General features: G+C 40.7%; 15 protein-coding genes and 1 pseudogene across 35 annotated transcripts; 6 read left to right on the top strand and 10 right to left on the bottom strand.

Annotated features, from left to right (window-relative positions):
* Positions 1-2,003: 2,003 nt before the first annotated feature.
* rad21l1 (RAD21 cohesin complex component like 1) lies at positions 2,004-6,463 on the top strand. The gene is made up of 13 exons (XM_067528511.1): positions 2,004-2,150; positions 2,249-2,378; positions 2,764-2,863; positions 3,142-3,245; positions 3,539-3,646; positions 4,115-4,216; positions 4,395-4,487; positions 4,871-5,100; positions 5,203-5,284; positions 5,412-5,554; positions 5,669-5,811; positions 5,976-6,036; positions 6,281-6,463. Exons 1-13 carry the CDS (start codon positions 2,004-2,006, stop codon positions 6,461-6,463), a joined length of 1,626 nt encoding a protein of 541 aa, XP_067384612.1.
* Positions 6,464-7,634: 1,171 nt separating this feature from the next.
* Positions 7,635-14,627, top strand: LOC137139765 (syntaphilin). 3 transcript variants are annotated; one of them, XM_067527478.1, is made up of 5 exons: positions 7,647-9,159; positions 10,729-10,844; positions 10,962-11,093; positions 11,769-11,918; positions 12,064-14,627. In XM_067527478.1, the coding sequence occupies exons 2-5, from the start codon at positions 10,801-10,803 to the stop codon at positions 13,313-13,315; spliced, it is 1,578 nt and encodes a 525-aa protein (XP_067383579.1). In that variant the 5' UTR covers positions 7,647-9,159; positions 10,729-10,800; the 3' UTR covers positions 13,316-14,627. The 3 variants fall into 3 exon arrangements, with proteins under 3 accessions (XP_067383581.1, XP_067383580.1, XP_067383579.1); XM_067527479.1 differs by lacking the exon at positions 10,962-11,093 and having other exon boundaries at positions 7,636-9,159; XM_067527480.1 differs by lacking the exons at positions 10,729-10,844; positions 10,962-11,093 and having other exon boundaries at positions 7,635-9,159.
* A 607-nt stretch (positions 14,628-15,234) lies between these two features.
* On the bottom strand, positions 15,235-18,667 carry LOC137139767 (peptidyl-prolyl cis-trans isomerase FKBP1A-like). Of its 2 annotated transcripts, XM_067527483.1 has the most exons (5): positions 18,419-18,664; positions 18,269-18,316; positions 16,944-17,056; positions 15,887-16,061; positions 15,235-15,648 (listed from the first exon to the last, which is right to left on the bottom strand). In XM_067527483.1, exons 1-4 carry the CDS (start codon positions 18,453-18,455, stop codon positions 15,930-15,932), a joined length of 330 nt encoding a protein of 109 aa, XP_067383584.1. In that variant the 5' UTR covers positions 18,456-18,664; the 3' UTR covers positions 15,235-15,648; positions 15,887-15,929. The 2 variants fall into 2 exon arrangements, with proteins under 2 accessions (XP_067383584.1, XP_067383585.1); XM_067527484.1 differs by lacking the exon at positions 18,269-18,316 and having other exon boundaries at positions 18,419-18,667.
* Positions 18,668-21,070: 2,403 nt separating this feature from the next.
* On the bottom strand, positions 21,071-25,168 carry LOC137139260 (sodium-dependent lysophosphatidylcholine symporter 1-like; annotated as a pseudogene).
* A 1,172-nt stretch (positions 25,169-26,340) lies between these two features.
* LOC137139766 (protein FAM110A-like) lies at positions 26,341-29,504 on the bottom strand. Its single transcript, XM_067527481.1, has 2 exons — positions 29,348-29,504; positions 26,341-28,130 (listed from the first exon to the last, which is right to left on the bottom strand). Exon 2 carries the CDS (start codon positions 27,965-27,967, stop codon positions 26,705-26,707), a length of 1,263 nt encoding a protein of 420 aa, XP_067383582.1. The 5' UTR covers positions 27,968-28,130; positions 29,348-29,504; the 3' UTR covers positions 26,341-26,704.
* An 862-nt stretch (positions 29,505-30,366) lies between these two features.
* Positions 30,367-49,649, bottom strand: prickle3 (prickle homolog 3). 3 transcript variants are annotated; one of them, XM_067527139.1, is made up of 11 exons: positions 48,643-49,649; positions 41,415-41,497; positions 35,717-35,900; positions 35,379-35,492; positions 34,879-35,016; positions 34,314-34,517; positions 33,489-33,675; positions 32,721-33,062; positions 32,293-32,598; positions 31,817-32,179; positions 30,367-31,706 (listed from the first exon to the last, which is right to left on the bottom strand). In XM_067527139.1, the coding sequence occupies exons 1-11, from the start codon at positions 48,682-48,684 to the stop codon at positions 31,252-31,254; spliced, it is 2,418 nt and encodes an 805-aa protein (XP_067383240.1). In that variant the 5' UTR covers positions 48,685-49,649; the 3' UTR covers positions 30,367-31,251. The 3 variants fall into 3 exon arrangements, with proteins under 3 accessions (XP_067383240.1, XP_067383239.1, XP_067383241.1); XM_067527138.1 differs by having other exon boundaries at positions 31,790-32,179; XM_067527140.1 differs by lacking the exons at positions 41,415-41,497; positions 48,643-49,649 and adding an exon at positions 38,534-38,948 and having other exon boundaries at positions 31,790-32,179.
* A 138-nt stretch (positions 49,650-49,787) lies between these two features.
* On the bottom strand, positions 49,788-58,403 carry plp2b (proteolipid protein 2b). Its single transcript, XM_067527141.1, has 5 exons — positions 58,066-58,403; positions 53,114-53,269; positions 52,901-52,999; positions 51,020-51,116; positions 49,788-50,891 (listed from the first exon to the last, which is right to left on the bottom strand). The coding sequence occupies exons 1-5, from the start codon at positions 58,162-58,164 to the stop codon at positions 50,881-50,883; spliced, it is 462 nt and encodes a 153-aa protein (XP_067383242.1). The 5' UTR covers positions 58,165-58,403; the 3' UTR covers positions 49,788-50,880.
* A 2,721-nt stretch (positions 58,404-61,124) lies between these two features.
* Positions 61,125-75,047, bottom strand: sypb (synaptophysin b). Its single transcript, XM_067526425.1, has 7 exons — positions 74,898-75,047; positions 73,545-73,610; positions 67,564-67,688; positions 65,853-66,051; positions 65,550-65,741; positions 65,136-65,448; positions 61,125-63,063 (listed from the first exon to the last, which is right to left on the bottom strand). The coding sequence occupies exons 1-6, from the start codon at positions 74,913-74,915 to the stop codon at positions 65,167-65,169; spliced, it is 882 nt and encodes a 293-aa protein (XP_067382526.1). The 5' UTR covers positions 74,916-75,047; the 3' UTR covers positions 61,125-63,063; positions 65,136-65,166.
* A 643-nt stretch (positions 75,048-75,690) lies between these two features.
* cacna1fa (calcium channel, voltage-dependent, L type, alpha 1F subunit a) lies at positions 75,691-95,307 on the bottom strand. Of its 3 annotated transcripts, XM_067526421.1 has the most exons (47): positions 94,787-95,307; positions 93,722-93,979; positions 93,510-93,568; positions 91,254-91,393; positions 91,026-91,171; positions 90,549-90,701; positions 90,266-90,462; positions 90,066-90,169; positions 89,825-89,967; positions 89,672-89,740; positions 89,524-89,587; positions 89,396-89,422; positions 88,559-88,719; positions 88,241-88,466; positions 87,226-87,433; positions 86,999-87,119; positions 86,814-86,886; positions 86,600-86,663; positions 86,448-86,505; positions 86,269-86,365; positions 86,030-86,159; positions 85,853-85,912; positions 85,638-85,744; positions 85,314-85,401; positions 85,039-85,146; positions 84,852-84,904; positions 84,591-84,737; positions 83,866-84,067; positions 83,600-83,758; positions 83,395-83,505; positions 83,212-83,295; positions 82,933-82,953; positions 82,681-82,815; positions 82,508-82,573; positions 82,243-82,334; positions 81,699-81,858; positions 80,665-80,792; positions 80,317-80,413; positions 80,120-80,222; positions 79,911-80,012; positions 79,554-79,678; positions 78,886-79,232; positions 78,630-78,794; positions 78,071-78,441; positions 77,783-77,895; positions 77,359-77,688; positions 75,691-76,515 (listed from the first exon to the last, which is right to left on the bottom strand). In XM_067526421.1, the coding sequence occupies exons 1-47, from the start codon at positions 94,803-94,805 to the stop codon at positions 76,309-76,311; spliced, it is 6,198 nt and encodes a 2,065-aa protein (XP_067382522.1). In that variant the 5' UTR covers positions 94,806-95,307; the 3' UTR covers positions 75,691-76,308. The 3 variants fall into 3 exon arrangements, with proteins under 3 accessions (XP_067382522.1, XP_067382521.1, XP_067382523.1); XM_067526420.1 differs by having other exon boundaries at positions 85,853-86,159; XM_067526422.1 differs by lacking the exon at positions 90,549-90,701 and having other exon boundaries at positions 85,853-86,159.
* A 127-nt stretch (positions 95,308-95,434) lies between these two features.
* timm17b (translocase of inner mitochondrial membrane 17 homolog B (yeast)) lies at positions 95,435-100,385 on the bottom strand. Its single transcript, XM_067526428.1, has 6 exons — positions 100,245-100,385; positions 98,762-98,861; positions 98,605-98,668; positions 97,948-98,076; positions 97,734-97,844; positions 95,435-96,568 (listed from the first exon to the last, which is right to left on the bottom strand). The coding sequence occupies exons 1-6, from the start codon at positions 100,268-100,270 to the stop codon at positions 96,477-96,479; spliced, it is 522 nt and encodes a 173-aa protein (XP_067382529.1). The 5' UTR covers positions 100,271-100,385; the 3' UTR covers positions 95,435-96,476.
* Positions 100,289-103,735, top strand: pqbp1 (polyglutamine binding protein 1). 2 transcript variants are annotated; one of them, XM_067526427.1, is made up of 8 exons: positions 100,333-100,394; positions 101,156-101,218; positions 101,361-101,428; positions 101,516-101,627; positions 101,947-102,047; positions 102,262-102,456; positions 102,534-102,591; positions 103,371-103,735. In XM_067526427.1, exons 3-8 carry the CDS (start codon positions 101,362-101,364, stop codon positions 103,519-103,521), a joined length of 684 nt encoding a protein of 227 aa, XP_067382528.1. In that variant the 5' UTR covers positions 100,333-100,394; positions 101,156-101,218; position 101,361; the 3' UTR covers positions 103,522-103,735. The 2 variants fall into 2 exon arrangements, with proteins under 2 accessions (XP_067382527.1, XP_067382528.1); XM_067526426.1 differs by lacking the exon at positions 101,156-101,218 and having other exon boundaries at positions 100,289-100,394.
* Positions 103,732-109,349, bottom strand: gpkow (G patch domain and KOW motifs). The gene is made up of 11 exons (XM_067526423.1): positions 109,130-109,349; positions 108,738-108,901; positions 108,152-108,297; positions 106,712-106,818; positions 106,238-106,442; positions 106,009-106,141; positions 105,376-105,562; positions 105,090-105,210; positions 104,632-104,701; positions 104,117-104,202; positions 103,732-104,017 (listed from the first exon to the last, which is right to left on the bottom strand). The coding sequence occupies exons 1-11, from the start codon at positions 109,321-109,323 to the stop codon at positions 103,889-103,891; spliced, it is 1,542 nt and encodes a 513-aa protein (XP_067382524.1). The 5' UTR covers positions 109,324-109,349; the 3' UTR covers positions 103,732-103,888.
* Positions 109,350-109,968: 619 nt separating this feature from the next.
* On the top strand, positions 109,969-143,801 carry LOC137139163 (novel protein similar to vertebrate membrane associated guanylate kinase, WW and PDZ domain containing 1 (MAGI1)). 7 transcript variants are annotated; one of them, XM_067526035.1, is made up of 19 exons: positions 110,529-110,834; positions 118,421-118,710; positions 120,608-120,724; positions 125,319-125,438; positions 126,541-126,714; positions 129,142-129,340; positions 129,763-129,833; positions 130,735-130,896; positions 131,604-132,129; positions 132,491-133,040; positions 133,172-133,235; positions 133,331-133,744; positions 135,458-135,526; positions 137,945-138,145; positions 138,231-138,304; positions 138,394-138,540; positions 139,537-139,675; positions 140,043-140,146; positions 140,600-140,812. In XM_067526035.1, exons 1-19 carry the CDS (start codon positions 110,752-110,754, stop codon positions 140,666-140,668), a joined length of 3,573 nt encoding a protein of 1,190 aa, XP_067382136.1. In that variant the 5' UTR covers positions 110,529-110,751; the 3' UTR covers positions 140,669-140,812. The 7 variants fall into 7 exon arrangements, 6 of the variants coding, with proteins under 6 accessions (XP_067382132.1, XP_067382136.1, XP_067382130.1 ...); XR_010916281.1 differs by lacking the exon at positions 140,043-140,146 and adding an exon at positions 143,364-143,801 and having other exon boundaries at positions 110,530-110,834; positions 140,600-143,322; XM_067526031.1 differs by lacking the exons at positions 110,529-110,834; positions 140,043-140,146 and adding an exon at positions 109,969-110,272 and having other exon boundaries at positions 140,600-143,801.
* A 1,244-nt stretch (positions 143,802-145,045) lies between these two features.
* Positions 145,046-172,631, top strand: iqsec2b (IQ motif and Sec7 domain ArfGEF 2b). Of its 4 annotated transcripts, none has more exons than XM_067526025.1 (14): positions 145,047-146,889; positions 163,980-164,274; positions 164,487-164,804; positions 165,105-166,159; positions 166,276-166,437; positions 166,689-166,811; positions 166,904-167,070; positions 167,401-167,540; positions 167,680-167,805; positions 167,909-168,008; positions 168,097-168,258; positions 168,415-168,609; positions 168,809-168,858; positions 169,174-172,631. In XM_067526025.1, exons 1-14 carry the CDS (start codon positions 146,411-146,413, stop codon positions 170,353-170,355), a joined length of 4,554 nt encoding a protein of 1,517 aa, XP_067382126.1. In that variant the 5' UTR covers positions 145,047-146,410; the 3' UTR covers positions 170,356-172,631. The 4 variants fall into 4 exon arrangements, with proteins under 4 accessions (XP_067382129.1, XP_067382126.1, XP_067382127.1 ...); XM_067526026.1 differs by lacking the exon at positions 145,047-146,889 and adding an exon at positions 158,719-158,840; XM_067526027.1 differs by lacking the exon at positions 145,047-146,889 and adding an exon at positions 163,487-163,803.
* Positions 172,632-173,047: 416 nt separating this feature from the next.
* kdm5c (lysine demethylase 5C) lies at positions 173,048-190,885 on the top strand. Of its 3 annotated transcripts, none has more exons than XM_067526430.1 (29): positions 173,048-173,398; positions 175,063-175,225; positions 176,592-176,669; positions 176,766-176,888; positions 176,992-177,162; positions 177,356-177,490; positions 180,117-180,173; positions 182,263-182,386; positions 182,614-182,888; positions 183,176-183,334; positions 183,653-183,772; positions 183,878-184,036; positions 184,428-184,609; positions 184,741-184,903; positions 184,986-185,105; positions 185,193-185,387; positions 185,572-185,753; positions 185,888-186,012; positions 186,110-186,251; positions 186,334-186,424; positions 186,574-186,956; positions 187,089-187,227; positions 187,334-187,513; positions 187,667-187,795; positions 187,891-188,643; positions 188,765-188,807; positions 188,894-189,093; positions 189,527-189,715; positions 189,820-190,885. In XM_067526430.1, the coding sequence occupies exons 2-29, from the start codon at positions 175,082-175,084 to the stop codon at positions 189,826-189,828; spliced, it is 4,770 nt and encodes a 1,589-aa protein (XP_067382531.1). In that variant the 5' UTR covers positions 173,048-173,398; positions 175,063-175,081; the 3' UTR covers positions 189,829-190,885. The 3 variants fall into 3 exon arrangements, with proteins under 3 accessions (XP_067382531.1, XP_067382530.1, XP_067382532.1); XM_067526429.1 differs by lacking the exon at positions 173,048-173,398 and adding an exon at positions 173,441-173,843; XM_067526431.1 differs by lacking the exons at positions 173,048-173,398; positions 180,117-180,173 and adding an exon at positions 173,442-173,843.
* Positions 190,886-191,038: 153 nt separating this feature from the next.
* Positions 191,039-208,021, bottom strand: LOC137139348 (PDZ domain-containing protein 4-like). 2 transcript variants are annotated; one of them, XM_067526432.1, is made up of 8 exons: positions 205,307-208,021; positions 198,593-198,646; positions 197,779-198,089; positions 197,553-197,640; positions 197,356-197,454; positions 197,210-197,272; positions 196,765-196,866; positions 191,039-194,579 (listed from the first exon to the last, which is right to left on the bottom strand). In XM_067526432.1, the coding sequence occupies exons 1-8, from the start codon at positions 205,364-205,366 to the stop codon at positions 192,561-192,563; spliced, it is 2,796 nt and encodes a 931-aa protein (XP_067382533.1). In that variant the 5' UTR covers positions 205,367-208,021; the 3' UTR covers positions 191,039-192,560. The 2 variants fall into 2 exon arrangements, with proteins under 2 accessions (XP_067382533.1, XP_067382535.1); XM_067526434.1 differs by lacking the exon at positions 198,593-198,646 and having other exon boundaries at positions 205,307-208,018.
* Positions 208,022-210,622: the final 2,601 nt, after the last annotated feature.

Consider the following 210,622-nt stretch of genomic DNA (forward strand, 5'->3'; position numbering starts at 1 on the left):
AAAATAATCCTTCCAGCTTTTCCTGAGATATTTCTGCCAAAAATTGACCTTCTCTAATATTAGCTGTGTTTTAGACTTCAGTGAATTTAAAAGAAATATCTTTCAGTCCAGGACTGTTGGTCAGAAAAAACAAGGCAGTTTTAAAGACCATGATTACTTGACTTATTAGGAAAATACCTGATTAATCCTTAATAAACATATTTATTAGGTTAAGCCCTATAACAGAAGACAAACTCAGGTTTATACACCTAAAGACAGTAGAAACAACTCTATGACACACACAGTCCTAATCAGACTTAAACACTATACCTTTTAGGTTTTTGAAAGCACAACTACTGTATACTGGATAGAATAAGATTGCAGGAGCATTAACTTTATCACTTTTAACCTTCTGCTATACTTTATTTAACAGTGTAATAGGAGGTGTCATTTTCCATTTCGTTCCTTAAGTGTCCAGGTCTGTATGTTTTTACATGAATCTAATGTACATGGCCAGTGCTTATGCCCTGTCACCCTGTGGTGCATACAAATAGAAAAGATTATTTTGTATATATGTTTTTAATCTTTCTTATGTTGTTTTAACGATGCATATTATATTTATCAACAATCAACGGCTTCACGGCGGAACATGTTGGTCAGAAAAACCAGATGCCCTTCCTGCCACAACTTCAGCTCCACAGATGATAACTGGCATAGCTCATATTTATATTTTGAAAGGAAAAGAAGAGCAGCCAACTGTAAAGATAAAACAGCTTTTCTCATGTCTCACTGTTATATATGTTTTTTAATCTTGTCTCTATCAGTAACTGCTTAGAGGATCATCCAACTTAGTGTGTCAGATTATTCACATGGGTTTTAAAAACCCTATAAGCACCAGAAAATGTTATTGACAGAGCTTATGTAATAGTTTGTTGCCCATAAAGAATCAATTAGAGATAAAAACAGTGATCATAGCCTTAGCTGTGATCAAATAAACGCTCTATCTTTAGATAATTAGCAAACACTTCAACTATTCCTTTAAAAAAAATGCAACTTGGGTTGATAAAATAAACAATGGGGGCAGTACACATACAGGTAAAAGCTCAATTAGAATTTAATTTAAGATGCTGTTCTAGATTTTAAAATGTTAAAAGTGCCTCAGTGAGGCAGAGTGGTCAACAAGCGCATCTGGCTTCCAACAGTTACAGTAGCAGTTGTGAGCGACTCAAAGCAAGCTGCGAGGCTTTAGCGACACCTTGTGTCTAAAATGGAAATTACAGTTTAGTCGAATCTGAAAACACAGACATAACGCACATATTTTACATTCATTTTGCGTTACATTTTCCCAAAAAGAGACTGGAATATATTTAACATATAATCACAAATAAATGTGCCCCGAGAGAAAGTGAGTCCTAATAACGCCAGAAACTGTCTGAAAATCATCTTGTATGTAAGTTTTCTTTGTCATCAAAATAATCTAATGCTACTTGTAAGTTCATCCAATGGCAAATAACAATCACTCGGTATTAATAGCTACTTAATTCGGCATAGCTTATGTGCTTATGATTAAACAAATACAGGGGATTCATATTTTGTTTGCGATACTTTTTTTCAGTCGAACCTGGCAACGCTGCTGCTTAGTAGCCGCACGCGGAGATGAGTAAAAACGCGGCACTTCGAAAGTTAAGGTAAGAAAAACTGCATATTTCGGGCTGCCTCCCTACATATGTAGAATTAATTTAAATGCATTTTTCCACTTAAATTATGAGCTGTAATAAAATAGGCAATGTTATGTTCACATGTGAAAAAGCTTACTATGGCAAAGCTCCTAGCAAACGCTATTAGCTAACTAGTTGGAGCTGCGTTTGATTTTGATTGATACTACTTTAGATGTTTGATGAATTTCAAGCTTAACTACGGCTACTACAACTATCTAATGTTAAAAAAAAGGGTTATGAGCGCATTTGGCTGACACAAATATTGATGCGTGTGTCATAGGTGACGACTGGCGTCAACTTACCAACATGATGTTTTACACCCATCTCTTCACGTCCAAGCGGGGGCCGCTGGCCAAAATATGGTTAGCAGCTCACTGGGAACGAAAACTCACAAAGGCTCATGTGTTTGAATGCAATTTGGAAACAACCATCAGAGATATCATTTCTCCAAAGGTAAAACGTTTATACTTGCTACACTTTTTATTTTAAAAAAAAAATTATTGAAACACCTAGCTAGTAATGTCCTTTCCTAAAATCTGAAATCTCTGTAGATGACCATTGGTCTGCGGACATCTGGTCACCTGCTGCTTGGTGTGGTCAGGATCTACTCCAGGAAAGCAAAGTATCTCCTCGCAGATTGCAATGATGCACTGATTAAAATTAAAATGGCATTCAGGCCAGGTAACCCCTTCCCATTGTTTTTATCTCCGTCCACCAAATAGTGGTGACAAATAAAGTGCAACAAAGGCTTTGGCAGGCTTGTGGCTACAATAGAATGGCTGGAAAGTGAATTATAATTGACAATAACAGAAAAGCAGATGCACAAACGTTTTAGTTTATGTGACAGCTACCCTTTAATAAAGGGGTTAAAGCAGATATATACATATCTTTTCGTAAATGGAAATCAGGATAAGTGTGTAGGTGTTTTCAAACTTTTTCTTACGTGTGTGTGTGTGTGTGTGTGTGTGTGTGTGTGTGTGTGTGTGTGTTTATACTGATATAGCCAAGAAATGAAAGATTTCTTTAAAAAATGTAAGTTTGCCCTGTTTCTCTTTCATCACACCAGGTCAGACGGATCTGCCGGAGGGGGGCCTAGAGGCAACACTAAAAGCAATTACCTTGATTGAAGATTTCACTGCCTTCGATGCCCAGCTGCCCCCCTTAAAGTACAGTTGTCTTGTGGCATATTTCAACTTACATTTATGCAGTTTTGTTTGAGTTGTGTCACTTTTGTAGTTTTGAAGGCACTATCTAACTAAGTTTATTCACAAATAAAATGAGCAACTTCACACTCCCGAAATGATTTAAAACATTAGTTTGTTTTTCTGCTGTAATTGCAAGCATAATTTTACGTTTTGAATTTAGATTGAAGGACCAAACCTGTTGTTCACTTTTGGATCACCCATTGTTGATTTAACCAAATCTAATATGTCTGTCTGCACAGTAACTTAGATGTCGTGGACCACTTTTCAACTAACCAGTGTCAATCAGAAGAAATCACTCTGAAAGAGGATTTTGGAAATAGCTTTGTGAATTTGGCAGACATTGGTAAGAACCATTTGTTCTCATACAGTTCTACCTGAATGGTTTTGTAGTTGCCATTTGACTTATTTGTTTAGCAGAACCATTTTTTTTTTTAAATATATTCACTGTTGCTTTATTCTTGTAGTATATGTTTCTACTATAATTACATTTAGGATTGTCCAATTAAGTGTTTTATATTTCCAATATTATCAATAAGTAATCAAAAAACACCAGCAGCCATTAAAGCATGGCTTTAATAGATGGAGGTGATATTTGCAGTTGTTTGTATCTTTTCTGTTCTTTGTTTTGATATAAAGGTGGGGAGTCTCAGGACCATCACAATACGTTACTGGATATGAGTTTCCAAAGCCTGGTTCAAGATGGAGACGCTTTTGGTGATGAGGATAAAGGATTCGACTTACTCGGTAGTTATTGGAAATTGATAGCTTTTTGGCATATATTTATCCAAAACACATTTGACATTAAAGAGAAAAAAAAACAGCCTGGTTTAATTTTCCAGTGTCAGTGAAATGTCACTGATGCTGTAAAACTACATGAAAGGTGACCTGGACTTGCCCTGGTTTCCCACTGATGTTAGAACTGTATCAGCAATTTAATGTCTCTGTCATAAGGTGGACAGGGATTGTTTAGGCACATCATGGTGTTTCTCTGACAGGGTTGTTTCAGGTCACACACACACAAACACACACACACACACACACATATATATTTATATTTACATTCTGGGTACTCATTCATCAGCGAAGTAGATTTTTAAATCTGCTATATTATGTTCAAATTCTAAAACAGTCTAAAGCTTTCCCATTAATGTTCAGGGATTATTAACTGATTTTCTTGCTCTTTTAATGAATCACTTTCTACGGACCCTATAGACTTTCTGACAAACTCCAGTGATAATGCTGAGTCCACTGACTTTATTCCACAAGAGCCTCAAGATGAAAATCTTGAGCTAAAGACACTCGACTGTCAACAAGGTAATGAAATGTCCTTGTATTTACGATAGGAATCCAAATTTAAACAACTTGTTAAATATTATATACAATTATGAACATTTATTTTTGGTTGTGTTCTGGTCATTTAGAGAATCCATTTGTGTTCAAAGGTGTCTTTAAATTTGAAAATCTCCACGTGTTCTCTTTTATGCAGTACGAGAAGATCTTATCGAGGTAGAAACCCCACTGAATGAGACCACCCTGCTTGCTAATGAGGAGGAGGCCTTTGCACTTGAACCTGTGTCCGTCACCCGTAGGCACACACAAACACCTCTTTAGCTCATACATGTTCTGTATGATCTTTAAACAAACATTTATTAGTAGTGATGCTGCTGCAAGGGCTGACACTGTCCCACAGAAACACTATATACTCATAGACTATTTTGACAAACCTGAGCATTCCCATGTTTTTGAAAACTATTTGCTAATAGACAACATAGTAGGAGAAATGCAGAGAAAGCAAGACACTACTGAACACAGACCATCAGAAACCTGGAGACTGTCTTTGTACTCTGTATTGAATGTACATATGTAAACCCCATATCCCAAATATGGTTATCAAAATCAAGACACACTGCACACATTGTCAAATCTGCCCTGACTTCTGACAAACTTGAACTGTTTATTTGTTTTCAGCAAATTCAGAAAGAAAGAAGGGAAAGAGAAAACGAAAGTTGGTTGTGGATGAGACCAAAGGACTGACCAATGAATTTATCAGACGGCAACTTTCTGATTATTCTGATCTTGTTGCCCCTTTTGACATGGCCCCTCCGACTGTGCAGCTCATGGAGTGGAAGGAGAGTGGAGGTGCAGACAAACTCTTAGCACAGCCATGTTCCACTGTAGTAACTCCACAGATAAAGGAGGTAAAAAGGTCTCTGCAGTGCTGGTTTAAATCATACAACTGATACTCCATCAATAGTGATCAATAAATAAATATCTCCCTGCTGTTACCATTGCCTTTGCAGCTCTTTGTTAAGAGTTTTTTCCAGTTAAAATATTATGGTGTTTGTGAGGAGGTTGAGCAGATGCGTCAGGATGCACAAGAAGGTAAGAACCCTGATATTAATACTGTCAGAGAACTATCATTTTAATAACACATGCATGGTGGTGCACACTGATTGGTTATTTCCATTGTTCCTCTTTTCTCATATGATCTGTGTTATGTCATTTGTAGTTCAGAAAGATATAAGTACCTTCACGATGGACCAAGTCAGTATAATTCATTCATCAGTTGATACTGAAATAACACACAACGCTGAGCTTTCAGTTCTTTATCAAACGAACAAGCAGCGTGAGAGTTTCGTAGAACTTGCACAAGTAAGCAAGTTTACATTTCTGACAAAGATAATGTGTGTGCATGAATAAGATATTCGCATTCATGGTCCTGTTTCAGATTCATATCTTTGTTTTCTAATCGGCACTGTCTGTCAGGATGAAAACAATTTAGAGTTCACTCATCCAGAACTTCCATCAGAAGACTCAATGTTTGTCCATCCATCCCACGAGGAGCAGGAGACTCAGTCAACTTCCCTGCACAGTCAGGTGCTCGTGAACACAGTCAGACTCATGAATTCATTGTCCTTGTCTTTGCACTGAAAGTGAGCTAATAATGGATGGTACTGTAAATTAGCTGCAGTCTAGTCTATCGGTGTTTGACAGATGGTGTCTGGTAATTTCCCATACTGCCTTGGGTATGTGCCCAGGCATCCCTGACTGAAGTATTGTCCCTTTTTAATCTGCAGTCTATGCTGGAAAGGAGGATAACCACACGAGCAAAAAAGCTTCTGAACACTTTACAAGTAAGAACCTAAAAATACATTTTCAGAATTCACTAACTATTCAGTTGTTCCTGAAATTTGTCTTTATTTAGAACAATTTAATTGTCACACCTGTGTGTTCACGTCAAACGACTGTTGTCGCCATACAAGGCAATGTCCTTGAATGGAGAATTAAAAAATCTTAAATCACATTTGACAAGGATTTAAAGGTGATAAAGTCGATGCAGGATGAGGGATGAAATTAAAGAGTGTGTGTGTATAACAGAGCCAAAGCGACTGTGACACCACGTTCAGCCTTCAGGCACTCTCTGAGGGGAGTACTCGTTTGCAGGCAGCCAACACATTCTTCTCTCTCCTGGTTCTGAGAAAGCAACAGGCCGTCCACCTGCACCAGAAGGCTCCTTACGAGGACATCTTTGTTACCCTTGGACCCAAGTTCTCCAATTAGTAAACCAGAAGTCAAAATACACAAATGAGCTCAAATCCTGGTTCAACTGGATCTGACTCATAACAGTAGCAAAGGGTAAGCAAAGGTAAAACAATGTGCTTCTGGAAAAGAAGAATGTAAATTGGACGATATGATGCATACGTTTTATTTGGGTATTTGCAAAGTCCTGTGGATAGATTAATTAATTTATTGTTGCATCTCTAAAAATATATTTGTTAAAATTGTTGAATCCATCAATTCTCCTGCTTACTCTATTGCCGGGGAAGACAAGGATTATGCAATTTGGCATAATCATTGCTATAAACTAATCGGCAATACTAAAAAAGTGTGATATTGAAATAAACTATTCCATATTGTCTTGATTGGTTTTCCATCCTACTTTGTTAAATTACATTCTGTTCGAATTGAAAAGGTGATAAAAAGTCATAATTTTGACTTTGTAAATCTGTAGAAACCCTCTGTTTGTGTTTTTGTGTGTATGTGTTAAAAGCTATAAATATTCATTTTGCTTATTATTACCACTTTTTATTTTTGGTAAATTGAGGGTATTAGTGAAGGTCTGTGAAATTATACAGTACCTGACAGTATGGTTTTACAGATCAGATTTTTTATTTTTTTAAAGGGCATCAACAAGATCATTGAGGTTTTTTTGTTGTTTGTTTTTTGTAATTATATCAGCAACATCTCATGCGGCTATTGTTGAGGTCTTTAAGACTGTACGGCACATTCAGTTAGTGATTTCCACTGTTCCTCTTTCTGTTTTATGTTCCTCATAAAGTACATTTTGTTATATCAAACACATCATTTCAAGAGCTATGTACGTCCATTGATTCAGCTGGTGCCACTGTTTCTTTTAACAAAGCGTATATTTAAGATAATTTTATGTTTTATAGAGCATAATAAATATTTAGAATTTCTACAAAGTACAAATACACTGAGTATTCACTATCAGGAGGATGATACACACCATATACTATAAACTGTGGGGGCCATAGGAAATGAGTAACTGTCCTGCTTCTGCTTGCAGTTGTAAACAGTGCAGAGTTTGTCATTTTCAAACTAGACTCTGCGCAGGCGCGGACCGAGCTACAGCCTGTTGCAGTAGTTGAGCTTTTCTATTAATTTATTCTTCCTTTTCCATATTTTTAGTGTATTGTTTTTGTACAATAAAGTTTGTTGTGTAAAGCTTAGCCTCTCTGATCATGCGTTTGGGGGGAGTCTTTATCTTTGTTTTTCCGCAGGACTTTTTCTGCTTTAAGCTGTGACCAGCGCGGAACAGCTGTATGGAGCTGGAGCCGCTCATTTGTTTACCCCGGACAGCTGATCGGGCTGCAGCTGAAAGTGCTGCAGCAGACCGGCACCGTGGATTTTAAATTTCGTTCAGTCTTTGAACTTCCCGGACGAATCGAGAAGGAAACGGGAGAGGCGGCCAAGGGAGAGAGGATTCAAGCCGCATCTTCCCTCTGATTATGGGCAACGCGGGGTCTCTGGAGAACAAGGTGGATGAGATGACTGCACTGGAGGGAAGGAAAATATCTCGAGAGAGTTTCACAGAGACATGGCTGCAGGACAGTATGTCCGACACATGCATCAGTACTGACAGCGGCCTGGTCATGTACGTCAACGGGTGGTGTCATACTGGTCATGTCACTGTGAAAGAGTCCTTTGCCCGGACATTGACCTGTTGGCGGTAGACCTCTGTCCATACTATATGCACAGAGAGCTCTCACACGCCATATTGATCTCTATATTATTATATTATATATATTCCTCCTCAGACGGCCCATGTGACGTCATAGACCCGGTCGCAGCCACACTCCAGACACGACATTCCGACGCCCTCTTTATGATCTGACTTTTATTATGCAACCCTCTCCAAGACCCTCCCCACCGTCATACAGTATGTGGATTGTCACACCAGATGGAAGAAGACACTGGACCTGATGTGTTAAAGAGGCTTACAGCTCTTCAGGGGTACTTCTGGGGGCTCCTCTCGTCCAAAGTCTTCTCAATCCTGGACTTCTCTTTTATTAATCAGTAGTTTGTATTTGTTTATTGTCTTGGTTACTTTTCTTTTCTACTTTCATGCGGAGAGCAGCTGTAACAAGGCAACACAATTTCATTTACAATTTTCTATGACATCAATAAAGTAGTAAAATCTTGAAATTGTACATATCTTGCCATAGCTTTTATTAATGTTAATTGTATTAAAATAAGTGCAATTTGAATATATTTATAAAATATGAAAGAAACTTTGCTCTGACTGTGACCTTTATCAGTCAGTGAACGTTTCTCTGCATATTCGTCATCCGTCATCACCTGAAGTCCTGTACGCAGTGTACCTGTCCTGCTGGACATTCGTAACCCTGTCTGTCATTGCTGGACTATGCGGGTTATGAAACTATAATTCAGCTGTCACAAATGATCATCAGACTCATCAAAACTGTCAGTAACCACTGATGGGCAGTTAATGTCCTATGAGGTGAAGTCAGATTATCCGCTCCTGTCACTTTAAGAAGCACCGATGCAGCAGACGCAGTTGCCTCATTTCATCTCCGGGCTCAATGGCAGCAGGATGGACTCTCATCAGCAGCAGCATCTTTTCCTCCTGCGGCCACCAGGGACTATTCAGCGACCATCAAGTCTGGCAGAATCCGAGGCGTTTCTACGATGCACAACTTCCACCTGCCGAAATGGTAGTGTTTCACATCCGACTACGTAGGCTGCACGGTTGTTGTTGTTTTCAGAGACAGTTTGGTTATATCCTTGCTGGCTGACCGTATGTAGGACATGTTGGGACTAAATGTATTAGTGAGCTGTTTGGGTTTTCTGTTATTGCTACAAAGTGCCAGCAGATATGTTAGATGTCCTGTTCAGGGACACCTCTGTAGTCCGCTGTTGTGCAAACTAAGGATGGGAGTTTTTGTGGCTGTTGTCATCACAGCAGACCTACCTGCTTATCTAACGGCTTTATTGTAGGCGACAGATGTGCTAAACCCTATGATTCAATCTCATAACGATTATTCAAGGACGGAGCGTATCATCCCCGCACAATCTGATGTTTATCCGGGAAAACAGGATCAGCTGTGTGCTGCTGCTGCTGCTGCTGCTGCTGCGAGGAGTTTGACTCCACACCTCCACAGTCAAAGCTGATGCTCACACTTACGTAAGACGATTGCGTCTGTCTCAGCCGTAACCTGCTCTAACACTTGTTGCACAGACAGAAGAAAGGGAGTTGAGATTTCTTGTCTCGTTGTCCTAGAATTTAATTTAGGACACATTTTGATACGTCCGTCTTTGATTAGTCGGCTTTTCATTGCCAGAGGTGTTGCAGCTGCGGCCATCGCTTATCCAGCAGCAGCTTTTTGGTTTGTTTTTTTTTAGCCAGGCCTTAAAGCAGCAAATGATGATACCATTTCGTGCTCACCTTTTATTTTGATTGCTAGTTAGCTAAACAAATTAATACAGAAGTGTACTTGGATTAAACTAAAAAGTATACAGATGTATATTTGTCAATTCATTCTGTGCAAATACTGAAGCATACTTCACTTCTACTGACAAAAATACAGCAAAGTTCCAAGTGTGTTTGGCCTGTCAGTGCCTACAGCATAACGGGGAAGACATGTTTTGAGACTTTTTTCATTATTACTAGTTAGTAATCACCCTGCTCATTGGATCCGTCTGGAGGCTGTGAATTTATTAGTAAATACATTATTTTTAATACCATAGAGACAAGAAAGGTAAACATTAAGATTTTCCTGCTGTGGGGATTATGACTTAAGATTAATATGCTTACAAAGAACAGATAATGGTATCTGTTGTCAGTTTACATGTAAGCGGGTACCTTACAGTATTCTGCTGACAAACTAAGACAGTGAACTTTTAGCAGAGTTTGTGCTGAAAAAGAAATCCAGTGAACCTCTGCCCTTCGACATTAGTTAATTTGAGACTGTGCAGACAGGGAGAACGGCTCAGAGCAAGGCAGCTGCACTGACTGGGAACTCACTGGGTTCCCTTTGTGTCAGCAGAGAAAGGAGGCTTTATTTCCTACTGGCCTGGACTTTTTTTTATTAAGGCTAGAGTCAGACTATTGTCACTGACAGTAAAGAGGCCCATTCTGTAATGACTTCACACAGTATGCAACATTTTGGAAGAAAATATAGTTGTAACGTTTTTGAGATCACTGAGTTGTTTTTAGAACATCTGTGACTTAAATGCTTTCTGCTTTCCTGTTTTTTTTTCCTCGTCTGTAATGCTCGTTGCAGTCTGGCTGTAAGTGTACCTAGCAACCTTGTCTAGAGACGGCAGTGGAGAGGTTGGAAGCCCCTTGCACATTCATGTCTCTCACGCCAAGCCGAAAGCCCTCCTCAGGTCAACGCAGGTACAGTTTCTAATCAAAGCTCAACTTTCACCCGAACGACAGATGTGGTTCAGAAAATAAGCTATAGAGACTAATTACCATGTTTTAAATTAGCATCATTTGATGTCTTCCTACAAGGCGCTCTGTGGGTACCAGTGGCGGTAGCGGCCGGGTCTCCCACAGTGATGCATCCAGTATACACACTTACCCTGGTCGGGTTAGGGCAACAGAGGGCAGCCCCACAGCCCGGACATACCCTAGTACACCAAGGTAAGATACTGCTGATTGAAGCAGGGCAATGAAAGATCAGTGTTCGGAGCAGCTATTCCACGTTTCTCTGCTGACATCATCCTTCCTCACACAGACTGGAGGCTCTGAATGTAACTGACTCAAGTGTGGGAGCCTCATCCTGAGTGTTTACCAGCTGTGACTCTAGTGCCCCTCAGCTCCTCTTGTCCACTCCTGCTTATTTATTTGGGATTCACTACATCAGAAACACTTTTCAATTAGATGCAGTAAAACTAAACGAAATCAGAAACAACAAACTACACAGTGAATCAACACATTGATGACATAATGCCAACACAAATGAACCGTTAGAAACTTTTCTGCGGCTTCGCTGCTGGGATACTGGATTAGCAGGATGTTATGCTCTAGCTTTGTTTAGAGCCATGTATTTGGATTTGCCCAAAGGTTAATTTGCTTCTTGTGTAAAGACAGGCTTTACACAATTCATCCAGGTAAAATCCACCAAGACTGACACAAAATGATTGTGATCTTGTTTGCAGTGTTTTTATTTTTATGATTATTAGTGTTTTTTTTGTATTTGGTAGTTTTTTTACTTTTAATTGAGGTTTGTGACTTTCTTTGGTAATCTGTCCATTTTTTCATGTGTTATTTAACCAAACAAATAAATCACATTTTCGTGCACGTGTGTGGATTCAGGCACCAGGTAAAGCACACAGCCTGCAGCGACAACCATGGGATCAGGCCCCCCACCCCGGAGCAGTACCTTACACCATTGCAGCAGAAGGAGGTGTGTATACGGCATCTGCGAGCCAGGCTGAGGGAGAATGTGGAAAGACTACAACACAGGTACATCTACCTGTCCCCCAATTTGAATGTGTCACGAGTTGTTAAGTCATGATTTGTTGTTAAAGTAAAAAAAAAAAAAAACTTTTTAGGCTTCCTGCGTGCTAAACAACCACAGAGAGAATTTCACCATTTTATCCTTTTTCAGGGACTGTGAAATAGATGAGTTGAGGAACCAACTGTACAGGATGCAAGAGGACTGGATCGAAGAAGAATGTCATCGTGTGGAGGCCCAGTTAGCTCTAAAAGAGGCCCGCAAGGAGATCCAGCACCTGCAGGAGGTGGTAGAATCAGTGCGGTCCAACCTTGCTGTCCGTGAACAAGACCCCCACGATCACAAGCCATACTCAGGATTGCAGGGAGCTCGACCGGGGGGGAGGTCACGCTCCTGTGGCTGTTCCCCAGCCAGCACTTTGAGTCGCAGCACCACCTACCACCAAATGAGCACTGAGGCTCTGCAGCTGGAGCATAGTTCCAATGCTCCTGAGGTAAGTGGAGCATCTCGTGCGACGGGACAAACGCATCTGCTCCTGGATGCAGCCCTCCTGTCAGAGCAGCTGCCGCCACAAGGTCACATCCGGTGCCCCCGATCCATGCCACGCTCTTCCACGTATGAGCGACTGTGCAGTGGAGGAGCTGTTTTGCCAATCTCACATTCCTGCCACACTCTCAGTAGCAGCTGCAGGTGCAGTGGACACACCCACCTCCCCCACCACCACCTGTTCCTCCACTTACCTCAGGAGGAGGCTCTGGTAACAGCAGAGTCTCCTGCCGTCCCTGTCACAGATCCTGTCCCCATTCCTGCCACTGCAGAAAAGAAGAAGCCAGAAGTCCGCTCCCAGGCCTGCAGCCCGACCATGACTTGGCTGTGTGAGGAAAGCGGCACCGAAGAGCTGAGTGTCATTTCTTTAGCAGCAGACCCCACCCCCTCAGAACCACAGCAGTTTCCGTCGTCTTTACCTATTGCTTTTCCCTCTGAGAATTCACACAGTGTAGAACCATTGCCACACGACAAATCCTCTGAGGAAACAAAGATGCCGACTGAGCCCTACACCCGACAGCCCCACCCTATGGCTCCACTTCCAGTGAGGCAGGAAGCTACAGTAGTTGAGATAAATGACGACAATAAGGATGAAACTGAAGCAGCAAATGAAGATGGGTATTCCCCGCAGCGCTGCCACTGGAGCAGGTACTTCCTAGTAGATCTTTTGGCTTTGACAATGCCGGTGGTCCCAACCATGGCCTGGCTGTGTCGAGGGGCACAACAGGAAGTCATGCCAGTGTACCATATTGGGTCCCTACTGAGAGGTTGCTGTGCTGTGGCCCTCCACTCGCTTCGCCGCCAGGGAAGAGGCAGGGGGCGGAGGCCTACCAGCATGAATGGAGCGACACCTATTTGACAGGCATAGAGAAATACCATTCCCATCCTCTGCAGGGACGGCCACAAGAATGCCCACTTTAATACCTTTTGGTCATTGCCGTCTGTTGGAGATATCCTCCAGGCTTTTAGATTTTGCATAATGCCCTTGTGATTTTGTGACCATGCCTTGCCTTAGAGAGAAAAGCATTAGTTGTACATTATTAAAATACTTTCTACTTAATTATACTTAAGGCTACTGCCTGCAGTTTAAGTGATTTGTCTTTGTTGCAATTTGCATGTAAACCACCGTTTGGGCTCCTTTGCCAGAATCAATAGCCCTACCTGGATTTATATGACCCGTCTACTGGACAAAGATATTTTGTTCATTTTATCAAAGGAGGTGGAAGAGAAATGAAGGCCATCTTTACCGTGTCTGTTCAGAAGCAGTTCACGGATTCTCAAAGCCCAGTGAGGGCACGCAGCATAAGGCAGGAGGTGTTTTATTTTCTGACTGGAGTCATTTCCACCTGTGGAAATGCTGAACATGTTTTAAAGCTGTTGGGACTTTTACCTTATGTGCATGTGCATCAACTCTTGAACTCAGGACATGTGGGACACTAAACGTCAACGTCACTAGTTTTTTAGTTACAATGTAACAATGACCTGAAAATAAAAGTGTAACAAAAACCTCCTAACTTCGCATCGAGTTATGACTGAGTTCAATTTACATAATCGAGCTAATGTCAAATCCTAAATCATGCTGAAAGAAAATCAAGGAACTGTGATCGGAGATTTTCAGCAGGGCAGCATTGGTAACAAAGCCTTAAGGTGAGTGTGTGAGCAGTTAATGGATTCTTTTATCAGCTGTGTCTACAGTTACATAATTTTACAAATATGTAACTGTAGAGGTCTTTTAGACTTTAGTAGAACAAACATGATAACATGCCCTCACAGTGGAGCAAATGCAATTGAGGGCACTAATGTGACCCCACAGGAGAACAAGTGTGATAAAGTGCGGAATAAATGGAGCAAATCAACCAACTGCAGTCTTTTTGTGCAAACTGGACAATGCTTTAATTTTCAGGTTTTTTTATTTTTTCAGTAAGGTTTTTAGTACCTGGTTCATCGATGACACATTTAAAGGTGAACAAGGTATTTGTGCAAATACAAATTTCAAAAGGGGAAAAAAAAAAAGGTTTGAGCAGCCCATTTAGTGCTAGAAAATGTGATGTTCAATTTGTAAGATTTAAGTGGTAGAGATCCATTTTCATGTTCAAAGATGTCCTTTTAAATTTGTATTTGGTCAATGTGTCACTCACCTCTCTTTATGTACTAGAGTCGATTATGTGAAACTACACATGCCACAAGTTCTGTACATGTAACCAATGAAGCAGTGGCTAACTGCACTAAAGCAGGACAAGAAGCATAGCCTGGGCATTTCCTCTCTTCATGGAAAATAAACGGTTGTTGGTTTTATTATATAGTCAGGCAATCTCATTAAATACAAATTAATGATATAGACTACTAAAAGAGATACATAAAGGTTAAACAGCAAGATACAATCATCCAATAGAGGAAAAGAAATGTCTAGAGTGAGGAACAGACCTTTTACAACATCCACAGCTTGTTACACTCCTTCAAATTAGGAAAATCCCAAACCTCAACATGTGCCTGCAGATCTTTGTGGATTCACCAACCATGCAAGTTCAGAAATCTTTTCACAGACCAAATAGTTTCACTCACATTACTGACTTAAAAATAGTTTTACAAGCAAGACAAATATTATTTTACACTTAAAAGATGATGCTACAGTGTAGAAAAAAGGTCCCACATCTGCATCTTGTTAATGGCAACAGTATGCTTGAATGCAGAAATGCCTGGTTGCAATGTACTACTTACTTTTCACCCATTTTACCCAATAAGAAAAGTATCACAAAATGTAAATCCATAGAAATATCATTGTGTCGAATAACAGTTTAATCTTTTATTCAAGACAACTCATTATCTGCAATCAATACAATTGTGTAAAAGGCCACACAGCCACAGGAATGAGATGGATTCAATACTTATGAAACTTATCTAAAACATGGTCCGGATGGCAAATTTTGGAAATCTGAAGTACAAAAGACAAAACAAAACCACCATAAAAATACATAACAGAACATGACAAAAACAAATGGGATGAACTATGACTTCTTTTGTATGGAATCTAAAACACAATAAAGTATACAGTTTTAAAGCAAGTGAAACAACGCTTGATCTAAATGGAAAGGACAGTGAGCTAGTGAAGCTATAGACATAGGTCCTATGCAGGAATCAAGAGCAGGAATTAGCTGTTAACATTTTTCCTCCATGTTCCTGATAGGAGTCAACCTGCAGTAAAAAGAAGAACGGTGTCAGTGCAGCAATTGAGGACGACACACGAGGAGATTACAGGAGGAGACTAAAGCTTTTTATTACAAGACCACATAATCTTTGAGCATCACTGGGTTATTACAAAGTGGTATAGTGCTGTATTAGCTGCTGTACATGAGTAGTGATAAAATGTAAACTGAGCTGTAAAAGGTTTTACATAGTCACACTGATTATTTAAATGATTTAAACTTCTCACCCTGAAAATCTGAGTGGAATTTAACAAAGTGAGTGCACAACTTTCAGGCTTCTAGACCAAGCAGCTCCACATCAAAGGTGAGAAAAGCATTTGGCGGGATGATCCCTGGGTGCCCTTTGCTGCCGTAGGCGTAGTCTGGTGAGCAAATCAGCTTAGCCCGCTGACCCACACTCATCTGCGGAAGTTGATGGGGAGGTTAATTTCTTTCAACCTAATTGTTTTAATAATTAAACAACGGTTTAAGTTATAAGAGAATTTTCTAACCACCCAAAACCAAATGACTCACTTTACTGTAATGTATTTAGGTCACTCGGGAAGTGGGTGGAATTGCTATGTGTTATACTCATGGTTCTATCATTTTGTCCACTACAAACAGAAATGTGTCTCTGTATACTGTAATGCAGTTTAACATCAGCACAAACTACAGGCAACAATCATACAGACACATCTTAAATATCATCGAACATATGCACCTTGTTATTGGAGGATTTATTATAGGGCTGTTGTATTAGGCTGCTGTGTAGGCCCAAGCAATATGACCAAGAACTTACATACATACTTACAAGTAATTACATACTGTATCCAGATAACAATACACATCATTCAATTAAGCGTGTAACAAATTATGTGGCCACAAACTAACTTCAACTACCAAGCAGCAGCAACATGATGAACGGCTATTGCACTGAGTGCTATATCTTTTTAATTAAGATTTGTCTGATTCACTCTCCAGTCTGTGACAGTAAACCTTGCTGTGTTTTTTGCATTTCCACGTAACATGAGTAGGCGGCAATTTGATAGTCACTCCGTTTTAAGATAATAGAGAATTATTAGAATGATAAAAAATACGAACAAGGTTTAAGCTCATTAACATTATTTCACAGTTTGAGAGGTGGCCATTTAGCACCAGCAGTGCACTCTGTTGGATACATATAGAGGAAACACTGCAACAGAAATAAAGACACACTCACACATATAAAGACACACTCACACACATTTTTTCCCCCACAGTTTGAGATAGATCCATTGATCTATCTCAAACTGTAGCGCTCTTCACCTGGGCTACTCCTTCTTCCCAACCACGGATAACCTCCTGGTGTCCTATCTTGAATTTAAACGGCTTCCCCCGGGATCGCGAAGAATCAAACACTTTCCCATCTGCCAGTGTGCCTGATCAAAACAATGAGAAAAGAAAAGTTAGTTTCTGATCTGTATCACTTCACAACTTGGTTACTTCCATTTTTCTGTTTCCAGGGTTGGAAGAAAAAGCTAAAACCTTGAGTACAATTACTAAAACAATGTAAAGTACTCCAATTAAAATTCCTGTATTTACATGTTTACTTGAGTATATCAGGCTCATCATCCATCCATCTATTCATTATCATAACTGCTTATCCTGATCGGGGTTGTGGGGGGCTGGAGCATATTCTAGCTGTCCCAGGGCAAGAGGCAGGAAGACCCTGGACAGTTTGCCAATCTATCTCAATGCCAACACAGAGAAATACACAGACTGTTCACACTCACATTTACACCTACAGGCAATTTAGATTTACCAACGGATCTAACGTGCATGTCTTTGGACTGTGGGAGGAAATTAGAGTTCCTACAGGAAACACATGCAAGCACGGGCAGAACACAAACTCCGCACAGAGACACCACAGCCGGCAGGAAGATTCGAACCGGGGACCTAAGCAAAATGCAATTAGTGCCGTTAACATTAAAATGCTTCTCTTCTGTGATGGATGCTCACAGATATATATTAAGCTACTCGTGTTTTATTGCTTTAACATCTTTACGTGACGAGAAATGAATGCGGATAATGCAGCTAAATAAAATAAATGCGTTTGAAACGTGGTGCAAACACTGGAGTAGTAGTAATTCGGTACTTGAGTTCGTGTACTTTCCAGCGCTGCTTGCGCTCGAGCAGCAGCTTATCGTTAGGCGACTGGCATCATGGAGCCGGGGAGCTTCAGCCGGTAGGTGGCTGACAGCAACCACAGTCCGGTCAACTCGACAACTGCAGAGCTCTCCCGAGTCCCTCCGTAAGGAAAGAATAACACGGGTCCATTTAAATTGTTGAGGAAATGATACGAGTCTGCGACTAAATGGGCGCTTTATCTGAAATGAACCGAGCGGACATGTTTTCACAGAGTACTGACCGTTAGCCGTAATGCTAACGTTATCAAATGACACAACCAGCCGCCGTTAGCTAAACCGAATTGTTCATAATCGGTACTCGGTCGCACGTTACACGCCGACAACAGGCTTCCACACCGCCGGGGAACTGCGTAAACAGACGTGCCCGGTCAGCGCCACAGAAAAGCGGTCTGTGAGCTCCGTTCAGTACCGTTAGCCTCCCCGCTCAGTCACCCAGTCACTCACCGACATAGTGCACCACGACGCGCTGCCCCTTCTTCGGAAATGTCCGTCCTGAAAAGTGCAGAAAACACACGGAGCGTGTGTAATAATTAACCAAACACCCTGTGAGTGAACTAGAGCATTGTGCTGGGGGAAAACCCCATTATTTCTCACCATCTCCCGGGGTTATGGTCTCAATTTCTACTCCCATTTTCTGCTCCTATGTATCCTCTCGACCACCCTACAATGCGAGCGGAAGCAGGAGGGGCGTCCTGCTCGCGAGCGGGTTTGTGCTAAAGTGCGGGGTTCTGTGGCACCTTCTGGAACCAGCACGAAATGGGCCTTTTATGGAGGGAAAATGGAACCCACGCGCTGTTCCAATCAAACTAAAACCAATGTAAAGGAGTTTGGACGGCAGATGTCTTAGTGAAGCTCTTCATACTAAAATCTGGCTGCCGTGTGATAATGCATGAAAACATTACAATTGGGCCGTTGGTCCAGTGAGGAGGGGGGCGAAAATCAAAGCAACAACATAGGCATCAGTCTAAACCGTTACATTTCAGAGGCCCCCGGGGCATCTGTGGCTAAGCCGTCAGGAGGCCGCTGTTTTCGGCATTTCTGGGACTTAAAGACTGAAAATGATGTGAAAATACTCTCAAGAGACAAAATAAGCTCTAAAAAAAAAAAAAAAACGAGATGCAGTCATTCTACAATGAAAACAAATGGCTGCAAAGAGGTGCAAACTCAGCATTCAAAATTGGAAATAATCACGAAAAGACTAAAACCATCCAACCAAACAAAAGCAAATCAACTGCACAGAGACACAGAATGCAAAAACAAAAAGCTTATTTTTGTGTGTGTTTTGTGTATTTTGCTTTTACAGTTTACATGTCTCACTGCAGGGGCCCAGCCCCCAAATGCACAGGTGTAGACAAATAAACACAAACATGACTGCACCCACTCTGCTTCCCGGGCTCAGGGGATGAGCATGCTGGCTCATTTGGCATCAGCTGTATACACACAGAGAACAGTTTTAGTTATACATGTGCTTTTGCTTGTATGACCAGTTAAATTCCTGCAGTAAAAAAAAAAAAAAAAAAACTAATTAGTGAAAGGGGGTGTGACAGAAGTCCTTACAACAAAACATTTCTTTGTTGAGCACATAACCAAATTTCCACTCGTGACTGGAAGCAGCATTGTCGGCTCAGATACATGCTGGGTAAGGATCATTTTGGCTTTGGGGTCTTGTCTTGCGTAGCTTTGCTCATTCAGTCTATCATGTGAGATACATTATCATCATACTCGCATTGCCGAGATCTGAGACCCCACTAACTTTGTTAGAACGCAGCTTGATGGGCAAATAAACATGATCAGTCAAATGATGAAACAACTGGTAAACACACCAGCATTTACCACTTTATCTTGTTGTAAAACAAAAAATGAGCATATTTCAGATGTTGGCAGATGATGGCACTGCTTTGTTATGTATACTAGTAAACCAGGAATATTTATTACAACAAATAGTTTAGTGAATACTAATATTTGCTCACCAACAGAGTTTTGACGTATGCACCCTGTTTTATAGTGAAATGAACAAAGCACTAAAAGAATACCACACTGAACCCACTAAGTCAGAGCTCAGAGATGAGCTCCAGCCGTAGGCTTTAGAGTTACACAACCCAACTATTGGAATTCTGTGTGCATGACACACAAAATCTCACTCAATTACTGTACGTGTGTGTTATCTGCAGGTACTGTGAGAGTTTAACTTATCATGTCTGAGTAGGATATTGCTTCATGTTTTATGTTGACAAAATATATTTTTTTGTGCAGGAATAGACATAGACATGTTACAGCTGACTTTGAATGTAATCACAGAAAATGTATGAGTGCAGTGTTAAACATCCATGTAACTTTCAAGCATGTGGGGCAAACATTAACAAGAGTCAGCTTCTCACACTTGAAAAGATACCATAACCTTGGACTTATGGAAGAAAAATTACAGTTACTGTATTTGTCAGTATAAATTATAAATACAGCAAATGCCTTGTTACCACAATAATAAACTGTTGTTTTCTCCGAAAAGACTCCACTAAGTGTTTTCAGTATTTACCTGTCTTGTATAAGTATTTGTATTACACTTTAAAGCTGAGTTCCCACCAGCATTTGACTGCTCTGCAGTTTCCTAATCTGCTGCTGTGGATGTCGCTTCTGTGCTAAAAACAAACAGAAAAATAAGAATTACTATAATTTGAATCTTGATTTAGTAAACATATATTTGTGAACCTTGATGTGTCTATAGGCCAACTCCCTGATTCCCTGCTAGAAACACGCTCTCTCCATGCGTAAAGTGAACCTAGCAGTTTTTTTGCTGGCAAACTTTACACATGACCTCTCCCTTTCTTGAACTTTCTCTTTCTTTGTCCCTCAGTTCTATTGCGTGTCTGAAATGTGTTTATCTTGGGTGGGATGACTGCTAGAATTCATTGTTATTAATTATGAAAGAGTTGGAACAGGTTTCTGTAGCTCTTGCAGCATGAGATTGATCCCTTTCATGCATCTGTGCATTTAGTATGAAATTAGGTTTGTAAGCTTAGCATAAAGGGGAAAACAGCCTGCCTGGCTCAACACAATACGTATTTATATGTTCATTTTGTGTATAGATTAAGGCAAAGGCATTGAGATTTAGACTAATATTCACTTTCTTTCAGCTCTTATTTTGATCTCTACAAACTCTCCCATCTGTGCATTGTTGCCACTTAAAGTGAAGTGTCAGGACCCATTAGTAGCTTCATCTCTTGAAAGAATATTTTACCAAAAAGCCACTTACTGGACCGTTGTCTTTTGTTCCTGGAGCTGCAAAGATTTTCTCTCATTGATTGGCTAGCAGCAAAAAAAGATCATGCCTGTGTGATGGGAACTAGTGAGAACAACACAATCGGAGCCATCGCCACTCCGTCACCATGGTTACATGCACCCGCTCTGTACCCTGCAAACCTGCAGAGAGGAAGAATATCAAATGCGACAGATCAACAGATGTAGACACATAGGACATAAAGTGGGTGGATGAAAGATTGACTCACTGTAATGTCATGGTTTAGATACCAACTGACAGACCTGCTGCAAGCTTACTGCAAAAGACATAGCAAGAAAAAACCAGAGGCTCCAATTACTTGCATGGCAAAGTCGTCCACCATAACTGGGAGCACAGATCTGTAGCCCACAACAGACCCCAGAAGCACGGGTCTCTAAAATGTCAGTGCCAGACTGAAAAATGCACAAATATGGTTTGTAGGTCAGTTTGTGCCTCCTTCTGGTTTTTTTGCTTGATTGACTTTCCATCAAAATGTATTAACACTCACGGAAACTCTGGTCAAGGCATCTCCTGACACTTAGGTCTGGCAGCAACTCATCCATGTATGTACAGTGTCAAACACAGCACAAGCTGCCATATCACATGTCAAACCCACATTTCAATTTAGATGATCAGAACTGACCAGTCGACAAAACAAATTGTTTCTAGAATATTCATCACCAGATAAAGTCAGGTAGGGGTGATGTGAATGATTCATGTGCACTGCATTGACTTGTGACACAGATGAGATCTGACACGGGCCCTGGAAAAGACTGAGAACACTGTGTCCTAGTAGGGGACTGACTCACCAGTGTAGCAGGAATACAGTCGCCATGCAGAAACTCATCAAAATGCACATAGTTATGAAGACTGGCAGACTGGTGGGAACACAGGCAACTATATGCACTGCTGGGATGTAGAGCTAAAAGAGACATAAACAGGCCACAGACTTATGAAAGTGATGAAAATTTGTCCCTCACATTATTGTACAGTAATTTCCGTGACCCCTTCCTGATACTCCAATAAAAACTGCCTTTCTTCCAATTCTGAGAAGAAATGCTTGCCACATAGGAACTGCTACTGAGGCAGACGTCTTTGGAAATGTTGAAATCATTTAATTTGAAATTCAGGAAGTGTGTTGTTACTCGTTTATGCATTTGGTGAAACTTTAAGGAGGCTATTGATAAGTTACATTTATTGAATGTAGCGCAGTGAGTGATGCTAGTTAGTTGCACCTTACAGGTAATACCAGAAGGAGGTGCTGAAACTGGGCTCCCAACCCAGAGGCAAGGCTGCAGAAAAGTGCAAAAGGACATCTGAGATAAAACAGATGGAGAAGAAAGGATTATGATGTGCTAATTTTTACATTAACATTTTCAAAAGCACTGAAAAATGTATTATTGTAGTGATGACTGGCGTTGTGTCTTATCAAAGCTGAAGCTTAGACAGACGTAACAGCCACTTTGAGATCAACCTTTACCTGAAATGCACTAAACAGAAACCCAAGCACTACTTGCTGGTGAACATGTGGCATATCAGCATGTTCAGTGAGGTGACAAAAGGTGGTTCATGTTTAAAATTCAAATAAAGCATATTCTGTTGCCCACAAACACATGCCAGAGGAATAGTCTAAATATACAAGCACACATTGCTTCCCACCATAAAGCCTTTGTTTGTTCGGGATTGCTCCGAATTTAAATCATAGAAAATATTTCTAATGCTTAGTAGAGAAAACATTTTTTTTGTTTTTATTTCTTGTTTCTTTTATTCTCAGTGAAAAGTGCTGCAGCAATGGGCACAGACTTGTAAAAGATTCCCAAACCAGATTGAAAGTGGTCCAAAATAGCCAAGTGGTTTTTTAGTAATGTTGTGTCATTTGTGGCTGTGTCCTATCGTTTTGTTGTTGTTATGCAAGTCTTTGTAGAAATGTCGTCTCTCTGTGGCTGTCTTGCATCTCTTTCTGGTTTCTTTGTCTCTTTGTATTTATTTTGCATCTCTTTAAGATCATTTTGTGTCTTTCTATAGTCATTTACATTGGTTTTGCATCTGTTCATAGTCATTTTAGGTATTTTTGTAGCGGTATTGTGTCTCTTTGTGGTAGCTAAAGTCATCTGAATGACTCTGGCCCAGGTGTCCACTACATTATTTGGTGACTTCAGCCTCAATCTTGTTTTTCATTGCATCAAAAAACAAACAAACAAAACAAAAAAGGTTTTCTAAAATTCCTAATCTGATAAAATACCTTAGTTTAACTTAGGAGTAATGAATTGTTTTAGAAAGCACACTTATCTGATTGCATTCAATCTGTTTTGTTGTGTGATAACCCTGTGAGCACACACACAGACAAACACCCAAGAAGCAAATAACAGTAAATTACAGGGTAACAAGATATCCCTGAGATTATGAGTACAATGCCTCATGATGTTGTTCTGCTGCTTTAGAAATGTGAGCTAGAGTGACCCCCCCCCCCCCCCATGCTTTTTTTTTTACATTTTGAGAGCAGTGTCTACTGTTTTCTGTAGTGATGGAGTTTGTGCTGAGGATGTGCTCTGTGTTGTGTCATGGGCCTGTTCCAGCTGTTGACAGGCCTCCTGCTTCTCTGTGTTGTACACAACTACAACTTGACCTTGAGTTACTGAAGCCAGCAGCATCGCCACTATCTTCACACTGTTTCCTGGACATAAAGACAGGGACTACTATAAGAAAGCGATAAAGCTGGGGGAAATCCACGTCACCATTTTGTCTGGTCTGGTGTGGGAATAAGGATCTGTCATGTGAGTGAGTGTTTGTGCTCTTACTGTACGCTGTGGCAGAGTCTCTGTCTCTAAAATCTCCCCCCAAGGAACACGTTGAGTGAGAGCTAGGGGACGTTGTAGCGCTGTTAATGGAGGACACAAGAAAGCATGACACCAACTGACAACACGTAAGTGGTGTGAAACTCAGTAGCCATGGTAACACAGCTTGGGGCAAAATGGCAGCAGTAATATCCCTCCATCCATTGTCTGCCACTACTTATCAGTGCCTCCGCTCCTATGTGGGTTGCAGGGGGGCTGGATCCTATCCCAGCTGTCATTGGTACACCCTGGACAGAACACCAGTCTATTGGAGGGCCACAGAGAGACATACACAAACAGACAAACAACCATTCACATCTATGGGCAATTTTAGATTCACCAGTTAAACTAACATGCATGGATTTGTGTACCCGGAGGAAACCCACGCAAGCACAGGGAGAGCATGCAAACTCCACACAGAAGGGCTACGGCCGGCCGGGGCGCAAACCTACAACCTACTAGCTTTGAGGCTGCAGCAACATGGGAATACTGTGAAGGTCTGTCACCATGGTGACAAAAGTAAAGTGAAGCAGCAGATGTTTCATTAGTACCATTTGACTTGAATCATGAGGGTCTCGAAAAGACAAGCTGCTGTGAGGAACCACAGCATTCTGAGACTCTGAGACAGCAAGCCTTGTGGCTCAAACCACAGCAGCAGATAGGACAGAACAGCAAATGGAGTGGAAAGGACCAGCCTCTGAAAAAAACACTGATGCCTCTGTCAAATGCAGAATTGGAGAATGAATCAGAGCTTACAGCAACCAACAAACAACTAGGGAGTGAGTTTGCCAATAGGTGTCCATTTACCGCAGCGCACCAGAGAGGCCTGATCCACAAATAAAATCATGGAAACATAGGAAGCCTCCATATGTGTAATAGTAGCAAACTTTATTTTGAAAGTCAGAGAAGTACAAAAGTGTTTGTAGGTCATACAACATTTACCTGTATAACATCCAGAAGAAAAATCTGCTGTGAAACAGCGATAGCCGCTGTGCTAATCTGATATGGGAGCTCACCCAGAGCGTAACAAGTTTTCCTAGTCAGGGGAATTCCCCTCGACCCCTGAGAAGAACGGAAAGAACAGACGAAGAAATGCGTTATTTGCTGCAGGGAATTGTGTTGTTGATGGTAATCACTGCAACATGTAGTGCAAACATTTAGCTGACTTTGTGCATGTGCCGTTTTTCTCCACTGGATCTGTTTTGGAACTTGTGATGATTTCTGATTCTGTTCTTTTTAGTTTTCACAGAAAAGAACAAAAAGTAAAGGGACTGTGTTCCTATTGTGTAAATACATGCAGAGACACAACTTTAGGTCACACAGAGAGACACATCAGTTTTTTTTACCTGGTTGTGTGTGAATGTAAAGTTGGAAGATCTTCACGACTGTTTCCAAACCAAACAAATATAACAATATAAACAGTGTTATAATAACTGTTGTGATTAGAATGTATGAAGTGGAACCAGTCTGCCTCAAAGATTTACTTAATTTTATTTTCACTTTTGTGCATCACCACATAATTATGGTGTGACATCGGATGCAATCATTCACTGTGTGTATTAGACAACAATAGCTTGTTCCATGCCCCACTTGTTTGACCCTGGAATCTCATTAAAAAAACTTTCTTGGTTTTAAGAGAGAGGTCTGAACTGCAGTGATATTTTTTTCACTCCATTCTGTTACATCCCTCTAAAGTTTGGCTATGGAGAAACATAATTATGCTATTTATCACGTGTGTCAGATGATGGTACATACTGTACTTTCACAGTCATCTAACTGGGATGGGAGCACAATTCCAGCACCATCTACTGGTTCTACTGGTGAGAGCAAGAGCTGGTTTCCAAAACGGTTTAAACACCATAAAATAGAAGCTAAAGGTGTGAGTGAATGCCGTTCATTTATCTAACACAATCAAATGTTAAATGACTGAATTCAGCAAATGCCTTAATAATAATACTGATTTTGAATAGTTTTTTTTTTAACAACTTAACTAAGTTGAGTGAACTCCTAAAAATGTGATTCCTTAACTTATTTTAAGACCTCAGAATAAACTCTTTTATATCTTCTGACAATAAAAACTAGAAATTTTAAGTTGTAATAGTTTGTAAATATAACCTTTTTTTTACATTAATTGAAAAATATTAGATGGTTCCATAAAACTCCTGAATGAACAATGTATAATTCAAAGATAACATATGTTTTGAATTTAAAATGTGTTTATAGTTTCTTCCCCTCTTCTCCCTAATCAGTCACAGTTATTCATCTGTTGAATGATTGCTTGGACGTCCTCGGAGAAACTCTCCTCCATCAGATGAAGCTTGTTGAATATTTAAACACACTATCCTTTTTTCTACAGGCCATTGATACCAGTCAAATGTCTATGAAAATTAAAAATGTTTAAAACAGGATGCCTGCAATAATCAATCTTTATTTTGTGCATTTACAGAACAGTGGCCAGACTGCTACATAAAAAAAACCAAAAAAACGCATTTTGAGCCTCAAAAAAAATCTGCCCGATAAGTCGACAGAAATAAACAAAAAGAGGTTTTTTTCTCAATAACAGAAATGTCATCAACAAATTTCAAATTTTGTAGAAACAAAAACCAAAACAACAACAAAGGAAGAGAAATTGCATCCATCACAATATGATTACATCACATACTTCAGTTTACCTCCACTTCAATAATGGGATCACATCACTTCATGTATCATGCAGTTCTGACATGTTGAAAATCTTTGTTTACAGCTTATTGACCATTAAACAACAACAACCTATAAATGGGTGCTGTTACTTACATTGTCCTTGGCCTGACGGAGGCCATACAGCCATTTGATCACTCTTGCATTTCGCTCAATGACCGAAACACCGTAGGGAACACGGTCTACGCCGTTGCCATCTTCCGCCTGATCATCATCATCATCTTCTTTTATACCGGAGCCAGCGCACTCAGACCCCGGGGCACTCACGCTACGAAAACGGGCAAGGGACACAATGTCAGCACTAGATGCAGTCAACTCCTGCAGGTCTGCAGGGTCCAAACCGCACAGGTTGAAGAAACGCTCCAGCTCTGTGCCGGCTCTGGAGTGCCTGTCACTCATGTCGGATTTAGATCGGGTCAGAGATGGACGTTTCCTGGAGCTGGAAGAGGACAAACGGGTGATTGCAGGGGAGGGAGGAGGGAAAACAGGAAGGCTGGGGGGGGGAAGAGAAGGGTCAGAGGTTACAGCTGGAGATAAGGTGTCTGGTTTAGATGGGGCAACAACCGGTTTCCGCGGAGAAGGAACTGCTGTTGTTCTGGAGTGGAAAAGACGCAGGTTTGAAACAGCCGAGTGGAGCGGAAACTGAGAATGTAAAGGTGTGGGCTGGAGGGGCTGCCGTGTGAACTGAGGGGGTCTACAGGCTGTCCTGACAGGGCTGGCCTGAGGTCGGACATCCACTCTGCGTACTGTCCCTGCAGCCGGGGACCCAGCAGAGCTTGTGCTCTCTACCCTGGCGGGTCCAGAAGCTTTTACTCTCAACTTAGCTGAACTAGACCAGTCAGGTCGAGGAGGTGGCGGTGGCCTCTCTTTTTTCTGCTGTGCCCCTGCAGGTGTGAGGCAAAGATGTGCAGAGGTAGCAAAAAGAACTTTACGGTCCTCTGAGCTTCCAGCAGCACTGGACTGGGGTCCTTCATTCACATCACTGATGAGGTTACTCAGGTGCTCTAAGTTGAGCTGGATGTCCTCCTGCTTTGGCTTTGTTTGGCTGGGTGTCTTCCTAGTGGGCCGCAGAGGAGTGCTGGGGTGTAAGAGAGGCTTCCGCATTTCAGGGGCCCTGACCGGGTTCTGCCTAGAAAGAGCCAGCTGACTCTTCACATATTTAGCCTTGTCTGCTTCCAGCCGCTCAACCGCACTCTGCCGTGGTCTGCCTTCTGCTGCCGGTGACTGTCTATAGAAGTCTGGCCCCAGTGGCCCCCTGGTTCGCAGACGTGTGGGTGAAACAGCTACAGTAATCTTTGCTGGTTGTCTCGATGGTCGAAGAGTCTCCACAGGCATTTTGTAACACTACTAGCCCCACTTTGTCTTCTTGTTTGGAACAAATGGCCTTTACTTTTCCAGAAGTGGCCAAATAGGTCTTATATTTGTGGCTCTGTAACCGTCATTCTAGTTTTTATAGATGTAACCTCAGCGTCTCAGCTGAACTTGACGTCTTGGTTTCCTGCAGAAATGAGACACATTTGTCACACGGGAAGCAGGAAAAAACAATTTTAAAAAGACCTTGATTAAAGTGTCAATGAAAAGAACACAGATGTGAAACAATCTCAACTCTACAAAGCTCAACTCAGAGCCCACTGTGCTCTGCAAGACAGCAGTCGGTCGCTCTTTTTAAGCTTTCTCCATCCTACGTGTTCATTGGTTGCCAAGTGCAAAGTAATTGAACAATTACTCGTAGTCTCTCGTATACTATTACTCGTATATATATATAATAGTATATATTACTCGTATTACTCTGCAGACAAGCGTACAATAAAAGTGAAACTTAATTTTGAGTCAGTAGAAGGCCTGTGAAGTGTGTGTCTGTGTGTGTGTGTGTGTGTGTGTGTGTGTGTGTGTGTGTGTGTGTGTGTGTGTGAGGGGTGATGGGGTGATGGGGAGGTGTACCAGGACATCTGTCAACAAGCTATTGTCTGGAGGCAACACAGAGAAGATCAGACACACCAACAGCTGCTATGGGAACAATGACTCCTCATCTTTAAATAAGGCAGCGAGTTGCCAGGTTTGGGATAGCAGGCTTCTTTCTGACCCACTCTCCTCTGTGGGTTATAGTCAAAGCAAAGAAGTACAGCTCAGCATTTGTGAACTCATCCCTCTTAGCGAAAGGTTGGAAGCACCGCGATGAAGGCCACAATAATGAGCTTAAATACATGCAGCTACTCCCTCTGCCCTTCTGTGTACACTTAAGATCCAGACCACAGCAGTTACATTCTCTACATATTTGCCATTCCAGTCTGAGCCGGGCCAAACTCCTGCTGATCGAATTATAAAAAATTCTGCGCCTCCACTTTTACACCTTCAGGTCTCTCCAGTTTCTAACGACACCGTGAGCTCTGTGACATATCATTAAGATAGTGCTGGTGCTTGTTCATTACAAACCAGAGAGGAATGTCAGAGTTAGGTCTTACAAGCAGAAATAGACCCACTAATTTAGTGTTTCTAGGGTTAAGAAGAGGCAGCTTGTTAAGCTATAGAGTAAATGACAAACATGGACTGAAGCAGGAAGTCCAAGTCAAATGACACAGGAACACAAAGAGGCAGGTGAACAACAGAAGTAGTGTCCCCTCAGGGCCTACGGACTAGTCTTGCCTTCACAAGCTTAAGTCTGCTTCTGTGAAGGTGTAAGGTTATTGGTTTCTGGAATTTCTACAGAAAACTCACCTCTGCTGGTCCAGCTGCTCCTCCTGAGCCTCTCCTGGGTTTCTTGTTTTACCCCGGTAACAAACACTGTGCTGTCCTTGCACTGGAGGCTGCGTGTGTGAATGTGTTAGTGGTTAAAACCACTAAGCACACTTAGCAGCACAGGACCAACCTGTTTGACAACCCAGTGTGAGTCCGCCTCTTCTTGCTGATTGGTCCTTTCTCTCTCCTACAGGAAAACTGACTTCTTGAACCACATGGCCCCACTGTTTTATTGCTGCTGGGCAGATGATAAGCACTTCTTCTTGGAAGTATTATTTAATGGAGAAGGTATTCAGGTACTTAAGTGAAAGTACCAAAAATACACTGTAGATATACACATAAAAGTCCATACTGTAAAAAAAGTGTGAAATTTCTGTTATATTTACCCAAAGATTTGTTGTTGTTTTCTCTATACGCCTGTATAGTCTTGACATTATTGTGTAAAATGCCCTGAGATGATTGTGATGTGATTTAGCACTCTATAAATAAAGTTACACTGAACTGGGTAGTTTTAAACAGAGTATCATGTTTGATGTTATTCACATGTTTTGACTAGTAAATTAACTAAAAGTGTGACATTTATGTAGTGTGGAAAAATCACTAAATTAATGTAGGAACTGTGCTGCAGTAGAGTTGGGAGAAAGGCAGCCCTTCAGTTATTAGTAGTTATGAAATGACAATAAATAAGAAGGCTACAAATCTTACCAGTTAAGCAAAAGTAAGTGAAATTCCCTGGTTGGTGTAAGCCTCCGTCAGGAGAAACAATATTTGCTTTGGTGCCAATGCCGTTCAGTGAGTCTAGGTCATAGAAGCCCTACACAGCACCTCTCCACATTAAAATACATTTTAGCAGCATATTTCTACAAAAAAACAAAACAAAAAACAGCAAACCCCTGCTGTCCTCTTAATTATTCCTTATTACTTGCGGAAACCTTTTTTAAGTTTAAATGTGTATGTTGAGTAAGTGTAAAAGGGAAAAATGTTCACATTTAGACAAAGACATTAGACAAATTTAATGTCACCATAAAAAGGTCTAAGAATCAAACACACTGTCATTACCACCACTTTCTGTGTCCCAAATAAAACAAGTTTTGGGACCTACACCAAGAATATAAAAATAAACAACCTTTAAACCATACAGGATTAGACACTTGAAAAAAATATACAGATTTTGCAGTATTTTTGTTTAGACTATACAAGACAGACCAAAGTTAAGTGACATCCAAAATTCACAGAAATTCTATTTTTTGTGAACCTTTTAATTTTGAATGTATAAAACTACCACAGTCTACTATAGTCATCACAGTCTATTACATAAGATTTGGCCATGTATTGTTCTTAACTGTAATAACATACAGCCATATAAACATTGCACGTAAGAGCACAGAAAAGTATTACAATATAGTTAAAACAAGATATACCTAATATTATTTTCACAAGCCATGATGGAGAAATGTGCTGTCAGTTGCTGATACTACTGGAGGTTTGCATATGTAAATGATGGAAATAACAAAAGGCAGTTTCACTGCAGGGTAACAAGAGTTGAAACTAACAGCAACAAAGGTTCCAGTCTCCTCCTGGAGCTTAAAACATAATCCAAACATACTGATAACCAATATTTATTCAATAATCATCACTACTGTTAAACAGCAAGAAGAGGAGGAATAAATCTAATGTGGGGGCTTCTCTGAAGTATACTTTTGTTCCTTTTGCTAAACAGGAACAATGGCTGTGGTTCACCTTTGGAAAAGTCTACACATTTCTATGTCTGTGTCACCATCATTAAACTTGAGCACCAGAGTAATAAAGGGCTAGCAGTGCTTTTTGTGCAACATAATTTAGAAAATGACATTCTGCGTTTTGATATCACTGGCTAATGGAGATTAGGCAATAGCACAGTTTTTATCTTTGTCCTTTGCACCAAGACTGTGAGCTCTTCGCCTCATACTGCCTCTCAGTCCCCAGTCTCTTTGCATCTCCCTCTCCTTCTCCTCTCCCTCTTTGCCCTCCTCAGGTTGTTGTTTGCGGAGCTGTGGAGGAAGAGGAATGGGTTGTCCCAAGAAGAAGCCCTCTTCCTCCGAGTCAGAGGATGAGGAGCATGTAGAACAGGAGTCATCATGTTTGTAGTGACCTGACTGGAGGGTCAATGAGGACGTGTTGGTGGAGCCCCGGTTGTCCCTCTCTTTCTCGCCTCTCCTGTCCAGGGTGTCCAGCCGAGGCCGGTCAGAACGAGGCCGTCGGGAGCGCCTCTCTGCTCCTGAATGGAGATTGGGCTCAGAGGGGATGCGGCTACGACTACACCCTCGGCGCTGACCACGCTGGTGATTAGAGAATCCATCTGATGGGAAACAGAAATTATGCAAATTTTTATTTCTGTATTTCAAGTGAGGTAATATACAACTCTCTGAAGGCCTCTCTTACCCAGTAGATCCATCTGTGGTGGAATACCTTTTTGAAACTGTAGCCTGCTACTGAAAACTCCCTCCACCTCATCGTCATCCTGCTGGTTTTCGTCACCTTCTTGTATCTCCTCCTCATGCCCATCTTCATTGTCATCCTCATCTACAGAGTAGCTGCTGCTGATTGGTTCTCTGAAGCTGACTCTAGCTGTGCCACTGCGAGTCAAGGGCGGTGGAGAATCACAGGGCCTGTCCTCTTGTTGGACCAGGCTCGGTGGGGGTGAATCCTGGGACATTAAATCTCGAGACTTGATTGGTAGAGGAGGTGGGAGCATAGATGGGTTGTTAAGAGGAACGGGGGGTGAGTCAGGTGAAACTCTGACGTTCACACACATTGTTTTCCGTGGAAAAACTGAGGAAAGAAAATGTCATACTGCAGTTACCTTTCAGGGAGGAATAATATTGACGCCATGCTATTTTCTATTAAGCACTTAAATTGTTTGACGTGTCAGTGTTTTCTGATACCTTGCTTAACCTGATTCGTCCTTTCTACCCAGTTCCTACAGTCTTTAGCACTGGAGGTTCCTCTTGAATTGAGACCAGTTAGTCCTGTATTTCCATTCAGCTCTTCCTGGAACTGAAGACCACTGATCGGAGGTTTGAAACCACAGTTCCCTGGCAATAAACTATAATGCGGGAGGTCACTAGGCCAAGATGGACCTAGGCCATTTCCTAGATGAATGTGAGGAAGAGGTGAGTAGGAGCCTCTAGGTCGAGAAAGACCACCAGGTGCAGGAACTCCATTTTGAACGAGAGCAGTACAGTGAACCCCTGACAGAAGTTGAGTAAAAAAAAAAAAAAAAGCAAAAAAGCATATTTTAATTCCCTATGTAATTTTATTCATCAGTGCTCAACCTATATAATATTTGAGTATAACTTTGTTCTATGTTCACCTCTGTTTTCGTCTGCAGTTTGAACACAGTCTTTTGCTGAACTTATGGTGAGATTGGCGCCCTCTAGTGGCTTCAGTGGAGAACCACACTGTGTATGCTTGTGTTTCTCCGGTGTCCCACAGCGTTTAATGTGCTGAGGCGGTCTGCTCTGTAGCGCTGAGTCACAGGAGTCTGAGTTATTGGGGTCCTCGCCCAGTGAGCAGGGCCTGGAGCAGAAGATGAGCCCCCCTCGAGGGAGGAAGGGTTTGCCAAGAAGAGCCAGTCGACAGCGAGCACAGCAGAAACAGGACTCCACAGCGTGCCAATGCTGACCCTCGTATGTCATCTGGCCCTGATCGATACCTGAGGAGAATCGATTAAATGATTACAAATTTTTTTTTGGCCTCCTGCAGAATTAGAAGATCTACTGTCTCAGTGTAACAGTAAGAATGCAGTTTGACTGGCCCTGCAATTGTTAAATTAGGTGTTTTGCAATTTAACATATCACTGTTCTCTTTGTGTAAATGGGATGAAAGTAATATAAAGTGCTCTTAAACACATCTAGAATCTAGCTAGATCAATGTGTTACAAAAGTGTTCAGACGTAGTAAGATTGCTGTCATGACTTTTTATGAAAAAGTTACCTATGCAGGTATGTTAAACCACCTTTACATTAAAACTACATTACACTGGGTTATGAAACACCTACTAAATGTAAACAAACTGCTTGCTAATGGTTGATGACTATTGAAAGCCTGGCAAATCAGGGTGTTTAAACTTAATTCAGTACCTATGTGTTCTCCACAGGAATCGCAGTACTCTGCATACAGGGACTCATAGCAGGAACAGCAGTATGGTCGACTCTCTCTCATGATGTAACGCTGACCACCCAGTGCAGCCTCACACTCAAAACAACAGAAGTGTTTCATGTGCCAGTATCTTCCTTCTGCCTCTGTACACTCATCTGCTAGAATAATCTAAGATTGAGAGACAACAGTAACACAGAGATGCACAAACTGTAGTCAGTCAGCACAGCAACGAAAATTTCATGGGTACAGTAGCAAACAAATAACAATTGTCAACACGCTCTGAGATGATGAGGAATGGGTTAAGGCGACTAAAATAGATGCTATCTTTGTCTTTATGTTAGACGGCTTAGCCAGTCTCTGCATCTAAAGAACTCTTTAGTTAGTCGTGCCAGATCCATTAGTCGGCTATGTCAACTAATCTCTTAAGTCACACTGAAGTGCCACTAAAAACAAAAATAACCCTCTAATATGCACAGACCAGAGGAAATGATGAAATGCACCGATGAAAAATCATCAGACAGGGGCTGATTTGGAAATATATTAAAACATGTTTCTTCACAGGTGAATTGACTAATTTCTCATCGGTTTACATAATATATTTCTGAAGAATCTTCCATTCAATCGAAATTTCACAGAAGAAATCACAGAAGAAAAATGGGATAAAACAGAATGAGCCCAATGAAGTTGGGACATCTCATAGACCTGTGGGATGCTTTTTGTGAGACTTTCTGACTCACTACATTTTCCTTTAAGATGTAGTGTTGGGACTTTATTAGACAGGTGTGAGATCTTGATGACACAGTTACCTCATCGCAGGCCTGGCAGCGGGGTTTTAGCCTCTCAGCGTGGTGGCGCCCACAGTAGATCTGTCCATCCTGGTAGAAGTAGATTAGATCAACCAGCAGCTCACTGCAGGAGGCACACTGGAAACACTGAGGATGCCAACAGCTGCCATGCCCAGCTCGACTGGCAAACACAGCTATGTCCCCACCGCAGATCTGTCTCCCACACTGGAAAAATACATTTGGATGGGTGGGTGGAGGTGTGGTGCAGAGAGAATAAAGTTAGATGGTATATCATTTAACAAATGATAAATGCTCCAGGTCACAGAGCAATTTGCTTATGTAGCCCTGTAATCATGTGGCGTACCCCCTGAGCTATGCCTGCACCTACTTGCACCTAAACTTGCTCCAGTCCTATAAAAAACAATTCTACTGCATCACTCTGATGTATTTTCACAGGCTTCACACGCGTGCAATAATTTCGTATACCCTATACTGTAAGTGTAGTGCTGTTTTGAACTTTATGATGGCCTGCCCCCAGAGGGCATTTGCTACGTTTTCTAAACACAATAATAAAATGCTGCTCTACCTGCTGGCAGATTGCTCCTGTCATAGTTACTGGGAAGAGTCTCACGTTGCCTCTGCCCAAGTTTTCTCTTTTTCTCTGCTGACTGAAAAGACGCAGCTCCTTCTTCTCCTCCTCATCAAGAGAGTTACAGTATTGGGGCTGCAATAAACACATACAAAACTTCATCCTTCTCTTTTTTACTGTCCTGTAAAAAACAATCCAATGACTATAATTTCTAAAAAAAATACATGATTTACATAATAAACCTCTTGCGAGGCATTGTTTTCAAGATAGTCCTGACAAATCCACCAATATTTTTTGATGTTGTATTTATTATGACATTTAAAGATAACTAGAAAAGTAAAAAGGTGTGACTTTTGTGGTACAGTAAAAACAAAGGCTAAAAAACTAACAATATTAGTAACATTAACGATTCTGTGTATTTTGCCATGTCCCTGTACTATTATGACACACCAGGAGTAAAGCCAAAGACAAGAACATCTGAAATCAGAGTCAGTTACCTCACTGTCATGAGCCGGCAGCTGGTGTAGCAGTTGTTTGATTCGGTATCTCTCTCCTGGGCTGTTCACATAAGGCACTCTGTCCTCTGGTAAGCAGCTAAAATACTGGTACACCTGTAAAGAGTTCATGTAAAAAGCACAAAGTTTAGAAGACAGAGAGCAATGCAAACAATTAAAGAACAATTTCTTCAATGACTAATTTAAATAACTTAATATTTCTCTTACGGTTATCAATTTGTTTGATTGTATGAACATGTCTAACTGAAAACCCACATTGTGCATGCTTGCGTTGATTTACATGTCTCGACTCTGCGACTCCTCAGCATCCCAACTGTTACCTGTTCAGGCTTGAGCCCAGGCGGGACCCAAGCATACTCCTCGGAGGCGCACCCTGAGTCGTCGTCGGAGATGGAGTGTCTCTGAAAGTCTGATACCAGCTTCGTCATCATCTTTTCCAGCTGGCCCGGAACTGAGCGCACCGCATGCTCCTCTCGCACACACTTGCAGTGCACACAGATCTTCCTGTAGAGACATGGACAGCATTGGGCCTCATCCCTGGGGACGTTTTATTCTGATTTACAACACACGCCAAAACACATTCAATGTCAAATCTGGGTGGGTTTTCTTGATGCTTCAGGTACTAAGATGCAAACATTTATTTTACAACCCCCTTTTCCTGTACCACAAATCAGCAGTAAAAAAGAAAACATTTAAAACGCTTAAATTCAATCACAGAATTGCTTATTTAATTACTGAAGTTTAATTAAGTCAGAAGAGAGGCTAAGGGCAGTCAGCTCTTAAATCAAAGCCAAACTCCAAGAATATTAGCACAACATTCATACAGACACTCCCACAGATTGTAATGATATTATTTATGACCAAACTTTGCTTTGGTGACCTAAAGTCACAAACCCATCCGAACACAATCTTTACGTTGTCTACCTATTGCCAATAATTGCCCATAAAGCTATTAATTATTCCACACAAAAGAAATAAGGACACACACACACACTCTCATCCTGCCCTCACCACATGAATATCTCAATAGATCTGCCTCAGGATCAGCACATCCTGAACATTTTTCTACCAAACAAGAAGGAAATGAGGTCGCTGACATAAGCTTGGCTGTCAATCCTGCAGCAGTTAAGACTGGGAGGTGAAGATGAGAACAATAATCTCTCTCTGCCTCATGTTACTCCCCCATCTTGTCCTGTGACTCCTCACCACATTCAATCTGGTAGTGCGTGTGCCTGTGTGTGGTACCAGGAATCAGTGAAAAGAGCCCCAAAGTGACAGCGAGGTGTGGGTGTCACACATTTGGGTGGATGCAACATTGTGGCCATATGTAACATGTATTGCATGTGTACATCTCTGCTGTGATTGCATAACAGTCTGCCAGCTGGCACTTGTGGCTCAAGTTCACAAGGCACAAAGCTGCTTTATTCCAGCACCCAACCCCCACACAGACGAAAAACTAGCACACATACACACACAACTGCTGGTAAACTGGACGAGTGCTAGCTAGCTAATCAAATGTATTGTAAAAAGTTTTTTCTTCTTTGAAATGTCACAGCTGGTAACGACTGCTTGTCAGTCTCTTTGCCCAATATAAGTTAATTGTTGTGGATTCAAACAAAGCTTTGTCAAGAAATGCTACTATAGGATCATCCCAGTGGCTAAGGGCAGTATGCTAATGTGCAACTGACTTTGGCTGGCACTCTATATGCCCATGGATGCCAAGCTGGTTGAAATAATAGTAAACACAGCAAGTCAACTTAGGTTAAGCCATGCTGGCACAATTCTGGACCCAACTGCATTTGTGTGTGCGTGCCTTCATATAGACGCGTCTGTGTTCACAAAAGGGGAGGAAGGATCGCCTTGCACAGAAAAGGACACGGGCATGATGGGACAGATGGCAGATGCAGCACATCTCACCCAGTCTTCCCACCACCAGCCTCCACATTTTGAAGACATTTGATGCAAGTATATAATCACAAAACCTTTGTAGGCAACCAACAGTAACTCAGAGATGACAAAGTGCCAATTTGGGTTATAAAAGTATACAGTAGGTTCTCAAATCAAGTCTGTCTTTTTGCTGATTGCTCTTAAGATACCTTGTTGTAAGAGCTAGATTCAACTGAAGCCTGTTTTGTAAATGAGGCTGAATATTTAAATGTACTTCTTCTATAAAAACCAAAAGCAGCAGAACACAATACAAATACACACAAACAGGTAAACCCCATTCATTACACATCATCAACTGAAAGCAGCATCCTTATATTAAAGTGTGTTGTCTACGTGTGGTATCCAGGGGAGGCTTTTCCAAAACATACCCATTTTATTTCTCCTCGGCTGGCAAGTGATTGTTTAATCGTGACTTTACCAAAGTTAAAAGGAGTAGATTTCTGAAGGGTACTTCAACACTGTAATTTACCAGGCCCTGCTAGGCTGAGCCCCGTCCTGTTCAGTTATCTGAGTCAAAGGCCTCTGATGTAATTTGCACCCTTAGGACATGTACCACAGTTAGTGCTGACAGTAACAAAAAATGAAAATTGCCTGGAAAAGTAAAAAAAAAGAAAAAAGAACTGTACTACACTGAAATCACAACCAGCTATGTGTGTTACTAATCAGCAGATGCAGCAGTTGCTGCTTTGGACAGGAATCCACATTTTACTTTGTTGCTGAGACATCTAAAACAGATGTTATATTTGTTAATGGTGTATGAGTAGCTTTTTGCTTGTGATTACCTGTAAATACGATCGATTGACAAAGAACTAAATAAAAATGAATATAAAAAACTTGTTTGCTCTTTTTCTGGATCCCAAACTGAGTGAGTCCAGTAATACCAGTAATTTGCAGACAAATGTAAAATGTAGAATTTCACCTTAGTAAAGATAACAAAGTCATTTTAAGTAGAAGTAGAAGTCAAATGTGTAAAAGGGAGGTGAGTAACAAGACTGCAGCTATGTCATGATCTGCAAATGAAGTCCATACAGATGTGTGTACAAAACAACATATAGTCAGATCATGATACACCAGGAGAATTATCTTCAAAGTCCAAACCAGAAGTCTCCTCACATTTCACAACCTAATGACTGTTTGAGTTTCTAGAGCCTCTAATCCAGTTAGACAGTAATATATGGTTCCTTCTTTACCTGCTGTAACCATGACAAATTAGTCCACGTTGGTCTGTTGTCGATGTAATATCCAGTCTTCTACTGATCCTATAGGTGCCTACTCCAGTCAGCCTGTCTGTCAGTAAGAGGAGGATATTCTCTGGCAGCTCCTTTCCATGTAGTTATTTCTCTGTCCGTGCTGCTCTTTTCAATGTCCCTACCACCCCCAACTCCCACCCTCGTCTGTGCTGATAGTGGGCTCGAACAATAGGCATCATCACACTGAACACAACTATATTCTCCACAAAATACAAACACAACTCCTTAACGTACACACGATCATGTGACTTTCCAATTTACTTACAAAGATAAGCTAAAGTAGACATGCAGCAATCCGTTTGATTAGGCTCACAATGCCTGTGAAAATATTAAATTCAGAGTGCCGATAACAGAGTCCATTTTGCTGTGACCAGACTGCTGTGGCTGATTCACAACAGATGGACGCCTGCAGCTTTGATGCAGTTATTAATCATAGAAATGAGTAGAGCAGAATTTGATCCGATGAGCGATGCTGTGCAACATTTGTCATTTGATGCGATCAAGATGGCTATGCATGACAACAAAGTGTCTCTGGTGAAATATGAACGAGACAGCGTGACTTTCAGTCTTTGTGAAGTCACGACACATGTCTGAATGTATACCAACTCATTTGACTTTGATCGCATCTGCTAGAGAAGACACAGTATCCTTAAGATTCTTTATTCTCAGTCACTTTTCCTTCTCTTTTCGATGCTAAACATACGCAGGTTACATCTGTTTAAATATGAAGAAGTTCTGCTTTTCTTTGGCTTGTACAATTGTAAACTGAAGATTGGTTTAATGAACTCTTAGTCAGATTGCATTATTAGTTAAAACCCTATTGCAATGAAGTTTTAAAACTAGTAGCTTTTAAACTGCAAAACTACAGATCTTGCTCTGAGCTTATAGACATGTTATAGGTCTGTATAGAATTATTAATATTGGTGGGGCATCTAGCAGCAATAACATAATCCTCTGTGCCACTGGCCTGACAATCTGACTTTAGTGGGAAATATTAAACCCTCCTTAGATCTGGGTTCTAGGAAACAGATGGCCCTTGTCTTATAACTCCCTGCCATTCATTAGTGACTGAGTAATTGCAGCATGCCCCCCCAGTCTAATATCAGTGGCAAATGTGAACACTTTTGAAGCATGGTGAGGACCTGTGGGTCAAAAGTAACTCAATTCACTCTCTGCTGGGCAGCGGAAGCACCATCTGCCCCCCACCAGTTTGAACACTGTCTGAGAGAGCTCAGGATGAAGATGGATCACTTCCCTCTGCGCAACAGCAGCAGCTGAGCTGTTGGTCACTCGGTTGATCTTTTCTATCAGAAAAGGTGCCACTCTAAATTGGCTATTTAAGATAAAACAATAACCACTGGGGTCTGGGGTCTGACCCCCATAAATCTCAATCATTTAATTCCTTTCAGGTTCCTAATTGTTCCGAATCTTAGTGTCTGATATTGACTGAATAAGATATTTGCCTTTGTCACCAGACCAAAAAGTAATGTTAAGTGTATCCTCCAGCCAAATGCAGAATTGAAAAACTGCAATAAGCCACAGCATGGTGCACAGTACACAGTTAAACATATTGTAAACAGATCGATGCGTACACAGGCTACACTTAGTGTGGCCAGAGGTAGAGAAAAGCTCATGTGTTTTAGATTACATCCTAACTTCTAAGCTTTTGTCTTGACCTGAATAGAAGGAGCAGAACTGAATAAGCTTAAAGATACAGTTACAGTCTTTTGGTTACATGAAGAACACATTCCTCTGACTATTGTTTTATTTTCTCCAGCATCAAGCCATGGTTTGCTTCAGCCATGCAGTGCCCATCTGGAATTGCAATGCATCCATTTGTAACCAGGAATAAATCTTCCTCTTTTCTGTCTTTACTCTTTCAGCTCTGTGTCTGGTGATTGTCGTCTACAGTTGCAGGATCTGGAAGCACTAAAAGCAGCACAAATGATGCTGTATTATAAAGCTTCCTTCTATGCAACTTACTTATTCTTTCTACTTTCATTTGAAGACATTACACTCTGTTAAGTTAAAGACTAAAGCATAACAATGTCAAGATATAATATTTCCACTTTTGTCATTTCTACATTACAAAATCTATGAATAAAACTGTCAATTCTTAAAAAGAGAAGGCTACAATGACACAGAAAAAGGGAGGAAGAGAGTGGGGGGACAGAGAGAGGTATGAAGTGGTCGAGCCGGTTACTATCACAGCAGTAAGTCCTAATCGTATTAACGTGATTGATAGGATTAGACTGACCAAGAGACCCGACCAGCTGGATATACACTAAAGGAATAAAGGAGATGAAGAGAAGAGGGGGGGTACAAATAAAATAAAACACACAAAAACTTGCTTAACAGTACAAAACACTTGCTAACAATTCTGAAATAAACAAGTATAAGAGGTATGCAGGCTGACATTATAAGCCACTTAATCATGTACATGTTTTAACAACAGAAATATGTGGAATTACTCTAGAAATATGAGGGAAAACTCTTACTCTAGAGCCTCTATGTTTTATGCGTCCATAAATGCTGTTCCCAATGAACATTTATCACTCACTGCTGGAATTTAGATATACAGCACATAAAGCAGGAAGACTATTGGTAAACTACATGCAGCTGCTCCTGCTGCTGAAGATTTCCGGGCTTAAGGCATTCATGAGTCCATAGCACTGAATCCTTTTGACCATTCAGTTTTATTCATTTATTTACTTATTATGTGTAACCCTTTATCCTGAAGGGTTGTGAACATGACAAACCTTTTGACAAACATTTCCTGCAAAGGTAACAAGCCGCGTTTTAAGAGTCCTACAGTTCATACCTCCAGCCGTGGACACGGAAGCCAGGGCACTGGTCTCCACAGCGCATACAGGGCTGCCCTCTGTCTGGGTCCTCTTCCTCCTGCTAAAAACACAACACAAAGTCACTTCAGTTCACATTATTTCTTAAGGAACAATATCCATAGTCAAGTCAAAAGGATACACTGCATTCAATTTTCAATTTATTGCAGTCTGATACTACAATCATTCCAATTCATTTTTACCCTCATTCCTCACGCTCAGTACCCCATAATGACAAAGTAAACAGAATTTTACAAATGTTTGCAAATGTATGAAAAAGGAAAACCTGAAATATCACATAGGCATAAGTATTCAGACCGTTCGTAACAAAACCTGTTATTTAGCTCAGGTGCCTCCTATTTCTCTTGATCATGGTAAATGTAATTGATTGGACATGATTTGGAAAGTCACACACACCTTTCTATAGAAGGCCTAATAGCTGCTAAAGCATAACGTATCAGAGCAAAAGCCATGAGGTCAAAGGAACTGCCTGCAGAGCTCAGAGACAGGTTTATTGCAAGGCACAGTTTTGGGAGGGCTACAAAACATTCTGCTGCACTGCAGGTTTCCAAAAGCACAGTGGCCTCTATAATTCTCAAATGAAAGACGTCTGGGACAACCAGGATTCCTCCAAGAGATGGTTGCCTGGCCCTGAGCAATCTGGGAGGAAGGGCCAAGAACCCGCTGGTCACTCTGACCAGAACCAGAGATAAAGTTTCAGAAGGACAACCATCACTGCAGCCCTCCACCGATCTAGGCTTTATGGCAGAGTAGCTAGATGGAAGCCTCTCGTTAGAGTACGGTAAAGTATGGTGGAGGCAGCATCTTGCTGTTTGGGTGTTTTCAGCAGCACGAACTCGGAGACTGGTCAGGCTTGAGGGAAAGCTGAATGGAGTACAGAGATATTCTCAATTAAAACCTAAGTGCTCTGCACCTTAGACTGGGTTGAAGGTTCACCTTCCAACATGATAACAATCCTTATCACACAGCCAAGAGTGGCCCAGCCAGAGCCCTGAAAATGCCTGACCACCAACAGTCCCAATCCAACCTGACTAAGCTTAAGAGGATTTGCAAAGTACGGCAGAAAATCCCCCAATCCAGGTGTGCAAAGTTTGTCCCGTCATACCCACAAAGACTCGAAGCTGTAATTGCTGCCGAAGGTGCTTCAACAAAGAAATGGCGCTGATTACTTAAGTATATGTAATACTTTAGGTTTTTCTTTTTAATAAATTTACAGACATTTCTAAAAGTCTTTTTTAACTTTGTGATGATTGGGTACTGAGTGGATATTAATGAGAAAAAAACATTTAAACAACTGTAGTAACAGGCTGTAACTTAACAAAATCAAAAAAAGTGAAAGGTGTTTGAATAGTTTTGAAATGCTCTGTATACATCTGTTACTACATATAGCATTCGTTTTTTTAGTTTAGCTGGGTTTTCAGATGGAGACTGGACACACTTCTGCGTTGACAGTTGTTTTCCTATTTACACATGAGGATTTTCTTATAACCGTACCATAATCTCCCAAGGATTCTGGTGTGACATCAAACACAGCACCACCATGTGAAAAATCACAAATCAATACGGTAATTAGTCACTGCAAGACTACATCTTGATGTGGGGAGGGGCGGTTCACTGTGACCATAATTACCAACAAGGTAAACCTGATTGTATTGGACCAGTCCCTAAACGTAGCCACAAATTTAGATTCAAAGGGGTAACGAGAAGCAATGCTGTATTTAAGGGAACAAGGGGAAACTCAGTTTTTGAAGTTGATGTGCTACAAGCAGAAAAAATAAAGATCTGAGCGACTTCAGAGAATTTCCAAAATAGCAGGTCTTCTGGGATGTTCCTGGTATCCAGTGGTCAGTACCTACCAATAGACATCCAAAAAACTGGTTTGATCCCACAGAACAGAGGAGCTATTGTTGCAGAAAGTGCTGGAAAATGCCTTACTGGCTATGAGCGACAGCTGTCAGAACACACGTACAGCGCCCGTGCTGACTCTGTTTACTACCAAAAGAGTATAATGGGCATGTAAGAATCAGAACTGGACCCAGGAGCAATGGAAGATGGCAGCCTGGTCTGATGAATCAAATTGACTTTTACATCATGTGGACAGCCTAGGGTGCGTTATTTACCCGGCGACTTATTTGATGATGTCTTGGTGCCAGATAACCAAGAATACCTTCATAGGTCTTGTGGAATCTGCGCCTGTTTATGGCAGTAAGTAAGGACCCACACAATATTAGAAAGGTGGTTTTACTATTGTGGCTGATGTATGAAGCAGAGATAAAAACAATAAAAAAGTGCTGAGCTGTTCATCAGACTGTGCCAAACAGCTGAGCTTAGCACTACACTAACTACCTCATAACTCACTACTAATTCTGTTTCTGCAGCAAAGAGGCGTGAGTGTGTGGCTATGTGTATGCGTACAATGGACTGCAGACATGGAGTCTTTTTAGAGATGAGAGGAAGGAAGCAGACAGGATGAGAGCTGCACCCTTTCCTTCGCCATGCAGTCTCTACTTTCTTTTTTTCCTAATGCCTCTGCTGCACCTCTCCCATCTTACAGTGATAGATATTTCCATAGTGGTAAACAACTGTAACCCCACTGTGCGATCTCTGTGGTTATTTTTGCCTCTGATGGGACGCTATGGTTTTCCACAGAGCTATACAGACAAGAAGGACAAAGCATGTACAGTTTCTGTCATTTTGCCAAAATTCGGTATATGGCGTAAATAGACAAAGCTTACTGTTGACAATTTCTGCAGTGTTCATTGAATAACATGCAAAATCTTTAAAGAACCTTTTCTTTCTGCACACAATACAATTCTTCAAGAAGTTCTAGTTGAAAAATAATGGAAAGCAACAACAGGCCCACAATTATTTATTGTTTTAACATTTTTATGTATATAACATTTTTTTCATTACTTCACAGCTGCATTAATTAGTAATATAAATTATAATATTATAAAAAATAATATAAATTAATAATTAACAACCAAAGCATAGAGGCAGAAGACTGAAGGGTCAGTAGGGTTAGAACCCATAAATTCAGAAAGCTTTATAAAACCAAGCAAAAACTACAAACACAAAACAATTCCATCTTTTGGAGTCGATGTGTGTCTCTTCTTCAAATTTAACATAAAAGTGAATAACGCTTGCATGTGCGCGGATGCTAAGAAAGTTTAACGAGCACAGCAATAAAATGCAGATATGTGAAACAGCGAGGTACGTGTGCATACCTGCTAGGCTGTGTTTTGAACTTTTTTTTCCACACCTTGCAAGGACAAAGGCTCCAACCACTGAAACATCAGTATTCACGTCAAGCCTGTTTTCCCATGCAAAGTTTTATATATGAACAGTGAAGAATAACTTTGATTTTGGCCAACACTGAGTCTGCTTATCTAACTGATTTCTGGGTTGTGTGGGCTGTTTATCAGTTGTGCTTTATTAATGCAATTAAAACCAACAGATAAACATTGGCTTTGTTTCTTGGACTTTTGAAAATGTGTATGTTTTTCCAATTCACAATTATTATGATTTTTTTCATTATGTTTGCGAGTTTTATAAATTCTCCCAGGGTGGAGATGTTAGTTTATTTGCACTGATATCCAGTTTCGTAGGAACATAAACTAGTTAGTCCAGAATAGTCCCAAACGTCAGTGAGCCATAATTTACTGTACATGTTGCTTTTAAATGCCTTGCAGTCGAACGTACACCACAATAGACTCACACTGGGATCTGACTTGAGAGGTCATGAAGCCTTATTAATCACCACTTTGATTTACTTTGATCATAGTTATCAGAGTCAGGTATGAAAGGTGACAAGACAGGCTAAATGAAGTGCACAAATGGTTTCTGGGTGGCTGAACTTTTCAGTTGTGATTTATCTAAGGTTCTCCTGAGCTGTCACACACTGGCACGGTGACTTGGCCTGGAAGCAACACACCGAATGCCTGTACATTTAACACTAGTGTATGGCTATAGTCCTACATATTACACTCATTGAGGTTACAGAGAACAAGCCTAAATCGCTACAGGATAAAAACCCTTTGGAAACAGTAGCCGACCTCAGACAATTACAATTCAGGATACTACAGGGTGTTACTTGGTTTCCTTTCATAGAGGAAAGAACTAGCACTTTTTATGTTCATTTTTTCATTGTCATCTTTCTCCACTCAGGATCTCTTTGACTTTTTTGTTTGAAACCTTCATGGGTAAAGTAATAATGAATGAAGGCAGGAATTTTTAAAAAACGCTCACATTTACTTGGACTCTTTAGCATTAACATTTTGTGCTAAGAGACAACATGATAATGCGCAGTTTGCCCACCATTTAAGATGGCAAGGTCAAACTCCATCAAACTAAGATAATTTGAATTACTTACTTAATTTTAATTGTGGAGACCTGGAGATTGTATTAGCTGTAAACCTGCCCATGATGCATAAAAGCCTGCCAACACAGTTCCTATTAACACTGCTTGTGATTATAAACTCAATTAAGTGATGGAAAAAGTGTTAACTGAGTGGGCTAGTCAACAGCTCCCAGCTACTGTTTTCTGCTTTCAAAAGTTTATTTAAATGTCCAGAAAATGTTCATTTCCCCTCCAGAAAATTTGTTTTTATAGCGTAGGACAACCTTGCAGCCTTGAACACTACCCGCTGCTATTTAGTTATACATTTTGTTAAATGTGTCCTTATCATGATTGGAGTGTCCTATATGTGATAGATATACAAGGACTTAAAGCTTTCATGTGTGTTTTCAAAAAGATAAAAAATATGACGTTTGTGACCTAACAATGAGCTTTGCCTATTGTGCTTTGAGAGAAGGATGTGATGGGGGTGGTGGTAGGACGTTTCCTCTAAACTAAGTGTGGGTAAAGTAAATAATACATTCAAGTTCACATCAGCTTACATGCACACTCTTACTGTAGACTGGCGTCAGACATTTCATATCAGCTCCTTTGTTTACCACTAAGTGGGTATAAGGTTTGATCACATGGTGCGGCCTGGGTTTGCTTGAGATCTCTGTCGCTACCAAGTAACAGTGTATCCAGGTAATGGACAAACTGAAAGTCAGCCAGCTTTGTTATCACACATCAGAAAGCAACAGCATTGGAGCTTGTCATAATATCAGAGAAGGGACAATAAATACATCTGCTGCTATTAGGTCCATAGATACAGGGTGGTCCTCAGATAGGAGGAAAACACTCTAAAGAGGTCATTACACAAATAAAAGAAATTCATGTCATTAAAGTTTTGCACCTTTTCTCAATGTTGTGGTGTTGGAGGCATGAAACATTAACAGGACAGGTCAGAGGTCAGGGGACTTTGCTGTCTTGGCATGCTGAGTAAATGCACCTGGCAAAGATCAAACAGAGCCGGCAGACCAGCTGTCTCAAAGCCTCCACTCTGTGGCACTACATTTCTTATATTGGTATATGGATCACAGCTTCCTGCTGCTAATGCTAGGCTACTGACTAACACACATATCCCGTGTTCATACTGTCACACTACATCAGCTAGAATGCACACAGATGCACACTAAGTCACAAAATAACTGGAGGGAAAAAACACCATTTTTCTGCACTTGACTTCATGTTGGGAAGTAGACAGTGCTCATAAAAGGTTACGGCAATGTAGTAAATATTTGAATCTGATCAGGCTAATGGCTGCAGAAAACTGACCCCGTTTATTGAAGGTCATGTAACTTTAAGAGTTCTTCAAGGATGTGATCCAATACGGTAAAGGAAAGATCGCAACTTTTTATAGTTGTGAAGATAAATTTGTAATGACTTAGTGTTGCTCTACTCAATGTTGATCATTTAATTTTATACACAGCCATGTATTCTACAATAATGTAATATAAATTAATTCTAAAGCAGCCAAAATCAATATGTAAAATTAAAATAAATATAAGTTTAATTTCCAGCACCTGAGATAAAAAAAAAAAACTTATATAATGGTCAGGGAGGAACAGCATAGATGTACACTGTTCAAAACAATCACATTAACAAACAATTTCTTAATTGTAGAGTAACTGAAAGAAATTGTAGGAGAATTGATCTCGATCATAATAAATAAAACCTCAGATCATATTCAATATTCTAATACAATACCATGGACCATAATTCAATATTCCGCTGCCTTCCATTAGCATATTTTAAGTCAATACAAAATGGATTTTATAGTTAAAAATACACGACACTTGTAGATATGTGTCGTAACATGATTCAAAGCATACTTTATGCTAGTGTAATAGATTGCTGCATAAACTATTCATGATTTCATTAATAGTTGAGTATAGTTATTGCCTGTGCCAGGTGGAAACGGTTTCCTGAGTGTTTAAATAATGTTAAAGAACACACACATACATATTTAATGTGTAAACTGCAAGATCTAATTACCCACCCTTACTAACACAGAGTCAGAAAAAAGTCCTTATAGTCTAACTTGCTATTAGAAATTGCATTATGGTACAGTTATTCCCCTTTATATGTGAAATTAACTAAAATCGGTGTGTTATTGTAGCTGGACGGATTCACAGTCGCTCTCTGGATATGTTCCAAGTGTCTGCAAAGCCAGATGTTTCGGGGCCACACAGCCGTTAGTCCGCTACAAAAACAAGCTTCATCTGGTCAATAACCCGACCGATGAGAACGTATTTTGGGCTTAATACTAACGAGAACAATTGTGCCAGAGCACCAACTGCTGTTAATTGCAACGTGACAAAGGTAATAAACGTGTTCAGGTAACAGCTAAAACATTCCCAACCTGTACAGGTGAAAAAAAATCTATGACGTAGCCTGACCCCTCCTGACTCAAATGACTCAAGAAACAAAGAATGGCCGATACATAGTATAATACAATAGAATAACACCATTTTTGTAGACTGGGAAAAAATGCGAAATGTTTTTTTTTTTTTTTTTTTTTTTTTTTTTTAAATCAACGACATAGAAGCCAGGTGGAGGTGGGACAAAGTTGCGCTTGGGTTGTTTTCTCTGCTGGAATGGAATTCAACATAAACGTTAGTTTATTTCGCGTCTACTTGGCTAATGAAGCAGAACACTTAGTTAGAGCCGTAAAAATAACTGCTAATGATGTTTTCTGTTAAAGGGCTACAGTCATAGAATGCGCCCAACTTGTTTGCAGAGTAGTTAAAGTCATTGGGGATAAATGTATCGCAAAAAATAGACCCACTTACCGAACGATTCGACCGACGCTTTTTCGAGCCGCGCAGGAACATGACGTCGGTTGGACGTTAAAAACGCATATGTATTTCCCGGTGAACAAACACGGGACAGAAACAACAAAGTCTAAATCTTTAGCGTAAAAGTTTGTGGTAAACTACATGATGTAGCTCTTGGACTTCCCCGGACTCCTCATTCCGCCTTGCTTAACTACTTTAGTCACTACATCGACAAGCTAGTGTACCTTAAAAAAGCTATTTCCGGTAAATGTTTCAAAGTAAAACTTGGTGCTGTATATTTTCAAAGCTGGGGCAAAAATAACAACTAAATGTGGAAAGACATATTAACAAGATATTAATGAAATCATTTCTTATTAATAAACATCTTTACAGGAAACCATTCAAATTTTGAACAGATACAGTCCACGATTTTATGTTGAAGGCATGGTATCTTGACATCCTGACAGCGTATGCCAAACTTGACAAAGCTCCAACTTTCTCCGGTCCTTAGACTCAATACAGGCAACTGTCCCAAGGTACACACACAAACCCTTCTCCTGTCTCTGTTGTATAAATCTCGCAAACAGCGGCATCAACTTGAACTGAAATATTAGTTTCTAACATTTTTAGTAGAAAATACGAACAAATACAACACCGATGTGTTTGTGTAAAGTTTTTACTACACTGCTCTGCTACATCTTCAGAAGCAGCAGCAGCAGCAGCAGCAAGATAACAGCTAGTATGAGCTCAAACAAAGAATTATGGTTGAACTGCAGGTCTTTAGAATTACTAAAGAAATATGATGGCTGTAGCAATTGAAAGACACGAGCACCGGAACGGGAAAAACACAATGAAAGATTCTATAGATGCAATGTAATCTCAAAATATAAAAAAGATGGAGTCACTCTAATGAGCGTTTTCGAGTGGAGTCACTTACTCCATCTGAACTTTTCTTTTACCAATTTTCCCATTTGCTCCCAGCTAAGGCTGGGACAGGAGCCCCTTACAATTTATTTCAAATGAGCTGCCTCCATCTAGTGGCAAGAAGTAGCATGCAAGTTAGAGCCCATCTACATCAGGTAACACACAGTCAAAAAACCTTTAAAATACCTGTATTTAAAGATCAGGATAATATAAGAATAATGTTTTAAAAATGCAGATTGTCTTTGTAGTGACAATGGCTTTTATTTCCCAAAGCGCAGCTCCTTTGAATTTTTAAGTTACAGTCTGCAGACTCTTGTCAACCATGTTAGAAAAAATAATGTTGCAATGTTTTACTTGAACAAATAACCACCAAGCTGTTGAGCAAAAAATCATTTGAACATTTCTATAGAAACCATTGCTCCATCTAGTTCATCATAACAAAAAAATGTATTTAAAAAACAGACAAAGAAAAAAATACTGGACCATAAAATAATGTCAACAGAAAAACATAATTAAAAAACACAACAAAAAAAAACAACACACATAGCCTGAGCAAGAATCAAAGTAGACACGTAAAACTGGATGGATGACACTATAACTCAAAATAATGAATATGTGACTGATGGTTAATGGACATCTGTTGCTCCTACGGTCAATAGTCAATCTGATTAATTTAAATACACCTAAGATATTTCTGATCAATGACAGTGTTGGTCATTTCAAATAGTTAGAATGAAAAAATAAAGGGGAATAACACGAAACTAGTTAACTTCAATAAGACTCTAAGGCACTTTTTAACACACAGGAAGGGCTTGAAAAAGAGAAAAGTCACTGAAAATGCAGAAACCAAACTCAAGATAATCAGAATTATGATGTTAAACAATTCTCAAAGGACCCCTTCATATGTCAGTTGTATCTTATGTCCAAGTGACATAGTTACTTTTTACTACAGCATTGCATTAAGATGTTCATTAGACAAGCTGCTTGAGAACATCAATCAAAGCTTTACATTTTACACTTTTCCCTTTTTTCAAATCATGAGATATTGAGGTTGGAGGCAAGTTTTGTGGGTTTAATTCCCACTGTAATAAAAATACTTCGATCTACATCATACAGACACATCTTTACAGTACGACTCACACTGGTTAGATTATTTTCTTCTCAGGCATACAAACAAATTTCTGTCTGTTCAAACAATACAGTGGCATTAATTAAAGTGTAACCTGTTCATTTTACTGTTTATTATTCTGTCTGCTCCACTGCTGCGCAAATGTCCTCTTTTTGTTCTTCTGCTGAATTCTTTGAAGAAGCAGATGCATCTTTGAGTGTTTAAACTTCATCTGAAATTATTTTTGAAAAAAGTCAAGACGTTATAGAAAAAATGTCTTCTGTATAGGAAATAATGTAAACTATTATGCATTAAGAACCTCTATTGACAATATATATCTGAAGTATATGTTGCTCTTACCAGTAGATGCACTTGCGTGGTGCCGGGTGCTCTTGATTTGAAGGAAAATGGTGTAGGTGTCAAATGAAAACAGCAGAGCAGCAATTAAACCAAATACCTAAGAAACAACAGCTTAGAGTGAGAATCACAATGAAAGTCAGATTCCATGGCTGAGTAAACTACAACATCTTTAAACAATGCAAATAGGTTAAATGATTAATTTAATTATTTAAAGTTACAGTGGAGGATAAAAGTTTGTGAAGTCTATAGAACTTTCTCTATTTCTACAAAAACGTGACTTAAAACATGACCAGATGTAAATACAAGTGCTAAAACTAGATAAAGGGAACACAATTAAACAAATAAGTCTATTAATTGTGCCTTCAGTAACTGGTGTGACCACTTTCTTCAGCAGTAACTGTGTTTAACAGCCCTACACATCAGGCAGGAGGATGGTGCTAGTGGGCTTTCTTATATAATTGCAGCTGCAGGAGTTTCCACAGCATTTCTATAGGATTAATATCAAAGAAAAACAGTTTCTTCTCTTTTAACCATTCTTTGATGGAATGACTTGTAGATGGAATTACATGATCCACTTTAGAGATCATGCTATACAATGTTAGAGGGTCAGCTATACTTTTTATAGGTTAACCTGGTCTTCAGAAATCTTTGTTCGAGTCATGACGTCTACAAACCATTATTGTAACATCAGACTTTGATACTAAAGACCCAAATTTCTATTCAAACAAGGCAGGGTCTTTCAAGACGTAAACCTGCTTGTCATACTTCCCATGGATTACAACAAATGACTGCAGTAGTTTCCTCATTAAATGACATGATAATTTTACAGGTTCACATACTTTTGTCAAATACAAATATACATTATCTACCAACATATTTAGACCACAGTATTAACTGTACTTTTATTCTCCTTTGTTTATGAGTGGTCCCTTTATCTTCTTTTCGGACATCTGAACATGTTATTGGTCATATGTATGCAGAGACAGAGAAAAACCCAAAGGGTTACTAAACATTCACAAACACTTTAAGTTTGTTAATCAGATGCAGATGCATTCAGTCCTAAACACAGTTGTGTATGTATGAATAAAAGAGTCGGTGTAACAATGGCACAGGTTGGATTTACACAAGCCTACAGAATGTAATTTCTCTCTTGGAAAAAAGTCTGCAGCATTCATATAAGATGGGTTTCTGAAGGGTCAACCAAATTAAATATAAGACTTTTAAAGACATTTACAATATCACACATTACACAATCGTTCCAGCTAAAGTAATAAAGCTATAAATATAACCTTTAGACATCCCTGGATCATTTTGTTATAATTTGCCATTGGTATGTAACTATTATTCCTAAATAATATTATTAATTAATGTTTTTTGAATTAATTACTATCAGACTTATGGTCCATGAACAAACACATCTTATAAGGTCTGGAACATTAGTACTGGAGTTTTTAAATGACTTTCAGTGACTTTCAGGTTCAAACACATTTATAATAAAATAAATGTGTTTCAAACACATTTATAATAAAATAAATGTGTTTGAAATCTGCCTGATGAAGATCTAAGAACTGAAGCACATGCAAACTGGCGAAACCCTCTCAAAACTCTTGTGATTTCCTCCAAACTTAAACAGGAAGGAAGCATGAGATAAGCTAAAACTTAACAACATAATACACGCTGATTACTTTCACTGAATGTTGTGTGTGTTAACCCAGCAACTGACTGTGAGTTTCCCAAGTCGTCATGGTTCATACACACATAACATAACCTTTTCATAGATAATAGCTAACGGTTGTCAAAACAAGCAGTAAAACTTAAAGATGCAAAACATCTTCAGTATACAGTTGAGAAATCAGTCTGAGTCACGGCAGCTTAACTGACCCCGCCTGCGATAAGAGCACTGTCCTTGGCTCCATTAAAGACGCAGATCAGAGAAGTGATGATGTAAAGGATAGCACCAATACCAGCACGGAAAAAATCCTGCACAAAAGAGGAAGGCAGACTGTGAACTTTTTGCAATAATGCATATATGCATTTGTATGTGTGTGTGTGTGTGTGTGTGCTTGCTGGTGGTAAGATATGTAGCACACTTACAGTCCAGAGCCAGTTGACTAATATAAACTGCTTGTCCAGGTCCATCATAAAGATGACAAAGAAGACGATGGCGAAGATCATCTCGCAGATGGCCAAAGCAGAGTAGCCTCCATACACAGATGCGGCGTAGCAGATGATGATGATTAAACTGATTACCTAAGAATAAGCAGGAAATAGGGAAGTGGGAAAGAAATTACTATTTGAAGATATTACAAATATTGAACACTTCCTATAATACCTCAAACCTAGATGTTGTATCTCTTCTATGACTTCATGTAAGCCACAGGCATTTCAGTGGACAGCAGACTGATCATCACAGTGCACAGTAACAGATAAAGATCTGTGTCCACTAAACAGGTAAATAGCCACTCTGTAAATCAGTAAATCAGTTCAAGAAAGCCACCATTGTTTCCTTTACTCCAGCCAGTTCACAGTTCAACCTCCACCTAATAAAAAAAAAAATATATAAAAAGAAAAACATTTTCCACACAAAAGTTTTATGGATTATAATGAAATCTATCAAATATCAAATAAAAATCCATCAGTTTATCAAACACTGCTTTCATCTTAGACGTAGAGCTGTTCCATCAAACTCATATCATTCCATGTGAGGGAAAATAGTCAGTATGCATTCTTCTCAGTCCATTCCACTGAAATGCTGCCAATATGGAGAAATCATAAACGTAGCCAGCCTACGGTCCAGAACCAGTGTCAGCCTTTTTCAATAATGCTATTGTTGCAGCATTATTGTCAAACTGTGTGGGTCGGTGCTTTCACACAACGTGAACATATGAAGGGGTAGAAACTTTCAAATACTTTCAAGTTTTAAAGCATTTTCCAGCCCAACAGTAAACAATTTAGTTAAAGATGCTAATTTACTTTTATTATGGTATCAACTTTACATTGCTCTGTACATTTTTAAATATATTTTTGTCTGCACATATATTGATTGCACAACTAGACCAAGAAAATCAGCCATTACCTACCACTAACCTATAATCGGCTTACTGCAGCATGCATGACAATAGGTAACCAGTTGTCATGCATAACTGTACGTTAGTCCACCTAAGAACATTGACAATTACAGTTTTTTTCTAAATGGTCCCAACATATAGCCGGGACTGGGGATTGAACCACTGACCCGGTGGTCTGTAGATGACTGCCTTACCAACTGACCTGCAGCCTTGAGAAACTATTGTACATTTACTTTTTTAATATTTAATAATAAATTATGATATATATTTTTTCTAATTCTTATTTTTACTATTATTAGACTTTTTATGAAAGAGGATGCCAGCCTGCATTTCACTGCGCATTTATTTTGTTTAGATGTGACAAAAGATGTTCCACCTAAAGGATAATTAAAGTTATAATGAAATTGTAATGTTTTTCTGACAGCTAAATTAATTTCATTCATGACCCTTACAGACATAAACTGTTGGATCTGCATCTTAAAAAAAGCGCATGTTGCACATTGCAGACATAGACAACTCAGAAGCCAGTGTCAAATCACTGGGGTCTACATGTTACACACATGATGTAACAGAGTCGACATCAGCCCTGCATCTGTCACTGCTGACCCCAGCCCACTCCCACCCACACCCACAACTGGTAGACAAACATGTGGCCAGTAAGATGCATCAGTAGTTCATGTGTTCTCGAGACCGGCACAGGCTGCCTCTGTAGTGTGGCGGGGCGGCTGAGGCCAAGGTCCAAAACAAAGGGAGCCCTATTCAGTGCAGACCCGGCTGCTCTGAGGGCAGCGCCTACTGAGGAGGCTTATAAACAGAGAAACGCCCACTGCACAAGAGTCCCTTAGAACAAGAAAGACTCTAGATGTTGACACCTTTATGTTAATGGATCTATTTGCAGGGGATAAGCTTTAAAGAATCCCGGCGTGGATCGTGGATCACATCAGTATGAGCTGGTCTTTTAAACCGACCGGAGGAAAATTGTCGTTAACGGTTGGCTAAATATAGTCAGCAGCAACATGAGAGCCAAGAGCTCCTCCGAGGTGCAGAGACACACCAAACAGCAACAGTTGCTAAGGAAGTCACTTACATTTTGCGGCTGATTTTGCTCACTAAAGTGCATAGCATGTGTATTCAGAGTGAAATGGCAGTTTAGTCATTTCATCACCCCTTTTCCTCCTCATTTAGCCTTAGCCTTAACTTCCATTCTGCACCTAATTCTTTCCATAGTTTTATTCTCACAATAGAGTTTCCTACCAAACAGAAATCGCAGTTTCCAGTCATAAGGCAATGTGACCAATTTATATTCAAAGCTTTTACAGGTAGGTGAAATATCAGCTAAATGCATGACTCATCCTGACATATCACCACCACATGGCAGACAGAAATTTGCATTTTACGGGTGTGTGAATGTGACTTTAATGTTGTTCTGCAGCTTAAAAAACGTATTTAAATGCCATGCCAAACAAACATAACACTATATTTGGCTAGCTATGGAAATCTTTCAATAAAATCTGCAAAAAAGGACATTTTATCATTAAGAATTTTGTTTACCAGCTGGAAAATGTAAACCTCCCTATCCTGACTGCTGGGGTTAAACTCCTCATGTCCTATCAGATTGTTCATAATGAGCAGAAATGCCTTTTGTCTCCCATTCGGCTTCCACAGCTCATCCCTGCACTGTAAACTGTTTTAGACATTCAGCATTACAGATGATGTCCCTTAGAGTTAATCAGGCTATATAATAAAGTGTGGGAGAGGAAACAACAAAGTACAATGTGTGGCCACCGAAGTGTAAAACTAGGCTTGAATGGCAAACCAGAGATGTGGGCTAAAGAATTCACGCATTTGTTGGCCCCGGGAACAAATTTAAAACATAGTATGGAATTTCCATTAACTCCAGAATAAAACAAACGAAAAAGACTTTACAGTGGGTGGACCATTGACTACCACCATCTGAGCCTTCTTTATAATAAGCTCACTGAGCTATAAGGAAGGTTTTTAATCAGTGACACAAACTTCTGTCTTCACTTTTATAAACTAGGAAATAGTACACACAAAATAGTATTAGTATATATAGTATAGTATATAGTATATAGTATAAATAGTATAGTAAACAACTTTTTAAGCAACTGTGGTATTTGTGGTAATACTCCACAACTACTTCATGGTTTAGCAGCCCATTACTTTCATCGTGCATCATCGTTATGAAAGTATTAAAATCATTTACTAAAGGAAGGATAGCAGAAGAAAGCACACTATTAAAACCACTTAATTGTGATTAAATTACAAAAGGTCCTGCATTCAAAGGACTAAACTACTATTTAAGAAGGGAAGTATTACTATTATTGTATTACTATTTAAGTGCTATTTTAATGTTACATTTGGTCCACAGGTGAAAGATCGGCAGTTTGATCTGCAGCTCCTCCAGTTTACATATTAAAGGGTCCTTGACAAAGATACTGAACACCAAGTATCTCCTAGTGTGTATGTTCTTCACTTTTAAGACACACTGGATAAGAAAACATAAGCCAAATGACAAAAAAAAAAAAAAAAACATAAGAATGAAGAAATAAGATGTTATCTTATTAGATATTATCATCTCATTTTTTGAGCCAGACTCCCAGAACAACACTGTCAGTAAGACATTCCTTTCCTGACAGACACTTGCCCTGCCCTATTCCTGATTCTGACAGACACTTGCTGCTCTAACCAACCAGAAAAGGCCAAAGTCAGGGGGGAGAGTTCACGGCTGTCAGATATATGTTAGCGGTACTCCTCCTCCTACACAAAGGCTTCAACCTAACCCCTTCGGCTCATTCACACACCTTCATGCTCCTGATTCCTGCAGGAGGTGGAATGAAGAAGGCATATGAGAAGAGGTGGGCAGAACATGTCAGACCAGGGAGAATTGACAAATATTTCACATGTATTTACGGTTTGGTAGCATTATACATTCATCATATATAATGCATGTAGGGTATGAATAGTGGTAAAAAAAAAGACTCCTGAAGATGTATTTACATTAAGTACCTCAGAATTTTGCAGTACAGTGTTTTTACTTACTTGCAAAGTTAATGCAAAAAATGAGGTCTAAGTGACTCATGTGTTAAGAGAACACACTGTTGTGAATGCAAACAGAGCCAATCATGTGTAAATGTTGATCAAGATAAAATAAATATAAAGCTCTTTCCAGACAGGAAGTGGTTGTATTCTGCCACAACAGAGACATTAATACTAGGACAGTGTTGCTCTTAGATGTCTCTATTACCGTCAAGGTGGGTTTATATTCTTGTCATATTCTAATTACATTCTCGTTAGCCAGATATGAAAAGGTCAGTGGAAAAAATCACTCTATGAGTCTTATATATTACTAGGAAACGCAATATACATTTCATTTCTCTTCGCCATATTTGGGCCACCACGTCTCTGCCTGCAAATAGTATGCAGCCTGTTGTAATGAGGAGAAAAGGAGATGTGTGACAGTCACTGTGCTAAGTTAACCCATATGACCTTTCATGTGCCATTAACACTCGGCATTTGGCTCCTTTGTGCCAAATGAGAAGCGAGCAGAGCACAAGTGACAGGTGACAACCCCAAACTTCTGTCCATGATCCCGCATGTTCCAGACCACATGCTTTTCATTCTCTGCAAAAATAACTGCCTTCAGATCAACCGCACGAAGAGGAAAAAGTTATAAAGAAGAAAACAGGACATTTATGGCAGGAATAAAAAGGAAACGTTAGTACAAAACGTTGTAAAGGCTACATGCCCGGATCCCTACATCCTGTATCCTCATTGGGAAGAAAATCAATAACAATAGATGCTACATTAACCCACTTCCCATGTCGTAAATATTGATTGACAGACTACTTAAAACCTTCTTAACACAATCGCAAACATAAAACGTTTTGTAAGCATCTTTAGACGTTCATAAGACAATTGCGAAACCGCGACCATTTGCTCAGGAGCTCAACTTACTATTTCTGCTGCCAAGATTAAACCTTTTTGGGTCCTCACGTAAATTCTCAGCTTCTCCACAACGTTGGCAGCGGGGCTGGACGTGGTTGTATCGGCCATTCTGTAACAACTAACTTACTGTACTGACTGTATGTGGGAAGCGGAGCCTTGTGCGCCAGCTACGGACAAGCAGCGTTTGAAGAGAAAAAAAAAACTTGTTTTCAACCCCAAAGCGCATACGACGTGTTTCTGCTCCAGTGATGCCCGCTGCTTCCGCTAAAGTCAGCAAAAGGTTTTCCTCCTAAACTTCCTTGGCGGACGGTCCTAGTGAAAAACCTGGGGCCGAGCTCAGTCACAACCACAGCAGGTCAGTAGAAAAACTCCAGTGTGCTCGGCGGAAAAGGCGGAGCTGAGGAGCTGACAGCGAGGCGCTGCCTTTCACTTTCCCCGCCGCGATTCCTTCAGGTTCTGCTCTGAAACTCCACCACTCGCAAGTGCGTATACACTTACTCCACAACATAGGGCACCAAATACTACTTTAAAGTTAGTATGCTAGTACTCCAATAAAGGGCAACTTCACTTATTTTCAACGTGCTTTCTATAGCTTTACTTCAGGCTGTAAGATACATTCATACTTTTAAACTTCACATTGACTTCTCTATATTAAAATATTTCTCTGCATCTAGCTAAAAAACTTCTCCAGATGACATCATCATCATCATCATCATTAGGACCTGAAGAAAGTAACTAGTAACTAAAGCTTCAGAATAGATACAGCAAAGTGAAAGTACAATATTCTCTTTTGAACTGTGGATAAAAAGGTGCCTCAAAATGGAAATACTTCGGTAAGTACTGTGTTAGTACCACAACGTTTTATTCAAGTACAGTATAAGTACTTGAGTAGATGCACTTATTTACTCACCTTTGAGTACAACTCACTTTGGGATGTCACAGAAATGTGCATCAGTTTCTCTCTTCATACAGAGGTTGGATTGTGGTGGCCCAGATGTGTGCAGACTATGTATAATAATAGTTTGTGCATGTGCAGGCTATCAGAGACACACTGGCTCTGAATTATGTAGCAAATTATGAGAGGAGTACACATACACGTAGGTGGCAGTATCTAACATGCACTCCCCTCCAAAATTATTGGAAGAGTGAGGCCAATTCCTTTATTTTTGCTGTAGACTGAAAACATTTGGATTAGACATAAAAAAAAGATGAATATGAGACAAGAGATCAACATTTCAGTTTTTATTTCCAGGTATTTACATCTGGATCATCACCAAACTTTTGCATTCTTCTTTTCCAGGCTTTCACCCCAGCCTCTTTCTGTTGTTGTTTGTTCTGCTGGGTTTCGCTTGGTTTGGTTTCTTCTTTAGCAGGTAAAATGCTCTATAGGGTTTAAGTCTGGAGACTGACTTAGCCAGTCTAAAACCTTCCACTTCTTGCCCCTGACGAAGTTCTTTGTGTGTCTTGGGTCATTATCTTGCTGCACGTGGAAGGATCTCGCAATCATTTTGGTTGCATCTTTGTTTGCATCTTCTGGTGCAGCCTCTGTACTTTTGTTCATGCAGATTGTGATACCTTCCCTTCTGCCCTTTGGAGGTTGGTGCTGACGTCACTAACAGTGGTTTAGAGTCTTTCTTTACAGCTCTCACAATGTTTCTGTCTTCAACTGCTGTTGTTTTCCTTGGTCCACCCCTTCGAGATGTTACTTATTACACCAGTGGTGTGTTTCTTCTTCAGGACATTCCAAATTGTTGCACTGGCCAATGTTTGTGCAATGGCAATGATTGATTTTCCATCTTCTCTGAGCTTCACGTTTGCTTGTTTTTCACCCATCAACAGCTCTCTGGTTTTCATTTTGGTTACACCTCTTAACTATAAACCCAAATCTGAAACTGAGTGTAGATAGTTAGCACTATTTATTATTATTATTATTATTATTCTTATTATTACTATTAGCTAACTGAAAGAAAAAAACAAAAAGCTGAAATGGTGATCTCTTGTCTCATATTCATCTTTTGATCTCTAATCCAAATGTTTTCAGTCTAATACCAATACGTTTGGAGAGTAGTGTATTTGATTAAAGCATAGTACCTCAAAATGAATTTTTTACCATTTTGGTTTTCTATAGCAGCAACATAGCGGTAATTGTGCATAAATGTTATTTATTACACAAAAATATAATGTTTAAAAATTGTAGTTAGTGGTTACCATCCTCTGAAACGGGTTTCCCGAAGAAATGGACGTACTGTATAATTGCTGCACAACAGAAAACAATTGTGGTAATCTTAATAATAAATGTATCCCTACAGTAGTGTGAGGGTAGTTTTACAGTAGAGGCCAGCCTTAAACATCTTTAATTTGTAAATAAAGAAGAGAACTGTTTTTTTAAATTAAACAATTAAATTTGCTTTGGCAACTACACTGAGATACACTGAGAACTAATAACAGTTCTACACTAATATGAGAGACTTCTATCATTGTATTCACACATAAAAACATGGAAGTAAGCTTAAAATTGAACTAATACACATTTTCATAGGTTAATTATCCTGAGGTCTCTGTAATATTATTCATTTTTTAACGGATTAAAAAAGGACAACAAAGATAGAGTATCTAAATTAAGAACATACCATTTGATTTGAGACTATCAATACTATGATTATAGTCCTGCAGTGCATATTACTATTTAGCCTTCCTTGCATTAGCTATTTAAACAAGACTTAGTGAAATAAATTTCCTGCAATCTGCCTGAAATGATGTTTCACTGCCTGTTGCTCTCAGAAAAATAGGCCAGCTACAAAAATACCTGGACACCAATGTGTTATAGATATACTTTCTATGCAACTGTGCCACCACTAAAGAGTAAAAAGAACACAAAAATCTTATTCTAACTGTACCAGAACTGTGTAGGGCATTTAATAGTACAATAGTTTATTTTTAAGGCCATTCTCTGTTTGAATTTATTATCGAAACAGATTATGAACATTTCTAAACATACTTGACCCAACTCAACCAAGCTCACAAAAAAAGACAATTAAGTCCTATGAATAGAAGTACACATTTTAACCTTCAACAGAATAATTTTTAAGTTTATTTCATTTAGTTTCACATGGATCCCATAGAATAAGAATACAGCAGAACCCTGGAGAGTCTTGATTTTTTTTTTTTACTCTTATTATCATAAATACTAATATAATTACATCATACACAATAAACACAGCACTATCCAAAGGCATAGAGAGTATCACAAGACATCGTTCACCACTAACAACAGAGTATATTTCATTTCAGCATATTTATAAGAGCTACCATGAAAGAGAGAAAGAGACAGAGAGAAAAAAAAACAGAGGTCGGGGGACTAGAGGAAGAGAGAAAGCCAGGTGTTTCTACAAGGCCTGAATCGAAGAACCCTGATTATTTTGTTTTTATTTAAAAATTTATCAATCCAAGGCTGTGCAATGGGTCAATATGCTGAAGATAGACAACAACTCATTCTGAATCTGAAGAGATCAAGACATTTCTCTTACCAACTGGCAAAACTGATCTTCCAAACAGAGGATTGGCAGTAGGGTAGATGTGTTTACTATATATCTGGAAAGAATTAATTACCGCTTACTTTGTGCTACAAGTGGAATATAACAGAGCTGCTGCATGTGCTGTGCAGTGACCCTATACCGATGTATTAATGCGCTGTCTACAGCTTTTCCTGCAGCCTCTTATATATGTTTAGGGATGCATTCGAATATAAGCACTAAGATACATGCAGTAAATTGGTCCATCTTCAGAAAGAGATGGATTGAGGATGCAGGAGAAATATATATAGAGAGAGACAAATTATTCAGACCGCCTCCTAATTATATCTATTCACCAAGTAATAACCAAGGTCTTGGAAATGTGTTATAAACTTTATTCTCATTTACCTAAGTGTGATGTGTGTACTGACTACAGTGTGATAAAAACACGGTTAAAAAACTATATAACTCTGCTTTACAACTTTCAGGAGCACATACTAAAAGGAGATCAAAAACAGGATGAGGTTCATCGACAAAATCAATAGGATGCCTTTACAAAAATCTCGACAAATAACCAAACACATGCTGCTGAAACTGTTGTTCAACGCCCCACACCACAGTTTTCCTACTAATAGTTTCTGAAACAGCACAACAAATATGGGATACTACCATGCTCACTAATTTTATTATCTATAGGAAATTTTATTTTATACATCGCGATAATAGTGTCGTATTATCAGAGTACATCCTCTCTTGGGACTGAGTCTGTTAGATGGAAAACAATGTATGAAAACATAAATAAGTCTACTAATACCCCAATATTATAATCTATTCACTGCTTTTACAATACATTTTTCTGTCTCTGTCCACCTTTTATATCGATAGTTCTCTTGCCATTCATCACTGTGGTACGAATAATTTAAGGGAATCAAAGGGCAACGTGAGCTCCTAAACAGAACTAAAATAAATGCAATTGAATAACTCTGTGCTCAACATTTGTTGTATAACAACTAATATGGAGTGCACAATTATTCAACTGTGTACATATATTTTTATCATATATAGATCAGAATGTTGATATTTACACAGCACAAACAAATACATTCTCCCAAGTTAAATATTACTACAATTTTTTTTTCAGAAATGTAAATCTTTTCCATAGCAATTGTACTCTTTTAAATGTTCCTCAATCAATGTTTTAGTATTTGTATTCAAGTTTTTCCCGTATAACCAAACAGACAATCCTCTGTTGTCTTCTACTATTAAATACATCACGAGAATAAACATCATGTTACATATAAGACCTATACCCCCATATACCCCCCCAATATCTTTGCTCCCCAGAGGTGTTCCCCCTCCCAAGGCCCCACCTGTTTCTGCCCTTAATGCCTCCCTGTCTCCACCTGTCAACTTACAGATACACAAAGAGACAAACAGCGGAGTGTGGAAACGCAGATGGTGGTCGAGAGCCACACTCCAAAATCACCAGAGCACCCTGAGAGGAGAAAAAAGGTCAAGAAGAAAAGAAGAAAACGTTAACCAAACTGTCACAGGATGATCACAAAAAAATACCCCGTGAACATATAAACCACTTATAAACTAAACTATGCCTTTGTAAATATTGCACCTGTATTATTAATCTGTGTAAATGTATTTCACACTTCAGTTCCCACTTTAAAACAGTAGGGAAAGCAAAGAAGAAACACAAAATGAACGTGATCTGGGCAGAAGAAATAAATGAGCCTGCGCTGTATCTTTTGGCTCATAGTAAGAAGCTAAAAATCTTTAAAAAGATTTTCAAGGACCGTAAAAACAAAAGCAAGAAGCCATAGCTTTTATAGTGAATGCTAAACGATGACGCTAAAGGCCCTGACTAGTATTATCTGGAGCCTTGATGTGCTACAACAAAAGCTCTTTCTCTCATGGTTTTCAGTTTAATACAGTATTCATAGGGAACATTGGAACTCAAGGGCAAATAGAGCAGGTGGGTGAGATAAGAGTTGCTGTGAAGGGGGCTGTACTGCTTTGCAAGTTAGATGTCATGTAACAACACCATGCTCCATAAACACGTTGTGTCAATAAACAACAACTGTTTTCCTTTTTTGGGAGAAAGCACTCAGCACTTGGGTGACTGTAATCAAGAGACTGCTTGTCAGGAAAATATTAAATATGGGTTGTTTTTAAAGGATTTCACAGGGGTTCACAGTTTGTTCAAGTCTATATTAAAAACATAGTGTCTTTCCCATATGTAAATTTAAAAAGTTAATATTTGCTAAGTCCTCTTTTCCATACTGGCCATGAACATTCTAACAAGATTCCAGTGTAAATAATGAGACCAGCTGTCTGCAAAGTTCCTCCTGTCATGATTCTCTTTGCATGCTCTTATTTTGTCGTGTTTTGCATTTCCAGTTTTTCTATTTTGCAGATCCTACACTTGTGTTTGCTTGTCTACCTTGGTGCCATCTCCCGAATTACCACACCCTTCTTCACCTGCACTCATTGTATTCAAAACCCGCTCCCAACTTTATTCTTCGCTAGATTCTTGTCAGTGCTCCAGGATCCTCATCCCCTTGCCATGAACCTCTGCTATCTAAACTTTTTGATTGCTTGACTGTTTGCCATACTTTCTGAATGAAAACTATTGGCTTTCACTTATAGACTTTGTTATTGGTAGTTTGTTTGGGCAGTCAGGCTTATATTTGTTTACAAGTCTGTGCATGTCTAGTGACAATCTTTGCAATGTTTCTGAGGCCAAATAAATCCCTCCAGATGATCCAGCAGCACACCTCATAATTACGCCACTCTTTAGATCTCTGCATTGGCTTCCAGTAGCTGCCCAAATCAGGTTCCAAGCTCTGACTCTCGTCTACAGAGCAACATCACTTTCCTACCTAAACGCCTTCATCCAAAACTACTGTACTCTCCCAACAAACAGCATTTGGGGCTCTCTTCACCGCACAGACGATCACTGGTCCCTCAATGGTAGGACAAGCAATCATACTCTGCATGCTCAGCAGCTTCCCTCCCAAAATTCAAACAACTGTTGAAAACAGATCTCTTCTGTGGATGAACTTCCTATGTATGCACCTAAATGTAAAGCAGAGTATATGTATGGCCTGTATGGACAGTATTGCTTGCTGACATTGTCAACATGAAGGTTCAACCAAGGTATTTATGATACTGAGCTGCAAGTGTTAACCAGAATAATTATTTTTGAGTTGTGTTAGGCTATTTAGGTATATCCAAATTTGAATGCCATTCAAGTGAGCAGATGCAGTAAGTTTTTTGCATATCAGCAATGGAAGTAATATTTCACTGCTGATCATGGACCCAGGAGAGCATGCAATATGCAACTACTGAACCAAAACATTAAAATTAGTGTTTGGTTAATGTGTAGCAGATACAGGAAATACAGTATGTGGTATATGCATGCATGCATATTTGCATATGCATATTTTGTCTATATTGTGAATAATAAGATTAAATAATAACCCCCTACAATGATGTATATGATGTTTTTTCTCCTACTCTAACAAGTGTGTTTCGTATATTCTGTTTTGCACTCACCATCCTGCAGCTGTGGTTTGGCTGGACAGGCTCACATTTGATTAGAGTAGGAAGTGGGCTGCTGTTCATAGTGCTGGTTGTAACCTCCATCCTCGCTGTAGCCTCCCGGCTGGCTGTAGTCGGGCTGGTAGCCTCCCTGGGAGCCGGCGTAAGGGTCCTGCTGACCATAGCCTCCCTGGGCAAAGGAATCAGGGGCAGGTTGCTTTTCCTGCGATGGGACGTAGGTTCCAGTGAAGGCAGCCATCCAGCTGGTCTCCTTGAACACGAACCACAGGTTTCCTATCCACAGGATCATGTTGATGAAGCCAAAAGCCTGTGCAGCAGCAAAAAGATGTGTGTTTAATCTAGTAGCAGCATTTATTGTTAATGTTTTCATATCAGTGCTTTATACCATTTGGGTTATGTGGGACATACCACAGAGGTGTTGAGGCCAGAGACCTTGGGTTCATAGACTTCACGGCATGCATTCTCTTGTTCATCACAGGCTGAGATGAGAGAAATTACTTTCTCTGGATCAGTGGCTGTTTTAACATCTGAGAGGCCCTTAGCCCAAGCACATGAAGAAACTAGCCACATGAAGGCAAATACTGCCGTAACAACAAAGTCCTAGGGACAAAGAAGATAAGATAACCCGTTTTTACCAGTTGACAGCTGCTAAATTAGATTATACTGTAGGAGTTGTATGACAAGAAGGTAAAAGGGACAAACAAAACTCACAATCTGGGCCCCCTTGTTGTTTGCACGGTACTTCTCCAGCATGAAACAGTATACAGAGAGGGCTGCCATAGAGTAGAGGAAGGAAAAGACACCGATGGTGACAAAGAACTCAGCTGATGAGGAGTAGTCTCCAACCAGGAATAGACGCTCGGGATGGGGCCCCTTACAGGAGGGGGCATCAAAGTAAACCTGATGGAGCCTGAGAACAGCAGGAGACAGAGAGAAATGAACAACTGGAGAGGGGCAAAGACAAAGGATGGGTAAATGATGATACCATACCATTAGTATGTGTCACCTTGTGTCAGTGTGTCTCTTTTATTTACAACCCCAATTCAAAAAGAGTTGGCACGATGTGTAAAATGTAAATAAAAGAAGAATGCAATGATTTCCAAATCTCATCAACCCATATTTTATTCACAATAGAACATAAACAACATATCAGGTGTTAAAACTAATTCATTATGAATTGGAAGGAAGCAACGCATCTCAAAAAAGTTGGAACAGGATGATGTTTACCATTGCGTAGCATCCCCTCTTCTTTTAACATCTGTATGTAAACATCTAGGAAGTGAGGACCACTTTTTGGAGGTTAACGGGAGGAATGTTGTCCTAATCTTGTCTGATGTAGGATTCTATCTGCTCAACAGTCCTGTTGTTGCTGGATTTTTCATTTTAGGATGCACCAAATGTTTTCTATTGGTGAAAGGTCTGAACTTCAGGCAGCCCAGTTCAGCACCCAGACTCTTCTCCTGCGAAGCCATGCTGTTGTGATGGATGCAGTATATGGTTAAGTATTGTCTTGCTGAAATAACCAAGGTCTTCCCCGAAAGAGACGTTGTCTGGATGGGAGCATATGTTGCTCTAAATCCTCTATGTACTTTTCAGCATTGATGGAGCCTTTCCAGATGTGTAAGCTGCCCACACCATAGGCACTAATACCATCAGAGATGCAGGCTTTTGAACTGTCCGCTGATAAAAAACACGGAGAACACAGTGACATTTCTGCATCGTGTTCACATATGGCTTCTTGTTTGCATGATACACTAACATTTGGGGATTGCACAGCAAACCATATTCACAGACAGTGATTTCTAGAATTGATCCTGAGCCCATGCAGTGATGTCCAGTAGAGAATCATGCCCGTTTTTATTGCAGTGTTACCTGAGGGCAAAAAGATCACAGGCATCCAGTTTGACCTCCGGTCAATGTTGATGTTGGGATCTTCAGAATCCTCAAGTTTGTATATTTTTGTATAGTGTGTATGTTTTTCTGAAATTGTTTCATATTATTAGACACAGTTGGTCACAGGTTGGTGAACCTGCTCACTCAAGAGGCTCTGCCTCTCTGAAATGCTCCTTTTATACCCAGTCATGTTATCGACCTGTTGCCAATTAACCTAATTAGTTGAAAAATGCTTCTCCATTTGTTTTAGATTTGCAGAAATTACTTTTTCCATCCTTTTGTTGCTCATGTTCCAACTTTTTTGAGATGTGTTGCTGCCATCAAATTAAAATTAGCCAATATTTTCTATGAAATGGTAAAATGTATTATTTTCAAACTCTGATATGTTGTTTATGTTCTATTATGAATAAAATATGGGAAACTTCCTCAGTAGATTTTTCAGTGTAAAAACATACACTGGTACAAAAAGTAGGGCCCAACATTTATATATCTCATTTTTACAACACTACAGTGACAGCTGAATACATACCTGAAGGGATATTCAAATTCTACTTCTATGCCTAGGTTACTCTCTGACCGGTTTTTACACTCCACGCTCATCTTGAACATGCCAGAGTAGCTGCCACATGTCGAAAAGGCAAAGATTGCAAAAATCTGCAGGAGAAACAGGAAGGAAGACAAGAGATGGTGAGAACTTGACAAATTCATTGACTTTTGTCACCTTCAAAACCAACTGAAAGACAGTGAATACACGAAGTGAGGTTTTAAGATGACACCTTTTTCCACAAGCGGAGGAGCACATACAGCATCTATTAACAGCTTTATCTCAGTTTATTTACTAAATTATAAATTAGGTGACAGGTCCACTTGCACATTGCAGGCCATTCTGCACCACATGCAATGTCTCTAACAAGCTGCTGAAAAATATACACAGAGTACAGATCAATGCTTTACCAGTCAACACAGCAGGGCCGGCACCTGTTGCCATGGTAACCATTACATTTTTCTTGTCACCTTTCCGTAAATGTTGCACAATTTTTTTGTATTTTGTGGTACAACAGTGATTTTTCATTCCTTCAGAGAGAATGCCTTTTTCTTCACTTTCACTTTCCACCTACAGTCCTATAAAGCCACAAACAAGCACAAGCAGACATTCATGGAGATAAACTCACAGTCTCTCTTACAGACACAGCAGATTAGAGGAGTCTGACTATTTTTACTGCACCCTCCCAGTGGCACAGGGTAGATCCGATTGGATGGAAAATCCACCTATTAATCTGACTGAGGTGCTCTACCATCTGTCACCAGATCCTCAACTACAAGCAACTGTAAAGCTAGTCACAGCACATACAGTACTCACAGCCACACCCCCACACGTGACACACACACACACACACAGACACAGACACACACACAAAAAAAATGTCATTCCCTTCTTAACTCTAGTCTTATACTAGACTATACTAATCTATACCTCCTGCAGGAATCAACACAGTATTTAGAGTAATCTTAAAGCTGATGTGAGTCGAAGGTCTGTTTGTTGGATTTATGCACAGCGGTTGCAGAAATCACTTTCCTCATTCTTCCATATTCCTGCAGGGCTATTTTGTATTTTAGTGTCCTCTCCCAGCACCCTTAACACCTTTTCTCAATGTTGTAGGCAAAAGACTAATTAACAGGTTTTAATAATCAGTGCAAATGACTGTGGATTTTATGAAACTGGTAGTATACGTGTTTGAGAGCTGGATAAGACAGCTGACAAACAATATAGTCTAAACAGTTTATTACTAAGTAGTATTAAAAAAAAGTCTATTACTGTCTGGAGGGGAACTGTAGAGCAACAATCCATCCTAAAACACAAATGAATAGTCTTTCCCTGTGTATCACAGATGTGCAATTAATCAGCATGTGCAGGTCATAGAGGATGTGTGTATTATGGTATTTTATCCTGTAAGTCATTCTTTTCTTTCTGTTTAATATCACTTACTGAGGGTGTTCAAATGTTTTAGAGCACCCAGTGTCAACATCATTCTTTTTATTATCAATTTGAGACATTTAGATGTTAATATTTCACAAGATAAATCAGTACATTAGCTGTTTTCTCTTCTTTTTCTTCAGAGATATTTTGGAGAAAATTAAAATTCAGTCAAACTGGATTCTCTACTAAACAATTGATCACTTCAAGCCCCACAGCTGCACCATTCGAATCATGCTTTTTTGATTTTGATTACATCAACATAAAGTGAGTAATTCAAGTGTTATTCAAGTCAATACAGCCCATCCTCGCAGTTCCCTAAGGCTCATCTAGCTCAATGCGCAGAGGTGCAATGCTAACAAAATGGTAACAGCAGAAAATTAACATGCTCAGAAAGACAATTAATATATTGCTGTAAATAAATGCTTTTGGAAATATCTGATAGCAAAGAATTGGACAGATCTGGGGGATTACTAATAATACTACAGCTTTAAGGGGCATGAATGTGTGGGCCACATCTTTCGGCATCCATTCAATAGTTTTCAAGACAAAAAATACAAATGCAAATTCTCACAAATTAATAATTGTCTCGTCCTTCAAACATTCCCCCTTTTGAGACAGTATTTCTGATAATTCTTAAGATATGCAGTCTGCACCAGAATGGTGGACAGCGCATCCTCACAGCCACATTCCTAGCGTGGCTAAAAATCACTAGGAGGGAAAGTGATTCTTAATGTAGGCGGCCTTCCTATAAGAAGTGCACTTTTATGGTGATGGATGAGTGAAAGGAAGGTGTGATGGAGGAGGAAGAGAGAGACAGCCAGGCTGAGAAAAGAAATGGTGGTGCACTGAGTGTTAGGTGCCATGGTAACACTATTGGCTGCATCAGACATTGAGGAGGCAGAGGCTGGTTTCTACCCCTCCTGCTGGATGGTCATCAGTTATTATGCGTGGAGAAGACACAAAATCCTACACACTCAGACACAAACGATCAGTCTGCTACTGATTTTCTCACACTGCCTGTCATTCTTTCTCTCTCTAACTGGTCCACACTTGAATACAAGTATAGTCAATATTCCAGCCTGATGAAGATAATTTGATATTTGAGTTACAAAACCCCCAATTTATTAAAAAAGAACAAAGACGACAACAAAAAGTGATTTCCTGTCAGGTTTAAATTATTGCTTTACATATATATTAACTGTGTTCAATCAGAAACCTCTTTCTCATCTTTAGCGATTGCCAAGGTTTGAATATTTCATATTTTAAGTGTATGGTAAAAAATATGCATTGGAACATTTAGCCAAAAGCATTGAAATGCAGAAATAAACACAAGCCGTGTGAGCCCTGCAGTAATAATGAAGAGTGAACAGCAAAGTGACACCAACAGCCTTTCTTACACATTAGGAGCTACGCCAAAATAAATAAGGCTCTTTCTTTATGTTATCACAAACAGCCTTTTCATGTTTGCTGGGAATGAGTCAGAGTAGTGATTTCAATGCAGCTGAAATTCAACATAGCCGTGTCATTCCGTAGAGGCAGAGGCAGGCAGCTGTTGGTGTATGCTGTGGACGGACTCTAAATCAGCTGTATTTCCAAACTCAATGTCTTCCAACATCCATCAAATCTATGCTTTGTCAGCAATATTCCCCAAAGACAGAGACAGAGGGTGGGGCACGGTGTGGAGGTGGACAAACCTCAATGAGTCACGCAGGATACTGATTTAACCACAAACATTCAGTAAAAATAATGCTGAGACGTTTTCATAAATAAAGTACCATATCCATGCTCAAAAGTAGAAAACAAATTTAGAGCTGAAATCCTCAACATGATAATACTGATCCAATCTATTTTGTGTCCTTTAATCTCTCTAATTTAAATATGAGAACATGAACACAGCTGACAAATCGCTGCTTTGCATTTTATATAAAAGCACATCTGCATCTACTGGCTGCCACAAGCAGCTTGATTCTATGACACAGAAACTGGCTTCGGAATCTGGAACATACTTTTGAGAGATGGCTCCGCTCTCCCCTCCTAAACCCACTGTGTTGCTGCTGATGCATGCCCATATTAATCCAGAAGGAGCAGCAGCTCTAGCAGCTCCTCCTCTAGTCTGACGCTGAGGCATCCAGGCCTCCAAACACATGATTCATGGGCCTTGGCCTCCTGAGCGCAGCTGCTGATTGGTCAATGGCTTGCTGTGACCCAAGGAGGCAGCAATGAGGTGCTGGCACACTCACACCGCTCCAGGGAAGGACTACAGAGTCATGCAGTACACTCATGCCTCTGACTGTTCCCTGGCATATCTGCAGAGCCCATTACAGTGAGTGACTCTGTCAGAGCGCCTATGGCATGTATGTTTTCATATGTGTTGTGTTACGTTCCCAGGATGAGGAGGGCATAGCTAGTAAAATGGGATAAATGCACAGGAGGGTTACCGCCTCCTTCAATCTGCCCCAAAGTGCTTGTAGAATTACAGCGACCAGTTAGTGACCGTGTTTGGCACTGAAATGATCAGGACTGCAATTATATTATTTTATAACTCAGTTGGTAAGGCAGTGGTCCACGCACCAGTGGTTCGATCCCCGGTCCAGGGTATATGTCTCTGGGCAAGACACCGAACCCCTAACAGCCCATTCCCCTCCCCAGGTGTGCAGTGCCGGTCCAAGCCCAGCAGAAATTGGGGAGGTTTGCGTCAGGAAGGGCATCCGGCGTAAAAACTGTGCCAAATAAACATGCGGACAATGATCCGCTGTGGCGACCTTGAACTCACGGGATAAGCCGAAAGGACAAAAAAAATAAAATAAAAATTAGGCAAAATCTTCAAATGTCTTCTCAGAGCATCACTCCAAAATTAAAGAATATTAAAATTACTATAACATATGGCAAACAAATGCATCCAATCCTCACATATGAGAAGTCAGAAATAGAACAAATGGATGGATCGATGGATATGTTCCTCTCAATAACTGCAGCTCTACAAATTGTCAGTTATGATACAAACTACACACAGAAAATTAAAATCATAACATAGCATCACATTGGACACACATTTAAGACTTTGCTGAATGGCCTCAGTGAATAATTAGAGTCACTAATGCCACGACTGTGCTGCCCGGCTGTAGAGAAAACAACTGGAATACAGAGGCACCACTGTTAACCCTGAACGGTGTGAGCGTTTCTACTGCTGATGAAAGATAGACAGTGATGATGATGGAGGACAAACAAATGACATTTGTCATTTTTCATTTTATGAGAATATCTGGGCCTACAAGACAATAACCTGAAAATGTAATCAGCTAAACTTATTATCAATTTATCTCCTTAAAATTGTTTGCAATTTCTTGGTGGGTTGTTTTGTCCAACTAACAGACCACGTTAGATATGAAATGTATCACTGAATAAGAAACAGGCAATTGGTAAATCTGCACAACCGAGAAGCTGAAAATGAGTAACTGGGTTTGGCAAGTGACAATTAACTAATTAACTGCCTTAGTCACTAATCGATTAAACTGTGACGTTTCAACAATAAATGCGATTGGGGGACTATATTTAATCTTGTCTGTTGTGACCAGGGTATAAATTGTTCACTAGATCCATTTTGTGACGTACCAAAAAGTAATCAATTTAAAGAAAATATCTTTGTTCAAGTTAGGATGAAGACATTCTACAATCACTGAGCTTAATAAAATAACTTCTGCGGCTGCATGTTCTTTTTTTTTTGTCTTTATAGATAAACTAATGAATCAGTAGTTAACTGGCTCCATCATCTGGTCAAACCAAAGTAATAAGAAGTGCACCAGTGAGCAGAGGTCATGTCTTCTGAGAAGGATTTGACAAATTATCATATATTCCTCAGTGGGCTGACACAGTGTTACTACAGTAATGACGTAATACATCCTGCTGGTGACTCCAGCTAAGCCCTGCTTGGGAAGTATCATCATAACCACAATCTGGGCAAAAGAGACTCCTTAGTATTAACCTGAGCCTTTACATAAATGTAGTAGGTAAGAAAGATAATATAAGACATGAAGAGGACTTTGTGTTTCTTAACAAAAGATAAAAAAATCATAACATAAGTGGATTAATCTGGGAAGCTTTTTCAAGAGTGACATGCATTATTTAGCTCCATGCAGCTATATGACTTTTATTTAGCAGAAGGTCACACACCTTTTGTAAGGTATATAGCTTTTTACAGACAACAGTAACACTGTAGTAGTAGTCTATCCATATTAATAGGGTTTTTGTATCAAAATAAAACGTTATTCCTTATAGATTGTTTTGATACCCCATCACAAGTGATGAATTAAATATAATAATAGGCACTCTCCTACTCAGTGGGGTGACTGTATTGGTGTTATAAAGAGATATATTTATATTGTGCATTGTAATGGGCTAATGGAGGTCTTTTATTTGATTTCTCTTACTTTTGTTTTAAAGGTAAAATAATAGAAAGAAAAATCACAAAAATAAATGAAATGCATCAGGGCTATTTATTTGAGTCAGTGATAAATGTAAAACGTAGGACTTACCCATTGTAGTATTTTTATAAATCCCAATGGTTGTTTAATTACTGTGTACTGCCCTTGGGCCACCAGCTGTCAAGACACAAAAAAATCAGAAATCAGCGGATGAAAACAGTTTCACAGTGAGGTTGGCTCTGGTTGTGTGAAATCGGCGTCCCCGCGTAAAGCAGACCAGACATGAGACTGATATGATGGTGCTGATTAACAAACACACCTAATTACTTCAGACTCACAGCCCACAGCTCTGGTCTGCTGCCGGATACTGCAGGTGTTTATTACATAGCAACTATCTTCCAGTTGATAAAGTGAGTCAACTGGCACCTTTGTGGTCTATGAGATGAATAACTGCAGTAGTTGTGGTATTCACTTGAGATGCTCTAATAGTGGTGTAATGTGTGCGCAGCAGATTGTTCCTGACAGCATTACAATCAGACAAAGCTGATTAACCGACTGGCTTCTCTGCCCTCTTCCTCCACAATTCACACACACTTGGTCTTTTTTGTTCATGTATGAGGACATCTCGCGAAATCTGTGTAACGGAGGCATAAGGTGGGATCGTTTCCTCGCAGGTGAATGCGACACAGCAAAGAAGGTGGTGCTTTCTCCCCGTATGCACGAATAAATGGCAGCACGGGAATAAGCAGCAGTGGTGGGGGTTTTCTCTCAGGCTGTGGGTCTACTTTCCCCCTTGATGCTCGTTGTTTTGTCCAGCAGGTGCCAAACCTTCGTATTAAAGATGACGCACGAACTGACAAATTCAGCATGCAGAGCAGGCTGACAGCGTGATATCTACTCATTTCCCATGTCAACCTTGTTGGCTTTGCCACAAACCACACGACTATTTGGGATATGAGCCACATAGATGCAGGAGACCGTCCTTTTCGGTGTCGGGCCTACTGCGGCCAACCAAAAACACAGAGGGCCTTCTTGGATATTAATCAGGTTCCTGTTTGTTATCTTAGCAACAGCAGGCTAATTGGGACGTGAATAATCTAAATCAATTACCCGAATCTCTGGAGATAACAGGCTACATGCTTTGCTTCCTTCACTAAATGTTATTGGTAGACCAATCTCTGCATCCTACATATCTTTGGACGGGCCGCTTCATCGCATCGACTGCAGCATCGCTTGGAAGAAATTGTTGTTGAAATTGTCTGCCGTGCCTTTACACAAATGCAATGTTCAAACTATCGCATAAAACAGTTATTCGACAGAACTATAAAGTGAAAACCAAAAGCTCTGCGGTCTGTGGCAAAAAAAAAATATTTATGTTATGCAAAAGATAATAAAAAAATAAATAAACATCAGCTACATTTACAAATTGTAATTAAATTGAGGATTTTCCTCCCAAAGCCTTACCTGGTTTACAACATCCATCTTGGCCGCTTACTCGTTGATAAGAGGATCAGAGGGGCGGAGGGGGGGAGGCGTCTCATACGGAACAGCCCAGGGAAGGAAAACGCCAGGAAGAAAGAGCTGGACTGCGTCACCAGCTTGGAGAGGACGTTCGAAGCGCCGTGACGTCAGACAAACTACTGGACTCGGCGTAAAGACGAGTTGAGACGTCTGTCCAATCACAGCGCTGCTTTATTCTAAGGCAGCTGAGATTGCCCGGGGGTTAGGATGGAGAGAGGAGGCATGGAGACCGTTCACGCTTTAGTAGACAGAAAAAGGGCTAAAGAGAGCTAAATAAATAGGTCAGTGAAGGAACTACTGCTGGTCATTAGCAGGCAGCACTTCACCTGACATCTATAAAAACTGTAGTGACACCATATTCTACACGTAACAATTTAGGAAGAGATCTGGGGGAGCTGACATAACCCATGCAAATAGAATAAAACATTAATAAACAGCTTGTAATTTAGCACGGAACAACAGGCACCCAGAGGTTATTGTTTGGCAAACTCCCTTTCCTCTAAAAGGGGAAGTGGAACCCAGATGTTACCATCTGCCAGTCCATTAATGGCTGATTATATAATTTAATCTTTTGTATTTTGCTGCGGTTTTCAACATCCATTACAGCCCTGCTGGGAGCAAAATAAACCAAAAACTAAAGGACCTCTCAATTTCATTAAGTACACTGTTTAGAATGGTATCAAGTTCCTGCAAAAGGCAGAACAACTACAAATAAAAGAACAAAACAGATATCTGAGAAAACATGTTTTATTTGTGTGCACTGGAAAGTCCATCAGACAGGCTGAATCCCAAATTAAAGACAAATTCAACAACATTTATACAATCTTTTTTCTAGGAGTCTGCATGTTTCACATCAGAAGATCATTTGTGTAACAAAGTATAAATGTTTTATTGATGCAATAGTTTACCACATTCTAAAGTTACAGTTTATTTGCCAAGATTGTAACTTAACACACCGATGTATAAAGTCATAACAATTTAAGTACAAAATATGAAAACTGTCTTTTTTTTTAAAAAATACTAAGAGCAACCTTTCAATGTCACATTCAGCAGGTTGTGCTGCTCAGATTTTAAGTTATGGTGTTCACAGGATTCCTTGTTGAGTCCTGCCACAGTCTGACATGCTTTTAAATTAGCTGTATGCATGAGTGTGTTCTGGTATTACCAAACAAAGCTTTGCTATTTCAAACAATATTTTGTTTGCCAGAGACATACAGTACAATGTTTAAGCATGTTCTCGAATTGCATCCATAATATGTTTAATTGTTTTTGTCCCCAACAGATAAAATACCTAATGCTTCACTTTGTCGCACAGTTATTAGTATTATTGTTTGGTTATTTTTTGTTGTTGAGCTCAGTAGGAAATCACACAGTTCATTTCATCTGCTAGCTCATCCTCAAAGCGAGAAATGGACTGGCTGGCTCCATGAGCTATCAGGTCGGCAGCGGCACTCTCCATTTCGTCCAGGCTCATGTGACAGGCTTCGGCAATCTCTCGCTTGGCAAAGGTCACAAATTTAGGGTCTCTGGCATAAATCCCAAGGCCCTCGGAGATCAAGATCTGATTTTAAGAAAAAATGGAGAAAAAAAAACAAAACAGCGAACATACTGTATAAGACACAGTTTTGTTTTACCTGCTCCCATTCATGCAAACACAACCTGAACATTTAGCTGATAATCATTGTGTTCAATGCACAGATCATTTTATCTTATGAAAAAGTCACTTAGCCAAACTGAAATGCCCCCTGGTCACAGTGCACAAGATGGACTGGGATTTACAGTGCACTTAGTAGAATGAGAAAGTATCAAACATTGATGTAAAAAGATTTTCCCTCAGTGTTGGAGCAATATAAAGGACAAGCGTCAAATTATATCAGCATTAAAAGTTAATCTAATCTTTTAATGTTGATATTTTGCCCTCTGTGGAATTTTTACAGTAAACATAAGCATACATATCTAAGTATAATAAAGAGTAAGTTAACCATTTTTCAAGTTGGTCTTAAAACAATGGTCTAGTACCCACATGTAAATGAAAACAAATGTACTTGCTGTAATCATTCCTCCTGTTCCAACCAGGCATTTCTACTTCCCCTTTCCAATGTCCACAGTCCTTGTGCAAAAAATAATTCCCAAAGATAACTAAATAAGATAATACAAGGCTTCAGCATTCTGAGTTTATCAATTCAGATGCATTTCTAATTGATACAGATGATGAGTTACTGGGTTTTTAGTATATAATTCCTCAAACTGACCATTGTTTTTAGACCGAAATAATTGTGAATTTATACTTTAATACAATTGTTAAAAGTTATATTTTATCAGCAGCTATAGGTGGGAAAAGATGTCAATTATGTATTTTCGAGTAGTTGCTTCATCCCAAAAAAACTGTTCTGCGATTACTCACAGACTCCACCAAACTGTCTGCACTGCCTTTGTCCAGTAGGCCCTGGTTGACCGGCGGCATCCTCATACTGGTGAAAGTTCTCGGCTTGCTGGGATACCAACCGGGACGACTTCCTGCAGGGAGGCTTGCAGAGCCGTTGCTCCACAATGGCTGGCTGGTACCTGTGACTTCGTCCATCAGGATCATAGGAGTGTAAATGAGCTTGCCCTTGTGTGGCGAGGGGGCAATTATTCCTGGAACAGGAGTGGCGCCAGCGGCTGCTGTGTTTGCCCAGGAGGCTGATGACAGCGAAGACACACTGCTGCGCCGGGAGTCCAGGCTGTGCTGGGTCTGAAACAGCAAGAGCAGCAGGCCAATAAAACAAAACTCGATGTATGAACACTAACATCTTAAGAGTGTGTGTGTTGTGTTTGCTTTGTTTTACCTGTAGACGGGATCTGGATGGGGATGTGTTCCCTCGATAGTTTCCTGGGATGGGGAGGTCGTTCACACTGCTCTGTGGCCTCAGACACTGGAAGTTAAAGGCAGGCTTACGACCTGAAACGATAAGTACGGCAGCTATAGTAAACACTCAGGTGTGTGGTGGGATTTATTAGTAAAGTATAGCGCTCACAGCAAAAATGAGCTGAAGATCCCATATTACACTCGTAACATCCAGACAGATGGTTTTAGATTAAAAAAGAAAAAGAAAACAGAATATCAAGTTTCTCACCTTTTGGTATAGAAGGAAGAAGACGTCTCCTGACAAACTGTGTGCCACCGTTTTCATTTCCGTTACAGCCGTTCCCATTGTAACCGTTGCCGCCACTCATTGTACTTCCATTGCCGTTGGTGCTGATGATGCTACCGTTCTCGCTGTAGCCCATGTATGCGTTCTCATTATATCCATTGCCGTTATAGGGAGTAGGGCTTTCAGCAGCGTTCTGTTCATTTGTAGCTGTGTTAGTGTAACCATTGCTAACAAAACCACTAGCATCTTGGGAATCATATGGTATCTCCCCAATGCTGCCAGCTCTATCCAGGCTTTGTCCATTGTAGCCACTCTCAGTTGGAAGAGGAGAAACATGTTCTGGATACTCATACCTATATCCGTATGAAAACATTTAGCATGCAGTAATCACTTCAAAGGAACAGCTCAACAACAGTGCACATTTAATCCTTTGCCAAGCTATAGAATATTCTAATATCTGTAAATTACATACAAAGTGGAAGCAAGGGAACAGTTAGCTTAACTTAGCATGAAAACTGAAAAAACAAAAACAAAAACTTACCTGTCTACTGATACCAGACTTATAGCATCACCTTCACTATTATAAACCTGCTCAGTTACTTCAGTTGTAGGTTCCACAATTGGTTCTTCAGTTAAAACGTCTCCTCCACCGTCTATCTCTGGGGGTGGAGGAGGAGGAAGAGGCGACTCACAGATGGAGTCCACCCTGTTTGTAGAAAACAGGCATGCTAGGAACCAGCTGATTGTGACATGTAACAGTGTATGAATTTAAACATGCCGTTCTGAGAGAAACACACCGGATTGGCAGAGGTTCCGACCTCACAGGCTGCTCTGTTACAACACTGACACCTGCCAGCTCGGATCCCGGTCTCTGATGCTCATGCAGACCCATCACCTGCTCTGTGACCACTCTACAATTGGCTGCCTCAGGCTCTGGTTCCACTATCACAGTCGTCTGTTCTACCAGCATGTCCAAGGGCGGCATTGGTGTGGAGGCAGGCGTTGTGGTCACTGATGTTCCAGCCTCACTGCCGAAGATTTCGTCTCCTGCAATTTCTCCATCTGCACCTTCCTCTTCTTCCATATCACAGGCCATCGCCAGACGCATCTCTGGGGCCAGGTCCTGCAGCGAGCGCAGCCCTTGCTGACAGACACAATGACACACATACACTTAAAGAACATATTGATAACATACGGTATCACCGCAAGTGTTACTCATTGTGTAGCACATATGCACAAAGCAACAACAAAGTATCTCACTACTCAAAATACGTTAACACTAGAACACATACAGATATCAAATATATATAAACATACCAAATAAACAATTCTGGACTCTTTTTAATATGGGATATTTTTTCCATTAAAACAACGTGACAAAAATGAATAATCAGAGTATGTTTTTTTTAAATCATAAAACATGTCCTTGGTAAGGGGCTGTTTAAAATCAAAAAGCAGAATTTACCTGCAGAGAAGCTGCCCTGTCCTTCCTTTTGGATTTTCTCTCCCTCTCCTTTCTCTTGCGGAACTTTTTAAAGTAGTCCTGAATCAAAAAGCTGGCATAAACCTTCCCACAAGTCACCTCATCACCTGAAAAGGATAAAAAAAAATTGTGAAAAATGGAAAATTAACTATTGCAAAAGTTTTGGCTTAATGGCTTAAACTGTTTCTTTTTGGAAAACAGATAATTTTCTAATGCAGGCATGTTACTTCCAAAAACAATAGTTGTCCCAAAAGGCAAATGCTTCTTTTAATATTCTGAGTGGTTTCTATTTTCTCAGTTTTTCATCACAGCTGAAAGCTATGCCATTTGTTAACGTACCTCTAGGGGGAGGAATGACTTCATCGATGAGTTTGGGCTTAGTGCGCTTCCAGAGCTTCTTAATAATCAGCTTCAGCTCTTCATTCTGCTGGTCAATGGGGCCTGAGGGGAGGGCAAAAAAAAATCCCTTAACAGCAACCTAATACCACTCAGTGAGGTAGGCTCAACCAAGTGTGCATTAGATTCTGTGTTTCTGTATGTGGTCTAACCTTCAGTCTTAATCTTGAGTGAAGTTCGCACAAGAGCAAACAGAGTAGCATTGAAGGTGACAGTCCCATCTGTGTGCAGTGGCACATTCATAGCTACTAGTCTCTGAGAGACACAATATGAGGTAGACTGAGTGAGATCTGTTCATCTTTTCGTGTTCCTAACACCTAATGTGAAACACCGAACTTGTGAAATTTACCTTGCAGGCAACACGATGAGGACACAGTTTTCCAAAACCAAGAGGTGGCTGTATTCTGCGCAGCATTGTGACAACATCAATGTGCTTTATACGACCACTGCATGAGCAGACAAACACAAACAGACATTTACCGAAGGATAAAAGGGACCATGGGTTTTATGGAAACAGTGAGAACAGTAGTGTTTGCATATTGCTGCAAAATGCTCTTTTTATGTCTGCTGTTTATCAACAGCCTTACGACCTACATGTGTTGTGTGTACTACTACACATGTAAGTTTGAGGGAGCAAAGACAGGTGATCTTGTCAAAGACGATTCAGTATGAAAGAGAAATTAAGCATTAGTCTTACGTGGCCTCTGGATCATAGTCAGACCAGACTCTCTTGAACTCGTCGAGGTGGTGAGTACCGAGCACAGTCCAGTCTCGTGTCAAGTATTCAAAGTTATCCATGATGACAGCAATGAACAAGTTGATGATCTGACAGAGAGAAGAATAATTTTATAAGCAGGTTGTTGATTAGAATGAGTAACTTGCTGGACACAGAGGTCAGAGGGTTTATTTTAGCATCTGGAAAGGTCTCGGAGGTTTTCTGCAAAATTTCAAAGACCACACACAAGGTGTCCACAAGACAAGAAACCATTAAAGTAAGGAAAGCCACACATGAAAAGATGGGCTGAGCATGAACCTGTACACTGTGGTTGGAGATCAGGCTATGTGGAAGGAAGCGATTAAAGATCTCATATTGCAAACTTTAACATGGTTGAAATTAAATGTCTGAGGTGCATTGGCAGTGAGATAAAAATTGCAATGAATTTTGGGTTTTGACAAGAGAAAGATGTGTGTGCATCTGTGCAAATATTCAGTTTCTGTGCAGAAACTTAGTGGGACTGGTTTATATTTTACATTATAAGCACCAAACTCCCTTCATTAGTGATTATTTTAAGAAGGTAACCTGTAACAGACTGGACTGTAGCTGTATTATTTACTACATATTTGTCTTAGATTTGACACAAGGTCCACCTTCATTTAACCTGTTTAATCTCTTCAAATAGCTCAACAGTCGTAGAAGCCTAACACAAAAATTTAAATCAGGATTGTTTGATTTGCTGTCTGGATTAACAAAATCCACAGATGTGGGAGCTGGGATTTGGAGAAGACAAGGTAAGCTTTTAAAACTGCATGCTTCACTGCTGTTACAACACTATGCCCTCTACTTTCATTGGACTTCTATCCCACTTCACCTCATAATCTGCAAAACACAAGTCTGAATTAATTGTACATAAATTATATTCAGTATCAGTAGGTTGTATTAAGCTAAATCAAAGGATGGAAAGCATTTACTACATTTAACAGTCGTTCTTCATCCTCCTCGGCTCCACTCACCAGGTAAGCACAGAGCATGAAGAAGCTGATGAAGTAGATGTAGGACAAGTTACTACCACAGGTGAACTCTTCACCAGGTTCAATATCAGCTTCTGGGTCGCAGCGTCTTCCAGGCAGCGCTGCTAACATGATCTCCTGCCACTGCTCTCCTGTGGCACACCTAAAGGACACACACAGAACACACTGTTGATTTAGATTGTCGAGATCTTCCGATTTCTGTTTTATAGGAAGAGAGCTGATTGTTTAATGAGCTAACAGCAGCTCTTTCAAAAATCCACCAGATAACTGAGGAAAGACTGTCAGCTACATATAGAATTACAAAGTGTTATTAAATGAAATTGCTGTTGATGTAAACCAAGTTAAAATATAAGTACAATATAATATTTATATTATATTTATATATATATATATATAAATTGTGTTTAGCTAATGTTTTGGCTAAATAGAATGGAGGAAGATTTGTTGTTAGGACATTCATATCTGATATACGGAGAACAAAGTGTGTCAGAACCCATTCTGTCTCTCTCTGAATAAAATGACTCACCTAAAAAGCACCAGAACTGCCATGAAGAAAGTCTGAAAGTTGCAGTTTCTGTTTATATGTGTGTCGTCATCAATGGCCACTTTCCCAAATGTCTAAAATGAGAGACGTGCGCTCAGTGAGAGGCATAAACAGTTAAAAACAGAGAAACAATGTGGCTAACAATTTAGTAAAATTTGTACAGACTGCTTTGCTCATTTGATGAATTCTGAGGTGGTTAAAATGAAAAAGCACAGACTTGATCAAATAATCCTGTACCACCACTGACCTGCATCCCAATCACAGCATAGATGAAAAAGATCATGGCAATGAGCAGACCTACATAAGGCAGGGCCTGAGCAGATAAGAATCAAGAGTTTGATTAATGACAACATTTTGTAATCACACCTTAACCTAATAGTTTCCGTATTATGTAAATGATTTGCTCTATGCTGCACTGACCTGGAGGGACTTAACAAAAGTCCAGAGAAGAGTTCGAATACCCTCTCCTTTGCTCAGCAGTTTGACCAACCTCAAGACTCGGAACAATCGGAAGAACGTGATGGACACTTTCCCGCTTTCTCCTTTACCGCCACCCTTAAAAGGACAAACACAGGAAAATAAATACACACATTGCATCACTTGTACATCCTAAAGAATAAATCAGAAACCTGAGACACATCTGAAGCCTCAGTGTGTGTTTTCAGCTCTCACCTCACCATGGCCACCTCCTCCCTGGATCAGGAGTTCAGGCAATCAACACCAGGCAGAAACAACATGTGGAAAGAAAGTTAAAACGCAATCAGGCTTCAGCACAAATGGTTACATTTTGACAGTAAAATACCTGTAAAGAATCAATTTCAATAAACAGCAAGCAGATACAAAACAACTCAGATTAATAATTTCATAAATAATGTAGTTGAGGAAATACTGAAAACTATATGTTCCTTCTTCTTTCATCAGGCAGTGCTAATAAGAGGTGAACAAACTTACACTAAACTCAGAAACTGCAATATCCAACACACTCCCCACGACGATCAATGCGTCAAAAGAATTCCAAGGATCAATGAAATAGTGCTGCAGAGGATTAAATAAGCAAACAGAGATATACGGTAATGGTCAACGGTAACAGCTGCTTTGAATGCTGGTTTTTAAGTTAAAATAAAGAAACCTCACATGAGCCCTCAGAGCCAGTAACTTGATAATCATCTCTATGGTGAAAACCACAGTGAAGATCATGTTGAGGATATCCATGATTGAAGTGAACAATTTAGACTGCTCATAATGCTGAGAGAAGGGAGAAAACACAAAATGTCACATCACAACGCTGGAAGAGTTTCAATAATTCTATATTTTTACAGAAATACGTGTGAAATGTTACCTGAATGGCCAGTGTGAGAGTGTTTCCCAGAATCAGCACAAACATGACGTATTCAAACTGACTGGAGTTGATAATTTTCCAAAATTTGAGCTGGGATGGGTTTTTGGGAATGTAAATCTTTATAGGCTGAGCTTTCAGTGCATAGTACACACATTGACGCTGGAGTAGGGCAGAAGATGTAATGTTATTTACTTTAAAGCAATAAAATAAATTCAGAATTGAATTAAAAGACAAATTATAAATCAAGGTTTTGTAAAATAACTGACTTGATTTTTGTTGAGTTCACAGTTTTTAAACTCAGCCTCTCCTTGTTCTCGAAATGTGATGATGACAAAACCCACAAAAATGTTCATCATGAAGAAGGCAATGATGATGATGTAGATGATGAAAAAAATGGAGATTTCTACTCTGTAGTTGTAGATGGGCCCTCGGTTTATGGCATTGGCATCTATGGCCCGGTAAAGGAGCCTTTAACGACAAAATAAATCACGAAGGGGATAAATTTCTCAATTTATCAAACATTGTTTTCAGGAAAATAAAGTATAGAAAAAATAGAAAGTATAAAGCTGTTGATTTTTCTCACTGTCGAAAGACCAAATAAAAACACCAAACTGATTCAACTAATAAAGTACTTTGCAGCTGAACACAAAAACACCAGTGACATATGCTTACTTCTCATAATATGAACACTGTAGCTTATGTGTATCAGTAGCATTAATTGTGCATTAATTTTCAGCTAAAATGGTCTCTAGAAATCATTATTTGCTTAAAACTATAGCAAGTTGAATATGTGTTGAAATATAAGTTGAACATTTATGTCATTAGTAGAAGGCAATATACTTGAGACTTAGTGCCACCAAAATAAGTAACTAATAAGTTGTTTTTGGTTTTCTTTTCATGGAATATTTGTTGACAACCAAAATAATAAAATAACCAGCCTTATCGCTAACAGAAAAAAATCCCTAAAGTTAACGAGAAGGTTGCTACTCACTGTGGCCAGCCTTCAAACGTTGACACTGTGAACAGAGCCAGCATTCCCATCAGCACATTGTCAAAGTTGAATTCACTGTTTTCCCAAATCCTTTCTTTCACCATGGGGTGGTTCATGTCCCCGTCTTTATAGACCACAAACATTCCCCTAAAACCAAACACACACACACAAACACAGAATTTATGACATAACAACTTTTTAAGAGACTGTCAAGTGCTTTATATTGTGTGAACAAATAAAAAATGAATAAAGAAAACTGACTTGCACTCCTCTGGAGTATGTTTGGCTTCATCTGTGCAGCTGTAGAATCTGCCCTGTAATATGGAACAGAGACAGGTTACTGTATACAATAGAACAACGTACTGGAAATTTCTCTTTTAAAACCAGTAGGACAGATAATAAAACGGTGGAGGCTTTCAAACCAGAGGCCGAAAGCACGGCCATGTACCTTAAAGAGCTGAACTCCGATACATGCAAACATAAACTGAAGGAGTGTTGTGACAATCAAAATGTTGCCGATTGTGCGGATCGCCACAAAGACACACTGCACCACATTCTGTGAACACACAATCAATAAAATGCACATGTGAGCAACTAACTACACTCCAGTTACACCTAATAAATATCTACGATATGCTGTATAGCTACATCTGTACAATAAAACCGTGTAAAAACACTTTTTGTAACAACAACAAAAAAAGAAAGATAAACAGAAGAATTTACTTTTAGTCCTTTGGCTCTGTTAATGGCTCGAAGAGGCCTGAGCACACGTAACACTCGAAGTATCTTCACCACAGAGATTGCACTTGAACTGAAACCAGCAAGGATCAATAGAAGAAAACATAATACAAATTTCAGACATACATATACATTTGTAATAATGGGAGAAACAGGAGCAGGTTGTACTGGATTACAGATAATATGTGATCCTACATTATGTAAAGTAAATACCTTACTTTAACTGATCCCTAGGAAGTACTACGCTTTAATGAGACGTCACTCAGAGCTACATGTCATCGAGTTTGTGTTGGGCAGTTATCTACTCACTGCAGAAAGAAGGATGTGAGAGACACGCTGACGACCAGCAGGTCGAGGAGGTTGAAGGCATTTCGACAGAAGGAGCCAGTGTGAAGAAAAGCTCCGTAGACCGTCATCTGGACCCAACCGAGGAAGAGGAGAGAGAAGTTCGAAAGTTTTATCTCTCTATCTATGTGAAATGCCACCGTGTCTTAGCACTGGTTGTTTTCCTACTGTAACATTACCTTTAGTACAATCTCCACGGTGAAAACAGATGTGAACACATAATCAGCATAACCAAGCACCTGAGGACACAAGAGATTAGGAACAGTTTTAGTATCATAATGGTAACTGTGACAAGACAGACGTGAAGTGGATATGAGGAGGAAATGCAGATCAAGCTCAGGTGTGTTTGGTCTTACAATGTTCCTGAATGAGTGGGATTTGATTGGATCCTCAGCAGCAAGGGAGATACTACTGAGGATGATGAAGATGAGGATGAAGTTGGTGAAGTAGGGGTGATGGATTAGGTTATGGCAGGCAACACGCAAACTGAGAATGAGAATGAAATGACAAAATGAGGTGGATCATTTTAGCACTGTTATAGAAGTTTAGGAGAACCAGGCTAACTGGGCACATTTACAGATACTGGCAACATTACCAGTTTTTCTTTCCAAGAATGAAGAAGGAGCTTCCATCAGGGATTGGTACAATCTTCTCTTTAGGCCCAGAGAACTCAGGCTTTAATGGAGCAACTCCTGCAATAACAAACAGCCATTTTAAATCTTCATCAACTGGTCTAGAGTTTCTCCTATAGCGCATCACCGCCATCACACGTACCCTCCAGTCCCTCGATGGCCCTCAGCTCCTCGTTTTCCTGCCAGTCATCGTCCTCGTTCTGCAAACAGAAGCCAAGATCAGCTGTTGTACATTTGGTGGCTCACTTTTTATACTATATGGTGCTTGAAAAGATATAAAAAAAGATCATCTACCCCTGCATCTTCATCCTCTTTCTCTTCATCCTCATCCCATTCTTCTTCCTCTTCCTTTTTCTCTCTAGAAAAAAAAGCCAAAACAAATGAGAGACAATTCTGTCTTTAGCACACTCATCAGTGGGACTGCAGCAAGAAAAAAAAAAAAACATAAGCAGGGTATAAATGTGTCTGATACCACTCCTCACCTTCACTTTTCTTATAAGAAACTTACTCTATTTTTTTCTTTCCACCACCTCCTGCCAAGTTGTCCACAGCGATAGCCAAGAAGACATTGAGCAGGATGTCTGATCACAAAATAAAGGTGTCATATTTTCTTCACTGGGAATAAAAGGTTTATAAAAATGTGTGACTGCACGAGGATCAGAAACAGTGCTATCACTTCATTGTAAAGGATACAGTTACCACAGACAAAGAGGATGACAAAGTAAATGCAGACTACCATGTTGGGGAAGACCGGCCCACCATAGGCCATAATGCCATCATACATCACAGCATTCCAGTCCTCTCCAGTGAGGATCTGCAAAGAAAGGTCATGAGAAAGGAAGAAAAAAACTTACCTGTAATTAATTTTAAGCTGTAATCGATTCCTTCATACACTGTGCATGAGTTGAGATGTAAATCACCTGGAAACACGTGAGCAGAGCCTGGGGAAAGGAGTCAAACGTACTTCTCTTCATCTGGGTCTCATCAAAGTTGAATTTGCCTCCAAACAATTGCATACCCAGCAAGGCAAAGATAATGAGGAAGAGGAAGAGAAGGAGCAAAAGGGAGCAGATAGCTTTCATGGAGTTGAGGAGTGAGTTGACCAGGTCAGACAAGGCAGCCCAGTGTCTAGAAAGTAAAAAAAGATGGTGCATAGATACAACATTCAGCCCTTTACAACCCCAATTCAAAAAGTTGGGACGATGTGTAGATAAAAACGTAAATAAAAAGAAAAAGCAATGATTTGCAAATCTCATCTCATCAAATATTTTATTCACAATAGAACATCAACAACACATCAGATGTTGAAACTGAGAGATTTTATCATTTCAAGGCTTTGTCCCTTGTGCAGATTCCTCCTGATTCTCTGAATCTTTTGATGGTATTATACACTGTAGATGGTGGGATCTTTAAAGTCTTCGAATTTTTACATTGAGGAAGATTTTTTTTTAATTGTTCCACAATTATTAGATACAGTTTGTCACAGATTGGTGAACCTTCGCCTATATTTACACTCGAGAGGCTCTGCCTCTCTGAAATGCTCCTTTTATATCCAGTCATTTTACTGACCTGTTGCCAGTTAACCTAATTAGTGGTCAAATGTTCCTCCATTTGTTTTTTATTTGCAGCCATTACTTTTCCATCCTTTTGTTGCCCCTGTTCCAACTTGTCAAGATGTGTTGCTGCCATCAAATGGTAAAATATCTCAGTTTCAACATCTGATATGTTGTTTATCTTCTGTTGTAAATAAAATATGGGTTAATGATATTCTGTTCTTATTTACATTAAACAAATTGACAAACAAATTGTCCCAACTTATTTTGTTATAGATAGGATAGATCAGCAGTGGTTAGTTATTGCCTGCTTCATCCAGCTGACTGTAAAGCTCCAGGTGGGTTATCATTAAACTTATCCCAGAGCTCTGTGATCAATTACCGAGTCATCTTAAATATCCTGAGCAGTCGGATGCAGCGCAGCACAGAGATGCCGATAGGTGGGATAAAATCCATCTCTACAAGCAGTGTCTCGAGGATGCCGCCGCACACCACAAAACAATCAAAGCGGTTGAAGAGCGCCATGAAATAGATCTGCAGGCCAAAGGCGTACATCTTCATCAGCATCTCCAATGTGAACAGCAGCAGCAGGATCTTGTTGGCTCGCTCTGAGAATGAAACACAGATGTGGATTTTATTTTTTTTTTTAAATAAAGCAAGTCAGCAGTGGTTAAGTTAAAAAAGAGGTGTGTGCTCTTACCTTGCATTTCTGTGAGCCACTTTGGCTGTCCGTAATGCTCGGAGGCACTGGCTACTGTGTTAAGAAACACCAGCAAAAGCACCAGCCAGTAGAAGTTCGTGGTCTTTACAGCCACACGGCAATTCTTCCTTAATGTGTGATTCAGCTGGCACAACTGGTCACTGAAGAAAGAAGGAACGTGTGTATTTCAGTGTTCAGGTTTTTTCTTAGATTTACAGTACAGCAGAAAGAGCCTAAATTAGTGCAACACCTGACTACTAAAAATAGAATGTTCAAGGCCTAAGATGAAGCACTGAACCAATTAGCATGCTTCTTTCGGTAGCACATACAGTGTAAGGGGAAGCCCGAGCTGTTAACAAAACGATAAATGGCAGAATTAAAAATGAGTCCTAAACATATCTCAAAGAGCCATAAAACAAAATTCATAAACCTGACCAAACTTTGAGGTGCCACATCAAAGGGTCTGAATAATTTAGTAAATTGTTTTCACTTTATCATTAGGATTATTGATTAGAAATTGATGGGCAAAGTATGTATAAAGGAATATCAAGTCTGAATATCAAAATAGTAAAACACCAATATGTCAATGGAAAAACAACAGACTTTTTTTGTTTACTAATCACAACAACCAGTGCCTGTTGTCAAAAGCCATTTATAGCTGTTATACGTCAACTCAAACAAGTTGCCAATTACAAATGACCTGTAGTCCTCAACTGGTAATTAAACATATTGTTTAAACAATGTGTCATTTTGGGTAAAGATAAACTAAAAAAAGCTCAGGCTTTTCATCTCACTACCCAGTGCACTCGGTATATTGCGTTGTACTACAAATCTTACCAAAAGCTATTGGCCATCATCTTTGCCCTAAAAATAAAAGACAACAAGAGAGGGACAAATTAATGAAATAAGTTAATCACTTTCTGAACAACGAGTGTTGAAACAATGTTGTTTCTCTGTTGCCTTACATGAGTGAAGCACAGCACCCACTGTCATCATCGAGGTACGCTATGTCATCATCGGAGTCTGACTCTGTTCAACACACGGAGAAAATACTGTCTGTTAGAGAGTATTGGATAGAACAACTACAGGAACAGTCATTGACGGCTGACATACCTCCTCCATCCTCACTGTGTTTGTACCAACCAAACTTCTTCATCATCTTTTTCTTAGCAATTGCAGCCCCTTCGAAGAAAAAAGAGGCAGATTATGTATAACATGTGGATGCCTGACTTTGACTGCGTCAATATGGTAGTGTGTTAAACTAACGTTTGTTTCCTTCTTCATCGACATCCTCGGCCTCTATGAGCCAGTCCATGTAGCCAATCATATCTTCCTCCATCTGCTTGCTCTCTTGTGCCTTCTGCAGTTCACCACGTGCCACAGCTTTCTCTCTTTCCTTGGAGAACTCACTATGTACGTACATACATGCACAGGTTTAGGGAAACATAGAACAGCACAAGGATTTAGTATGAGTCCCATTGAGACCTGTAGTGCAGTGACTTCTCACCCGCTCAAAACACCCAATACAAGATTGATGATGAAAAATGATCCAAAGATGACCAGAGATACAAAGTAAATCCATGGAATCTCGTAGCCAATAGCATCATTCATCTGTGTGCAGAGACAAAGTGTGGTTAGGTTTTTACAATCAAGAGTCAAAAGCAAAGGTGCTATAACTGGGAGGGGGGTTGGAATGGGTTTGTTTACCCAGTAGAGCACATCTGTCCAACCCTCCATTGTGATACACTGGAAAACAGTCAGCATGGCAAAGAAAACATTATCAAAGTTCGTGATCCCACCATTGGGGCCTTCCCACTTGCCCCTGCAATCAGTCCCATTTCCGACACAAAAGCGACCATTCCCAGCAAAGGCACAAGGTGACGGATCATCTTCTATTATGAGACCTAGAGCAGCACACAAACAGACAGTGAGTTGACATTCCATTAAATAATGGACCAGGTAACCACAGTTTTTGACACAATTTAGACACCTGTGCTGACGGCATAACACGTCTTGTGCATCCTGCCGATAAAAAGCTCAAGGCCGATGATAGCATAGATGATGATGACAAACATGACCAGCATACCAATGTGGAGGAGGGGCACCATGGCTTTCATGATGGAGTTCAACACAATTTGTAAACCTGATGAGACAAACACACACTTATGTAGTTCTTTCTATTGACTTTTTTTGTGTTGATTTAACAAAAACTACTTTCCATTTTATAGCGAAAACAAACACCCCCTTTCCAAACCCTCCCACTGCAAGATGTATCAATTTCATGAAGGACTTATGCAAAAGCCTAGATCCAAATGCAAGCTCACATCCAATAGATGGCACCTGACATTAAACCGAAATGTTTGTGATTCCTTTTTACGTGGTACCTTTTTAAAGGTGGGTGTAGGATGAACAGCAGGGTTACCCATCTAATACACACACTAATAACACTAATAGATGATAAACACACTTGGCACTCCGGATACAAGTCGGAGCGGCCGTAACACCCTGAAAGCTCTGAGAGCTTTGACGTCCAGGCCTCCAGGTTTTCCAGCAGCATGATGGGCCTCCCCTGGCTTGTGGTCTGTCATCGCCTCTGCTATTACACTGAACAACCTGCACAGACACACAAAATAGCTGGTATTATTGACACACCATCCGTAGGTGTAAATCTTGACATCATGAAGCATCAAAATACCCGACGATGACGATAACGAAATCAAGCAAGTTCCATCCACTGCGTATGTAGGCGCTGGGATGCATGACTAAGCCGTAGGCAAGAATTTTAGTGAAGGTCTCCACGGTGAAGATGACGAGGAAGACGTACTCGACTTGTTCCTGGGAACAAAAGGCAAGATGACGTGGGGATGGTTAGGCAAAATTGGTATGACCTTTTTTTACAAGTTAGTGAGTGTGTCTGAAAGAATTAAATATAGAACAGCACTGAAAAATATGTCAAGCTATTATTACAGTGACATGCAGAAACTGAATTATTTCACCAAATGGACAAGTGGGATTTTTTTCACGTCATGACTTTTTTGTTTTCATTAAATCGTGTGCATTATCATTAAGGTGCAGTTGCAGTGGCTTCCCCACCTTTAACCCACTGCCTAGAACACTTTTAAGCCTGTCACTTAATCCCATTTCTGCAACCTTCATCTTAATGCTGCTAATCACTACTGTCACTACTTTACCCAAGGCTGCTACAATAATCCATAGACGATGTGGTTTAATGCAAAATGCTATCCATCAAGAAAACTAAGCAAAATCCCGAAACCTAATTCAAAAACTAATAATACAGTAAGTGTCTGTAAACAGCCAGATTAGCTCCTGTGTGAAATCCAATAAAGAGATCTACCAACATCTATCCTGTTCCAAGTGTGCATGTGTCCCGCTTTGCCTATTAACTAAAATCACTGTGATTGTAAGCATAGTTGTGAACCATTCATTAGCATTTAAAGTGTGACATTTGTAAATATAAAAGTGATGTTGCCGTTAGATCATATTTGCAGTAAGAGTAATTGCTAGACCATCATGCTTCATTTAGAGAGTAAGTGAGATGAGGCAGAGAGTTGGTGTTTAAGTCAGTCATGATCCTTGACAGGGTTACCTAGCTGAGGTCACACCATAACACTTCCCTTTAATACCCTTATTACCCCACATAGCATTATTACTGACTCACTAAATGTTGCTACAGTCAGCAGAACACTACTTGACTTCTGGCCTCCTAATGAATAACATTTCATTTGCCAGTAAAGCTGCCATTTCCTACACTTTTGTCATGAATCACACACATATATTAATGTCCTCTAATAACTCATGACAGAAAGTTATGTCAGGAGAGCTAGAGATGTTCTTAGTGAGAATCAAGCCTTAAAAATCTTCAACAATAAAGAAGATTACTCTTACATATGTGTAAATGTGGTGATTAAATCAAGATTCAGTTTTTTACAATTTTTACATCAGTGCACCGTGTTCCCACATATAAATAATAAAATAATAAATAAATTTCCATTGCTATGCTGATGATACCCAGCTATATCTATCTATGGAACCGGATGAATAATATCAGTTGATCAACCTTCAAGCCTACAAGACATACAGGCCTGGATGTCCCACATTTTATTACTTCTAAACTCAGACAAAACTGAAGTCATAGTATTTGGGCCCAAAAATCTCAAAATACGAATGTTTAACCATATCGTTACTCTAGATGCCATAAGTCTGGCCTCCAGTACTACTGCAAAGAACCTTGGAGTTAGTTTTGAGCAGGATTTGTTTTTTACCTTACATATAAAACAAATCTCTAGAACAGCCTTCTTCCAAATACGGAACATTGCCAAAATTAGGAGCATCCTGCCCAAAGTGATGCCACCCACCCCCAATACACTGAGCTCCTTTCCTCCTCTTGTCCCTCTCTTCTCTCCTCACACCCTGTCACTGTATGACATTAACTATGTGTGTTTTCTCCCGTAATTGTCTTTCTCCTTCTCTGTACCCCTCTCTCTGTCCCTTTCTGCAAGTGTCCCCGGGCTTTGAAGCTGTGTGTTTTCCAGTGTGCAGCTACTGGTCCTACCAACCTGCCCTATTTTTTGTTGTTGCTCTTTTTCTTTTCTCTCTCCACTTTCCAATCACCCTAACCGGTCAAGGCAGAATGCTGCCCACCCTGAGCTTGGTTCTGCTGGAGGTTTCTTCCATTAAAGGGAGCTTTTCCTCTCCACTGCTGCCTAGGGCTTGTTCAAGGGGGATTTGTTGGGTTCTCTCTAAACATCTTTATAGTCTTGAATTTATTCTGTAAAGTGCCTTGAGATGACTTTGTTGTGAATTGGTGCTATATAAATAAAGTTGAATTGAATTGAATTGAATAAGGTTTTCCCTAAAACAAAATTAGAGAAAAGTAGGAAAATGGTTAAACTGATGTACTGTATAGTGTTTCTCTTCACTAGAAACTCACCAGTTGGTGATTGGTAGCATTAGAGTCGTCATCTGGATATGGCTTAGTAACACCCATGGCTACACAGTTGGCAAAAATGGAAATTAGAATGAAAATATCAAAGGGCCTAAGGATTGCAGTTAAGGATACAACAGGCCCTGAACATGCATCTCTCTGAGAACAACTGAATAATGAAACTCAACCCACTAACACATTATCAGTTTGCCTCATACCATATGCAGACACAGTTGCTTGTATGCACATATACCAATGCTCTAAGTGACTAGCAGAAAATGGATATTTCCACTCCACAAGGGCCAGTGCTGCCATACGGATGGGGTTGCTGAGCGTCAGGCAGCAAAGGGCCCGGGGGGCCCTGAGGGCAGACTTGTTCGCCTGCATCGCCTTCTTGGCCCCCCCTCCTCTTTTTCTGGATGAGCCCGTGGACCCAAGGGTGTCTGATCTGCCTCCATCCCCCACCGGGGGGGCATCTATCAAGAGAAATACAAAAACATACAGTAATGATGTTGTTTGTTTTCAGTCATGTTGTACATGAATCGACAATATACTGTAGGTACATGACCACTGAGAGTATGATGTATGATGAGGATCTAGGGTGGCAGATATAGATACTAGGTGTGACATGTGGGTAGGCACTCAAAGTTAAAAACAAACCTAACAATACAACCCTGTGCTCAGCTTTGGTTTGTGTGCGAGGCATCATGCAATTATTTAATTGCTAATATCAGGACACATTTTATTCTCCAACACAGCCAGGAGAGCATTGGACACATGGCTGTACTAACAGACAGGTATTCTGTCCTGAAGGCCAGATGTGACCTACTTCTTTACTGGGAGAAGTGTACCACTTAGCCAAGCGCTGTCCCCAAGTAGGCCTGTGGACACCTGTTAACAAAGCCCTGCATAGAGAATAAGCCTGCAGGTAGAGTCATTATCCCACCCATGTCAAAACTACACAGGACTATCCAAATAAAACATGAGCAAATAAGCATGAGCTTCAGCTGACTGGCCTATTTAAAAGACATAATTTGTCTAATTGTTCTAAGAGCAGATGCTTTTGTTTGTGGAAGACTGATGAGCGATGTTAATCCAGTTTTCTTGTATCATTCCATACCTTCAGAGAAGGTATAAATCCACTTATACGTGTAATATTCTTATCATTGCTATTTTTATATGCTGTAAAGCTATTATACCGCGTAGCTTTACAGCATATGGAGTCCTGTCCGTTTTTCCATAGATAAAGATGTGCATATTCTTGCAACACCGTCTCTCCCTACCTTTCTTTGCCCCATCCATGTCCGCAGTTTACCACCACGAAATCACTTCAGAAAACCCACAAGCACCATGTGCAGCCTGTCAGTTCATCTCCACACGCAGCGCGCCGGTGCAGCTGAGAGGCTCCGGGCCATCCTGCCCACCGCCTGCCTGTAGCCTTCAAATCCAATTAAAGCCGCTTTCTGGTAATTTCTTTTACTGCGTGCAAATGAAAAGTGGAATTTGTTTCATCTGTGTAGGCACATAACGGCGAGGAACATTAAAACAAATTGGTCCTCATCTCCTCGGTGGCCAATCGTCAGGATTAAACCAGCTGAGCTGTTTAAAAGGATGACAGAGGAAATCTTTCAAGGGGAAGGGGGAGGTAAACTCGGCAAAACTCTCCGGTTCTGCTTCACTTATATTTAAATAGAAAACGCTGAGAAAAAACATTTAAATAAATTAGGACGGTGTAGTGCAAGTTAACGTATCTTACTGTAGCCCAGGACTTTGGACAGAAGATGCTGCGGTACCAAGAGACGTCAGCAGGGGGCGCGATGTCATTGGGCAGGTGCCTATTGTTTATTATGGCCTATGTTATTATACTGCACTGCTGCATCATTTTAAGCTTGCGAAAGCCAAGAAAGAAGAAAAATAAAATATCAGTTCAGGTCAATAACATTGATAGCTTTATTGGTTTGATTTATCAACTTTATCACAATAAATAAATAAAGACAAAACATAATATAAACATCCTTTCTATGCATAATTAAACTGCAAAATGGATTATGCTTTACCATTTATCTGCTGCAGGAGATGCTATAAGTTTAAGAAAACAGAGAGATGGGGTTTAAAAAAGTGCTTCATGGATAATGTGACAAGGGGCTGCATGGTAACTGGCTATTTACTAGCTAGTATATTAAATTAGTGGTCCAATAAATAATTCCCAGGAACTCATCCATATTTTTCAGCATTGCAGACACGGCTTGTGCTAATCCATTTTACATTGTAACAATCACAGTTGTTCAATGAGGATTCAAAGGAACAAAAGCTGCCAGGGGAAGGAGAAACTGCAGACAGAAAAAGAAAGGAATGAGTTTTTTTTTGGGCTCAGATTCATTTAAAACACACACATCATTTGAAAAACACATGTAGCTTTTTGAGTTGATTGTCTCAGCTGACAGATAATTCAAAGATTACTACCGTCCAAAACAAAAAACACCCTCACTGAAAAAATGTAATTACCACTAGACACAAAACTAGGTTTGCACTTTTCAGTCATTGGAACAATGTCTTTTATATTTAACCGATACATACAAACATAAAACTTTGGATGCTCAATTATTAAATATTCCCTAGGTGTTAAATTATTACAATGACTTCATATATAAATTCTATAATTGCATATATAATCCTAAAACGTCACAGCAATGTTACAACAACCATTCTTGCATAAAATGTTGCTTGTTGTTGAAGGTGCAAACATGATTTCGTCAGAAGGTTCCCTGTTCACATACAAACATTCAGCTCTGGCTAAAACTTAAAGTAATTTGCTCCTGAGGTATGAACACATGGTGAAACTAGTTGACACCACTATAGGACCAGAAACTCCATCTCCCGGTCATCGCGATACCTGCTGTAGCATCATGTTGTGCCCCTCTCCCACACACTTGCTCTGTGGTCTGACTCACTGTGTCCACACCTGCCCTCTCTCTAATGAAACTGCTCCTTTGTCCCTTGCTGCTGCTGCTGCTGACCACCATCCCTTGGAGGTAACTGACTGGGGTCATCTGCAAAGGGAATAGCTGGAGGAAAGAAAGAAGACACAAAAACGGCTTAGATTCTCAGGTTTTTGCGGTAGCATCCTCTTCATCAATGACGCTTAGTCATTTTCTAAAAAGGGACACATCTCTTAGATTATACTATACATAGTCAAATAATTTTTTCTGCATCACACTCAGACTGCCTCATTCATTTTACATCAGCTAGTTTCCCACATGTCACAGGAAAATGTCTTCCCACAAAGCTCAGAGTTAATATTTCGAGCTGTGTCTCAAATTAGACAAGACCACAAGCCACTTTTGATTTAAACTTTTGTTATTAGTTCTTAATAGATTACATCAAAACCCTGCTATTTAATTCAGTAGCCAGTTAAAAAATTCTACATATATACATCTGGAGGAATCTATATGTTCTCTATGTTCAGTTATTCATGTAACTGTTGAAACATGTACCTTTTGCCAGTTACATTTGTTTATAAAAGGTGCTAAAGACAAAAGGTTTACTTTTTAATAAATTATAAGTGGTAAAAAAAACAGACTACCATTTACTGTATTGCCTTCTTCATAGCTTGAAAAAGAAAATATTTCAGACTATATATATAGCTATAATGGTAGCACATGACAAAACTCTAAAACTATTACAGCTGTAATTTGCATATGTCAATATAAGACTTGACTAAGATAAAACTCCCTAATGCTACGGCACACTACCTGATATTACTGCATAAATGTCTAAATGACTGTCCTTTGGGAACCGTATATATTCAACATAATTGCAACAATTCACTGATCATACACAAAGGTCAAACTGGTAAAAAAAGACCCAGTATGTATAAATGTTATTTTAAATATATGAGGAAAAAACAAAGACAATGTCACAACCAATAGAACTTTAGAAATAATTATTAGGGAAATTGTCATTTAAGCCCATGGACTCCAAAGAGGGCACACTCGTTTTGAAACATCTGCTTATTGCATAAAGTCCATGCTACATAACCATCAAAGTGTTCCTGTCTCTTTGTAAGTGATTTTGCTTGTTCGCTGCCTAAAGTTATTAAGAATTCTCATCCAAACCTCCCTGCAGGATTGAGTGGCTTAGGTACACCAAACACAGTAGGACTACTTTAAGTGACTAAATGATTTTCTTTAAAAGCACACTACTTTGCAAAACTCAGTTGGCTTTACTCACGATTCTGAAACTGCTGCGCTGTATATCTAGTTAGGAGGATCCCAAGACCCTCAATCAGAGCGAGCAAAATTCCCCCCATCATGGCAGAGCCCATCATAGTTAATGGTCCACCTGGAGGTAAAAAGGTGTTTCACTGATCTGATACAGTGATGCAGGAAGGTGGAGTCAAGCTAGTTGGTAACGTCAGTACTACTGTACATGGGTTTCTTCTTACTGCGTGATGCCAGAATGGCTCCAGTCAGTGCACCACTTGTTATGGAGTTCCAGGGATCCTCTTTCCCTCTGAGGCGAACCAGCCCACAGTCAATTGTGGAAAACAACCCACCCCACACAGCAAAGCTACCTGTAAAAACATCAAAGACAAACCTGTGAGAATTAATAATTCTGGCTGAATGTGTGCTTTTGTGTGACTCTCAAGAATTCAAATAGACGCATTTGAGAACCCACATACACATAAATTAATTTACAAATAAATATGTTAAAGATATTTATTTTTTAAATAGAAAAAGGTTTTAAAACTCTCAATGTGGAAAGATGCTGTTAAAGCCTCCTGTGACCCAGTCTCATATATACTTTTAAAAGATTTTCAATATGGTTCACTGACCTAAGGGGGAATTTCATTTATTTACGCTTTGTTAATGAGATTTGGAGCATTCTTATTTATTGCAATTTTGTAACGACTACTTGAATTGCTGGGCAGACCATAGTAAAGCAGGACCAAGAGGGCTTGGTGGAGCAGAGTGCATTTATTTCAAGTCTAATTCTAGCACTACCTTGTACATTGTAGCATTATTAAAATGATATGATACACTTAAACTCTTGTACAATTAAGGTGGAGTGAACATTTGATTCACAAGTCACGTTTCCGTACCTCCAATCTGTGGGGCTCTTATTCTCACTGCGCTTGTGCTGCCTCTCAGTCTGTGTCCGACACCCTAAAATATTCAAGTAAGGATAGATTGACTTTTAAGGTGAATGATAAAAAAATTATAAAAGTCAGAGAGCAAACAATTATGTTTTGAACTCACTGCAGGGGCATTTCGAAAGCCCTTGATCGACTGGAACACCCCTCCTCCAATGGCACCCATTGTGAAAGCACCTCCGCAGTCATCTACTATCCTCCAGGGACTGCAGGGACACATTAAGTAGAGTAAGTTTGTATTTAAACCCCTTTAAATGGTTTATTGTTGCATGTGCACTATTATATGCTGCTCTTAAAGTCTGAATAAAAACAATTATCAATGAAAAAAATATCATACTATTGCAACTTCATAAAATGAGCATTTGTTGCTTTTCCAAGTACTATATACAACCAGACTGCAATACCGCAGTGGTACAAAGCATGCAGAGAACATAGTAAAAACTACAATTGAAAAACTGTGTTTATAAAAATACAATTAGAGTTAGTTAAAATGGTGGAGGAAATATTCAGATCTATTACTTACGTGAATGTGGCAACAATAAAAATTTTAAATGATAAATTGAAAGTCCTGCATCGAAAATATCCCTTGAGTAAAATTAAGCATTAGCAAAACGTACTTCAAATATTAAATGAACATAACATAAGTCATAATAATTTCCTTAGTAGCACTACATTAAGGCATGATTATTATTAATATTAATGTGTAAGTAGCAATCCAAGATTGTAAGTAGTTGCAAAGGTTAAAAAATTGGGACTCTTAACTAAAGAGTATTGTCATATCCATAAATAGTAATCATCAGAGTTTCCCAGATCCTAGAGTAATGTCTTCAAATGTCGTGTGTCAGAACAGCAGTTCAAAACCTATTAGTAATCAATTTATTATGTTAAGACAAAGACAAATGGCAGATATTAATGGGAACCATCAAACGTAAGATGGTTTAAATTCTCAATTAACTATAAAGCGCTTCTGATCATTCTTCTGATAATCACTAACTGGTGAATTGACTAATAATTTCATTTCTCCCAATTTCAACTGTGGGATAGTTTAATCTGTAACGGTGCATCATAATTCATAAACTTGGCATATTTCTTGAATGAAAAATCTTGATGTGCAAATTACCATGTAGGTGTCATATACATGTAGTAGAGTAAAAACGTACAACATTCCCCTATTAAAAGCAGTAAAAATATAGGGCTACACGTAACCTCAAACTTGTACTTGAGTAAACCTACTTCGTTAGCTTCTTTCCACCAATAATGTTTTGAACTTTGTCCCAGTTATTGCTTGTGAAATTTCGCTTACCATACCTTTAGCTATCACTTTAAAAAAACTAAAATTTTCAGCTAATGTTATATCAAAGACTAAACTAATGATTTCTGTTTTCATACTGATTAACGTTACTGTTAACTCTACTGTAACATTATAGCCAACTTTCCCTGACCCTTCACTAAGCTCGCCGGCTAACCCACAGAAAATCTCAGTCCCCTCTCCCAATCTGGATATAACATTAAAAAGACAAGATCAAGTCCCACGTTAACTAGTTTGAATACGTAGAGCAAGATAAATGTTACCAACTAACTAAGCTTACCACGGTTCACGGACGTACTCCTCCATGACTGTTGTCGTCAACGACACCGTGTGACGTCATCATTGTGCGCGGAGATTGCTGTTTTTTTTTTAGGGCAGTCGCGTTGTTTGTTCTGCACGACGACCAAAGAAGAGATTATTTTAAAAACAGGTAAAGACAAAGCAATTTGCAATCTTTATGTGTGTTTTATTTTAGGTATGATCTCCTAGACGAGTAAGTCTGTTTATTTCTTCAATTTGTCAAGAGGATTGTTTCAGGGTGAATTTATACAGAAAATGTTAGGCTTAATTAGCTAAAAGTGGTGTAACGTAAGAAATACAAGCTCCTGTTTTCGCCCGGGAGCTATAAAGTAGCAAAACTAAAAATAAATATAACCAAAATCTGCTATCTACGGCGATGAAATGAGCAGCGAATCACTTCGTTGCCACTAGCAAAGCTTCCTCGGCCACCAAGATTTTAATTTGGAGCAGGGGTCCTGCTCCTCAAGGACCCCTGCTTTGCCTGGTTTTCAATGAAACAAGCAGGGAAGGGGTTTCCAATTATCCTGTCCCATTGTGTGGGTACATTTATTTTCAATAATATTTTTAATGCTTTCCACATCACTAGACCTGCAACCCATGATGAACTTTAAAATGCATTATTGACTGGTCTGTTGATGATCTCCTCAAATTACACAAGTAGTGATAAATCAGTGCACAAATGTGTTTTATTTAAGCATATGTTCACGTTTTGGCACTTGTGTAATATCTTATGTACGTTGTTTTTCCTTCATTTTCAGATCAATTGACAAATTGATCAATCAGCTAATCATTTAATCTTACAACACTAAAGATTAGAACTTGGGTTTGTTTGTTGTTGTTGTTTTTTAATTACTCTAGTAGAAAATGTTTTTGTTTATTTTAATCTGCCAGTTGTAGGTCCACAGAAAAGCAGATATACCTTCAGCCCTGATATATATCAGATGGAAGATTAAGGTTACTGTTTTTTGCTTTTAATTAGTTAGAATTTTTTTTGACAAAATGTATAATCTGTGATTCCTAGCCTCCAGCTGCCCTAATAGGTGTATACAGAAAGATTTACACTCCTCCTTGCTTCATATATCAATCTTCATTTCAGAATGCCTTTACCTCCAGCGCTGCTAGCCCGCTTGGCCAAGAGAGGGATTGTCAAACAAGCAGAGCAAGGTAATAGAAAATGTCCAAATAAGACATTTTTCATTTTACTATACTTTTAAGGGTCATCTAACATTTTATTGCATCCAATGAATCCAGAAGCAGATGAGGAGATTATTGCAGAAGACTACGATGACAACAATGTAGATTATGAAGCCACAAGACTAGAAACTTTACCACCAAACTGGTACAAAGTGTTTGACCCTGCTTGGTATGTATAAGTATTTTCTGCATTCAATCTTTGCTATTGACTGACATTTTCACAAACCTAAATGCTGTATGGCTGTTTTATTGTTTTGTCTGAACACTACAATGGAAATAAGCCTTATTGTGTTATCTTTAATGAGTGTATGAGTACTACATTACACGTACTACATTACACTAACTACTAATCACCTCAGCATACTCACGCGCAACATCTCTAGTCAGACAACTTCCTAATTACATTATTCATTAATATATGCACAAGATAGATCATTACTAAGTCTGCAAAATCATCTATTGTATTTTCTTTTTCCTTTAATCCACAGTGGACTTCCTTATTACTGGAATGTGGAGACAGATTTAGTAGCCTGGCTGTCCCCAAATGACCCTTCTGCAATCATAACAAAACCTGCTAAGAAACTAAGAGGTATGATATTATTAAAGCATCTAAAAATTAAGATTTGGATAATGCACTTATAATCACCACTGCCATCCTGTCACCATGGACATCTGCTATTTTTGTATCTGAATCGCACATTATTGCAGGACTGAGCCTCATTTGGCAAGTAATGACAGACTGCAGCATGTTTTTGGCAAATTATTGCAGGGGTTTATTTTGTGCATGTATTTTATTTGTTTAGCTGATGGAGGAGATGACAGAGTTGAGAGACTGTTTGAGAAGCCAGACAGAGAGCGAGAGAGAGAACGTGAGCGGGACAGAGAGAGAGACCGGGAAAGGGACCGGGACAGAGACCGAGAGAGGGATGATGGGAGGGAAAGAGACAGAAGAAAGCAGAGGAGAGATGATACAGCACCATACAACAAAAATAAAAGAGGTAATGTTTACACCTGTTTCATAGTAGCATGTTATACTAATGGGTCTTTTTATATAAACAGATTTTTTTTTTTCCAGGGAGAAAAGATGATGAAATGGACCCCATGGATCCAAGTGCTTATTCTGATGCCCCAAGGTGCAGTATTTACAGTACTGATAATCAAACCTTTTTTAGAACATGTACACCAGCATTTCAGTATTGCACTTCCATAATTATATAAATTGACAGACTGAAAAAAAAATCCATCCATTAGCTTTTTCTGGTCATCTGTGAGGGTAAGAGACTGGAGTCAATCGCAGCTCCCACTGGATGGGGTTGGAGGGGGGGTTCAAACCAATTCTGCAAGTCTATTTATAGTGGGAGAAAGCCCACACAACTCTAGTATTGTCCAAGCTTGATAAACACTGCAACTTTCTTCTTCACTGTCCTCTCAAATTCTAGCAGGTTGTTATTTAAAATAAGTGGTGGCTATGTTCAGATGGATGTCCTTGTTAAATTGTTGATTTTCCAAGTGCTCTGCACTTGACTGTGCTAAGCAGTACTAAATAAGACTGTAAACTTATATGAATGTGTAAATTGATCGAGAGTGACTGTGGCTTAGGAGGTAGAACAGTCATCCATCAATCCCAGGGTTGTTGATTCAATTCCTGTCTCCTCCTGTCATGTGTCAAAGTTTCCTTGAGCGAAACCCTGAACTCTAACTTACTTACTATGCAGTACAGCTGCATAGCAGCTCCCCCGTGTGTGATTGTGAGTGCGAATGTTTGAATCAGAAGCACCGTAAAGCACTTTGGGTACCAGTAAGGTAGAGAAGCACTAAGTGCAGACTATTTACCATGTAGTGCACCATTTAAAAGGTACAAGCACATTGAATTAAGTCAAATACCTTATTAAAGAAATATGCATCTTTTCAGGGGTTCGTGGTCAAGTGGCCTCCCTAAACGTAACGAGGCAAAGACAGGTGCAGATACCACCGCAGCAGGGCCTCTGTTCCAGCAGCGGCCATACCCCAGTCCAGGAGCTGTGCTTCGGGCTAATGCAGCAAACCAGCTACCCAAGGAGTAAGCTTAGCTCAACAAGACACAGCTTGTCTTCCTTTTGCTCATATCTTACTCATTGCTTTTACACATTAACATCTTCCTTATTATTGTGATTGTGAAATGTGTGAATATGGCAAACAGTTGTAAATATGTTTTTATATGACAAAAAGAGTGACACTCTTGTTGTTAATAGTCATTGGAGGACATCATTTGCTAATAAACTTAGAGATTACTGTGAACTTGACTCATTGCACCTCTTCTTTTTATTTTAACATTTGATTACAAAATTGCAATATTTTAAAATCTAAGAAAAAACATTTTTGTTATGTTAAACATTTAGGGTCTGATGGGATTTTTTTTTTTAAACGACTGGAAATAAGGGCAGAGATAGGTTAGTGGTCTGCTGCTCCTAAATAATGACAAATGGAGTCATAGTCCATCGTGAAAACTTTCTCCTCGTATCGGTCGAGCTGGACCATTGCTCTGCACTTATTCTTGTCCCGTTGGAGAATACGGCCGACCTAAACAAACAAATGTAAATTCAGTGATTAACAATAGTTAACCACAATCAAACCAGTACACATACATTGAAGGAAAGATTATTACAATCTTTTGCTCACCTGACCCTTGTGTTCACCCAGTACAACCATTACAGAATCACATTCACTTTTTGGGACAATGGTTTCCAGCATGTCCTGTTTCACATCTGGCAGGGAAAAAAAAAACAAGAAATAAAATCAGCAGATATTTCTACACTGTGTAAATAACATCCAACAAATTACATCTAATCGTATATTACTCAGTATATCTTGTTAAATCTGTACACAACCTGATTTGGAGAAATAAGAAACTAGCAAGCTATAACTTTAAATTCCCGAAAACCAGTAAATGTGTTGGGTGTAAAGCTCCTGGTCTAATTCTGTCTGTTTACATTACCCTCCACAAATGCTTTTTGAGAGCTTTATCAAGAGGTGCGTGCGGCACACAAAAGACTTAACGAGTAGGAAGAACTGCCTTGGTGCTTGGTTTTCATAATTCCTTAGCTAGTAAGATGTTCTATGAAAATGTAATTTTCACATTTAGAAAACTTTGCACATGTCTTGTACAACGGTGTAATATGTCGTTAATGACTCACCGTCTAACAGTCTTCCCTCCTCAGTACGACATACACAGGTAGTTGGTGTCAGAACATCCTCGACACACATCTGGAAAAAAGTCAGACTGAGCTAAAGAGCTGCTGTATGACAAAAACCTAACATTTCTAATTATTAAAACACTGCTCAAAGGTTTTTCTGACTGGTCAGGACATTTGCTACACTATTACCATTTTTTTCGCTTGCTCCTATATCATGACAATGTAATTATTCAACAATCACCCCAAAGATGTACTATACAATGACATTTTACAAGGAATTGAATAACAAGTCTGGTGAGATTAAACTAAATGGCACAAACAAATTCCTAATTTTTCCAGTTATCTGTAATCTTATAATTTTATAATACAGCAATTTTATACAACTAAGGAGACTTTAGTAAGTTTAGCAGTTGAACAGCGAGAAGCTGCTGTTGTGATCATGTGGTATCTGGTTCTACCTTTGAGTTGTAGTATCTGCCCCCTTTAAAAGCTTTGTCCACAAAGCGAACTTTCAAGTCTCTCTGGAGCCAGGAGGGGGGAGCTGGTAGTCGCCTTGCTTCTTTTACTGGAGGTTTCTCTCTAGAGGAAAACACAGAAAAAAACGAATTATTAGCCAATACATAGAAATGTGAAACTTCACTGCAGTACCATGTGAAAGATATCAAAACATTGTTCAACATAAAACTGTAAAAGCATATGGTGGCAGTGACACCTTTTAGGTAAAACAAAGAGCAGGACATGTACCTTTCTTGACTTGATTCTCTGTGTTTCCTCTTTCTCTCATCTTTTTCATCTCTTTCCGAAGCGTTGTGTTTTACCTTGTCACCATTACTTCTCCTCCCTTTCTCCTCCCGCCTCTGAAGCTCCTTCTCTCGTTCTCTCTCTTTTTCTTTCTGCTTTTCCTTGTCTTTGTGAGCTTTGCTGAGGCGACCTGGTGTGAAAACAGCATCATTAGCATCGCATTTAGTAACATGTGATGAAGACCCAAAAACTGACACTGCAGTGTTGTGTGTGCAGTTCTAAGTTTTTAATTCTTGAACAAACTGAAAAACAAACTGTGGCTGAATCACTGTTTTCTGTCTTTTTTGGCTAAAATGTCACTAGACTAAATAGATAAACCTTTGTCCTAGTCAGTGCATTACACAACAAATACTGCAAATATATTCTATTAAAGAATAATCTGCCAATAATGTTCTCGGTTAGTATTTGGTCTAAAATGTCAGAAAGTATTGCAAAATGCCTACCAGTCTCTCAAAACCCCAATAAACAAGATGTACAATGTAATCTAATAACAAACACAAAATCAAAGTCCAAAAACCATCCAGGATATTTTTCTATAAATGCTGCCTTTTCATATTTTGTTTCATTGTTACTCACTAAGGTCTTTGCTGTATTTTTCATATTCTTTGCGCCCAACAAGTTTAACGGCATACTGGCTGACTGTCACAGTCTTGCCACCAATAGCCAGCTTTATCACAACGCGAGCGTTGTCTGGATCAATGCCTTCAATCTGCAGGACATGACAAAAGTCAAGTAAGAAAAAACATTAAACAGAAATAAAGATGTAGCTGTATGTAGCATATCAGCAGACCCTTTTGTACTGTACCTTGCCATACAGCTCTCTATGTGCCCCTGACTCCACCAGCACACAGCCCCCAGGACCCATCACTAGTTCCTCCTCCTTCTCTTGCTCCTCGCCTGGCTTGGGGGGACGTCGATGTTTGCTGGGCTCCAGGTCCTTTATCGCTGAACGATCTGCTCCTAGACCCAGACCTTTTGGACGGAGCTGGTGTTCAATAGGCTTCACATTTCTGTAGCAGACAAATAAGTCAGGTGGATAGGTGAAGGATGTAAAATAGGCCAGTGGTAGTTGTGGGAGTGAGAGAAAAATTATTTAATAGCTTCTCCTTACTGAAAAATAACAATAAGACAAAGTTTCATATTTATTCATAGTAAAATTGTTGCAGGCTATAATACTGTTACAGATAATTAAATGTAACTGATGCCATTTCGTTTTTTGCCTGTAGAAGTGGTGGTAGATTCAAAATAAAATTAAGTTAGGAGAAAAGAAGGTCTATACTGTTTAAAGGTGCGTCCAATTCCTTCTTCTTTTTTCCAGCCCATCCCCTTGAGCATAGCGAGTCCATAAGCCTCAACAGGAACACACTCATAATCTGCCTCTGTTGACTGAAAAACATATTTAGTACTATTATTCATTTGGAAACCCTGAGACAGATACAATCCAGATACAAAATAAATAAATGCGCAAACAACCAAAGAAAAACAGAAACCGCTATCTGCATTAAACATGTGCATCTGCATTAACGAGGTGCTTATGTAACGTCTGAGTTCCAAAAACGCACAAAATAATGGTTGTGGTGACTGACAAGAGAAGAAGCACTTTGTGTTGTTACTCAGCCTTTTGGCTTCAGGCTGTCAGATTTAGGCCAGGCTGACTAAAGTCACCAGGCAGCAGGCTTCATCAGAGCATTGGTCCTGCTCATCTCTGTCTCTCTCTCTCTACTGAAGGCTTCCCTCTGAGGGAAGCTGGAAGGCCACTGTCACAGGGTAGACTGTATTAAAATGAGCTCTGGGACAAAATGAGCAAGTTTCCCTGACTCTCGTGTTCTGACAGTCACATCCACAGTGACTGAAAGCGGATATGCAATGACAGTGACAGGGCATGTGAGGTCTCTGATGAAAAGAAACAGAAAGATCTGATTGGTTGCCTACATGTCTCTGGGGAGAATGTTGATGCCTGTCTGCCACCAAAGACTTACTGTACTGACAAAGTCCTCTGAACCCATATCCATGCACCCAAGTGTGCATGCACACAGGGGTGATATTCTCAGCTGACAGTCAGCACTTTCACATACTCAAATTTCAATGTGATTCAAAGTAACTGGTCTACCAGACATTTTGTACTGTCAGGCAATTTCACATGCTCAATAAAATGTCTCTGTAACAGTTTATATTGTGATCTTTACATATACCAGTGAGTATAGTATTTAACCGGAGTTAATTAAACCTCACCAAATTAAAGCAATGAGCATCTCTCTGGTGTACGTAGATAAATACGTGGGAAATGTTTAATATTATAAGTTAGAAAACAAAAGTTATCACAGACTTTGAAAATGTTTTCATTGGTTTGGTTGAACGCTTAAATTTGTTCCTTACATGTATTATTTTAGTGGCATTTGGTTACTTTAGAATTTCGTTTTTTTTTTTTACTGTTCCTTTTCTCTGTTGTTTGATAGTGTTTTCTATGACTTAATTGTCCTCTCGTTCACTTAACGTTAACAAAATTATGATACACATTTTTTTAGTAACTATATCCCTCCAGTCCACCAAGAGTGAAAATGTAATTTCAGGAAATTTGTTTTTAAACATTGTGTTGGAATTTTTTTTTTAATGCAAGTGTTTAATTAGGACTTCATCCATAAGTTTAATCACAAATGATCCTTTTCTTTCCACATAGCAGGGTAAGGGGACATGCTCACTGTTATTTGCCAATACTCACTGATTCAGGCCGTAGGTCCACCTTTACATGGTCTCCATCCTCAAAGCCCTCAGGCACTTTATTTTGCATCAACAACGGGATGGTGAGGTTCAGGTTACTTTCTGACTGAGGGCCATTCTGCCACTCCTCAAGCTGCCTCCGTGAATCTACAAACAAGTGATCAAGAAGAACAACGGGGCTTTGTAATAAAAGCTACACACAGCTACACATTAAACTATGTCATCCACATACATTCTAAGACAAAAGTCTCTGCATCCCAGTTACATGTTTACAGAGTAAGTTCTTTAGGTGTACATTTTCTAGTTACTTACTGAAATAATGATAATACAATAATAATAATAATAATAATATAATAACAGTGTTTTAATGTCTTATTCGTTATTTTGTTTGTGTAATTTCTGTACTTGTGTTTTAGGACCCCCTCGAAAATGAGATGCTATATCTCATGGTACAATAAAAAGTAAGATTTGAAATAAGCTTAAATGTTATGTCCGTTTGTTCCTGGCATTATATTTCTTATTTTTACTTCAATAAGTAAGAACGAATATGTACATTTACCGTGCGGTACAAACACATGCATACACACCTTCAATGAGTTCTTTGACAGCCTGAGATTCCACAGAGTCACCGTCTTGGGTTGTTTCTTGTGTTTTTGTGCCCTCGCACTGGGCTGCTCTGTCTAGTCTGTGCCATCGGTTCTTCTGGATCAGAGGGATGATGAGCTCTTTGGGCTTTTCAGACGGTTTTGAACTGCAAGACAAGCTAAAGTGAGTTAGCAAGCTAACAGCCAGGGGTTCCCTAAACAGAAACATGGGGTAATGCTACTACATTGAGATCAAATGACATATACAAAGGCTTCACCTTTGCTAACACCATACAAAATTTTACTGTACTTTATAACGCTAAATATATTAGCACGGAAACGTCACCATTACGTTAAATGTTGAGCTAGCATTAGCTTTGGAAGCATAACGTTACCTTTGCAGTTCATTCCCATCAATTCCTGTCAGATAATCTCTGTCATCTTCATTGAGCACAAAGTCGCCAGCAGGGGGGTTAAATTTGCTTACTGTTTTAGTAAAACCAAACGACACTGCGGTCGTTTTTCGGTCTCCTTGGTCCTCTAAAGTAGAACACTTGGAGGCAGCCGCATCTTCTCCGTACGACGCCATTATTGTTTGTAGCCGAGAAGAGTCGTAGAAATGAAATCTGGTACTTGTAGTTTTAATTTTCTAAAGGTGACATGTTTCTACTCATGCGAAGGACTACAATTCCCGTCAAGTGTCAGTATTAAAGGTACAACCAACCCTTTGGAGTATAGTCCTAAAGCTGAAGGGTTTGGAGCCTACAGTTTATATATCTAACCGAGTAAATGCATTTAACAAATGTTCTTTATGTTAAATTAAAATTTGTGAATTTAGTCTACAGGTCGGAGCATGACAAGTTTATCTCTATTGTAGAATGTATTCTACTTTAAATTCTATTATATTCTAACTATTATATTTCATTTTACATTCGAATATCTCATGGCTATAACCTAACTTTTTTTCTGACTCTTTGTTTGAAAAGAAAAAATACTGAGGCGTAACATGTATGCATTCAACATTTAAGGGATCCTTGCATAACCTTATTTTTACAAGCTAAATTCTATTTATTAGTCTCGAAAAGCTCACATTTTCAAAATGATCTCACGCCTTTAAGTCCTGGTTGTAGCAGCGAAAAGTGATGCTGATGCAGGTACAGAGGCCGAGAATAATAAGGGGCGGTACTTTTAACTCTTTTGATTCCCTCCCCTCCGTGCTCCCTAACTTCCCAATCTACGTTTGGTCAGTTAGCTTTTATCATTGTTTCTTCTCTACAATGCTGAGAAGCCTCATCGACCTGATCACACTTTCTACTGGAAAGCAAAGCCCATATCTAATCTAATCTAATCTTCGCCAATTGACGCTCCGCGCCCTGAAAGCACCGCGTCTGCAGTTCAATGACACGTCTCCCCGGTCAATTCGATGTTACGTACGCTTGTCTTTTTTGTTGACTGCTTAACTACAGTCAACTAGAATGCGTGTCTTTTACTAAGTATCCTGCTCAACTGACCAAATTAAGACTAAAACGAACATGAAGGTAAGAAATTCTCCATTGTCAAATCAAAGTCCAGGAATTCTTTTTTTTTAACAGGTAGCGATTTGACTACTCATGTCAAAATAGCTCGCTTTGGCCATGACATTTATCCATCCTCCACTGTGTATAACCTATAGCATTGTAGCAGCTGCTAAACTGGAAACTGTCAGTCTGTGCGCAGCATGTGTGTAGTTTCTGTCTCTCTATCCCCCCTCTCTCTCTTTCTCTCTCTCTCTACAAGATCCCCACAGCTCTCAGAGCATCACTAGTGTCCAAATATCCCGTAAGCCGCGCACATCGCCTCTGACTTTCTCTCGGATACGGTGGTACCATCTACTCATCACTGCATCCCCACACTGGGGGCTTCTATCACACACCAGACTGCTACTTGTTTTTCCTTCTTTCTTCTTTTTCTTTTTTTTTACATCAACTAACTTGTATTTATTCAAGTACAGTGTTGTTATTGAACCTCAGCCGGATCAATGTATATAGACGCGTTTAAACGGCTCCTCTTTGAAAGGCTGAACTGCTTGAAAAGAATGTGTGTGTGTCAGCGGCAAGGCAGGTCAGTATTTTGCCTAAATATGAGAAATTTGAGAATCTGTTGTGTGCAGTGTGCATGTGTCTGTGTGTGTATCTGTGTGTGTGTGAGAGAGAGTGAGTAAAAAAGGTGTGTTTTTGATGATAGGGGCAGATCTCAGGGATGAGACAGATGAAGTTCACTTTCTCTGACAAGAGGTGATCAGGTGTGTTAGTGTGTAGAACAACTAATTGGGTTTGAAAAGACCTTTTTCTTACCAAACCTCTTGCTCCAGAAATTGTCTTAATGAAATGTAAACAAGCTTGGCTTCACTGCACCTGTGCCCATATTGCCATGAGAAATACAGTTACTAAATGTCCTCTGTAGTTTGCAGCCAGGTGTGTGTCCATGCATGGCATGTGTGCAGGAGTTCCTTGAGGCTCAGTGTGTGTGTGTGTGTGTGTGTGTGTGTGTGTGTGTGTGTGTGTGTGTGTGTTGTTTTTGCTGTTTGTTTGTTTAGGGTGTGTCCCTGTTTAATGTGATAGATGTGTGACCCTGACTTAATAGTGTCTCTGGGTTTGGAGAACAGTCAAGGTTACGCTGTTATTATTAATCATTCATTTGTTGAAAAAGATGGAGAGACATGTGCTGTTCGACTGTCCACACATGCTGTCATGCTGCTCTCGTCCTGAGCTACCAGCCCAGCACCTTCTTTACATGCCAACAAAGCCAGAGATTTTGGTTTTATTCTGTGTCGATTCTCCTTGATTTCAGTTCTCAGCCTGAGTTTGAACTCTCACTAAGTGGAAATCTATGTTGACGTACAAACATGACTCTGCTTTCTTTGCTAGCGAGAGAGGGAAATAAAGTGAGGCGCATTTCTCCTCTGTCATAGTAATGCATGTCATCGGGGAGTTGTTGATTGTCTAATTATGTAGTTCCTGTGTCCTTCGACATCTTGCATATTCATGGTGCTGTTTTAAGGTGTGTTGAAAACTGTGTGGACTGGGTTATGTGTGTGTGCAGGGCTGTTTACCCTTGACAGGGCAGGGATACGCAGTCACAGTCTCCCATCTGTGGTCCAAAACCTTTGCTCCCAGCCAATTCATTTGGATTCTGCAGTTGTAGCCTGCTCTATTCTTAGTTCTCAACAGTTCATGTGGAGTCTGATATGAAATTTCAGTAGCAACAATAACAACAACAACAACACACCTTTGTTGGGGCCATGGTTCATGCACCTGTCTAGTTAATATGCTGAGATTTAGTTTGGATTGGACAAGCTACTGTTAAGTGGTTAGACACTGACTTATAGTTAGAAAATCGATAACTAATCAATGACAGTGTGGGGAGTTACAATTTACACTGTGCCATATTTGAAATGTCACGAAGGGAGTGAATCCAAGTATCCTTGAGTCAGATCTGAGTTGTGCAACTAAGATCAATATCAGGTGGTGAGACAGGCAGCAGGAGCAGGCAAGGGTCACCTTCATCTATCCCTACTGAATCAGCAGTATCTCTCTTAGACTCACACATGCACCCAAAGGCACACACACAAACACCGGAAGGCCTGCTTAGGTTACCAAACTGCGACCTCCCAAAAATGCTCATTATAGTGAACTGAAACTCCTATTCCATCCCCTCTGAATAATTCATTTTGTTATTATGATTTTAGCCACTCTTTCATAAGGTTGCTGCACCTTTCTCTGAATTCTACTATTTTATTGAACTTTTCTTCGAGGCTGGCACTGCCTCTATTTTCTGTATTATCAGCTTTTAATTTCTCTCATTTTCTCCCCGCTCTCCCAATTTCTGGTCCGTCTTATCCATCATCATTGCTGAGGAGCTGATCGGCTCTGTTTAATTAAACTGCTCTCCCTTCCTGATGAGAGCTCATCTGTGATCGCAGCAAGGGGTGTAATGTGTCCTGGCAGATTGAGTAGGAGGACCTGTGGTCACAGTGGTGTTGCTCAGAAGAGCAGACGCAACATACAAAACACAGACGCAGACAAAGAAACACACACAAACCGTGCCCCCCTGCCTTGACTTTAATCCCGTGATGGTAAAGATACCATTCCACAACGGGGAACATCACTGAGAGGATGTTATCCTGTCAGGTGTGTGTGTGTGTTTGTGTGTGGGTGTCACTCTAATGTTCAACAATAATTGAGTCTTACACTAAGTCCCTTTGCATTCCGTCAGCACAAGAGCAGCTTTAACAAAATCACACACTGAAATAGATTTTGGATTTATTGAGGGTCTACAGAGAATAGTGAATGTGCTTTTCATCCCACATAATCTTATCAGCTTTTTTCATGTATTGAGTTTATATTAAGTGTGTAACAGAGAAATGTTTCTGTGAATGTGTATGTCAACATGTATGACGGCAGGAGATATTTTTCAACTCACAAGCATTTAATCTTTTTTAAAATCTGCCACTGCTGTCTGTTTTGTGTTGAGCACTCCCGTGCCCTAGATTTAAGAGCGAGTGAGCATCACGGAGCTTTAGTACACCCCATGTTGCTTGCACAGTTTGGTGTAAACGCTCGGACGGGAGAGGTCAGGGCACAGATGTCAGATAAGACAGTGAAGTTGCCAGTGCTCTTGTGCATTTTCCATCTGTATGCCATTCCACCAGTCTATTAGTCGAGCTGAAACTAAGGTCACTGGATATTTAAGATGCTCTACTTGGGTGAGTTCCAACATCACCCATGGGAGGATGCTGTAAGATTAGGAGCAGTATATTTGATAATATGATTAATTAATAAGTCACTCTCTAACTGTTTATATTCAATTAAGTATGTGAATAGCTGTTTGTTATAGTTTGTGAAATATAAGTTTGCCACATATAGAAGGTGATTAAATACCTTAGTCTTTAAGAAATTGTTATGATCATTTTTTTGACATTTCACAGACAGAAAGATTAGATCAGTATAAAAACCCGTCCTCAGCTTGATTAATATTAAAATTAATTATCCATGACACTGATGTAAAGATTTTTTTTTTTACCTCTAGTGATAATATAAGTAATACTGGCCCCTGTATCTATGATTGCTCTCCAATTTTACCTCTCAGTGACCAGAAACAGAGGAGTTAGTCCTTCCATCATGTAATCATCACTGATGCTGACTTTGGTGGCATATGCAGACTGATTAAGAACCTTGAGTCTTTTCAATTGTTTATTCCCTCCAAGTGCTTGCAGGAGGACCAACAAATGAAGCCATTAGGCATGCAGGTCACATTCGAGCTGACAAAACACACAGTCAGTCCATCAATATTCACTGAAATTCACATCTAGGAAAGACAACTATTCACTGCTTTGACCTTCCAGTGAGCATGCATAAAATACTAAATATGCTTACATAAATTCATAGAGCATTCTAGCTGAGCTAATTGAACAGCTAATTTCATTACGGTACTCCTCATTTAGAGCGGAAACAGAATGTAGACAATAGAGCGAGCATGGCTCCAGCAAGTCAAACCAACAGAAGCTGTTATGAGTGCAAACCGACTCATGTAATGCAAGAAAAGCTGTTCGCTGACATGAACATTTACAATTAGACATTCAGAGCATCAGAGGTAGATTAGAGCAGCATCTCACAGCAAAAGCTGATTGTGTTAAAAGTTTCCCGTCTTTGTAGAAGTTTAACAAACTCTGTTGTGGTCAAAGCCGATTATGTCAGGGAGCGATCTACCAGCTGAGAGACAGCTTTGATGGGGATAAGGGCCGGCATCTAGATATACATCAGGAACATGGGGAGATTCATTAGAGCTGACAGTCACTGCTTTCACCATAAAGCCTTGCTCAGGTTTTTGGTACAGAACGAATGTATTAGGTGTTGACCTGCTAAATGAAGTTGAGCATCATGTTGGATTAATAAAACAGTTTTTAAGTGCCATTCTAAACGAAGTGTGTGCACCCTGGACTCCAATCTGCTGGAAAACCCCCAAAAGACAAGTTGTTTTCCATGCAACTCAATTATTCACTCATCTTAATTGATGTGTTTTGTTTGCACCCTTTTCCTCTGTCCTTTAAAACATGCTGTTCCCTCTTGTCCTTGATTCGTTGCTTCAAGTTGACTTGAATTATTAAGCAGTGTGGCAAAGCTCATCTGTGTAACTTTAATAAATTAACACCCTCGAGATCTAACCTGAAATAACCACTTAGTTAATTTGTCCTGTAATAAAGATATTTCACTCATGACTATAAGCTGCCAGGGGTAAAATACCCCCAGCTTTTTCAGTCTAATCACTGGGTTGAGTTTAATTGCATTTAGGACCTGGAATTTTCACATTTGCGCTGTTGCACCATAACCTATTATTACAGTGCAGCAATTGTGATGTAAGGTTTGTTAATATGAAGCTTAAATTACAGTTAGACTCTCTTTTAGTGGAAAATGTAATTATTGTGGTTAATTAACTAAGAAAGGAAAATCTGTATGCTCTGTATATCAAACGGTAAAAAGACGTATTTCAAACAGGAAACACTGCGTGATGCAGCTGTTTATATGATACACTGAGACATAATAGCCTCAAGCAGATGCTCTGTGAATAAACAGATGACGAGGAAATAAAAAAATGAAATCTAAGAATAGCCTCCAAGTCAAGAGGATGTGTGTTTTGTCATTGACAGATTGCTGCGGTTTGAAATTACACTGGGAGGCCAAGGTTGCAAGCTGTAGAGGTCCTGAGCAGGTTGTTGGTTGAGAGGGAATCAGTGAAACGGGATATGTGTTGGTCATCTCTTTCCTAACCTAAAGGTCAGAAATCTCAATAGAGCATTCTTTTTATAGGGTTACATACCCTTGATTCCATTTATTGTGTCGTCCTCTCTATGTAATAGTTGCTGTGGGGTTGGATGGGTGCAAAAGTTTGCATCTCCTTATTTTGAAGTTGGAAAAAGAGTAAAGCAAAGATTTTTTTCAACAAAAAATATTTAATAATATTTAATGCGTAGTTGGCTAGTACAGATGTCCCTTCATCAGAAATAATTTAAAATGTTTATTAATTCATCATGGGGGATCCAAACGTTTGCACTACTTTGACTTCTTTTTTATACACTCCTTGACCATTTTTGTTGCTTCTGATGATGAACAAACCCTTGTACCAGGTAAATTTAGCCTCAAATGCAATTTCAATGTAGCTGCATGTGGATTTTAGCCACAATTCTAGCCCCGAAATATAATGTCTTAACAACAATTGAGGCAGATTGACATGAAACCGAATACACCTACTAGGCGTATAGATTTACTCAAATTGGATGCAAACATGGCAAAAAAATTTTTGTTCTACATGGTTCTTGCTATCATCAGGTTTCTAACAGAGGAAGTAAGATAACTGTGCTGGGCCAGTTTGTAGCATCAACAGCAAAACAAGAGCAAAGCCGTGTCAGGGTGTGTGTCTGCGGTGGGATGAGCCCAAGCTCCAGTGGACCTGACAGGCTGTGGCTCATTAAATCCCCATCAGACGCATGGGGTCAAGACAACAGCTACAGCTTGGGCAACACACTTTGCCTCCAAGCATATAATGTAGACATACAATGCGACTGTGTATAGACTCACTCAGATATAATTCCCCAAACCTATCAGTTGTTTTATTTTTAGCATTTTAATCATCACTGCCAAGGAATTCTGAGAAATCTTTACACAAAGCATGAAAAGACTAACAGCTTATAGAAGTATATTTCAGGATTAATGCACATGGGAATAAGTGTGATTAAATAATAAAAGTTTCAGCTTTTGTTTTTATTCTCCTCTCACGACACACTTAACGGATGTAGCCTGACCGTGGGCGGATGGCTGCCCAGCTTTGGGGAAACAGGTCAACATTGTTGCCGCAGAAGGTTTCACAGTGGGGTAGATAGAGGGAGGGAGTGGGGGCATGGTTTGGCAAGGATGAAGCAATGAGCATACATGATTGTGCTACTATTTGATTGTGTTTTATTCAAATGTGGGAGATAACAGTTACTGGCATTGGCTTTGAGGTTATGGCAACTAGCTCAACCGTATTCCACTGTCTGAAACACATCGCCTGAGCTGAAATCCTGCAAGGTCAAACAAGTGGGTTCTGTGCCAACCTCAGGCTGTGTGGCACCTCTCTTCTCTCAGGTTGCGCTCACAGAGGAAAGAAACAATCTGTATTTCAGTTCCGTTTTTATTCTAATGCTATTTCAGCTTTTTGAAAGCTTTTAATCCTTCCACTCCCTGCCTTCTTCTTCATCATTTGTCCATCCCAGTAAACCAGGGATCCCATGACTTTAGGCAATCAGTAGAATAGGAGGATAGAAAAATTGAATCCCTGTCAGGTCTGCCAGTTGAATGACCAGTCAAGTGGACAGGATTACTTATGTCCTGTTCTTTTTCCAGTATTTAAGTTCCAATGGACTCAGGGTTCCCCTACTAGGGCTAAGTGTTCTTAGCTCAGGGCTGTCCCCACCCAGCCAGGGCTCATCACCGTCTTTTAGGAGCATTGTAACTTGTCGAGGTGTGATTGCTAATCGTCTCCCCACAATGGAAGTGGAGATTTTCCATTAACATTTTTGTATTTGTTGTTAGAACTGGAAACAGGGCAATTGAGGTTCTGGCCAAGTAAACAAAAACTCCCTACCAGCACCATTAAAGTTTTACTCCAGGTTTCAACTATTTCTTGACCAGGTCCAAGTGCTCTTAAAAATTCAATATAGCTACCTTTAACTCTCCATTTTAAAACAGATAAAAGACGAAGGCATGAAATTCCCATTTTGCTTAACTTTTGGCAATAAAGGAAATGTCTGAATTTTAAATCTTTTTTCTAATAATGTCCACATGTTGGTCCTGTTTGTGTGACTTTGTTACCCATGTACGTCCCTGCTGTCCCGTTTGTCAAGGTGACAGCACTGCTCTGATAATGTCAAAGAACCATTGTCTGCTCTCTCTGGACATTACAGCTGTCACATCACGGACAACTCAAACAAATCTTCGCCGTGTCAGCTACATCCTCAGCCCACACATGCACAGCTGTTTACAAGGACACATTTTTGCAGTAAAACATGTTCTTTTCACAACTACAATGCCTTTAAGGTTTAGCTGCAAGTAGCTGCTATTTCTTTGGAGAATATAATTTGCAGAATGCAGCATGCAAACTAACAGAGTAGTTACTATATGTTGAGAAAAATCTATTTTTGTGAAAGTATCATGCTTCTATATAACAATGAATACATCACAGCTCAATTCTAGCTAGAGGTTCTTAGGTGACCTGTCAAAACGTGTGTGAATTCAGTGACCAGTACCTGTATCGAGCACAAACTGGATTTTCCCATGTGATTGTAGATGTGCTGCAGTGTGCACTAACCGCCGTGTTGTGTGTTTAGATGGAAACATAACGTAAGTACAACTAAGCTGGTGGACAGACTACCGGCTTCCTTGGACTGTTGTGTACTGTGTTCAGACATGTTTGCATAACACTAAGGCACAGTTTCCATGTTTGTGAAGGTGGAATTATTCTTGATGATGTAAACCACTGCAGCTCTCCAGATTTTAGACATCAACAACTGACACAACAATTTCTCTTTGAAGTCACTGTCTCTTTCCCCAGCTTGTTATCTCTTACACCTTCTGCTCACCCTTCAATCCTGCTTTTTTTTCTTGTATCTCCAGCTCATTTGCCATGTCTAAGACGGCGGTGAAGAAGCTACATTGGCGTTCGAAGGTGCAGGACAGCTTCGTCCCCTTGCTAGGCTCATCGGGGGAGCTCGGGATCGCCGTTGGCGGAGGAGCAGATTATGGAGAGTTTCCTTTTGTCACGTCAGCTCCCGGGGGCGGACTCACAGTGGGTGATATCATTTTAGAAATAGGGGGAACACCTGTACTAGGGATGACCTTAGGAGATGTCCGCGGTGTTCTCAACTCCTGCCCCCACCCCATCCGCATCAAAACTGTGTCACCAGGTATGACTCCACATGCAAACTCATCCATCTCTAAATTATTCATAGAAATGTTTGGGCATTCAATGGAATGAACATAGCCATGCCTTTCCTTCACGCACTGGATGTATTACCCATCACCCACATGCTTTTAGTCTTAAGTCGTCCCATTACACTGCAGACAGTTTAACGTGTTTATATTGCAGACCATTGCACTTGCTTTATCAGACTTCACCCAAACAATCTGTTACACTGGCGTACAAGCTGTCATCCATGATAATCTTGCTCAGCAACCCTTCTCTGACTCTTAAAAGCCAAATCTGCAGCTCAGAGCATTCTTGTGCTGATTTGCACTCGTCAATTAGTCTGAATATCTCAAGGCCGTCGGTCAATATGTGAGTACGAGGTCAAAATTGCTCATGACACATGACAAGAATCTGGCAATATAGTTGTCTGTCACACGTAAGGAGCCTTGATGTTTAGAAGAGGGGGATGGGGAAAGGGATGTCTTTGATTGGCTCAGAAAAGAGCAATATTTCACTTATGTGTCACCTGAATTTGGCAACAGATGGCCTTGCTTGCTAGATTGATTGGTGATTTGGCCAAAGGGCTGTAAATGAGGACCTTTGTGACTAGTCCCTCTACCGCTGGTAGATCCATTATCATCATAGTTTGCCTGGTTCGCTGTGGGCAGTTTGACTGCATGTAGTGTGAACAGTGATGGATGGGTTGATGTACAATGTTGCTGTGCTGCACCTCCTTCTAGTCCTACTACTGCTAGTACTACTGCAAGTACTACTACAGCAACCCCTGCTCCAACCCCCAAACATATGGCATCAGCCTGCACTGGTGTGGCAGACAGCAGTCAAGAGTTTTCTACACAATTGCTGGTGATCTGTGGGTAAAAGAACGAAGGGTTTTATCTCTTGAATTGATCTTCTAAATGTTTTCACACAATTAAAGTTTCAGTGTTTCTTGGGTCCCTAGTCCTAGTAGACCATCTTTGTATTGCCATTAACCTTACCACTTCGCTGGAAGCCCAAGTGGGATGTGTTTGCACAGTGTGTAATGATATCAAATTTGTTGTGAAAGCCAAATAGAGTGAGCTCATTCAATTTCAGAGAGCTTGTGTTTAGGTCTGAATTTCACTCTTCAACAGACTAGAAAATAGCAGCTGTTTCGTAACATGGTAGACAAAAGCCCGACACTTTTCCCAGTAGACAGCCAGTTAGATTCATTTCCCTTTACCGGCAGCTGCCATATGTGGCCAGTCATACGTGCATGCAGTTGACTGTCTCGACTAATAAAGCTGTGATGTTTTTTTAATAGCACACAGCAAATTCAGTCTGCTAAGGAGCAGAGGAATTGAAACAGACCCAGGCAGGGCTTGGGAAGAGTGCAGGCATAGTCTGCCTGAGCAACGAGACTGAGATGCACTCAGCTTATAACAGCCTGTCATCAGAGGCTGTAAAGCACTTGAGATGATGTTAAGAGATCAAAAAGAGAAAGGTGAGCCACACTGATCAGCTCAGCCTCCCGTGGTGACAGCCTCACCTGTTTTGTCTGGAGCTATTAGCTTCAGTATAGGTTATTATGTATGCATGAGGTTCTCAGAATAAACCCATGTTATGCTGAGGATCTACTATGTATGTGATGGTGTATACTGTAGGCCATCGGCATGTGCAAATGTGAAAGTCCAAGGTTATAAAATGGTAGTGTTAAATCATGACTGGCAGGAGTAAATGGAAATACTCCACTCGATATTTGACAGGCTACAAACTAAATTTCGTAGTAAACATACATCATCAGACAGTTTATGCTTACTGAGCTGTTATATTTATTTATTCATTTGTGTGTGTGTGTGTGTGTGATTCTGCTTACATCTCTTCATGCCATACCTGTTTCTTTGCCCTTCCCTCAGGCCACACATTGTGCAAGGATCTCAGGTTGTATCTGAGTAAGTGCTTCACACCCGGCTCAGTGGACAGCCAGCTTCAGCAGGTCATCCGAGAGAACCTCTACCTGCGTGCTGTACCTTGTAAGTCCCTTCCAGTATAATGTGTTGACCTTTGAAGCTTATCTTTATGTGTCTGCTGCAGTTTTATATTGTATGTTTTATGTATCAGTCTAATATTAAGCTGATTTTTACTGAGCTCATCATATTATTTATCCTGGTATAAATAACTTTTTTAGGTTATTGACCTCATTAATTCAATGATAACACACCTCATGGTTGGTGCCATGTGAATATGTTGGTGTTAATTGGTGTTTAAGCCTGAAGAATTGTTCTCCTCACTTTGTGGTGAAGTGTGCAAGTGGCACTGCAGTGACTGAATCAAATAATGGCGAAAAACTTGACACACCATTGGAATTCTGGTTAGAAAACTGAAATATCTCAAAACAAGTTTAATGCGACAGAAAATACCACACATGCAATCACTTTGCACAGCAACAATCTTCAGTGGTAGTCATTGGCCTTGCAATCACCAGCCCTGCACTGCAGGATATTACTTTGTTTGGGTTGCAAGCTGGTAATAAATCTGATGGCACTTGTGTGTGACTGGTTCTTTTTATTTGCACTGTTTTTATATGAACCCCTAAAAAAAAGCCTGCAGCCTACGTGAGCAGTTTGATTTTGTATATCATGATTTCAATCAGACACAATGGCAGGCAAAGGCAGCTAGTTGTAGTACATCTGTTGGGATCCTAATCCTCTACAATATGACGTCACTGGAAACGGCTAGAGGAAGTATCAGCCAAGCTGGGTTTTTTATGAGGTAACTGTCTGGCCTGCGTTGTGTCTCTAGTTTTTTTTTTTTTTTTTTTTTTGGTTCAGGTGGTGGTCTTGCAAAGGCAGACCACCCAGTGTGTGTGTGCAGTCTTAACCTTGCTGCGACTGTGCTGGGAGTTGTTGCTAATCTCTCCTTTATTCCAGGATGTAGGTCATGTGGGACGGTCTGCCACCACACCACACAACACGCTTGCTGACAGAACAAGGCACAGGTCAAAACTCCCAGGATAGAGTGGGAAACATAAAACAGTCTCTCTTAGCACACAATTTGCATGTTCATCTTATTGTGTAATTGCATTTTTAGTGTTAATAAGATTTCACAGTATTTAGCCATGCGTATGTGCATCCTGTTATGGGTACAAACAGCTGTTTAGAGAGTGAATGGCCTGAATGAGCAGGAGTGCTTTTATCCATTTTTCTAATCAGATAATAGTGTTGAAATCAGATGAATCTGCTAATTAAATTTTGTTCAGATACACCATTCGCATTATATTTAGAGATATTAAAATATTTGACATAAAGCAATCCACAAATCGCTTCATGTTGGTGGCAAATGTTGGAGATCCCCAGATATGTGTGTTTTCTTCTAAAGCAAGAGTGACAACAAGCCAGATTAAGACCCTGCATGTGTAATGGTGCAATAAACAGGAAGTTGGAAGATGCTGTTTTTTCCATGCTGGAGCCAACACAGACATGTTAGCCTGATCACAAGACAGCTCAGAAACATTCACATTCCATTTGAAACCATTGTAGATTGACAATTGTCTTCTTTTTCTTCTTCTTTTTTTTAAGCTGTGCTTGATGAAACGAGACCTTAAAGCTGAGGAGTTTTTATCAGTAGCTCATTGTGGCCCCCTTCAGGATCATATGCATGTTTCCTCTGTTCCGGGAGACTGTGGTCGTGTGTTATTTGTTGATTAGTAAAACGTTGAAATACACAACTTAATAATTAATCAGCATTTGAAGTTTTTCTTAAGTGCTGGAAAGCAAATGTAGTATGGCAAGGCCTCTGTTTTGGATTTTCTTTGATTTAGAGGCTATTTATTCTTCTGAAAATGTGGCTTGATAGTGCTGTGCTATTTTAGAGGGTATTCCAATCCTCGAATCATTTTGATGACACAATGTTCTCTGATGTTGGAGCTGGCACTGATGCAAGAAATATCATTACACCAGCTAAGTCATGAGGGCACGGCATAAAAATGGAAATGAAGGACAGAATTAAATAAATGCCGGCTACTGTATCAATAATCTAGAGGGTGGGGGGGAATTAAATTAAAACCAAATGTCAATCAGTGTCAAACTGGAGGAGGTTGCAGTCTAATGGCTTTATCAGCTCACACTGAGACAAACTACAGTGTACTATATATTCAGTTCTTCGTCCTTCATTTATCCTTCATTTACTTCATTTTATTTCATTTATTGTGCAATGTGTGCGCAGAGTTTGAAGATCTAACATGACCTTCTTGAACTTTCCCATCCATATTTGTATAATCACACTAAGCATTTTTACAGTTGCCCTTGGATGATTTAGAGCCAATGTCATAGTTTCAAGGCTGGCTGTGTCTTCATCTCCTCCATAAAAGACTTTTGTAATTGTCTTCAGAGTGACTCGAAGATAAGAAACATCACCATTTAGTTATTCTAATATGCTTGCTGCAGTGTAGTCAGGCAGACCGTCTGTGGCCTTTTCAACTGTAAGAATCATTAGCTATTTGTGTGCAGTGATCTTGACAGACAGCTCTCTCTGGGTGTTGATACAGAGTCCTGTGTAATTACCTCTTCAATCGCTATCTCACCCCTGTCCCAGGGGATCAGTGTGCAGTGCCCACAGGGACAGGCGAGGAAGAAGAAGATGTCAATAATCCATCCTGTCCCCCCGCTGACATGTCATATATATCTCAGAGGAGGGTGCACACATAATGAATGCCTGCCTCGCACCGTATCAGCTGGAGAGATACAGCGTGTCCTGTGGGGAAGAGAAGAATTACACACACATCACATATATTCAGGAGATTTGCTGTCAGATCATTTCAATTATGAGACACACAAACCTCTAATTTCCTTAAATGGGTTGCAAGCACAAACTTGGGGTGCAAACACAGTTGGCTGCAAACGGTTAATTTTTTAAATATTTGAAGATCAGAGGTCTAAACACACTTTAATTATGGCCAATCACATCAGCCTGACTCATCTCATTTAAGACAGTTTCCTAATAAGCCAGGAAGAAAGGGTCAAATGGTGCGAGGCACTAGAGAAAACTGTCCTCCGCTAGCAATTAAGGAAAAACTCAACATAAACCATTAGTTCAAGAATAGTCAGCTTTAGAATAGTCAGTTTTGATACTAAGTAAGTGTTTTAAGTGTTTTTGTCTATTTTCTAAAGCTCAAATCCCAAACAATCAGTGGCTTCAGCTTTTTAGTTCAGATTATTGTTGGCTTTCTTCTCTGATGGTAAGCTCAACAGTATATTCTTTGTATTATATTCTGCTTTTTGGACAGATAGTCGACCGATTAGCTTTGATATTTTTCACTATTTTCTGAATTTTTTTTGGCCAAATTATTTATTTAAAAAAGGGATAATGAAAATAATATTAGCATACAGTGTACAATGCCAGTGTGTGTGCGCGCACGTGTGTGTGAAATTTGTATGTGTATTTACACGCCCTCCCTTTTGTAAAAATGGCTTTACAGATGCTGGCATGAAATTTGGTGCCAGTGTTTTATCATCTGTGGCTGTGGAAGAAGAGGACAAGTAGATGGAGATGCCTGGTGCTCCTTACTGTTCATATGTTTATAAGCGTGTGTGACAGTACTATGCCTGAGTGTGACTTTTCAGCTTTTATTTTTCACTGCGCCTACACTTCTGTGCGTGCTCTGTGTACTCTTGCGTGTCATTGTGTCATTGTGGCTGGGAGCTGCTCCCAGGACAGCAGCGCATTAATCATGGGTTTTATAGGGTAGCTGGGTGTGACTCCCTGCTGCCAGCCCCACACTGACATCACATGTGGTCCTCCAGGAGAAGGACAGAGATTTGTCCTCAGTTTGAGCTTGGTGGGATTTTTGTCATGAGAGAAAAATCCACTCATCTCAAGGTCAGAGTGGGTCATTCAATTTGCAAATGATAATTATTCCGCCTGATTTAGAAATGTGATGCATTCACACCACATGTCTGTACATGCATCTAACTGTTAAGAGCAAACACTAGGACTCACCTCACTGATCTTCTAATGTAGCGGGATGCACTTCTTGTTGCGGTTTGGACTCGTTCTCTTCTAGGCCAAGGTCAATGTAAATCAATTATAATGGCAGACCATTGATCATCTGAGTGCCCCATCTTTGCAATGGTGATAGAAAGACTTTAAGACTTTTACAGTGCCTCATTAATTTTTCATTCTGTTCTTATTGATCTCTCCATAATAAAGAGGCCTTGGTAAATGCTTACTGTCACCATTGTGCTCTTCATACCTGATTTCACATTGTTAAAGCAGTACTTTGTTAATTGCTGTCACCAATTTATGGGAATCATCTTGAGATAGTTTTTAACTTTAAATACTATTCATGTAGAGCCTTTAGATTTGTTGGACTATCACTATTTATTTTGTCAAATTAATGTTTATACTATTTATAGTTTGCTGAATTGCTCTTCTGTTTAAATACTGAGACTCAGATTGATGATTCCCCAATGATTAATTGATGTATCACCCAAGATAGAGCCAGCAGTATTTCTAGCCTTGTGACTTTGATGCATATCTCTCTTTCTCTCTCTCTCTCTCTCTCTCTCTCTCTCTCTCTCTCTCTCTCTCTCTCTCTCTCTCTCTCTCTCTCTCTCTCTCTCTCTTCAGGTACAACCAGACAACCAAGAGAGGGGGAAATTTCAGGAGTGGACTATAACTTTGTCTCCATAGAGGAGTTTTTCTCCTTGGAGGAGTCAGGAGCTCTGCTTGAGAGTGGCAAGTTCAAAGGTGAGGTTAACTTAGGTAAACATTTTAACTAACTGGTCTCTTATTGCATTCTCTACAAAGTTGGCCCTGTTGTGAGTTGTTAGTAAAAAAAAACTTATTTACTAAAATTAATACTTGAAATTGTCTCACAAACCCAATTTGAAGACAGCATGCTCCTTGCTACCATAAAACCACCATGTGTTATTTTTAAACTTCTGTTTTTGTATGGAGTGAATGAGATTTAGAGCTGGCGTTACCTTTGACTGGATGCTCAAAAGCAGCCTAGCTGTTTCCCCTTGTTTCCAGTTTTAAGCTGATCTAACTTTCAGCAAACAAGCTTTATAAGCTCCATACTTGTTGTGTGACCTTTTAAGAAGGGATTTTCATAAACTCCTTGTGCCCCCTAGCAATTAAATATTGAGTGACAGCTTTTTGCTGTGATGAATGAGGTTTGCGTAGTTGTTAATAGGATGACGGGCCATTGTAAAGGCATGTCTTTATGCATACTAATACCATAAGATATTGCTCAGCTTATATCTACACCGCCACCCATAAGGGTCAAAACGTAGCCTTTGATTAAAGAGCCTCCATACATTAGCATCCATAATTTTGAAGATTTTAATGGATCCAATAAATTTCATCCTCACCTGCCTTACGTGTGACTTTGACGGACACATCATTACAACAAAACAGCCAGGAGTACCAGGAGCGCTGTGTGCGCAGTATTCTGCAGAAATCACAGTAACGGCTGGTGACCTTATTTTTGGGTTCACTAATCTAATGTTTCCTCTCCACCCATTTGGATCTACATGAGGCAAACGGAGGGGTGGAGGTAATTTCATTTTGTCTTAGGCAGCGGGAGCAGATGGCTTGAACTGGCAATAAAGAACATCTGCAGTGGATGTACAATATATATTATTCCTATACACACAGACATGTATGTGTATGTCACTTTTTTGCCTTTATGTCAATCGATTTTATTTTCAACACAAGGCATTTGCCACTCTCAATATCCCTTACGGTGTTTTGACAAAATGAACACTTCATTCATTCTGTTTAATTGTACAGTTCATTGTTTTCATTTCACATGTAACATTTTTCTCCCGTGGTTTTTTAATAAAAGGGAATTACTATGGCACACCTCGACCCATTCACGTCAGTGCAGAGAGCCCCCCAATCACCTACCAGGAACACCGCAACCTGCTCCGAAACTTCCGTACACGCAGCAAATCTCTCAGCAACCTGGAGAAGGCTGCAGAAGATGGCGACAACAGTGAGGATGACTCAGGGGTATCAGGCAAGCATAAATAAAACCTTTATTACATGATGGTATCTGTGGGTAAAGACATGCATATAAATCTAAAGAAAGAGTTAATTGCTTGTAATTAGTGCAAATATTATAACATGTTGTATTATAAAGGGAGTAATAGATAGCAATTGGCAGCTGTTGCTACATTTTCTAAGTACCTACCATTCGACTTTCTGATACCCAAATTAATCAACCAGTAGCACTATTAGTATGCACTAAACTCTCAGTGGAGCTGTGGCCACATCGATTGCTGGACCACCTCCAAAGGAAGGTTGAGCTGCCTCAGGGCAAGGAGGTGAAGTGGTAATCAGATACTGTGGCAAGGGTTCCAACAGGGAGACTCCAGACATCATAGGAAGGAAGTGAAGGAAGTTTTTGAATTGAATCAGGAGGTTCTAATATATTTTATACTATGTTAAACATATGGCGTAAAAGGCTTTTTGTTCACCAGAGATAGGACATTTTCCAATCCAGCAAACAAACATACAAACAAAAAAAACACTGCATTACAAGTAATGGTCCTTCATAAAGGTTACATTCAAAAGTATTTATCTCTGTAGTACAGTACAGTGTAAAAGTCTGAGGGTTCCTTTAGATTTGTTGCTTCAGCAATGCTATAATGACCATATAATTTTTGTATTAGAATAAAACTACAACATATAGGAAATGTGTACACAGTATTTAAAAAATGCAAAGGTTTTAGGCTAAAGTGATAAGTATATAGCTTGACCTCCCCTTGCATGTCTTGAACTCTCTTGAGCCAAAAATAGGAATGGAAGACCAAAAACAAAACAAAAAGCTTCTCAGAATTTCTATTTGAGATAGAAAAAGTCCAGCGAAGGACCTGGCTCAACATCTGGCAGCTTCATGTGGATGCCAAGTTGATCCATTCACAGTCCGAAGAAGCTTGATCAGGAATGGCCTTTGTGGAAAAATAGCAGCCAAGGAGCCACGTTTATAGAAGAGGACCAGGATGAAAAGGGTAAAATATGCAAAAGCTCACAAATTTGACATTTAAGGTCCCATCTGCAACAATAACAGAGAAGAGGAGAAAGGTGGAAGAATGAGTGCCTGAAGCCTTTGGTCAAACATTGTGAAGGGTCTGTCATGGATTGGGGCTGCACTTCTGCAGGTGGTGGTGGTGATGTTGTTTGAATTAACGGGATCACAAATTCTGAAAAGTACAGACAGGTTTCTATTCATCATGCCTCTTTAAAGCATCTGTTTTAGAAGAGTTTTATTATTTAGCATGACAAAGATTCCAAGCACACTGCTAATAAAGTTAAATTATAGACATAAAGACATAAAAGAGGAACCGGCTAAAGAAGGGGGGCCGGCTAAAGCTGATGCAATATAATGCACTTTCAAACCGCCCCCTATAGGAATTTAAAATGTGCTGAAGTGCAAAGGGAGGTCACAATAAATCCTGACCTTTGCCTAAGCTTTTAAAATTGTGTATGTCATTTCTGGATTTTCTAGTTATATCTTAATAAAGAGAGAAAAGCAAAAGCTGATGATGGCCCTTTGCACAGTACTGTATGAAGAGGCAAAATGGCACTGCATAAAAAAGGGAAAATAAAAAAGTAAAGCACAAGTTTCCACCACTGTTATCCATGCAGGTCAAACCATTTAAACAGTGATGGAAAGTTGGTTAAGTGATACCACAGTGGGAGGCTGGTACGCCCCTAATGCAGGGCAATGCCGACCTTAGTAACAAAAGTATCAAGAGCTGAACAGAACGTGTGCACGAGATTAGATGGTCGGGGTAAGAGAGCAAGGCAGAAATACAGGGTGGTTGTGATGGAGGCAATGATGGAGGCTTGGTGTTGGGAAAGGCAGGGGCAGGGTGCTGGAGTGGCACAGGAGATAAGAGAAGCAGGCAGAGTGGGAGGTGAGAAACGCATGCGGGCAGAGATCCAGAGAGGTAGGGATGTTTTCCAGGCAGTCAGGTGAGAAGGCAGCAGGCAGCCAGGACACAGGATGCATCGGGATGGAGTGTGATCCAACACCCTGACCTCTGCTGAGTCATCTTCTATAGGGACACTGTGTGGGTGGATGGTTTCAACAGTGCATGTCATGTGCAGCAGGACTCAGGATGCCCCATGTATCATCCGACATTTTATCAGATCAGTGCTGGAGTTCACAGCTCAAGGACAGCTACAAGGACAGCGAGGCAAAAAAATCTGTTTTTATTATATATATTTTTTCGCCTGGTAGGATGGCATGCAGGCTCACACCCTTTTCCTCCTTAGAGAGAGGACTTGAGATGCTGACCTCAGGTCTTTTTCCTTGACATTCCCCAATGGAAATGCCAGCATCAGGTCGTTGCAGATTGCTGGAGAAGCTTTTTCCCCTGCTCCATCTGTTTAATAATGACACTTTTAATGACATTCCTCCCTGCCACTGTCATTACAGGAGGCTCAGCAGGTCTCAACAGCCGTGTCCCTGATGTTCACCGGCCCCCTGGACGGCCCCGGGCAGCCAGCAGCGGTGGAGATGGACGTGCTGTGGTGAACGGGATCATAAGCAACAGAAGTGGAGCCAGGATTAGAAGTGCAACGCCTGATCACTGGGAGCAGGCCTTCAGTGACCCAGGAGAATCTCACTACATAGAGTGAATGTCTACCTGCATTTTTACAAATCTAACCCCAAAAAACTTAAACACTTAAACACACAGGCTTTGTATGTGTTTTAGATGTGTCAATGATCAGTTTTTTTTTTTTACTTTTGACCAGAGCCAATTTACAGTAGCTGTTTCATCCTACCTTTATGATAAGTGTCATCTTGCTGCAGTTTCACATTTAACAGGCAGATAGAAGTGTGATTACAGCTTCAGCCTCATTCTCAGCAAGAATGTAAATTTGTGTATTTCCTACAATATTGGGAAATTTGCTTTTCCTTCAGTCACACTCTGGATACTTAGGAGCTGCTATGAAAAGTTGTCATGCCTATCAACAGCATGCTTCTATGTTCTATATTCAATACTATTATGTATCTGATGAGGGTTTTGTTTGCTCTCCTTTTTGTTTCTACAAGTCGCAACCCAAAGAGGACCAGCTGGCAAAGTCCTCGAACCTCAAGCAGGGAAACTGTCTGCAAAAATGAATGTGAGTCTTTCTGTTTGTTTCTTTTTTTCTTTCCTGCCTGTCTATCCGGACGAAATGTTTTAAACAGTGGTGACATATTTATTTTTCAAACAGCCTACATGAAACTACATAATTGTCACGAAAGGAAGTAACAGACACAGTGGGCTTGTTAGAGTGAAATGAGATGGAATGAGCTTTTAGTTGAACTGAGACATGTATGTGATTAAGGCCTAAAGCTCAGAGCCGCTCGCCACGAGCCAGTCTGACGGGGTCGACACGTGTATGGCATGTGACTGGAAGCTTCATTTCATAATTTGGTCACATGGTTTCCCTGTTAAAAGAACAAGGACTTAATCTAGTTTTGGATGTCTGTCCGACACGGTTGATTGTAAATGGGAAGAGGCCCATCTGTCAAGATGCTGTGATTCCAGCCTGTCCCATAAAGTGCAATATGCTCATCAAACCAGTAGGCGGCATCATCGACTCCATTTTGGCCTGATTTATCTGCATGTGGAATGATTACTGTAAGATTTTTTTACACATGCAGTGGTATAGTAAAAAAAATAAGGTCTCAGTTTCATCAGTGAAATGGATAATGTTTGTGTGCGCAACTATTTATTAATAAGTATTTTTTGGCAAAAGGCATCTGGTGATTGATTGGCAACATTGTGACTCCCTCTCTCTTCTCCCAGTAACCTAAAACCCATTAATTCTTACCATTTAGTCATATAAAGTTACAGAGCTTTTCACTCTTCTTTCTCTGATGCGACTCTAGTTTGTGTATGAGTGTGTGTTTGTGTTTCATTTATAATTTACTTATTTATTTATTGGCTGATATGAAGACCTTTTCTTGGAGTATTTTTGTTATTTTAGTCTTTTTTAAATCTCTCTCTGGGTGTTTGTATATTTCTGTGACTACCAGGGTTCACAGACCAGCCTGGGGACCTCAGGGGTTTCACTGTGCATACACAGTTGACCAAAGGCTCCAGAGGGTTTGGTTTCAATATTGTGGGGGGCAGTAGGCCAAGTGAGTTCCTCCAGGTCTACAGTGTGACAACAAGTGGACCGTCAGCACTAAAGACAGGTAAATACAGTGAATCAATGACACGATATATTTCTGCAACAATATTTTGCAGAAATATATCACTTTACCACTGCGGGACACACGTTCATTACACATTGGGACGTTATTAATGAAACTAATAGACTTGTCACACAATATTGAGTCTACATGCAAATGTAGAAACTGAAAATATTGCAGTCTATATCCCTAGCTTTCTGTTTCTTCAGTTTTTGGGATTATACTTCTAGAATATTCAAATGTCTCACAGCAAGTGTGTATCAGAATCAGTCCTTAATCTTCAGGTCTAGCACAGCCATAATCTGCCTCCATTTGCAGCAGCACACATCCAGTTCTCTCTCACTGTCTCTCAAACACACACACACGTCCATACAGGCAGATATTACCACTCTAAGAATGCGGAGCACACACTGTCTGTGCAAGGACTGATCTACTTCATATCTCTTAATAGGCTGGTTTAGAGGGATTAGTTGGTTGGATTAGTTTGCACCCACATAAAACACACAGACGATGTTTCATTTGCAAACTTAATCACTTAATCTGCACACTCGAACATATGAAAATGGTCAAAAATGTTACAACAGTAAGGCATAGTAGGCAGAGTGACCACGAAGGTTTAAAGTTGTGTAATTTTACAGCAAATGAATAAAAAAGTAAAGTTTAATCTTAAATGTGTGGTGATAACATGTGTTTACATCTCTCACTGTTAGCGGACATCCTGGTTTACATCAATGATGTGTGTGTGTTGGGAGTGTCGCACAAAGAGGTGGTAGAAATGCTCAAATCGGTGCCAGTGGGCCACAGCGTGGATGTAGAAATTAGAAGAGGCTACCCAATGCTCTACAACTCAGACGGTTGTCCCAAGCAGTCCTCACCGAGGCTTTTGGACAGTAGGGACCCCATCCTACAACCCACCACCACTCAGCCTCAACCTCTTCACCAGCTACCTCGCCTCCAAACACCCACTCCCCAGTCCCAGCACTTTAACTTTAACGGCATCGACAGTGAAGGGAGCTACATGGAACCAGGGGTGATTCTAGATGCTAATGGAAATGCCAAGTCCTTTGCCACCAGACAGCTGCCCTCATACAGACGTTCCAGCATGAGCAATGCTGCCTCCTCATCCCCTGTGCGCCCACCGCGCTCCCTGAGAAGTTTAGCCAGGCTGCAGTCGCTTGACCCAAACCTGGCAAGCCAAAGTGATAGTGAAGTTGTTTCTGCTATTGGGTCACACAGGTACATTTACTATACTAATATACCACACAGGCACAGATTGAATTTAAAATGCAAAATGATGGAGATTTGTATTGACATTAACTTTAAATATCTGTTAAAGTTTATCTGTAATTTCAAATTCAGTTTGATAACTTAAGCTTTATTTAAACTATAGGGAATTAGCCCTGTGATTCAAATGAATTGTTGCAGGATTCTGGTTTAGTAGCAGTTGTTAGCTTTTATTAAAATTTTCAAATAGTTAAAAACGTTTATAGGTTCAATTAATTTTTTGCTCCATAATATGTCCAGCATTAAATGTTTCAGTAAAAGACTATGTCAAAGAAAATCTTTTCATTTAACGCTCCTGCTTCTTCTTCATCAGGGCATCAATGATTCGCAATCATAACAATAACTCCCTCTCCACGGCCCCTCATCCTTTACATTACGGTACATCCAAGTCATCTGAGAGTGATCTATCCACCTGTACCCTGTCAGGGTCCCACCTGCCCCTGCCTCATTCCCCCCGGAGGCCCACATCCTCCCCTGGCGGCCCCCGTACTGCTCAGTTTCGCCTCTTCAGACCTCAGACCTCCCACCTCAGACCTTCTCCCACCACTGACATCCCCCAACACCGTGGCTTTAATGGTTTCCATGGCAATGGCAGCCCAACCGCAAGTCCCAGCAGTGTGTCTTCTCCTGGGGCGATGAGTGTGGGAAGTGGTGTTGGCAGCGGAGGGGAGCTGGTACCAGTGGCCTTGGCACAAACTGAAGGAGACAGAGGCCTTGGCTTCAGTGTGATGGCTGGTGGCCCGGACAGCAGGATGACTATAGTGAAGAGAGTGTGGGACAGGAAGCAGTGCAATTCCCTGCAGCCAGGGGATCGTATTGTTAAAATAAATGGAGCTGATGTCCAGAGTCTTACTTTTGAACAGGTAATGGACATTTAAAAGGGCTGGAAGTAAAGACGAGTATTAGGAACAAAACTAATTAGGGTTGATGGGTGAAAAACCTAAATTACTAAATAAGTAATACAAATAATGAAAATATATGCCTGTGTTTACAGGTACAGACAGTTCTCCAGGAACACGCCACACAGGGAGAAGTCATCCTGCTGGTTTACAGAGGAGGTAAATTATTCACATTTACGGCAGCGTAACTCACAACCAAGGTTTTTTCACTGTAGCTAAATTCATCTCACAGTTATTTTATCTCTCATTATCAGGCATCTATCATTCAACCATCTCCCCTGGGTCCATTCAGAGACTCCCCCCACCTCTACTCCGGCCCCCTCCTCCACCTTTTGGCTCAGACGAGGGCTCTATGCTCTCAGAAACGCTACCTGTGCCCCGTACTTCCATCAGCACCCCTCCATCTCCAGCCCTGACACGTTGCTCCCTGATCCAGAGCACTAGTTTCTTGGAATCTATTCCAGTTACCCTGACAATGGAGCCTAAAGACTGGATCAACACGGGCCTGGAGGATGAGGCGGGTGGTGTCACAGTGCATGACTTAGGTCTGGAGAGGCAGGGTGGTGAACGAATACGGCCGCTCCGCGGGTTTGACGTGGAGCTGAAGAGAAAGCCTGGAGAGGGCTTTGGGTTTGTTATTGCTTCTCAGGATGTGGAGAATGGCAAAGGTGAGAGTCACCAAGCGACACACAGGATTGTGCAATGTGTGTAATGAGTGAAAACACAAGTCAGTAACATGATTTAGTTTGTGAAACTGTATTTTTCATCTAAAAACCTGAAATAGAATAAATTGGCACGATATAGCATTAGATTAATTTTCTAGGCCAGTAAAATCTTACATACACACACACCAAACAAAAAAAAAGTTCCATTTGGATGTCCTTGTGAGCAGATGAACCATTTGGTAATTACAGATTAAAAAGTGGTCACATGGCCACATGTCACCAGATGATTCATGATGCATCACCAGCCCCTTTCTTATTAAGTGTATGTTTTTTCCAGGTCTTTTTTAGTACCATTGTAGAAGGATATCATTGTGGCTTCCACTATTTCCGCTCTGTACATTATTGTTCAAATACATATTCACTAGCCACAGTCATTCAGTAAAACCTCTAAAAATTGTAGATTTGGACTTCATCAGAGACCCCCCCCCCCAAACCCCCCCCCAACAGAATATTTAAAAATATGCACCAAATTGCTAACAGACAAAACATCCAAACATAGATAGTACAAAATTACCAAAATCGGACAGAAATGACTAAAAATAGATAAACATTTACCAAAAAGATCAGAAAAACAACAACAACAAAAAACAGACTTATTTAGTAACACCTAAAGAGAGAGACACCCAAAGACCAAAAATAAAGGGGGGGGGGTATCTTCTCACACTCTGTCCAGGATAACCAATATAAAAGAATGTGATCATGTATTTCTGTGGAGAACAGTAACCAAATGCTGCTTCTTCATGTGTATTTTGGGCTCTAAACTGTTCCCGTGTGGCTGCAGGCAGTAGTTTGGTATTTGGTTGAACTTTTTATTGATGATGAAGGCGCTATTGATCTATAGATTGTTCATAGGTTTAATATGTGCACTGCTCTTTTTTACTGAGTTCATATCAGTCCTATCCTACTCTGTGTCTCTATTTACTCTGACATGAGAGGACATTGAGTCGATTTGTTTATATTGTGTCTAGGAAGTGAACACATCCTTTCCTATTAGCTTTTAGTGCAGCGCTTATGAATAACAGGTTCGCCGCAGCATCCCTGTGATGTATTACCTCCTCTCTCCTTCCCATGTCCTGTACTAGCTGCTCTGTTCCAGTTTGATGCAGTTCATTTTGCTTTATGGACCAAGTGAACATACATTTATGTTGTTCAGGGTTGTACCTGTCTCTGCAGCACAGAGACCCTCCCTCTATCTTCAAGCCCTCATCTCTGGAATGCCCTCATGCTCCCATTTATTTCTCTCCTCTTGTGTCACAGGAAGAAGTCCCTTTTTATTCCTCCACATCCCCGTTTCCTCTATTATTTCCTCTTCCTCTTTCTCTGTCCATCTCACCACTGCTTCCTCACAGCCTCCCTCCCACTGTCTCTCTCTCTTTCTCTTTCTCTCACTCCTTTCATTCTGCAGTAAAGGCGTCTAGCCTGTTTTTTGAAAGATTAAAAACTCTCTCTCTCTCTCTCTCTCTCTCTCTCTCTCTCTCTCCCTCCCTCCTGCCTCCTGCTCTCCCCATTGCTCTATACACCAAACATTTGCCTCACAGAGGAGCAACAGAGGGGACAGCAAACGTGTGATTTAGCTCCTGTTGACTAGTACACGTGAATCTCAACACTTCAAGCTGTCTAAAAGGGAATATAGGACATTTTTTGTTTGTTTTTCAGCTCATGGTAATCAAAGAGCCATGCTGGAGAGACTACAATCTGCTTTGAAAACTGTGAAGGAGTCTAAACGTAATTATTCGCTCCAATTCTTGTTTTATATCTGTTAGAAGCGGGGAGGATTTGTTTGTGTGTTTCACCTTTAGTGTTAGTTGTGAGGTTTTTAATTCTGTGCTGTACACTAAAGTTGGCTGAGTCAGATGTGTTGACTTTAGCAGAAAGTTTCACGGGCTCACTATGTCACATAGTTTTTCAAACTGATGCTGTGATAAATGTGCATTATTACAGTTAGACTTACTGACAAATGCAGACAAATGTTTTTTTTAACATAGCCAGGCAACAGATGACATGATGTTCCAATGTACATAGTAATAGTCTGTGTATTAGAGCCATTATGGAGCTAAACAGGGAGCAAGATGAATGGATTTAACAGATAGTATTAGCAGTGCAGAGTTCAGCATTAATTAACCTGCACGAACACTACTGCATGGATGATGTCGGTAAAGATCAGCAGTGCTCTCTCCTCCACTCTGTGAGATGTAGTAGGCATCTGCAGGATCCTGTGGGGATGTCTGCACCGGCTGATGCATCTGAGCTGCAGAGGGGGATATTACGATGGCGGGGGAGGAGGGGTTGCTACCACTCCTCCGCTGTGGTCAGTGCAGCGCATCAGACGCTGGCTGGCTGGCTGATGGGCATACTGCAGTGGGATTACTCTGGACAGGGGAACATGAAGAGCCAGAGGAAAAGACACTACGATACAAAGTAGTCCATTTGGATGCATCTGTAGTTTAAGCCTGTGTGTTTATGCACGTGTGGCTGAGTACATCTGTCCCAATCCCTCTGCGTATGAGTCACTGAGCGCGTGTGTGTGAGTGTTTGTGTGTGTGTGTGTACGTGTGTGTGTATGCGCGTGCGCAGATGTGTTATGTGTGTGTGTGTGTTATGTGTGTGTGTGTCAGCATGGCTCTTGCGTGTGTATTCATGTGTTTGGCAACTGCTACTGTTCGACTGATGTATTATGCATGATAAGAAGACTATTTGCAAAGCTGCCTTAGCTTTGATTTGACCCGATTCCCGTTTCTGCCTGGGTCACCCAGATTAGGCTCGGATTGGAGATGTGTCTGTGGGCTCTAAATTATAGGGTGTACTATTGTCATTCCAGTGTTCTTCCTATATTACATATTTGTATTGCTCCAATTATACTAGCGACCATTTTATTTCACACTGTAAAAAAAATGTTAACATGCTATTTCTGTCCTGAAGGAATATAAGAAGAGTCCCAAACATTGTATGCCTTTTACAGAACTTAAGGCCACTGGCAAGACTCCAAGCACAGCATGCCTCGAAAGGGGGTCACAGAGAGCAAAATAGGGAGTTTACTATGATATAGAAAGACGAACAGAAGATAGCATCAGAGATCTGAGTAGACAGAGAAAGAGTGTTCAGCTAGAAACTCTAAGAAGCCTTTTGGTTGATGTATGAGATTAACGGAAGCAAATTTACTTTTAGACTGCTTAATATTTTTCTCACCGACCTTCAACACTAATAACAAGTTAAGCTACACTGTGACGGATCTCATCACAAAGACGATAAGACAAATTGAGTTGACGATAGAGTACATTAAGCTAATTGTCCGTCCTCACATCGTATCTTCATCTAATTTGAAAAGCTTGTTGCACATTTTCTGTGACCTCAGCTTCACGCTCCTGCTTATCAGAGCTGTTAAGAAGTGATATGTGGTGTTGTTTTCTAGCTGAGAGCAGCGTTGGGGCAAGGGGAGAAGACGGCCAGCGTTTTCCCACACGGCAAAAAAAGATATTTTGTGGTGCCAGCAAATATCGCTGTGTGTGTGTGTGTGTGTGTGTGCTCTGTATGCCAGTGAAATACTAATGCAGACAGTGTGCAAGTTTGGGGATCTTAGAAGAGCTGAGCATAAAAACCACTGACGCTGTTTAAACAGAAGTGTAAATATCTAAAGTTTGTTGTTGTGTGAAGTTTGACAGATTCGGGACAGAAACACTTTGCTGGAAAGCTTGTGCACCAGAACAGTTCTTTGTTCGGGAGAGAGGCAAATATGAACAGAGAATAGTTTCTTGCATGTCACATCATCAACCTGCTGAATTACAAGGATGGAGCGGGTTGGTAGATGGGAGGATGAAGGAGAAGAGGAGAATATTTCAAGGAGACAGAGAGGAGAAGTTTATAAAGTATTCACTGCCAAAAACAATCTCAATCTTAATTAGGTCTTGCTTTAGGAATTCTGGCTAGTGCATTAGTGAAATAAATCTTCCCATTTTTAAATGTATCTGTATTTAACCCCGGGTATCACTCACTGGCTTCTGTTCAAATGAAAGTTTTGGATGAAGTGGATGAAGTATGTTTTGTGTTCCAGCTGCACCTCTGGATCCAGTATGAACCACTCAACAATTTAAGCAACAAGTCATTTAAATGGTGTTAAGTAAACTGCGTGATTCCTTTTCTCCTCAGCTGCTTCTCTTCTCCCTCATCGGTTTGTGACGGTCCGTCGAGGCAGCCCGGCGGCTAAGAGTGGGCAGATCCGGCCTGGAGATCGGTTAGAAGCAGTAGAGGGACGCTCAGTGGTGACTCTGCCTCATCGGGAACTTGCTCAAATTCTTCGCCGAGCAGGAAATACTCTACGTCTCACAATCATCCCCCGTCCCAGCACTTGTATGTTTATACTTCTAGAGAACACACACAGAGATACAGTTGCTGTTAATTCATATAATCTGATATCTAACTTTCTCTCTTCCAGACTCTTCAAGCCTTTCAGAAACAACTGAATATGAGCACAGAAGCCAGTCCAAAGGTCAAAAGTCACGTCCAAAGGTGAGGGCATAATCATCAGCCTATTTCATCTACTGTCAGTAAATTCTTTGATTGCAGTGATGAATATCCGTCTTACCTCTCACTCCCAGCGTGACTCCAGGTATTACAGCGTAGACCTTGATCGTGGCCCCTCTGGATTTGGCTTCAGCCTGCGAGGAGGCAGTGAATACAACATGGGTCTCTATGTACTAGGACTAATGGAGGGGGGGCCAGCCTCACGGAGCCAAAAAATGCAGGTGTGTGTGTCCGTTATGTGGGTTGTTTATATACATATATTACGCTTTATGCTATTTTACTCTAAGGTATGTACCTCTGTGTTTCTGTGTTATCCTCTGTATTTGAGTGTTTCATCTTTTGTCTGTATTATTGCTGTTATTTTGTTTCAATGTTATATGTTAGTAGGTGTAGATAATTGTGTAGTACCTTATGTATGTTTTGTGTTTGATTAATAACAGAAAGCTCGTGATACAAAGAAAATACAAGGAGCACATTCTATTATTTTGTGCTGTTATCTTATCTGTGCTGTGACTGCAGATATTTTTGGATTAGCATTTGAAGCTCCGGTGAACTCAAAGCAACAAACATCAGAAAAACATTCGAAAACCAAAGCTGAAGTTTAAAAAATAATGTTTTGTATCTTTAAGTGTTTGATATGAATACCTTTTAAGTCAAATGTGAAATTCTGGGTGATACTGTACGTGGGAGTATGTGATATAACCACTGAGCCAAAGACAGTCACAAAGACAGAAGTACAGTATCGAGTGAAATAACCAAACTGGGTATTATAATTTAAGAAGAATCTGTGTATTATAATTTAAGAAGTGAATTGAGAACATTTCTCTTTTCAGAGAATAAATATTAAAAAAGCTGCATGAAATTGTCAAATACTGATTTAAATCCCATATCTGTAAAACCATGATATTCACATCAGACTTGGGTGTACTTTGTGTTAGCAAACTTATATATCTGCTAAATATCGAGATGATAGCAAGTTGCCAAGCAAGGAGTGGCATTAAATCAGCGTCAGGGTGATTTATAAATGAAATATCATGTTTCCCTTTGCTCTTCAAGCAATAAATACGGTATGATCCACCTGTAAGTCACCATGATGTTTGTTTAACATGTCACTGTTGTGTTGCTTTAATGAATAACTACAATACATAACAAAGTATGCAAAGTAATGTGGATGCTGTATGTGTGTGTGTGTCTGGTGTTGTGTGTTGTGGCTCCAGGTGAGCGATCAGCTTGTAGAGATTAACGGGGACAGTACAGCAGGGATGACCCACAGCCAGGCTGTTGAGCAGATCCGCAGGGGAGGCCACCGCATCCACCTGGTTCTGAAAAGAGGAAACGGCTACGTGCCTGACTATGGTGAGACACAATGGCAGGGTCGGGGTATTAAGTCAGGATATGTGTGTGCGTGCGTGTGTGTGTGTGTGAAAATAAGAGGTTAAAAACATAAGACTTTGACAAGCTCTGTCTTTGTCATGCATTTGTCTTGGCTTCTTCGCTTTCTGTGGCATTGATTCTAACTAAAAAACTTTCTCTTGTGGGGTGTCTTCTCTCTTTTAACCCATCCATATTTCTTGTTCATTTGAACTTTTTTGCTTTTAACTTCCCTACACTACATTTTCCCTCTCCTGTTGGCCGGTCTCCTTTTCCCCCTTTGGCACCCTCTCTCTGCTCCTTTTTGCTCCACCGCCTTCTTTGTTTTCTTTCCCTTTTCTGTCTCTCTCAGTGGAGCTGTCCAGTTTGTCTCTATGTATGACCAACTCCAAGCTAGGCGAGCCTTGCTTCTATGTCATTGGACGGACAGAGAATACGCGGTTGGTAATGGTTCCTGTTAGTTCTCCCATTTTCTGTCTCTCTACATTCCTCTACTCAGTCACCACTGCTGTCTCCACTTATAGTAAAGGAAGCCTGTGTTAAGGACCTCCTCATTTTAAGATCAATTAAATTAAATAGGAACCCATCACAGTAATACATTGTGCTTCCTGCAAACCTACCTCTGAGGCAGAATAATCTAGTGAAGAAAATTGCTTAAATCCACTATTATAGAGCACACTGATTATACTGATTGTAAGATACGTGCTGTATCTCTACTGAATGGTTATCCCATGGTTGCACTAAAACCCAAAAAGCAGCTGCTGTTACACAAGCTGACCTCATGCACCTTTTAGAGAAAAAAACCTTTGTAAATTTCTGAGCTCTTTAATAACAGATTACATAATGCTCTCTCACAGTGATTTTGCGCTTCCTCTCTCTGTTCTCCCTCCCATTGTAATGTGTGTCCAGGCCGTGAGCAAAGAATCACCCCCCCCTCCCTCCTGCATCACCCCAAGGAGCAGGGTTTGGCTGCAGTAAACTCCACTGGGCAGAGGGGGCACAGCTTGAAGCAGGGGAGGAGAAGCAGGTCTTCAAATGAGCGAGAGAAAGAGAAAGAAGCAGAAGGAGGCAGACGAAGAAGAACGAGAAGAAGACAGGCCTCAGGGAGAGGGCTACACTCTAATTTAGAGAGCCCCATCCCTGAGCAGCGAGAGACGTCTCAGGAAGCCAAGAGGAGGAGGAGGAGAAAGAGAGAGTCCCAGAGTTTACCCAGAGATGCCCTCAGGCATTATGATGATGGTGACATGGAAAAAGTGAGAGGAAGAAGAAAAGAGAGGGAGAGGGGCAGAAGCAGGGAAAGAAAAAACAGGAGCGAGGAGAGGTTGAGGACGGGTGAGGAGGAGCCTGAAGAAGAGGAAGAGCAGGAGGTACCTGCGTTTCAAAAGAGGGTGGAAGAAAGTGCAGAGGAGTTAGAAAGGGAAGTAAAGAGTAACTTACCCATTCCAAATCCGATCCAAGAGCTTCCCAGACCCAAAAGTTTGGAGACAGTGTTTGATGAAAACTGGAACATGGCAGCAGAGTACAGGACACGGAGGGATGGGAAGGAGGATGAGACATCATGGTGGGATGACAGGGAGGGAAATAAAAAGACAGAGCTGAATAAGAATGAGAAAGACGATGATGCACAAGGCGAATGCAACGAGTGGCTTTTACCAAGTGTTGCTGCAATAGATCCGGTGTCACAGAGAAAGTGCTTCTCCTTCCTCACCCCCACACTGTCCATAGAGCAGCTGGGGGACGATGAGTCAGAGTCTGGAGGCAGTCAATCTGACGGCAGCGTGTCTGCTGCCAGTATCTCAGGCCTTTCTCTGCCCACTACAGAAGAGGGCAGGCGCAGGGCGGCAGCTCTGCCAGGCCCCTGGCTCACACCCAGTCAGCAGAGGATGGCTCAGGTTTTAGAGGAGAATCAGCGCCCTGGAAGGCAGACAGGGCAGGGGGGAGGAAGGGGTGCTGTCTCATGACTTTTGTCATTAGAGTATGCAGAGTTATACTCTGTCTTACACTGTTAGACCTCGACTTGTTTTCTGCAGCTACCCACACTACCAACATTTTGATATCTACAGTAGTATGAAGTCATATTCTTTGTGCCTTTTTAAAGAAGACTTCTGGCTGATGTTAAATGTCGATGTCACATTTTCACTTGTACATAACACCAACACGGTAAAGTTACATGTTTTTTTCTGGTGAAACAAAATTTTTTTAATTATTACATTGCACTTGTTTCTTTATATTTGGAGCATTTGTGATAGATGTTTCAAGGACAACAAGGTATTTCAGACACATTAGTTTAATCTACTTCCTAACTCTCACTTACCTTTCTACTTCTCCCTGACTCCTTCAGCAGTGTCCTCTCTTAAGTATCCCCTCTACTGTACAAAGACTGCATAGACATCCACTTATACCTCATGATGATACTGAGCAATAATAACGCAACTGTCCAAGACTATCGGCCATCAATATCTACGACTCCCAATGCATAAATCTGGTCTGAGAGCAAACAGTGTAACATGTTTGTACAATAATCTCTTTATGTGGACACTTGACTTGTAATGTTGTTCTATATAATTGGATATTTGAGTCTGTTCATGCAAATTCCTTTTTAGAAAGCCAGTGTGAAATCTATATTCTGTAAATATTTGTAGAGAAATAAATGACTGAACCTATTGCAAATACAAAACTAACTAAAGCAAAGCCCTGATTGTATTACTGTACTGTAATACATCGTGAGTCTCTCTATATAAATATATGCAGTATATCTATATATTACCTATAACAGCTTCTTATTCAGATGATCTATTGTGTGATGGAAACCATGTGAAATTTGGTATATAGCTTTTGTGCAGGCTCAAAATGTACCCAGAACTACATTGTACTTGCCCTACTCATTAATGAATGTTTTGTAATATGCTGCTTGAGTGTGGATTATGATGTTCCGTGTCATGCAGAAGCCAACAAAAAATGCCAAAATATGCGTCTAGTGTGCATATTTCAAGTACTGTTATTAATGTGTATGTTGGTATGTGGTCAGAACAAAACCACTGTCTGGATTCTAGAGAGTGCTGTGCCCATCGTGCCACGTACAGTTGCCTTGGTAACATAAACCAGTTTATCCTAACCAGTGATTTTTCTTACTGTGAAAACCCTTGCTCTGTGGTCTCTGATGCGAGAGGTGGGTGGGCCATTTAGTCATTTTAGTTATGCCAAATAATAACTGATTAAACAGTCTTAATACTGTAAATCCACAAAAAATAATAATCACAAGCCTCTGCAGAATTTGAGCTCTGTTTTGCACCTAAGATAGCAAACCAATATATCATTTAGTTATGCTCTCTTTTTAAAACAGTTCTGTTATGGAGACAAACAGGAGCCACCCTGAATGGATACTGTGAGATGTTATTTTTCTATGAAATTACCTTTTTCGAAATACTCAGGTTTTCAGATACTTTGCTCCAGACAGGCCGTTATTGAGGAGAAAAAGCAGCAGAGTGACTTCACACTATTTCATAACACACACTGAATTCATACTGTTTAAATGTTCAAACAGCCTTGTGTTAATATATTTTTATGGCAGCCACAGACTGTTACAGCTGTTTGTCACTAGCCTATACTTATGTAGAGGTTTGATGCTGCAGGTGAAGTCATTCCTGCCTTTGTAGCCATGATCAAACCGCAGGACTGAATTCATTTCTTTGTGTGCTCTGCCCATTTTTTTGCAGTGCTGTGTAGCTCAGACATAGCAGTCTACAGTGACCAAACCAGCACAGGCTTACTGTATTCCCCAACCTGTTATTATTATTATTATTTATTAAAATGGACCAAGTGCAATATTAGACTATTAAACATAAATGTTTCCATTTGATGCATTGCCCAGCTCAGGTGTTTTTGCATGTGTGTCTTCAGCTGTAGGCCAATAACTGCACAGACTAGCTTGGTGAGCTTATATGTGAGACTAATCATTATTATCATTTTTTATAACATTTGCTAATATTCTTCTTTTTTTTTTTTTTTTTAAGATTTTCTCTTCCCCAGAAAGGTTATATGGCTGAATTGTAATCACCTTCTCATAAAACTGCAAATAAACTGCTGGACGAATTTCCACAGTGTTCCTACATCTTTCTTTTATTGCTTTTTTGAACACCGGAAGGGCCAAAGTAATGGACAGCAGATGGCAGCAAAATTATAGGCTACAGTGGATTTAGGAGAGATGAGATTTAATGTTGCTAGTGTGTGTGTGTGTGTGTGAAAGACACACACACACACACACACACACACTGTGACAGAGCTTTTTAAGGATCTGGTAAGAAATTTATTCACAAAGAGATTACATCAGAAGACACTGACTGTAAAACACTTGCTATAAATGAAATCTGATAATTTCCCACACATCAATTATTTAACCTGCTTTCCATGAGAACAGGGGTCTTTACATTCTCCATGTGGGCTCACCACTCAGTCTAGTATTAGTTTCCTATATTGCACAGCAGGGTGAGGCTCACCTGTGTGAGACAGGCTAATACACACAGAGAAGAAGGGTAAATTTATAGTGTCTCTGTTCACATATGAACACTTCAGTACTGCATCTAAAAATAACACGGCTCTTAGGCCTGTTTTTCCTCATGTTGTCCTAAGCCGTCCGTCTGTTCAAGTCGTCTCAGACGCAAGAAAATATAACCTCAGTAATGAAAGCACTGCTGCCAGTTTCACTTCAGGAGATGCACTAAAATCCACCAAAACAAAACAAATACAACATTTAAACTGTAGTTGAGGAGAATTGTGCCATGTTGTAATTAAAATTATTTTCTACCTGTACACTGAATCATTTCATACGGGGAAGTTCGGGCGGGAGGGGGGGAGAAGCCTAAAGTGTATAAAGTTACAATCAAATGTGCATATCGAGACTGATTGTTCCTTCAAAATAAAATTAAATTGGTTTAATTGGGCTTGGGGTATTTATTACACATAGTCTAGATACAATAATTTGAATGAAACTGTACTTTGAAAATTGTAGCTAAATACACCATAGATGGCAAACATCAATATTTTTCCAGAAACCTTATGATTTCTCCAGTAGCCATTATTGCAGTGAGTGCAGCAATGGATCAATGCACCATGTGGACCCCCAGGTAGTAATGAACTGAATTGTTGTTGTCATTGTGTAGCCTATAGCACTCTGGATATAGTTTACATGAATATTTTTACTTACTTGCATGATTATTTTCACGCAGATATATTCCATGTTTTTCCCGGCAATTTTAATCCTCGAAATAACGCGCATGCTCTTTTATTTTGAAGGTCTCGAGCGGAGGCAATTTATCAATGACGCGAACTTGACGGCGATGCGCTCCGGAGGTAAAGCCGTACGCATTCGCTGCAGATCACACGCGGAAGGACGCGGAACCTCTGTGTTTCTGCGCCACCGTAAAGCAGATTGACAGCAACACTTTTGCCTGGATTATCGACATGATGCAAGTGATGGAACTCGCCTCAGATAAGTAGGAAATATACCAATCTGTTTGTTTAGACCGATTTCAGATCAGCGTCGAAAACGGCGAATAGCTTAGAAAAGTACAGATTCAAGATTTTTTTTAAATTATTTTTTTATAGCTAATTAAGACTCTCGGACTTGCAAAAACATTCCGGATTGTTGTTCACCCATAAGAGGTGTCAAGTTTTATCTCCGAAGCCGTGATGTGGAGCTTAACTCTGCCTTATATTCTTGGATGAAAAAGCCCAGAGACAGGTACTTTGAGGAACTAATCTGAACTCAGTAGCACTGGGATGTAGTTTTGTTGGACCAGAGGGGAGGATTCGGACCACAAGAATGAACTTTGCGAGCTACTTCTGCTCACTTTCTGTGCTTTAAAGACACATGAAGCCATGGGTTGAAAGCGACGATGATAGACTGCGGGGATACTCAACGTGGGAGGGAGCAGAAATTTCTGTGTTATGTAATGATTGACAGTGCCTGATAATTAGTGGTAGTTCAGAACTTCCACCCTCCCCCTCCCCTTCCCCCTTCCCCCCCATTACCCCCTACCCCCCCTTCCCCTGTATGTGAAGGAGGCTGAACAATGGTTGATGAATTTGAGATGTTCTGTAATGAACTAAATGGTAAGACCCGGGCTCTTTAAGGAAACGAGCAGGATATGTCACAGTTCAGTGGATAAATTCATATTTCACTTATTCCCTGTAGTTTTCTTCCACATCTTTGAACAGCCTCCCTTAGAAAAATACTTACCTCTGTCAGTCCCTTCCCCACTCAGTCTCTGTTTGTTGTTTATTAAAGATTTTGGTTAATGAATTAAACAGCCATGATGCCCCAACCTCTTGAACTCCTCCATGCTGATTTGGCATCGCCAGACAAGATGACTGTGGTTTCAGGAAATGTCACTATTACAAGCGTCTTGGGCTTCTTCTTGAGCTTCAAAGTGTCTTCTGGGCACCTCAGTGTATTTAATTACTACTAAGATGCTTTAATGCTCATGTTTGCCCTCAGAGTTGGGGATATGTAGTCTCTGTGAAATTCTCAACCTCTTAATCTCTGTGACTTCTTGTTTCTGAACATCTGAAGCTCATAGTTCATCTTCACCAGAGCCTCTGTTGATCCCTCCCTCCCCCCCACTCATCAGGGCTGGTGGGGGGGGTGGATCTTGGCCCCAAGGGGTCCAAACTGTGGTGGTGGCTGGTGGTGGTCACACCCTTCGAGGCAGGGCTCCCACCATGGAGACCAGCCCAGAGAGCCCTAACCGGGCAGTGGAGTACCTCCTGGAGCTCAACAACATCATCGAGAGCCAGGCCAAGCTCCTGGAGACCCAGCGCCGGCGAATCGAGGAGCTGGAAGGCCAATTGGATCGGGTCAGCCAGGAGAACCAGGACTTGAGGCAGGAACGCAACCCACGGGCGCCTGGTTCCGACACCCCGGAGCAGAACCACAACCACAGCCAGCCTCTGTCCCTCCCCATCCATCATGGTACTGGTGGTGGTGGCAGCAGCGGCGGTGGCGGCAGCGGTGGGAACAGTAGCACCTCAACAGCTCAGGCGACACCTGGACCAACCACAACTCCCGGGCAAAGCAGGGAGAGGAGGACCCACACCAGGCTGACCCGAGGTCTCTCCTGTGGCTCCAACACCACAGACCGAGACCGGCTTGAACGCACAGACAGCACAGACACCAACACCAGTTCCACCTTACGCAGAAAGTAAGTTCTCTAACACAGAAGCCTCTTCTATTGGTTTGATCTTACACCATTAAGTATTGCTTCATGTCATACTCTAGAAATGTCATCATCCAGATTGCTCCAAACCCTATAATGTGTGAAAGAAGCTTCATATGCTAAAGGTGTGGTAAGCTGCAACCTTTCTAACCATCAGAGATAAGTGTTGCAGTAATGGGAATAACACCCAAGACGGGATAATGTGTTCCACAACCAGAAGGAAATCTCTAAAACCCTGGAGTGATAAGGGCACAAGGTGTCCATTTCTTCATATTATATGTAATTTTGCCTTCAAAGGTTTTAATTTGTATAATTATCACAATGCGTAGGAGTTACATAGTATGTACTGAAGAAAACCAGGCATGATATGGGCTATGGTAATCTCAAATTTCTGGACCTTGCATTTGAAAATATTCATCCACTGTCTTCACTCTGAACTATAGGTCACACACACACACACACACACACACACAGTTAGATTGCTGCACACACAGATTTGACAAACATCAAGTGCATCTGTCCTCGCTTTTACTTTATAACCACACACACACAGAGCTGGTTTTTGTTCTGGACGCATTAAGCTTTGTGAGTAGGCAGCAATTCATGTGAAAAAGTACACAGTGAAATATATTGTTGGAGTCTAGTGACAGAAGATGTTGCTCTTTGTGCATATGATAACAATCTCTATGCACAATCTTCTTCAAGATCATTACTGGGTTTTGCTCACTATCTGTTTCCTTATGGCCCCAATCCCCTTATCAGTCATTGATTCAGACTTGACCAAATCCCTTATTGATTAAAACTGTCTCTTTCTCCGCTGCCTGCCTCTGTGGCCCACTCCCCTCATCCCCAGGGGTGACTTAGTCATTAGACTGAAGCACATATTAGTTATTTATGTGACTGTTAATTGCAGTGATGAATTGCAAATGTGGATCTTGCTGATCCTCCCTTGTTAATTGCCTGTAGCAGTTGTAGCTGACTTTGGATGCAGGCTCAGACAAGCGAATCACATGAAGTGTCACATTTAATAAAGAATCACTCACACAGAAGAGCCATATTGTCCCTGTCTGGCTGTGACTCAGCCTAACCCAAAACCAGCCTATTAGCTTGGGTCAGTGACAAAAACCTCTCCTTTGATAATAAATATGAGGTCGATCATAGTAAGAGACACACGGAATATGTGGGAGAGGAAAAAAGATGGCAAGGGGAAAGTGACTGAGCAACCTTACGCAGTGTGCCTCAGTCTAAAAGAGAAAAGGTGGAACACACATACTGATTTGCCATCTGTCAACAGAATGTGTGTGTGTGCGTGCGTGTGTGTGTGCGTGCGTGTGTGTGAGAGAGAGAGAGAGACAGAGACAGAGCAGGACAGAGAGAGTGACAGGGAGAAAGAGATAGGAGTCAGGGACAGAGAAGACAAGACTCAAAGAACAGCTTTTGCTTCTGGCCAGTTAGTTTCAAGTCCCTCAGTAGGAGCCCTCATAATCCATGGTTTTAATTTCATACAAGGAAACTGAATGAACCATCTCCATTTTTTTTTTTCCCATTCGTGGAGCAACTGCATCAAAACAAAAAGTCCCCCCTCTCCTCTTCTTTTCCCCAGCGGCATGCTGTAAACAGCTGTCCCAAATGCTACCTTGTTTCATTCCTCTCCTCCTATTAATGGCAGTGTGAACAATGTGAGTCTGGGGCCTTGGGGGGTGGGGGGTAGAAGGATATTTGAAATTAGGTTCCTTCTCTATGTAACAGCAGGGTTGAGTGCATTACTGCAGCTCACTGTTAGCACGGCAGATGTTTTTATGTTGTTATTTTGGGGGAGGTCATGCTAGTGCATTTGTGCGTGTGTGTTTGTGTGTGGGCGTGGGTGTGGGTATGTAAAGGAAAGTGTATACCCTTATGTAACACTTGGTGTGAGTGCACAACATGTGTGAAGACAGAGTCAGGCACATGTTGGCTACATGAGAGATTAGTTAGTGTGACCACCGGCCCGGAGGGTAATAATTACTGCTTAGGATGCATGTGTGTGGGATTGCCGTGACTTTCTTGTGAGTGTGTATGTGGGGCCTGCAGGACATCACCTGGGATGTCAATTATTAAGCAGCTAATGTGACCCTGCCATCTGCCGTGCAGGCTGCCATGCTATGATGATGTGACAGTTCTCGCTGCATGGCCGACAGATTGTAGCGTTCATTATGAGCTGCATACATGCAGCTGTGCACATGCAGCTCATAGGATGAGAGGCAGGGACTAGGCAGGCTAGAGGTCTTGGCGACAGCCCCAGTGCTGAAACTCAGAGCAGTGTTATTATATAATAGCAAAAAAAAAGAGATAGAGAGAGCTATCTTTTTCCTTCATCACTCTCACTGGGAGTGTTCAGAAGCTCCAAAGAGCACTGTGAAGGTGTTCGTGTGTCGGCTCGTCTCTGTGTTCCATCATCTCTCCATCCATCTCACTCTCCACTGCAGGGCATTATGGGCATGTGCTCTACTCTCTATGAAGTTGACATTTATTCCGTTCAGGGAATATGGGAGACGGTGATGAGCTTTTGTTTCAGAATTTGCGAATTTTGTGAAGCACGCGATAACCCCTTCCCCTTTACAACCCCCACTCCACCCCTTCCCTCTCTCCATCTCTTCTTCTCTCACATACCCACGTACACACACTCGCTCTCTCCCCCTCGCTGTTTCTGTTTCCCACTGCTGCAGTTATGACTCAGAGAAGCTGCAGAAATTACTTTTGTGCTATTCTATTTCTCTTCCCCTCTTTGCTCAGCCACTCTTTTTCCTGCTTTTAACTGAATCACCGTTATTGTTCCTGATTAGGTAGATTGACGTCTACATTAACAACAAGCTCATGATGTGTGCTAATGTAGTACTTTTGGACATTTTTGTAGATTACATCCTGTAGTTGCAGATACAACTTAGAGGAATGATCTGGCCTCCAGGCAAATGTGTGGGTAAGCTCAGATGAGCCTGTATTGACCTGCTCCAAACAGTCTTGAGTGATGTGATGGGAGGTAGTCTATTCTCTCTGGACTTTCTAGAAGAAAAACAGAAAAGCTGTAGCTGCTGTTTTCTCAAGAATCCAAACTCACTCTTGTTTATCTTTTCTATTTCAGACAGTTAGCGGATTAAACAATGTGTAAATTGGGACAGAATTCAAATATGGCTGCTAATGAGGATCACTGACGTAAATTTGAATGATGTGTGTGTGTGTGTGTGTGTGTGTGTGTGTGTGTGTGTGTGTGTGTGTGTGTGTGTGGTTGGCAAGTGTATGTGGGTGTTTTTTTTTTTCTTATCTACTCGCCATTTCTGACTGAAGTGTTTATGGCTTCATGACACATATTTTCAAGTAACAATAGCCCGGCCTAAATTGAGCTGACCAATGACATTGGCTCTATATGACAATGGTCATATTCAGCAGCACCATAAGACGCTTTATTTACAAGCTCTATAGCTTTAATATGCATGCATATTACATGTTATGGCATCACAGGGTTTCATTTGATATGCTACATGGCAGCAGGTACTGCCTTTGTCATTCTTCTTCTACATCATGTTGAGCTTAACAGTCTCTAATCAATTGCCTCTGTGATTCCCACTCATACCTGTCTAGTTATTTTTTTAATCACAATTATTCACCACGTACCATCAGACTGGGCTTGCTCGCAATAGTGAATAGACAAGTGAATACTGTAGCTGTGATGTAAAGTTTTTCACTGGAAATAAAATGTCTTTGGACCCGGAGGGCTGTGAGAGATATAGTTGCTGTGGAAACTGTAAAGCCGTCCTCAAGGCAGTTACTATATTGCATTTCAATCCACTCTCTCCCTCCACCTCCATTTCCACCTCCATCTTCGGCTCCAGCTTAAGCTCCAGCTTCAGCTCCTCTCACCTATCTAGGGATGGGGGAGGGACAGCAGGGTCCTGACACAACTTTTTACTCCTCTTTTTCTTCTGCTCTTCTGGCATTTCAGGAGCAGCCTCTATTGTTGTCTTTTAGATGGCAGCTGTGTGCCGATAACAGTTGTGTCTGAGCAACAGCCACGGCAAATTAGCGCAGAGATTAGCGGCCTTGCATTGTTATTAGTGAGGAGGGTCGAGTGCTAAGCCTGCTGTCCATTCACCATTGAGTTAACCAGCCCTGCGGCTCTAATCCACATCGTAGCTCTATCTAGCATTGGCACTGGCCGTTGATTAACACAGGTGCAGTTCCGCAGTCTTTTCCCAGCTCTTACTATTACTTTATTCATCATCTTTCCCTAACAAATGCACAGAAGTGGCACTTTTGAGGCGGGATGTTTGTCAAACATCCATGCACACGTTCCGTGGAGCAGAATAGGAAAGACCGGTTACCGTGGGAACGCTGTGAGCTCTTCTGTGAAGAACTCTGTGGGCGAGAGACACAGAATAGAGAGATGGAGAGAAGTGAAGAGAAGAGAGGGTAGGAGTGGGAGCAGGAGCAGGGTAAAAGACAGAATGAATGATGGCTTGATGGGAATGGAGAACACATATTGAAGACAGATGAGTGCTGCCTGCATTTTTTTTTATTTATCACTGGTTACAGGTTGTCTGTCATTGAAAAGTTGTGATTGCAGTTTCTCTTCCTGGCAGCCTCAGGTAATTAGGCAGACTGTGCGACTGAGATCTGTTTCAGACTTTACAGAACATCCCTTTGGTGATCTGCTGGGAAGCCATTTGCTTGAATTACTTCTTCTGTGTCACCCACATCACATTTAGATGAAGTCTAATTGTTCTTCATTGCTTGAATCATATCCAGTTGAAATAACAACACACACACACACACCTGTGCACAAGCGCACACACAAGCTCACAGTGTACAGCGGGTGCCTGGTGTGTGTTGAGTCGTAACTGTAACTGTGCTCCTCCTTATCAGTGCTTTCGCCTGGCACTCAACGCCAAACGCCCACACAGGCAGTCCGCACTGTTGCCAAGCAGCAGGAGACTCAAGCTCGCAATGGAAAGTGGGAAGGGGGGTTCGTTGTGAAAGGGGAGGGGGGGGGTGGGGGGTGGGGTGGGGTATAAAAACACACTTAACTTTAGGCTGCAGCGCAGCATTTGTGGTTATCAAACGTTTCTGTTTGTCAGCAGGAGTCAGGCGGGTCACATGCTGGAGGTGGAGTGACGCAGTGCGCTCCTACACGTGTATTTCATAGACAATGGTAAAAAAACAACGATGAACACCCAATTTGGAGAGGTTCATGCCACGGTTGAATTGGATGGACAGATTTTCCGATTCCCCCCCCCCCCCCCCCCGAAAAAGCTGTGTGAATGTAAATGGAAGCGCCCTCTGTACGTGGGCTGCTTTACGAAACACAGGTTGTGGTGTGTAAGCGTACAGAAGAAGAAAAAAAGAAAACACCTTCCACAACATTGCAGATGGATGGTGTCTTCCTATAATCACCACATGTGAGCCCTGTTCCCACCAACCTCGCTCATCTATACATAAACGCACCTACAGGCTGACACCCCCATGCCACTACACAGGTTCGAGGAAACACTGATCCCAGCAACCACCACATCCTCTTTCCATTTCGCATTCCTCCTCTCCATCCTTCTTCCCTCCTTTCCTGCTCTCTTGATTGTTTTCACCCTTGCCCTCCTCCGTATACAACCTCTCCCACCCTTATGTTGCTCTCTCTCCACCCACTCTTCTTCCTGCCTCCCGCCTCTGTCAACTCGCTGCTTTAAATACACAGCACCTCACAAGCTCCCAATGTAGCACTTTTTCTTTTAGCCAAAACTTCCTGTGTCCTCTCTGCCCTACGCTCATATCTTATGACCTGTGGCGTGTGCCAATTCATATCTTGATCTTCGTCTTGTTATTCATTTATTATGTCAGCTAATAACATTACAAGAAATGCATACATACTGAGAGTGTGTGTGGGTAGTTTGTGTGCTTTGTGTTGCTATGGAGGAGTAGAAGAAGGAGGAGGACCATCAGGGCATGTGTGTGTATGTTTTTGATGGCACTCAGGGATTCAGGCATAATTGCTCATGAAGCAGAATTCAGATCCTAGATGAGCCTGTCAACATGTGCCACTCTTGGGATGCTTTAGCAATACTTACTGCTGGTAAATCACAAATCTTGGCAGTGCAAAGACCACACAGTGTGTACAAGCATGGCTCAGTCTTACATAACAGCACCTCTGCCTCTCTTCACATCTCCATCCAAAGCTGAACAGGTCAGCGGGTTCACTTGTTCAGAATACTTTGTTGCTGTGTGCTATAGAGATGTAATAAAGAGAAATTAACAAGACGTGGCTCTAAGCTTGTCATTTGGCAATAAAGAATCTTTGCTTGTAAATTAAACCTCGTCTCAATGAGATGCTGACTTGTAACGTTTGTGTGGTTTTATAAATAGCAACGAACAGGGGCCCTTGTTCCACACACTGCTGTTAAAATAGCCAGTGACAGCTTATTCTCATTTAATTGGAACTTTTTATCATCTGCTCTAAGCAAACGAGTGCTCTGCCTACGTGATTATATCCTTAAACACCCTCATTTTTACCGCTCGCTTTCCCCCTCTAGTTAAAAAACCCTTAAACTCCTGCTAAGAGCACAGTTCAGTGTGTTAGACATGTGTCTTCACGTTCAAAAAATAGAGTCAGTTTGCAACCCTGTGAAACATGAATTGTATTTCAGGTTATGTGATAAGTAGGATTCAGTTATAAGTCTGGTGACTTTTTTTTTTTTTTCCTTTCCTTCCCTGTCTGCCTTTCAACTCCAAGGGCACTTTAGGTTCCTTTAAACCTAAAGTAACCACCTGAAACAAACACAGCCTTGATATATCAGTAGCTTCTAAGTTGATGAGGCTAAATAGTCAGAACAGTTGAGTTTTTACATTCAGTTATGGGCAACATTAGCTTTCCTTTGAGTTGTGCTATGTTTGTCTTCACCTGATGATTTAAGTCCAATACTCACCCACTTGTAGGTCTCTGTTTCCTCCTTAGTGCCTGAGGATACATCTTTAGATGCTAAATGCCCCACTATACTGTATGTTCAGCTTACAGTAAGTTGCTGCGTCTTTTTGCTGTTGTAGTACTGACAAAGTTGTGCTCAGTGGGTTTTTGGAGGGATTTGTTTTTGGACAAGCTGCCGGCTGGAGCTGAAAAAGGCACAATGAGAGAACTGACAGTGAACCAGAACATTTAAAGTTGTGGCAGAGCATCTGAACAATGACCCAGAAGTTGTCACAAAACTCTAGCTTGTCAGTCCCAGTGACCGGCCCCCCCTCTTTTAAGGCCTTTATAGCCACTGTAAAAATCATCTAAGAAAAACGTATGCGTATATAGTTTCAGTTTTTAAACTCATTGTAGTTTTCTACAATTCCTTACTCAAACATGAGTAAATTGTCTTTTTAAAGAATTGGAGACTATTTTCAGCTTCAGATACGGTACACTTGTAAGTATTTACAGGCAGGAGGGTGTATGTGGGTTTGACTGAAAATATACTGCAGTGCCCATATTCATAACAATAAAGCAACGTAATACCCTGGATCACTGATGTGCTTTTAATAGTTGCAGTGGGACAGACTAAAAAGAGCTATGACTTTGATTACACGGCCTTGTTTACTGATTACTCATTATTGATCAGTGTGAATTGGTTTTGGTCTCTTTGTAGAATTTATTGACAATATAAAACATATTAAAAAAAACCCTCAAACTTATAATTTATTATGTTATTGCTTTCAGTTTCCAATAAAATTTTAAGTGAATGACTCTTTCTGAAATTTGGTCACCTTGTCTTACACAGCTGGATTAAAAAACAAACAAACAAGGGAACAATTACAGGTAACTGCTTAGGTGTTGAAGTATCGCACTTCCTTTCTCACTCTCTTTTCTGCATCTTCTCTCCTTCTTCTCTGAGAGTGTTTCCGTGCTACAATAACAGGGACTGTGTGTCCTTGACAGCAGCTGGAGCCAGTGAGATCCAGCCATTTACATGCTAATCTCAACCGCTGCTCACTCCAAATCTGCAGATGGAAGAGCTCTAATTTCTGCCAGAGTAAAGGGCCAGCAGAGAGCCTTTTCTATTATATATGCACTCTTGCATGCATTACAGAAAGAGCTTTCCCATTTTCATACAGGGGGATGTAGGGACGAACCCACTCTGCTGTAGACCCATATAGAGCTTTATATAATCCAGCAGAGTGGTTGGAGTTTCTCAAACAAAACTTTCATTCTTTGGCTCTGGCTGGAAGAATATCTCTGGTTTTGAGTTTACAAATATCTTAGCTCATTGTTTTCCTTATAAAGTTATCAAACCACCTGTAATGAACTCCTGCTGGGAGTTTCTTTCAGCAAAACCTAACGTGTTTGTCAGTGTGTGTCTCTTGCTGTTGTCAGAGTCTATGCAAATCTGTGCCTCATATTTCACTTTTCAAATGTGTCGCTCTTTGTACTTCCATTGCGGCTCTATGATTTGTCACTGTCAATGTGCAGCTTAAAATCAGTGCTCAAGCTTTCTCTCTCTTTCTTTCTGGCTGTCTGCCGGCTTGGCTGCTGACTGTTTGTGTGTCTGTTTTTCTGCTTTCTCCACGTTTCTCTGTTTCGTCCCATCTCTGATCCTTCCTGTCAGTGTCCGGCCGCCGTCTGTCTCAGGGCAGCACGTCTCGGCTCCCACCACTCCTACGGCGGCGAGCTGCGCTGCCTATGCCACTCTGTTTCCTACAAGTCTGACAGTTCACAGCTTCGTCAGTCTCCATCAGTACTGCTGCCCTTCTACTGGCCAAAGCTCACAGCAGGAGGACAGGTAAGGGCCACTTCAGGGCCTGGGTGCAGTAAAAATTCAAAGTTCACTTCCATAAGAAGCTTCCCATAGTTTTCACCTGCTGCAACTTTCCCAAAGCCTGCATCCCCTCAAATAGTGGCCTGTCCATCATCACCGTCACATTCATCTTTGTGTGCCTGCTTTCCCGCTTTGCCACCTGCACCCTCACCCCTTTTCTAAGAGCCTGTGCTTCAGTCTCCCTACCACTCCCAGGTATGACTAATAGCTAGAATTAGGCCCTTGTAGGAGCTTGAAAAACACAAAGCTCCTTACAGAGAGCGAGAGGGAGCAGTTGTCTTCAATAAACTATGGGGCTGAGGTGGACTGAGTCACAAGTGAACCTGATGATTTCTCACCCTCTCGTCTCTTATTTATCCTCCAACTGTTTTCTGGCACATCTGTACATGATGCTCCAACAGTGCCATCTAATGGCATTTGATGGCTGTGATGTCCATATACCTAATGTATAGACAACACAATTTTTAATAGATGACTGTTATTTCCTATTTTATTTAATTGCCATTTCTAGTGTCCATTTATTGTATTTGCTCTATGCTTTCTCTGCTTTTTGTGTGTCTCATGTTGTCTTTCTTTTTCTCTGTCTTGTCCTGTCTTTCTTCCTTCCTGTCTGTCTTTCTGTCTTTTGACTCGTCCCGTGTTGCTTTCCAAGAGAGGGGGTTGAGGATGAGGTTGCCCATCAGTTCTGTTGCTCTGCCTCAGGCTGCAGTAGCCCCTCCTCTCGCTGAGCGAAGGTGTGACTGACAGCACAACAACTCAGTCGCACGTTTACCTGCGAAAAGACTTTCCCAGTCTATGCTGCCAAAAAACTGAGACCTCACTGTGTGTACAAAAATGACGAAGCCCTGCTGCATTTCAGCAGGAAAATAAATAGAAATGCATGCATCTTGTAATTTGTGACAGTTGGTATGTGTGCAATCACTGGTTTATCGCAAGGTTTGTGCAGTCATTTACATTTCATGAAATGTTATGTCTTCTCTCTGTATTTTTTGCTACTTATTTTTTTTCTTTCAGCCAAATCGGGCTGTCAGAACACATCATCTTTGTTTGCTCGTTATTGTCCCACTCATGCCTATCTTAGATCCACTAGTTGAGTCATGTAAGTGCAGAAATGCTCAGTAGTCACCATTTGTTATCTGTGCAAATTGCTGTAAAGCCCTGTCCCCCGCCGTTATGCAATGTCTCAAGAGACTCACCTCCTGTATGTTCTAAATATGTTTAATTTGGTAACGTGTTCATCTTACTGTTGCTACACATCTGATAATTATTTTGTCGTCCGCTATCATGTTTATTCCTGATTTTAAAGATTCGTCTGGTTGATTTCTGAAAAAAATAAAGACGTCTAGTTCCTGATATTATGTCATTTCTTTTTCTTTTTTTTTCAAAATGTGTGAAGGTGAAACATCTGTGGCTGTAATTGCTCTGTGTTTTTTCTTTTTCTACTGGAATGTTGATCGCACACACCCTTCTCACTCAACTCGCAATGCACTCATCCGGACGCAACATTTTATTATAGAAATTCTATTTTCAGTAATATGTTGATTGTGTTGCGCACATAATCCTTGAATGTTAGAGAACAACACGGTATGTGCACAAATATTGGTGCTATTCTGCATATTGCTGTTGTTTATAAAAAACTGATGTCTCCAACATTGGATAAAAATGTACTTTGTTTAAATCACAAATTGTAACTTTCTAAAGTAACACAGGAGAAGATCTTTGTTTTTTGGGGTATTTGTGACTTGTATAAAGTACATACAGTACGAGCAACTGGACCACAGACCTTTTGTTCATCCTGAGTTCATAATACACTGCTATGCTACAGATAATTGCTATTTTCAGCGAATATACATTGTTGCCTATAAAGTTGGAATCATTTTGTTTTCAGACTCATTCCCCTTTTTATTCCTATTTATACACGTCAGTAATCACCTTTGACCAGGTGCAATGATTACATACGGAGTCCAAGTTATCCAGGGGGAAATTAATTCACGTTTAACAATTGTTTGGCGCTATAAAAGCCAAGACATCCGCCGTTTTCTTTTTCCTGCTTAATGTCTGTATGAAAAAACTGTGATATTTCTCTGCTTAGTCTTGTTCATCCACACTTACTGTGACTTGTTTTCTAGTTAAAAGCAGGTGTGTCCATCGCTGCTGCTTCAACCAGATCTATTACAAAGTATACAAGTAAAAATGCACATACTTCCCTATAAAATATTTCACTATCAGTAGCAGTGCCATTTATAAATTCTTTGCTCAAGTACTAAGTACATGCTTTAAAATACACCTAAAATACAGAGGCACTTTAATATGCAAATGACATGTTTCCAAAAATATTCTGTTAGATGCCATTGATAGCATAAATGTACACAGCTAGGCCATATTAATTTGTCAAACCTCTAGAGGTGACAGTTTTATATTTTATTCAGAATAAAGGTTATCTAGGAAATTGCTGTAGCCAAAAATGTATTTTAATTATTGTACAGTATGTACTAAAAGCTGGTTAGTCTGTACTAACACATCAGCCTTTATCAGTTGATGTTTTTTTTATAAGAACCAGCAAATCATAATTAAGCTATAATAATAATTGTAGTGGTGTAAAAAGCTTGTGACATAAAATTAAAATACTCCGATAGAATACAGTACTTGATTAAATGTACTTGCTACCTGTGGCGTCAAACACACTGGCCATGTGTCATCTACAGAATTTACTGTTGACAATAGAGGTACATAAATGCAATAGATACAACATACTATAAGATCGTGTAGCTACTGCTCCTTTCCCTTTTCAAATAAATAAGTCCACTTTTCTGTCTGTCTCTTTCCTGCTGGTTGTGTTATGACATATTGTTGTGTTGCATATTAAATGTGACTGTGTAAGTATTAGTGACCTGGTGCAGAGAAGGTGGACGGGAAAACCTTGGCAGGGTTTAAGGGAAGTTCACGGGTGTTAAAAGACTGACAGGAATGCAGCCTGTACAGCTTTGCAAGGCAAGCAGGAGCCAGTGTGAAAGTGTGTATGAGCAAAAGAGTCAAAGAGAGAGAGAGAGAGAGAGAGAGAGAGGGTGTATTTGTTACTACACTGCTCCAGTCAGTGTGGGACCTTTCGCTGACAGTAGCAGCATGGTAAGAACTCAGCTTTTTTCACTTTCCTGTCACTCTAAAACTGTCACAATAGAGCCTTTAGTTATTCACCAGTAAAAGATGATGTTACCTGTTACACCTGTGTGTTTCTACAGTTGGCTGACTGTACACTGCAGTGACGCTGCACCCATGACAAGTAGTTTGTTCAGCAGGTTACTATGAGTCTCTCTGCTGTGTGTAGGTATAGAAGAACTAAATCACCACTGGCAAACCGCTCAAACAATACGTTAATTGTTTTTAAAAGAAAAGAAAGGGAAGGGTGATGACAGGAATGACAGGAACCTGTGTGAGTGTACATGCTTTTCGGGTGACAGATGATATACCTTTTCAAAGCCCTGATAATCTGCCAGAATGTGAAGGTTGCCACGACTTTAGGGCTTCAAACTAGTTATATTCAAGCATAGATTTTAGGAGAAGTTTCTCATATCGGTTTGAATTCCTGTTGAGAGAAAGTGTCTATACGAAGGTCTATAACTATAGACAAATAAATAAATAAAAACATCATGCACTTTGTCATTGTGAGTTATCTCAAAGTTTATTTTGTTCAGCTGAGTCACCAGTATATACAAAACTTATCTTTTGTTCTTTGTCGCTTGAGTGCTGCTGATTATCTGATAAGTTTATGTTTACAAAATGCTGCCAGTTTTTAGCTGCAGTACTCTGTAGCCCTATAAACAGAACATATACAAGGCTTTTATCTGATAATTCACTACCTCTGTTCCACATGATGTTGTGTCCCCAGCTGACAAAACCACAGAATCTGACTGAGCCATAAACTGGATGGTGTGGGTCACAGGCAGAGTTGGAAAGTTTGTGTATTACGAAGCTTAATGCAGTAATGTGGCCGCAGAGTGTTGGCGTTTGAGGAATGCCCTGAACTGACCCATGAAAGATTTCAATTGTTTCTCTTCCCTTTGGCCGTTTCAAAGAACGCTATTACAAGGAGAAAACAGATGATTCTGGCAGTGGATGTATTTTTGTCATGCAGAGAACATTTCTGCTGCTGCCTCTCTTGGATATAATCTAACATCTGAAATTAAGGGTAAATGTTATCGCATCATACGTCAACGAAGTAATTAGCCTGGTTGTTGCTGAAGGCACTTCTGCTTTGTTATCACTCACAGTTCACATTTGAGTTGGAGGAAATGGTGGACAGGAACTATGTGCATTTACTCAAATGCTGTACTTAAGTACAATACTGAGGTAGTATAATTATGGATTAAACTTCCTGTCAGTACATTAGGCAGTTAAAATGATCCCCATCTTTACCAGCTCCATCATTAAAGGATGACTTCACAGATTTTCAACTTGCTTCCTATGGTTCTGTGAAGTAAATTTATACAAAGCCATAAAACCTTCATCTGCCTTCCCCATATTAAAATATCTGTCTGCTTCTAACTATAAAACGCCTCAGATGACATCATCTAGAGTATTTTTTGTACAGATGCTCTCAGCAAATTGCTCATACAACAGAAGTTAGGCTTGGCCAACCTGCTTTTCCAAATTTCCTGCAGGTGATATAATCTGAGCTCCCGCTGATCAAAAATAAACTCTCCCAGATGACACAATTTGGGGTTGTTTGTTTTTTAGATAAACGCAGAGATATTTTAATGTAAGGAAAGCAGAGGACGGTTTAAAAGCATTAGTATAGGCCTACATGTATTCCCCAAACTAGAACCATTAGAAAAAAGTAAAAAGTTGGTGAATGTGTTAATACTTATACTCCATATTGGCCATTCTATAATAAGTAATGATGAGTACTCTTAGTACTTTATGCATATTTTGATTGTAATACCTTGGTCACAGGGGTTTTGTTTATTTGCTAAAAAGCAAACAGCAAAACTGACACAAATGTTGGAGATGAAGATGTTAGAAATGATGCGCGATAGACTACACTGAGCCAGTACTTAGGTGGAAATGAGTCTGCAGATAGATCGATGCAATTATTGGCATCACCATGGCAGGCAGCAGAGAGGTTAATCCGCCAGCCTCCATGTCCTGCTGCGGGTTCGGTGGCACACTCAGACCTACTGCTGTTCTTTCATATGCACACAAACACACACACTGTCAGCACATCAATATTATATAAATGAGGGACTGGAGGTAGGGGACTGACATTGTATTTGACTGTACACACACCTCCATTCACTTTTCACTTTTCCTCATTGGGGTTCTTGTCTTTTTTCTGCCCACTTCTGTTGCTCTTTTAACACTATCAGTGATCACTCTCCTGTTTATTAGACTCTAACCATCTGTTTCAGATCCAATTAAATGGTTGGAGGTAGTGAAACTCTGGACCAGTCTTTATGAGGGAGCCTCTGGGGAGCACCTCTCTCTGGCACAGTAACAGGAATACAGGGTTTTCTTACATAAGTAATGAGGTGCAGATGCCAGCTGCGATATGGCCACACTCATGTTTTATACAACAAGCTTTTTTTACTCCGATATCATCCTCACTTTGCCGTTTGCCGCATATTACTGCCTGGATTTTGCTGCAAGCAAAACCGAATGGAAGTGTTGTTTAATGAATGCGTGTTTGGAGATGGTTTATAGGGCCATGCATAAGGGAGAAAATAAAAGATCAATGCTGAAACAGAATTTACTTATTTTGTTGAACTTATTTCACCAAGCTTTGGAGCTTTAATTTGTTTCTCTCAGTGTTAGCATCCTTCTCTGACGGCTGCCCAGAAGAAGAAAAATCTAATGTGTGATATTTGCACTGGTCTTGCTGCATATAGACTGTGGAGGTGAAAAACACTGTCATATAATCCATATAGTTGATCTCTCATTCAGTGGTACAGAAAATGACATTTTGATTTTCTTTCTTCGTGAGCTTTGTAGCGACAGCTGAAGTTAAAACAGGATTTAGAGGTAAAAATTAATCAGAGGATCATCTATGAATATTCAGAGACACATTTATGAAAACAGACTCTAATGTTGCATCGCGTGTATTTTAGGTTTCTGTGACTCAGATGAATGAAAATACCATCTGGCCATGCTGATGTGGCTAACAGGATGTTACACTGAGGCTCGGTCTCTGCGAGCGTCTACCTGTTGGCACTGTGAAGAGGCTAGTTGTGAAAGGAGCAGTTTCAAGCCAAGCCAAACTTTTTGTTTTATTAGCGCAGTTTATTACAGTTTATTTAGCCAATTTTTTTGTCTAAACTTGCACAGATATACGATAATGTCATAACGAGACGAGCATTATGGAGACCGTCATTCACAACCTGCAGAGCATCTTCAACACCCACCTCAATGGTGGTAACAGTCAATACATTGTCATGGCAACTACACTTCTTTTACTAACAACTGCCTCTCCACCCACGAAGGTCCCACAGCAACCGTCACCAGGCAACCCCCTCCCTCTTTTTCAGTTTCTCTATTTAAGGAGCAGAGGAGGAGGAATGATAAATGATGCAGCGCAGAGAAAAAACAACATTTTCAAGCTTAGATGTAGTTGTGTGCCACAACTTGTTGCTTGTAATTGAGTTGTTTAAAACAGAAACAAAGCTCAGCTTTTTAACCTTGTGATAGATTCGATACAAAAAGTATGAATATAAATACCTAGATTTGTTAGTAAATATGTACAACTTAGGTTAACTGCGGTGCTGTGAGCTTTCCCGTAGAGGTCAGGATTGTATCTTTTTATAACTGGGCTTTCACATGACTCTTGTGTTATGCAACATAATAGAGTTGGTCTCAGTGTTTGTGTTAAACTCAACAATAATTTAGTGCATGTTACTTGAAGGCACAGGATGTCTTACTAAAAAGACCCTTCATTTTACAATCGTTTCCCCACCCTCCACTCCAAAGATTCTTTTTGTCTTTCAGAAATATCATTTACAAGATCCAAACAGTAACACATTAAAATACCTACATGTTATTTCCTTGTTCCATGAGAAGCCTTTTCCTCCTCGTTTTGTTTCACCAGCTAAACACTAACACAGGAAGCCACTGCTATCCAATGGAACAGCAACAACTCAAGGAGGGAGCGGGGAGGACGTTAACTGACCCACACAAAGGCAAAATAGGCACCATTTTGATTTTGGATTTGTCATGTCTATTTGTGTGAGATACAGGGCCTAAACCGTGCAAAAGGAAGAGCTGCAAAAGTAATGCTTCACCACCATGATTTGCCTGTTTAATGTGCAGTATGTACAGTAATACTCCCACACATCGCTGACCCCAGCCCTCAGCATTGTGCCTTGTTATGGGACAGGGCACAGCTTACAGAAAGGGGTGTAGCTAACTCCAGCAGGAAGTATGTGCAGGAGCATGTGACTGTAGTTGTTCTACAGACACTAACACACACTAACTAAATGACTCAGGGTGGATTTGTCTTTAGGACGCTGGCAGATATCTGGACATACTTTTTTATCTTTTTTTATAATTATTGCATATGTTGAAGGATTACAACGAATACTATTTGTATCCAGACAAATGATTTGTTTACAGGTTTTATGTGTGTGCTGCTCTTGTGTAATATACTTATAGACGTCGAATGTGGGAGGAGATGTTAATTGTAAGAGTTTTGTGTCATACTGAGCTGCAGGTGCCTGTTGTACTCTCGCTGCTAACATGACAGCCTGGTATTTCCTGTCGGTATGGTGATACTGGTATGTGGCAGCAGAGGAAGGTGATGTCATTGCTGTGTTTGTCGGACAAGAATACACTCAGAAAATGTGAAAATGAGGAAGAGAAGAGGTCAGGGCATGAACACTAGTAGGCTTGGCTCAGTGTAGTAGTGCATTAACTCATCCTCTGCACTCATTAAAGAAGGAGATAGAGGACAGGGACTTTAATGTCTGTAGGATCATCAACACCCAGTGTAGGAATGTTGACAGGTCTCGACTTTGGCAGTGCTTAGCAGCAACATAAAATGACTTAATATCACCACGAGTTCCACTATGAGACGGTTTGTTTCATGGCGTTCTAAACTCTACATGTAAGTCCTAATATTTAAACTCTCCAGGAAAACTTCTACATATTCACTGAGTCTGAACTTTCTCAATCATTCACTCTCTGGTTTGCACTTTGCACACTTACACAAGTGTTTGGTGTAATATTTTGTCAACGGACTCATGACTCACTCTAATAACTTCTGCTCCTTTCCTTCTGTAGTGTGGAAGGGGAGTCCCAATGTCCAGAGACAGGCACCCACAAAGACGGCTCTTTCAGCCAAACGCCTTACCTGCGGGGCTCAGAACGCTACACTGACAGCAGCAGCAGCACACCGTGTGCTACCAGAGGCCCTTCATGCATGTCAACCTCCAGCTCAGCCAGCGTGGCCTGGGCGCTACGAACACGCCACCAACCCGCAAGTCTGGCCCTCCGCAAGCAAGAGGAAGAGGAGAACAAGAGATGCAAGGCCCTGTCAGATAGCTACGAACTCTCAACAGATCTACAGGATAAGAAGGTATCATGTTCTGAGGATGCTGGTGGTCAGGGGATTTGTGTTGCAAATGTTTGTATGATTTGGATTTCCTAAAGCCATGTGCTCTACCAAACATTGTGTATACGATGGAATGCTTCCAATTTGCAATTTTGGGGGGGCTTCCTGGATACAAAACATCTAAACAAATTTGTAATCGTGATTCTTCCTTGTTTTTTTTTCTTACTCTTTGTCAGGTGGAGATGCTGGAAAGAAAGTACGGTGGCTCCTTTGTAAGCCGCAGAGCCGCTAGAACCATTCAAACTGCCTTCAGACAGTATCGCATGAACAAGAACTTTGAGCGCCTCAGAAGCTCCGCTTCAGAGAGTCGCATGACACGCCGCATCATCCTGTCAAACATGAGACTGCAGTATTCCTTTGATGAGCGACAGCCTCAGCAGCAGGCACAAACACAGACAAACTTCACCCACAGTGTAGCCATAGGGCCTCCTCATTCCCCCGACACAGACCACCCAGGAGACTACACCCACTTAGAAGACTCCTTCTCCAAACAGGTAACATTGTTGTTGGTTTTTCTTTTTCTAATGTACCGCAAAGCCAATTGATTTCACGTGTTTATGTCAATCATGATGGCATACAACTATATACAAAGTCTTACAGACTTTATATATATAGAGAGAGAGAAAAAGAAGTCAACTGAAAAATTTGTAGAAAGAAAAAACAAAATGTAATAAAAACTAGAGTGGACTAATTTTGTGGATTTTCTGTTTAGCCCTACTCTATCAGTCATATGTGAATGTCAAATCACAAATTTTACTTTCTTTACTTTCTGTCCCGCTTTGTGTTTCCTCTAGGTCAAATCCTTAGCAGACTCAATAGATGACGCCCTTACCTGCCGCACGGGTCGTGATGACTCCCAGGAGGGCAGCAGGGAGGGTGGAGGGATAAGTGAAGACTTTGGTGAGTGCGTGTGGAGCAGCAGCAGCAACCCCTCCTCCCAAAGAGGTTTGGGAGAAAGAGCCAGGGGAGCTGGAGGAGGACTCAGTATGCATGGAGACAGTACGGCCACCTCATACAGTGATGTCACCCTTTACATGGACGATGGCATTCCATCTTCCCCGCTGTCCCTTGACCGGGCACCTAGCAGCACAGACACAGAGTACTGGGGCCCTGGTGGTGGTGTCGGAGTGCGTGAGGACAGCAGGGACACTGAGGGAGGGGGCAGCAGTAATAGTCGGCGCAGCACGCCATGCACTGAGTGCAGAGACTATCGTCTTAGGGGTGCACATTTACCTCTCCTCACTATTGAACCACCCAGTGACAGCTCAGTGGACATGAGTGACCGTTCAGACCGAGGCTCTTTGAGCAGACAGCTGGTGTTTGAACAGGAGCCTGGGGTTGGAGCTGGCTCCCCTCAAGGAACCCTCAAACACTCCCCCAACACAGGCGCCTGCCCTTCCTCCACAGCAGCTGCCCAGGGTCAGACTCGGGCCCCTGGCAGACCCATTCCCACACACATTCCTCACCAAGTGGCAGCTCACCTCCACCACCACCATCATCCTATTCATCACCATCAGTACCCTGACACACCTTCCTCCTCCTCCTCACCCCAGCAGCCCCCCACAACCCCACTTTCCTCCTCTTCTTCTACAGCTCTGCCTCCAGGTGGTCTAGAGCAGCCATGCTGCTCCGATGGAGACAATGACTCACTCAACTCCACTACCAACTCCAACGAAACAGTGAACTGCAGCTCAGGCTCCTCATCTCAGGACAGCCTGCGGGAGCCTCTGCCTCCTCTGGGCAAGCAAACCTACCAGAGGGAGAGCCGCCATAGCTGGGACTCTCCACCCTTTAACAGTGATGTGGTGCAGAGACGCCAGTACCGCATAGGTCTTAACCTCTTTAACAAGTAAGATGCTAATACTGTAGCACTTATAAGCACAAATACCTTCAAGCAACTGTTTTGTAGCTGATAATAAAGTAATAAAGCTGTGGTGAGAACTTTTCAATTTCCATTGACTGTAGGAAGCCAGAGAAAGGGATCCAGTATCTGATAGAAAGAGGATTTGTATCTGACACCCCAGTTGGGATCGCTCGCTTCATCCTGGAGAGGAAGGGCCTCAGCAGGCAGATGATTGGCGAGTTCCTGGGAAACCGACAAAAACAATTCAACAAAGATGTTTTAGAGTAAGTATGGAAATAGAGGCATGCTTTACCTTATCAAAAATAATCGGATATATGTGTATGTTTACAGTATGTGTATCCTTATAAGGAGAACATTAAAGTAAATTCAAACACACTTAGATTGGCACGTGTGGATATGCTCACAAATTTCATGGCACCTCAACATGACTTATAATCGTTATGCATATATAAATGAGTAACTATGTGCAATAGAGAGGTTAGACCTCTCTGACCTCTGTTGTTGTGTGTTTCAGCTGTGTGGTGGATGAGATGGATTTCTCAGGTATGGATTTGGATGATGCTCTGAGAAAGTTCCAGGCTCAGATTAAAGTTCAGGGAGAAGCCCAAAAAGTGGAGAGGCTCATAGAGGCTTTCAGGTTTGTATAAATGTGTTTTCTAAAGAGACAGAAGCTAATCAATTGCTGTAGTAGAAGTTATGAACAATTTTTTTTTTCTGTCTCTTATGCAGTCAGAGATACTGTGTGTGTAATCCAACTCTGGTCCGGCAGTTCCAGAATCCCGACACCATCTTCATCTTGGCCTTTGCCATAATCCTTCTCAACACAGACATGTACAGTCCTAACGTCAAACCTGAGAGGAAGATGAAACTAGAGGATTTTATCAAGAATTTAAGAGGTGCTGCTGGACAGAAACAACACACAACTTTTACAATACTTTATAAAACACATATCAAGCGTTTAGCAAAGTATTTCTAGAGTCTGTTAATATTTGGTATGACGTAAAACTCCTAGTATAACATTTTATGATGAAAATGCATGCATCATAAGTAGCACACACGTGCTATGTGAATGTGATTTCTAGTAGTTTTTGCTCACTCTTGTGTATAGGAATTGCAAATACCACAAGGTTTTTCCACCAAATATACACTTTCTTTAATAGCATGTATGCTGCAGGTTTAATAAACATGGTTCCTTTAAACCTTACTTTCCCTTGTCTCCAACCAAGGCGTAGACAATGGCCAAGATATACCCAGGGACCTGCTGGTTGGGATCTACCAGCGGATACAGAAATGGGAGCTACGAACCAATGATGACCATGTGTCCCAAGTGCAGGCAGTGGAGAGAGTCATAGTGGGAAAGAAGCCTGTAAGTTTTCTGAGACAAACTGAATCCAGAACATTTTCTCGTTTATTAGTGCTTTTGTAAGTAAGTAAGGCAAAATAAAGGGATTCAAGATGTGTTGTTGCTCCTAGTTAAAAGTATATTAATTCATTTGTGGATCTAGGTGCTGTCCCTTCCCCATCGTAGGCTGGTGTGTTGCTGCCAGCTCTATGAGGTGCCTGATCCCAACAGACCTCAGAGGACAGGAGTTCACCAACGGGAGGTCTTCCTCTTTAATGACCTTCTGGTGGTAAGACCGACATTCATCACTTTTTAAGACAGGGTGGATAATAATGTCTTTTAGTTGACAAGCCCTGTAAAAATTAAATTCTGCCATCTATGTTGTGCGCTAGGTGACAAAAATCTTCCAGAAGAAGAAAACCTCAGTGACCTATAGTTTCAGACAATCTTTCCCTTTGGTTGAGATGCAAGTGCACATGTTCCAGAACTCATGTAAGAAACCAGTATTACTTTAGCATGATTCCACTACTTTTAAACCACAATGATTAAGTATCGTATTTTCTCTGTCTACATCTCTTAGACTACCCTCATGGTATCCGCCTCACCTCAGCAGTCTTGGGAGGGGAGAGGAAGGTTCTTATAATTTTTATGGCACCCAGTCAGCAAGACCGCACTCGCTTTGTTAGCGACCTCAGGGAGAGTATTGCTGAAGTCCAAGAGATGGAGAAATATAGAGTTGAATGTAAGTACTCCATCTAGTGGTCATTACTGTGAACTGTAATTTCTTCTGTGAACTGTAATAAATCATTTTTTGTATGGGTTACAAAAATGGGTGTAAGGAAATGGAGAACCAGTCATGTGTTTGTTGTTAGTAATGTTGTCTGTTGTTTGTTGACAGCGGAGCTAGAGAAACAAAAAGGTGTTATGCGGCCCAGTTTGCTGACTGGAGGTGTGGTTGGAGGAGGTGTAGGTGTAAAGAGTGATGTTGTGAATGGCACCATGGGAAGGACAAGTTTTGATGACAACTGCTCAGTGGGTGAGGGTCTCAAACGCACAGCTCTCAGCTCATCTCTCAGGGACCTATCAGAGACAGGTGAGACAAAAGCTACTCAGTATTTCCTTCTTGTCAGCTAGGTTGCATAAGGTAACGTCTGTGATTATATCCTTTGTATCACTTTTGTCACTGTTCCTCTTTCCTGGTGGCACAGCTTATGCAGTTCTTATCTTTTTTCCAAAAACTGTAAATAAATACCGCAATTTTTCACTCTTTGCTTAACCTTGGTGGGCTGCAGGAAAACGTGGTCGCAGAAACAGTGTCGGTTCTTTGGACAGTACGATGGAAGTAAGTCTCAGTAAGATGTAGACCTGTAACCCATCATAGACCTGCATTTCCCCTCACTGGTTCTTAATCGTCTCAAGTACGCTCAGTGGTCTACATATAAATGTTACATGAAGTAATCCTGTAGATGCATGTGTGTGTCCACGTGTACCTGTCCTGCACTGACTCCCTTTGCATGGCTGTGGTCATTCGGCATGTGCTTTAACTCCAGATAATGATAATAGTTGTGTGTGATATTAAGTGACGGCCAGAGACTGTGTTGCTGCCCTTCAGTGATTTTTTTTTTTTCTAAAGTGTAATGATATTTTATTCTTCTAGGGCTCCATCATTAGCAGCCCACAGCCTCACCAGCGCTATCCAGTGCCAGGTGTGGTCTCTGGCTGCTATGGAACAGAAGACTTCCGGCCTCACCGCCCCATCCTGAGCCCCGGAACAGGGGTGGGGGGTGGGCCGGGGCAGCAACATACCACTGCTGGGACAGGAGTTGGGGGAGTCTCCAGCAGTGTAGAGAGAGCAGGAGCGGGGAGCGGTCCTGGGGGGAGCAGCAACAACAACAGCGGCTCCTTCCTGGGTTCCCTGTTTGGCAGCAAACGCGCCAAACCACCAGGGCCCCTTATTCCACCGGGGCCACCCTACCCCGCGCCTGTCCCCCCACCGACTACGGGAGGGCCCCCACCTCACTCCCCTTCATCTCTGTGCCAGTTGGAGGGGGGGCCTTCCAAGATCCAGGCGCTGCACGCTCAGTACTGTCACATGGCCACCGTGCAGCCCCCACCACCTTACTACCATCACCATCGCTACCACGTCCAAACTGTCCCTCCTCCTTTGCAAGGTGGGCCCCCCCATACTATACAGAGAGGCCCGCTACCCTGTCGTCCACCGCTTGGCCCACCACACGCCCAGCACCCGCAGCTGGCCCATCTCTCCCAGCTTTCCCAGCATGGGCTTCCGGGTCGTTACGCCAACATGGTGGTGGGATGTCCCCCCCCCCTTTCTCCTCTCTCCCAACATTCCCAGAACCCACAGTTCGCCCTATACCACGTGCAGCCCATACACTCTGTCAGAGGGGGCGGCGGCCCTGGTATCAAACCTCCACTCACCTTGTCTCACTCCCACCCGCACCCCCACGCACACTCCCAAACCCACCCCGGACACGCGCACACACCACACCCAGCCACCCACTCCACACACCAAACACACTTCATATTCGGCACTCTGCCCCACAATCTACCATCCGCGTCCGTCAATGCGCATCACGCAGCCTCCGCCGCCCCGTATCTGCCCCAGTACCCTCCTCTTTCTTCTATCCCCCCTCCCCCACCACACTCCCCTTTACCCCCCCCTTCATCCCCCCTTACCCCTCTTACACCTCTCTCCCCTCACCCCCCCCAGCACCCCGGGCAGCCTCAGCAGGGGCCGCAGGTGACGGGGGCTGGGGCGACAGGTACAGGGGGCAGCTCCAAATCCAAGCCTATCAACCGGATAAGTACCGTAGTATGAGCAGGATGTGGGGCCCAAGGGGTCAGCGGTCAGATGACAGAGTGGAGGAGGCAGGCAGAATTAGGGCTAGGACCAAGTCTGCCAGGACAGAAAGTAACAGCAGCAGTGCTAATGACAAGAGGAAACGCAGTTTGCTTCGTCTCTGTTACTTCCACCTCCGTTTCCCACATGTAGGTGGAGATAAAAAGTACAGCTAGAGTTAAATAGCATGTGCACACATCCTTGGAACCTGTACACACACACACACACACACAAACACACAAATGAATATCAACATAAAAAAACACTCATCACATTTCAGTATACAAACTCAAAAAGTCAATAGCCATATAATCTAAGATAAAACTAAAATCTATATCTAGATATACTGTATTGCCTCAGTTTTAAATGTCTAAAGTCTGTATGAGATGATTTACATGTACAGCAAGGAAAAAACAGAGACCATATATATCCAGCTGCTTATCTAGGGATGTAAGTAAAGACTAAATCATCCAAATCCATTAAAAACAGCGGAGAGTTGCAAAAAAGTCCCTTGACCTTGCAATAATTTACTTGGCTTTATGATGTCTTTGTCCATTCTGGCAGGTTCTGCTTTGCTGACTGGTACCTTTTTTTCTAAAGATGACCTCAGATATGTTGCTTTGTCTTAAACTTTAGAAATAGTGCACCAGTGCATCTTTACGGTCTTTTACATGTCAACAAGAGCCCCTTGGCTTTATAATGCATTCCTTTGGGGGAGAGGGGGGTGGGGGTATGGGAGTCAATGATACAATCAATAATATATTTTGAATGTTTCTGAAGCTTTTGCTGTTTTATTGATATTATAATATACCTGCTATGAGTATGATGAATATTGTCCAACAATTGTTTTGATCAGTGAATAATTGTATCAGCAGATGTTTGTACAGGGTTATAGAGAGTATATGCACATATAAATTCCTTCAGTTTGACATAACAACTAGAGGGTGTTCTGATATGTGAAGTGTGATTTATATCCATAGTACCATATTTACCATTAAGTTCATTTTTTTATGAATAAGTGTTGTTAATGGTTCAAAACAATGAATGAGGTGCAGTTCTGTTCAAATTAATTTGAACACCAACATTATTTACAATTTTCTGTTTTGTTTGATGTGAGCAAACGGGCATACCTTCAAATGATGTGATTAACAAAACTTGAACTTACAAGATGGTTTCACTTTTATTTTTAAGAAGCTCCCAGTTTTGGAAAAATGCTGAAACCCAATTGTGGAAAAAGACCTTGATTCTGAAAGATGTCATTCCCTCTTAATTCTAAAGTCACTGTATGATTTCCTTTGTTTTAAAGACGCACGCTTTTACATGAGGTTTTGTGATTTTTCACGTGTGATGTCTTAAGTCATAAATGGCCTTCTTCTTATCCCCCCTCCCCCGCCACTTTTAGAAATATCGACATTTTCTGATGCCTTGGCATCCTGCTGAGGGCTTCTTGTTTAAAAATATAACAAGAGTCAAGAATGTAAAATAGCCTATGGGTACATATTGTATTACCTTTTCTTTTTCCCCTGTGGACTTTGTGTAAGTGTTATTATCCCTTTTGCTACTGCAATTTTTGAGGTTGAAATTGAGCACAAATGTTGTTTACCCTCAGCGTGATTGATTAGCATCAGGGTAAATATATTCTAATTCAGGAGAGAATAGCTGGCTGAAGACAAAGTAAAGAGAGGTATGAAACAAGCTACTGAAAGAAAGAAGAAATTCAAAAAGATGTGAATCAACAAGAAAAATACTTAGCAGAGATCCTGAGAGTGTCATGAATGTCAGATGAAGATTTTTTTTAAGTATGTGTTGCTTAGCCATTTCTTTTTTGACTCTACTTGCATGAATATATCTGCACTTATTTACTAGATTGTACTGTATAAACCTGAATGTACATATTATACAATACATAGGCTTCTTATCATAACTATGGGATAAACTACTCCCAGGCTGTATTCAGGTGTGTGCATGTGAGTGCCACTAAGTGTGTACATATAAAAGAGGAAGAGGGATAGGAAATGTTGGCCAAATGGAATATTGACTCCTGTTTTTCTTATTATTTCAGACTGAAGGTGAGAGAATGGGTTGCCATGATATAAGTAAAGCCTAAAAAAAGTTTATGTCAGTGCACTTATTGATATTATTTTAAACAAATAAGTTCATTTTTTTTGTGTATGTATTATGTGTACTGAAAGAATACAGAATTGAGATGTGAATATTTATTGCTTCTGATAAATTAAAAGTGTCCTTGCAGTGAAGTGGTTTGTGTGTGTAGTTTATGTGATATTAAAGTCAGCTTCCATCACTCTAATGCTTGAAATAAGTCAAAAAGGAAGAGGAAAAAAAAAAAAAATATATATATATATATATATATATATATATATATATATATATATATATATATATATATATATATATATATATATATATAATATGTATATGTGTGTGTTTTTCCATATACGTGTTTTTCCCCACGTGTTTATCCTGATGAAGTTAAAAATCGAGAAAAAAACAATTTGGTAATTTTGGTAATAACGCTTCTACCTACGTAAAGGCTCTACAGGCTGAACACGGACTCTACTGCGCTTCCTTTAATTACAAGACTTCTGGTTGCGTACGTGGGCACTATTTTCAGGGAGTAAACGTGACGGATGTGGTGTAAAGATTTGAGGTTGTGTTTCGGTCGTGAGAAAAAAAAGTAAGATGGCGTCTCGTCAAGAAAGATAGGATGGTCTGAAGAGAGTGATGATGTTGGTCGGAAAATGATTGATAACGACTTAAAGACTGATACCCTTGTTTACCGTTAACGGTGATCTGCTATACATGTGTCAAATGTGTGTGTTTGGCAGAACGGAGTATATGGAAATCTGAGACTGACAAACGGCCAACTTTGCTAGCATCGGTAGCTAGCCAACTGGAGCGAGCACAGCTGGCCAACGTTAGCTACCCACCAGTCATCATAACAACAGAGGAAGGAGAGCGGTCACCAGCTCTAGCACACTCCGGGACATCGAGGTGTCTTCGGGTTAGTTACGGGAATGTGGAAGGAACTGTATCCTTGGATTAGCGGGGTCTACAAATAACTGCATGTGGAATATGTCCTTACACATAACCTACATGTTTACGGGAAATGCTGTCCAGCTGGTTGTTCGTCTAGATACGCGTTAACGTTAGCTTGTCTGTGATTATTCTATAGAGTTGTCTCGGTTACCCAGTCGAGGTTAACGCTAGCCAACCAATGCTAGCAAGTTACCTAAAACCGTGGGAGGTGATGGGACTTGGCTGAGAAAAAGTCGAGGCCTCGATGCTAATGTTAGCTAGCTGTAAGCGGCGTTATTCCTTGATAGCTGAACAATAGCTTCAAAAAGGATTGATGATTACCTGAAAAGAGAAATGAGTAGCTACCCCACTCTAGATGACCGAATTAAGAAAATATAATTTTTGGTTGGTTGTATGGCTGGCCCTGCAAGGTAAGGTTATATTTAACGCCACTTGTCCCAAGTTCAATAGCTAGGAGCTAAGTTATCAGCTAACAGTTTGTAACGGTAATGTCCAGTAATTTTAACAAGATGTAAAACCACAGCGACATGTCAGTGTGACAGATTTGATATGTGCAATCAGGCAATTGTATTGCGCATTTGTTGTAATTTTTCCTCAAAAAGCGTACTAAGTAGTTACTCCAGCCCAACTGGAAGGAGTGATGCCTTCATGGCCTTCTATACCTTAGGGTTCATGGCCTCCACGCCATTGTTTGTCTCAAGGCCCATTAAGAATCTTATGTATGAGATACATGCCACTGACATTCCACCATCCAATTATATAGATCTCTTTTATAAGACACTGCCCAGAACCAAACCCATACAATACTTCTCTGTGACTGTTATTCATGATTCAAGATGAGTGTTTTATCTTTCAGCTGTATACTTAAATGTTGCCATCACTTATGTATGTATTTAAGTAATGTGAGTTTTGTTCTGTACTGGCACTGATAAAACATCACGTAAAATGTGCTGGTTTTCACTTTGGGCCTAGTTAATTGCCCAGAACATGGTATTTGTTTTGTTGTGTCTGGTGTGGGGGAGGGTACCACATTGATGTTAAAAAAAAAAAAAAAAAAAAAAAATCCCCATCCTGGGATTTCCTGTATCTCATGTTACTTACTATAAAATGTTGGGGGGCATAATAATTCATGTAGTTTGTCTATATTATTCTGAACAATAACTTGTCTGAGCTGACGGTATTACAGGGTTGATTTAAGTCAGGAAGTAGATGTTATGAGTAAATAAATACTGTTTTTTACTTTTACTTTTAGTTTAATATACTTTTTATGTTCTCATACACTAGCCTACTTTACTTATAAAATATAGATATTTAAATGTGTTGAGTTATGTGTGTTTAGTAAGTTTAGCTTCTAAAGAAAAATGTATTAGCTACAAGTGAAAATGCCTGTAAAGTGTCAGTTCCTCTGTTTTTGGCTTTACACAACTCGGACATGCCAGAGTCTCTGGATGTCATTCTGTTATGAAGGAGACGTGGCTTTAAGTTGTTTAGGGTGTTAGGCTCTAAATTGTTCTCTACAAATTAAAGCAAGATTTGTACACCCTAAAATACTGTCTGGGATAATGTATTGATGCTGTCATGACCATTTGCAAGTCTGCCAGAGGAGATTAACTTGTATTGCATTGTCAGTCTTCCAGTTGTCAGGGCAATGGAAGGTGAAGAGTTTGTACCTCCTCCAGAGTGTCCAGTCTTTGAGCCATCATGGGAGGAGTTTCAGGATCCCCTGGGCTACATCGCCAAGATACGTCCCATTGCAGAGAAGTCTGGAATCTGCAAAATCCGACCTCCACCAGTAAATATTTGCTTCTGTTTGGGTTATGCTTAAAAAAAAAAAAAAAAAAAAAAAAAAAAAAAAAAGGGTATGATATGTGTATATATAGCTTGATGTTTTCTTGAAGATATTTTACTAGTCACCAAAGGCTCCATCAGTTCTGGTGACAAAGACTAAATATTCTGCCCTGTCTGTCTATCTTTGAGTTAGCAAGCTTCACAAAACACAACAGTCATCCTTTTTAAAAAGCACACATACAGATTTAACTATCGAGTAGTTCTCCTTTGAATGTGAATAATTTCTCATTTCTATGTGAATTTTATATTGAGTATATCCTAAAAATGAGCAGTGTGTTCAATGTGAGATGTTGCAAGATAAATCAAGATTTGCATCTGTGTTCATTTGCATTCATGGTGTTATAAATAAAGCCTTGTCACTGCTTTTCTGTACGGTTCAATGGACATTCAACAGATGTGCAAGCCACATTACTGAAAGTAATTTGTTTTGTGAATTATAATTTCTTCATTGATCCTTATTGATAAGAATGTATGCCTTTCTAAAGCACAATTTTGGTCATTATCTAGATTAATTGTGGTGTCCACAATCACCGTACACATGCTTAAGCCAGCACTGAATCTTCTCTACTAACATTTAGTAATTTGTTAGCCCACAGCCTGATTTTTTTGCTCATTTGTTTATGACATAGACCTCCATTGTTGTCCAAAGACATAAACACATCACCCACTATATAGTAGTGTTTTCATTACGAAAACCAAGACCCTTGCTAACATTATCCACGCTCTTTGGAGTCTCCATAATTCCACCCTAAATTTCCTGCGTACGCAGTTCACTGGCAAACTACATAGATGTGCTGCATCAGAGCACATGGTGCTACATTTGTTAAAAATAATGTTCGCTAGTGGAACAGTGTGTCTAGCTAATGGGCTTTATTAGTTTTTGGACATTGTCTGAGGTCTATGGCACCATTGAATGAGTGAGTTTAGGCTGACAACAAAACCAAGGTGATTAGAGAACATCCAGTGTTTGCTTTAGAATCTGTATTGTAATTGTGAACAATACAATTGATGTATAAAATGACCAAAATTATTTTTTAATTGCTAATACTATAAACTTTACTTGTTGTAGCTGACAAGTATTTAACTTTGGTTATTCTTCGTGCTTTAAATCTGAGCCAAGTTCTTGAGCCTTAAAGCCCCAGTTAAACCAGGGTTAACCCCAACCAAGTTCACTGTCTCATTAATCTCTTTATTTGCTGTTTTAGTAATCTCCCTGATTAATAGATTGGCATCCAATAATAATTTACATTAAGCTGTTGTTTTAGCATATAGCTCTACAAGTTTAATAATATGTCTCTTCTCTTACATAGGACTGGCAACCACCATTTTCTGTGGAGCTGGATCACTTCCACTTCACACCCCGCATCCAAAGACTTAATGAGTTGGAGGTAAGTTTCTCTTTTCCTCCTTAACATTGTACATTGTTGACAGATGATTGATGTTGTAGTAGTAATCATTTTTGTCCTTCATGTATCTATTTTTAGGCAGAGACCAGGGTGAAGCTTAATTATTTGGACCGTATTGCCAGGTTTTGGGAAATCCAGGGGTCATCTTTGAAAATCCCACATATTGAAAGGCGCATCCTTGATCTCTTCAGCTTGTCAAAGGTGAATATGAATTTTTTTGTATTAGGAAAATACTTTTTTAAAGTAGATGGTTCGTGTTCTTTCATTTATTTGTTGAATTTGTCAAAAAATGTTTTCATTCCAGATTGTGACAGATGAAGGAGGTTTTGAGATGGTGTGTAAGGAACGGCGCTGGGCCCGTGTGGCCCAGAGGCTTGGCTACCCTCCAGGCAAGAATATTGGTTCTCTACTGCGTTCGCACTACGAGAGGATCGTCTACCCCTTTGAAATGTTCCAGTCTGGTGCCAGCCTGCTGGTATCACTTCACATTCTTGTTTCTCCTTTTGCATTACCTGTGTTGATCATTCAATAGATCTACAAAGAGTAGCTTAGTCACTATATGATGCATTGTATTCTCTCTTGTTTAGTGCTGATCACAAATTTTTTAGGTCATTTTTAGTATTTTTGGAATGTTTAAGTAAACCCTGAATCTCTGTTGTGGTTTTTAGCATTACAAACCAAAGCACTATGATGGTGAGGATGTGGATAAAGAGTACAAACCCCATTCCATCCCCCTGCGACAGTCTGTGCAGCCATCCAAAAAGAGCACTTACGGACGTAGAGCAAACCGCTGCCAGCCTGATGTGAGTGACAGCATTCTTTTTTTATATTCTCTTATTTAACATAATTGTGCAGCATTTTTGACTGTAGAATCAATTAGCAGATAAAAATAAGAAAAACTAATTCATGACAACAAAATTTGCAAGAGCTTTGTGAAACTGATCAACGGTGATACTAATAAATGTGAAAACTACAACCTTGGAACAAATTTCAGCTACCAGGTATACAGGTAATTTCTGACGGTTTCTCACATTATATGTCAAATAATCCAGTTTTTGTATTTGCTGTTTTAATAATGTTTAGCTTAATGCATAGTGCATTTTAACGTATATTGAAGCTACACAGCCTACTGCATGTTCAGATGATTTTCTAAGAATTCAGATTAGGTGGACAGAAGATGTATATCTGGCCTTTCATAAACTGGACTGAGCAGCAGACATAGAAGGCTGGTAGTCTATGATTATTAACAAATGTTCCAAAAGTTTTATTATTTTGTAGAAAATGTGATGTTAATTTCACCCTGTGTTTACTGTTGGGCTTTGTGTGCGCCACCTTGTGAGATTTCCCATGGCTTTCTGTTAATGAGGTAGAGTCTGTCTTCTGATGTTTTTTTCATGATTCAGAAACCCTTTGCCATGGAAGGTCAGTTCTTTTGCTCTTTAGTGTACTTGAATTAGCAGATCTTGCATACAGCTACAGGAATACTATACATGTGTGTATCATTATTATTTTTTTCCAATACTATTGCATGGATTTTCAATTTATTTAATTAATGTAGGTTCCCTGATTTTTCTTTTCATCTCTCCCTATCTATATCAAATTTAAATGACTTTAAACATCTTTTTAGCCAAAAAAAAGAGATACAGGTAGCCCAATCTAATCACTATAGCAGGCACAAGTAAACAGTCTGAAGAGGTCACAAGATGGGACCTGCATCCCCCAACAGTTAACTCTGTGTGAGATAACTTTACATTCTCTAATTCTCCAGAGCCCTGCTTACTTTGCCCATCTTAAAGACCACCCATTACCTGGATCATGTAGGTAGTGCAGAGATGTTAGGAAAACAAACAGGCTGTGTCCCTCAAGGACCTGGAAGGACTATAAGTGATCTAGTGCCTAATGATTAGCCAATAAAACAGGGATAGCGTTTCAGTCATTCAGCGTGACAAAACAATCTACGCAGATGTTTGTTGGATGACATCCTTATAGTGTGTACCATGCTGTCATGTTATTAACTATTTTTGTGATGTTTTGCATGAGTTACAGTCTGGTATCTGAAAATTGTGACCATGCACTCAAAGGGCATCCAAGCTTGCTTACTTTCCATTCTTTCATGCTGCTATGCTTAATTGTGTTTAACTGTGCTTAATTGCTAACTGTTAAGTGGCTTTTGTTCTCTCCTTCCGCTTCTTCCATTGCAAGAATTTTTTACCTTTAAATTTTACCTATATACTGCACAGTGTGTGGATCAGTAAAGAACTGCCATTTTCACTTTAACTCCTTCTAAAGATGTTGTGAAGACCTACTCATTATAGTTTGTTTGTAATGCTCGCAATTAGATTTTTTTTATTTGTGTGTGTTTTCATTTTAAACTGATGGTAAGAAACTGAAGCTTTGAAAAAGGCATGTTTCAAGATTTCATCTGATGATTGAGCCAATATTAAGGAAATATTTTGAAATGCATTTGCATTTGGTATTGCTTCATTTAGTGAATATTACTTAAACGGCTGATACAGAATATTGTTGAAAACTTTCTTCACTACTGGACCAGCACATTTTTAAGCATTCTGATGGAATTGCATTTTACAGTTTAGCTTAATTTACGTATTCACTAGATGGCAACGACTAAATACCCATGAGTGAACATCTTTCCAAATACACAGATCAGGCATAGCATTATGACCACCACCACAGTTTAATGCAATACAGTGTCTCTGCCATGAATTCTAGTTTTACAAGGTTATAATTTTTCTGTTTTTAGGTTGAAACTGTCAGACAGGTGATAATTCTACTTTGTGTTCTTTAAGTTTTTAAAACATAAGAACCATCTCTTCTTATAATTCACTGCAGCATAACTTTAGAATTATCACCTTTCTGAGAGTTTCAACCTAAAAACTGAGAAATTGTAACCTTGTAAAAGTAGAATTTATGGCAAAGCCACTGTAGTGGATTGCATTTAATTGCACAGGTGGTCATAAGGTTATGCCTGATCAGTGTACATCTCTGTTTGCTACAATATCTACCCCATCTAGGATTCATCATGTTGGTGCTACAGCTGCATCACTTGTCAGTTGTTGGTTTGTTTGTTTTTTGTTTTGTTTTGTTTTGTTTTTTAAGGTTGAGTCAAAAATCACCAAAATGTATTAATACAGGTATTTCAGTCTTTAGAGTAAAGAAAACTAATGTTAAGTGTTGCAAACCTTACTAGATATCTTAAAAATACAAAAGTAATAAGAGTTTTACCAGTAGATTCTGGATTAGAATTCAAAAGTACAAATTTAACATTTAGATCCACAGCAAATGTGACGCATGTCTTATGTGTCCCCTCGATCTACTGGCTTTGTTCTCTTCAGGCTCTCTTCCTTCCTCTATCATCTCCTTTTTTCCTCTTGTCTTAGTTTATTGTTGCTGTTATGTCTCCCCTTGCAGGGTCCAGAGGATATGGCCCCCCATCCTCTCACCACTGGCTCTCAACTCATCTCTGCGGTACTGCCTCTTGAGCGTATGAGCTCAACTTCTGCCCCCTGCTCTCTTCCTGCCTCTTTCCCTAGACCACCTCACCCTTACACCCAAGTTATCTAGATGTTTTGTATTTTTTTTAACTAATCACTAAAACATTTTCATTAACATGAAGGATCACGTGGCTATTGCCATAAAAGACCTGTGGCATTATAATATTTTCTATGAACACAGAGAGGAAGTGCCAACTGTGTTGAGAGCTAATGCTGAAGATTCAGAATAAAGTTAAAGTCACAGTTCTTTGTGGGCATTCAGAGAAACTAACGTTACCAGAAATTATCAAAGAATTTTTTGAAGTTGTTTGGCTGACATATTATTTAGCTTTCTCTCTTTCACTTACTCTCTTTCTTTGTGGTTGTACTTGGCTTGTGATGCTTTGTTGCTGGACTGTCTGTGTTTCTTTGCACTTTTGCTGATTTGCCTTGCTGTCTTTTCACTATAGCAACTTAGTGTGTGGCTGCATGCCTTCACTTTTGAGTGCGCTCACAGAAGACCCTAGTACATTTCACTTACAGAGCCTCATAGTTCGTTGTTACAAAGTAAAATATTGGTTGTCTTATTGTTGTTGGCTTCAAAGTGTCTGCAGATTTGCTTGTGTGAGAGTAAACAAAGCATCTGACCATCAAACCCTGCAAATCTGCTTTGTTGTCTGGTGCTTTCAGTGCTTATTTTACCTGAATAGTCCTTTGGTCAACAAAGGTTTGGTATCAGGGAAAGGCACCTTTTTTATGTCTGCCAAAAATATACAACAATGTATGGCCAGCCAGAGTTATGTCTGCACGACTGAAGGGGAGTCCATTTCCATACCAGTGTCAAAGTTTAAAACAAACAAGCTTTCATTGGGAAAAAAACGTCTTGAAAGGCATCATTGTTATGTGTGCTGTTTTGTGCTAGAAAATGCAACTAATAATGTCATGACTTGCATGCACATATCTTGCTGTGGGAAATACAAGTTGTGTTTTGACTGCACACAGGCCATCAGTTTCTTGTTTCTCGCCTTAGTTGGAAAAGTGTTTATATGATGACATTGGCGGGGCCTTTTCCAGATTATGACTGGGCCTTCTGCTGTGAAAGCACCTCATTTATATTTAGAGAGACAACGTTTTGACATTGAATCATATCAGAATTTCTTTTAAACCATAGGTTTTGTTTGCCCATGACTGCTTGATATATTAATTACAGAATGCTGCTTTTATTAAATTTCATTTTAAATTTTATTTTTTAATTTAATTAAAATTTAGGCAGTAACTAACTACAACTACTCAAATGTTCACATTTACATTTGTACTCAGTACATCCATAATTTAATTAGAATCAAAGGGATTTTGTACATTGTTAGAAGATAATCTTTTATTCAAAGGTATGTCTCTACATTTATTCATTAAACTGCATCTAAAATAACTTTTAAATAATAATTACTTGCCATTGTACATTTCAGTTACTGGTAAACGGACCATTTAGTTGTATTGTGATGAACTGACAGCAGAGCAGACTCTCCAGTCTGGGTGTGCAAAAGGTGCAAAAACAAAGAGAACTGGACTCAAGACCAAAGACCACAATAATGGAGTTTGATGGGGACACATGGGGAGATAAGGCCCAGATAATAGAAAAATGTCACAGGGCTACTACTGCTTCAGTTCTGCTCAGTTGTTATAATGCCTTAGATACAGCTACTGTAGTTGTAAGTAAAAAGAGTCGTTATTCAATGTAATCTTTTCTAACTTGGAACATAATCTAATTTCTATGTTAGAAATTAACATACCTAAATTAACAGAAAACTTTTAGGATTTGGTAGAAAATTAAATTCATTGATATTCCTCCTAACCCTAACTGTATGGTTGTGACTGCTGGTGATTGTGTGTTATGGTGGTGGGTCTTGCAGGCTAATGTTTCCTGACTTTCTAACCTAGCAACATCCCTTCTTGTAATGCATTGCTATGCTCTCGTGTTTTAATTGTTCCGCATTTGGCCTAGAACCTTGCTTTGCTCTGTGTGATTTGGAGAGTTGTTGTAGTCTATCTTTCCCTTAAAAATGACAATGTACTTTTATCCACAGCCCGAACCTACAGAGGAAGACATAGAGAAGAACCCAGAATTGAAGAAGCTACAGATCTATGGTGCTGGGCCTAAAATGATGGGACTTGGACTAGTGGCAAGGGACAAAGGCATTAGGAAGAAGGGTAAGTGCAGTGACACATGACTGTCTTTTCTCATTTTTAATTTGATGAAACTAAAGAAATAAATTGAAAATAACACAAGTCCTTCATCATTGGCTGTGCTAAATTTAATAGTGGCCATTGGAGATTTAACTTTTGACAAAATTTTGTTGTAGAAAATGGAGCAATGCACTGTAAACATTTTACTGTCTGTGATAGCTGCATTCTGAACACTACCACTTGTTGTTTAGATGAGGCGCCTCAGACTGTTACCATCAAAGAAAATGTCTCTGCTGCTCCCGTTGATACATCTGTCAAGACTGAGCCACTGGAGTGTCTGGAGAAGCATAGTGAAGGGAGCACATCTAGTCCCCAACTGCCTCGCCAAAGCATTACAATAAAGAAAGAAGTGAAGAAGGAAGAACCAGAGGAAGACGATGGGAAAGAGCACGATGAGGAAGAAGATAATAGACCTTGCACAAAAATGACCATGAGGCTTAGACGCAACATCAACAACTCGCAGTGTGTAAGTAAATCATAATAGGCACCCGATTGGTAGTCAGTTGACTTTGAATATCAAAACAAATTGGATACTGGACAGAAAAAACTTTTGAAATCTACTTCATGTCCTCTGTTTGTAAAGTTCGGTTTACTACAACAAGAAGTCAAATTATTATATCGAACACAAAGCAGTTTGCTCTCTTGTCACTCTGTGATTGCCTGTGAGTGACATAATAGTGGCTTGAAAAAGGTGTCGCTCACCAGCCACAAAGTTCTGTAACTAGTGTTTTCTGCTGCTCACTTTTTGTTTAGGTTGATTCTTTTGTGTGTCGAATGTGTGGTCGAGGAGATGATGACGAGAAACTCCTTCTGTGTGATGGCTGCGATGATAATTACCACACCTTCTGTCTACTACCCCCACTTGCTGACCCCCCAAAAGGCAACTGGCGATGCCCGAAGTGTGTGGCAGAGGTACGTAACAATGTTTTAAAATTACTTGTGTGTGTGATATTTAGGTAATGGTTTGTTTGATTTCTCTCAAGAAGAAGAAGCTTTTTTATTGTCAGTGAGTGTATAAATATGCATACATGTTACAATGAAATTTGTTGTCTGCATGTAACCCCCAGTAGTAACTGCAGTAAGTTACAGTGAGTTTTTTGCTCGGCACACTTGTGTGGGCTAGATGTCCTATAAGCAACTACTGCATCCCAATCTAATTTTTTACACATCAAGCCATCAGGCTGCTATAACGCACAACACTTTCCTCTGTTTTCATTTTCTCACCTTTAGGAATGCAAGAAGCCTACAGAGGCATTTGGCTTTGAACAGGCTACACGAGAGTACACGCTGCAGAGTTTTGGGGAAATGGCTGATACTTTTAAAGCAGATTATTTCAACATGCCTGTCCATGTAAATGCACCCACACAAGACAACACCTAATCATTATGAAGCACAGCTGCTCAGATCGATGATGAAGCGAGAGACTAATTAGCTTTTGTGTTGCTGTTGGTGTAGATGGTTCCCACTGAGCTTGTGGAGAGAGAGTTCTGGAGGTTGGTCAGTAGTATTGAGGAAGACGTGACTGTTGAGTATGGAGCAGACATACACTCCAAAGAATTTGGCAGTGGTTTCCCTATGAACAATGGCAAGAGGAAGCTAACAAAGGAAGAGGAGGTATGTGCATTGTTGTGTGTTCAGCTGTACTGGTCTGATTTTCTTAGATACATAGAGAGGACTACAGGTTCCTCATTCTGGTTGGATATGTTTAAAACTACTCAAGGAAAAAGTCGAATTTCTGTATGTTTTAAATCCAATTTGGCCTGATTCCTAATCATGTTTATTAATGCACTCTACTAACAAAGTCCTGCTCAACTAAGTAATGCTTTTGACAATAACAGAGGCAAAACCTAACTTCAAAGGTTTTAGTTGAATGTTCAAACTACACGAGTTTTCCATGAGAGCAGAGTTTGTTGAGTGTCATATTCTGGTTGTCAGTGGGTAATTAATATAGTTTCCTTCTCTGTCATAGTCTAGTACTTACTTTTAATTTTTGCTTTCTTCTCAGGAATATGCCCGCTGTGGCTGGAACTTAAATGTGATGCCTGTACTGGAGCAGTCACTCCTGTGCCATATTAATGGAGATATCTCTGGGATGAAAGTGCCATGGCTTTACGTAGGCATGGTGTTCTCAGCTTTCTGCTGGCACATCGAGGATCACTGGAGCTACTCCATTAACTACCTGCACTGGTACTGGACTGGAATGCAGATTGTTTGTTTGGCAGTTTAAGTTGTAGTCTAAAATAATTGCAACTTGCAACTGAGAAAATGTGACCTTCTCTTTCTGGTCTCCACTTCCAATGCATATCTGTCAACTCCAGGGGTGAACCTAAGACTTGGTATGGGGTTCCCTCTGTGGCAGCTGAGCGTCTTGAGGAGGTGATGAAGAAGCTGACTCCAGAGCTGTTTGAGTTTCAACCTGACCTTCTGCACCAGCTTGTCACCATCATGAATCCCAATATTCTCATGGCTCATGGTGTGCCGGTGAGTTTCACATCAACACACATGTACACAGTAGGAATGTGGTTTGCTAAAATGTTTTCTTTTCTTGGTTTCTGGTTGGAAGGTTGTACGCACAAATCAGTGTGCTGGAGAGTTTGTCATCACCTTTCCCAGAGCCTACCACAGTGGCTTCAATCAGGGGTATAACTTTGCTGAAGCTGTCAACTTCTGCACTGCAGACTGGGTATGTCTGTTTACACGTTCTGTGTCAAATTGTCATTTCACATTGTTCCCATGTAAGATTTAAATGAATCTACGCTTCGCCTCTTAGCTGCCTGCCGGCCGTTCCTGTATTGAGCACTATCGGCGTTTAAGGAGGTATTGTGTGTTCTCCCACGAGGAGCTCACCTGTAAGATGGCTGCTAGCCCAGAGAAACTAGATCTTAACCTAGCTGCAGCTACACACCGGGAAATGTTCATTATTGTTCAAGAGGAAAGGAAACTGCGGAAGGGTCTGATGGAAAGGGTGAGAAACAAATAGATCTTAAAGATGTTTTCTTTGTGTGGCAATCCATCATCCATTCATTTATTCTTGATTAGGATGTAGTAGTAATTGTGCTACTATGTTAAATATGGCTAATACTGTTTTGATCTATTGGTAATTTGGGGAAAAAGTGATGGTTTAATAAAGTTGTGTGTTGTACCTGCAGGGTATTACTGAAGCAGAGCGTGAAGCATTTGAGCTGCTACCTGATGATGAGAGACAGTGTGATAAATGTAAGACAACTTGTTTTCTCTCTGCACTGGCCTGCTCAAACTGTCCCGAGCATCTGGTGTGTCTCTATCACACTCAGGATCTGTGCAACTGCCCCACTGAAAAACTCTACCTCAGGTATTCATCGTGTGTGTGTGTGTGTTTGTGTGTGTGTGTGTGTGTGTGTGTGGTTTGCAGTGGGAATGACTGGTGATAATACACTGCAGTGACATTTATTGTCTTAGTAAAACTATTTCCCCTACATTTTGCAGGTACAGATATACTCTGGATGAGCTGTTAGCCATGTTACATCGATTAAAGGTTCGGTCTGAGTCCTTTGATTCCTGGGCCAACAGAGTAAAAGAGGCACTGGAGCAAGAAGAGGGAAACAAGATAGGTGGGAAATCAGCTAATGTGAATCCCTGACACATTTGATTCAACATAAACATACTATTTCATTGGAACATGGCAAGATAATGTTTATTGAATGGCAGGAATTAATGACCTGGAGATGCTAAAGATGGAAGCAGCAGAAAAAAAGTTTCCTGACAATGAACTTCTCCGGAAGCTCAACACTGTTCTCAAAGACATAGAGCGCTGCCACAAAACAAGCGCTGAACTCCTCACTAACTCCAGGTACGATAGAAGACAAATGTTATGTTTTTTACAGTCTGTTGCTTACATGCATTCACTGTGCTTTTTAAAAAATATGTTTTAGTGAAAGTAAAATGACATTGGCAGAGCTGAACTTGTTGGTAGAGACGATGCAAAATCTGCCCTGTGTGATGAACCAGTTGGAAGAAGTGCAGGTGAGATGTTATGTCACACTGAAACAAACTAGCACAAAATTATGTCAAACAGTATCCTACAAAAATAGTTATTGTACTGTAAAAAAAAAAAAATAGCAGTTTGAAAATTTTTATTCAGTGCACTTAAGCTTTACTTTGTGATTATCAAGGTGGTCCTTCAGACAGTGGAGGATTTTAAGTGCCAGGCTCAAGTACTGGTCAATGACAAGAACTGGAAGAGGGAGTCTCCACCACCTGAGCAGCTGCAGGCATTGTTGGAGCAAGGGGGCAAGCTGCCTGTTGTGGTGCCAGAGTGTACTTTACTTCAGGGCCTAAAGGAGCAGGCTCACTGGCTGGCAGAGGTGAGGCGCACTTTGGCCACAGAAGGGGGGGAGAGGCAAGAGGTGACACTGGATGTACTGAGAAACTTAATGGAAGCAGGCTGCAATGTGCCCCAGAGTGTGTCTGTAGAGACTGCAATGGCAGAGCTTCAGGAGCTGCTTACAATAGCAGAACGCTGGGAAGAGAAAGCACAGATCTGCCTGGAACAAAGGTAAGATAAACAAATTACACTAGAACTTCTTTTCTGTGTACTTCATCTGCTGCAGTGCTCATTGTCATTTACAACCAGTTTATCCTGTTGAAAACACGTCGGAGTTTATTTATCATGTTTATAATCTTCCAGGCAAAAGCATCCTCTCTCAACCCTGGAAGCAATCGTAAACGAGGCCCAACTTATCCCGGTGAAGCTTCCAAACATTCTGGCTCTGCAGGGCTGTTTGACTCGAGCCCGTGCCTGGGTAACAGACTTGGAGGAAATCCAGGTAAAAAAGTCCGGTGTTTTGATTGGACCCATTTTAATAATTGAAAAGCTTGCTTCAAATTCTTTATATTATACTAGTTGTACTATTATTGTATTGTTTGTTGTAGAATGGGGAACATTACCCATGTCTAGATGATCTAGAGGGTCTGGTGGCTATTGGAAGGGACTTGCCTGTCTTCATGGAGGAGCTGAGGCAGCTGGAACTGCAAGTGGCCAGTGCACATTCCTGGAGGGACAAGGCCAGCAAGACCTTCCTGAAGAAGAGCAGTCAGCACAGTCTGCTAGAGGTGGGGAGCTTTAAGGAAAATGGGGGGGGGGGGGGGGGGGTGATGTCATTTAACAGCATAATTATCTTGCACTTTAATCAGCACAGCTTTCCATTTTAGAAGCTGTTGCTATGGTGATGTTATAGGAGCATACATTTCACTCTGGCATTGCAGGTGTTATGTCCATGTGTGAAAAGGAGAGAAAGGCGAGATGAAACGCAGCTTTTGGATGATCCATTAGAGGATTCTGATACGAACACACTGGGCCTCTCTGCTCAGGACCTGAGGGACCCTGCAGCAATAGTGAGTTTACTGAACCTTTCATTGTTTGTTGTTGTGATGTGTATACTTGAGTAAATGTTGTTAACATTAACTTGATCTGTGGCCCTTGTCTCTAGGTGATGGCATTCAAAGAAGGGGAGCACCAGGAAAAGGAGGCACTGCTGAGGTTACAGAAAATTAACATGTGTAAATCTGGATTTACAACTGAAAATTGCAAAGAGAACGGGAGGTGGGATGAGACCATGGAGATAGACACTACCAGCCACTCAGAGAACTCTTTAAAAGAGAATGGTAACAGTAACCACACGTGTACCACCACCCCTCCTCAGTCAGTGTGTGTGTGTGGCAGGCTACCTTGTGTCCCTCAACTCCGCTGCCACCTGTGTAAGGACTGGTTCCATGGTGGTTGTGTTGCATTCCCCTCCCTTCTTCCCTCATCTGGGTCACCAGATAACCCCCTCTGTTGGTGGGACTGGGACTCACGCTTCTTGTGCCCAAGATGCCAGCGGTCACGGCGGCCCCGCCTGGAGACTATCCTGGCTTTACTTGTAGCTCTGCAGAGGTTGCCAGTGCGTCTGCCTGAAGGAGAGGCCCTGCAGTGTCTCACAGAGAGGGCCATCACCTGGCAGGGCCAAGCCAAAAAGGCCCTTGAGACACCAGAGCTACAGCGGGCACTTGAGAAGCTGCAAGAACTCCAAGAGACTCTTCATCATGAATCAGTGAAAGAGGAAGTCAAGCAGAAGGAGACAGATGGGAACTCTGTCATTGTATTGTCAGACTCTGAGGGAGGGGAAGGAGAAGATGGAGTAATTGATCTGACAGAGGAGAAGATGCCTGAAAAGAACACCAAGGAAACCAATGGCACTCAGGTTAACACACTGTTTTTGTCTTTAGTTTAATATAAGCCAGATAAATATAAATAACTCTAAATTGCTCAAGTGTAACTATAATTTATGAATTTGCCTGTTATATACCATTTTTCCCCTGTAGGCTGGATTTGAATGTGGCACCTGCAAGAAGTCAACTGTTACAGGTAAGATGGAATTAAAATACCCACCAGAACAGTGGTGTCATATACCATGTCCCACAGACATCAGGCCTGAATATGTTTTCTTTCAGATGTGGGGTCTCTCCCGCCCCTGCTACCTTTGCTAAAAGGCCCAGTAGTGGAATTTTCCCCAGCCACTAGGGCCCAGCTGGAGGAGCTGCAGCTGGAAGGAGATCTGCTCGAGGTATCTTTGGACCAGACACACATCATCTACCGAGTCCTCCAAGCTTCCTCTGTGCCGCCAAGGGAAACACTGCAGACACTCATTCAGGTGAGGAAAAAAACACTTAACAGTTTTTGGGATTGTTTATTTATTTATGGATGTGCAAAAATAGGCCAATAATGAAGTCACTGACATATTGTATAATATATGGAGAAGACTTTGCTAAATCCTATTAGTTTGTGGAGCACCTTAGGCCCAATGCTGTGTAAAACATGCTAATTGGCAAGCTAACTAAACAGCTCATCGAAACCTTTTTAAAAATGTATTAAATTAAGTGTAATCATTAGGTCGGGACACTAGTTTCTTACATGGTGGCAGGGTAGACATTCAATATGTGATTTTAGAAACACTATACAAGGTTAAAATCAAAACTAAACAGGGAAAGGAAATAGTTGTGTATTTGGGGACATCTGCTGATGCCCGTTCAACTCAGCTGGTTATTTTCTGAAGTACATGTCATTTCTGTCTATCTCATGCTTAGATTGAGCTGGAAGAGCAGAGACGAACCAGCCGTGGACGAGCCAAGGATTCCAAAAGGAAGCGAAAGGGCCACAGAGGTGGCAGTGGGGAAGGGTCAGGAGAGCAATCACTGACTGCCTCAGAGTCAAAGAAAACTTGTCCCCCCAACCATAATTCCTCCTGTTCCCCCCCTGTCCAGATCCATCCTGAGGTAAAAGCTCCTTATTTTGTTTGAGTATGTTCTTCTCATTTTCTTGAAAGATCTTAACCTTTTTAAACTTTGAAGAATTCATCAGTACTATTTTCTTTTGACAGATTTTGTGATATTGTCAACATTGGAGCTCTGTTCGGTTGGATTAGTCTGAGGAATCCGACAGACAGAGCATTCTGTGCCAGAAGACGGTGTCATGTTATTGAAAGATGCAGGACATCCCCCTGTACCCTACATCCCATTTCATCCCTTGTTCACACATTCAGACACTAACAGAGCAATGACTCTTCTTCTACACTCCTTAACTGAGATGTATCTTTGCCCATTATATTTTTTCCCCAGACTCACTGTCTTACCAGTACTTTATTTTACACCTCCCCTGGACCCATTCTCCTTGTGAACATATTAAGAATGTGGACCGATGGACTGATGTTGGACTCACTGTAATAGGGGTGTCTGTGGTCTAGAGTTGTTTCTGAGGTCAGTCAGTTTGCTTTATGATCTATATTAAAAGCTGTATTAAAAAGCCTGTTTCAGCACCGGCAGTTGCAGGTTGACCTTTCCTGACCCCACTCGTTGGAAGTTGGATAAGCTATGGGTAACGTCAGACTGTTCTGTTTAGGCATGTATCCTCAAGCTAAGGTACAGCAGTCCATTTTCACAGCTGATCTTAGATAACAGCACCGTGGTTAAACATGTAATTTTTTTTTTTTTTTCCAGTTGTATTGAATCTAGTGTTTAATGCTGTTTTGAGGGGACATGCATTTTGAATAAACTGAGTAAATTTTGGGAAGTGTTTTAAAACAGGCATTAGTGTTTTTGGTGCTACTTTCCCAAAATTGATATCTGTACCTCTTGGCTTTGTCTTTCTCCTTCCTTATCTCCTCTTAATGCTTTCTCCCCTTCCTTTTTTAAGCTCTCATCCATCCTTCCTTGTTCTATATCTCTTTCCAAATTAAGGTAACTTCACTTTAACTCACTTTGTCACAACTTATTTTGTTTTGTTTGTTTTTTGGGGGGGGTTCAAATTATATTATTATTATTATTATTATTATTGATATTGCAGACACACAGTTGTCGTGAGTTTGTGTATAAACTTTCCATTTTAATGTTGCCTTTGTTTCTTTTCACTCTTGTTAGAAAAATAAAAGTTTAGAATTGTTTAGGATATATTGAGTCATTATATCTCCAGATCTCTCATGCGTTGTGTTACATTGACTTGTTGCTGCTAGAGGTCATGATTTTAGTAAGTGATTTGAGTAATTTAGTAGCACGACACAGTTCTAATGATCACAGCATTTATTTAGAAAAGCTTACACTGGAAAATGGCAGACACTGGACATCACAATATTGAACAAACAAGTACATCATGGTATTTTATGCAAGAATTTTGAGCTAATTCATAGACACATCGACAATTACAGTATGTTAAAGGCTTTTAGTTTTTAAGAAATTGGAAAAACAATAATTTAAGCCTCAACATCAAACATGCACTTAAGCCAAGTGGAAAAATCAGCTTATTGACATTGTAGATGCCTGTTGGATAATTTTCCAGAGGCTTGTTCTAAGAGTTCAAAGTAAAAAAAAAAAAAAAATCAAGTTTAGGATGACACATCTGACAGAAAAATCTACAGTAGCTAAGAAAAATCCTAATTTGCAATTGAACTGCTTTGTTCACAGTCGACAAAAACAAATAATATTGCATAATGAGCAAAACGTATTGACCTGGACAAAGTAGGAAGTTTTGAAATTATAAAACCAAGTAGGGTTTTCTGTGCTTTAAATGATACAAGTGCCCTTTATTAAGAAACCCAGCAGTTGCTCTGTGCTTCAGTGTTTATTCTCTTAGCATTTCAGCCTTTTTGTAGCACTTTGGAAATAGTGCTTTACACTTAAGTCTGCCTGAGATGGCTGCACCACTCAGCTCATAATCAAAAAAAACTGGAAATGATAATGGATTTTGCATTTCAAAACAAAGTAGCATATGTATATGAAGCTGCAAGAATTAAAATGACAACCACATGAACTGATACGTAAAATGAAAATGTCCTTAATCAAAGGTAAATTTTAGACACTAAGAATACAATTGTATGGCACAGAAGTGGCTTTTTTTTTTCTTTAGTTTTTTTACGTCTTTGTGGCTCTCAGTCCCATTATGACTTTTGTCTCTTCTGTCATTACTAAAAATGTAATAAGAGGCCTGTAAAAAAAAAATGTTGTGCAGGTGGTGCCATCAAACAGCATTTCTTTATGCAATGAGGTAAATCACAAGTGGTGTTTTATCTTTTTTTCATTGCAACCTTCCAACTGTGCTTCTGCACTTTTCCACACTGCCTCTTTTTGTATCGCAGTCTGACCTTGAGATTTCAAATCTGACAAGCTATGTTTTGTGAAAGATTAAAACTTTACATTCTGTGAGAGGCCAAGCATTGAGGGAAATGTTTTTGACAGGTTTATCAGACACAAATGAAGAGGAATAGAGCATATTTCAAATGAACTCCAGTATATTTTTGAAATCTTTGACATATGGAACCCATTTCTGAAATGCAGTTTCAAGCGGCATTGGGATATTGTCTTTGTGGTTGTAACGAAACATAACTGTTACCGGACCCACAAACCCAGACTTTCCCAGTCATGAGCTTTTTTTCATTACATTTTAGGTTGGTCTCCAAGGTGTATGCTACTTTATATACCATTGTAAAACTTTAGGACACTGTCGCATCCCTTTGGACTCGATTTGTGCCATGCTTTGCTGAAACATCTTGTGTCCATGTTAAAGGCCCTTTCAAAGACTTTGGCTATTTCTTATCTCTCACTAATTCTCTGCTTCCTCCCCCATCCTACCTCAGACTGTTGTGACAGACAGCAGGGGGTTATAGACTTTCTTTCCATCAGCAGACCTGGTACCATGAGCCAGTAGCTCCTGTATAGTGATCCAGTTGTCCAGAATTCTTCGGCTGCGCTTCTTCATGCTCCTGCGGTGGCACAATTCCAGGATGGAGGTTGGTTCCTGCTGCTGTGTCACCCCCTGTTGTCCTCCACTGCTGCTGCTGCCCTGCTCCCTCTCGCGTTCTCTCAGACAGTCGAGGCGGCTCTGCATCATGAACTCCCTACGCCGCCTCTGCTCACGGGCCTTCAACAGCTGCTGCTTGCGCTCCTCTTTGCTCCAGTAACGGCCCATCTTCATTTCACTCACAGCGTCATCATCTGTCGTCATGCCACTGCGCTCCTCTCTGATTTTCATAGCACGCGCCTTCAGAAGGCGATCCCTCACGGGCCGTTTGGCCACATAGCGTGAGCCATCACTGCGAATCTTCACCTTCCACTCCATACGAGGGGACAAGGGTAGGGGTACCGCCCCTTGGGGCTGAGGTACATCTTTACATGTACTACCCAAGCTCATGGGGCTGGCGTTGCCCCCATTTTCCATGCTGCCTTCTCTGGGAGTCTCTTGCAGTCCTCCAAGCTGCTCAGGGGTGGAGGGAGACCTCAGCTGCATGCAGCTCATGTAGCGCTGAGGCGGCGTAGTTTCCGTTTGACGACGCAACAGGTAAGGACTGTTTTCTGCACTACGTCCACCAGCCCTCTCTCCTGTCCCATTAGGTTTGGGGTTACGTCTCACTCCTCCATCCGAGCCTCTTCTGGTTCCTCCATCCCGGGACAGAGATCTAACTTTGACTCCGGGGCTGGATGCCTTTGCCTCAGCTCCTCTTCGGTGAGTGTGGGAAAAATAGGGTTGGTTTAAGTTAGCTTGTACCCTGTCGGCCCTGGCTCCTCTCTCTTTCTGTCTAGTGGGCGTAGGAATTGGCAGACCTGTTGAAAGGAAAGTTTCTCCTCCCTCCAGACTTTGTGTAGAGGGTGAAGGGTACTGTTCATTGACCAGAGGTGTGCTCCTGCAGCTTTCCCCTCCAGTGTTGTAGGCACTCGTACTATCCTTATCAGAGCGCTCCCTCTCTGGAAGCTCATTGATATCTGACAGAGCGTGATGAGAGGACTCCTCACTGATCAAAACACCACTCATGTCCAAGCGTCCAGCTCCTACTCCAGCCCCAGCACTTGCTCCATTCTTGTCTTCCAGAGGCCAGGCCTTCAGACAACGCTCCCTCAGCTGCTGCATCTTCTGCGCCCTGAGGATGTTACGACACTTGAACTCCAAGTGGCGCAGTTCCTCTTCCAGAAGGGCCATCTCATGCTGCGTCAGACTCTCATTCCTATTCACATCCAGTGAGACCCCCCTTTCTTCTTGTGCAGACCCCTGGCCTCCCAGCAACAACACATCGTTGCTGTTCTTCTCATAATAACACTTGATTTCCAAGAGCTCCTTGTACCTCTCACACTCTTCCTCAGTCAGCCCAGGCATTATCATCCTCACTGGATCTCCCATGTAGGCCCTCTCCAATCTCTCCAACTGTTCAAGCCCTCCTCCATTAACGCAGTCCAGTCCCAGGAGGGAGTCTGTACTGAACTGGAGGTCCTGTGAGTGCAGCAAAGGTGGAGTGTCCCCCCGACTCGACAAAAACTTGCGCATGCTGCCAGGTGTGTTGGTGGCATTTGTATTGGAGGCACTGGTGTGGTCGTCTCCCAGAAGGTCGTGTTCTGACGACTCTTCATAGCGTGTGCTTTCATCTGTACGGCCCACCCCACTGTCCAGCTCCTGGCTGTTGCTCAGCACCGTCTGGAGCAAATCAGGTGAATCTCTGTTTAGTGAAAGACCATGGCCACCCAGTACACCTCCATCAGCAACACCACCTGGTCCAGCACCCAGAATGAAGGTGGTGTTCCGTACTCTGTGGCTATTGGACAGATTAACAGCATTGTCTAGTGCCTCCAGATCTAGTTCCTCTGGATCCAGCTGGTTGTCATTCTGAAAGGTGGTGTCCAATTGAAGAGACAAGACAATGAAAGTGTTTATTAGAAGGTGCTGTAAATATAATATTTTTAAAGCTTTTTAAAATAAATTATGTTCAAACCAAGATCTACAGAATGTAAATGTCCAAAATCTACAATTTTGGCCATTTAGGAGGAATGGTAGGGAGAAATTAATGAACAAGCCCACTGGGGACAGGGTTTTCCCCCCAGACACTTTGAATCAAATGACTACAAAGTGATGCAAATTGAACACTGATAAAAAAATAAAATAAAAAAAAAAGAAATCCTCACAATGAAACTCAAAGAGATGTAAAATGGACAAAACAGCCAAAATTGCTCTTGTGCTCTTGCTCTCATGTTGTCTGGCTTTTCTATATGGACCCAGGCAGCCCGAAGTGTCCATTAAGCCAAGATCAAAACATGAGATTGTTATATCCAGCATATATGATATTTGTGCCACATCATCAGTTTTTGTTGAAATGATGAACATGCACACAAAACAGCGTTAACATTTGTCCATTAGGTAATTCCAAAAATCCTTCTACTGTTAGCTCTTTTTCTGATTTTAACCAGGCTCAGGAATCCATCTGGCTTTTCATTTTCTCTGTTTACCCGATGTGTTTGCCTTTAGGCCCATGCTGTGCAGGCAGCATTCAATGGGGATGCAGATACTTTTTTTGATGATAAACTGCTCCCAATTGTGTCTGGAAAATCTGCTGAAAAAAGCAGTTCGAGGAAAGTTACAGACTAAGCTGAAAGACACATCAAGATGCTCCAGAGAGCTGAGGAGAACTGCAAAGTTGAATGTTTTTCTGAGGGGTTCATCACTCTCCTTTAATTGAATGACTCCTTTAACATTAAAACTGAGTCATTTGATCTCGAGTGGACAACTACTGATTGCAACAGTTTTATTTGTGGTATGCAACACATTTCTAGCTTTCTGTCACTAGATGGAGTCAGAGCAATAAGACATTTTAAGACTGCAATAGATTTTATTTTCCATTAGAGGATTTGTAAAAGAAATTCTGATGTAACAAATGAGATTAGTTTGTGCGTTTTTGGTATTAGAGGGCAAAGTGCCCATCTAGAGGGATGCGATCTTTAGATGTGAAGAGTGCTTTATATTTTATGGTGTCTGTTGTTTACTTTGCCATTTTGATTGTCATCCCCTCAGAGGCAAATATAATTCAAATACTTGTGCTTAAATTAGTAAACAATTCCCTCCTCAGAGCAAAGTTTATCTCAGCTAATTGCTTTGATTTGAATTTGGGTTGTGTGCAGACTGCAAAGCAAAATATTGATTATCTTCATCTTCATTTCTTATTCTTCGACAGCCCCTCTCAGTTCTCTCTCTTTCAGCGCAAGCCTTAATCTCTTCTTGTGCATCTCCCTCTGATGATTCTTCGTCCTGCCCTCGCTCACCTGAATTTTAATGTGGGACCGAGCCTTAGCAATATAAATCTTGTCAGCCTTTCACAGTAAACACTTGTGCGCACTTCTCCAAATGCAAGGACGTACTTAAACAGAGGATAGGTTATTTGTGCATGTGTGTGCGTGTGCGTGCATGTGCGCCTTTGACTCAGGCCATTTTAATGAGTGTCTTTAAAATCTGCCCTCCAGCTCCATCTTTATAACAGCAGCCTGTATATACAGGTTTTTGTTTCCTGCATGTTCTGCCTCAATCTGTGGATCATTTCTACAGTGGTATGCACTGAAAAATCCATTTAGTTGGGTTGACATGTGTCAAGTTGTGTGTTTATATGTAATTTACCATAAGTGTGTTATTGAGGGGTGTGTTGCATCTGCCCTCATATCTGCTGGAAGACTGACCTTGAGGGAAACAAAGCACTGCTATGTTAGCACTGCGAGTATGAGCACTATTTGTCTTTGCCTCCCCCTTTCGTGCTATCTGTGTTCTCATCGTGTTTTTGCACCTCTTTGCTTTTCTGCCTCCACAAGTCAGCATGCAGAACAGGACAAAGCAGAGAACTGTGTTCTTTCTAGTGTTCCCAGTTTCTTGTCTTCAATCTCATGAAAAAATGTTAATACACAGTATTAACCATATTGTCTCACGTAAGCCGATTTCTCGCTACACAAAGAGAGAGATAAAGGGAGGAAAATGCTCTTTGTAGGTCAGCATCCACCATGCTCCCTGATGACTGGATATCTAATTTTCTCACCTCTATTTCGGGTCGTGCAAGTAGCAGGGAGACATTAGTGCTGTCTTCTCTGGTGAGAATAGCTACTGCCTCCTCCCTGTCCTGGATGTCCACTCCATTTATCTGACAGAGAAAGAAAAGAATAAATGGAGCTAATATCAGCTTTCTTTACATCAAGGCTATATTCAGTCAAATCACTTGAATCAGGAAATGTTTTTTCTTAAAATCAAAAAGTAAGATAAATTCGCCCTTGAGATCAATAGCATGAGTAATGAGATTCAACCTCTTATTAATAATAATTGATTGTATGTTTTACATAACTTGAAAAAGAAAATGTTTAACTGAAAAGTGTTTTGTTGGATTGTTGTAACACATTTCATAAATCTGTATTACTGATCATTTTGCTAGCACTGATGCAGTAACACCATAATAAATACCCGCGGTGTACAGTTAAGGAAACCTCTACCTTCAGTATTCTGTCTCCTTTACGAATGCGACCATCTATTGCAGCGATCCCATTCGGGTTCACCTGGGAAAAAAGAAACATTTATTTATAGAATAAAGAAGTGTGAAAGGTTTATTGAAAAGTGAATTTTCTAAGACTGTCTTCACCTCTCCAACATATATTCCCAGGTCTTCCTCATCATCAGTTCTGTAGCACACTGTGAGCCCGAGTTTGTCTTGCTGGCGAGACTTATACAACTCCACCTCCTAGTGCAAGTTAGAGAAAGTTAGTTAAAGGATGTGAGCATTGAGGAGAACTGAGAGCAGTGGGGTAGCAGAATTTAAGCAGCAAAATAGGCTCTCACCTCATATTCAAGCTCATCCTGCCTGTCCACTTCATGCTGGGTGATATCGAAGTAATCAGTGGGGTCATAGTAAACAGGCTCTACAAAGCTGAGAATATACAGACAATTTCAATAATTAGAGAAGCTGGAAAAATTTAAATGTCACGCACTAGGACCGAGACAGCAGGGGAGCTCTGGTCTGACTATTGGATATGTTGCAGCGGCCTTTTACACTACTCCCACTCACAGTTCGTTGAATAGATATGGCTCCAGTAACGGTGGCAGTGGAGGCGACGGCAGAGGGTCGGGTGGGGGTGGAGCTCCACAGGGATGCTGACTGCTCTTGCCTAGAGTCAACATATGCTGGAAGCTGATGTCTGTCTGGGTGCAGCTGTCTACACAGTCGGCCACACCCATGGTCACTGGCACTAACCCTCCAGGTGCTCCTGCTAGGCCCGCTTGTCTGCGGGCCCCACGCCTCAGTATGTTGGACAGCAGGGGGTCCCGTATGTCCAGGGTGGGATCCCCAGAAAGCCGAGTAAGATCCTTCCCATTCACCTGCAAAACACCAATAGTCAGGATCAAATGGTGGAAATGCAGGAGAAGAGAAGGAAGAGAAAAGGTGAGAGAGAAAGAAATGGTGCAATAAAATGCTGAAAAAAGGAGCAGCTTTCTACGTCTACGCTTTCTATACGAACAATACAAAGGGACCACAACAGAGTGAATATGGGCAGCAGCCCATATAGTGAGAAGACAAAGTAGAGAGATTCTGATATGAGGGAAAAAGACAGAGTTCAGACAGACCCACATCAACAGACAAGAAGGTTAGTTTACAGTAAAAGGGAGGGGGACTACAGCCACACACCTAAAACAAAGAGGGACTGAGATCACGTTAGTCAGCAGGAAACAAAAAAAATTTGATTTCAGCCCCATACATATAGGTGTAGACCTATTTTACCTGTTACAAAGCTGAAAGTGGAACAAAGAAACCACATCTAAAGGTTTATATCTAATCCTACAACACAGGACGCAAGGCAAAGCAATGAGCTGTATACTGAGACCTTCAATCGACCATCAGCATCGAATGAGCAGAGCATGTTGTTTACGTGACACTTCTGTGGAGAGACAGAAAGCAGGAACAAGTTGGAGTTAGATAAAATGTGAACAATGGAAAATCTCTGAAACCTTTGGATTTATTTAGGAAAAGAGAACATTTAAATTAACTCTTATATTCTTTCTTCCTTTTCGTGAATGGAAAGCCTTCTCTGAGTTTTGTAGATAATGCGCTTGAACAATAACTCTATTAGACATCATTAGGAGAAATAACATGTTTGAAAATTCATTCCTTATCTCTCTCTCTCTCTCTCTCTCTCTCTCTCTCTCTCTCTCTCTCTCGCTGCATTTGCTCATTTAAATATTGCTTAAATATGGTTGTATATGTGACAAGAGAGTCCAACATCCTGTGGCCTATGAAATATTTCAACTGCTCTCCCCATTGGCCACAAGAAGGAGAAAACAGGGGCATTAAAAATTAACGATGATTGAAAATAAATCTGGAGAAGGTTTAAAAAAACAGTGCAGGGGTTTCACCTCTGGGTGACTTAACAATCCTGGTCAAACCAAACAGAGCTCCCCACAAACCTAAGTAAAAAGAATCATTTAGCATTTCTACTTGTATTTAGACACTCTAGCTGCATAGCTCCTGGCAATGCTGGTCTTTCTCTTGGTAACCATCTAAATATCTTAGCAGCTATGAAATTAGGTTCACGGAGGGAGACCTGGATGTTTGGGCATGTGCAGAGTAGAGGATCACTGAGGATGGGTCTGCTGTACCACAGGAGAAGAGGAAGGCCAAGGATGCTGTGAGAGGGACCATGTGGGACAGAAGAAGATGTAGAGGACAGAGCGCGATGAAAAAAGATGATCTGCTGTGGCAGCCCATAAAGGAAGTAGCAAGAAGAAGCTGAAGAAGAATTCTAACATTAACCTGAAACTTTCTTCAAACCCCACCAGTAGGTCAGAACTAGAAAAGCATGCTAGCACACTAAATTGGTGGTAAACAGAGCACACATTAGCACTGACATTAAGTCCGGATGCTGATTTTAGCATTCGGTGGAAGGCAGAGCCTCACACAGCTGCCGGCACTGCTGCAGGCTCTTGTTCAGAATTTGATGTAACACTGCTTGTTTAAATTGATACTGTTTTACAGTTTTCAAATCAGCACATGCAGAGTAATTCAGCTGTCTTGATTTGATTACACGGGACACAGAGAAAGAGATAACATGATGATGTTCCTGTGCCAGTACGAGTCGCACGCAGTCACTGAGCCAGAGTCTCATTGATGCTGAACACGGTCACTGGCTGTGGATGTCTGCGTCTCCCCACATCTTTACCACCCCACTCCACTCTCCCATTCCATCTCTCTTCCCCTGTCCCCCTTCCAGTAATTGCATGTCAAATCAATGTTCCCTTGTGCAGCCAAGCAGAAAAACCCTTCTTGCCACATTCAGACCCCTGATGTGGTTCTCTTGTGCCGCTACATCCCCACCACCACCACCACCACCACCACAGCCCTCTAGTCTACCTTTCATCCTTTTGCCAGTGTGTTTCCATGCTGTTCTTTCTCCCCCTCTCCACCAATGTCCACTCCTGGATCTTCTCTCTCCTATTGGTTTTCAATGTGCTGCCTCAGCAGTCCTCTCCCTTCCCCATTCCCTAGATATGAAAACTCACACTCCTTTATTTCCATCTACGTCAGCTCAGTCCATCTCCTTGTGTGTGTTTGTCCTTCCTCGCATTAATGTTCTCTCATAAATCTCGCTGTCTCACTCCTAATGAGCCTCTACACTTTGAAACAAATAAGATGGTTCCTCCATACATGGTCTATTAGGTTGCATGTTAGATTAGAGTAAAAACACTCCTTAGCATCCTTCATCAAAGTACAGTTTCTATTGCAGCTTTAACCTTCTGCTCTTTCTCTCTCCAAACAACAGACAGAAGGTATCTGTTGTTTCAGCACTCACGTGCTAACAACCATGGCCCAAGAGCAGGGAAGGGCTATTAGAAAGCTACTCCATGGTCGTGAGTGACAGGTTTGAATACTGAGCAAGAGGAAAAGGGGGGGTTTCTCATTCATTATCAATGAGAGGTGCTGAGATTGCTTTGAAGATGACTTCATGCAGGGTAATGGTTGTTGTGTGTTGGACAGCTTTTCAGCCCAGACTGGATGTAGAATCCATTACACTCTTACAATGTGCTGTTCTCTATTATCTCTGGGTTAGTAGGTCATTACATGCAGCTGCTCTTTAAAAGCAACAAGCTACGCAAATAACAAAACCCAAGGTGCACACCCATCACCAGACTCCATCTTTATTCTGCACGTTTGAGTCAAAAAAAAAATGGAACGGAAATTTCAGACAAAATAGCAAAGCCTCCGAAGTCACAGCAGGGGATGGGAGCGGTGGTGATAATGTTGGCGTCGGCTGTGGAGCCAAGGGTGCAGATGGGGATGATGTGGGTAAAGATGAAAGAGATTCGAAAAGTTCAAAGTGTAGCAAGAGAAAGCAAAGGAGGAGAGACACCGAAGGAGTAGGGAAGCGAAGATGGAGGTGAAGAAAGGGTAATGATGCAGAGGAAATGTAGGAAACAAGCTTTCGAGGAATTGCTGGCTGAATGTAAATAGCAAAGTGCCTTGCTCCGGGTTCAGTACTCGTATGTAAACACACACACACAATGGAAGCTCATGGGGAATTGCTAAGTGGCTGATGCATAATTAGTTTTTATCGGAAAGCCCTTTAAAGACCAAATTATGTGGTGTACAACAGGCTGAGATGAAATAAGGGGAGAAGGCAACAACTAAATCCACAGTAACACACATTATCCCACATCTTTAATGTGGGGGAACATACATAAACAACCAGAGTTAAACTAAAATGTCTTGCTTAATCTTTTTCTTCCAAGCAGAGAGCTCACATTTACATGGAGATCACAGTGTTCATGCAAAAGCTGCTGTATAACTGATACCTGTCCCTCCTTCAGCACATTCATTTCCACTTGTCCTATAAGTGCTTTTTCTCATCCGCCGTGCTTTGAAGGCTGGAGCAGGCACCTCATCATAAAATCAATTAATCCGGAGACGGCGTTGACCTACCCTGACTATAACTCCTTTTGTTTGATATCAGCAAGTTGATTTAAATAGACATTTGTAGAGTGGTACGCCTGCTCTAAACTGACAACAGTAAGATAAGATATTGATTTAAAAGGCAGCTCAAATATTCTTTGAGACTAACAAGCCTCAGAGGGAGTATCAAACTTATACACTGGTCAATACATTCATCAGGAGAAAAAAAAGTAAATTATGGTGTTATTGTGGAGCTGACAGTAGACAGTCAGGAGAGACATGGTGGGAAAGATCATAAAAACTGATTGGCTTAACACTTCCCTGAGAAATGGCAACATGTCACAGATTATATGACTTTACAATAATCCTTCTTTTTTACTGTCACTACTGCAGTATATTATAAGAGAGATGACTGCTATCACCTCTATCAGGTTGGTCTGTTTGTTTTGTCTCATCTCTGTGTCAGTCACACACACACACACACACAGTCTGAGAAGTCTGGAAGTATAATGAACTCCGACAGACACGGACACATTTGCAGTATACACCACAGAAAACATTCCTTATACTAAGAAGACCCAGCCATTTAAATTAAATTTAAGGCAAGCATGAAATGAGAAACATTTTTAAGTTCTTGTCATGTGTCCATGTCCGTGTGTATGATATTCACACACACACTGGTCCAGGTAATAACAGCTGGTGATTGGTGTGTATTGATTCTCGTCTGCCTGCCTTTTGTGACTGTCTGCATGTTTCTTCATGTCACTGTGAATAAAAGGACATTAGGGCTGTTTAATGATGGTCGTTGTCATAGAAACAGCCTCTTGCCTTACAGTGATGGGTAAAAGAAAAACAATGGAGAAGCTGAAGGGCTCAAGAGGCCAGAGGTTTACTCTTACTTTGTGTGTGTGTGTGCGTACGTGTCAGGTAATCAGTAAAAAGTATGTACTGCACAATATCTTGCTCAGTGTGGTTTATGATGTGCACATCAGTCTGCAGCTGATTCTGTGATTCATCAACCAAACAACAATATGCCCTTTTACCCCTGGCTGTGGGAGTAAAAATGTACCAGAAATATGCCAATGGGTGTGTACCAAGAACCAGTGTGCAGTGTATGCGAAGCAGGGGCCTGATGTATAATGTATGAGTTTTATTCCTTTGGCGAAAGAAGCAAGTGTTTTGATATCGTCAAATTTAACAGCCTGGATCTCCACCCTGATGTAGCTGTGAGCTGTTTAATGGTGTATTTATTGTCTAAAGACAGTTACTCAGTAGACTGCATCTAATTTGAAGGTGTAATTTTACAGGTTAGTTAAGGAAGACAGCTTGAAGCTGTAAAGCTCCATAAAGGAAAATACAAAGTGTGGAAAGGCATGACATGTGTGCGTGTGTGTGTAGGGGGGTGTAATTACGTTTTCCCCTTTATGATTATTTTTTAAAGGATTGGGCACATTACACCTTCATCATTTGCTTGGCCTGATCTTTGGATTAATCAGCCATCTGCACAGCAACAATGGTTGTGTTTGTTTCATTACATGTAACAAATGACATTTTATTGACAAAACAGACGGCAGCATGCAGTCAGTTCCCTTTAGTGTTTCTTTAATTTGTGATTTATACATTTCTTCATTTACATCATGTCTTTGGCTATTTAACAAAAACAGCTTTTTAGCAAAGACTTTTGCTTCAGGTTTCATTCATCATATTCTCATTGCAATCTACTAGTCATCCTCTCAAAGCCAAAGACTCTGGCACCGATTCAGTACTCCATCTGCGTTTGTTCTCTCTGTGTAATGCTCATCTGCTCCCAGCCAGCACTCAGCCGTACCAGACCACAATATATGTAGACTCGCTCCCTCAGCACTTCAGTGTATCTGCTTTACCTACAGAACTGCGCTTCACACAACAGGCTTTGCATACAACATGACAGTTCCTCTGTATGCTCCAAATCATACAAGATACCTCGTGTCTATCACTGTTCACTCGCTGCCACACCCGCCCAGGAACCATGTGCAGGTGCTCTGTCTGACAGAGCTTAAAGTCTTTCTGGGATGAGAGGATCCTATGCACACAACCTTTGGGTAAGTACCAGATCAGTGGAATTATTTCATTTCCACTTTCGAAAATGTTGACTGCACAAGGTCAGTGTCATTACAGCTGACCCCTGTTGAAAGGTCACAGATTATGAAATGCACCAGCTCTGATCTGGTTTTCTGGATCCCATCCCAGACTGCACACAGCTCCTTGCCCACTGCTTGTTTTCTTGTTCTCTACCCTGGGGATTTGTGGAGTCACTCAGGCCTGTCCATTCACCCCTGCTCTATGAAGCGCTCAAATCAATTACTTCTGACATCTGAGGGAAAACAGCAGGAAGAAAAAATGAAAGCGAAACAGTATGGCTTCCCCTTCCTCTTTCATTTCCCTGTTTCCTCCTCCCCCCCCCCTCTCAGACCACCACCGTGCCCCTATTTGGACTCTGCATGTTTTCCTCTCTCCTGGCACTTCCTCTGGCACCAGATGCAGCCCAGTTAACTGGCCCAGGCTCCGTCTCCAACATATAACAGAGACCCAGCTGAGGCTTCTGGTGCCCAAGATGCTAAGATTGTTGCATTGCATAGCTACGAGTGCAGAGAATTTTTCATGCTTAGTTAGCATGGGACTTATTTCGGTCACCGCATGTATCATTGAGTCACTGAGCAGGAGCTTTCTTAGACATCGCACAGCCAGATGAGCTTACTCACATACAGTCTGTGGTCCCAGTTGGCAGGTGGTGCTGAGGCTGTAACCGTGGCAACCCCCATCTCCCGTAACACTTTAACCCAGCTTTAACAACCCATCCGTCCTGCTGCCTCTGCGGCTCTGCACCACTCTAGTTTCTCCACTCCAGTATATCTCTCTATCTTATGAAATGTAGCTCTGCTCTCTTTTATCCTGATCATTATAATTACTGTGAAGTATCATTAACATAATTATCAGTATCATCATCTCCGAATAACTATTTCAATAAAGTAATTAATAGCCTTGCTCAAGAGCTACTAGGCTAATTTAAACATGTGAAATCTATATAAAACAGTATAAAATTACAAAAAATAAAAGTCCGTTTTTGCAGAGGTGATGTATGTCACACGATCATCATCACGGCCTTTATAAACTCATGTTCTGTGCATTTACTAGTTTGATTCCTTTAATAAATATAGGAATAAACTGCACAAAGTGTATAGCGTAAATTATTGCACAATACAAAGGTACTAATGCTTTGCATTGTCTCATTCATGAATTACCTGATAATCACTGACATTTCCATCAGCACATATAAACAGCAAAATGTGTTGGGAATTCCAACCTAGTAGAGAGAGAGCAGGAATTTAAAATGTGAATAATGTGTGTTAAATGAGAGTATCACCCTGATGAGCCTCTGCTCTGAAGATAGAAGCGTGACATTTAAATCTGATTGTCACTTATCCAGCAGCTTCACTGCAAGAAAGGGCCAAGTTTAGAGAGAACAGCAGAGACTTTAATGAAGGCACACAAAGGAATGCTTGATGATTTAAAGAGAGAAATGTAAAGTCCTCAGTCAGAGAGAGAGAGAGAGAGAGAGAGAGAGAGAGAGAGAGAGAGAGAGAGAGAGAGAGAGAAGATGAGAGACAGTGCTCACCTGGAACATGACTCTGCATTGTTCCTCTGGCTTTTGAACTACACACATGTTGCACCCCATTGTGACTTTTACCACGGGGCTGGACTGTGCAATTCCAAAAGCTGTCCCAGCTTATCAGTTCTCACACCAGGGCTCTCTCGATCAAGGTCTTTTGTCTATGGCAGTGGGAGAGCCCCACCCTCATTCGCAGCCTTCTGGTATATTACAGTTCTGCTTCCTATCGGAGTAACACACAACGCAGAAATCCCTGCTAGGGATGGGTGCACACTTTAACAGTCTGTGTCACTTTGTCTTCTCTTCTCGCTCACAATTCAAGTGTTGTAATCCAAACTAAATGTGAAAGTGGAGATAGTTTCAAAGCTACAAGCCCACTTGTTTGCTTCTGTCTCCATCGCAGACAAAGATGTTGCTTGTTTAACTTCATGTGCTTTTTGTAGACCATCCAGCTCCAGTCTTACCTTTGAACTGTTGAGTGGAGACAAGACGTCTTGTAAGAGTCCTGCTGGCTTGTACTAGTGTCATTAAATAGACAAAAATCTGATCAATGCTTATCCAGTCAAAAATGATCACGCAGTGTACTTATCGTACCTTGTGCTGTTTTGGTCTTTAATGTTGAAAACTGCAGGATGGAGCAGGTTTTCCCAGCGGAACTCTTGCTGAACTCCCCCCACGCTGTTCCTGAGTTTTTCTGCTTGAAGTGCCAAACCTCCAAACAGCTCACTTTCAGCAATGCTCTTTGAACAAGTTAGGTACCAACAATGCAGCTATCAAAGAACTTGCCTTAGTCCTGTTTTTTTTTTCACACTCCCACAGGTTTCCCACCTACTATGTTCTGCTTTCCAGGATTGCTGAAGGTTTGCTGAGATCACTTTTCTTCTTCAAAGCCCTGTCAGGACTGTCTTCGCTCCCTCCTGTCCTCTCCTTCAGGATCAATGCATTTGATAAAGAAATGTTCTAATTTCAGTCAGGTGCAGAAGCCTAAAGATCATGCACACTTGCACACAGTTCAAGACAGGCAACAACACACGCGACAAGCCTCACGACTCACACAACCTAACAAATCTCCTTTGACTGTCAGCACAACTGTCATCAGTGGAAAAGTCATTTTTCATACAGTCTCTACAAACAAGACAAGTCATGTAGAGAACACATGTGTAGCTCACTTAAATTATTGTAGACTGCAGCTAGAATCTATTGTACTTATCTGATCTGTTGTTCCAGTTCCATTGATTCTTGAAGCTATAGCATACTCTGCGCCCTGGCCAGAGGACAGATTATAATTAAATTAGTGACCTCTTAAGTAGAGATCAGACAAGACTCTCTCCTGACCGTGTAGAGAAATCAATATCAAACCAATTCATGGATTAAGTGGGTTTTGCATTTGCTGGGTAATTGGCAAAATATTCCCTGATGCTGAAACGCATTCTTTGTGTGTTGCGTTTAGCTTCGTCCTGCAGCGTCCTGCAGCTATCACAATCACCCTCAGCCTATCGATGTGGCACACCCACTCAGCTCTTAATTAGCCTCAGTCTGCACCTCTTAAGCTGCACCTGAATTAGAAGGAAAGCGGAGTCTCAATACAACTTTTCCTACTGTCTTCGTGTCTCCGTCTCCGCCCTCTGACTCTCATTATGTTGGTTAAACCTTTCACTTTAATCCTTCAGAGAGTAACTGTCAACGAGGTTGCACAAAGCTTGAGAGGTCCATCACCCTGCGTGCTGCTAGCGACAAGGTGTTAAAGCTGCTTATCCCTATTCAAGGCTTCACTACTCCTGTATCCTTTCCAGAGGCAGTGTAATCCCAAACTCTGGCTTCTGCCACAAACCACACACATGCTCACATACACTCACTTATGCCACCTCATGATAACTTGGGAAAAGACAATCTGATAGTTAAACTCTGGAGAGCAGGCACTAATCAAGCCCCAGTGAGGAGGAGTCTGACATGCTTAGCAGGCAGGTGTGCTCCAGAGGTCATCCTCTCTTCCCCTCTTCTTCTCATGTCCATTACCACGTACCTTTAGCCACATGACTGTCTGTCTACATGATTACTGCAGTCAAGTTTCTAGGATGATCCCCTGCTTGCCTTGCTTTTAGAAAAATAAGACAAAATGTGTTATTAATGGACTGGGAGACCAGAAAAATCTGTCTATTAAATCACTGAATTCAAAGCAATGTCCTTACATCGATTGAATGTACCTTTAAAAGTTAGTCCATCACCAGTGTGCAAGAAGGGAAAATGAGGAAAAATCAAGAAAAGCAGCCCGTTTTAATCCTGCTTTTGTCCTCTGCTCATTCCATTTGAAGAATCCACAGGAGTGCATTTGTGTTTAAGAACAGAAATAAAAAACCACGGTCAGTTTCCCAGGTGGTTACAGTGTTGAGCAGAGTGCAGGCGCCCGTCTCAGGTCAGTGATAAATCACCATCAGCAGCCTCACAAGAAGAGAAAATCACTAAAAGCTGATTGGAGGATACTTCTTGGCTTCTCCCCTTGGGCGCGACGGTAAATGCACTCCCCCACTGCAACGGGGGGAACACAAAAGGAGGTTGTTCCTCAGTGGTGAAGGAGCCTGCTGATGTATACGCTGGACTACTACTAAAGCAGAATTCTTCAGGATTTTACACATCTCTCTCTCTCTCTCTCTCTCTCTCTCTCTCTCTCACTCTGGCTCATCTCCACCCTCTTTCTCTCCTTTTCCAGGGCTGGGCTACCGGTCTCTTTTCTATTCCCCCATATTTTTACCCATACCTGATTTACTACCCTCTCCCTCCTCCTTACTCTCTCCTCTCCCCTGCCTCTCGCTGCTTATCTGCAGGCAAGTGAGCAAGCACTGGAAAGCCTATGCATACTGTTTGAGCAGGACAGGAGCAGATAACTAGCAAAGCTGCATAAAAGTGAACGAAATACCAAGGCATTCATGCATTGCACTATCAAGACACAGTGACAAGCAGGGAATGGGTTCATTAATCTTATGGCATTTAACCAATTCTGCATCATCTTGACTTGTTATGAGAAGGAAAAGAAAAGAATGGTTGCACTTTTTCATACCAGTAATAAATGCCCAAAGCAGGTAGAGAGCGCATGACTGGCTGTGCATTTAGATGAGGTTCTGCACTGCCACAAAGAAGGAAAACACACACACAAAAAAAACACACACACAGGGGGAAAAACGCAAAACAAGTGAATAACAGGTGTGACGGGATGAAATGAAAGATATGGAAGGGAGCCAAGACAGAGAATGCAAATGACTGTGTGGGAGATCAGCGGAGAACCAGAGATGGGGTGGATCAAGGGTTTTCTGCAGTAATCAAAATGACCTGCTGAGGAGGGGGCAAGGCAGAGGCATATGGAGACATTTCATTGTAAGTATCTGCCCAGCCTGTAAGATATTTGTAAGTGAAATATCCCTTGTTCCCCCAGTGAAGCACACACACACACACACACACACACACACACACACACACACACACACACACACACACACACACACACACACACACACACACACACACAGTCAGGACGCCGGTGACTAGCTAATTTTCATTTTAAAAAATGTTTCTCTGGCACATTTACTGCAGTGCCACGGCCAAGTAGATCTGAGACAGTTCATGGGCAGAGAGGATTAAAGTCACTCACAACAACACACTGAGAAGAATTTTGTTTACAGTAGACAACCAAGCTCAGAGTTGACCTTTCTACGTGGACACTAAAATTTTCTACCTGTCAGATTCCTCTTTTGCCATCTTTCTAACTCTTTCTGCAACATCAGAGATAGACAGATATAAATTACTATGACACAAAGAACAGATTCTCTTAACATTTAATGGTTTGTCACGTTTCCTTTGCAGTTTTGTCTGCTGCTGTCTTCCTGACAAACACACACACATACATTTCCAACCTCCCCTCTAGTGATATTTGCTATAAGCCAATCTTAAACAGGATTTCATGGTGGCTGTGTCTGGTTCAACAGGCTTACACATATTTTAGCCTGTCTCAAACTGCTGCAGAGCCACTAATACTGAATGCACCACTCGTACTTAACACTTACTCACATAGACACAAAGGCAGACATCTCCTGCTCTTGTTAGGTTACACTCGTGTATCACTCAGCCTCAATCTGTCCACTTTAGATTTTAATTTTAACTCAGAAGGTCAAACTGTTATTTGGAAAAACTCTGAAATATCAACTGCCCACTTCATAAGTACAGAGATAACTTGAGATCATCACATTTAAGTGGGCAGATCCACCTTGTACAGCTCATGTCATGATCGGTTTTCAGCTTAAATACCAGCTCCTGACATTTCATACTATGGTGATTTTTGAACTTGTTTCACTTCTGCCTAAATAAATAAAGGGCAGGTAGCCTGGAGTATAGTGCTCCTATATTTCTCAATGAACTCAACCTTTGGTCTGATTCTTTAGGAAATTAATATAACTTGACAGATCTCTACTCAAGTAATGAACACAGATACAAAACATTTTCATCTTATAGTGTTGGTGGTCATTTTGTAGACATGTTGTGCATCAACTGTCATGTGCATCAAAATGCACAAGAGTCTTGTGCATCAAAATGCACAACAGGGAAGAAATGTAGTCTTTTTTGAGAAATATATTTTAAAAAAGGAACAGATGTCAGCAAAGAAGTTTTGTAAGGGGAGTAAAAAGGGAGAAGCAAAAAGCAAAGCAACCAAAGGAAGGAATGAACACGGGGGAAAGTAAGGCAGAGGAAACAGAACAAGAAAGACAAGCAGCCTCCTTCTTAACAGTGTTGCTTTTATTTAGAGAGCAGAGGGCTGATAGCTGGAGAGTGGTGGAATACATTGCAGAATTTTAACAGTGTCCTCATTATTTATTTACTGCTCTGAGGAAAAGACAGCCAGTACATAATACACTGTGTGTGTGTGTGTGTGTGTGTGTGTGTGTGTGTGTGTGTGTGTGTGTGTGTGTGTGTGTGTGTGTGTGTGTGTGTGTGTGTGTGCCTGGGTGCGTGCGTGTGCTTGCGATGTGACTGCCATATCATTGTTGGGGTTATGACTGAAAGGTAGTAGAAAACAATCCTTCACTGTTGCTTCATTCACATTCTGGAGAAGTCACCGTGTGTGTGAAAGCTATTTCAAAGGGGGAAACGATGAGGGCCAGCTGTCTCAAAGCAGCACTGAGATGGCATGAGATGGGGACTTACGACTGTGGTGAGATGGAGAATTGAAACAATAAAAGAGAAGAAAAGTCAGCAAGAGGCAGCTCTATGAAGGGGCATTAGGCAACTGTGTCAAATCATACTTGCGTGGAGAAAACTTTGCTCAGCAGAATCACA

This window comes from Channa argus, chromosome 13, assembly GCF_033026475.1.
Source record: "Channa argus isolate prfri chromosome 13, Channa argus male v1.0, whole genome shotgun sequence".
Lineage (NCBI taxonomy): Eukaryota > Metazoa > Chordata > Actinopteri > Anabantiformes > Channidae > Channa > Channa argus.

Coding starts and splice junctions, on each gene's coding strand:
- plp2b (XM_067527141.1), bottom strand. CDS start 58,164: ATGGCCGATACAACCACGTCCAGCCCCGCTGCCAACGTTGTGGAGAAG. Junction 53,270..58,065: donor TAATCTTGGCAGCAGAAATA/GTAAGTTGAGCT, acceptor GCTTATTCTTAG/GTAATCAGTTTAATCATCAT. Junction 53,000..53,113: donor TAGTCAACTGGCTCTGGACT/GTAAGTGTGCTA, acceptor TCTTTTGTGCAG/GATTTTTTCCGTGCTGGTAT.
- LOC137139765 (XM_067527478.1), top strand. CDS start 10,801: ATGTCTCTCACGCCAAGCCGAAAGCCCTCCTCAGGTCAACGCAG. Junction 11,094..11,768: donor ACATACCCTAGTACACCAAG/GTAAGATACTGC, acceptor GTGTGGATTCAG/GCACCAGGTAAAGCACACAG. Junction 11,919..12,063: donor GTGGAAAGACTACAACACAG/GTACATCTACCT, acceptor ATCCTTTTTCAG/GGACTGTGAAATAGATGAGT.
- sypb (XM_067526425.1), bottom strand. Junction 67,689..73,544: donor TTATAAAAATACTACAATGG/GTAAGTCCTACG, acceptor TTTCTCCTGCAG/ATTTTTGCAATCTTTGCCTT. Junction 65,449..65,549: donor CTGGCCTCAACACCTCTGTG/GTATGTCCCACA, acceptor GCTGCTGCACAG/GCTTTTGGCTTCATCAACAT.
- timm17b (XM_067526428.1), bottom strand. CDS start 100,270: ATGGAGGAGTACGTCCGTGAACCGTG. Junction 98,077..98,604: donor AAGAGCCCCACAGATTGGAG/GTACGGAAACGT, acceptor ATGTTTTTACAG/GTAGCTTTGCTGTGTGGGGT. Junction 97,845..97,947: donor AGCCATTCTGGCATCACGCA/GTAAGAAGAAAC, acceptor TTTTACCTCCAG/GTGGACCATTAACTATGATG.
- pqbp1 (XM_067526426.1), top strand. CDS start 101,362: ATGCCTTTACCTCCAGCGCTGCTAGCCCGCTTGGCCAAGAGAGGGATT. Junction 101,429..101,515: donor TGTCAAACAAGCAGAGCAAG/GTAATAGAAAAT, acceptor CAATGAATCCAG/AAGCAGATGAGGAGATTATT. Junction 102,592..103,370: donor GCTTATTCTGATGCCCCAAG/GTGCAGTATTTA, acceptor GCATCTTTTCAG/GGGTTCGTGGTCAAGTGGCC.
- iqsec2b (XM_067526025.1), top strand. CDS start 146,411: ATGGAGACCAGCCCAGAGAGCCCTAACCGGGCAGTGGAGTACCTCCTG. Junction 166,812..166,903: donor AGGCTCATAGAGGCTTTCAG/GTTTGTATAAAT, acceptor TCTCTTATGCAG/TCAGAGATACTGTGTGTGTA. Junction 168,859..169,173: donor CTTTGGACAGTACGATGGAA/GTAAGTCTCAGT, acceptor TTATTCTTCTAG/GGCTCCATCATTAGCAGCCC.
- cacna1fa (XM_067526420.1), bottom strand. Junction 84,068..84,590: donor ACGTTTGAAGGCTGGCCACA/GTGAGTAGCAAC, acceptor TTGTCGTTAAAG/GCTCCTTTACCGGGCCATAG. Junction 78,795..78,885: donor TCGGAACCTCTGCCAATCCG/GTGTGTTTCTCT, acceptor TTCTACAAACAG/GGTGGACTCCATCTGTGAGT.
- prickle3 (XM_067527138.1), bottom strand. CDS start 48,684: ATGTTCCTGCGCGGCTCGAAAAAGCGTCGGTCGAATCGTTCG. Junction 33,676..34,313: donor GCTGCCAGGCCTGCGATGAG/GTAACTGTGTCA, acceptor TCTCAATCTTAG/ATTATTCTAGCAGATGAGTG. Junction 31,707..31,789: donor ACCACAGATGGATCTACTGG/GTAAGAGAGGCC, acceptor GTTTCCCATCAG/ATGGATTCTCTAATCACCAG.
- LOC137139766 (XM_067527481.1), bottom strand. CDS start 27,967: ATGCCTGTGGAGACTCTTCGACCATCGAGACAACCAGCAAAGATTACT.
- kdm5c (XM_067526429.1), top strand. Junction 176,889..176,991: donor ATCTCTTCAGCTTGTCAAAG/GTGAATATGAAT, acceptor TTTTCATTCCAG/ATTGTGACAGATGAAGGAGG. Junction 182,889..183,175: donor ACATCAACAACTCGCAGTGT/GTAAGTAAATCA, acceptor CTTTTTGTTTAG/GTTGATTCTTTTGTGTGTCG.
- LOC137139767 (XM_067527483.1), bottom strand. CDS start 18,455: ATGGGAGTAGAAATTGAGACCATAACCCCGGGAGATG. Junction 18,317..18,418: donor GACCATAACCCCGGGAGATG/GTGAGAAATAAT, acceptor TGCACTTTTCAG/GACGGACATTTCCGAAGAAG. Junction 17,057..18,268: donor CGTCGTGGTGCACTATGTCG/GTGAGTGACTGG, acceptor TGTTTTGATCAG/GCACACTGGCAGATGGGAAA.
- gpkow (XM_067526423.1), bottom strand. CDS start 109,323: ATGGCGTCGTACGGAGAAGATGCGGCTGCCTCCAAGTGTTCTACTTTA. Junction 105,211..105,375: donor AGAGAATCAAGTCAAGAAAG/GTACATGTCCTG, acceptor GTTTTCCTCTAG/AGAGAAACCTCCAGTAAAAG. Junction 104,702..105,089: donor GCAGATACTACAACTCAAAG/GTAGAACCAGAT, acceptor ACTTTTTTCCAG/ATGTGTGTCGAGGATGTTCT.
- LOC137139348 (XM_067526432.1), bottom strand. CDS start 205,366: ATGGGGTGCAACATGTGTGTAGTTCAAAAGCCAGAGGAACAATGCAGA. Junction 197,273..197,355: donor TGGGAATATATGTTGGAGAG/GTGAAGACAGTC, acceptor CTTTTTTCCCAG/GTGAACCCGAATGGGATCGC. Junction 196,867..197,209: donor AAGGAGACAGAATACTGAAG/GTAGAGGTTTCC, acceptor TTTCTCTGTCAG/ATAAATGGAGTGGACATCCA.
- LOC137139163 (XM_067526029.1), top strand. CDS start 110,752: ATGTATATAGACGCGTTTAAACGGCTCCTCTTTGAAAGGCTGAACTGC. Junction 125,439..126,540: donor TGAGAGTGGCAAGTTCAAAG/GTGAGGTTAACT, acceptor TTTTAATAAAAG/GGAATTACTATGGCACACCT. Junction 138,541..139,536: donor CACGGAGCCAAAAAATGCAG/GTGTGTGTGTCC, acceptor TTGTGGCTCCAG/GTGAGCGATCAGCTTGTAGA.
- rad21l1 (XM_067528511.1), top strand. CDS start 2,004: ATGATGTTTTACACCCATCTCTTCACGTCCAAGCGGGGGCCGCTGGCC. Junction 2,864..3,141: donor GCCCAGCTGCCCCCCTTAAA/GTACAGTTGTCT, acceptor CTGTCTGCACAG/TAACTTAGATGTCGTGGACC. Junction 3,246..3,538: donor TGTGAATTTGGCAGACATTG/GTAAGAACCATT, acceptor TTTGATATAAAG/GTGGGGAGTCTCAGGACCAT.